This window comes from Mastigoproctus giganteus, chromosome 10 (genome assembly GCF_048544385.1).
Source record: "Mastigoproctus giganteus isolate SK-2022 chromosome 10, ASM4854438v1, whole genome shotgun sequence".
In the NCBI taxonomy this organism is placed as follows: Eukaryota; Metazoa; Arthropoda; class Arachnida; order Uropygi; family Thelyphonidae; genus Mastigoproctus; species Mastigoproctus giganteus.
The window spans coordinates 178190835-178479192 of record NC_143584.1 but is presented as its reverse complement, the minus strand read 5'-3'; the positions used below and the strand labels follow the sequence as shown (position 1 = coordinate 178479192).

Here is a 288358-nt window from a genome sequence, read left to right as displayed (position 1 = left end):
TGGCGGGACGTTTTCCTTCCTTAATCATTTGTTCAATCATAACCCCAGTATACTCATGTGATTGTCTAGTGGTTTTTCATATTAGGACAATGATCTCGGCCCTCGGTAAACTATTCAAGGGAATAGGAACTGCAGCTTCGATCAGGCGTTGTGAAAATACTCAAACTCTTTCCAATTATAGGTAGAAATTCGAGTACCCGCGGTATCAGTTCTATTATATAATTCTTTGCTTACTCATTCGTGTGAATAGAGGATAGGCCTGAGGCATATGTTTAAAACAAAAATATAGTTTAATATACTCCACTATAGAATTGATACATGTATGAAAACTACTGCCCTAGCGGCAGTGACAAGCAAATCCTAAATCATTTGGTTACAATAATATAAACTGACTTTATGGAAGTATTTAAGAGTTCTTAGCATTTATTGATGTTTTGGAAATTAATGGGTTCTTCACATAGGTGTTCTTCGTGTGGATACTTCATCTCAGGCAAGGACTAGCATATGACATAATGGTTGTACAAACATGATGGGGTCAATACTAAAAATACTGCACTATTTAGGATAGCATGCTTAAGATACATCCTTTACCTATTGTTAATTTGTGAAACTGACAATCTAAGTGATGCGCTATTTAAGATAGCGGTATTAGGACATTTTACAATTTATCAATGCTAACATAATTAATTATATTATTGAGGAGTAAGGTTTATGTATAGCTGTGGGATGACTTACCTAAATACGGATGACTCATTCTACGGGGGGCGGAACTCGGTGAGGGGATTCCGTGCTTTCGCAGCCTTCCTTCGGGTTCTGCTATCTTCGCTCGCTCATTCTGTATCTTCTTGCGCTGTTCTTCAAGCTTCTCTCTGTACAGTCATTCTGTAACGTAATTCCCGTTTTCAAAAACTTACTGTATTTTTTCACTCTCTCTCATACAGACTAACTAACCGACTGCTTCTACCAAAAGCCACCACAAAACAACCCCCTTTCGCTCATCGTCCACCAGGGTATATGCTCCTTATCGCATGAACTTTCGCCTCACACCGAGCTTGAACTAGGGTGGGACACTTTTCTCACGCGGTCAACATCAGACACACTGACCAGTATTTGTCAGGGAGAGCGAAGCTCGTATTTTCGTGGACTTGTGAACTTACTTCTACGTAGCGACTGTTATCTTCAGTTAGGAAAATAATGGCAAAGGGAATTTATAACTGAGAAAGCAACTAAGTCGAATTTTACCATTCTATATTTGACAAGAAACTGATAGCGGTTACTCATGTACGATTGGCATTTATATTTTCTGCTGAAACGGTCAAAACAACTCTTTAGCAAGAAGGGGCACAGCAAAGGGGGGGGAGGGAATGCATGGGAAATATCTGTAAATTAATATGAAAAATGTGGGCATTTTACACTCCTCGCCACTACCGCTGAGGATTTCAGTCGGGGTACACAACTAAGACTGAAATTCTCAACGTCCCTACTGGGGCTTTGACTTTTGTCAGGGGGGGGACAACATAAACATTCCTCCTCTTACAGTATGTAAAAGAAACTTAATTACTAACATATTATATGGATATAATCAAATAAAATACAAGACAAACAAAACAAAGCGTATAGCACTTAGTTCACTGTGTGGACTTAATGTATTCACACTTCTCAATGCTGTTCGCTCTCCACATGGAGGCCATTGTCTGCACCCATCTGTTGAGAAATTTTTTTTTTTTTTTTTTTTTTTTTTTTTCTCACCACTAAAGTCCGTGCTTCAGTTAACAGTTTCCCTGGTTTAAATAAGTGAGCATTTTGAAGCACAACAGAAAACAGATCTGGACTTCCAGGCTGAGGTTGTCAGGCAGTAAAAGAAAAGTTCTTCTGTAGTCCATGATTCGGTGAGGTTATTCTTCAGCAGGCTGGAGACACACAAAAGGAGCTTATCCCTCCAAGGAATGTTCTGGGCACTGCTTTTGTTCATAGTCCTTACTTGGCTCACAGGCACGACATAAAACATAAACAATCACACAATTAGTAACTGTCCTTAGGTCATGGACACAAAGCATCTGAAGTTAATTAAGCAAGTACATTATAATTGTATACATGTAACTAAACATCACAATAACATAGACATGAACTAATAACTAAAATGGAACACTGCAACATACATAAAAGAAATATCATATATGTAAAGCTGATAAAAATATTAAAGTTAGGTCTATAAAATATATATATGTATATATATAATTTTTCTTTTGAATATTGTAGACCTTAGCAATCTCCTTACACAGAAATGAATGGAATTACAATCTCTTCTGTCTCCACGTTTGGCCTTGTCTTTCTTGGCTGTTAACACATGGCCTTGTGGTAAACCACTTTCACTATTCAGTTCTCAGGAAGAGCTTTTCTTGCCTTCACTAGACCGATGAATTCCAGCCACTGGGTGCAAAGGTTCACTGTGCGGACTGCACAGTGGTCCGCCGGGTGGTTCCAGGGACAATGAAAGGGATTGTTTCTTGCATCAGGCAAGAATTCTGGATCGGGACAGGAGAAGACTTTAGCATCCACCACAGTCCGGAAGGGAAGGACTTTTTCCAGGCTTCGTGCCTTTCTTTCTCCTATAGCTATGATCGTTTGGTATGGCTTCGTAAGGATGCTTAACCATGATCCGAAATGCCGAGATGCAAACGCTCCTGCCTTTGGGGTTGATGCAATATACTGATGGTCCCAACTTACTAGGGCAATCTCCTCTACTTTGAGTGCACTTTCTTGGTTACTGGCAAATAGAAAATCAATGACGATCCACTTCGAGAAAGGAGAAAGTGATCCAAGGGGGTGTGTCGTTGGTGACCGGGGAAGGGCAGGTGTGCACCAGGTTGGGCGGACAAAGCGATTCACCATCCCAAGTCTATGTTTTGAAACCTGCACCTCACCTTTCCAATTTAGGAAACTTCTCGTGCCATGGTTCTCATAGTGGCAGGGAAAACGCATTTCCAGGGCTGCCTTAAGTTTCCTCCTCATGGGTTGAGACCGCCTTACTTCCTTTTGTTTCCGCTCTTGCTGGGAAAGCTGCTGCGGGGTTAGAATCAGCTCAGCTCCAGAAGACTCCTGACAAGGACTTATGGATTGATTAGGCGCTGGGATCTCCCTTTCTGTGGTGGTCACCCTCTGTATCCAACGTAAAGGTGCTAGGAGGAAGGTCAGCATTCTAGCGATGAGGCATCGTACAGACCTGTGAAACTCCACCATCGCGACTAAACAAGGACGGATAAACACGACTAGTTAGTGAAGGAAATACTTCTGTTTATGCATTCCATCCATCCTCTCTTCCATACTAAAGATTTGCCCCACTTACACATCTTTTCCTCCTTATACTTTCGAATCCCGGGTGAGGGAGTATTTGGTACCATACATACTCCACATTTACCTTTCATTCATTCTTCCTGCTCTCACTCACAACCTCAAATGTCACTTTCTTGATTTCCTTGCATACCTCTCCGAAGACGAATTACTCAATTCATTTGCGAAATCAAACATGCCATGCATGGAAAAAAAAATAATATCCCCATCAGAAAACAAAAACTTTAGAAATCATTCTCTTATTTTAAAATAGCCCTTGATTCTCCTAATTAGCACAATGTTTTGTTTATCAGCAGTCTGGATTTTTGAAGGCACGAACATGAGTACACTACTTCAGCAATCTTGTTTCTGTTTTTTTTTTTTTTTTTTTTATAGTCAATATTACCTATATGTTTTGTTCTATATTGATCTTCTTACATTAATGCACTATCACTTACTCCCTACTGTCATACATGATGAAGTTCTCATTAGTAGGTAAACTTTATTCAAAAAGAAATTATTGACGGAATTAGAATTCTGATTAATATTGTTTTGAGGATTTCTTTCCACAGTAAAGTTTTTTTTTTTTTTTTTTTTAATATATATTATTTATATATATGTAGTACAAGAAGATGGATCCCAAGTCTAGATCTTGAAGTTCAGAAGTTACCTCCTATTCACTTAAATTTTTTTTTCTCTGGAAAGTGATAAAAACAACTAGTGACTGGGAGGAACCAGCCGTCCCCAGGCCAATTGCCCTATCCTCTCTCCAAAAGAAACCAAATATTATCTCCCTCTTGTTCTCCCTTTTTTTTTTTTTTTTAGGATCCTCTCTCTTGACTTTTGGATTTCGATGTGCAATGAGAGAGGGAAAACAAAAAGTGACTAGGGGATTTCCGGACATTCCCTCAGCCACCTGTATCCTTCCTCTCTCCATTTTTATACCGCATAATTTCATAAAGTCTAGATATATTTGGTGGAGAAAGGTGTTTGCTTTAATAGTATTAGCTCAATGGTCATATTTGAATAGAATTCGGATACAAAATCTCTGGTTTTTTTTTTTCAAGGTTCATTGGAGTGGTTCGTGCTTCTGCGTGAGATTTATAAAGATAAATTAATTCTATTTTCCTACTTGTGCCATGTCATTCAATTTGCCATCCATTTATCTGGCTGCTGATAAAACACACTGCCAGAATCCAACAAAACTGATCAATTTCTTCACCTCTGTGGTCAGTTATGTACTTTGATCCTTTTCTTATCATAACTTCGCTTATCCCCTCTCTCTTTCTCTTGAAATAACACAAGTGTTTTTTTTTTTTCACATTAGTACAGGAAGATGATCTACTTATCTAAAATCTTGATCTCCTGATGTCATAAATTTTTTTTTGTACTGGTAAAGTGATATGTAAATTAAAAAGAAACCTTTTCTCAATGGTCCTACCACAGTTTAAGCATAAATGCAAATTAAATTCCCAATCATTCCTCATTCTCTCCTCAAAAAAAAGACTTGTGCTTGCTCTTCACATCTGCTCCTATAGTTCTCAGTATTCTCTGTCCCTTTCATCTCATGCATTATTATGCAGGGGATGTGTATACAGGTGTATATCCCTTCCTCCTTCCCCGATTTAGCTATTAGATACAGATTCGGAATCGAACCTTTTGTACATTGAATGCCTTACAAGAATGCTAAAAAGATTTTTTTTTTTTTTCTCTCCTTTTTTTTTCATATCTTCTCTCTTCTGTGTTTCCACCTGTGCCATTTATACTTCTCAATCCTTTTTCCCGCTTCTACTTTCTGTCACCAATCTTATTATTATTATTATTTTTTAAATTTTACTGGTGCTGGTTCTGAAACTGGTCGTTCGGTGTACACAACTGTCTTGCCAAAGCATTCACTTTGCTAGTAACTGTAATTATGGCTTGTTTCTCCTTGAAATCGATACATATCACTATCCTCACTTTAGTCTCTCCAGGCATCTCTCAGAATACCTGCCAGATCAGAACTACTGCCATCGCTTGGTCGAAGGTATCTCTCAGCAAGATGTGGACCCAATATCCACTGAACTGCTCTTTCTATCCTATCTGGTGGCTCGCTTTGGCTTGTGTTTGCTTGAGTGTTGTTACTCTGATCTGGGGTGACACCTCTTTCTGCTTCAGCTACATTGCTGGAAGTATCAACCACTGTATCTGCTCTTTCCACTGAAGCCGTCTCTGGTACTAATTCCTCAGTTTGTGACTGGGACACCACAGTTTCCTTTGGTGGGGCATGAGTTACTCGGTCGCGACTACGTAAATTATATCCGTGGGTCTGAGTAGGTGCTTGCACAGCTCCTTCTGGTCTTACTAACTGATCTGTCCTTGGTTGGCCCTCCTGATTTCTTTGTGGGAGGGATGACAATGGGATTGATATGGGTAAGCTTGTCGGTTTGGTCCTTGTTGGTCGGGGAATTATAGGTGGGATAAGATCACAATCCTCCACCAAAGGTTCATCAAAGATCCATGTCTCTTTGGGCACTGATGTGGGGCTTGTATGGTCTGGTGAATTGCTATCTTCTGATTCCTCTACTCTCAGTTCGGGAAACACTTTCCTGTCAATAACCTTTGTCAGTCTGTCCACGTGCACAATTTGTTTATCTTTAGGGTTATACAGGTGCTGTATTTCATAATTCACTAATGATGGCTGACTGATCACACGGTAGGGACCTGTGCTCAAACGAGCCAATTTCTTTGTAGTGCCCGGTTTTATCTTAGGGGTAAAAAGATAAACAAGGCTTCCTACACGGATGTTTTTGTCTACTGCAACGGATGCTCTACGATCCTCTTGCCTCTGCACTGCCTCTTCCAAGTGTTGGGAGACGATTTCATAGGATCTGCGAAGGCGTGCACACAATAGTTCTGCATAGTTTTCCAAAGACGCATATGAATGTCTCTCTTTGGAATGCCATAAGTCAGATGGCAACACCAAATCTCTGCCATACATTAAAAAGTTTGGCGATTCCTGTGTGGAACTATGAGTTGCCGCGTGGTACGCAGCGATTGCTAGTGGGGCCATGACATCCCAGTCCGTTTGAGACTCGTTCACTACATGAGACAGGATGTTTGCCAAGGTGCGGTTTAGACGTTCGACCTTTGCATTGGCTTGGGGGTGGAAGGAACTCGTATGAAGCTGATGAATATCTAGCTTTTTACACACCTGTCGTAACAGTGATGACATGAAGTTAGTGCCCTGATCTGTTAGGATGTATTTAGGAATCCCATGTCTCGAGATCACATTGTTTGTGAAAGCTGTGGCCACTTCCTCAGCCTTCTGGGTATAAAGCGGGCTTACTTCTGCGTAACGGGTAAAATTGTCTATTGCCATCAGTAAATATTTGTGCCCTTTCAAAGTCATTGGAAGGGGTCCCAAAATGTCCAAGGACACTCGGACCCAAGGTGAGTTCTCATTAGGAACTCTCATCAGGGCTGCTTTTGCCTTAGGGTTATACCCTCTACGCTCCAAACACGATGGACAAGTCTCCACATAATTCTTGACGTCGCCAAAAAGGCCTAGCCAGAAAAAGTGTTTTCTAACCTTCTCTAACGTCTTGTGTAGGGCCAGGTGGCCCCCGCTGAGAAAACTGTCGTGACAGGACTTCAACACTTCTGCTTTCAAGCTGGTTGGAACTACTAACTGTTCACAGGGCTCTGAGCGAGTAGCTCCATGGTCAGGTAAAGTGTAGTGATACAGTATCCTGTCCTCACTCAGATAGAAGGAATCTGGGACTTTGCTTGTTGCCTGTAGTGTTCCTTCTAATTGCTCAATTAACTCCTGCAAATTAGGGTCCTCTCTTTGGAGATTCCTAATCAAAGTTCTGGTTTGTTGTTGCGGCATGATCAGTGACTCTATGGTGGGATTTGCTGCTATAGGAGCAACTAATTCAGCAGTTTTGGATTTCTTAAGCCCCTTTTGTCTTTCCTCTTCCTCTAACACTGGCCTTGAAAGGAAATCGGCATTTGAGTGAAGTCGACCCGGCCTGTATATGATTTTGAAATTGTATTCTTGTAGAAGCATACTCCAGCGAGCTAATCTGGGGGATGGATTCTTTAAGTGAAGAAGATAGCTTAATGGTTGGTGGTCTGTTATTAGTGTGAAACTGGAGGCTATTAAGAATGGTCTGAACTGTGATACTGCAAAGACTATTGCCAAAGCTTCCTTTTCTGTGGTACTATACATAGTCTCTGCTTTCTTTAGTAGTCTGGAGGCGTAAGCGATTGGCTGTCTTTGATTTTCGTCAACTTGTTGCTCTAGCACAGCCGAGATTGCATAATTAGATGCGTCAGAGGACACAAAAAATGGTTTAGAAAAGTCAGGGTAAATCAATAGGGGTGGTGTGGTCAAAGCGACCTTCAGCTTGTCGAATGCCTCTTGGGCGGCACTGTTCCATAAAAAGGGGGTGTTCTTTTTTGTAAGTTGGGTTAGCGGCCTGACTATCTCTGCATACTCTGGGACAAACTTTCTGTAAAATCCTGTCATCCCAAGAAACGATCGCACTTGCTTCATTGTTCTTGGCTCTCGACACTCTCGAACGGCCTTCACGTTCGCTGGATCGGGACGGACACCGTCCTTATCAATGAGATGACCTAAGTATTTTATTTGCTCTTTTAGGAACTCACACTTCTTTGGTTTCAGCTTCAGATCGTACTTTCTCAGGCGCTGGAAAACTTTCTCAAGCTTCGAAAGGTGTGAGGACCAAGATTTCGACACTATGATTATGTCATCTAAGTAAGCGAAAATGGAATCTCGTTGTAAATTATCCAAGACAAGCCCCATTGCTCTCACAAAACTAGATGGCGCGTTTTTTAACCCAAAAGGCATGCGCCGGTATTGTAGCAGCGATTCCCCTGTAGTAAAAGCTGTCTTGTGGCGGTCCGCGGGGTGCACTTCAATCTGGTGGAATCCGGCTTCGAGGTCCAAAGAGCTGAAGTAGCGCGCGCCTCCCAGAAGTTCAAGTATCTCACTCATGGAAGGGATCGGGTATGCGTCGGAGATCGTCTTGGCGTTAAGTTTCCTAAAATCAATACATAACCTGTATCCCCCACCTCGCTTCTTCACCAGAACAATGGGCGCGGCATACGGAGAACAGCTGGGTTCAATGATGTTTGAATCTAGGAGTTCTTGGACCTGGTTGCGAATCTCATCCTTTAGTAAAAAGGGGGTTCTGTAAGCATTCTGTCTAACAGGAATGTTGTCTGTCAATTTAATTCTGTGTTGGATAACTTTTGAGTTGCCTAGTTGGGCTGGTGATTTGGCAAACACATCCCAGTATTTGCGTAACAGGTCTGATAATTGGTGTCTTTGATCGGCAGTCAGGTGATCAAGCTTAAAGTCCTCTATGGTTACTGGAGAAACTTCCCTTTTGCCTCTTTCCTGGCTCTTAGGGTTAATTGATTGAGGATTCAGGTTCTCCAGACACGCAATACCCATGCCTTTTGGAAGATGCAGCGGTTCCGCTGTTAAATTGGCGACGAGCACAGATATTTTCCCACTTTCGTCTACCTGGTCTACCGAATATTTCACTGCTAAATCATCCCGGCTTAAGTTTGAATTTGGCCCTGCTAATACTAGTTGTTTGGGAGGAGCAGCAAGCTGGTCACAAGATACTGTTACCACCTGTTCTGTGCTTGCTGGGAGCACATGTTTACATGTAAGCTTAGCAACTGTGGGTGTGGAATTCACCAATTGTTGCCGAATATCCTCTTCCCTCAGGCAAATCCCTAATGGAACTGATCGTATGATCCCTTTACCTAAGTCTAGGCTGAATGAAAACTTCCTTAATATGTTCAAGCCGAGGATGATATCATATTTGCCACTAAAATTTTTTGAAGTAACCAGAATTTTCTCCCTAAAAGTTGCCTTATCTAATTTAATATTAGCAGTTACTGTAGTGTGTATTGGCACAATATTTCCCGAAACTCCGGTTACAGTTAATTCTGGAGGTCTGAAATCTAACGATGTATCATTTTTAATTTTATTAAATAAATCTGCACTCATTAAAGAAACGCCAGCACCTGTGTCTAAAAGAAATCTAGTTTTAATGTTTTGTACAGAACCCAATACCACAGGTAGTTTAGTATTATCCTCCAGAATGTAAATGCCATGTTGTGTTCTGATGTCTCTGACTTCTGGCTTACTAACTTTACTAAAGTTAGGGGTTGGCAAAAGGGTTTTATTACATCGCGAATCCTTCCTATTAAGTTTAGAACCCCTTTTTAGTCATAAATTTCTATCTCTATCTCGCCTGTAGCTTCCAGTATTTGTATAATTATTTTGTCTGCCCTGAAATGTTTTTGGCCGAATTTGCCCCTGAATATGCTCATTCCTATATGTTCCTCTCCTTATCCTAGAATAAGAGTCTATATTACTCCTATTATGATCAGCATAATACATTCTATTGGCAGCTTGATCTCGATTTTCATTAAAATTACAATATTGATTATTAGCATAGGGCGTCCTAATTTTTGGGGATGCAGTGTACATGTCCGTTTCGTAATTCGTGCACGGGCGACTGCGGAAAAGTTGAGTGGGTTGATGGAAGCTCGGACGGTCGTCAAAAATGCGTCTTTCCCTTCGTTCGCGATTTTTTACCATATTTCTGGCTGCCTGCTGCCGGCCGTAGTATGGCAAGATTATGCGTCTTTCCGGGTGGTCAACGACCTCTGGTCTGAAGGTCACGTTAGCGTCGGTTAGCGGATCTACTGCGCTGTCCGAGTGGAGGTAGGTAGCGCCTAATGCTGCTTGACTGTGGGGAGGGGAAAATTTGCCCACCTTCATAGTTTGCATCTGCTGACTCAGGGCGGCTATTTGTGTCTCTAAATTGTTGATTGTTGCGTGATTTACTGATAATGAACTTAACGATTGTTGTAAGTCGCGTATTTGATCTTGAATGGGTTCAAGAATGTGTTTGGGATTATTTTCCTGTCGCTCCCGTTCACTCTCGGCCCTTACAGGACTATTAATAACATGTACAGGGACAGTTTTTGTGTGAGTAAGTTGGTCATTAATTTCCTCTCTTTTCGAAATCTCAATTGCCTGTGAAAAAGTTAAAGGATTGTGTGTGAGCACCATTTTTCTAATTTTTCCCGATATGCCCCTAAGGAATTGGGCCAGCATTCCCTGGTCTAAAATGTTTAATACTTCAGGTGTCTCTCCCTGAATTTTGAAAGCTGCCCTTGCCAAATTCCTCACGCGCGCGCTATAACTCGCAATGGTTTCCGAAGGTTCTTGCACAGCACTGGCGAACTGCTGGAGGGAAGTGATAATTGGTTCCGTTTTTTCGAACTGAGCTAAAAAAGCATTCTTAAATATGTTGTAATTCTTTTCCCCGCGTAATTCAAAGGATTGGGCTAAAAAGTCGGCTGCCGAAGCGCGAAGTTTAGATTTCGAGACTGCCAAAAGTTCTCTGTGTCCCCAGAGTGCTAATTCTCCAACACTCTCCAAAGTTTCAAAAAACAATTGGACTGAAGGGCCTTCATCATTTTTGCCAAAGAATAATGGCACAAGACTTAAAAATCCTGCGATATTCGCTGAATGCGGTCTGTCTGGTTCTGGGGTGGGTGGTGGCTGTTGTGTTTGAGGTAGGGGGGATGATATTCCTGTTGTTTGAGGAATTTGATCCTCCATTTTTTTTTTTAAAATTTACTAGGAATTGGGAAATTTAATTGCTAATTTTGGGCCCCTGTCTTCCAAAATAATGTGACTTACCTGTTGCTGAAACAAAATTATGATGTTAGTAATCACTTATTTAAAACAAGAGTGTGTTATAGCATGTAGTCATTTGTTTATTAAATCTAATTATAAAAATAGCAATAATTTATTAATTAGTGTAGATGTCCTGTGTTGTTGCAAAGGAGTAATGCCTCCTACCTATTCTCTTAGTGCACGAAATCAACAATCTTACTACTTATCAGTAATCCGTTTAGATTCTTTCTCTTTGTGACTTCTTCTTCTGTGTAGACAGTTTTTCATCCCGCAAAATATTTAATCCTGGACACAATTGGTACCAGTGTTATACTGGGGTGTTTTTATTTATTATACTTCTTGCTTGCTTATTAATTACTTACTTTCGTTCGTTCGGACTTCTCTGGACAACACATCTGTATGGCGGGACGTTTTCCTTCCTTAATCATTTGTTCAATCATAACCCCAGTATACTCATGTGATTGTCTAGTGGTTTTTCATATTAGGACAATGATCTCGGCCCTCGGTAAACTATTCAAGGGAATAGGAACTGCAGCTTCGATCAGGCGTTGTGAAAATACTCAAACTCTTTCCAATTATAGGTAGAAATTCGAGTACCCGCGGTATCAGTTCTATTATATAATTCTTTGCTTACTCATTCGTGTGAATAGAGGATAGGCCTGAGGCATATGTTTAAAACAAAAATATAGTTTAATATACTCCACTATAGAATTGATACATGTATGAAAACTACTGCCCTAGCGGCAGTGACAAGCAAATCCTAAATCATTTGGTTACAATAATATAAACTGACTTTATGGAAGTATTTAAGAGTTCTTAGCATTTATTGATGTTTTGGAAATTAATGGGTTCTTCACATAGGTGTTCTTCGTGTGGATACTTCATCTCAGGCAAGGACTAGCATATGACATAATGGTTGTACAAACATGATGGGGTCAATACTAAAAATACTGCACTATTTAGGATAGCATGCTTAAGATACATCCTTTACCTATTGTTAATTTGTGAAACTGACAATCTAAGTGATGCGCTATTTAAGATAGCGGTATTAGGACATTTTACAATTTATCAATGCTAACATAATTAATTATATTATTGAGGAGTAAGGTTTATGTATAGCTGTGGGATGACTTACCTAAATACGGATGACTCATTCTACGGGGGGCGGAACTCGGTGAGGGGATTCCGTGCTTTCGCAGCCTTCCTTCGGGTTCTGCTATCTTCGCTCGCTCATTCTGTATCTTCTTGCGCTGTTCTTCAAGCTTCTCTCTGTACAGTCATTCTGTAACGTAATTCCCGTTTTCAAAAACTTACTGTATTTTTTCACTCTCTCTCATACAGACTAACTAACCGACTGCTTCTACCAAAAGCCACCACAAAACAACCCCCTTTCGCTCATCGTCCACCAGGGTATATGCTCCTTATCGCATGAACTTTCGCCTCACACCGAGCTTGAACTAGGGTGGGACACTTTTCTCACGCGGTCAACATCAGACACACTGACCAGTATTTGTCAGGGAGAGCGAAGCTCGTATTTTCGTGGACTTGTGAACTTACTTCTACGTAGCGACTGTTATCTTCAGTTAGGAAAATAATGGCAAAGGGAATTTATAACTGAGAAAGCAACTAAGTCGAATTTTACCATTCTATATTTGACAAGAAACTGATAGCGGTTACTCATGTACGATTGGCATTTATATTTTCTGCTGAAACGGTCAAAACAACTCTTTAGCAAGAAGGGGCACAGCAAGGGGGGGGGGAGGGAATGCATGGGAAATATCTGTAAATTAATATGAAAAATGTGGGCATTTTACACTTGGAAGAAATGGGATCTCAGAGGAGAAATTATGCTTGTGTAACCTGACAAATTATTTCTAATACCATCATTACCAGCTGGAAGCAAAAAACAACGTTCAGTAAAGCATTTTACATGTACAGCACACAACCAGTTTTTGGAATTATGGGCAAGATCCACAGGTGGATCAGGAGATTGGTTGAAAGGCACATTTTTTAGACTGGACCAGAGTTGCAGTTGAGTGGGGTTCCCTTAGGGACTGGTTTTGGAGGATCTGCTTGTTTCCAGTTGCATTCAGGGCACAATGTAATAATTTGCAAACAATATGAAGGTTGTAGAAGGTATTGAATGGACTGGCTACACAATCAGAAAAAGTTAATGTATGTAGTGCATTACATTTTAGGTGCATTAGCAAATATTGATCATTCAAGATTAATACAAACAGATAAAATAGGCAAGGGAAAAGCAATGACTTGTTTGAATCTAGAACATTTTGTTCTGCACAGCTGCCTTATTACCCATCCCTTTCTGTCAGCATACAGCAATAAGCAATATCCAGTGCTTCAGCTACAATATATATGAAATGCACAATGTCATCAGAACTTCTGGTTGCACACATTGGTCTTATTCTTTCCACCAGCTTTATGAATGTACGAGAACTGTTCAATTTAGAATGATCATATTTTTCATGAATAACCATACTGCTTGCTATTTCTAGTGGAGTTGCAAATTTAAGACCAAACCAAGCTGCATAACAGCAACTGCAAAGTTGACTCATACGCACAGCATGACATGCTAGGAACATTATGCTGCTCTCAAATTTTGTTTCAGTTCAAGAAACCATCAGCTTATGAAATGTTAAAAGAGGCTTATGGTGAATCTATACTTTCATATAATACAAGCTACAGGTAGTTTAGAATGTTTAAAGAGGGACATGATTCAATCACAAAAATCGGCAGTCCTGGAGCTGCAACTGCTGTTGGTCACCACAGAACCCATAAACACTACTAATCACAAGAGATTGTCATATAAAGCTAAGGCAATAGGCAGAGATGAGAATATCAGTATGCTCAATATTCTCCAAGACCATTTACATATGACAGTTTGTGCACACTGGGTTCCAAAACTACTCACACCTGAGCAACAGCAAGTTCGCATGGAGGTTTGTCAGGGCTGCAATGGATGGATACTTAATAATGGCAGATGAGACGTTGCTTCATCATTTCGACCCAGAGAGCTCTATTTGGAAGTCTATGTCATTAGCAGCATTGAAAAAAGCAAAAAAGTTGTGGCATCTGCAGGAAAGATGGTCATCTCTTTTTTGACATTCAAGGAATCATTTACCAGCATGTGCCACATCATATGACTTATGGAAAGTTACTACAGAACTATACTGAATGCTTTGCAGGATCACATTCGTCACAATGTGATTTCATGTATGCTACATCATGAGAATTCAAGACATACTATCAAGTATTTAGCCAACATTAATGTCAAATGTGTTTGTCATCTGACCTTGTACCCTGCTTTTTTTTTTTTTTTTTATATTATATATTTCCAAAGTTAAAAGGAGGAGCCATGAGGCAAACATTTCCAGTCAGAAGTTGTAAAGACATCGGAGGCAATTCTGAAACCGATGTCAAAAAATGGCTTCCACCATGTGAAAAAAATTATGATCATTTTTTATCAAACAACCCTCATATATTCATTTAATAATGATATTTTGTTACTTTTTGTCACTTTTAATATATGAAATAAATTCAAGTCATTTGAAGGCACTTATCTGTTACATTTATTCACCTTTCTCAAAAAGGGGAACCAGTGAACTTCCCTTTTTAAAGCACTTTACTACATTCTGAGCAATGTTAGATTAAGGTAACCTGGAGTTCCATAATACACAAATCCTCCAGGGCCCCATATAACTTGGTTAATCCTGAAGTCTGCAACTGAGTAAATTCAGCCTTGATTGAAAGGTTATGCCACTGCCTACTGGAGAAGTCATTTGCATACAGTGTTTGCTAGAAACCACATCCTTGTTTCTTTCTTAAAGGTCTGATGATATGAAAATGTAGAGATCTAAACTATGTTTGAAATGAAGTATCCAGATTCCAGTTTGTATAGGCTATTGGACCCTTGGATAAATGAATCAGACTAGTGTATCAGTAGACATGTTGCACATCAATTGTGCTTGTAATTGCATGTAGGATTGATTGAGATGCCTGATTTTGAGAGTGGTGTTACTGTTGGATGTTGTGTTGCTAGTTTGTCAGTTCATACAACTGACAGCTTGTGCTACCCAAAGTCAGCACAACACCCTTGTGGATAACACTGTTATAATCCCATACCAAGTAGAAAAGGCCTGCTTCAAATCCCATCAGTAATGTGAGGAATTTTTATAGGATTGTTTTTTGTTGTTGTTGTTGTTGTTGTTGTTTTTTTCTTCTTCACAACATGACTTTGCATACATTTGTACAAAATGGTTTAGAGCGATTGGTGTATGACTTTTTCTCATGGAAACTGGTTTTTCATCTAGCAAACTGACCAAAGAAGTGTTCTAGCAAACTGACCAAAGTTTGTGCAGGCAGATATGAAGTTCTCTGAGCACTGCAGACGAGCTGCAAGAGTAGCTCATGGTGTCTTGTCAATGATATACAGGAATTTTTCTAGCAGGGATAAGGAGGTGATTATTCCCTTGTATAAGGCAATGGTTAGGCCACATCTTGAGTACTGTATACAGGTCTGGAAGCCTCATTTCAAGAAGGATGTAGAGCTGCTGGAACGGGTACAGAGAAGGGCAACAAGATTAGTGAATGGAACAAAGGGTTGCTCTTAAGAAGAAAGGCTTAAGTTTCGCAAATTACAGAGTCTGGAGACTAGGCACCGGCGAGGTGATCTGATAGAGGTGTATAAGGCTTTGAATGGTTTGAGCATGCTCAATGCCAATGGGATTCTTCCTCTTGCTCAGAATAATCACCTCAGAGGGCATAAATTCGAATTGAGGAAGGATGGATGTCGGATAGATGTGCGGAAATTTGCCTTTGGCCAGCGGGTGGTTGGTTGGTGGAACCGACTTCCATCATTTGTTGTTGAAGTTGATAGCCTAAACAAATTTAAGGCTCAACTGGACAGGTATTTCGAACGAACGGAGGGGTGAAATGGGAGTGGTGTGTGTTTTTTTTTTTTTGGCTGATGCTGAATAAGCTTGCTTTCTTGCATCATATGCCTCTACTAATGCTAATGCTAAAGAATGTGCAGTTACATATCCAATGTGCTGAAGTCTCATAAGTATTGCTGCTTAATACAACTATAACCCAACCTCCAAAGTCTGTCTAGCAACCTACACAACCAAACCTCACTCCACATTACCACCAGATAGTATTTGAAAACTGTAGTATGACTCATCAGACATCCCTGCAAAACATCAAGAGTAAGTTCAACAGGGATTGAGTTCTGTACAAACCCTACATACAGATCCAAAGCCCCGGTTTTCATGGTAGAGCAGGGTCACATAAGCCAAATATCACTAATCCAAGAGCAGTCAACTTGCATGGTACAAACACTTAGTGGTCAGCAAAACTGGAAATTGTACTGAGTGATGAATCTCCGTATGTTCCATTCCAATGAATGGGTAGGTGTGTAGGTTGCCTAGAGAACATCCACTGCTGCTGGAATGCATTGCACTACATACCCAAATTTGGAGGTGAATTATGATGTACAATTTCTCCTTGTGGTATGGCCTAGGACCTTTGATAATTGTGCAGGGAACCATTAACACTGGACAATTCCATGTTCTCTATATTGTGATATTTTGGTCCAGGCTCATGCTTCAGCAGGATAGCATCCCATGTCACACTGTCAGTGAGAGCCACAATAATACATCCTACATTGGTTGCTCATTGTTCTTTAGAATGAATGGAGGACTACATCTGCTGCAGTCTGTCTTTTGTTAGTGGAAAGCCTAACAGGAAGGTGGAGTATGTCCTATTGGTCAACAGGAGCTAACATACTGAGGCAAGTGGTAATGACATCAGTGTATGGTTACTTTTCAGAGGGTAGTGCCTATTGGCATTGTCGCTTAATCCACATAGTTGAAAATTAACAACAATTCTGGGTTCTTAATGTCCAGAAGCTGGGGTTCTTGGTGAATCAAAGAAACTATTATCATACAGAGCCACACACCTGGTATAGGTATGTTGAGGATCAGACGGCTCTGGGGATTTCTCCCATCTCCGCGTATGTTCTATGTATCGAGAGACAGTACCCTATCTATGCCAGAGGTTTAAAAAATAATGTATGGGTCATGTGGTATGTAGTTTGTTGTGCCCATTGTTCATCCGGCCGATTGACTGCCGGGCCCCTAGTGGGACCTGGCATTACCACACCTAGCGACGGGGATGCCGGCCGGGTGTACCAAGAGACTATTATACTCTGGCAGATCCTGCCACTTACTTTCCTGGGATTTTGGTGGCTAAGACCTAAAATAAAGGTTGGAGTGATTGCAGTTGATTTAGGTAAAATTGCATTTGGAAAGCGCTGCATGGGGTTTTACACTGAAAAAACTATTTCTAGAGAGCCTGAAAGGTCAGGCAAAATTCAATGTGGTTTAAATTTGGACATGTGGGACAGTCGCTGTACAAGAGAAAGTGTTGGGAAGAGAGGGTGAAATAGGAAGAAGAGGAGTCTGATAAGAAGGTGACCCCCATTTTCAGTGGGGTATGCCCATGCCCCACCAGAATAAAAATATGGGGGGAGGAGAAAAACTCTCCTCCCCCTCCACAGGAAATAGGAAAAAATAGGTCCACACAAGGGGGTGTGGTTTTGGGTCGCCAATAGGCCATATCTATTGTATCTCCACTGTAGTCCAAATGGTGGTGTCACCACTGACTCAACGACAAGATCTTGTCCTGGCAAGCCGGGGTCTGGGGTTCTGTAATTTTTATTATCAGGCCTTTGTCGTGCAGTGAACTGGAATTTACTTTCAGAAGTGGGAATTCTGGATTGGTATTCAAACTAGGTATCACTGAGTGGGTGCTGCAGGATAGCTTCATACATTATGGTAAGTTTTATTTGTGTGTCATGTTCTTGTTTGACTTACTGCAGTCCTAGTCAGGTTACCTTTGGTGTATTGCTATCATTGTTTTCCTTCTGGAAAATAGATGCTGGGCATATTGACTGAATGCCTTGTAGTCCTCTTGAGTGTCTTAACAGTCTGGGTTCTTGGTTGTCTGGTATACATTGGATTGCCGTTATTAAGTGTAGTCATAGGTCATCATACAGATCACAGTTGAACATTGTCTCCGGGACTATGGGTTGCCATAGGCACAATCCGCATTGTCCATGATGCAAAGTTGGTGAAGCTTAGCTTTAAACGGGCTGTGTCCCGTAAGGAGGAAGGTGGTACTCCGACCGGGGTGAAACCACACTAGCTCCTTAGGGTAAAGCTTGGTGACAGTGGGAAGGAATCTTCTAATCACTGCACCTTTTTCTGTGTCACTCCATCTCCTCTGCCAAATCTGGATGAGGTGGTCGGTGATTCTCCTCAGTTGCTGTCAGTGGTGAGGTCATACATTGTAGCCGATGTGTTTCTAGCAAGAGGGTAGAGCAGCAGGTAGCCTAAGGTCCATGGGAAGAACCCCTGCTAGGACCTGGAGGGCAGCTGTGCTAATCATTCTAGTTGCTCTCGTCATGGTAAGGTGGATGGTTTTCTGAATGGTTGTCTTTTATTCACTTCTATACATGTCCTCACATACCAGACAGGGATGAAGGGAACTTTGTAGTAGAGGGACAGGGTAGTATGGATGAGTCCCTGCAGGTGACTAGCAACAAGGGCCGCTTATCTTTTGTTTAATGTATTCTAGATGTGGCTTGAAATTTAATTTTCTGTCCAGGATTACTTCTAGTTATTTAATCTGTTTGCACAGCTTAACTCTTGTTCTCAATCTTAATTTGTGGTGGTCTCTTTAGGTCTAGCATACCTTTTAGCAGCACCGATTTTGCCTTGTCAGGTGCTAGTTTGAGCAAATATAGTTTTGTCCAATGTGGCAACTTTTGCAGCGTCTTGACCACCGAGGCTGACAGCAGATCCTCCCTAGAAATGCAAGCAAATGATGCCCTGCAAAAGCTGCTACATTTGCTCAAACTTGCACCCGACAAGACAAAATCAGTGCTGCTAAAAGGTGCGCTAGACCTAAGGAGACCAACACAAATTAAGATTGAGAATAATGCACGCATTCCTTCATCCAACAACATACCTGGTGTATAGGTATATTTGGGTCTAATGGCTCCTGGGATTTAAAAGTGTATGGGTCATGGTATGTAGCATGTGCCCTTATTCATCAGGCCTGTTAGCCGCTGGGCCCCTAATGGAACCCGACGTTACCTATATTGTACTCTGGCGGGTCCTGCCACCTACTTTTCTGGGATTTCAGTGGCTAGAACCTAAAAAAAAAGTGCTGCTCGTGGTTGTTAGCATTTGTAAGAATAATTTAGAAGCTTGCAAGGGGCTATACGCTGAAATAATATTTTCTATATGCCTAAATCGGTCAGGCAGGAAATTTTGATGTAGTTAAATTTGGACACGTAGGGCTGAAAACGCTGGGAAAGTCAACAGTAAAGGGGATGTGAAGAATGGAGGGAAAGGAAATAACGGGCCAATAGAGAGAGGATGGCCCCACGATTGCAGTGGAGCAGGCCCGTGCCCCACCAGAGGAAAGAGATTTGGGGAAGGGGAGAAGTGGGGCAAATCCCCCTCACCCCACGGGAGGGGAAATATGCGTGCTGTTCTTACAGATCTTTAAATCCACAGATCTGTGCCCTTGTGGGTAGCACATTTGTTAAGGATTGCTGTCCTCGACACACTGAGTATGAACCCTGTTGCTGCCGGAATTTTTTTGGGTATTTTTCACAATGGCTGAGTTAGTCGGTCTGGTGAAAGCAGCATGGTTTTTCCCTCCTGGAAATGAGTTTTTCGTCCAGCAAACAGAAAATCGACCCCAGAACAATTTGCAGAGAATATACACCTATACATGGCACCAATGCTCCTAAAACCCAGTGACAACCACTGATCTGCAATGGACACGATTTTTTGTTGCAATATTGGATTGTTGAGTTCATACAAAATGGGCTACACTGCAACATATTTTTCAGGTGATACAGTCACCTGAGGGATTGTCTATGTTACTCCACTATAGTTGCTTTGAAAGATGGATTGCTGTACATTTTCCACATCCTACAAAACTTCCATTGGCAAAAACTACAAAATCATTGGCCCTGTTTGTGGATTCTGATACTCATAATCCATACCCTGAAATGTTTCTTTTGAACTTTTTTTTTTTTTTTTTCAAAATAATCAAGAAATAACGTACAAGTAAAAATGCTGGAATTTGAATAATCCATTTATTTTATACTGTACAAATACAGTATAAAATATTACAAGTTGTGTTCTCACTATTATGTATCCAATTTTAATACCTAAAAGCCCTTTGCTAGGAAGTAATATAAATAACATTTTATTAACCTATGCTAACAACCTTATCTTTTTGCTAAGCTTCTCGCATATAACTTTAACTACCCTCCCCACTACTTTTAGTATCCTAAAAGTTTACGATTTTCACTAAGACCGAACAGTGCTTAATATTTGTCCTGAGTGTGACTCCATCGATGAATTTCTATCGGCTTTTTCACAGTGTCTGGTTTAGTCAGTCCATGCTAAGGCTGCATGGTTTCTTCAACCAAAACTCAGATTTTTCGGCCAGCATCGACCTCAGAATGCAAGCATTTAAAGACTGGCGTACTGACGTCTCTTGGACTTAGTGACTTTGGCGCATAATACACACTTAACCTAATATAGAAAACAAACCAAATAAACAGTTATGAAGGTAACTATCAAACTCAGTAATAAAGAAAGCCCAATCTTTTTTTTTTTTTATCTCAATATGTATCCTCGAGTTAAATACAAGTTCTTCCATTTTAAAAAGCAAAGAGGGAATATCTGATTAAAAGAAATCTTTGTTTTGGTCTGAAAAAGCCATTCTCAGATTTCATGCAATCTCAAGCAGCAACTGCTTTATGGACTCGTGTACAGGAGCATTATGAAGAAGAATAAACCCCTTTTGTCAATTTCCCCTCAAATTTTTGCCAACAGCAACATAAACATTTCTAGTGATTGTATTTTTATGAGGCGCCTCCGTAGCCAGGTGGGAAGGAGCAGCAGTGCGTGGCACACGCTTCTTGATTAGACCGGTGTTCGAACCCGTCACCACCGAATGGTAATGCTCCAAACAACTAACTATATTTTTATGTGATGTCTATCAAAAGAATTCCTTCATTCCCATAAAAAAAAAAGTAGTTATGATCTTCCCAGCAGAGGGCTGTTTCCAGATCCCTGTAATCCACGCTTCACCAATTACAATTCTTGCTCCGAGTGGGTAAAGTGCCTGCCTCGGAACCCAAAGGTCGCAGGTTCGAATCCTGCCTCTGGCTTGGATCACAGTACTGCAAAAACCTTGGGAGGTGCATTATGGCCACAGAAGCCGATGCCCCAACAACTAAAAAAAAAAAAAAAAAACAACAACTTGTAGATTGCATCATGCATGTGTAGGTTTTCCTCACAAAGTTCAGTCCTGCATCGTTTCTGTAAAGATATGGGCATGATTAGTAAATACCTTTAACATTGCCAAGGATTCATGGAGGATAGGCAGTGCTGAATCTCACAGAAATATGCATTCTCTGGCAATCAGACCCTAATACGTACAGTTTAGATAACTAGGTCTTCAATTTTAAGCCCATTTCTCAGTCAGATCTGTTTGTCGTTTCCGAGCGAGAGTTATTTCAATGGATTATCGATTTAGAATGCTTAGACTAAAATTTTATCTTGTATTCATAAGGAGCAGTATCGAATTCGTGAATAACCTTTGGTCCATCCGCCCTCATTTATCAAAAATCTGTCGGTAGACCCATGTTCTAAATTTCGTGACATTCATGTTTTTCTTGGCTTGGCTACTTTAAATCTCTTCTGCTCTTTCATACTTCGCTGTATTGAGCTGGATCTGCACAAATAAGATAAAATTATGACCGAGTGATGAACACTACTTCTTTTTATGTATTAGATAATCAGATATTCATAGTCAAAATACATAACATTCTGAAAGCCTTTCGTACAAATACAAAGACAGCACATATGAAAACTTATTTCATCATACTAAAATGACTACAAGAAATGTCAGCGATTTTTTAACTTCTATTTCATAAGCTTGTACTGATAACTTTTATTACAATTCCGCAGACTCATTGTAATAAAAGTCTGTCAGAAGGGAAAGAAGGCTGTGTAAGATACACACACAGAAAAGTAATCACTCATTAAGAATAATTCCCTACTCTGCAAACATCACACAAACTTTAAAGATGTTTACATCATGAGGTTGAAATATTTTGGCATACAGAATATTAAGAGGGAAGGGATTGTAAATTGCACATTGGTAGCGTTGGCATGGGCCAATACCACAGTATAATTATATACTATTATATTCATAAGTTATGCATCACCTAATAAATAATTACTGCTATTGTTTATTTTTTCTTCACAGTAACTATATCACGTTATATATTACTAGCAGGTACAATTTATGCAGATTTCAACGCTCTGCACCTTATTAAAATTAATAATAGTCACTAAATTTTAAAAAAAAAAAGTAAACTGCATCCATTATCAACCCACTGCAGGATGGAAGCCTCAACAATTCATGCTGAGGAAAATGGACCATAATCTACCACGCTGGTCCAGTGCGGGTTGGTAGATCGACCCGTATTTAGCAGCTTGAACCCCAGTCTACTCAAAGAGTATGTGCTACTGCATTCCCGCTCCTGACCACTCGGCTACGCAAGCCTCCGCTAAATTTAATAGGTCCATAAATCAAGTGAAGAAAATCAGGATATAATTGAATGTAATGAAATTTATATCTTCAAAGTGTAAAAAGAATATAGCACATATGAAAAATAATGCTGAATCAAACAGAACAAAATAAATCAAGATTTTAGTGTTCGTTTTTTTTTTTTTTGTTGTTTTTTTTTTTTTTTTTTTTTTTTTTTTTCTCTCTCTCTCTTTTCAGGAGCATCAGAAACTAAGGCCATTTTGTGCTGCATAATAGTATTGGTATTAGGAGCTGAAGCTTATAAAGCTTCAGCCAAAAGAAAAAAATTTCTTGTCTAGTTCTTCCTTGAATTTATTCAAGCCACTCACTTCCACAACAACAGATAGAAGTTTATTCCAACAATTAACTATCCTCTGTTCGAAGGCAAACTTCCTAATATCCTATAACATTTCATCCTAAATTTAAATTTATGCCCCCTCCTTCATGTGCATAGTCTGAGCAAGGAAGAATTCCATCAGCATTTAGCTTGCTCAATTCATCCAAAACTGCAATTAGGGCACCTCGCAGGTGCCTAGTCTAGACGCTGCAATTTCCAGAACTGAAGCCTTTCTTGGTAAAAGCATCCCCTTTGTTGGCCTCATAAATCTCGTTGCCTTCCCTGTACCCAGACCTCTATGTGTTCTACTCAAGTTGTGGCCTGACCAATTCCTTGTACAAGGGGATAATCACTTCCTTAACCCTGCTAGAAAAATTCCTCTATGTCATTCACAAAACCCCCATGAACTGTTCTGGCAGCCTGTATGCACTCTCAGAGAACTTCATATCTGACTGCACAATTGCCCCCAGAATTTTTTAATTTTCCACTACCCCGAGTGTAGTACTGCACAGTTCGTACGTTAATCAGGAATTACTGCTACACACTTCACCCAATCATACCCGCCCTACATGGATTACTGCTACACACTTTACCCGCACATTACTTTGCATTTCTCAATATTAAACCTCGATTCGAATTCCTCAATCTATTTGCCTAATTTTTCTAGATCTTGTTGCAGTAACTTACCATGATTACTGTCGGTAACCACCGTGCAATCTTCGTATCATCGGCAAAATTAGACGTTAAGTCTGATATACTGTCATGAATGTCATTAATAAATATAGAAAGCGACAAGCATAGCACCGACCCCTGTGCGACTTCACTAACAACACCAGTCCACGAAGACCAGTGTCCGTTGATAACCACTCTGTCTTCTCCCACTCAATCATCCCTTTATTCATAGCAGTAACTTTCCCTACATTCTACACGGCTCCTATTTGTACAACAGTCTTTTATGTGCAACTCAAATGCCTTCCTGAAATCCAAGTATGATATCAAAATTATTTTTTGCATCCAGTTTCTTTGTAATTGCATCATAGTATCCAGACAAGATGGCCTGTTAAACACATGCTATGACTGGAGTATATCTGCACTGCTGTCTATATGGTCCTGCATTACTTCTTATTACAATCAGTGACTCCATTATTTTCTCCGAAATAGAAGTAAACTACGAGGTTGGTAATTGCTCATGTCACCCTTTGATACCCCTGTGTGAATTAACGATAAATTCGCACATTTCGTCCACAGGGACACCCCCCCCCCGAATCTAAATATGCTCTTATATTAATGGCTGAGGTTTCCTTGCCTCCCTTAATACGTGGTTTGCGCATTACTATTTTGCTGTTGCCCCAGTAAAACCAAACCAAAACCTCCCTTATTATGATTGGAAAACAAAAATAACTCTGATGAGTACAACGAACAATTGTGCAGAGTAATAGAGTGGGCCAGTAAATCAGAAGTAATGGGGAATTTTCGCTTTCTAGATATTGACTGGAACTTGTAAGTTAGTCACTCACACACTAGCAAAACGTTTGTGGATTTATTGGAGGATTGTTTCCTACAGCAACATGTTCGAGGGGAAACCAGAGAGGGAGTAATACTCTTGATCTTATTATTCATGCATTAAAAGTATCCAAATAAAGCAATCACTAGGTGATTGTAATCACTGGTGTGGGATTTACTTAAAGATGTAACTATCATCAAGGATAAGGGGAAGGGTTTTTGTTCGTAAAGGTGACTACAGTGGTCTCAGACAATTTTTAAATTCTATACAGTGAGATCAGCTGATGCTAAAATGAGCGAATTCTAAATGAGAAGCCTTCAAAGATTTAATCTTGGAAGCTGCTGGCCTTTTCATACCAACTAAGAAATATTCTTCAAGTATCAGACCTAAATAGATGTCAGATGAACTAAGGCTCGTGGCAGAGAAAAAAAATGTGTGGGATGCATATAAATTATCAGGTGACACAGAAGCCTATGGCAGATGTAAGCTGGTCTGTAATCAAGTCACAAAGGAGGTTAGGCAAGCGAAAGCTGATTACAAGAAATCCTTGGCAAAGGATGCAAAGAAAAGCAACAAAGACTTCTTTACTTATGTAAATTCTAGTAGGAAGGGAATGAATCAAATTAGTCCACTTAATATCAATGGTTCAACTGTTGATGATTCTGCTCAGATAGGTGAAAAACTGAAGGAATATTTTCATCTATATTCATACATTAGGAATTTTATATGGAACAGGAGGATCCAAATCTTATTAAACTCTAACAGGGAGCTAAATGATTTTGTAATCACTGAGAGAAAAGCCTAGGAAAAAATGCGTAAGTTAAACACAAGAAAGGCACCTGGGGGTGCATGGAATCTATCTATAATGGTGTCACTAGTTAAAGAACCACTACGGGGTGAGCTATAAAAGACTGCAGTAATACACTGGTGTGCAAAACTTAAGGACCAACTCTTTCTAAAGGTTACACCTACCAAACCTTTACTTAAGATACTTTTTTCTGATGAGAGTAGATTCAATCTCAGCAGCGATTCTGAACGTCAGCTAATCTGGGGAGAGGTTGGCACACGGTATCACCCCGCAAATATCACTGAAAGCGATCAATATGGCAGTCGAGGTGTTCTTGTCTGGGAAGGCGTTATCTTGGATGGACATACACAACTCCAGATACTGGAAGGTGGTACTGTACTAAAACTATTATATTTAGGCCACCCGAATAATTAAATTCATCTGCTGTGCTGTGTCTTATGTCTGTTAATTGCGTGTGTTCTATGGTCGATTCGTCTGTTTTGCTGGACGAAAAACCTCAGTTTCTGGGAAAAAAAAAACCTTGCTATCTACGCCTGAGACCGACTAACTCAGCCACGGCGTGAAAAAAGCCCATTAAAGTTCCTTGCGTCATCGACGGGATTCGAACCCGGGCCTTTTCTACCAGTGTGGAGCGGACGGTGACGATACCACTGTGTACGCTACTGTACTGAGGTAATCCTTTCCCATGTGCGTCTGTTCCGAGGTGCCATTGGCCCCGAGTTCGTGTTTATGGATGACGCCACATCCCATCGCACTGCAGCTGTTGATATGCTTTTGGAAAGTGAGGACATTGTTCGTATGGATTCGCCTGCCCGTTCGGACGATCTAAATCCCATCGAGCACATATTGGACGCTCTGGGGAGACGAATCAATACGTCCACGCCCACCATAAAATGCGCACCAGCTGAAGATGACGCTGACAGAGGAATGGACGATGTTACCGCAAGAACCTATCAACAACATTGTTGTTCTTAGTGTGGACAGGCAGTGCAAAGCCTGCATCGACATTAGTGGTGGCCATATCTCCTACGGAGGACTACCTCTTCTCTTTGCTCCATCTGTGGCAGTGATGCATCTGTATCATGGCAGCCAGTGCTTTGTTGCTATTTTTGAATAAAGTCCCTCTGTACCGTTTTGTTTCCGTTGTGTCGGTGTTGTTTCGTTCATCATTTCTGTAACTCAAGAGGTTCCTTTGGTATGCTTTTTCCATGTCCAGGCCACTCCTATGAGAAGCTACAAGTGAAAACCTGACTGGTCCTTAAATTTTGCACACCAGTGTAATTCAGACCCAGCATGGGTTTGTTAATGGGAAGTCTTGTCTGACCAATCTGATTGGATATTATGATATAATCACAAAGAACTGGAAGCAAAAACTAATTTTGAATTCATATACTTGATTTAAGGAAATCTTTTGATACTGTTGCATACGGAAGACTACTGTACGAATTGGAGCAGTATGGCATTAAGAACAAGTTGCTACAACGAATAAAAGGGTGGTTGAGTGGGAGTGATAATCAATGGACACTGGTCTTCGTGGACTAAATTATTAATAGAGTCCCCCAGGTTTTGGTGTTGTGCAATTGTTGTTTTGCATCTTTATCAATGATGCTAATGAAGGTATATCAGGCTTAATATTCAAGTTTGCAGATGGCACAGGGTACCAGGGTGGTTAATGAAAATATGCTACTGCAACAGGATCTAGAAAAGTTGTGCAGAGAAGTGACAAATAAAGGTTAATGTTGACAAATGCAAAGTACTGCATATGGGTTGCAGCAACCCCAGAAAAAAGTACCACTGTGTGGTACTGCAATCAGGGTGGTAGAGAATGAAAGACCTGGGGGTAATTGTGGTGTCATATTTGAAAGTTTTTGTGCAGTGCAGACAGGCTGCCAGAGCAGATCGTATGGTCTTATTAATGATATGCAAGAATTTCTGCTAGTAGGGATAAGGTGATTATCCTTTTGTATAGGGCAATAGTTATACCATACCTTGAGTACTGCATACAGGTCTGGGGGCCTCATTTTAGGAAGTAGAGTTGCTAGAAAGAGTACAGAGAAGAAAAACAAGGTTAGTGAGGGGAACGAAGGCGTCCTCTTACCAAGAAAGTCTTAAGTTCTGCAAATTGCAACTTATGGAGACTAGGCACCTGCAAGGTGATCTGATTGAGATGTATAAGGCCTTGAATAATTTGACCATGCTCAATGCTGGTGAGTTTCCTCCTCTTGTTCAGATTAAGAACTTGGGGGACATAAATTCAAATTAGTGAAAGTAGTTGTAGAATAGATGTGTGGAAAATTGCCTTTAGCCACTGTTGCTGTGGACGTTTATAGCTTAAATAAAGCTATAAATTTAAGCTTAAATAGCTTAAATTTATAGCTTAAATAAATAAATTCAAGGATGAACTGGCCAAACTTTTACAGCGAATGGATGGGTGAAATGGGAAGTGTTTTTTCTTTTCTTTTTTTTATACATACACCTGTGGGCCAAAACATTATGGCCACCTACCTAATATCATTTTGGTTCTCCATGTGCAGCCAAAACAGCTCGTACCCGACGAGGCATTGACACTACAACATTTCTAAATGTGTCTTGTGGTATCTGGTACCAACACGTAACCAGCAGATCCTTTAACTCCTTTTTTAAGGTCCATGGTTGAGATGCCGCAGATCAGAGTTGCTGTTCCAACACAAACCACAGATGCTCGATGGGATTGATGTCTGGGAAATTTGGAGGCCAGGGCAATACCTGGAAGTCTTCCTCATGTGTGTTGTGACATATTACTCCCTTCACCAGCGTTCCAATTACCGGCGGGTTGTGCCACAGTTGCCCTTCTATTGCCACGTACCATCCGGGATAGCCTTCGCTCACCTCAAGCATCGATGAGCCGTGGTCGTCCACCACCTCGCCGGCGGTTCGTGGGTTTTTTCTCCTAGGACTACTTTCTGTAGGTACTAACCACGGATGACCTTAAGCATTCCACCAGCCGTGCAGTTTCGGATATGCTCTGAGCCATTTGTCTGGCCATTTCAATTTGTCCTTTGTCAAACTCGCTTAAGTCCGCTTCCTTTCCCATCTCAAGACCAAGAGTAACACTGATTAATGGAGCTCAGTATCAGGTGTTTTTTTATACCGTGTCCCGACTCGCGCAGGCGCCGTAATTCACCTGCAGTTGCTTCGATTTGCATAATGACTCACTGGTCATAATATTTTGGCTCATCGGTGTATTTGTATACGCTATATTACCAAAATATTAGAGTGCTTCATGTTTCAAAGAACCTTTTTATTGATCAAATATTTAATAACGTATTGGCCTACAAAGTTTCAAATTAATGAACTTGAAGTGCTGATTAATTCATCAGATGCAGACATTGTAGGGACAGCAGAGATATGGTGTCAATCAGATAAAACTATGCTGGATGTGAATGCAGGGAGTACGATGTGTACAGGAATGACAGATAAGACAGGATGGGTGGCGGGGTTATGCTCTTAGTTGAGAAGCTTATTAAATCTAAGTCAGTGCATTCAGTCGACGTGGATAACGAGTGCAATGCTGAGTCAGTTTGGTAAAGTACGAGGTGGTATCGAAAAGTTCGTACCCTTACCTAGAAATAATAGCCCTAGAAAAGCGAAACTTCACAGAAACTTTAATCCTTTTCTATGTACTCTCCATCTATAATAACACATTTCTCCCATCTATGGATTAGTTTTTTAATGCCTTGATCATATAGTCCGCACTTTTTGGCTGAAACCACAATTCCACTTCATTGATGACTTCCTGAGACGAATCAAAGCGGAATCTACGCAATGGTTTCTTCATTTCTCGAAACAAGAAGTGTGACGTTGCTAGAACAGAAGAATAGCGTGGGTGCTGCAGTAGTTCGAAGCCACACACAAATCCAAGTTGGCAAGAACATTGCATTCGACATTGCTTCTGCAAATCCGTCAACAATCTTGGAACCCATCGTGCAGAGACTTTAGACATGTGCAGATGGTCATGTAAAATAGTCTGCGCGCGTATCACAGTGGTATCGCCACCGTCCTGCCCACAACAGGTGGAAAAGGCCCGGGTTCGAACCCCGTCGATGACGTGAGGAACTGTATTGGAATTTTTCCCTCCGTGGCTGAGTTAGTCGGTCTCAGGCGTAGATAGCAAGGTTTTTTGCCTAGAAACTGGTTGTTGTTTTTGTTGTTGATATGGGGGTTTGATGGCGCATAAGCTGCTTTGGCTATAATGCGCCACCAGAAACTGAGGTTTATCGTCCAGCAAATAGAAAAATCGACCATAGAACACGCAGTTACCAGACATAAGCATTACAGATGACCCTACTTGCTGCTGTGGAGAGCTGGCACCACCTCATATATGAATGCCAGCTTTATGATGACCACCGCTGCCAGCTCATCACCCGGATCACCTTTTTGCCCAGAGATAGAGAACAACACCTCCTGGACGGGAGGCAGGAATATATTGCCTTCTCAAAGTTCGCTGAAGCCTTGTACAGAAGAAGACGGGATCTGAATGCACACTAGCCACATAATGGTTTGAAGCCAAACTGTGCATAACACCAAAGATGATCTACCAAGCAACCATGAAGATAGACAAAAAATCTGAATGAAGGATGAATAGCAGCTGTTCTGGCGGCCTGAGCCAAGCACTAGCCTGGCTCTCCTTTAATACCCCTTCCTGGCAGGAGGACGAGACGACCAGTCGCCTCGCCCTACCCCACCTTTCCTTCTGGCGAGGCATGGGCATGCCTCACTGACCACCTGGGGGAATCTCTTCTGTGTCCCCCATACTTCTGCCTTTTCCCCCAACCTTCTTCCTCCCCTCCCCCACTCTATCTATACACGACGCGAGCGCCCTACACGCTAAATTTAATCTAGCCCAAAAATAATCTTCGCTCAGTCTCGGCCTAATTATCCTACACACTGCCCTATTCCTGCCATATGAATGCATGCACACGTGCTGTGTGCAAACATCCCAAGTAATTACGATTGCATGGATGCGTATATATTATGTATCACTGTTGTGTATATGTACATAAGTTTTTTTTTTTTTTTTTTTAGGTCCTAGCCGCCGAAATCTCAGGAAATTAAGCGGCAGGACCTTCCAGAGTAAATCTTAGTCTACTGGTGTTTCCTGGTCTGCCTCCACGGGGCGAAGGTGGGGCAACGCTAGGCTCCAGCAGGGGTCCAGCGGCTAAATGACCAGATGAACAACGGTACACGACATTACACAGGTACAATACCCACACACTTTTAAACCTCTGCCGTTTCCAGGAAACTGGTACACCCACAAAGAAAGCAACGCGGAGATGGGGGAAACCCCTGGTGCCGCATGACAACAATATACCTTACACCTTACCAGACATAAGACACAGCACGGCAGATGCATTTAATTTTTCAGGTGTAAATATAATAGCTTGGTTTTTTTTTTTTTTTTTTGGTCATGTAAAATACGTCTGCGCGGGTAACACAGTTGTATCGAAACTGTCTTCCCCACACCGCGTGGAAAAGGCCCGGGTTCGAATCCTGTCGATGATATGAGGAACTTTAATGAGCTTTTTTCACTCCTTGGCTGAGTCAGCCGGTCTCAGGCGTAGATAGCAAGGTTTTCCCCCGAAGAACCTGGGGTTTTTCGTCCAGCAAAACAGACAAATCAGCCATAGAACACACGCAATTAACAGACATAAGATACACAGAGCACGGCAGATGAATTTAATTATTGGGGTGGCCTGAAAATAATAGTTTTGTTCATGGAAAATAAGTCTGCGTGGGTAGCACAGTGGTATCGTCACTGTTCCCCCATACTAGGTGGAAAAGGCCTGGGTTCGAATCCCGTCGATTACGCAGGAAACTTTAATTTGCTTTTTTCACTCCGCGGCTGAGTTAGTCAGTCTCAGGCGTAGATAGCAAGGTTTCCACCAGAAACTGGGATTTTTCGTCCAGCAAAACAGGCAAATCGACCAGAGACAGACGAAAATAAGAGTAGATGTATTAAATTACGGGTGACCCTAAAAAATAATTGATCGTGTAAAACCCTGTGGACCCTGCAAAGGTAGAGCAAGCTAGTACTGAATGACAGAATCACTCAGTACTAGCCGCTCTACCTTTGCAGGCATCTCACTGTCTGTGGATGTTGATAGCCTTCCTTCTCTTGGCTTGTCAAAGACACTTGTACAACCGCACTGGAAGTCCCATTTCCATTTTTTTTACAGTGTCATAGGATAGACAATTCTGCCCATACATAGCTTTCATTTCTTTGTCAATTTCCTGAGCATTCTGGCCCTACAAATGCTGGAACTTAATTACTGCTCGATACTCCACTTTGTCAACCATAGCGTCCTTCCTCAGATTCCGGGCTCCACTTCTGGTGTACTGGTGTACCTACAGGAATGAAATTTCATATGTTGTTATTCAATATGTAGACAACTTATATTAAAAATGGCGTCTGCCTACTGATGTTTTGTCTAGGTCAGAGTACGAACTTTTTGATACCCCCTCGTATAAGCACTGGGAAAACAAAATTGAGAGGAGGATTGTGTTATAAGTCAAAAGACTGTGATGAGTATACCAAACAGCTATACAGAGAAATATAGTGGGAAAGTAAATCAGAATGTCTTATAATTGGTGGATTTCAACTTTCCAGATGTTGACTGGAATTTGTGACTTGGTCACTCTCGCACTAGCAAGACTTTTGTCTATTTCTTTGATCACTGTTTTCCAGAGCAGCATGTTACAGGGACAACAAGGGGAAGCAATACTCATGATTTGATTATCAGCAGCGATTCTACATGCATTAAGAATCTATAGGTAAAAAATGCCACTGGGTGTCAGCGATGAAAGTGTACTAATGTGGAATTTAATTAAAGACATGACTACCGTTAAGGACAAAGGGAAAGGCTTTTGCTTTCGTAAGGGTGACTACAGTGGTCTCACACAGTTTTTAAATTCTATTCAGTGGTACCAACCGATGATGTCACCAACTGCAAATTCTAAATGGGAAGCATTCAGCGAAGTAATAAATAGAAGCTACTAGGCTTTTCATACCAACGAAGAAATACTATTCAAGGCTTAGACCTAGATGGATGTCGGACGAACCATTGAGACAAGTGGCAGAGAAAAAAAAAGTACATGGATGCATATAAAGTATCAGGTGATTCACAAGCCTATGCCTTTTAATCCTCTGGCGTTCCCAGGAAACTGGTACACCCACAAAAGTACATGGATGCATATAAAGTATCAGGTGATTCACGAGCCTATGCCTTTTAAACCTCTGGCGTTCCCAGGAAACTGGTACACCCACAAAGAAAGCAAAGCAATTCTTTAGGGGAAGGGATGCCAGAAGTTAATCAGACTCCATTGGGAAGCAATGACCTTGCGATAACTAAAAGGAAAGTGGAAGAGGAACTGTTGAAACTGAACATAAAAATTGCACCTGGGGTGGATGGGATCTATCCAATCATATTAAGAGAGAGAGAAAAGGAGGTAAGCAAGCCTTTAGTCATAATTATGAGAGCATTCCTTGGATTCAGCGGAGATGTGCGAATGTATCCAAATTCATAAAGGAAGATCAAAAGGTGATATGACTAATTACAGACCTGTTAGCATAACATCTGTTCCGGGAAAATAATGGAGTCACTGGTTAAAGAAGTAATGCAGGACCATATGGACAGGAATGCAATCATACTGTAGTCAGTATGGGTTTGTTAAGGGTCAGTCTTGTCTAACCAATCTTATAGGTCACTATGATGCAGTGACCAAGGAACTGGATGCAAAAAATTATTTTGATATCATACCCTTGGATTTCAGGAAGGCTTTTGATACAGTTTCACATAAAAGACTGCTGCTTAAACTGGAGCAATGTGGCATTAAGTGCAAGTTACTGCTGTGGATAAAAGGATGGTTAAGTAGAAGACAGAGAGTGGTTGCCAATGGGCACTGCTCTTCGTGGACTAATGTTTTCAGTGGAGTCCCCCAGTGTTCAATGCTGGGCTCATTGTTGTTTTCAATATTTATTAATGATATTGATATCCTGTTTAATATTAAAGATGGTACAAAAGTTGGCATGGTGCTTAACGATAGTCATCAGGGTAAGCTACTGCAACAAGTTCTAGGCAAATTGGGTCGATCGGCTGAGAAATGGCAGTTGAAGTTTAACATTGACAAATACAAGGTACTGCATATGGGTAGCTGTAATCGCAGAGTAACTTATCAATTCTGTGGTACTACACTGAGAGTAACGGTAAATGAAAAAGATCTGGAGGTAGTTGTACAGTGAGATATGAAACTGTCTGAGGAGTGCAGACATGCTGCCAGAACAGCTCATGGGGTGTTGTCAATGATATACAGAAACTTTACTAGCGGGAATAAGGTGATTATCCCTTTGTACAAGGCCATGGTTAGGCCTCATCTTGAGTACTATATAGAGGTCTGGAGGCCTCACTTTAGGAAGCATGTATAACTGCTGGAAAAGGTGCAGAGAAGGGTAACAAGACTGGATGAAGGGAGCAAAAGGGTGTTCTTACCTAGAAAGAGCTTCGGTTCTGCAAATTGCAGCGTCTGGAGACCAGGCACCTGCGAGGAGATTTCAGTGAGGTGTTTAAGACTTTGAATGGATTCAATAAGTTGAATAAGAATGGAATTCTTCCTCTTGTTGAGACTACACATAAGAGGCAGCATAAATTTAAATTGAGGAAGGATGGTTGCAGGATAGATGTGCAAAGTTTGCTTTCAGTCAGTGAGTGGTTGGTTGTTGGTACAGGCTTCCATCCGCTGTTGTGGAAGTGGATGGTTTGAATAAGTTCAAAGAAGAACTAGACAAATTCTTGGAGGATATGGATGGGAGAAGTGTGTAGTGTTTTGTTTTTCATTGATGCTATATAAACTTGCTTTCTTTCATCATTTGCCACTTCTACTAGTACTACTACTGCTAATAATAATAATCCAGTTTAGGATTACTGGCTATACTTTTCCACCAAATGAATAAGGCATATTCTCCCACACATGTAATCTCTTCCAACGTGAGGAGTGCTTCATCATGCCTATAAAGATGGAATAGTTTGTCAGGAGGATGCTGTATATGAAAAACTGGAAAAGGAAGATCGTCATAGTTAATCCACTCTGTCCAACATCGCAACTGGTTGCTATGCCTTATATTAATAAATTAGTAAATATATTTCAGTAGTGCCTTTCAATACTACCTGTTATCATTGAAAAATATGTACGGACCTACGGCCAATGCATTATAAAGACTAACTGTGTTGGATGGGAATATGTTTTTGAGACAGTAAATTGTTGCCAGTAGACTGGATTGAATATCTGGTGCCACATTGTTCTCGGCCTGCCAAATTTAGCTTCTTATTGATACTAGAAATAAATGGTACGTGTATCACTTTTTTGCTATTAGACTGGATATCAGGAGCTGTAAATTTGTAATTTCCATGGCCAGACTGAAGTTGGAGTGCAGAATTTATCTGAAGATTGCAAACGGTTATCTTTTGACCCACCTCGGAATCCAGTGTTCCAGTCCACAGTATAGCAATATAGCCATAGTACATAAGTATCTGCTATGCACAGCTCAACAGATACATTGAAAAAAATATAATAAAAATACTCGAAATATAAATAAATGAGAAATTAAACACAGTAAATAAGGCGCTTAATTTCTAATTAATTTTTGTTCAACGTATACCTTTCATGTAATAAACAGAGCTATATAGACTAGTTTACCTAAGTGCCGTTTTAATTTTATTGCTTTTTAAATGAATTAATATTATTCGGATTACTCATATTATCTGGCATTAAGAAACCAAAAAGGCCGCCGTAGCCTAGTGGTCAGGTGCGCGTGTGCATAAATACACGTGCATTGAATGACCGCGGTTCAAGCCCCTAACTGCTCAGTACGGTGCTGTTTCTTGTATTCTGTCTAGCTTGTGAACTCCTCTAATCATTTAGTTGTCCAGGGTATAAACAGAAAATTTATTTATTAACAGCGTTATTTAAGCTATAAAATGAAGAAAAATATTCACAATCGGAAATATATTTTCTTCATCGATAGTTTACTTAGTAGGAAAACTACTATTCTGCCAGGTTCACCACCTCAGGGTCAGGCCAAATAGTTGATAAGGTACTGTTTTTTTTTTTTTTAGATATGTGAGGAACCGCTCGGAATTATTGCAGGGAGAGTCAATAAATTTACGATATAATGATGCACATTTTCTTATATTCTCTATCTTGTGAACGACCACACAAAAAAAAAAAAAAAAAAAAAAAATCAAATTATTATATTAGGGTCACCCGTAATTCATTATATAAACTCGTATTTGTGTATGTAAATTGCGTGTGTTCTCTGGTCGATTTGCCTGTTTTGCTGGACGAAAAAACCTGTTTCTGGGAAAAAATAAAAACCTTGCCATCTACGCCTGAGATCAACTAACTCAGCCACAGAGTGAAAAAAAGCTCATTAAAGTTCCTCGCGTTCAAAATTGCTGGAGATATAAACAGGAAATTTATCATTTTTTTATATACATAAAATAAAAGTAAATAAAGTTTTTCCGCCGCCTACTGTGTGCCCTGATATACTGATTTTCATGCAAATGCATTTATCTTACTTTTTGATACCCCCTCCTACATGCTATATACACAACGATAGAAAGAAAGTGTGTAAATTTTTTTTTTTTTTGCCCAACTGTAATGGCAAGCAAGTGCTTCATGATTTGTTACAATCAATCCACTTTTATATACTGTACTCTGTGTTTCATGATGTGCCTGTGAGTGATTTTCCTGACAACCTGTATATTAGAGAGTAAAACATTTCTGCTATATTTATCAACCGGATAGATAATTTGGAAATGACAGGAAGGAAGCTATCCTACGTACAATAACAGCCGTAACCTACTCGTTTTTTGTTTTTTATTTTTTTCCTTTTTTTTTTTTAATTTCCGGCATAAATATATCCCATCTATGGCTCCCAGGGCGCATAAAAATCTAGACATTCTTTCTCTCTTAGGATTATTATTTTATTTTTTTTTCGATGCCTACTAACCCTGTACTTGCAATATAAAATTACTTCCGCATTAATTAAGGTAATAACCCCAGGGGCTCACATCTGGTGAATATGGGCTTGGCAAACCCAGGGTCCTGAGCTGGATATCATCATTCTTCTCTTTATTGCTTTCTTGATGATTTCCTACTTCTCTCTCTCTCTCTCTCTCTCAGGGTAATGCAGGAATTTTTTTGGCTGGTGCAGCATAAGCCTTAGGCTTCCTTGCACCATATGGCTAATAATAATAATAATTTATTTATTATAACCAATTATAATGTATGATGTAGTGTTTATGCTATGCTGATTAAAATATAATTTTAGAATTTTAAAATAGCAATTCAGTGCCATAATTATATTTCAATAAGTTTACAATATTATATATATTATGAACACTTTAATTTGCGTTTTACGTGTTTCAGATACGTACTGACAACTCGCCAAATCTTAAATAAAATTTTGTTTAAAAAATTTTAAACATAGATTTGCAAGTTAGAAATATCGTGCTCAGTTGAAGTGCACTGAGATAGCGTTCGTCGTGAATATTTTTATACATTGGGCGAGTTAACTAAAGACAAAGAAGGTGTGCTGAGCTATTTGAAATGTAAAAACTTAATTTTTTTAGGAATTATTTTGTCCTGATGAAGTAAATAAAGGTCCTGAGCTGGATATCATCATTCTTCTCTTTCTTGGCGATCGATTCCCTTCTACTTTGAATCTCTCTCTTTCTCTCTTAGGGTAACTCAGGAATTTTTTTTTTTTTTTTTTTTGGCTGGTGCAGCATAAGCCTCAGGCTTCCTTGTACCATACTGCTAATAATAGTGATACTGATAGTGACTTTTTACGAGATTGAGTCTTATAACTGCTTTTTTTTTAATAATAACATTACCTTTCCTAGCATAACTTGACGACATATATGGGAAATGAAATTTCCTCCCCCCCATGTATTGAATAGGAAACTGGTTCATTTTTTTTTTTTTTTTTTTTTGTAAGCCTTTACAATCTGGTACCCCTTTTGCGAGTAGCAGTGATTGACATACCTAGCCCGCTATGGTTAGTCCTAGGGTATTTATCCCCCCCCTTTCCGCTGTTTTAAAATCAGAAAATGAGTTCCCGATTACCCTAACTAAGACTAATCATAGGGGGCTAGAAATGTCAATCACTGCTACTCACAACGATCAATCGGAAGGAGTACTAGATTGTAATGTTTAACCGTTTTTTTATGCCGTTGTATTAAGGCATATGAGTGAAAACAGGAGAGCCCCTGTCTCGTGGTCCCTGTCGCAGGTATGAGTCCCTGTCTCATACCTAAACAAGTATCTCAGTTTGGAGTAATGGTTGCTTAGAGAGATGAACAGGGTAGTAAGCCACCCTCTATCTTCAGATATATCCTACAAGCAAATCTGGGCACCACTCCCTGGAGGCATCTCATCATGACAAGAAATGTCCTCACGCTTGCACGGCTTATAACAGGGCGAATTGATGCTCCATCACTATCCACATTAATCTCTGGCCAGAAGAAGGCAAGAGGGGAGAACCCCGACTCCTGTCTCCCTCTGCATCTTACGCTGTCAAGCATTGATTCCCTGAAGGACACGTTTCCAGCCAATTGTCTTCGAATCTCCAATAAATTAGGATATACCCTGATAGGTTTTGTGAAGACAAGCTCTGCAGGAACGAAATTCTTAAGAACTGCTACCAGATAATGAATCCATCATATTCACTTGCTTCTGGACATGGCTGACTGCTCTCTCGCTCTGTTTTTTTTTTTTAAATTAATTCATTTATTTTTTACTTGTCTATTTATATATGACAAAGACTTTGTTTTGTCTCCATGAAATTGTATGTTTAATCCTGTAAATTTCTCGGGTCGAGCATGCATGTACTCTTGTATATTGTACATGTGTTCCTCGCACCTCAGTCTCTAAATATTCACACCATTCTGGCACAATGCCGTCCCGAGGTGACCCAAGATTTCTTGTGGTAATAAACTGATTTTAATAATAATAATAATAATTAAACACGAAACTGTGATTTTCTCAATGTGAAACTGCGTATTTTTTCAATCTATATCTTAACCCCAGGGGCTCACATCTGGTATGGTCTTTGCACAACCAGGGTCCTGAGCTCTCTCTCTCTCTCTCTCTCTCTCTCTCTCTCTCTCTCTCTCTCTCTCTCTCTCTGTCAGGGTAATTCAGAATTTTTTTTGCCTGGTGCAGAATAAGCCTCAGGCTTCCTTGCACCATAAGGCTAATAATAATAACCTAGATTTTCAGAATGTCAGGCGCATTGATATATTCTGTAAAATGCAAGTATGCCCAAGTCTCACGAATAAGATTTAAATTTTTTATGTTACCTTTATGAAATATTTAAAACTGCAAAGGCTGAATCCAGTATAGTGTACACCGGCAAATACTTCGATGAATGCGAGGAAGACGGCGGTGACTGACAGGTGAAGGCACCTCCCCTTTCTGATTGTTTTGTATCGTCGAGGAGGGAGGGTGCTTAGCTTAGGTAGAGTGTTTATCCCCCACCCCTCAGTTTTAAAATCGGAAAACGAGTTCCCGATTTAAAAACAGTGGCAAGTAGGGGGAAAACACCCTAGGCATATCAACCTAGGAGGACAGTGGGCGGGGAAAGCAGTGGCGCCTGCCAATCACTGCTTTGTTCCTGTCCATTTATCAAAATATGGGAGTCACAACTTGTCAATCACTGCTTTCCCACTGTTTTTCTTGCCGCCATGTTGGAGAGTGTACACCGTTCTGGAATTTTACCACTGTGAAATTTCAGTTATGTAATTATAATACAGTAGGCTAACTAGAGGGAGTCAACCCCTGATTTGAAGTTATGTAATTTCATAACTGTAATTTCATAATTACATAACTGAAATTTCAGTTATGTAATTATGAAATATTTAAATACTGGCATAACGACTAATATTTAAATACTTAATATTCATTTTAAAAAAGTGCCGATATTTTAGAGAACAAAATATCTTTCCCCATAGTGAGATTCTAATTACGGCTATGATAAACCGCGTGTAAAAATTCACATTTAACGTTTAACGCAGATTACATATGAAAATTTACACACGATAACACTGCATTTTAAACAGAAGGTAACAAAATAATTTAGGATAGTCATATACATCGTAGTAATATTTTTTAAAAAAATTTTGCATTTCCACATAAAGAAATTTTTAAAAACTTATGTAGATGATAAACGTTATTAAAAGTCAAATTTACATACCTTGTTGATGAGGTGAGGTTAGTAATGATATCCAAATCGTAAATGAATAATTATAGTTATGTAATTTATCAGAGATAGAAATATATTGTTCTCAAATTTATTTAAAAAAATTATTTTCGTGTTTGACACATGGGGACGTTAGTCGTTATGCCAGTAAACATTTCTATTTATTATTTTATATAGTAGTTTAATTCATGTATTAGCCTTCTAGTTAATAATTATTCAATGTGATATTATGTGAATTAAACATTATATTTTCGTGAAATAAAAATTAGTAGTATAAACTATACTTTGCTTTCTGTACACTTAATATATTAACACATTTGAGTTTAGATTCCAGTCAGGAGAAGTGGATTTTAATGTTTGGAGAATGAGACACCTAATCTTGTCCGCTGTTATGACCGCGTGATATAACTGACAAGCTGATCCTACAAAACAGAGAATACCTAACCCTCATCGACAAGATGACCTACAGAGAAAAGAAACCTACAGAAAACCTACAGAAAAAGATCAGGAAGTATACAGACCAAAGAGAACTCAAAGAAATGCAGTTGTTGAATAAATAATGACCATACTAATCACCAGTGGCGCGTTATACCTTCATGGGGTCCAAGGCAAAATGGAATTTGGGGGCCCCAATTAAAGAAAACGCTAAAAAAAGAACATTTTCAATTTCATTTTATTGTGACAACAAAACAAACGGTAAAAAACCGTAATTTTCAAATTAATCTTCAAGTAAAGTTCATTGACCTTGGCAGGTAGAAAGTTCAGTTTCCAATAAAAATCACTTAAAAAATATTAGTAAAAAACAGTGTTTTTGAAACGGTGATTTTGGGGGCCCCTCCTCTGATCGAGCCATAGACATATCTATTTTTTGCCTATAGGATAACGCACCACTGAAAATCACCATGTCAACCATCGGCATGGTTACAAAGAACCTCCATAAAAGCGTAGCAACAATAGGCCTCCCAGACAACATTTACATGTAACTCCAGAAAACTACAGTTCTGAACACCTGTAGTATTAGCCAGAGAGTTCCTCGATCAATAATAGTAACCGAACATAACAACCACCTCACGCACCTGTACTTGTTGCAGGATGGGGAAGAAAGAGATAATAGAAGAAAGATGATAATAATAATAATAATAGTAACCGGAAAAAACCAACCACTCCTGCACTTGGTACCATTACCCGTCATGGGACAGAAAAAATTCCCATAAAAGGAGAAAAATTGTTTATAACAATAATAATTTTTTATTATAATAAAACTCGCACCATACCGAAACAGAGACTGAAAAGAATCCTGTGGCAAGTTACAAACCATTTCAGTTAGCGAATAATATCGATTATCTCAACAACAAAGAAATAAAACTAGACACCATCTGCACAGCCATTTACTATAAGCAGCCAGAAGGCACTCGATACAGAAACATCCGACAACGACAGAAGAGGGCAACGGACCCATTGACCAGAAGGCACTCGACCAGTTGTAGGGTAACCTGTGGAACAGTGGATTAGCCAAAATGGCTGGATCTCCTGGACAGATGTAGAATGGAAGGAAACCAAGGACGTAAAAGAGATGATAGAATGAGAGATTAGGGAGGAAGAAGTACAACAGTCGATCAGAAAGATCCACAAATAGCAGACGCTAGGAACAGATAATATCCCATCCACAACTACTGATATAACAAGTTCAGCTGCACATACAGGCACATAGCGGGGCAGTTCACCCAAATGATAAGGAACCTTGACACAGTCCGAGAATCTCTGATTCAAGGAATCACCTACCTAAACGCTGAGGACAAAGACACCACAAAGGCGAAATACATACCAATTACCTGTCTCCCAAAAATGTACCAAATCCAGACCGGTTGCATAAATAAGAAGATATCAGATCACTTGGAGAGCTAGAACATCATGATCAAGGAGTAGATGAACAGAGGATGCAGGGAGCAAGACACTACGTTATGGAGCAATTTTTTAAATTTTATTAATTTGTTTATTAATTGGAATTAACTTTCTGTATATTTATATAATTGCATGCAATTTTAATGTAAATACAGTATCGCATAATTTGCACTCTATCACTAATTTACCTTCAACAATTTTTTAGAAAATTGTGAACCTATTTTGTACTATACCTAACTTTACATTATCGCAGCTGTTAATATATCCTATTAATTTTCCTTATTGCTAATTTAATTGTATGTCGCTATGTGCCCAACTTGTCAAACCTCTAGCCTTATAGGCTGTTATTATTATTATTATTATTGCTCTTATATTATTTCTCCCTGATTGGGGGTTCCACCTCGTGACGGGTATTGCTACCAAGTACACAGGGTCGTTGTTATGTCTGGTGTTACTGTTGGTCGAGGAACTCTCTGTCCTACAGGTGTTCAGGATTGCGACTTTCTGGAGTTCCTTGTAGGTGTTCTCTGGGAGACGTATTGCTGCTAGGCTGATATGTAAGGTCTTTGGCACTATACCGGTGGTTGACATGATGATCGGGATGGTCGTTACTTCTTGCGTATGCTACATCTCCTTGACCTCATGTCTCAGGTTCGTGTACTTTCTAATTTTTTCCTCATGGGTTTTCTGGACATTGCTAGTGTTGGGAACCGCTATGACAATCATGTAGGTAGCCTTTTCCATCTTGCCCACAAGGGTTATGTCCGGTGTGTTGTGTGGTCTTATTCGTTACTATGGGGCTGTTCAGCTTGTGTGTTGGAGTCTCTAGTACTGCCTGGGGTTCGTTCTTATAGTACGGTACACTTTCTTTGGTCAACAGGTATTTCCTCCCTAGCTTCTGAGGGCTACCTGGTTGTGTCTATGAGTTGTATCCTGGCTACCTGGTTGTGTCTATGAGTGTACTAAGTCTGGGTGATCACGTTGCAACCCAATGTGATGTGCTGGATCGTTTATGAGGCCAGGTGGCATCGTCGACATGTGTCAAGTCAAAGTGAGCGATAAAGTAGCAATTGTGGGACATTGTAAGGATATCACAGAGTAAGGACGTGATTGTGGAAGCATCCATATCAGAAACGGTATGTCTTGTCGGTTGCTTACGACCACTCACTGTGGTTAAGGTATACAAAAAATGGTGTCGAAAGGGTCAAATCACCTCCCGCCGACAGAACTGCAAAGGATTACGCAAGATGGATGCTCGTGGTGAGCGAAGGGCGCACCGCGTTGTACCGGTCAAATGCAGTTCATGGTGCGAGTGTTAACATCGTAATCCAGTAAGGGGAATGCAAGAATGGCGATGCGCTGCACGCTAAAGAGGAAGATGACTATGGCGACCCGACACTGATCAATATTGATATGTCCAAAATCAGCCTCATGTCCGATGGATCGGAACTGATTGCCCACAATGCGCCGAGGAGTAGTACAAGATTCTCCACCAAAATCGAAACTAACAAATGGAAGAACTGGAAATAAGAAATTTATATGATGGGCCCATCAAGCTCTTAGCTACCCAGCTCAACGGCAGAACTGACTCTTGTATATCAGGCAACACAGAGGCAATCTCCAAGGCAGAATGCGCTCTTCCCAAAGAAACTAGTTATCTTTCGTGACTCTCTTGTCAGGAAGACGGGGAATATATTATGCAAGAAGGATAGGTGGAACAGGACCAGGATATGTCTGCCAGGGGCAAAAGCTGATGACGTTGTAGAGCAGATATGTTTTAAAGGCACACAAGGTGATATTGTTCTACACGTTGCAACTAAAGATATTAAGAGTAAGGGATCTGTAGATTTACTCAACAAGTACAGGTCAACGTCGAAAAAAAGTCGCGAGTTAGGGTTGAATGTGCAAGTGTCTGCAACTCTGCCCAGACACGATAGGAGGGAGTGACTTGTCTATCAGTCCGTCGCTGGAGAGATTGTGCAAGGCTCAAGGGGTAGAATTTTTTTCAGCCTGGTCTGTGCTTGTTGACAGGAGAAGCTACTTCTGCAGAGATGGGGGTACACTTAAATAGAAAGGGTGCAAGAATATTTGCTGATACTATCGAGGCAGTGTTAGGTGGGTCGGAAATTTGCTAGATTGGGGGATACACTGACTAAAAGGTTAACAGTGGCCTGGCCGCAGGCAAAGGCAAAAATGATTCTTGCACTGCTTCTATTGGAATGTGCAGCAGCAGCATGGAAAGCAATGCTATGGAGATGTCCAGGACTGTTGGAAGTCATAGTGGAAAAAATAAATACATGGGCTGTGTTAGGGTAACTAAGAATAGAAACAGGTGCATGTATACTTGCATGTACACCAATGCTAGGAGTATAATTAATAAACTTGATGAGCTTGAAATGCTAGTCAAGACATCAAAGGCAGATATTGTTGGGATATCAGAGACATGGTGTCAGACAGATATAAGGAATGCAGAATTGGAATTCGGGGAGTACAGTGTGTACAGAAAGGATAGACAGGATAGGAAGGGAGGAGGGTTTATGTTGTTAGTTAAGAAACACATAAAATCTAAGGAAGTGCATCCAATTGACACGGGAGGACAATACAACGTTGAGTCTGTTGACTGGGAAAGGTAAAATGAGAGTAAGTGTGTGTTATAGGCCTAATGAATCTGATGAGTATAATGAACAATTGCACAGAGAAACAGAATGGGCCAGTAAATCAGAATGTCTTATAATGGGGGATTTTAACTTTCCAGATATTGATTTGAACTTGTGGATTGGTCACTCCCACACTAGCAACACTTTTTTGGATTTATTGGATGACTGTTTTCTACAGCAGCTTGTTCGAGAGGCAACCAATGGAAGTAATACTCTTGATCTGATTATCAGTAGTGATTATTCATGCATTAAGAATTTGCAGATAAAGAAACCACTGGACGACAGTGATCAAAATGTACAAATATGGGAATTATTTAAAGATGTAACTACCATCAAGGCTGAAGGGAAGGGCTTTTGCTTTCATAAAGGTGACTACAGGGGGTCTCAAACAGTTTTTAACTGCTGTACAGTGAGATCAACTGATGATGTTATCATCGTTGAATTCTAAATGGGATGCCTTCAGGGACTTAATCTTGGAGGCTACTAGTCTTTTCATTCCAACTAAGAAATACTGTTCAAGATTCAGGCCGAAAAGGATGTCAGATGAATTAATGAGGCTCGCGGTAGAGAATAAAAATTTATGGGATGCATATGAATTGTTAGGTGACACAGAAGCCCATGGCAGATATAAGCTTGTCTGTAATCAAATCACAAAGGTGGTTAGGCAGACGAAGGCAGATTACGAGAAATTCTTGGAAAATGATGCAAAGAAAAACAAACAGCAAAGAGTTAACTCTAGAAGGAAGGGGATGAATCGGACTGGACCATTTAACATAGATGGGTTGAGTATTGATGATCATGCTCCGGTAGCTGATAAACTGAATGAGTATTTTGCATCTACATTCACACACGAGGAGTTATTCAATGAGGGGAATGCCAAAAGTTTATCAAACACTAACATTGACTTACGTGATTTTTTAATAACTGAGAACAAAGTGGAGCAGAAATTGTTGAAGTTAAACCTAAGGAAGGTACCTGGGGTGGACGGGATCTATCCAGTTATATTAAAGGAGGCATCAAAGGAAATAAGCAAACCCTTAGCCATAACTATGACAGCTTCCTTCGACTCACGGGAGGTCCCCATGGACTGGAGGTGTGCAAATGTATCACCAATTCACAAAGGGGGTTCAAAAGGTGACACGAGTAACTGTAGACCTGTTACTTTAACTTATGTTCCGGGGGAAATAATGGAGTCACTGGTTGAAGAAGCATTGCAGGATCATCTAGACATGACTGCAGTGATACTTAAGAAACAGTATGGGTTTGTTAAAGAGAGGTCTTGTCTGACCAACTTGATTGGATACTATGATGTGGTCACAAAGGAACTGAATATCAAAAATAATTTTGATATCATATACTTGGATTTTAGGGTAGCTTTTGGTATTGTTGCACATGGAAGACTCCTGTATAAATTGGAGAGGTATGGCATTAAGGGTAATTTGCTACAATGGATAAAGGGATGGTTGAGTGGGAGACTGCAGAGAGTGGTAATGAATGGACACTGCTTTATGTGGACTAATGTTATTAGTGAAGTCCCTCACGTTCGGTGCTGGCCCATTGTTGTTTTGTGTATTCATCAATGATATTGATGAAGGTATAAAAGGATTAATGTCCAAGTTTGCAGAAGATAGAAAGGTTGACAGGGTTGTTAACGACAGTAAAGACAGTATGCTTCTCCAACTGGATCTCGACAAATTGGGCAGGCTGAGAAGTAACAACTAAAGTTTAACATTGACAAATGCCAAGTACTGCACATGGGTAGCAATAGCCCAAGAGAAACGTACCAACTTTGTGGCACTACACTCAGGGAAGTGGAAAGTGAAAAAGACCTGGGGGTAATTGTGCAGACAATAATGAAGTTTGCTGAACAGTGCAGACGTGCTGCCAGGGCAGGTTTTTGGAGTCCTGTCAATGATATATAGGAATTTTTCTAGCATGGACATGGAGGCCAAATCTAGGGTACTGTGTTCACGTCTGGAGGCCACCTCATTTTAGGAAGGATGTAGAGTTGCTAGAACGAGTACAAAGAAAGGCAACAGGTTTGGTGAGGAGAACAAAGGGGTGCGCTTACCAGAAAAGGCTTAAGTTCTGCAAATTGCCTTGCCTGGAGAGTAGGCACCTTCAATATGATCTGATTGAGATGTATAAGACCTTGAATGGGTTCAGCAAGCTGAATGCTGATGGGATTTTCCTCTTGCTCAGATTAATAAACCGAGGGGGCATAGATTCAAATTGAGGAAAGACAGTTGTAGATTGGTGTGCAAAATTTAAGGACTAGTCAGATTTTCACCTGTAGCTTTGGCCTTGGCGCATTATAGCCTTAGTTGCTAATGCACCAATAAAATCCAAACCAAACCAAACCAAACCAAACATGTAGCTTCTCATAGGAGTGCCCTGGATATGTGAAAAGCATACCAGAGGAACCTGGTGAGGTGCAGAAAGACGAAGGAAACAACACCGACACAACAACGGAACAAAAAGGTACAGAGGGACTTTATTCAAAAATGGCAACATAGCACTGGCTGCCATGATACAGATGCATCACTGCCAAAGATGGAACAATGGGAAGAGGTTGTCCTCAGTAGGAGATATGGCCACCCCTCATGTCGATGCAGGCTTTACACCGCCTGTCCATACCAGAACAATGTTGTTGATAAGTTCTTGCGGTAACATTGTCCATTCCTCTGTCAGCGCCATCTTCAGTTGGTGAACATTTTCTGGTGAATGTGGACGTGCCGCTAGGCGTCTCCCCAGAGCTTCCCTTGCGTGTTCGATGGGATTTAGATCGGAGGGAACGGGCAGGATAATCCAAACGAAACATGTCCTCACTTTCCAAAAGCATATCAACAGCTGCAGTGAGATGGGGTGTGGCGTTATCATCCCTAAACACGAACTCGGGGCCAATGGCCCCTCTGAACAAACGCACATGGGGAAGGATTATCTGAGTATAGTAGCGTGCACCAGTTACAGTACCGCCTTCCAGTATCTGGAGTTGTTTACGTCCATCCAAGATAACTCCTCCCCAGACGAGAATACCTCGACCGCCATATCGATCCCTTTCAGTGATGTTTGCGTGGTGATACCGTGTGCCAACCACTTGCTAGATTAGCTGACGTCCAGAATCGCTGCTGAGACTGAATCTACTCTCATCAGTAAAGAGTTCCTTAAGTAAAGATTTTGTGGTTGTAACCTTTAGAAATAGTGTTTGTCCTTAAGTTTTGCACACCAGTGTAGAATAGATGTACGAAAATTTGCCTTTAGCCAGCAGGCGGTTGATTGGCGAAACAGACTTCTATCTTTTGTTGTGGAAGTTGATAGCCTAAATAAATTTAACGCTGAGTTGGATAGGCATTTGGAACTAATGTAGGGATGAAATGGGAGGATTTTTTTTTTTTTTTTTTTTTTTTTTTGGCTGATGCTGCATAAGCTTGCTTTCTTGCAACGTATGCCTCTACTAATGCTAAAACTGAAGGACGACAAATACCAACATATGGAATGATAACTTCTAAACCCCCAGCCGGGGTGTTGGGAACGGCATCCTGAATCTGACCTTCTGCAATTTGGCAATCTAAACCTGGTGCCCTAAACCGGTTTCTTTAAATCCTCACCCCCCCTGCTTCCCCCTTTTCTCTTGGTGGGGGTCTGTCCTCACTGATCTTCATGGGGAGTCCTTCCCTATCGCCCCCTTATCTCTATCTGTTCCCTCCAGCCTTCAGTCTCTCATCCTACTCAAACTTAACTTACTGAGTATGCCCATAAAGTAACTTAATTGAACTAGCAAAAAATTTAACACCTCTCACTTAAACCTATATGCCCCCAATTCGGCTGAAATTCACCACCATGCTTCCCCTTTTTTTTATATATTTAGGTCCTTGCCACTGAAATCTTCAGAAACTAGGTGGCAGGGCCTGCCAGATTACTTAAAAAATCTGCCGGGTACCTGATCTGCTTCCTCGTTGTAAAGTTTGGGCAACGGTGGATCCCACTAGCCGGCCAACGGCTAAATGGGATCCACCGTTGGATCCCACTAGCCGACCAACGGCTAAATGGTCAGAATAACAACATAACATAGCACTACCGACATTTCACTCCCTACACACTTTTAAATCTCTGGCCTCCACAGAGTAATGTGATACACAAACAGAGTAAACAATGCGGAGATGGGGGAACCCCTGGTGCCGTCAGACAACTAACACACTTTACACTTTTACTTACACTCAGACGTATTGGGTTCCTTAGCAACAGCAGACGATCCAAGCTTAACTTAGGTAGGGTGTTTCTCTCTATTCTGATCTACTGCTGATCATCGCCGACGGCGAATGCTGTGGTGCCAAAAACACGCCGGTTGAACACTGGAGAACTGGAAACGAGTGTGCTCGTTTGATGACTGCAGCACGCAGACGGACGCATTCGTGTGTTGCGAAGCAACACGAGTCCATGGACCCATCGTGCATGCTGTCCGCTATCCGGACAGGTGGCGTTTGTTGATTAATATGGGTCAAGTTTTTCTGGCAAGAACTATAACCTCTGTTGCGTTGGACTAATGTTTCACTAATGAGGTCTACCAGCAGTCTTACACTTCTTCCAGTGGATGCAGGATTTTCGCACATAGATAGTGAAGGCAATAGAACCTGGCTCGCCCCCTCATTGGCTAGGGACGAGCACCAGGTAGCAGCTGCTTCCTGTGGAAAAGTGGCCCGAAACACACTTCCACTCTCTACACAAACAAACATAACACAACACACTCAGGCCTTATATACAGAATTTCTGTACTCAGCACAGAAATAAGGCGGAGTTGGACAATCGTCTTAGGCCATCCGAATGCAAATAAGACATACATACATATCAGCAACTGTTAGGAGACCATGTGCACCCTGCCATGTTGCATTTTTTTTCCCGGACAGAACCGTGATCTTCAAATACGATAAAACGCTGTGCTCTCGGACCGCACGGTGCCCGAGTCGTTCGAGGAAAATAGTGAACATATCGCCCATTTTGATTGGCCTCGATTCTTTTTAGCGGGTCATAGGCGAACCGTCAATCCGCTTAAAAGAAATTCGTGTTCCCGCCACAGTGCAGTTTCATAAGATTGGCACTTGATCAGCAGTGACTCTCTCTAACACTATTAACCGGACACGGACCCTACAAGGAGAAGCTGTTTGGCTTCCGACTCGTTGAGGACCCCAACTGCATATGTGGAGAAAGTGAAAGCTGGAGCCACATAGTCTATGATTGTCAACACTATGAAGACCTCAGAGGGCTACTAATAACAAGGTTAAGATACTTCCCAAAAGGACTGGAGCACCACTTCCTGGACACTGAGGATGAATATAGGGCACTCTCCCAGTATGCGCAAGACTTATTCACCAGGAGAAAAACACTAATAGCTATCTACAGCAACGTACACAGAGATTGACAAAAATCGGCGCCAAATGTGACAAAAAAACTGAAACCTTGCAGAGGACCAGTACTTGGAAAAGAAGAGTGCTGATCACACGGAAGAGAAAAGCAAGGACGGGGGAATGCAGCACAGACAGTAGAGAACAGACTAAACGCAGCACAGTTGCAAACAGCTTGATGGCGATCTGAAGAGGACACCCTCGCCCTCTTCACCTATTATTCCCACTTCCTTGGGGGGAGGGGACATTTTTTGTTCCTTCTCCTCCACCCCCAAACTTCTACTCTGGTGGGGCATGGGCATGCCCCACTGAAAACTGGGGCTATCTACTCTATTGGCCCCATATTTCTGTCTTTTCCCCCCAATCTTCGGTCTCCCTCCCCTCTCTACCTTCATCATAGCGAAAGCCCCACACGTCAAAAACTAAATATGATAAAATTACCTTACGCCCAAAACTCGGCCTAGCAAACCAAAGCGACATTACCCCAGCGCAGATTTTTTATTTACTTATATATTTATTTTTATTTTTTTTTTTTATTTATTTATTTTTTTTTTATTTTATTTTATTTATTTTTTTTTAAGGTCCTAGCCGCCGAAATCCCAGGAAATTAAGCGGCAGGACCTGCCAGAGTGAATCTACAGCTACTGGGTTCCTGGTCTGCCTCCACGGGGCGTAAGTGGGACAACGTTGGGCCTCAATAGGGGTCCAACGGCTAAATGACCAGATGAACAACGGTACAGAACACAACACATGAACAATTCCCACACACTTTTAAATCTCTGGCATTTCCCAGTGAACTGGTTCACCACAATGAAAGCAACGCGGAGATGGGGGAAACCCCTGGTGCCGTAAGACAACAACACACACTTACACTTACACTTACACTAGTGACTCTCTCTCTAGGCCTCCAGCATTTACCCATGTTCAGGCATCAGTAAACTTTTGCCTTCCGGCGTTGTATTAATTTGTTTTGCATTCTGTATATTAATCATGAGTTCTGAACGCTATAGCAGTTCTTGTCGAACGTACACTATTATTCTTGCCCACCAAGTTATTCTTCTTTATCAGTATTTACCGATTCATTGTAATATTATAAATCACACATGGGAGAATATTAATCACAAGTATTCATGCAGACCAGAAATGCTAAGTACTGTATCTATATTTTTGTATGTACTGTATGTAAAAAAAAAAAAAAAAAAAAAAAAAAGAGTATATTTTGCGTGTATCGGTGTGCTCATGTGCAATTGGCATATTCTGAGGGCTGAGGGCTGAGAGCTGAGAAAATCTTGAAATACCGCGCTGTTGGAATCCTCTCATGCCCTGTAGTTTAATTGCCCCAGATCATGTTCGCAATTGAAATTATAAAGAGTGAGATGAAATTGCAAAGGGTTAATGTGCTGACTCGAGAGACGATTGACAGAACTGGAATAAGTGTAGTACCAATGAACAAAAAACCAAACGAAACTATTAAATTAGGGCCACCCGGTAATTTCTTACATATACCCATATATATGTATTGCGTGTATTCTCTGGTCGATTTGGCTGTTTTGCTGTATGAAAAAAAAAAAAAAAACAGTTTCTTGGGGAAAAAACCTTTCTATCTACGCCCGAGACCAAATAATTCTGCCTCGTGTCATCGACGGGATTCTAACCCGGACCTTTTCCATCTGGTGTGGGGAAGATGGTGACGATACCACTGTGCTATCATTAAGCCGAAGCTGTTATCCAGCAATGCATACCACTGCCTATTCTGGTGCAAAGAATGGAAACATTAAACGTTGATGACAGAATCAAATGTGCAGTGCTCTTTTCATGTTACATTGTCCAGCTATCAAATGGCTGCACTCTGGCTCTGGCACATTCCCAAAGAATTGTTCTCCCAGACTGTATCGCACAATAATAAAGTTCGGTGGTATGGGCCTGTTATATATGGTTGGACTTGGACCACTCATTTTTATCGATTAAATCATGAACGGGACAGTGTATTGTGCCTTGCCCACAGTGAGTAAATTCTTTGGAAAAAAATGACCACGTTCAGGACAACAGTATTTTAAGAGGAATAATGTTGTGAATTTCCATCCTGCAGCATGGGTTCCAATCAAATTGAATACCTTTGGGATATTCTGAAATAACAATTGAGTGGCGCAGTCCCTATAATGTTGTGAATTTCCATCCTGCAGCATGGGTTCCAATCAAATTGAATACCTTTGGGATATTCTGAAATAACAATTGAGTGGCGCAGTCCCTACCTAACAGAAATTTCTGAACATATTCTCCAGAGGGTTTTTCATATCAAAATCCAAAATGGTCATACTCGATATTAACATTTTAATTAATTTATTATTAGTTTTTTTTTTTTTTTTTGTAATCAAATGTTTTTGATTTATTGTCGTCATACATATTGGAGGAAAGTATATATTTATCAGGAGCTCCAGTAGTCTTGTAATGTACGTTTTACTATTCAAATGCGTTTTGCATATCTCATTACTTTATTAAATGAATAAATGAATATTTGATTTCTAAATGGTTTTCAGGTTTTACATTTGTAAAACTTGAAATACTTATATTTTATTATTACTCGTTTTTGTGGCAGAGCACCTAGGAATACGAGGTGTCAACGTATATGTCTATAAATTTTATTCTATTGTCATTTAGCCTGTTCTATTCGATAAGGCAGCCGATTTTCCAGTGGTTAAACTCGTCCAACCCTCGACCAAGACCGCCCAACTTTTGCACAGTGTAAAATAAGTCCATTAAAATTTCTTTCCTTTTAACTCGATTCCAATTCTTGTCTTTTCGGCACATTGTAAAAACGCAGTGACCATTACAGTGTCTGAAGACTAGGCACCTGCGAGGTGATCTGATTGAGGTTTATAAAGCCTTGAATGGTTTGAGCATGCCCAATGCTGATGAGATTCTTCCTCTTGCTCAGAATAATCACCTGAGAGAGCATAAATTCAAATTGAGGAAAGACAGTTGTAGGATAGATGTGCAGAAGTTTGCCTTTAGCCAGCGGGTGGTTGGTTGGTGGAACAGACTGCCATCCCTTGTGGTGGAGGTTGATAGCCTAAATAAGTTTAAGGCTCAGCTGGACAGGTATTTGGAACGAATGGAGGGGGTGAAATGGGAGCGGTTTTGTTTTTGGCTGATGCTGCATAAGCTTGCTTTCTTGCATCATATGCCTCTGCTAATCCTAATGCTAATAATCTTGTTGTTTAACTGTAATAACATAACCTAACTGTAATACCATCTTGATGTTTTTCCACATCAAGATGGTATCTAGTTTGTACCGATAACAAAAAAGTATCCCTTCGCTGGGGAATTTTTTAAAATGTAAAATTTTTGAAATTTCAAATAGTTTTAAAATTATAATTTTTTTTCTAGGGATGGCTACTGTTTATAGGGCTCTTAACAATAAGAGCTCTATAAATGTTATGAATGTTAGTTTGTTATAAATTATTATTTCGGTCCACAGCTAATAAAAAATTTTGTTATAAAAGTAACTTTTCTAAGGGATTTCCTAATGTTGTTACACTGACTCACATGTGTTTTTTCTGAGTTTTAAGTGTGAAAACAATCACATTTTCATCCTTGCGATTTGAAGAAATATAAATTCCATATTGAATTGATTTTGAAAAAGGAAGGGCTGCTAAAATGACAAACTGGAAAAGAATTTTTCTTGAGGCTTTATCAGTACTAAACTGTTCATAAAATAGTTCTATGGTTTTAGTGGGTTTTAGGCGCATTAGCAACTTAAGCATATTGCGCCTTATATATTATGATTGTAAATTGCGTATTCTGTGGTCGAATTGCTCTTTGCTGGACGAAAAAACGTGAGTTTCCGGGAGGAAAACCATGCTACTCTCGCCTGAAACCGACTAACTCAGACACGTTGTGAAAAAAGCCCACAAAAATTCCTCGTGTTATTGATGACATTCGAACTCAGCTTTTTACACTCGGCATATAAAATATGGTGACAATATCAATTGATATCCACGAGGGACCCCACTCACAGGTAACTTAAAAGCCGACCGGGCTAGCCGAGTGGGTAAAGTACCTGCCCGGCAACCCAAAGGTCGCGGGTTCGATTCCCACCTCTGGAGAGATGGTGTTCGTTTATAAAAAGCTGCCTCAAAAGCTACTTGAGATACTGGATTCCATAAATAGTCACTTCATTTTTAGCTTTCCCAAATTTCAGTGGTTGTTTTTTTTTTTTTTTTTTTTTTGCGGTCCTTCTCTTGGATTTGCAATTTGGAATATTGACATTCGTTTGGAAACCAAGGTATCATATCAACTGATTCTTTTTTGGCAACTCATTCTCTTGTTTGTTTTCACATGGCCATAACTAGTGTTACTCAATTGCTCCCATGATTCAGCAGAATCAAAACCGCTCGCTAACAAAAGTTTTCGTTACATCATTCTAAATACGTCTTTTACTTTGTGATAGAAACCGAAGATAGCTAAAAAAAAATGTAAAGAAGCTCTTAAAAAAACTCTAGTTTGTACCGATAACAAAAAGTATCCCTTCGTTGTAGAATTTTTTAAAATGTAAAATTTTTGAAATTTCAAATAGTTTAAATTTTTTTTTTTTTCTAATGATGGCTACTGTTTATAGGGGCTCTTAACAATAAGAGCCCTATAAATGTTCGTGAATCTTGCAGGCGGAAGCCCGCAAGATTCACGAACGACCCCCCTACCCCCGTGCTCTTTAACAACCAATCTAAACAAAATGTTGGGATTACTTCGCGGTGAAAGACCTTGAAGTATGGTAGTTTCATCACTGGTCTCTCTCTCTCAGGGTAAGTATTATATAGAGAGGATTTTTTATGAATGCGCTCAGATTCTTTAAATTGATGAAAAGCAAGGAAAACTGCCATCAATGACACTTTTAACCACTTAATTATTTCATGAACGAGTTCATTTAACTTAAAATTAGAAATATGAGTGCATTTATTTGTTTATTACTTTGGAAGATTTACCTCTATGATGTCTTGTAGAACATTTTAGTGCTGATGCTCCCTGTAGTTGAATAATTATACAAATAGATTACATGTACTGTATTCCGCTCCCTCGTAGACAAGAACAGTGATCCAATGCACCCCGGAATCGGACTCGCGGACCCCAAGCCCGACCCCAATATATATCGAATCACCGCCTCAATCTTTGAGCGAGAGCATGGTAGTTTCATCACTGGTCTTCCTCTCTCAGGGTAAGTATTATATAGAGAGGATTTTTTTATGAATGGCATGATTCTTTAAATTGATGAAAAGCAATGCGTCCGTATTTTAAAAACAATCTAAATGATTTGAGACCAAATAAATACATAGTGAACCCATACTCTTAATACTTTAAAAACTAATATCAAAACATAAAAAAAATTAAGAATCCTCTAAACCATTAAGAGACTGAAGAATTTTGTTACTTCCCTTCCCAGGGAAGTAACAAAATTCTTTGGTCTATTAATAACGTTATTCGATGTATGTTGGGGTCGGGCTTGGGGTCCGCGAGTCTCCGATTCGGGCGAGGGGATTGGACATGTATTCCACGAGAGAGTGGAATACATGTAACCTCTTTGTATAATTATTCAACTACGGAGAGTATCAGCACTGAAATGTTCTACAAGACATCATAGAGGTAAAGCTTCCATTTCTAAACTAATTTACTTATAACGTAGAACGTACTGAGCCATTGCTGCTTTGTTAGCTATTAATTAAATTTATTTGTTTATATACATCAAGCGTATAGTAGGCTCGATAATAATGCGCAGTTTAAGATACTAGAACAATAAAAGTTATTGTAAACATAAGAATTGCAATTAAAATAATTAGAATGAAGCCATATAATAGCATTATTCTTTTGATTTATTTAATTAAATCTTATCTTAAATTTAATTTAACAAAATTGTAAAAAACAACAGATGATCAATGAACACGAAGATATTCATAGAGTGAATTGTAAAAACCAAAATGAGAAAACTGCAATTAACGTTTTAAAAACTAAAGTATAAAATTATTATTATTATTAGCCGTATGGTGCAAGGAAGCCTGAGGCTTATGCTGCACCAGCCAAAAAAAAAAATTTCTGAATTACGAGAGAGAGAGTCAGAAGTAGAAGGGAATCACCAAGAAAGAGAAGAATGATGATATCCAGCTCAGAACCCTGGGTGTGCCAAGCCAATACTCACCAGATGTGAGTCCCTGGGGTTAGACTGAAATGAGAAAATACTGTGAAGAAGAAAAATAATTATAGGATACTATACTATAGTATCCTATAATTGTATAGTATATCTATAATTATAGATATACTATACAATAAAATTATTAGGATAAATAACGAAAGGATCTAAGTTATATTTGTTAAATAGTAGTAGTAGTAGTAGTAGTAGTAGTAGTAGTAGTGGCACTTGATGCAAGAAAGCAGTGTAGGAGCTTATGCAGCATCAGCCAAAAAAAAAAAAAAAAAAATCACACCATACCCTCCAATTGCCTGTCCAGTTCTTCCTTAAATTTATTTAACCTATCAACTTCCACAACGACAGATGGAAGTTTGTTCCAGCAATTAACAACCCGCTGGCTAAAGGCAAATTTCCGCACATCTCTTCTACATCTATCCTTTCTTAATTTGAACTTATGTCCCCGTAGGTTCGTATTCTGAACAAGTGGGAGGATCCCATCAGAATTCAGCGTGCTCAACCCATTCAAGGCCTTATAGACCTCAATCAGATCACCGCGCAGGTGCCTAGTCTCCAGCCACTGCAATTTGCAGAACTTAAGCCTCTCTTGGTAAGAGGATCCCTTCATTCCCCTCACCAATCGTGTTGCTCTTCTCTGTACACGCTCAAGCAAATCTACATCCTTCCTAAAATGAGGCCTCCAGACCTGTACGCAGTACTCAAGACGTGGCCTGACCATTGCCTTATACAGAGGGACAATCACCTCCTTTTCCCTGCTAGCAAAATTCCTATATATCATTGACAAAACCCCATGACCTGCCCTAGCAGCCTGTCTACATTGCTCAGAAAACTTCATATCTCACTGCACAATTACTCCCAGGTCTTTTTCATTTTCTACCACCTTAAGTGTAGTACCACACAGTTGGTACGTTTCTCTGGGGTTACTTCTACCCATATGCAGTACTTTGTATTTGTCAAGGTTAAACTTCAGTTGCCACTTCTTAGCCCATCTGCCCAAATTATCTAGATCCTGTTGCAGTAGCACACTGCCATTACTGTCATTAACAACCCTGCCAACCTTCGTGTCATCTGCAAACTTCGACATTAAGCCTGATATACCTTCATCAATATCATTGATAAATATACAAAACAACAGTGGCCCCAACACCGAACCCTGTGGGACTCCACTAATAACATTAGTCCACGAAGAGCAGCACCCATTGACGTAGATTTTCCTCTTTGGTACTGCGAGGTAACTCTCTTTTAAAAGAGTGAAGTTTTACATTAAATATGAAATATTTTATATTTTATAAACAGATGAAATATTTTCTATTGGCTATTAAATATTTTATAAATAAATTTTGCGTTTTTTCTTCATTTTCTTTCCATCTTCATCTTCATTTTTTGCAAAATGTAGAAAAATGCAACTTTACATTATTCACATTTTGAGAGGGTTTGCATGTTAAGTTTTTATGTGTGAGTTTTAACTGTTACCGTTATAGTGAAATATGTTATCTTGGTGTTAAATATATTTTAAGACTGATTCGTATCTTTTCAGCTTTATCGATGGAGAGTATTGGGTGAGTATGGAGACCATATGGGGTATGGAAAGTCAAGAATGGGGAGCATAATAGAAGCAATAGAAGTGCAATAGCGTTAGTGTATGTTTGAGACCATCAAGAGGGAAGGAAATTCGTTTGATGAATCTAAGTTTTTGTAAATTTGTTTAATACTATTATGTACGAGGATCGATTGAAAAGTTCGCGGCCGGAGTATGGAAGGGTAATGGTACAGTGTTAAAATTTCTATACTTAATGTATAACACTTCATATAGTACCCCGCCAAGTTTCGTGCAGTTGTAGTACAGTCTTTTTTAATTACAGGTCCCAAAGTCAAAAAATTGTGTGAATGAGGAAAGATGAACAAAATTAGTCACCGTGCAATCAACTAACATTTGGGAAAAAAGGGACCAGTGCCAAAGGCAAATCGTAAGGATATGGTTACAACATTGGGAACTAAGACCCTTTAAATTCTGTTACCCATTATTAAATGGGTAGCAGAATTTAAACGAGGGAATGAGAACCTGGAAGACCACCCATGCTGTGGAAGACCCACAACGTCCATCATTCCAGAAGTTGTTGACAGTGTCCATGATCTGGCAAAGAGTGAGCTACAGGTCACAGTTCGGTACATTGCCAGTGTCACAGGTATCTCATCTGAACCTGTGTACCACATAATAGCAAAGGTTCTCGCTGTGAAAAAGGTGTCAGCACGATAGGGTCCAAAATTGTTAACAGCAGATTGGAAACGCAAACGGGTTGTCAAGTTCTGCAAGTTTCAGCATCTGGAGACTAGGTACCTGCGAGGTGAACTGATTGGGTTTATAAGACTTTGAATGGTTTGAGCAGGCTCAATGCTGATGGACATAGATTCAAATTGAGGAAAGACAGTTGTGAATAGATGTGCGGAAGTTTGCCTTTAGCCAACGAATAGTTGATTACTGGAATAGGCTTCCATCTGTTGTTGTGAAAGTTGATAGATTAAATTTTAAATAAATTTAAAGCTGAACTAGACAAACATTTGGAGTGGCCGGATGGGTTAAATGGGAAGTGTTTTTTTTTTTTTTTTTTGGCTGATGCTGTATAAGCTTGCTTTCTTGCATCATATGCCTCAACTAACGGTAATGATGATGCTAAGTCAAATCAACATTTGCATCGTTTTCAAGCAAACCCTGAATGCTTCCCATTTTAGAATTTCCTGTTGGTAACATCATCATTTGGTCCTACTGCAGAGAATTTAAAAAGTATTTGAGACTGCTGTTGCCATCCTTACCAAATCAAAAGCCGAGTATTATTTCTTTAAGTAAATCCTACATCAGTACACTCTGATCACATCCACGTAGTTGTTTTTTTGCGTGTAGATTCTTAATGCATGAAGAAGCGCTGCTGTTTATCAGTTTAAGAGCATTGCTTCCTCTTGTTTCCTCTTTAACATGTTGCTTTTGAAAACAGTCATTCAATAAATCCACAAAAGCCAAGTTAGTGTGTAAGTGACCAACTCACAGTTTGCAGTCAACATCAGGGAAGTTAAAATCCCCATTGTAAGAGATTCTGAAAACCTTGTGCAGGAATGGAGTACCATGCAGACATGAGTGTGTCACGCAGTTTCTTGAGATTCGACGGCGGTGCAGGCCTGCAGAAAATAGCCCTTTCCAGCTCATCCCAAAGATGTTCATTAGGATTGAGATCCGCGGACTGAGCTGGCCACTGCAGCAAAGAAGAGTCATTGTCATGCTCCTAGAACCATTCCATAGTGATTCGGGCTTTGTGCACCCGCGCATTATCCTGCTGGAAGTAACCATCTGACTGAGGATAAACTGTCAACATGAACGGATGCACTTGGTCAGCAACGATGTTTAGGTACGATGTGGCATTCAGACGTGAATCTATGGGTATCAGTGGACCCAACATGTGCCAAGAAAACATTCCCCACCCCATAACACTGCCCCCACCACCTTGCGCAGTAGTCGTCAGACATGACGGGTACATGAATGCATGTTGTTTTCCCAAATTCTGAGCCTTCCATTAACATGATGAATTGCCAGACCAAGCAACTGTTTTCCAATCCTTGATTTTCCAGTGTGCTGGTGTTGCTGTGCCCACAGGAGGCATGTTCTCTTGTTCTTCATTGATAACAAAGTTACGCGATATGGCCGTCGGCTGTTGTAGCCCATTCGCGACAAAGTGCGACTAGTGGTCCGTTGCGATATTTTGTTCTGCGCATCAAGGTTATATTCTGACGTGATGTGCGACATTGTGGCCCGTCTGTTTGCTTGCACAATTCTAGCCATCGTCCTCTGACTTCTCTCATCAACAAGCAATTTTCTTCCATAGGAGTGCCGTTGAGAGGATGTTTTCTGTTTGTTGCGCCATTCTCGATACACCCTTGAAACTTAATTGTTTCAAGGATGTGGTCCGCGAAAAGTTCAGGAGAACTGCCGTTTCAGAGATGCTTTGTCAAGCACGCCTTGCACCTGCTACCATGCCACGTTCGAAGTAAGTTAGATCACTCCTTTTCCCCATTTTTGCTACGGTTTGTACGCTTAACTGATACTCGAAAGGTTGTTCTGCTGCATTTATATCCACAACTGTGGTCATGTGACTTGCAACGTTGTGGGACAATCCATTTGTGTACACACCAGAGGTGTACCTAATAAAGTGGCAGCACTGTATGTCGACTGGTTTCACTGCCTTAGATTTAATATGTATCTTACTAAGGTCATAACTGCTCCCCTCCTGTCCTGTCTATCCTTTCTTTACACATTGTACTCCCCAAATTTAAATTTTTCATTCCCTATGTTAGTATCATATAGAGAGGCTTTTTGAGGTATAGTTTCAGATACAATGACGAGCGACGCGTTATTCCCAGAATTTTTACGTTTCAGCTCCATGGATAGTGTAACTCTAAGGAAGGCACACTGCTCATAAAGTTTTTATCTTATGATCGTTTTTTTTTAAATCTAGTTTAATGTAAGTATCGTTAAGACCGATTTAAAAAAAAATTCATATTAAAGTTACCCGAGAACAACCCCATCCATCCACATGTATTATGTCCATAAACAGTGTGTACCCTCTGTTCGGTTTGCCTCTTTTGTTGGACGAAAAACCTGAGTTTCTGGAAGAAAAACCTTGTTATCCTTAGTCTTGAGATTGTGTAACTCAGACACGGGGTGAAAAAATTCCAAAAAAATTCCTTCGGTCATTTTTGTTATTATTATTAGCCATATGGTGCAAGGAAGCCTGAGGCTTATCTTATGATGCAACAGCCAAAAAAAAATTCCCGAGTTACCCTGAGAGAGAGAGAGGGAGAGACAGAAATAGAAAGGAATCATCAAGAAAGAGAAGAATAATGATATCCAGCTCAGGACCCGGGGTGTGCCAAGTTCATACTCACCAGATGTGAGTCCCTGGGGTAAATTGATGGTATTCTTCCAACCCCTGCAAAATTCCCCGTCTCTTGGGGGGGGGGAAAGGTGATGATTATAAACTAAGCCACCACAAAGACTGTTAAAGATCGCCAATGGAAAGTGAGCCTTTAACTGTTACAGAAAAGTTTGCTGTAAATCTCGCACGATTGGTCATTATTTGATGTAGGCTAATGTTGTCTTTCAGTAACATTATTGTCGACTTTTCAGCTAGCGTGACGTCGCTACTCTTGCCGAGTATTGCAAAGAGCAAAAAAAAAAAAAAAAAAAAAAATCATGACTGGCATTCATAAAACAAAAAGTGCATAACATACTTAACTGAAACTGAAATTTTGTACGATTGGTCGTGCGATTTAGCTAATGCGGTGCTGTTTCTTGTATTCTGTCTATCTTGTGAACTCCTCTGACCGTTTGGTCGTCCCGGAATATAAATAAAGAAAATTTTTAATGTAAGCTTTCGTTGGCTTTTGTTAATCACGATTGACAGCTTGGCGTTTCCGATTTTAGCTGAGGGTCAAGTCACTACTCAACTCTTGCTGAGAATTGTAAAAAAAAAAAAAAAAAAAAAAAAATCATGATTGCCATTTATAAATCGAAACGAGCATAATGCACTTTTTCTTAGACATGAACACTTGTCGAAAAGTAAATTTTAAAGGATAAAAAAAATCACCCAGTGACTTTTGAAATGTTTTCGAAACTGATCAAAATGATACACTTTAATATAAACTGTATTATGAAAATAAAGGACTAGGATGCCAAATTTACCGATAGCAAAAGAAATTAGAAGTAAAAGGCTTGCCATTGCCCTCGTTCTTGAATCGATAGCAAGTGCAATAGAAATATGATACCGTTTTCCAAGAGCCGATCTATTGGCTGATACATTTTAATATCGACAAAAAAATAACAGTAAAATAAGTCTAACTCTATATCAAAGTAAGGGTACAGGATTCAAAATTTACCGAAGGAATTAGCTGAAATGAGTTCTATGTACTGCCTCTATCGATGTTTAACTATGGATTGACTGACAGGTTTTGATCCTGCGGCTCCGAACACTTTTGGCCCCATCTGAATCACTTATCAATTGTCATGACTATTAGATGATGACAAAAATTTACTGTTGGCCCGGGAGTAAATTTTCGTCCAACCGCTTAGCCAATTCACCCCTGGACCCATAAATAAATAAAAATAAATTTTCTTTTTATACTCCGGGACGACCACACAGTTAGTGGAGTTTATTCACAAGATATAGAGAATACAAGAAACAGCACCATATTTTGCAGGCACTGGCTTGAACCCCGGCTACGTGTACTTATGCACCCTCTGACTTGACCACTCGGCTACGGCGATGAAACTATTTATTCAGTTAGTTTTTTTAAAAAAATGATAATTAAAATTTTTTTTTTTTTGATTTTGAGTTAAAAGAATGCGTATCTGAAATTTATTATATATTAAAAATAGGAATTTACATAAAAAAAACCAAATTTTCTGAAATAAAAACAAACATATATATATATATATATATATATTTGTTCATAAAAACATACATAGCTAATTTTTTGATTTTTGATAAATGTATGCATTTTACTTATTTAATTTATGAACACATTGCCAGTATTGATGCTACTGCAAGCTCGATTTGCAATCAGTCAAATAAAATAAAAACAATGCTTCTAGATAAGATATTTTATGTACTTCTGACTGTTAATAATTAAATAAGTCTTAGGGGATCTTAACCTTCCTTGCTCAATTTTTTAAAGAAACGGGCCCTTAGATCACTAGCGAAAAATCTTTACATCGTTCCCGACCATATGAATCTATTCTTTCCTTAGGTGTTTTTTTTTTTTTTACTACACAAGAACATGAATTTGATTTTCTTATGTCTTACTTAATTTTTTATTTCGTTTGCTTGTGTTCCTTGAATTCTCTTTGATTTCTCTAAAATTACACGAATAACATTTTAATACCACACAGTAAACCTGGCTCAGGTTTACTGTGTGGTATTAAAGGATTCAGGAACGCCATTCCGGTTCATCATACGTTTCGGTAATATGACACGCATTCTGTACACACTTCAACTGCAATCTTTTATGTTATCGTGAAGAATGTTCCCTTTCCTAAAAATTTTCATTTCGATTCCTGACAGTAACGCATCACCACTGCTAACAGAAAATTGATGTTACAAGTTTTGAAAATGAAAATGCTTGCGAAAAATGGGTTGGGCTTCCTATCCGCAGCCGCTTGGTATTTGAATAAATACTGTATCTTTGCTGCGCTATGCAACGTGGAGATAAATAAACGGATATTCTTTTATTTACATGTTAAACAGTTATGTTTATTTTTCTGTCATAGCAGTGCCGGACCAAGGTATTTTCGCGCCCCGGGTAGAAAGATTTTTCGGCGCCCCCTTTACTAAGTATATATATATGTTTTTTGATGATTTGTAAAATTTGGCGCCCCTGACAGAATGGTGCCCCGGACAAGAGCCCTGCTAGCCCGTGCCTTAATCCGGCACTGTGTCACAGTAGTTTATAATGGACGGTCAAGAACCTCTGTACCAGATAATTCATCAGGTTAGGATTGAAAATAAATGAATTGAATGCCAAGTATTACTTTTGAAAATGTTAATATATGCATTTCAGGATATTGCATAGTGTTTATGTAATATCCTGAAATGCATATATGGAGAAAGAGGATAAGACCAGTGGCCTTATCAAGGAGGTGTGGGGTGGGAGTCTTTCTCTCTCTATTCTTAACTATCCGTGTTGCATGTGCATTATATAAAATCTGATTTATTCAGGAATAAATTCAAGCTAAATTTGAATTTAATTTTCAATTACTATCAATCACACATATCATCATCGTTATATTATCACCCTCTCCAAGTGCATCAAAACAACTGTGCTGGTTAACATCAGGCACCAGTTATTATTTAATTTAATAACTTTATTTACTGTTATTATCGTGCCATCACGCAGTTTTTTTAAATTTTTTTATTAAGTTTTATCGTTAAGTAATAGAACTTTTTCAGTTATTTAAAAGCTATTTTTAATAGCTTTCAAATGTCTAAAATTTTTTTTTATTATTATTTTTTAATATTTAAAGCCCAAAATATTTTAATTTGAATTTTAAATATTAAAGTGATATATTTTGTAAAATGTTTTAATATGATGCTTGTAAGAATCATTTTCTTAATGGAACATCATGAAAAAGATCTGGATTCGACTCTCGTTGTCAGAACGTAGTGAGTCGGACAACTCGAAACAAGGCAGTAGAATTAATCGGTCTTGAGCAGAGGTGCAAGATTTTTTCATGGGGAAACTTAACCTTTTGTTTGTAAATTGCATAAATACGTGCAATTTACAAACAAAATACATTTTACTTTCTCACTTTGTGCAGAGGAATCGCTTACGTGCTGCAATAGAAATATTTCTTCAGTTTAAGATTGGGGAAAGGGTTCCATTTAGGAATGGCTCAATGCGAATTAAGAAGAATAAGTGCATCAGTATGATTTAGCTAATTTCCCATTTCGTGTCTCCATGGAGCCACCAAATGTAAACAGTTACCAAAATACTAAGTGACACATCACGATCTTGTACACTATTACAATGTAATATATCTTTTTATGCAACTTTGTAATTTTTCACCTTTGGACCCTCCCCTGAGCTCAGGACCTCAGGTGCTGTTGTGCCATCTGCACAATATCAAGTTATATAACAAGGGATCAAGTTATACAAATATAACTTGATCCCTTGTTATATGTGGTTATGTTCTACGGAAAAAGTAATGACTTCACACCATCATTGATAAATGGTTGCGCTCCTCATCGATTTTTATATAACTGATAAGACTGATTGATCGATTGATGAATATGACTGCTTTTTGCCTTTAAGCTACTTGACATTAAGATATTTAATTCTTCACGCTTGTCATGTCTTGAACTGTATCAACAAAAGCTGGCACTCGTTTTAAAATGCCAGTATTCCATGTGTCAGTTCTGTTTACAACGCCACCTTTCCCCTTGTTTCCGATGACCCGTTGCTCTAACACTTCTATCGTTCGGTTCCTTAGTCGATCGTCGGCGGGAACTGGAATGAGTTGGTCTGATAAGTTAGAACTTTTATTGCGGAATTTCGACATAAAAACTAGAATAGGTAAGTTTTATATAATCACAATGAATGCATAACTTGACCAATTGCCAAAATATTGTCAATCTCATAGGCGTCACGTAGGGACACCCGTGACGCCGTTGCAACGCTTGGAGTCTCCGACAGTGGTACACTCACTCTCCCTGAGGAGAGTGAGCGTAGTGATCGGTGTTTTCTTCATCGTTTCGTGGTTTGATTATATATGCAGTTATAGTGTGTGTACATGTATGTATATAATTTTATTTTCCCTTGTTATGGCTAGTTGATAATGTGCTTTTGAATAATCATTGTAGTATTTTTTCATTTAGTCTGCATCTAGAAATATTCTTTCAAGCACAATAGTTCAGCTGAAAGGAGGAGGGGGGGGGGATCATAAAAATAAACAGATAAATAAATACACTAATTTGAATTTTTTCCTGAAATTTTTGCTCCACTCCTGAATTTTTTCCGATTTCCGTATTCAAGGAGACATTTACAAAATGTAACTCCCTCGATTAATACTTAGCAAAAGTATAACGTTTACAGTTCCTTTTGATATATATTATTATTATTTTTTTCTCCCTGTAGTTGAAGGATTTTTAAGTTATAAAAATATAATTGTGTATAGAGCAATAGGTGGTTTTTGTGATGAGAGTGGGGAATAAAAAGCGGTAACCACTACTAAGTTTTAAATTAGTTCAGTAGTTAACTACTTTGATATAAAATGCACTTTAACAAAATAGTGTTCTTAGGCATGAATGGAATTTCCATTTCTGTTATCTTGAAAGCTAATTTAGCGTTTGAAAAAATTATAAAATCTTGGCATAATTCTTAAAATTATAATTCCGTAAAACCTCTTTAGGGGACACCATTGGGTCAAAAATAAGTGCCTACTATAGGGAGGTGTCTACTTTGCAGGGATCAGTGTAACCAGTTTAAATAATTCCGAAAAATTCACTGTAGCTGGTTTCTTAACCAGCATTTTTTAGTGATTATCATTGTACATATGTGTTTCAATTAATTTAACTTTTAGCAAACACAACTTTCAGTAAAAATTATATAAATGGCTTTGCATTTCAGTTCATTTTCATTATCAATAATTGGATCACTTAACTAATTTTGATCAATATTTAATGTTCTTGCTCACACAGAATTTTAAAAAAAAAATATATTTTTTTATTTATGAGGACACATCCCCTTTAATCAGTCAAAACCTTGTGATTTTAAGTTTCTAAATACAGCCCTGCCATAAACAGCAAGAAATTAAATTTCTTAAAAATCAGAATGCAGCCATTGTAACACCCAGGAAAATTTTGACCAGTATGCCAACAGAAAATCTGCATACATGAACAGACTTTGTATGCAGCTACTTTAATGACTGCCATTTTTCACTGTTGAGTGAAAATGGTATGTGATATCATGGGAAAATTGTCATTGTTCCTCAGTCAAAAAGCTGGACACTGCTGTTGCTAAAGCAGTTATGAAAGTAATGCCAAGTATTACAACACTTTTATTAAATATATAGGAATATTGAATGTACAGGGGGGGTCTACAAGCTTCCTTTACAAAACTAAAATGTTATTGTGTGAATAGGGTACATAATGTAAATCTGAAATGACTTCCAAGTGATGAGAGGATATCTTAACCAGTTGCAGTAGATGGTGACATAATTGCAAAACTGAAATCATAAAGCCAGCCATTAATTGAAATAATTAGAAGAATATACAAGAACAATACATTCTGTATAAAAATTGGTTCAAAAATATTAAGAAAATTTAAGACTTCCAAAGGACTACTTCGAGGATGCTGTTTGTCACCTATTTTGTTTAAGCTGTACCTGGAAGTTTTTCTAAGACCATGGTCACAGAAGTGCAGTTCAATGGGTGTTCTCCTTGGTCAAAATAAGTACCTTTACAATCTACTGTTTGCAGATGACCAAGTTATGGTAGCACAGGATGATGATGATGTAAACTACATGAGAAGAAAGTTACTAGAAGAATATAAAACATGGGGACTGACAGTTAATTTTAATGACAGAGTACATGAATCTAAGTGAGGAGGTTCTGGATTTAGATGGAATACAGGTGAAAACTGTTCAGCAATTTAAATACCTGGGTGCAATTATTCAGGCTGACGGATCATCTGCACAGGAAATTGAGAGAAGACTGGGTAAAGGTAGAAAGGTCATAGGGATGCTTAATTCTGTGCTATGGAATAAAAATATTATTAACAAAACTAAACATCAAATATATAATTCAATATTACATCAAATATATAATTCAATATTACTGAAAGACAAAAAAATAAACTACTGGCCGTTGAGATGGATTTTTGGTGAAGATCGGTGAGAGTGTCTAGGACTGAAAAAGTTAGAAATGACCTGATGAGGAATACAATGAATGTCCAAAAAACCATCATTAATAAAATAGAGGAGAAAAGATTGGAGTGGCTTGGCCATGTGAAGAGAATTGAGGATGACAGATTGCCCAGAGGAGCCATGGAATGGATGCCATGGAGTTCTAGGAAAAAGAGAGGAAGACCAAGAAGGACGTGGATAGAGGGTGCGAGAGCAGCCATGAATAGAAGAGGGCTGGAGATTGGGAAGATAGAAGAAAATGGAAAAAAAGAATAAAGGAATGACTTTTTGATGTTAGGTTGAGGAGAACCATTGTAATAATGGAATAAATCCTAAGAAGAAGAAGAAATCATGAAGAAGTTTCTGGGGAAAAAAACCTTGCTATCTACGCCTGAGACCGACTAAATCAGCCATAGAGTGAAAAAAGCTCATTAAAAGTTTCTCGCATCATTAATGGGATCCAAACCTGGGCCATTTCCATCCAGTGTTGGGGGGGGGGCGGTGATGATACCACTGTGCTATCCATGCAGACTCAATTTCATAAACGAGGTGTGTGGATATTCTGTATTTGTCAACTTTGATTTTGACATCTAACTACTGGCAAAATTAAAGCATTATAGCAAGATTAGCCACCTGTCACTGGCATCTCACAGATACCATGTGGAAGTGGGAGTTGTCTAGAAAAAAGGTAGATGCTTTTGCTCATCTAGCATCTATTAAGTGCTAAACAAAAATGTTAATGTGTCGTAATTCATGGTATATTGAAATGGAAACAGAAATTGCTGTATAATCAGTGAGATATTGTTGGGCATGGGAAGAATTGATTTCATTTACAAATTAAAAAAAAAAAAAACAGAAAAATTTTAAAAAAGTGGTGCTGTCACTTGTCAGTTTATAGCAACAGAAGTTTACCTGCCATTGATAACATGCTCAAAAACAAATAGTTGTCTAAGAGAATGCAAATTCTTAGATATTCATTATATATAGAACTGATTCAGTGTGGCTTTTTTTTTTTTTTTTTTTTTTGCTTTTGGTAAATGATAAACTGAAAAGTTCAAGAGGCCCAGCCACAGGCCTCTTGAACTTTTCAATCTAGATATAATACATTATATCTAGATAATAAAATCTAGATATAATGCATACCATGTAAATTATTTATAAATAAAACAAATAGTATTGCATTACATTTACCACACTCGTTACATTAATGATTTCTTATCATTTTGTACTTGAACTTCAATTTAATTTTGTTTTGTATTTTTTTATTTGTGATATTTTAAAATTATATGTGATTTTAGATATAATGCCTTCCATGTAAATTATTTATAAATAATAAAAAAAATTAAACGTATATATATATATATATATATTTTTTTTTTTTTTTCCGGATTGCGTGCTACTCCTTTTAAGTAAAATAAGGGTGCATGACCAAAAAAGTTTGGAGAGCGCTGCTCGAGGACCAAGGCCAGATTTATTGAAGTGCCATGGCATGGTGACTCCAGTGCCTCAAGGTCATGGTAGATGCCAGAAAACACAGTTGCTGCTGGTCCAGGGTAGCCCCCCCCTCCACTTATATTTTAGTTTTAATGACCTTATTTTTAGCATCTCTGAAAAATATATGTGCCAGAGCCTCAGACTATCTGGCCTTGTCTAGGACTAGAATAATAAGTTATTCTGGTGAAATATCCTATATGTTTGCTCATACCAAGGAAATGAGGAAAGACTGAAATTGTGTAAAAATACATGAAAATATTTATCTTGTAAATACCTTTGAGTATGAAGCAACTGCTACTGTGTTTTAAAGTTGGTTACTGTGGGTTGTAAAACTTGAAGATTAATTAAATATTAAAAGAAAAGAAAAGGTGTAAATAAATATATATATTTTGTTTAGAATGTCTTATTTTTTATATTTGCTTTGGAATTAGGATTTAAGTTAATATTAGTTCTTTGAAATTAATAAGGTTGTATTATAAGAATTAAATAAAAGGCAATTGGAGTAAAGAGTGCTGTACCCATTTGGGATGGTGTATGACTTTAGCCAAAGTGAAAATGTAGTTGTAAGGTGAAATAAAGTAAAATGCAGTTTAAGTAAATATTTCATGATATTAATTAAATAAAATACCCTAGCACAGAGAACTTGCACATGTGCATTGTTTATGGTGAACTAAGTGTTATTGACCCTTATCAATAACACTTAATTGTTGCTGTATTCTAGTGAGTGTATTGTATCCTTGTATAGTTATTCAAATCCACATTTGTTTTTTGTAACTTCACTATTTGAAGATTGTTTGGAAATTTAGTTTTTTTGGGCATATACACAGACTACAAGCTTAATTTGAAGATATGTTATTACTGTTATTACCAGAAACAGTGGCGCCTCTGTAGCCAGGTGGGAAGGAGCAGCAGTGCGTAGCAACGCTTCTTGATTAGACCGGGGTTCGAGCCCATCACCACCAAATACAGAGAATGCGGAAAGGTCAGGGAATGACCATCACATATCCCGGAGCAATATGGCCTTAGTTGCTAATGCTCCTAAAAACCAAATAACAAACAACAAACCAGAAACAGTACATGGACTGCAGGCAATATCTTTCACTGCTAAAGCAGGGGTCTATCATAACACTTAATGGAGTTCTCAGTTACAAAATTAAACATATTACTGAAAACAAATTTGACAAAAGATTTGTTTCTGGTAATACGTTTAATAGTTTTATATTAATGTTTAACAATTTATATATAAATGTATAATAATTTATATATAAATGTTTAATAATTTATATATAAATGTATATATGTTTAATAGTGAGGAATTGTGTACAATATTCATAAAGTTCTTATATTAGAACGTAGCAATGCCTTGTGGAAAAAAAACTAATTTTTCTTAAAATGGGTTATGCACCATGATGGGTTTAAAGCTGTTGGTATTTTGTGTATAGTTTATGGTTTAGGATAGAAGCCACTTGAGAAGAAGATTGCTGAATGAGCTGTTATGAAACTGCCAGAGTATTTTCTTAACAGCTTATTCCACAGCCATCTGTTTGCAAAGTGTATAAAAAATACTGCACCCATATAAGATCCACATGGTATAGCAGATACCACCTGACGATTTCTACTACTTTACTCTCCATTCCTGACTAGAATGGAGGTCACTGATTACCACTTTGCTCTCCAGTTCCTGGCTAGAGTGGAGGTTATTAATATGGGACCTTGAAACATTCTGCTGAATGTATTTTAAGAATAAAAAGGAGGTTTTCTTTTTTTTTTTATTGGAATAGTCTTAGGTTCCAGCGTGTTAACAACTGGAAATGGCTGTGCATTAAGCTCTATCTGGCAACTTCTGTTCAAAAAAAAATTAAATATATAAGTAGAACTATTGTTACTATCTTTATTATTATTTATGTAGTGTACATCACCAATCAAAGAAAGCTATGTGGTTAATTGTGGGTGCTCATAATATTTCCCACTTTTTTTTAGCTCCTTTTTGTGCCAAAATTGTTTTGTTTATAAACCATGATTCATAGTCTTTTAATAAACAAAATAAAATTTTTCTTTTGTTTATTAAAAGTTCAGGAAATCTTCATTGAACTTCCATGCAACTGTATATGCATAAGTGCCATTTTGTTAAAAAAAGGGGCAGGGGATTAAATCAAATATAATTGACTTAGGCATTTTTCATATAGAAATGCTGTCTATTAAAGTGTATCCAATTTATAATGCATGTGAAAAACAATTAATTTTCTTAGTTGTTAACATAGTGCATTTCATTAACTATTCATTAATTAGACATAAATAAAAATAAAAACAATTAGTGGTGAAGGCATTTATATGAGAATGGTCTAAGGTTTGCCTAAATTTTTGGGTGACTGGAAAGGCACCGTTGTTAGCATATGTTGTAAACTTATGATGTAACCACAATTGAATTTTTATCTATTTGAAATTCTGGCTTCCCGATTAGCATTAGCATTAGTAGAGGTATATGATGCAAGAAAGCAAGCTTATGCAGCATCAGCCAAAAAAAAAAAAAAAAACAACCTCCCATTTCACCCCTCCATTCGTTCCAAGTACCAGTCCAGCTCAGCCTTAAATTTATTTAGGCTATCAACTTCCACAACAAAGGAATGGAAGTCCCTTCCACCAACCAATTACCTGCTGGCTAAAGGCAAACTTCCACACATCTATCCTACATCTGTCTTTCCTCAATTTGAATTTATGCCCTCTCAAATGATTATTCTGAGCAAGAGGAAGAATTCCATCAGCATTGAGCATGCTCAAACCATTCAAGGCTTTATACACCTCAATCAGATCACCTCGCAGGTGCCTAGTCTCCAGCCACTGCAATTTGCAGAACATAAGCCTCTCTTGGTAAGAGGATCCCTTCATTCCGTTCACTAACCTTGTTGCCCTTCTCTGTACTCGTTCCAACAGCTCTATATCCTTCTTAAAATGAGGCCTCCAGACCTGTATACAGTACTCAAGGTGTGGCCTGACCATTGCCTTATATAAGTGGATAATCACCTACTTATCCCTGCTAGAAAAATTCCTGTATATCATTGACAAGACACCATGAGCTACTCTTTCAGACCGTCTGTACTGCTCAGAAAAGTTCATATCTGCCTGCACAATTACCCTCAGGTCCTTTTCGTTCTCTACCACTGTCAGTGTAGTACCACAGAGTTGATATGTCACTCTGGGGTTACTGCTTCCCATATGTAGTACTTTACATTTGTCAATGGTAAACTTCATTTTCCACCTCTCAGCCCATCTGCTCAACTTTTCTAGATCCTTTTGCAGCAGCGTACTGTGATTAGTGTCCTTAACAACCCTGCCAACCTTCATTTTGTCTGCAAACTTGGACATTAAGCTTGATATACCATCATCAGTATCATTTATAAATACAGAAAACAACAATGGACCCAATACTGAACCCTGAGGGTCTCCACTAATAACATTAGTCCACAATGAGCAGTGTCCATTGATTACCACACTCTCTGTCTTCTACCCCTCAACCATCCCTTTATCCATAACAGTAATTTGCTTCCAATGCCACACTGCTCCAATTTGTGCAGCAGTCTTCCATGTGCAACAGTATCAAAAGCCTTTCTAAAATCCAAATATATAATATCAAAGTTATTCCCTGCATCGCACTCACGCTGCTTCTGATAAGAAGCATTACCCCACCTCCCCTTCTATCTACCCTATCCTTCCTAAATTTATTGACGATACTTCTAACATTACTATATAAACAATTAAGACTTACTGTTCTTGTATATTTAACAACCCTAACACAACCCTTGAAGTTTTTTAGGCTCTCCTCCCTGGCATTAGCTACCCGCTCACTTGAAACATTTCGGTCCCCAGAACATCTAGATAATATGTCCAGTTGGGATAACAGATAAGAATTCTTGAGGTATGTGCAAGAGTTACTTTGACCAAAATTATCAGATATTATCACTTGTTAATTTATATGTATCCCCTGCATTTTTCTTCTCTGCCATAATCCTGGGGGCTCACATCTGGTGAGTATGGGCTTGGCCCACCCAGGGGTCCTGAGCTGGATATCATCATTCTTCTCTTTCTTGGTGATTCCCTTCTACTTTTGACTCTCTCTCTCTCTCTCTCTCAGGAGTTTTTTTTTTTTTTCTGGTGCAACATAAGCCTCGGCTTCCTTGCACCATATGGCTATTAATAATAATAATAATATGTCTCATTAGTTCATCTGACATCCATTTAGGCCTAAACCTTGAACAATATTTCTTACTTGGTATGTAAAGCCTAGTAGCTTCCAAGATAAGTTCTTTGAATGCTTTCCATTTTGGATTTGCAGTTGGTAATATCATCAGTTGGTCCCACTATATAGAATTTAAATACTATCTCAGACCATCGTAGTCACCTTTACGAAAGCAAAATCCCTTCCCTTTACCCCTGATGGTAGTTACCTCTTTGAGTAAATCCCACTTCAGCACACTGATCACTGCCACCTAGCTGCAGATTCTTAATGCACGAGGAATGACTACTGATATTCAGATCAAGAGTATTACTTCCTCTAGTTGACCCTGAACATGCTGATGTAGAAGACAATCATCCAATAAATCCCCAAAAGCCTTGCTAGTGTGTGAGTGACCAACCCACAAATTCCAGTCAATATCTAGGAAATTAAAATCCCCCATTATAAGACAATCTGATTTACTGGCCCACTCTATTTCCCTGTACAGTTTCTTATTATACTCATCAGAGTCATTAGGCCTGTAGCACACTCCTACTCTCAATTTTGATCTCCCAATGCTTATGTCACACCAAACTGACTCGACACTGCACTGTCCAGCAATGTCGACTGGCTTCACTTCCTTGGATTTTATGTGTTTCATAACTAATAACATAACCCCCTCCTCCCTTTCTATCCTGACTATCATTTCTGTACACATTGTACTCCCCAAATTCCAGTTCTGCATTCCTTATACCTGTGTGACACCACGTCTCTGATATCGCAACAATATCTGCCTTTGATGTTTTGAGCAATAACTCAAATTCATCAAATTTATTTACCAAACTCCTAGCATTAGTGTACATGCAAGTATATATGCACCTGTTCCTATTCTTAGCTACCCTAACACAACCCACGTGTTTACTTGTACAGCAATGACTCCCAGCAGTCTCTGAAATATCCTGCATCTTGTTTTCCAGTCTTCTGCTCTTTCCAATAGAAGCAGTGCAAGAATCACTTTCACCTCTGCCAGTGGCTACTGTTAATCTATTAGTCCCTGTATTCCCTCCCCCAAGCTAGCAGTTTTCTGACCCACCTAACACTGCCTCGATAGCATCAGAAAATATTCTTGCACCCTTTCTATTTAAGTGTATCCCATCCCTGTAGAAGCAGTCTCTCCTTTTAACAAGTACAGACCAGGCTGAAAAAATTCTACCCCTTGAGCCTTGCACAATCTTTCCAGGGCCGAATTGATCAACAAGGCTCTCATCATATACTCCCTCCCATCATGTCTGGGCAGAATTACAGACACTTTCAAATTCAACCCTAATTCACGGCTTTTTTTTCAAGAGTGACCTGTACTTGTTAAGTAATTCTGCCGGTCTCCTACTCTTAATATCATTAGTGCTAATGTGTATAACGATATCACCTTTGGTGCCCTTAAAAGATGATATCTGCTCTACAACGTCATCAACCTTTGCCCCTTGCAGACATACCTCGGTCCTGTTCCACCTATCGTTTTTACAAAGCATGTTCCCCATTTCCCTGACAATAGAGTCACCAACAACTACTAGTTCCTGTGGGACCAGCGACAAGGCTCCATGACCTGCCCTGGTAGCCCCTCTGCATTGTTCAGCAAACGTTATATTTGACTGCACAATTACCCCCAAGTCTTTTTCACTTTCCACTTCCCTGAGTGTAGTACCACATAGTTGGCATGTTTCTCTTTGGTTATTGCTACCTATATGCAGTACCTTGCATTTGTCAATGTTAAACTTCAGTTGCCCCTTTTCAGCCCATTTGCCAAACTTATCTAGATCCAGTTGAAGTAGCATATTGTCTTTACTGTCATTAACAACTCTGCCAACCTTTGTATCATCTGCAAACTTGGACATTAAACCTGATATACATTCATCAATATCATTGATAAATATACAAAACAACAGTGGGCCCAACACCGAACCCTGGGGAACTCCACTAATAACATAAGTCCACAAAGAGCAGTGTCCATTGATTACCACTCTCTGTCATCTCCCACTCAACCATCTGTTTATCCATTATAGCAACTTGCCATTAATGCCATACCTCTCCAATTTGTACAGCAGTCTTTCATTTGCAACAGTATCAAAAGCTTTCCTGAAATCGAACTATATGATATAAAAATTATTTTTGGCATTCAGTTCCTTTGTGACCACATCATAGTATCCAATCAGATTGGTCAGACAAGACCTCCCTTTAACAAACCCGTGCTGTGTCTTAAGTATTACTGCAGACTTGTCTAGATGATCCTGCAATGCCTTTTTAACCAGTGATCCATTATTTTCCCCGGAACACAAGTTAAACTAACAGATCTATAGTTACCTGTGTCACCTTTGTGAATTGGTAATGCATTTGCACACCTCCTTTGAATGGATTTAGTAAGCTCAATGCTAATGGAATTTCTCCTTTTGCTCAGACTTCACACATGAGTAGATGGGGGAGCATAAATTCAAACGAAGAAGGATGGGTTATAGGATATATGTGTAGAAGTTTGCCTTTAGCCAGCAGGTTGTAGATTGCTGGAATGAATTTTTGTCTGGTGTTGTAGAAGTGAATAGTTTGAATAAATTTAAGGAAGAACTAAACAAACTATTAGAGAGTATAGGCAGTTGATATTGGAAGCGTTTTTTTTTTTGGCTGATGCTGTATAAGCTTGCTTTTCTGCATTGTTTGTCACTATTAATACTAATACTATGATATCTGCTTTCATAGGTTCCTATGCCTTTTCTTGTGGATTGCCAGGTGGATCATTTCATAGCAGCTTTCTGTAATACTGTGCATTAATTGTCAAGCCTTGTAGCAAAAAGTCAACATGGTTTACTTCTGTATCCCAAAATATGCTGGCCAAGGCCTGAATGCTGATGGTTATGTTTTGAATTTTTTGAATTGTGGAGAGTTTCTTATTAGTATTAATCAGGATAAATGATGTTTATTATATATAAATGTTTAATTCCTTTGATGGCATAAACACGTTGATCAGATCTTATAAGATGCTCATCATGTGAACAACCCTTAGCAGTCTAACCAGTCTGGTTGCTCTTCTTTGGATCCTCTCTAGAATTTCTCTGTCCTTTTAAAAGCTAGATCCCCAAACCTGAATATAGCATTCCAAATGTGGTCTCACCATTGTTTTACAAAGAGGGTTGTCCTTCTACCTGCTGCTTGTATTAGATCCAACCATTCTGTCACGTTCCATTTTGGCATTCTCCTTTTGTGATATTTTACCACTGGAACAAATATGCTTGTGGCTTTTATGATAATTCTTTTAAACATTTCCCACAGGGCATTTATAACTAGTGATTTGTAATTGCCATTCTAGTAGCAGGGCCTAAGAAGTCCTTCATCTCACTCTAGTCTCCTGTCTTAAAATTGAAGATCTCTTCTTTGACATTGATTATTGAAATTTCTTTGGACACTGCCTATTTTATGATATTGTGGTTGCTATCCACCAATGAGTCCTTCAGTATTATATCTTTGATAATACATGGATCCTTAGTGAGAATTAAGTCAAAAATATTTGTGTCCCTGGAACAATGTTACTTTGTTCAGCACATGTTGATATAAGTAAAAGTTCCAGCAACAATGAAATATATCATATTTCAGTAGCAATATTATATTTCAGCAACAATTACATTGTTATATTTCAGTAGCAATGAGATATTTCAACTCATTTAAATAAGTAACAGTGTTCCAAGTGATAACAAAAAACCTGTCCGATTATTGTTTACTGACCTGGTGTATTGTTTAACCACAAATTTCAATCAGTAAGAGTTAAAGTTGCCCATAATGAGGCATTCATCTGTGTTTGCCCATTCAAGTTGCCTAGAGAGATTTTTATCATATTCCCCATACTCATTAGGCCTATAGTATTCCCTGACTAGCAACTTTTCAATGTTATTATTAACTATTACATTATTAACTAGATAACCTAGATAATAACTAGATAATTATTAACTAGATAGTTTGCCTTTAGCCAGTGGGTAGTTGATTGGTGGAACAGGCTTCCATCTTTTGTTGTGGAAGCTAATAGCCTAAATAAATTTAAGGCTGAGCTGGACAGGCATTTGTTCCAGGTGAAATGGGAGGGGTTTTTTTTTTGGCTGATGCTGCATAAGCTTGCTTTCTTGCATCATATGCCTCTACTAATGCTAACATACACAAAACTGATTCTGCTTCTACCTCTTCTTGATCAAACTCTTGTAACAATCTGATTGCTTTCAACTTACTTCTCATAAGAAGCATAATCCCTCATTCCCCTCCCTTGGCCCTCATGATCACATCAGAATAAAAATTCCATCAGTCATCATAATCATCAGTCTCAGGATTGCATATTTTTTTGAGTTAGTGTTACAATTCAGCTTTAAAAGACTTGATCATCAGTTCAACCTCATTAATTTTCTTGTTCTGAACCATTTTGACTCACTAGTGAAGTGGTGCACCCATTGTCTCTTCACAAGTTAATATTCGTTACAGGAATGTAATGGATACTAACTTGTGATATCCATTACATTCCTGTAATATAATGTGCTGTGGACACATTCCTGCATGCTATCTGTTTGAATGTTGACATCTTTGGCATTAATTTTGTTCACACTTCTTTGAACAACGTTCTAATAAGTGTTTACACATGATTTGGATTAGTGATGGGTGTAATCAGAAGTCATTATTTAAATAATTGATTGTGGCATTTTCCTAATCAATTATATGTAAATGAGGCAAATGCCCATTTGCACATAATTTTTACATATTACATATCATTTACATTTACATGAAAATGAAGAAGGAAAAAAAAAAAAGGACAAGAACTACAGCGGAGAGAGTTCCTATGTTATAGCTGAAGTGCTGTTGCCATTCATGCAGAATTTCTATTTGGTCGCCATTGTTGTCAGTTTCTTAATAAACTAATTTGCATATAATTTATTATAAAATTATAGTATATTGTGTTGTAGATTTCATAATCAACTAATTTGCATGTAATTGATTATTTAAATTATTAATCATTCAGTTATGCCCATTACTAGTTGGATGCAATATCACATTCATTGTGACATTCCTGTTTTCCTGCATCAGTTCTGTGCCCAAACAAATGTTCATGATGGTGACAGCAGTCAATTAAAAGTCTCTGAAGCCTTCTGAAAGCATATTGTACCAGCTGTACATCCTCATACAAGATGGTCTCTTTATGAAACTGTGAAAATGATCTGCACTTGAGTTTCTACAGGTTTATTGTTCTCTTTAGCCAGAAACTTAATAATACATAGCTGTTCCATACTTGGAGTGACAGAGAGTTGGATGCAGTTTTTATGTGTTATTATTCAATAAAAAAGTCAGTTATGCTTGTTTAAAACTGATAGTAGCCTGTTGATTAGGTTGAGTTTAGCTATATTAGTAGGGGTATTATGTGGAAGAGTTTCTGGCATCCGGTTGGCTTTAAGGGACATATAAGTTAAGCATCTGAAGTAGATTATGTATATTGTATTGTGCAGATAAGATTTTCATATAGAGCCTTCTCATATCAAATGGTTTAATTTTGAAGTTGGCACATGGATTTCTAATGGATTTGAATGCAAAAGTGAAGATGTCTATCAGATAACTGACAAAGGGTGACACAAATAATTATAGACCTGTTAGTTTAACTTCTGTTCTGGGGAAAATAATGGAATCACTGGTTAAAGAAGTGAGACAGGATCACCTAGACAAGACAGCAGTAATAGCTCAGACACAGAATGGGTTTGATAAGGGGAAGTCTTGTCTGACCAATTTGATTGGATACTATGATGTTGGTCACAAAAAAAATAGTTGATTGCTGGAACAGACTTCCATTTGTTGTTGTGGAAGTTGATAGCTTAAATAAATTTAAAACTGAACTAGACAAACATTTGGAGTGACTGGATGGGTGAAATGGGAAAGTAGTTTTTTTTTGCTGATGCTGTATAAGCTTTCTTTCTCGCATCGTAAGCCTCAACTAATGCTAATGCTAAGTTATGTGGGACTGCTTCAGTTTTATTGACTTGGATTGTATGCTGTGTGTTTCAGATAGGTAAATCATAGTTGAGATGTGACAGTACTGTGACTTTTACAGCAATACCAGTACCTAGTCTTTCAGTATGTATTAAATGTTTGTTTTGATGAAGCCCACATATTTGTAGGGTAGGCTGATGGTGAGAAATGTATCAATGAGACTTGCAGTTTAGAACAAAAGTGTCAGTCAGAAATTCCAGCTGGCTGCACTAACAGCTCTTGTGAGCTCTACAGCAAGGAGGTGCAACAATGTCTCTTGGGAAGCTCTTGGGCTGGGTTGGTGTGCACAGTGCATTCTGGTGAGACATTACTGAAATAAATATTTTTATGTAATCCCCCCACCTGAAATTTGTGTTCTGTAGACCACCAACATTTATGAAGGTTTGTATAATTTATGAAGTTTATTTAACTTTTCTATTAGTATATCTTTAAGTATCACCATTTACCATTATTTTCATATAGATTTAATAGTGTTAAATCCATGTGAAAATAATCCTGTAAAAGATAACAACTTGTGAGGTAGCACATGGCCAACAAGTTTGCCATGCCCGATTTACTCGGTATTGCGCACACACACACGCACACACACACGCACACACACACACACACACACACACACACACACACACACACACACACACACACACACACACACACACACACACACACACACACACACACACACACACACACACAATTTCAACAAAATAACATGGTTGGACTACCAGTTTGACATGCCAGTGTTAGAGTAAATGATAACCTACTTTATTTATACAAGGAGTATTCATTAAATAGTGGCAAGAATGCATAAAATAACAAAAAAATATAATTTCCATGGCTATATATTTAATCAATAATATTGTTTGTCGCTTTCAAAATAATAACCATTAACTACAACACATCTTTTTCACTGTTTTCTATATGTGAGGAACATTTCACTTATGATTTAAATTTTACAGTTTGTGTCATTTATTTTATCTGTGGGTGTACTGTGAAAATATAACTATGATGAGCTGCATTTTATGTTTGAAATGCTTTCCATTCTGGAATGGAAATGTACTTTTTCATTCTGTACTTCCTTTTGATGGAAGTCTTTGCCATGCCACACTGTACTTGCCTTTTTGTTTCAGGATTATAAGTAGAATTTCATTTCCGGTGATAAACTTCCGAATAAAGTTCTTGTTTAATTAATGTTGCTCAAGAAAATCCTCACAATTCTTAGCATCTCACTATCAGAGGATTTTCAATATATTTTGGAATTTTCCCAAATATTTTGTCAAATTGCGAATTGCCTTTATTTATTGATAATTCTTGGATTATTGTTCTGACACTGAGTCTCATTTCAGTTTTGATCATTTCACTTACCTTTTCAGTTATTTCTGCATTTTATATAAGCTAAAATGATAAGCCTAGATAAGCTTGCCTTGATAAGCTAATTTTAATATTTTGTAAATTTCACTTGCCGATTTGTGTAATAAAAAACGAAATCTAACTTTATGTCATTGCTCTGTTTTTCTCTCAGTTGACCTTTCTGCCATGCTTCTTCTTTATATCTAAAAAAAACAAACATAACCTTTTAGTATTAAATACTTATTTTATTTTTGATATCAAATTAAAGCTTATGCTTTGTTCTATTTAACGTTAAGTATTTGGTCAAAAATTATTTTATTTTCTCTTTACAGGGTCATTGCCACTATTTAATGTACACACCTTGTATAATTGTTGTGAATAAGTGCTCTTCCAGTAAAGCAGGTGGGCCCTTTTTTTGGTTCTGGTGCTATGGTGGAGAAGAAAGTGATTGAGGAGCACTTGGTAGTGGTGGAGTTGTTGAAAGTGTGCTGGAGATTATCAGAGTCCCTTGTTATATGTGTTTAATGTTTACATTGTCAAACATTACCATTTGTATATTGTTTCCTGTACCTTGAGAGCCAAGTGATTAAATGAAAACATTGAAGACAAGTGGTCATAGGAAAGGAACCCTAGGAACATCACTGCTGGGGGGGTGAAAGAAGATTAGCTGTTACATGGTGATTCCTGAGGGAAAGGTAGATTTTTATCCAATTTAGTAGAGGATTCTGGATTCCACAGTTAATAGTGTACTGATTAAGATATTCTGTAGTACTTGGTCAAATGCTTTTGCAATATCTGTGAAGATTGCATCATCTTATAGGCCTTTAGGTTTGTAACATATTGCCTGTACTGAACCAGGTTTGTAACTACAGCTTTTTCCCTTATGAAACTCATATTGTTTTTCTGCTAAAAAAAAGAGCCTGTTATACTGTAGTTGGCAAGTCTCCTATGAATTATGGTATCAGAAATCATTATAGGGATTTGTAGACTTGTAATTGTTGGTAGATATGAAAGGGGTTCTTTAGTAACTGCGACCAAATAGGATGGTAAAATAGCTTTATTTACAATAATATAAAATAAAAATAAAATATGCTATACAGTATACACTGACAATGTTAAAATACAGATATAAAATGTAAGTTAAGTGCAAAAAATATATTACACATGCGCATGCACACACATGTGCCCTAATAGCTTTTGAAGGGACAAGCCATTTCTGTCAACTGAAATATTAAAGTGTAGCTTCTTATAATATTAAGGCTGTAGTTGCTATTGGGATATGAAGGGGGTCATGTTATTTCTGGTAAATAAATGAATTATCTGTTTACACTCCAAGATGATCGCATGGTCAGAGTAGTTAGTAAGGTGTTAGTAGGTTGGTAAGCTGTGGGATAGACGTGTTGGAGTTCCTTTCGGCTCTCTTCATATTCATAAGCATTAAGCATATTATAAGGAGCTGAACTGTTTTGAGATAGTTTGTTTGATAAGGCTGGCATGTAGCCTTTAGAAGCTATCAGTGCATATATACAAATTTATATATATATATATATATATATATATTGTTATTCTTTTTGTATTATCATTCTATTGTGGTTTATTCCGTCTTTGTTCATTTTCTTAATTACAGGTATTTTCTACACATAGGTATTATAGTTAATACATTACTGGTCTTTAAGCTAGCCTAATCTCGGTTATCTTAATTAACAGCTACTGGGACAACAGAAAAAGCTAGAGATAGAAATAAATTAAGTAAAACTACTATAAAAGCATATTAAAAATAAAATACAACATGAATTATCATATTACAAAAGAATAATATATATATATATATATATATATATATATATATATACAGGGTGCAGGAAAACTCTACCGACAAACTTGAACAGGTGATAGAGGGTACCAAACAAAACATTTTTTGTCAAGTAAACAGGTCGTTATTAGGGCTTGCATAAAACCGACAAATTTCAAACTGAGTTTAACCGAAGTTTACTTTTAAAACCGATTTTCTCAGGCTTAGGGAAAATAATTAAAAGCTTATAACACAGGTATTTATTTTATCTTGGGTAGATTGTACAAATCGTAATCAAATCTTTTAAACAGTCTATCACCTCTTGTAGTAAAAAAAATTTTAAAAATTAAAACGCTCCAAAAAAGTAACCAGCTTGAGATTATACAAAATTACAAATTGTATTCAAATCCTTTGAATAAAAACTATCTTCTTGTATAGTAAACAAAAAAATAATAAGTCCTATAATAATAATAATAATAAATAAATAAATAAAAATAATGTGAAAAAAAAACAGCTTGGGGAAATTACTTAACTATTTATTGCTCAGTTTTTTTCTGAAAATGATCCTTTAAAAAACAAAGTATATTAAGCATTTTTCCTGATAGACTTGACCTTATTTTTGTTTTAAAGAGACCAGTGATCGAAAACACTCTCTCAGATTGGACACTTGTTGATTTAATGGTCAGCAGTGCTCTATAAACTTTCTCCAGCTTTTCACTTCTATTGCTAGTTGCCTCCAAAATTTTAAATTCTTTGCTGATTTCCAGTTCACTCGGATATTTTGAAGGCTCTTCAGTTAATCTCTTTATTACACTATCATACTCTCGCATGAGTGTATCTCCAACATCGGAACTAGACGAGTCTTTGTTTCCTTCTAAAAGAACAATTCGTTTATTTTCAGTTTCTTCATTCAACGCTAAGACTCCTTCGGAATGTTTTGCAAATAATCTCTGATAAATCTCTTCAGCATGCTTTTTCAAAACTTGCTTACTTGGAAAATCAAAAGTTCTTGAACCTGAATCTTCTTTCCTAAACTTTTTGGGGTTGTGTAGATAGCTCAGCAAAGCCACAGTTTGGCAATTTCGTCTTGCATTGTAACTTTGCAAAAGGCTTTGGTGAAACTTTAAAGTAAATGGGTTTTCTGCTGTATCAAGCTTAGCAAGCAGAAATCCTATTGAAGACTCTTCTTTAAGTAAGTCTGTATCTTCTGAGGTTATAGTCTTCAGAATCATTTCAACTGGTCGCAAAGTTTCACGTAGCAATTCAAGTGTTTTCCAGTCATTGTCAGACACAGCTTCAGTTGACAGTATGCACATAGAGCATTTGGAATGCAATTTTTCAATTTCAAAAATCTCTCAATCATAGAATGTGTTATCCCATCTAGTCTTGCAATCTAATATAAGTTTATATTCTTTCCCATTAAATTTTGCTCTAACAAAATTTTGTAATATGTCATTTTTGGTAGGCGATTTTCGAAAAAGCTTGCAAATTTTTCTGACTTTGTTAATAGTTTGTGCAATATTGGCCATTGGATTGAAGAAATAAATGAGCTCATTGGTAAAGTCGGTTTGATAAAGCATGCCTTGCTGGCTTTCTTCAACTTCTTCATCACCACTACTTTCCTCATTATTTTCATTGTCTTTGGGAGACTCAGAGACTGTGGCACCATAATTGATTGCTTTTTCATAAAGTACATCTATAACTGACAGATGTATACAATGGGCTATACATTGTTGATGATTAGGCGTAATTTGCTTGCTGAACTTAATCATTATTGCTGCTCCATCGGTGGTGCAGGCAACAATATCCTCATCCAAGTTCAAACTAAATTCCTTCAAGTGTCCATTCACAATTTGCTTAGTTCTTCTGCTATCAAGTGAACCATTAATCTCAATAAGACCTAACGACCAATGATTGTCTTTTGAATGCACATTTATATTCATATACCTTTTATTTTGTATATTCGTCTAGAGTCATTGAATACCGTACACCCAAAACCAATGAATTTTTTAAATGCTGACTGAGTTCTTTCTTAGTTTTATAATAATTCAGAACCATATTTTTAATTCCATTCACTGAGGCTGGTGGTAATTTGTCGTATTTATTTCTCTGAAGGGTGAAGGCTTGATTGTACATGTATAAACTCACTCTTGGCAATTGAATTAAAAGAAAATCCATCTAAAGCAGCTAATTTTGAAATCTCTTCTTCCATAGATTTTTTAACGATAAAGTTTTCTAATGTTCTTACCATTTTTATGGGAGGTTCACTATTATCTTGTTTAATGTCAATCTGATGCATTTTCTTCAAATGCAACATCAAAGATGATGTAGATCCTCCAGACGACTTCATTATCTTCTGACATTTGGAACATTGTGCTTCATCTTTGCTTTTTCGAGCAAAATAATTCCATACATTTGATTTCATCTTAGACATATTAAGAGTAATAAATATTAATTAGTAGGAATTTATATCACCGACAGTTTTAAAGAAAAATATTAAAGATAACAAAGGCACAATACTATGTGTCACTCCCGCAAGCACTGAATGAAGAGTCTAAATGAGGCAAGTTTCAAAGTTTTCACGAAAGAAATTTTTTATTTATTTACTTGCAGTTTTTTTTTTTTCCCCAATTAAATCTATTGTATTTTCAAAATTACATAAAAGCTATTTGGTGAAGCTGCTTTTTGGAGAACATTTGTCCGCAAATTTAATAGGAATAAAGAAGCAAAAAACTTTCTACGATTGAAATTTGATGCAATATTCAGCGAATCTGTTTCTAGTGGGTAACCATCAATAAGGCACGTTCCATAACTTGCCTGGCGAACAAGATAGATGGAACGGAGAAATGTTGAGCATTTTCTTTTGCGCTATCGCTCCGACTCACTCAGTCATAAATGAGTACACCTGCATCGTGCCATGATACAGGTGGGAAGATAAAAGGTACCCCACCTAGATTTGGGCCACTTGCCCATGAGATTTGTACCTAAACATAAAATAAAATAAAATAAAATAAAATAAAAACATGTTTAAAACATAAAGCAGTTGAACGATCCAGACAAACGAACAAAAAACTGTATTCGAGGGCTAACTAAGAAAATATTCGAATCCGGTTTTAGAAGCTCGGTTTCGGTTTTAACAACTCAATATGAAAACCGAATTTAACCAGTTTATAAAACTGGTTTGCAAGCCCTAGTCGTTATAGCAGCAGAAGCTATTAAAGGGTTGTAAAAATCAGGTTGTAATGCCTGCAAATCATTTGCTGTTGCACACAAAATAGAAAAAACAATCCATACCACAGTGCTCGAACGTTAACGTACGCATGAATTGAGCGGTCCTCAGAGTGGTGCGTATCTGCCATTAATAGCATAAATTGTAATGTCATATTATGATCAGTACAGGTACAGACATGGAGTGTTTCACTGTTGCAGAAATGGCAGATATCCATTTAATGTACGGCGCTGCAAATGCAAATGGAAGCAGAAGAGAGGCTTTAGGATTTATCAAGAACGCTTCCCAGACAGAAGGTTGCCTCACCACACAACATTCGCTGTGATACACCAAAGATTGCGGGATAGTGGCTCTTTCGGTATGAATATGCATGATACTGGATGTTGACGCACTGCTAGGGCACCCCGGATTGAGAGAACAGGTTTTGCAGATCTTTGCTAATACTACTACTACCAGCACATGAGCCGTCGCACACTGATTGGATGTGTAGCATCGTTTGGTGTGAGATATGGTGCACGAAGTGGGACTACATTTCCAATGCCAGAAAGTGCATGCACTAGAACCTGCTGACTTTGCCCACCATGTCGAGTTCTCCCACTGGTTTTTACAGGAAACCAACTTGCAGCCTGATTTTGCCAATAATGTGCTTTTCACTGATGAGGCTTGTTTCACCCGAGAGGGATTGTTCAACAGCCGCAAGTCATGTTTGGGCAGAGAATAATCTCCATGCAGTGGTTGAACATGGTTACCAACACAGGTTTAGTATCAATGTATGGGCTGGCATTGTGGAAAACATTTTAGTTGGACCACACGTTGCCTGCATGTTTAGATGGATGACTCTATTTGCGTTTTATGGAGCAAACACTTCCAGAGTTGTTGGAGGATGTTCCTCTAATTGTCCGAGCACAAATGTGGTTCCAACATGATGCTGCACCACATTTTGACAGATGTGTATGTGCACTCTTACATACGTTTCCAGGCAGATGGATTGGTCGAGGTGACCAGCATGGTTGCTTGATCTGACTTGTTTGGACTTTTTCTTGTGGGGATACATGAAGACTCTTGTGTATGAAACGCCAATTGACACAGTGGAGGAACTTATAGCATGGATTGTCGCAGCAAGTGCAGAGATACAACCCTAGGAACTTCCAGTGCCTACAACATTCATGCATCAGTGTGAGTTATGCATTAAACATCATGGTCACCAGTTCGAGCACTTCTTATGAATTGTTTTTTCTATTTTGTATGCAACAACAAAGGATTTGTATGCATTAAATTACTGAATGTGTTGTTCTGATTTTTACAATCCTTTAATAGCTGCTATAACAACTCATTTACAACCTATGTTTACTTGACAAAAAATGTTTCTTTTGGTACCACCTGTTCAAGTTTGTCGGTAGAGTTTCTCTGCAACCTGTATATATGTAAGAAATCCTGCTGCAGTAAAGCATGTTTTTATATATATATATATATATATATATATATATATATACATATAAGAAATCCTCCTGCAGTAAAGCATGTTTACACACACACACACACACACACACACACACTGTTCTCCCCATAAAATTTTGCCAGCTGGGTGGGGAAGTGTAGTACTTTGCAATATAAAATTTTCTGCTATTTATAAATGCGACTTCAAGTGATCCAGAGCAAAAATTAATTGCATGATTTAACATTATATGCTCCTGTTGCATTGATCTCAATCGCATAGTACATTTGAATTAATATTGATCGAGATCAGTGAGCAGTACCATACTGTACCACGAGAATTGCTTAAATTTTAGCCGGGCAGTCAGTTAAAATTCACCAGGCGGTGTGCCCATTCAGTAAGTCCTGGGGAGAACGCTATATATATATATATATACCCTTTTTTTCAGCCGAGGTGTGTATATGTGTATATATATATATATATATATATATATTTTTTTTTTTTTTTTATGTATATATATTTTTTAATTATATTTCATTGTTATTTTTTAAATATATTTTGCTTGCTTTTAATTTATTTTTTATATCTGTATTTTAACTTTGTCAGTATAATATATTGAACATAGTAATTTATTTTTTATCATCCAAATTTATTATACAGGTTACAATTGTGGTACAAATTCATCCTTCTGGAATATCAGTCTTCCGTTCACTATTTTATTCCATGTTATCTTATTTCCTGATTCTATTAGATTTTTACTTTTAGTCAAGTAAGCTCTCTTTCTTCTAATGCTTGCTTGGCACCATCAATCCACCTCTCCCCTTGGCTTGCCACTTGGCCTCCTATTACCATTCAATTTTGCTTCAGGTATCTGCTTAGCTAATTTTCCTTCTGTCATCCTTTATAAATGCCCATATCATTTTAAGCTTGCTTAATTACCTTTGATTAGTATTTGTTACCCAAAGATTTTTTATTATTATCTCATTTGTTAATATGGTATGCCATTATTTTCATCTGTTTGTTCCATTCATTTTTCTTAAAATTCTCATTGCTGGAGATTCTAATTTTTGATCAATCCCTTTCCTACCCAGCTCTTAATCCCATAGATTAAAATAGATTTAAAAACAGCTAATTTTGTCTTTTGCTCCAAATATTTTTGTTTAACTGGTTTCCTAAATTTTCTGCTTTACTTATTCTTCATCTTTATTTAAGACTCTTCCTAGGTACACAATACTTAACGTGTTTCAATTTTTGTTTTTTTGCCAGAACTAATATCAAATTATATCATTATTTCATTTCATTCCGTTATTAAAATTTTTTTGATTTATCGAAATAATTTTAATATACCCATCACTAATTGGGACACCTTGGAACGTTGCATCTTGTTCGAAAGAGTGTCTCTAAATTTTGGCATCAAATCATTGTTTTTACTCTGATTTCCTTTAACTGCACATACTGATGTAATTGATTAATTAAAATATAATTATTGAATAATACGTTAAAAATTTACCACATTAATTTCTCCTTGTGTTCCACACTCAGCAGCTGGTGAGATCTTTATCCTTTCTTTCTCTTTGAAATTTCATACCTGATTTTGTGTGGCCTTGCTTAAGCTTGTATTTAGTACTGCACATCCCCCCCCCTCATATTTATCTGTTTTTGGCCTGAAGCAAAGGAAGTTGTGTACTGTGCCATAATACTATCATCTTAAAGATAAAGAATAAAAAAGGTGGAGTGTTGAATTACAATATTTGTGGGTGGGGTGTTGAATTATTTTTAGCATGTACATAGTGTTGTACCACATTAAAAAGAGTTTGGAATGCATCTGGTTTACTCTAAAATTTTTTTATCTCTCTCAACTTTTATAATATTCTTCAGATTGTTCTTCATTTGGCTCGAAGCATTTTTGTTCTCAGAGCTTAAAGACCGTCTCCAACAGATATGGTTCCAGCGAGAAAGGTAAAGCAGTCATGAAGAGATGGTTAGCCTCCCTCTTGAATTTTACCTTAAACAACATACAAAAATTTGTGAGAAAATTGGATGAAATATATCGAGTTAGGTGGGGCATATGTAGAAAAAAATGATACATCAAATTAAAGAACACTTTTTTTTAAACTGAAAGTGTCTTTTTTTTTTTTTATTGATTTATTTTCCTTCCTTCAAAAGTTATAAATGGCATTACTTTTTATTCTACCCTCATAATAGATTGTGAGACCTGCATCTGGTATATTATATTCAGGTCTAGAAGCCATACCTGGAAAGAGGCATTGAACCTCTCAAGCAGGTGTAAAGATGGATAACTAATTGGGTAAGGAGTGCAAAAGAATTGCTTCATTGAGGAAAGACTGAAGGCATGGTTTACAGAGTTTGGAAACTAGATAGAGTGGAATCCTGCTTTATGATGGGACCATAATACAATCACATCATTTTATGATTGACTCTCCGTGATGTCATAAAGTTCACTTTATGATAAAATATGCACTTTACTATGCTGGACCACGTTGGTAATGTGAGTCTATGGAGTGATAACGTTTCAGCCAATAGCAGCATTTGTAACATCTTAGCCATGTGCATAGAGGAAAGGAAATGCCTCAGTGTTTATGCTTCCCTTGGTTGAAGTAGCTGTGTGCTGCGCTTTTATGTACTGTAATGTACATGTATTGTGTAATTATTTGACATAATTTTATTGAAATGAATTTGTGTTTTATAATCAAAACATCATGATGGCCTCTAAACAATGCAGTAGAAGAAAATGTCCCTTAAAATTAAATAAGTAGTAGTGAAAAAACATGATGATGGCACTTCTAAAATTAGTGCATTGATGTGGTTTCTCCCATTACACCATTTCTATCATAGTAATGATTGTGATGTAAAGGCTAACGCATCCTCAACTAGTAACACACAATATGATGACTTTAAATCGAACAAGGGTTGGTTCAACTGCTTCAGGAAAAGGTCTGATATTAAAAGTGTCATAAGACCTGGAGAGGCTGCCAGTGCTAATCAAGAAGTAGCTGAAGCCGTTAATGTGGGGAAGATAATCCTCCTCATTGAGAAGGAGGGTTATCTTCCCCAAAAAGTCTTTAATGTAGATGAAACGGACCTCTTCTGGAAAATAATGCCCAGCTGAACATACATCACAAAGAAAGAGACCTCATTACCTAGGCATAAGCCTATGAAGAATAGGCTTACTCTGTTGTTGGGCACCAATGCCTCTGGAGATTTTAAGCTTAAGTCAATGCTGGTTTATTACTGAGAAACTCCAAGAGTGTTTAAACAGCAGATGATCATCAAAAGCAGGTTAGGTGTCTTCTGGCAGTGTAACAAGAAGGCCTGGGTGACAAGATCCCCCTCTTCAACATATAGGCCACTGAGGTGTTTTGTCCTTGTAAAGAGCTATCTGGAGAAGAACAAATTTCCTTTAAAGCCACTGCTACCATTATCTAATAGTACCAGGCCATGATCCAGAACTTGCCCAGTCTCTGGGGGCACAATTTGACTTTGTTATAGTCAAATTTCTCCCACCTAATACCACCCCTCTGCTTCAGCTGATGGACCAACAAGTGATTGCCACCTTTAAAAAAGATTTACACAAAGAAGATGTTTGCCAGGTATTTTGAAGAGACTTCAGGAAACAGAGCCATCACCTTGAAAGAATTCTGTAGGACCAGATTTAACATCTTAGACTGTGTAAAAATTATTATGAATTCTTGGAATAATATTTCTATCTAGTGCATCAATGCAGGCTGGAAAAACTTGTGGCCTTCAATCATCCATGAATTTGAAGGAGTTCAGGCTGAAAGTGTTTTAGAGCAGGAAATTTTAGTCACTCTTGGTGAGTCATTGGGTCTGGAGTTTGATGCAGAGGATGTGGAGAAGTTAATTGAGGATCATGGAAGGAAGTTTACAATAGAGGAGCTCCAAGAATTAGAGGAGATAAGTGTGCACGACAGTGGAGAGGAGGAGGAACATGAGGAAGATGATCCTGTAGCAACACGTCAAGAAATTAAGGACATGTTTGTTGTATTGGACATTGTGAAAAAAACAGTAAGAAAACGCCCAGACATTGAAACTACTAAACTGATGACCTGCATATTTGAAGATCAGGTGCTAAGTTGCTTCAAGAAGAAGAAAGTGCCAAAAACAAATGACCTTGGACAACATGTTTTTCACCAGAAGTAGCAAGAAGCAGTGATCAGAAAGTACAGTACACCAGATCCTGGAAGGTTGTCCTGATATCTTGATGGAAGGAGATCCTCCTTCCAAGCAGTAACCTCCTCTCCGCCAGCTCCATCACCACTCCACCATTGATTTTAAGAAACAGTAAGTTAAATATTATTTTTGTTTTTTAATGTTTATAAACTGCATTTATAATTTTAAACAACATTTTGATTTTGAAAATGTAAGTAAAAAAGTGACTTCAGCATTTTTTATTGTTTTTAATTTTTTAAAAAAGTTTTTGTAATGTTTTAGTATTTATTTTTTTAATATTCTTTATGAAACACATTTCCATTATAAAAATCACCTTTTAGAGAGGGAAATAGATTAGTTATGTGGCTGATAAAAATTTCAACTTCCCAGGTGTTGGAACATATTACAAAAAAACAGTATATTATTAGGTTTACATTATGATATTTCCACAATACAATGCTGTCTCTGGAACAGATTACAATTGTAAAGAGGGGTCCACTGTACTTTAGTTAGGGAGAAAGGAGGGAGGGAAATCTGATTGAGGTATATAAGCCCATAAAAGAATGTGTGGGGAAGGTGAGGAAAGTGAACAGTGTAGCATATTCTTGCTGATAGAGGAAACAAGAACTAGATGGCATAAATATAAACTGAAGGGAAGTGGCATAGATTGGATATTAGGAAGTGTTCCTTTATTCAGATGATTGACCACTGGAATAAATTATCTGTCAGGGTGGTTCTCAGAAGAATTGGATGTAGTTATTGGTGTTGCATAGAGCCTGAGAACTGGAGTTTGTATTCTTTTGTGCCCCCCACCCCCATGGATTCAAAACAAACAAAAACAAAAAAAAAAAAAAAAAAACGGCATCTTCCTCTTCATCATTTGGCTCTTCTTATACTAATTTCAGTCAGTAAATAAATTTCGATATTTGTATTGAATTGTTGGATTAAGTGGCTTGAATTTCATATGCATTATCATTTTGGGAAAGTATCATTTCCTCAATATATTTTAGTTTGATTTGTTAGATGCACACCCGAAAAGTAAAGTGAAAATGTGTTAATGAATATAATTTCCTCATAACAAATGATAGTTAAAGATGTGGCTTGTTCCAGACTAGAATTTTATAATGATGACATACTTTAAATGCATTTAAATATATGCACTATATAACACTGAGTTAAATAACATCAGAAGAAAATGTATCAGCAAAATATTATCACCCGAAAATTTTAGAGATCCATCTCCAGATATTTAATGAAACTACATGAGTATTCTAGGGCAGGTATGCCAAATTCAGAAATGTCTCTGGACTTCACCAAGGAATCTTAGGGATTCTTGAACTGCATTAATGCACACACAGCACACCGGTGTAGCATTACTGAAAGAAATATCTAGTGGGCATAATTTTTTATACACATATGTTGGAAAATCCGAAACACAAAAGGCATTGGAACCTGTAATACTATGTATGATTTGAAGGCTAAGAAAATAGAAGATACCTGTTGGCATTAGACATGAATTTCTGTAGATGAAGAAGATGCTGTTTTTTTTTTTTTTTTTTTTTTGTAGTTTTAGGGAAATACACGTGAAGAAAGGTTGTTCTAGAAAACAGAGATAGAAGAAATAAATAAAGAAACGTTAATTCTGTGAGTTTGAAGTTGAACAGTGAATGGTTGCTGACTGTTGCATGTGATCAGATTGGTTTGGAAGAGGATGGGGGAATTACAGATGCCAATTCAGAACACTGCCCATGGAAGTATCTATAAAAAGAGGCATGCAGCAGAAACAGAGCATTATTGAAACAGAGTGGAGAGAATTTCTGAGAGATGGGTCATTAATTAACCTGATTGCCACCTGAGAGTGGTTATGGGGCCATCACCCCAGATGTTGGAGTAATATTCCATGGTGGGATGGATTTGAGATTTGTACAGAGTGAGCAGTTTAGAAGAAAAATAATGCTGATAGCAAAAGAGGAAACCCAGTTTTTTAGATGCAGAGGAAGCAATATTTGTGATGTGCTTATGCCAAGAGAGCTAAAATTTAGGATAATCATGTCTAGAAATCTGAGTATTATCGAAGATAAGCATATTTTGGTGTAATTTTTTGTGAGAAATAAGACAGGATTGAAGTTAACTTAGTTTTCTTTGCCCCATTGAAGAATCACCTTGAGATCAGCATTCAAGGAATTGATTGTAGATATTTGGGAAGTTGAGGCTATTAGTGCTGTCATTAGAAAAACTGCGAATAGGATTTTTAGTCAGTGGAGGAAAGGCTTTAATATGCAAAACGAAAAGAATAGTAGAATGAACTGAATTTGAACCTTTGGGAAAACGACCATTAATGGAGAAGTTAGAAGACAGCCATCTACCATTACCCACACTGAGTGATCAGAGAGAAAATTGGATATCCAATTGCAAAAATTGGCAGGCTATGAGAGGGGAGCTTGCTTAGAAGGCCTTTATGTCAAATGCAATCAAAAGCCTTAGAAATGTCAAGCACAATTGCTTGAGTTTCACCAGATTTTTTCAAAGATAAGTGACATAAGCCAGTATATCAGCAATGGATCGACACTGACAAAATCCATATTGGAAATCGCAAATGGAAGGTTTCAGATAGTTTAGGAGAGTTGGTAGTTAATGGAATTGTCCATTACTTTGGAAAGGGTAGCAGTAAGTGCAATGGGATGAAAATTGTTAGGGAGCAATTTTGTCACCCTTTTTAGGAGAACTAGCTGGATACATACAAGTGGAGAAATATATACAAATACATACAAATTTCCATACAAGTGGAGAAACGCCTTGGAGCTTTCTTGGTGTCAAGGTTCAGAATTCTAACTTCCTTCTGACAGAAGATCATAGGAGGGCATTGACTTTAGTGTTTATGACAAGAAGTTTTTAACAAGGTCATTGATACAAGAGTCAGAAGTAAAATAAGATGTTAGTAAGATTTTTTTAATGCGACATACTTTCTCAACTCAAAAATTTTGTTAATTCCAATATCAAAGATGTCGGATGTCTAGCGCACATATTTCATAATTCTGCTTAGTCGGGAGCAGTAAGGCTAGCAGCTGATATGGAATTGGTAGTTATAAAAATATTTTCTTACTTTCACACTTACACTGTTTGAACAGAACATTTAAAAGAATTTTGTGCTACCGTTGATATAGAGTATAATAAATTACTCTCTCACTCTAAAACTCGCTGGTTGTCATTATTTCCTGCCATTGAATGCATTTTAAAATTTTCTAAGTTTTAAATTTTTTTCCTGAAAAAAAGCCTCCTGTTTCTTTGAATATTTGTGGACTGCCCATAGCTTTCTCAGTTTCTTCAATAAGCATATACTAAAAATTGAAAAAACTTAAGAGTTTAAAATAATTGTTGAGAAAATTTATTCAGAAAATTGGTCAAAATCCTTGGAACAATTCCAGTTCTTATTTATATGAAAAAATTGAAATTAAGTTTGATGAAAATTAATTATATGATCAGTTTGGAGTTTTAAAAAATTTGCCATGAACGAAATCGAAAATAATAAAGAATGGAATACGTGGAGTTGTTTTGAAAAATGGACAAGGTTACTTAAAAAAATGGAATTCCTTGAACAAAAGAGTTAGTTTATTAGATTATGTTCATATTTATTTGCAGTTCCGGGGCACAATGCCAGCTGCGAGCGAATATTTTCTTTAATGGAAATACAATGGGCTGATGAGCTTAAATAGGTTACAGATAAGCACAGTTAATGCAATTATTACCTGTGTTTTTAATTTGAGGGACCTAAACTGCACAGATTTTAAGAAAAAATTTGAAAATAACAAAGGTCTATTGAGTGCCGTGAAGGGTTCTGCTAAATATATTAATAAAAAATAGTTTTCATATTTATTGCACAAGTTTTGTTGTTCAAATTTAAAAATTGTATTCTGTTTTTGTTAATTCTACTTCTGAGGATTCCCCCCCCCTCCCAGGATGACAACAGCATATGGTTAGTGTCCCGGTTTTGTTTTCTTATATGGACACCCTACGCACACATATTCTACAACTGTCTTTCCTCAGTTTGAATTTATGTCCCCTCAGGCAATTAATCTGGGCAATAGGAAGAATCCCATCAGCATTAAGCTTGCTCAAACCATTCAAGACCTGATACACCTCAATCAGATCACCTCGAAGGTGCCTAGTCTCTAGACACTGTAATTTGCAAAACTTAAGCCTTTCTTCGTAAGAGCAACCCTTTGTTCCATTCACTAATCTTGTTGCCCTTCTCTGTACTCGTTCCAGCAGCTCTAGATCCTTCCTAAAATGAGGCCTCCAGACCTGTATACAGTACTCAAGGTGTGGCCTGACCATTTCCTTACACAAGGGGATAACAAGTTGTAAACATTAAAATCATTAAGAAAGATTATGTCACTGCTAGGAAAGTTAAACTGGAGAGTGCTTGTGCAGCACTCGCAGCCGTGCTCGCTGAATTGATTGAATCAAAAAGGAAATGTCCCACGAACATGTAAATAGAATTATTTAATGTATTTATTCAATTTTTTTATCTCATGCGCAGGAAAAATTACAAAAGCATGCAATTTAAAAAAAGTTCAAAATTATAAAATTACAAAAAAAGAGAGGATATATAACGTCAGTAAATTTTACCTCTTGAGGATCGTTGCCAGAGTCGACGTCTTCAGCTGATAAGTACGCCACTTTGGAGTTGAGGGCTGTGGAGATTTAGAAGGGGTCGGCTGCTCAACCTTACGAAAGAACATATTAATGGATGGTGGCTTTTTTCTTTTCATCGTAGATTTCTTTGTAACAAGCATGCATATCATTCACCCCTCTGTTAACTTTTAAGAATTGTTCGCTGTCAGGATCCATCTTCTCAAACCTCGCCATTGCCGATGCAGTTTCACGAAATGCCATTGTCATCTCTCTGGTGATGAAGCATCTCGGCTCCTCATTTGGTTCATCTTGAGCTTTTTCAGCATTTTCTTCTTTTACTATCGCTGCCTGCAGGGCAATAAGTTCTTCATTAGATAATTCCTTCTTTTTTTCCTCTATTAACTCACTCCTCCACAGCTTTGGCATCAACCTCCAACTGAAGTAGCTCTGTAACCTCTTCATATGATTCGTATTTTTCAAATCCTTCGAAGCCTTTTACGTGCTGCGGACATATTTTCTTTCATGCGCCATTTAAACAACTTTTAGTAATTTCTGCCCAGGCCTTATGTTTAAGATGGCGTGGTAAATATTGTAAGATTTCCAAAAGTCCCTCATCATAAAATTTTTCTCATTTGGGCCTGAACAAATGTTGTGCGTAAATAATATGCTTTTAAATTCGGAATAACATCCTGATCGATAGGTTGGATGAATGAAGTCATGTTTGGCGGTAGAAATATGAACAAAATATGATTTCACTTCAAACAAATATGTTTGAACTGAAATCATCTAGATGCGTAGGATGTCCAGGAGTATTATCTAATAGAAGCAAAATCTTGAAAGGAACATCATTGTCTTTACAATATTTTTCAGTGAAAAATATTGTATAAAGAAATATTGGAATGAAGCAGCATTTAAACCAATCCTCAAAGAGAGATATTGTTATCCATGCTCTTTGGTTCGATTGGAAATGCACGGGTAGGGTGGCTTTATTGATGTCCTTAATTGCATGAGGATTTCCAGAATGGTACACAAGCAGTTGTTTTAATCTGTAATCTCCCGCTGTATTAGCCCCAAGCAAGGGCATGGCACTATTTTTTTGATCCCTTCAAACCTGGTATTGTATTTTCCTCTTTGGCAATGCATGTTCGATCCGGCATTTTTTCCAATACAGAGCAGTCTCGTCAACGTTAAAAATTTGCTGTGTTGAATAGTCACCTTCATCGATAATTTTTTTCCAATGCATCACAAAATTTCTCTGCAGCTGCAGAATTGGCATGGATACTTCACTGCATACTTTAACGTTGTGGAAACCAGTGCGATGCTTGAACCTATTAAACCACTCATTGCTTGCCACGAACTTGGGTTGGGGTTTGCCATACTTATCCTTAATATCTTTATAAGTACTTGATGCTTTTGCTTAAATGGTCATTAGACTCAGGGGCACTTGCTTCTGAATCTGATTTTCCATCCATATTATTAATAGCTTTTCCATCTTCGAATATACACCTGAATGCTGTTTTGTGATCACTGTTAATCATAAATGCATTGATCCTTTAACATGTTCTTTTATACGTGCACTGTTCCTTAAAATAGTATTCACTGTTGAAGCTGTGAGACCTAATTCCGTGCAGTAGAAGAGACTGCTGGGAATCATGGGGGTAAAAGTAAACACATGGGTTGTGTTAGGGTGGCTAAGAGGAAGAGCAGGTGCATGTATACTTGCGTGTACACCAATGCTAGGAGTATAGTAAATAAATTTGATGAATTTGAGTTATTGCTCAAAACATCAAAGGCAGATATTGTTGGGATTTCAGAGACGTGGTGTCACACAGATATAAGGAATGCAGAACTGGAATTTGGGGAGTACAATGTCTACAGAAAGGATAGACAGGATAGGAAGGGAGGAGGGGTTATGCTATTAGCTAAGAAACACATAAAATCCAAGGAAGTGAAGCCAGTCGACATCACTGGACAGTGCAGTGTCGAGTCAGTTTGGTGTGACATAAGCATTGGGAGATCAAAATTGAGAGTAGGAGTGTGCTATAGGCCTAATGACTCTGATGAGTATAATAAGAAACTGTACAGAGAAATAGAGTGGGCCAGTAAATCAGAGAGTCTTATAATGGGGGATTTTAATTTCCCAGATATTGACTGGAATTTGGGTGCTGGTCACTCACACACTAGCAAGACTTTTGTGGATTTATTGGATGATTGTTTTCTACATCAGCATGTTCGGGAGGCAACTAGAGGGAGTAATACTCTTGATTTGATTATCAATAGTGATTCTTCATGCATTAAGAATCTGCAGATAAATGAACCACTAGGTGGCAGTGATCACAATGTTCTGAAGTGGGAGTTACTCAAAGAGGTAACTACCATTAGGGGTAAAGGGAAGGGGTATTGCTTTCGTAAAGGCGACTACGATGGACTGAGACAGTATTTAAATTCTATACAGTGGGATCAACTGATGATGTTACCAACAGCAAATTCAAAATGGGAAGCATTCAAAGAACTTATCTTGGAATCTACTAGGCTTTACATACCAACTAAGAAATACACCTAATTCTGTTTTTACACGAATTTGATTTAACACGAATTCAAAATAAATATTTCATTCTCTTTTTACACGAGTCATTTTGATTTAACACGATTTCTATGAATTTTTTTTGCCTAAATTGTAAGAATTTTTTTTTTATTTGTGGCATATTAGTATCATTTCTATATTACACGCACCAATAGATTGGATAACAGCTAGTGTGTGCGTTTTGAAACGCGTGCTTTTGCTTACCAATGTGTACGTCTAGGTATCTATGAATCATCAACGTTTTTATTGAATTTGGTGCACATCTACGGTATTCGTGCATTGTACCTTCGGAAGACATGTAGTAGTAAGCTCTATTTCAAAGTGAAAGAATCTTTAGTGAAATTTGTGCACATGTAAATTTATTAATTTTGCCAATAGTCAATAAATTGTAAGTTTACAAATTTTTCATACCTTTTTTTATTAATTATAACTGAGATATTTTTCGGTAGCCCTTATATAATGTCGAATAATTCGCCTATTACCAAAATGAAAAGGAAAGCGATTTCTTTGGAACTTAAAATTCAAATTTTAGATCGTCTTGCAACTGGACAAGGGGCTACGTCTGTAGGAAAGCATTTTGGTGTACATGAAGCTACCGTAAGAACTATTAAGAAAAATGAAGCTGCAATTAGGAAGTCGGTATGTTCTGGAACAAAAGTAAGTGTTAATTCATCATCATATACAAGAGATATTGTCAAGGAAAAAATGGAAAAGGCTCTGGTAATATGGATAGAAGATCAGTCACAAAAAAGAGTACCAGTAGATGGAAATACCATCAAGCAAACAGCACTAAGAATTTACAGACAGATTAAAGAAAAGGAGCCAAGCATTTCATCTCAGTTAAACAGAAAGTATGAATTTTCTGCGAGTACAGGTTGGATGACAGGGTTTCTTAAAAGGAATGCTCTTCATAATATAAAAATTAAAGGTGAAACTGCATCTGCAGATGAATCGGCTGCGAAAGTATTCCCGCAGGAACTTGCAAAAATTATTGAAGATGGAGGATACACTCCTGATCAAGTGTGGAATGCAGATGAAACTGGTTTCTTCTGGAAACGAATGCAACAGAACGTATGTAGCCAAATCGCAGAAAACTGCTTTTTTAAGGTAGCTAAGGATCGCGTGACCTTATTATTTTCCTCCAACGCTTCAGGAGATCGTATGTTGAAACCACTGCTGGTAAATCGAGCCCTAAACCCACGTTCAATGAAAGGTGTAGATATCAATAAACTGCCTGTTCACTGGATGGCAAACAAGAAGGCCTGGGTGACCACTACTATTTTTACAGAATGGTTCAACAAATGTTTCGTCCCAGAAGTCAGACGTTATATGAATTTGAAAGGTCTCGAATTTAAAGTTCTTCTGATTCTTGACAATGCACCCGGCCATCCTGTCTTGGAACACCCAAACGTACAAATTTTATTTCTGCCACCTAATACTACATCTTTGATACAACCGCTAGACCAAGGTATAATTGCGACAATTAAAACATACTACGTAAAACGAACATTCCAACACGTTTTGGACAAACTGAATGATGAAACACTAACAATCATTGATGTGTGGAAGAAATTCTCAATTATGGATTGTATCAATCAAGTTGGATTAGCGTTAATTGAATTAAAACCAGCAACTTTAAATGCATGTTGGAAAGCGGTTTGGCGACAATGTGCAAAAAGCAAAGATCCCATCATCCCTAATACGACCGAATTTCCCAACATTATTACAATGGCACACAAAATTGGTGGAGAAGGATTCGATGATCTATCGTGTGAAGATATTGATGAATTGTTAACCGACAAAGCCCTAAGCGAAGATGAAATATTAGAGGTTGTCCTTGGGACTCCTTATCCCACAGAACGTAGTGATAATGAAGAAAATGATCCTGTTCTAAATGCAGATTTAATAAAAGATGGTCTGGAACTGGCCAGAAAATTAGGTAATCATTTTGTCAAAAATGACCCTAATGAGGAACGCGCTGGGAAGTTTAAAAGTGAACTGAAGTTGTTGACAGCCTCTTACAGAGAATTATATAACGGCCTAACCAAAACACGAACACAACGATTAATAACTGAATTCGTTCATAAAACCGGTGAAACATCAGCACCAGAGGAGACTCGTGCTGATTTTGCTCAAGAGATCACAGAAAGAATTTCATTAATAGAGGAAGAAGACGATGTCCACAACATTTCTAGTGATGGCAGTGATATTCCAGTCGTACGCAAACATATGTGCCGTTTATTATCAGAAAGTGAAAATGAATAAAATCTTGTTATGTGTAAAACAGATTTTTTTTGTTCATGAAGAATTTTTTTTCATTTCATATGCATACAAATTTATTTTAATACATTTTAATTACATATTATTACATGTGTATTTTGTTTAAATAAAATAATAAGCTTAAAACAAATATTTTTATGTGTTTTTTTTAAATTATTTTTACTGATTTTTTTAGATCCGGAACCAATCTTCTTTTCTTCCATAAATACAATGTCTTTTTTTACACGAATTTTTTTTACACGTATTTTTCAGGAACGTATCTATCGTGTAAAAACAGAATTAGGTGTATTGTTCAAGGTTTAGGCCTAAATGGATGTCAGATGAACTAATGAGGCATATGGCAGAGAAGAAAAATGCATGGGATACATACAAATTAACGTGTGACACAGAAGCCTATGATAGATACAAGTTGATCTGTAACCAAGTTACAAAGGAGGTTAGGCAGGCGAAGGCAGATTACGAGAGATCCTTGGCAAGGGATGCAAAGAAAAACAGCAAAGAGTTCTTTACTTATGTAAACTCTAAAAGGAAGGGGATGAATCAGATTGGTCCACTTGATATCGAGGGGTCAACTGTTGACGACCCTGCTCAGGTAGCTAACAAACTAAATGAATATTTTGCATCGACATTCACACATGAGGAGTTATTCAGCGAGGGGAATGCCAGAGGTGTATTCAACTCTAGCAGTAAGCTAGAGAATCTTGTAATAACTGAGAGTAAAGTGGAGGAGAAATTGTTGAAGATAAACACAAGAAAGGCACCTGGGGTGGATGGGATCTATCCAGTTATATTAAAGGAGGCAGCAAAGGAAGTAAGCAAACCCTTAGCCATAATTATGAGAGCTTCCTTGGACTCAGGGGAGGTACCCATGGACTGGAGCCGACCGGGCTAGCCGAGTGGGTAAAGTACCTGCCCGGCAACCCAAAGGTCGCGGGTTCGATTCCCGCCTCGGGCTGGATCAAAGTACTGCAAAAACCATGGGAGGTGCAATATGGCCACAGAAGCCGATGCGCCAACAACTACCAAATCAAAAAAAAAAAAAAAAAAATCATGGACTGGAGATGTGCAAATGTGACCCCAATTCACAAGGGAGGATCAAAGACTGACACACGTAATTATAGACCTGTGAGTTTAACTTCTGTTCCCGGAAAATTAATGGAGGCACTGGTTAAAGAAGCACTGCAGGATCATCTAGACAAGACTTCAGTTATAGCTCGGACACAGCATGGTTTTGTTTAGGGGAAGTCTTGCCTGACCAATTTGATTGGATACTATGATGCAGTCACAAAAGAACTGGATGCAGGGAATAACTTTGATATTATATACTTGGATTTTAGAAAGGCTTTTGATACTGTTGCACATGGAAGACTGCTGCACAAATTGGAGCAGTGTGGCATTGGAGGCAAATTGCTGCTATGGATAAAGGGGTGGTTGAGGGGGAGAAGACAGAGAGTGGTAATCAATGGACACTGCTCATTGTGGACTAATGTTATTAGTGGAGACCCTCAGGATTCAGTATTGGGTCCTTTATTGTTCTCTGTATTTATAAATGATATTGATGATGGTATATCAAGCTTAATGTCCAAGTTTGCAGACGATACGAAGGTTGGCAGGGTTGTCAAGGACACTACTGACACTATGCTGCTGCAACAGGATCTGGAAAGGTTGAGCAGATGGGCTGAGAGGTAGCAAATGAAGTTTAACATTGACAAATGTAAAGTACTACATATGGGAAACAGCAACCCCAGAGCAACGTATCAACTCTGTGGTACTACACTGACAGTGGTAGAGAATGAAAGGGACCTGGGGGTGGTTGTGCAGGCAGATATGAAGTTCTCTGAGCAGTGCAGACGGGCTGCAAGAGTAGCTCATGGTGTATTGTCAATGATATATAGGAATTTTTCTAGCAGGGATAAGGAGGTGATTATTCCCTTGTATAAGGCAATGGTCAGGCCACACCTAGAGTACTGTATACAGGCCTGGAGGCCTCATTTCAAGAAGGATGTAGAGCTGCTGGAACGAGTACAGAGAAGAGCAACAAGATTAGTGAATGGAACAAAGGGGTGCTCTTACAAAGAAAGGCTTAAGTTTTGCAAATTACAGTGTCTGGAGACTAGGCACCAGCGAGGTGATCTGATAGAGGTGTACAAAACCTTGAATGGTTTGAGCATGCTCAATGCTGATGGGATTCTTCCTCTTGCTCAGAATAATCACCTGAGAGGGCATAAGTTCAAATTGAGGAAAGACAGATGTAGGATAGATGTGTGGAAATTTACCTTAGCCAGCGGGTGGTTGGTAGGTGGAACAGACTTCCATCCCTTGTCGTGGAAGTTGATAGCCTAAATAAGTTTAAGGCTCAGCTGGACAGGTATTTCGAACGAACAGAGGGGTGAAGTGGAAGTGGTTATTTTTTATTTATTTATTTTACTTTTTTTTTTTTTTTTTGGCTGATGCTGCATAAGCTTGCTTTCTTGCATCAAATGCCTCTATTAATGCTAATGCTAACTTTGTCCTGCTTCTTACTTCTTAATTAATCATCTTAATTTCTAAATCAATTTTGTTTCGTTTCCTGGCACTGCCAGCACTTGCACTTACCATTGGTCCCTTTCCCTTCATCGTTGTAATACATAAATAGGAATGAAGAGAAGTTTCTGAAAATTTGTTTTTTATATGATTGAAGATTCAGTGAAGGGGAACACATTTCAGCATAATAGCGTAAAAACCCATACAATTGCAGTTATCGGTATTATTGCAAATGCAATAAGATCGAGTTTACTACCCGTTTATAATTAGATACAGTAACAGAAAAGCCCAATAAACCAGAAAGTGAAAATTGTTTTTATTGTTTTTTTGGTATGATCTCCAGAAACGTGCTTTAGAAAAATATTATGAAGGCGTTCAAAATTGATTCTTATAACGGGAACATATGATAACGATGAAAGGGTAGTGCAATTTCCATTATGAATATGACCTTTTAGAGAGATAAATAGCTTAGTTATACAGTGAATATTTCAACTTCCAAGGACTTGGAATGAATTACAAAAAAAAAAAAATAAATAAATAAATAACAATGTGTTATTGGGGCCAGCAAAAACTTATGTAAAGTCGAATTTCTGTAAGTCGAGTATTACATAAGTCGGGAAGTTCTTGTACCACTTTTGAAGCAAAAGGAATCGTTGAGCAAATAGTTAGGACAACTGAGGTGAATAGTAATTGAGTCAGCTGGTAATTGAGACTGCCAGGAAAAGTAAGTGAGGAAGTAAAAGTTGAGGGATGTGGGAACATGATGAATAAATCATTGAAATTTTTGGATATGGAGTACATGCAACAAGAGCACACCTATCTCCTTGGCATAGACCTCAACAATGTGCCCCACATATGCACTACTTGGACTTCCTCATTGCTGGCTGGCAGAGTAGAAGAAGTGAGATTATACACTAGCTGATCTGGATGCCTCCTAATAAGTTACCTACAGGTTCAGTCCATTGGGTTATCCTGCAAATACTGTATCCTCAAAATGTAAGGAATACTGGATCTTTCCATGATGTCATTCAGAAGTTCATGAGAGATCACCCTACTAGATGATAGAAGAAGGAAGTAGGTTAGGATGAAGAAATTTAGAGGTTTAAATTTTATATTAGTGTATCTCCTTTAATTGTCACCATTATTTTTAAGTATCACCATTATTTTCATCTAGCTATTAACCTGTATAAGTTGACAACACTTTGGGAGCTGTGCAACAAATTTGGGGGCTACACAAGCCCATCAGTTTGTCATGCCTGCCTAACGTATCATTGCTCACAGAATAAATGAGAAATATGGGAATAGCATGTGTAAATATATACATTAAAACTGAGAATTAAGTAATGTTTGTTGTGTTGCTATTCATTAAACTAATATTATTCATATATAATTGGAGTAAAGTAACTTAGGGCATTTGAGTTGTGTATAAATTGTTTTTTATGAATTTTAAATTGTAAGTAAAAGAGCTGTCAACGAAGTTTAGGTTTGGTAAATTAAGCACTTGTATCAAAAAAAAAATTATGAATATTAAATTTAAAATGTTATTTGTGAATTATTAATTTATGTAACTTATATAAAAAGTTGTAAAGCAAATTATAAATATAATTCAGTATTAAAATAATTGGCAAACAGCAGCTTCAAAGAAGTTACTTTGCCACCAGCTGCACAAAAACTGTTTAATACCTGGTGCATCTAGCATTAAATAAAAATGTTTCTCTTTATAAAAATTGCATGATAATCACATTAAATGGGGAATTGCTCTAATACTTTTATTCAGGTTTCGAGAAAATTCAAAGACTGGCTTCTTTTCTTAAAAACTTTCGCTTAATATAACTCTTTAGAAAAATCCAAATTTTTTTTTCAATGTTGTTGAAGTGGATATAAAATTTTCAGTCATGTTTGTTTGAGGCTGTTGTCTTTGATATCAAAAAAATAAAGTAGTCATGTACCCTTCTTCCTGAGGAAAGAAAGGGGGGAACATAATAGCACGCTGTAAGTATGCTATTGTAAACTTTAGAGACAACTGGAATAACTGCATGTTCTTCAAATTAATTTAGTCATATGCATAATAATTTAGACATTGAAAAAAGTAACGATTTCGTTGTTTAGTATATGAAACTAAGCTAGTTGAAATTAGTTATTGAAATATATATATATTGCCTTGTGTAAGTCGTGTTGCACTTTTTTTTATTAATCTTATATGTATATAATTGTAATTTTTTAAATAAATATATTTAAACTTAAAATTTTGCCTTAGTCTTACCATAATGACTATATTTCATCATTCTAATACAGTAAAAATCCAGGAATATCATAGTACAAATGTTAGCACTTTGCATTGTAACTCACATCAGTGGGAATTAGTGGGTGCAGTGGAGGTCATCTAGTCTACATATATACAGATGGACTGGTGTGTGTGTGTGTTAGTAAGTTTAAGGAGATGAAAAATAACATTGTTGATAGAAGTACAAGTAGATATTTGAATTCGAAAATATGAAATGAAAGTTTTTTTGTTTATACATATATTCTTGAGTTTATATATATTTACACTCTGTTGTGGCTCTCCAACTAGCCAGAGAAGTTTATATCTACATTATTATTGCTTATAGCAGCCACAATTAATAGTAGGCCATGTATTTTTGGCATGTGAAGTTGATAGCTTAATATGCATATTTGACATCAAATTTGTTATATCATTTGCATAAAATGGAGAATAATGAATATCTAAGCACATCAACCTGTGTAAAAGTGTAATCTATCTTTAATTTCTTAAACGATTATAGATTATTCTTAGATGTTTTGTGGTGCTTCCTCTACCATTTCTTCAGTGACTAATTTGCTGGCATCATCTTCACACACTGACCTTTAGTTAGCGTGTAAAGTTATGCCTTTATGTAGGTTGAATCGCTTATATATTCATGATTTTTTATTTCGCTATGCACCATATTACTAAAAGAACTATTTAGACCTCATAGAAGCTGATCAAATTAGATTCATAATAAGTACCTGAAGGCTGTGTTCCTGCAGTATGTTCTTAATCATGCACTCTATAATTTTATCTACCACAGGAGTTAAATTTATAGATCGAAAATTAACCATTTCTTCCTTGAAACTGCTTTATGTTGTAAACCTATATTTATACAGGTCTTGAAGAAGCATACCTTGAATGTTTATGTATTTATGTGGTAACCCCAAAGCATGAAAGATTATTGGAACCAATAGCATTCTACTACCAGTGTGTGCGTTAAGTGTTCCAAGGATCAGAGGTAAAGGGGCTACATGAAAGAAAAAAATTTGTGTGGTGTGATTGGTGTTGAACTATGAATGGATATTGACTTCTTGCACGTGTTTGGATTGGTTTGGAAGTAAGAGATAGAATCAATTTGCTAATGCAGAAGAACAAGGAATTAAAATGGGGGACCCATCAAGCTCTCACCTGCCCAGCTCAATGCCAGAACTCATTCTTGTACATAAGGCAACACAGTGGCAATCTCAGGGCAGAATGCGCTGATCCCACAGGAGCTAGTTATTGTCGGTGATGCAATTGTCTGGGAAATAGGAAATATATTGCGCAAAAAGGATAGGTGGAATAGGACCAGGGTATGTCTGCCAGGGGCAAAAGTTGAGGATGTTGAGCAGATATCATCTTTTAAGGACACAAAAGGTGATATTGTTGTACATGTTGGCACTAACGATATTAAGAGTAGGAGACTGACAAGATTACTTAACAAAGTACAGGTCAATGTTGAAAAAAAAGCCGTGAGTTTGGGTTGAATTTGAATGTGTCTGCAATTCTGACCAGACACGCTAGGAGAGAGTATATGATGAGAGCCTTGTCAATCAATTTGGCCCTGGAGAGATTGTTCAAGGGGTAGGGATAGAATTTTTCCCAGTATGGTCTGTGCTTGTTAATAAGAGAGATTGCTTTTACAGGGATGGGATAACTTAAATAGATAGGGCACAAGAATATTTGCTGATGCTATCAAGGCAGTGTCAAGTGGGTCAGAAAACTGCTAGCTTGCGGTTCTTATGGCATTTAAATGTTCCTCCAGGCGATCCCTGAGCCGTCATTTTGTTTCCCCCACATAACACTCCCCACAATCCAGGCATTCTATTCCATAAACAACTCTGCTACTGAGATCTCTTGGTATACGGTCTTGAAACCGTTAAAAAACCTGACGCTCTCGAAAGCTTCGGGTTTTTTAACGGTTTTTAGCGCTTTTAATTTTTATATTTTAGCATATTTTATAGTAAATGATTTTTATTACAGTTTTTATCATTCTGTAATATACAACCATTAGTTTATGTAAATAATTTGTTTTTGATTTTATTTTTGATATTATTTGTAAAACTTTAGTTGCAGTAAAATTTTATTTTATAGTCGGCGTATGAGTTTATTTATTTCCTAGATATGAATTTTCCCGACCTCAGAGGCCTCTTTCAGGATATTGGGACCAACTAATGATGTTACCAACAGTAAATTCTAAATGGGAAGCATTCAAAGAATTATTTTGGAAGCTACTGGGTGTTTCATACCAACTAAGAAATATTGTTCAACTTTTAGGCCTAAATGGATGTTAAATGAACTAATGAGATATAAAGTATCAGATGACACAGAAGCCTATGGTAGATATAAGCTGGTCTGTAATAATGTCACAAAGGAGGTTAGACTGGCAAAGGCAGATGTCAAAAATCCTTGGAAAAAGGTGGAAAGAAAAACAACAAAGAGTTCTTTACTTATGTAAAATCTAGAAGGAAGGGGATAAATCAGATTGGTCCACTTGATGTTGGTGGTTTGACTGTTGATGATCCTGCTCAGGTAGCTGACAAACTGAGTGGGTATTTTGCATCTACATTCACACATGAGGAGATATTCAGGGAGGGGAATGCCAGTAGTTTATCAAACTCTGGCATGAAACTAAATGATTTTGTAATAAATGAGAGCAAAGTGGAGGATAAATTTTTGAAGTTAAACATAAGAAAAGCACCTGGGGTGGATAAGATCTCTCCAGCTCTATTAAAGGAGGCAGCAGGAAGTAAGCAAACCCTTAGACATAAATATGAGAACTTCTTTGGACTCAGGGGAGGTCCCCGTGGACTGGAGATGTGCAAGTGTGTCCCCAGTTCACAAAGGGAGATCGAAGGGTGACACAAGTGATTTCAGATCTGTTAGTTTAACTTTTGTTCAGGGAAATTAATAGAAGCACTGCAAGATCACCTAGACAAGACTGCACTTATAGTTCAGACACACCATGGTTTGTTAAGGGGAAGTCTTGTTTGACCAATTTGATTGGATGTTTGTTTTTTGTTTTTTTTGGTTTTTAGGAGCATTAGCAACTAAGACCATATTGCTCGGGGATATGTGGTGGTCATTCCCTGACCTTTCTGCATCCTCCGTATTTGGTGGTGATGGGCTCGAACTCCGGTCTAATCAAGAAGTGTGGGCTACGCACTGCTGCTTCTTCCCACCTGGCTACGGAGGCGCCAATTTGATTGGATACTATGATGTTGTCACAAAGGAATTGGATGCAAAAAAAATAATTTTGATATCATATACAGCAGGCCCCCGTTATAATGCGGTTCGCTTTACGCTGATTCGCTATAACGCTGTTCTTATATTATAACCCGTATCTGACTATAACGCTCTTTTACAGATTGCATTTTTAGCATATTTAACAAAATCGTTTCATTTGATGGAGTCGATAGCTTGAAAATGAATAGCAAAACAGCATTAAAACGTTTCCCACGCCGACTCGAGAAATTTTCCCACGCTCAGTGAAATTTTCTCGCAGGCTAATTTAACTGTAAGAACAATTATAAAAAAATAAAAAATTAATTTTAGCAGCGGGAAAGATAGCTGTTCCACTGCAAGCAACTAGGGCTAGGCCGGCTATTAGGATTGTAATGGAAAGACGATAACTGATTTTATTGAAGATAATATCCAATGCAGAATTCAGTTAAGTTAAATATTATAAAAAAATAAAATAAAAAAAAAAAAGAGAGAGAGAGCGATTAACCAATATGATGATCTGAAGAAAACTCACTTAAAAAAAAAAAATGTGGAACAATTTAAAACTGGTAAGGGCTGGTTGAATAGATTTAAAATCTAGGGAGAAGCCGCAAGTGCAGGTCAAGGAGCTGAAACTTTCAAAAAAGAACTTGTTAAAATTATTGAAGAGGGGTATTGTGTGTTATACTTCCCAACAAGATTATAACATAGATGAAGCAGGACTTTTGTGGAAACAAATGCCTAAAAGAAGTTTCATATTGAAAGAAGAAAAAAACATGCCAGGTTTCAAAGCGGCGAAGGATCGGGTGACTTTATTGTTGGGTGGTAACGCTGCGGGGTATTTAACATTAATACCCCTTTTAGTTCATTTAGAAGAGGGCCAAAGTTCAACCCAAAATCGACACATTTTTCATGATTAAATTCATCAATTAAATTAAATCAATTTAGATCAATTAAAAGCCGACCGGGCTAGCCGAGTGGGTAAAGTACCTGCCCGGCAACCCAAAGGTCGCGGGTTCGATTCCCGCCTCGGGCTTGGATCAAAGTACTGCAAAAACCTTGGGAGGTGCAATATGGCCACAGAAGCCGATGCGCCAACAACTACCAAATCAAAAAAAAAAAAAAAAAAAAAAAAGATCAATTAAATTCATGATTTTAATTGTAATTTTAAGTTTAATTTTGATACGTAAGTAGTTACCACATAATTATATACGTATGTAATGCAGAATATTTTATATGTACAAATATTTGAATATTAAATATTTTTACCGACATTTGTGCATCTTTTCACTACCGTTTATTATTGATTAGGAAATATTCTATGGCACCGACCGCAACTTACAAATACATATGTTACCTTATGGGAATGCGGCACTCACTTAGCGCGGATTCACTTAGCGCTCTGTTTTTCCGGAACGAATTATCAGCGTTAAGCGGGGGTCACCTGTACTTGGATTTTAGGAAATCTTTTGATAGTGTTGCACATGAATGACTACTGTACAAATTGGAGCAATATGCCATTAAGATCAAGTTACTGCTATGCTAGAAAAATTGAGCAGATGGGCTGAGAGGTGACAACTGAAGTTTAACATTGACAAATGTAAAGTACTGCCTGTGGGTAGCAGTAACCCCAGAGTAACAGATTAACTGTGTGGTACTACACTCAGAATCATGGAGAATGATAAAGACCTCAGGGTAATTGTGCAGTCAGATATTAATTTTCTGAGCAGTGAAGACAGTCTGTCAGAAAACTCATGGTGTCTTGTCAATGATATACAGCAATTTTTCTAGCAGGGATAAGGAAGTGATTATCCCCTTGTATAAGGAGCTGGTCAAGTCACACCTTGAGTACTGTATACAGGTCTGGAGGCCTCATTTCAAGAAGGATGTAGAGTTGCTGGAATGAGTACAGAGAAGGGCAATGAGATTGGTAAATGGAACAAAGGGTTTCTCTTATGAAGAAAGGCTTAAGTTCTGCAAATTGCAATGTCTGGAGACTAGGTGCCTGTGAGGTGATATGATTGAGGTGTATAAGGCCTTGAATTGTTTGAGCAAGCTCAATTATGAAGGGATTTTTCCTCTTGCCCAGATTAATTGCCTTCCCTCAATTTTCAAATTAAGGAAAGACAGTTGTAGAATAGATGAGCAGAAATTTGCTTTTAGCCAGCAGGTACTTGATTGCTAGAACAAACTTCCATCTATCTGTCTTTGTGGAAGTTGACAGCTTTAATAAATTGAAGGCATTTGGAGTGAATGGATGGGTAAAATGGGAAGGGATTTTTTTTTTTTTTTTTCCTGGCTGATGCTGTATAAGCTTTCTTTCTTGCATCATATGCCTCTACTAATGCTAATGCTAACATTGCCCATAGAAATCTGTAGAAAAGTCATACAGCAGAAATAAAACTGTCTTTCTGAGTTATAGTGAGTGGGATGAGTTTGTAACAGGGATCATTAATTAATCTGAATATACACTCTTTTGGATATAGTTAAAGCTTTTAGAGAAATTCTATGGGCATTATCCCAGATGCGATAACAGTACTATTCCACAATAGAGTGAAATTGTAAATAGTTAGCAACAGTTTTTAAAAAAGAGTAATATTGAGGGCAAAACTGAGAACCTAGTTTGTTTGTTTTTTGTAGAAGCTGTATTTATAACATGCTTATGGCAAGAAAGGTAAGAAATTAGTGATATGTGCCCTTATATAGAAATCTGGGTATTGCATGAAGATTAGTATTGAGAGCAACAGATTGTTTTTTTTTTTTTTTTTTTCAAAAATGACTGGATTCGATATAAGAAAGATTGCTACCCCCCATCCCTTAATATATAGGTAATTCTTCAGTGGAGGGGACCGAATGAAAAATAAAGTGAGTGCACTCTCTTTATGTTGTTGTTTGGTTTTTTAGGTGCATCAGTGACTTAGATCATATTATGCCATTTTTGTTTTGTGATGTCTGTGTAATGGTAAGTGTTTTTGGTTGTTTTTATTTGTAATTAATATTTATTTTTACCACTGATGAAAGAACTGAAGGTTCATAAACATTTGGCTTTTAAGTACTGTATGTATTAATTAGTGTTTTCTAAATTATTATGACTATCCATTGCACATTGTCTATTTACTCTACAAATTTTTAATCCCTACATCCCTTTTAGAATGTTTTGTTTTAACACCACGTTAATTTCAGCACAAGGATTTTCTTCAAACATATGAATTGAAGGGCATAGTGATTCTGGAACATCTCTGTGTAATGAAAATTAATTAAATTTTTTGCCTATTGATCTTCTTCTTTAGTGCACAATTAACAAAATGCAATATGCAACTTGCACATATTCAAGTCTGGCCATAACTTTTAAATCCTTAGTTTGCCCATGTATTAAAGTAGTGTGGATCTGCAGATCCTGCAACTAGTTGTTTAGAATAACCATAAAAAAATAATGGTTTGTGTAAGTGTCCTATCATATACATATGTTTTGCAATGAATTACTCAACTTACTTCTGCTGTTATGCATTGTATAAGTCACCTGTCAAATTAGTAAAAATAAATTAGATAAAGTAGATTAGATGCTGTTGCATACGCCTTGATCTTCTTGAAGGCAATAAACACCTAATACACAGTAGGGCAACCTTTGGCCTGCACGACAGACCTCTACTGTGGCATACTTTCTACCAGATTATGGTAGGTGTCAGTTAGAATTTTCTTCAGCTGACTGCAGGAGGAACGGAATTCCTCCTCAGTTTAGCTGAGAGTGGGCTTGGACTAAGACTGCTTTGGTTGCAGCCTTCTCCAGTTCATCTCATATGTGATAAATGGAGTTGAGATCTTGTCTCTAAGTCAGCAGTTGGACTGGTTCACTTCCAATACATCATTCCAATGGATGTGTTTGGGTGTGGAGATGTATAGGGAAATTCATCATTCCATAGCACCTGCAGCATTTTGTGGTCTGTGAATGTCAGGAATGAAACTACTCCAAATGGCATTTCTCGTTGGTCACTGTGATATTGGGCATATGTGCAGCTGTCCTAACATTGAACTTAAGCTTGTGCAGCTCCCCATGGATGGTTGGCATTTATTAGTATATCAACCATCCATGGGGAGCTGCACAGGCTTGAGTTTAATGATCTTTTGGACCTGCCCAGTGAAGTTTCTGTAAACATCATGCATGAGACACAAATTACCCTCTTAATGGTATCAAACACATTCTGTGAGGTTGTGGCCATCCAGACCTTTTTACATTGAAGTATTTGCTACAGTCTTTCATTCATGAATAGTAACATTCATCACAGTGAATTTTGGTTGCTTCAGATGAGTTGCATCTGCACTCAGAAAGGTTACTGATGTGGTATCCAACTACTATCCCACATTGAAAGTCTAAGTTCCAATTCATACTGGTTTCTAGTGTACTGCTGCTGCACAGGCAGATTTATATTGATATATCTGAACAATGTGAGTACATGTATTGGGAACTTCTATAGTACATAATTTGGTCATGTAGCATGTGTTGCTACATAGTTGGCGCCTCCATAGCCAGGTGGGAAGGAGCAGCAGTGCATAGCACATGCTTCTTGATTAGACCGGGGTTCGAGCCCATCACCACCAAATACGGAGGATGCGGAAAAGTCAGGGAATGACCACCGCATATCCCGGAGCAATATGGCCTTAGTTGCTAATGCTCCTAAAAACCAAATAACAAACAAACAGCTACATAGTTGCATCATTAAAATGCTTCTGTTTCATTAAATGAATATATAGAAGAAACTAATATTTCAAATTATCCTCTTTGTACCAAAATTGAATGTAGCTAATGATTGTTAAATGAACTGGGATATTGACTGAGGCACCTGTCTCGGTTTCAAGGATGGACGAGTTAAGGAATTTGATAGTGTAACTCTCTATTATATGGTTAGTGTGGAAGTGAGGAGGGATTGCATTTCCATAGATGCAGAAGTGCCACCTTCTAGCTCTAAACACCTCAAATTCTAAATTTCAGCAAAATTAATTGCTCTGCAAGGGAATTAATTTTGCTTACTCTGCTATACAAGGACCAGTTCTGCACAGGTGTTAAGATTTATCTTAACATTTGTCTTTAGCCCCATGTATAGATTATTAATCTGAACAAAGTATAGTTATAAATCTTTAGTTCAGTCCACTGCACTGCTTGTCATTAACAGTTTGTTCTCATTGGGGAAGATAATGCTATTAAGTGTTTATTTCATAGTCTGTGAACAGCTATTAATCTTCCCCCACTTTCAAAGGCCCCATAAACTTTGCAAACAAATCATATTTTGTGGGAAACTGAGATCAGGACTGTAGAGCAAAGTCCTGAGATCAGGACTTATGCTCAATCGCCGAAGGAACAGTAGTGTCTCCAGACAGTAAAGACAAAAAAACATAATGCAGTATAGCATTTGTTTCTCAAGCTATTTAAATGCCTACAGTGAAATAGTATCACCCCTTCCACTTTTTTACTAATTTGCTTAATTTGGGTTCAAAACACTATAAACTTTTGCTATCAATTGCATTGACTCATTGTTAAAAGGAAAAGTTTTCTCTTCCATGTGGATATCAACCAAGATGCAGTTTGCTAATAATTATTTTTCAGCTTTAGACATAGTGGATACCAAAGAAGATACCCCCCCCCCCCAAACTGTTCCATTAAAATGTTTTAAACTGCACATATTTATTAATTCTCTCAGCTGGACATTGAAACTTTCCGGATTGAGATTTGTCTTCAATGAGGAAATTATCTGCAGTGAGAGATTGTAGTTCTGTCAGGAGGAGTATTAAGCAGACTTCTAGCAAAGGCTGTGGATTTTATGTGCAGATTTTCCACATAATGTTTCAGTTTTCATAAATATTTTATGGAAACTGAAACATGGCTGTCATCATGTCACACATTTTATATTTGTTGCTTATACCTTGCAGTGGTACCAGCGGATTTGTTCTCCTCTAATGTTCATCAAGCCAACCAGGCTAGCCAGGTGGGTAAAGTGCCTGCCTGGCAACCCAAAGGTCGCGAATTTGAATCCCGACTCGGGCTTGGATCAGAGTAAAAATGCAAAAATTTGGGAGGTGCATTATGGCCACAGAAGTCGATGCGCCAACAACTAACAAAAAAAAAAAAAAAAAAAAATGTTCATCAAACAAAATGTTGTATTAACACAATTTATGCTACTTAAATATTAAGAAAAGACTGAGGGATTTGTAGAATTTATTGAGTGACTTTCATATATACATTCAGGCAGATGGACAAAACAGTGCTGCTAGGTACTTCCACGTCGTTGCAAGCTGCACTTATAAATCATGTAGCACCGAACTGGGATTGTTAATACAGCCTATCATGAAAAATTCTCTAAATTCTTTGCATTTTTTTATTTAGAATTGGGCATATATATTATTTTGGATCATAGGCCAAAAACTTTTGGAGATTGCTGAATAGGTGCAGGAATGTATCTAATACTGTTGGAATGTATTAGAGCACCAGTTTGGTCTCTTGATAGGACTCTGAAGTTCTGATTGTTCTCTTTGCTGAAGGGCTCATTTCGTAGTGCTAAATGGTACTGTAAAGCGAGTATGTCAGAACAGATATGCAGTTTAAATATGCTTAGAAATCCTTAAATAAATAAACAAAGTCTCTAGAATGCTGTATTGCGATTTTATAAAGTTTATTTATGCCAGCCCATCACCATAGTTATATACAATTTCCATAGTTTTAGGCTTTTTAGAACAAAAAGCCTCAAACTGTGGAAATTGTATATAACTGTAATGCAGTTAGTGCATGTTATTATTATCCATATGGTGCAAGGAAGCCTGAGGCTTATGCTGCATCAGCCAAAAAAAAAATCTGAGTATCGTGAGAGAGAGAGAGAGAGAGAGAGAGAGAAGTAGGGAGGAATTACCAAAAAAGAGAAGAATGAAGATATCCAGCTCAGGACCCTGGGTGTGCCAAGCCCATACTCACCAGATGTGAGCCCCTGGGGTTAATGTCTTCTCCCAGGAGAAGGGTATACTTTCCCCAGAAGTGTTACTTATTTTAAGTAACAAATGGGGTAACATATTGTGAAGTAATTCACATATGATGCAGTGTAATGATGCCGTTTTGAAAATATCTGTTTGCATTAAATTATTATAGCTATGTGTGAAGTGATGCCCTGCACTAACTGTATAGTCAAAACATGAAGAATACATTATGCAATAAATTACGGTAAGTGAACATTTCAAGTTTGATTTGAAAGACTTGTGATCACCATTAAATTGCACTTAATTTCTCAGTATAAGTATTTTTTCAACAGTGAACTAAGAAATGCTCTTAGCTTATCTTGTTTATAATACAGTTTAGCTATGCTAGGATTTGCATCCTTATTTTATAGCACAGGCAGAAAAAAATCAAGCCAAGTCTTATGAAAGGCAGTGATCTCTGAAATTGTATCGTTACCAGCACAAGTTGCTCTGTGCAGCACTACTCATAATTAATACTTTTCTAAAAGAAGTTAAGTTACTTATTGGTAGGGTCGCCATAAGTTTGCCAACCGAATACGGGACATATGGTGTCCTTGGGCCTTCGGGGAGGGCAGTAGTTGGTTGAAACGAAAGACAAAATACTTGCTTCACAGTATCTTTAATGACACAAAAGAAAGTATACTAAAATTTAACTGGAATTGTAACAAGAAAATAAACTCTAAACCAATTAAAGTACCAGTTTTATTTTATTTTTTGTCATACCAGTCATACTTCTCTGAGCATTTCACATTTTTGAGGAGAGCTTTCCCATTTTTAACAAACTTGTAAAATTCTGCACAGCTTAAGTTAAAATTACAAAAATCTGAAGAATAGCTTCAACAGTATCAGGAAACAGTTGGTTTCTCTCATCTGTCCACTGCTCCTTCATCAAAGAAAATATTCTTTCTACAGAACCATTGTGGTCTGGAATGGCAAAAATGTACTCACATGATTTTATTAGCCCTGACTTCTGCTCATCATGTTTTGTTTCCTTAAAAAACTTGAGCCACTTCCGTTGCATATCCATTTCATTCCATTCTTTATCATCTGACAGTTTATTTTCCTCTATGTAATTTCTGAGATAAATAAACTGATTGAAATGCACATTTGAATTTCCCATATCTATGTTTTTTCTTGGTGATAAAGAAGGGACTTTTCAACAGCTTCCCAATTCAGAATATTGTTTAGACACATCCACTCGAAGATGGAGAACATTTGAAAAGACACTGCCCATTTCTGCATGTAATCATAGGCTAAATCATAAAAACTATTTACCTCCTTCAAAAAAATTTCAATTGCTTTCGCAACATCATCACAACTGACTTGTTTTTTCAATTTATTTAGGGTTTGTTTAGTTTGCAGTCTAAGAAATTTAGAATTTTTACACTTGATAATGAATTTTGATGGGCTGTTCTAGTAGAACTTTCACTTCAATCACTGTGATATTGGATTTCTCAATTTTTTTTATTTGCTTTTCAAAAGTGTATAACTGAGAATGTACGAACAAAAAGTATACCTCTGCCAGAGGTATACTTTTTGGATATGTCTAAACAATATTCTGAATTGGGAATCTGTCAAAAAATCCCTTCTTTATCACAATTATTTTTTTTTTGGAGGTTTACTCTCGGCTGCAAAAAACTCTTTCAGAGGCTCCAAAATCTTCAGTCTTCATTAATGATATCTACCTAGTTCCTGAGTGTGATAGCAATTTTTGATATGTAACGTCAACATATTGACAAGAGTCTTTCAATCTCTGTTCTTACAGCATAGATAGAAAAATAATTGAATATTTTAACCGTAATTATTTCAACATCAAACAACAAATCTTCAGCTGTGGTTGAAATTGTACTGTGTAAAATGTGTGCTGGACATCCTACTCCTTCGACTTCTCTCCGTAATTCTGAGTTCAGTCTCTGGAAAACGTTATTTTGGCCTTTTCTTTCTAACTCGCCAAAGTTTTTTGGTGTTATCACCACAGAAAGCAACAAGTTTTTCAACATGAATTCCAAGATTTTTCAGAGAAGTTAAACAAAATTCTGTGATAGTTTCTTACATCTCATTAGGCAAAGAACTTAGCTTAATTAATTTTTATTGCTGACCTTCTGTTTCCATAAAATACTGTAACAAAAGTGGAAATATTTTCTCTGTATTATGGTTGCTGGTATCCGTAGCAATACTGTAAAATTGTATTTCTTTCAGCTCCGTGATGTATTATTGTCTTACTGAGAAAGGTGCAAGAATGTTTTTTACAATCGCTGAAGCTTTAGTTGTTGTTGTTATATGGTTTTTAGGAGCATTAGCAACTAAAGCCATATTGCTCCGGGGATATGCGGTGGTCATTCCCTGACCTTTCCGCATCCTCCGTATTTGGTGGTCACGGGCTCGAACCCCGCTCTAATCAAGGAGCGCTTGTTATGCACTGCTGCTCCTGCCCACCTGGCAAGCTTTAGTTCTTGCTGTTGATTGTTTATTAGCTACTTTTGAATCTGGATAATTCAAGGCATTGAGTTTTGTAGTACAATCCTAAAGAAACTAATGACTGGCGATGTTTTACGACATTGTACACTGTGGTCAATTCAGCAGCAGCAATCAAGAGGTCTCCTTGAGTCCTTTTTGATCATAAAAGTTGAAATATCTCATGAAGTTGAAGCAGATTTGATGTTTGAATTATGAACCCTTGTTGATAAGTGCTTCTGTATATCAGATTTTCCGCCATGAGAAATTGAAATATAGGTACTACAAATACAACAATATGCTTCCTCATTTGACTGTCCTTTCTTTCTGTATGACCATTTTTTTGGAATATTCTTCAGAAAAATGGCACTTTCTTTTTGGCATTTTATTTCACTCTACCCTATACACAAACAAAAATAAACTTGTAACGATGCAGATAAATAGGGCACCTCCGTAGCCAGGTGGCAGGAGCATCAGTGGGCGGCACACGCTTCATGATTAGACCGGGGTTCGAGCCCATGACCACCAAATGCGGAAAGGTCAGGGAATGACCACCGCATATCCCCGGAGCAATATGGCCTTAGTTGCTAATGCTCCTAAAAACTAAATAACAACAACAACAGCAGATAAATAGGCAGTGCGAGTGAATGTTATATCTTTACCATTGTCTGTGTCAAACTAAACTGTCACAAGGGAAGATGCTGCTGCCGCACAGTTGCTAAGTTAGAAGTTAGGCTAATTAGCTAACTTAGTGGAAATTCCTTTATTAGGCTCATTTGTGTGACTTGGGCCATGCGAATGAGTGTTCACATGTTCAATTACTTTTACACTAATTATCTTACATTTGATCGCCTTTTTAATAAATATGGGACAAGTTGCATGGCATACGGGACTACGGGACACAAGACCTCAATACGGTGACATTCCCGTATACCTATATGGGACGTATGGCAACCCTACTTATTGGTAATGTGGTACCACCCCAGATAGCTGGATTCCGTTGTTTGTTGGAACCACATTATTGGAATGCTAAGCACCTCATAAGTACTACATTTGATAACCCAGTGAAATTTTAACTCATAAGATGAGAGATGCCAAAAGGTGTGAATAATAAATTTTCAAAAATGAGGTACAAAATGTTGCGGGACGTATGGCAACCCTACTTATTGGTAATGTGGTACCACCCCAGATAGCTGGATTCCGTTGTTTGTTGGAACCACATTATTGGACTGCTAAGCACCTCATAAGTACTGCATTTGATAACCCAGTGAAATTTTAACTCATAAGATGAGAGATGCCAAAAGGTGTGAATAATAAATTTTCAAAAATGAGGTACAAAATGTTCTTAGCCTGTGTGTAAATGATATAGTTTAGCTATAGGATTCTCATCTGCAAAAATAGGATTTTCATCCTTATTTTGCAGAGACAGGAAAAAAAGGATGAATATCTTACCATAGCTCACCTATATTATTTACCAACAGGCTAAGAGCATTTAGTACCTTATTTTTGAAAATGTGTTATTCACACCTCTAGGCATCTCACTTTGTGAGTTAAACTCTCAGTGGCTTGTTAGATGCCATACTGATGAGGTGCCAACAAGCACCAAAATAGCCATCTGGACATGGCACAACATTAACAATTAAATAACATTATATTTCCTAAAGTAACCTTCATAGCCAGGTAGGCAGAAGCAGCAGTGCGTAGCACACGCTTCTTGATTAGACCGGGGTTCGAGCCTGTGCCCACCAAATACGGAGGATGCGGAAAGGTTAGGAAATAACCACCGCATATCCCCGGAGCAATATGGCCTTAGTTGCTAATGCTACTAAAAACCAAATAATAATAAATTTCCTAATGATGAAGGCTCTTGGCAAATGAATACAAGGTATTCATTTGCCAAGATTCATTCTTGGCAAATGAATACAAGGTATTCATTTGCCAAGAAACTACAAGGCCTTGGAGACCGAAAAAACTCAAAGGACAGTATTTTAGTAATCCCTAAACCTTGTACCATAGGGCTGGTTCAACTGGGCACAAACTGCATCCAGTTGCGGCCTGCTTCCTTGTGGCACATAGGCAGGTAACCTAAAGTGTCATGTATTGAATGTCCAAATAATTCAAAAAATGATAAAAAATAAAAAGAATTTAAAAAATTTAAAAAAAAAGTAAGGAATGAAAAATTATGGAACACTATCAACAAATCCCATACCAGTGCAAGGCTGGTGCCAGTAAGGACAAACACAATAGAGGAAAGAATAGCAGAAAAGAAGGAGGAAGAGTAAAAAGTAAACACGTGATAGACAGACAAAAAGGAAAAGACAAGAATTGTCTTTTCCTTTTTGTCACAGAACATGGAGGGGAGAGATATAGATTCCACACAGGATAGTCTGTGTGCCACTAGATGATCCTGCCTCAGGACCAGCCTAAGGCCAGCAGGAGATAGTAGACAGGAAAACACAGTGGTTGATACACAGCAGACAGAGGCTGACAAAGAGCCAAATAATATGGACAGGTGAAAAGAACATACTGCCAGTTTTCTGGACTGCCACAGTTACAGAGGGAAGAATCAAACAGATTAAACATAGCAAATTTAGCTCAAAGAGAACCATTACTATTTAGAAGAAAAAGAGTATTGGGACTTAGACAGAACCATTTTAGAATAGACTTTTGTAAAACAAAAAAGACACAGATGGAATAAACTTTCTTGTGATTATACCTTTGGAAGAAGGAGACCACTGATCTTGCCAGAGTTGGACTAGGTGGTTCCAGCAATGAGTCTTTTCAATTTTAAAATCACAGTGGATGTTAAGAGTAATGTCTAAAAAAAGTCAACTCAAATGTCATGTCTAAGGTAGACGCAAAAACCTCGCTAAGCAATTTGGAGGTTCAAGGGCAGGCAACCATTTAAAACCCGTACAGCTGTCGAGACAATGTGGCAGAAACAATTTATCATTAAGAGCATGTGTATTTGAATGGAAAAGAGTTTCCCTTGGATAGCAGCCTTTCTTAGTGTACCAAAACCAGGCACCAGCACCATAGGTACAAATTGGGGCAAGCTTTACTTTGTGCAAAAGACAAAGGGTATAGTAAATTCAGCACTTAATGTAGTGACTAATATTTATATTTTAATTCCAATCTGATTCCTACAATATAAATATTTTACATACCACTTTCTGATAGCTGTTTCAATTATTATTGCCATCGCATATTTGGTGATAACATTGCAACATAATGTCCTAGGCACACAGGGTAATTCAAACATAACTTTACAATTCTGTAAGTCTATAACATGTATTTTGAACTCAATAAAACTTACCAGCACTAAAAATTAAACAGCTGTGGTCATAAAGTTATTATTGGTGAATGTAACATCTCAGTGTGGCCACCACTAGCCATGCAGCATACATTCTAAAAACCAGTGGCTTGCTACAACCAGTCTGACATGTCAGATATTAAAGGATGGAGCAGTTGCCTTTCTAAAATTTTAAATATCTGTAGGTTTGTTTAGGGAAAAAAAAAATCTTGAAAATCTGACAAATATTTATAAAAATTGAAACAACAAAATCTGTTTATAAAAATAGAAATATCTGTTCAAAGAATAACTGATTATCGACTGTTTTTACAGTAGTACAAAACAAATTATCTTTTTACTTGCTGTTAGACTCTGATTCATTCTCATTTGAAAAGTAACAAGTTTTATTCTGGTTACCTGAAATGCTCAGGTAACCAGAATCTGTCCATATGCACATCTAGATTCTTTGACCTTCATTTATATAGTATAAATGTAATCTCATGCTATAATAAAAAAAATAGGAGGTTAATTTTCTTGCCCTCTCTTATGTTTTCATGTCTGACAGGATTTAAATAGCCAGTGAATGTAGTAGTCTTAATCAATGAACAGTGGAATACTAATACCTGCTGACAAAAATTTAATTAAATATGTATTTTTGTGAAAAGTTTATCCAATATTGTATACCAGTTTTCATTAGTTCTGACATTCAGGTGACACAATTACAAATCTTAAACTTGTGATCAGTAATGACCATTTTAACATTTTGGAAAATGTTTTTTGAGAAATTAAACAGCTAGAATGCTTTGAAGTTAATCTGGAAAAAAGCAAACTTATGAATAAGAATGGCATTCTGGTCAAATTTGAGCACTAGTCATGTTGCTGACAGCAGAGGAAATGTCACCTTTACCATAAGTTGCTTTGATATAAATATAAAGGTTTATATAAATGGCAGTGCCAAAAATAGGTTAATCTGTCATTTATTTTAATAGTATTAGTATTCAGGGGGAGCAGACAGGCATATACCCCCTTAACTGTGCGTGTAAGTGTTCCTAGGTCTATTTAAAAAAAAAAACACTCGAAAACCCGGTCGTCATGCCACACTTACGATGACACTCAGATACAGTAGTTAGTACTCTAAAATGGCCACACTACTTTTCTATATTTAGCTTAGAACATATTAAGCTAACTGGTACAGTAAATGTGCAAAAGAGTAAATTACAGGATTTTTTATAGCTGAATTCTAGGCTCAGTTTGGTTGCTTTTTAAAGTTTTTATGTACAGAACATGTACTTGGAAAATTTGGTAAACCACAGTATTACTTTCATGTAATCAGCATGTTCGATTAACTGATGCCACCCATTCCTCGTAAATGTTAGTAACAAAGCTTTTGCTATATTAATATTCTGAATTAAAAAAATTAAAGGAAATGAGAAGCTTTCAGAAGTCTGATCCTTGACATTTACACATTTTTATCATGAAATGACCTCTCCCATTTTGTACACAAAAACAACATTTTAAAACATTATCATTTTAAAACTATTACATAAAATTATATTTGTGTCAAGGTACTTTTCTTACTGTGATTTCAGATGTAATCATTTGGATGTGGGTTGTAACAATTTTAAGAAATTCAATGGAGTGAATAGATGGGTGAAATGGGAAGGGTTTTTTTTTTTTTTTTTGACTGATGTTATATAAGCTTGCTTTCTTGCATCATATGCCATGCCTCTACTAATGCTAATATAGTACTTATAAAATGCCTAATTTTTTCAGGTTATTAATTGGAACTGAGAATCCAAATTGATTGGTAATAATTTTAATAATTGATTCATTATATAAGAGCTAGAGTATGAATGATTATGACAATATTGCAATCTCTTCTGTATAAAAAGTTTAAAATATATTTGATCTATTTAACTTCTCTTGGAATCAGCATTGTAAGGGGGGGAATGGCCACCAGGTTTTTGAGTGTTTTTTTTTTTAGATAGGCCAAGGAATGCTTATGTGCACATAAATATTGTTTGATTGATTATCTCTCTAAGGTAAAGAAAGCCAACACAAGAACCACGGGAAACTTGTAGTGGTCAAAAGCATTTCCAGGTACCGCAGCTTCTCCCTGCATTCTTGGTAAACAGATGGTGCGTGTTATCGGTAGTGGCAGTAGAAGTCGATAATGATGTATTGATTAGTTTTTTATTATTATTAAAAGCAGATTATCTGAGTTCATGAGTGGGCTGAAATTTATTTATGAGTACCAGACTGCCCCGATACGAAAACAACTTCTACAGACTGTGCATGTTGTCGGTAGTTGCAGTAGAAGTCGTTTTCCTACAGGGTTAAAACAGCAGGAAGGGGGAATAAAGACTGAGGCAGTCTGGAGGGTGTACCCCTAAGTAAATTTCAGCCGCGAAGGCATTACACTCATGAACTCCAATAAACTGCTTTTTATAATGAGCAAAAACTAATCAATACATCGTTATCGACTTCTATTGCCACTACTGATAACATGCACCGTCTGTTTACCAAGAATGCAGGGAGAAGCTGCGGTACCAGGTAACATGTTTGACTGCTAAAGGTTTCCCGTGGTTCTCATGTTGACTTTCTTTATCTTCGCCAATTATCTTTATTTGAATATTAGGAAAGCATGTGAATAATTGCTAGTTTATTTCATTCATTTCAATAATATGTATTAATCACAAAAAAAATGACAGTAATATATTATTTCCAAACATTTGGCAATACAGCACATGGAGCTTTTTCTTTTTCTCTAATTTGGAATTTTGGTTGGGAGGGAGCATATACTCCCCTGAACATGCCCCTGCTTGGAATTGACTGTTTTTCATTTACTGTCTACATAATTAAATAGAAAATGAATAATACTATTGTACAAGCCTTTCATAGCCAGAATGTGGGGGTTAATATTAACCTATTGCCTTCAGAAATCTTTAGATTCTGTAATAATCAAAAAATCTTAAAAGGCATTAAGTAATCTGTAAAAAATGACAACACTAATCTGGGAATTGAGCTGGCTATGGCATTGGGCAATCTAATCCCATCCACTGATTTTGAAAGTTTGTATTCAGAAATTTATAGATGTGAAGAGAAAATGAGGAGTGTTCCATCTTCTCGGTGCATACACTAATAATCTGCATTTCCTTCAACGATGGGTTTTCCAAGAAGAAAGATGAGCCATGTGACTGAGAGCACAAAACACATTTGCTTTGGGATTGTCACTCATAAGGTCCACATGAATATCAGGTTTCTTCAGCATCTAACATTGTTATTCGCTAGTTGCTGAAAATGAAATGCTTGATAAAACCTCCTTTATTGTCCGTACAGGCCAAAATGCTGATATTGTTTTGGCATGTTTGGCAGAAATTGCAGTGATTCCCATTGCAGTTGTTCATGATGGCTTGTATCATTTGTAGTTTGTACAGTTTTAGGCTTAACTGTTTTTCTCAAAATTCTCCACATGGTTTGTGGGGTATAGTGAATTGACAACCAGCATATATTGCTTTCTAGGACTTCAAACAAAATGTGGCCCTGTGTACAGTTTCATCAGCTATACAATCATCTGTTTTTTGCATGCAACAGTACCTGTATGAAAAAATTTCTTGTACCTTCCATAAATGGAATGTCTACTGGAAGATTTTCATGTCATGTATGAAAATATCATTGGGCTTAACTGCAGATTGATTTTCTAAAGAATGAAATGCCTTATGCTGATCCTGCTCACTGAAATTTGCTATTTGTTGCATGTGCACTCTTTTTTTTCACTGGCAAAACTCATAACCACTATTCACCAATATCAAACACAGCTTTCATGCAGTGTTTGATATGTTTCACCAAGTTTAAAAAAAGCAAAGTTTTAGGCTTAAAAAGTTATAATGTTACTTTTGGATTACTCTTTATAGTGGATTTTTCACACTTGCAATGTTCAAAGATTTGAACATTGTAAGTTATACAGAACAGTTAAGCATTACATATCTAGGTGTAAGAGCTTATTTTTTAAAATTCAAATATTGACTCTCTTAATAATAGTTGCATTAATAGAACAGGTATTATTTAACAGTATGCTAATAATGTGAAATGTATAATTAATTATGACTTTATAATACAAGTTGTCACTTCTCTTTATATTACCTCCTAAGTTTACAAAATATTTTTAAGTTATTTATAACTTTGTAAGAATTTTTCACAACTTTGTTTTCACTTTATAAAATATGGAATAACAAGTTAAAATTATTTTCCCTTAGGATCTGATGGTGGAGGCTGTAAGCCATTTTACATTGCTGGCCAGCAAGTTGGAATTATAAGACCAGACATTTGGAATTACCTTGTTAACTATCCTCACGTCTTCCACTATGATAACCTTACAAATAAAGTGACTCTGAATCCTGAATGGCGGACATATGATGAAAGAAGTTCGAAGTTAGACCTAATTTTGCGAGAACTTAGAAAACAGGATATCTTTAAGACTTTGAGTGGTTGGAGAGAAGAAGTACGTTTGGTATTTCACTATTTATGAATTTGGAACTTAATTTTATGATTAAAAAAAAGTCTGAATGTCATCTTGTTTCTTTTTGAGAAACTGAATGGGAAATGTTTTTCAAGAAAATATTTTGTTAATTTTTCTTTAAATATTAATATTTTCTTTAAATGTTAATATGTATATAAGATTTGAAAATTTTATGTATACAGTCTATGCATAATACACTTTTGTATTTATTTAAAGTATGAAGAACTTGCTTTTTTTGCCAAAATCTTATACAGTCAATTCCAGTTAATTGGGACACATCGAGACAGATCACTTTGGCCCAATTAAGCGGCTGTCCCAATTAAGCGAAATTTTAATGAGCTGAAAAGCACATTCTAAATGGAGGCAAAAAGGTATGAATAAAATAAAGGGAATGTCATATTTAAAGAAAGCATACTGTATTTAAGTTATATTGGTGCAAACAAAATGTATGTATGTACATATGTAAAATGAAGATACAGTACAGAATAATGTCCGTGTCAAGCAAAGGTTACACATTACTTAAGGGTTCTTACTTTGAAAAAAATTATGAAGTGTACCCTGACGTGTTCTCTTTATGGACTGCAATTGAACAAAGTCGGCGCAGGTATCTAATGCTGATAAAGGACTGTCTTCATTGCCTTCCTGCATGAAATAACATCTCAATTCAGTGATACATTTCCTGGCATCCTGGTTTAGTCACTCGCTTAGGTATATCATCGTGATCATTTTCTTGGTCTTTTGGTGTTTCTGAGTGTTTTGCCGGAATTTGTTCAATCGTTTCCTCATAATCTTCATCGTGGCATTGAAGGTTATCGTCAATCGTTAAAAATTCTTCACAATTTTGGACCTGTTGCAGTTCCAAAGCCATTTCATTTTCTGTACAGCTTATCGTGTCTGAATCACAATTAGTCATGAAACCACATTTAGCAAAACAATTCCGAATTGTTTTGCTGCTTATTCCTCGCCAGCTATCGGCGATAAGTTGTACAGCTTTTAACATTGAAACTTTTGCACTAATCTCTATTGATTTCGAAGATGATGTCAGCAGATTTTCCTCAATTGCTTCAAGCCAGCTTTCCGCGATAAAGGTCTTCAAATTTTTTATAATTCCCACGTCCACAGTCTGTATCAGGGATGTGGTGTTAGGGGGTAAAAATTCCAGTTCAATATTTTTTAAACCAGCTACATTAGTGTGCGGTGCAGTTGTCCAATGTCACCAGAATTTTTCTGGACTTCTATTGCAATTCCGTGTCCCAGTTCATTAGCCATTGCGTAAAAATATGTGGTCATCCACGCCTTCTTATTGGCATAATACGAAACTGGCAAACTTCCTATTGTAAGCCCCTTGAAACAAGGAGGTTTGGCACTTTTACCAATAACCAAAAGTTTGAGTTTATCATTTCCTGACATGTTTGAGCAGCACAACACTGTTACACGATCCGTTTCTTTCTTTGAACCAGACAGTGTTATGTATTGATAGCTGAGGGAACCATCCGGCGTAGCACGATAATACAGACCTGTTTCATCGGCGTTGTAAATGTCATCCCCACTAAATTTTTTAAGCAACTCTGGCAGTTTTTCAGATTTCCATTGCTCAGTGCTCGTAGCAACAGCACTGTCCTTCTCACCATGTACTTTTTTGTAACTAATATCATGTCTATACTTCCATCGAGACAACCAACCATCCATCGCATTGAAATTTACGTGACCTAGCTTTTTCGCCAACTCTTCTGACTTGGTTTTTAGCATAGGGCCGCTTACACACACTCCTCGTTTAGATACAGTGGAAAACCATTGATTCAAAGCATCTTCGATGTCTGGATCTTTGCCTTCCCTCTTTCGCTTATGAGATGTTTTCTTTAAATCCACACGCAATGCCTTTCTCTAAGTTTTTCTTGTTGCTGTAGCAGTCGTGAAATTGTAGATTTTGGCACCTTTATCTCCGCTAGCTGACGATGACTGATGTTAGAAGGTTGACTTTATTTTGTCAAGAATAGCGATTTTTTTCTGAAAGCGACAAATCTTTATGTGGCCTCTTGACAGGGGTCTTAAATGTACTGAAAAAAAAGGGGAGGGGGGAACCAAAATCAGTGCACTGTTTGGTACAGTTTTTAATCTATTCTAACCCACATCTTGTGGGTTAGAATACATATGTACCTAGTGTGATCGTAAACAACTGCAAGCAAAATTTCTTCAGAATCCGATTACCACGACACAGAACAAATATAAAACAACCACTGTACAGCACGACTTCGCAATAACTGATTCAGCTGCTGCCTGCATGATCTTTGTTACGAACCATCTAAATTAATTTATTGTTCAATAAACTATATTTAGATGTTTGTGCGCACCATCTAAATATAGTTTATTGTTCGATCAAGACCTTCATTGCCCCAATTAAGCGGCGAGTTGGCCCAAATAAGCGGAACAAATTCAGGCTAAATATTTGTTTTGTTTCTGTTCTTCATAATTTGCCCCAAATAAGCGGCTGCTCCGATTAACCGGTGCCCCAATTAACCGGAATGCACTGTATATGCATAATATAAAGAGCAACATTTTAGTCAATAATGAGCCACATTCAGCAAGGTTCAGATTTGAGCTTTAGCATAAATTTCATAAAATTTATCTAAAGCTCCAAATTTTTTGAAATTGCATAATAGAAAAAAATTATGAATAATAATAATAATAATTAACAACATTATTATCCTGTTTCTTCTCCTGATGGGTTTTCCCACCCTGTGATGTGTACTAGTACCAGGTGCATGAGATGGTTGTTATATTTGGTTACTATTACTGGGTGAGGAACTCTATCCTACAGCTGTTCAGGATCACAGCTTTTGGAGTTCCATGTAAGTGTTCTCTGCAAGGCCTATTTTTGCTAAGTTCTTATGAAGGCTTTTTGGCACCATGCCAGTGGCTGACATGGTGATTGGGATGATCATTACTTGTTCATATGCCACATTTCTTTGACTTTCTATCTTAGGTTGTGTACTTCCTGATCCTTTCCTCAGGTTTTCTGAAGGTTGCTGGTATTGGGCACCACCATGTCGATCAGGTAGGTAGCTATTTCCTTCTTGTCGATGAGGGTTATGTCTAGTTTGTTGTGAGGGATCGTCTCCTTTGTTATTATGGCACGGCCCCAGTATAGTTTGTGAGTGGTGTCTCTAGTACTGCCTGGTGTTCATATGGTACACGTTCTTTGGTCAAGTGATATTTTTTTGCTAGTTTCTAATGTATTATCCTGGTGACCTGGTCATGTTTCTGAGTGATAACCTTGCATCCCATGGTGATATTTTGGATTGTTTGTGGGGCCAGGTGGCATTGGTGACATGTCATCTGTTCCTCTGGTGTCCTTGGCAATGTTTTCCTTTAGTTCCGGGTGTGTTGATTATCTGGTTTTGGATGGTGAGCATGAATCTTTTGTTCTTGGGGAACAGCCTCCCACTCGTAAGTCGTGCATTGGAGGCCATCTTATCTTGGTAGCCTTAGCATTAGTAGTAGCAAGGATGCAAGAAAGCAAGCTTGCAGAACATCATCATTGGAATTTTTGCCCCCTTGTTTGCATAGGCTGAGCAAGAGGAAGAATGCCATCAGCATTAAGCTTGCTCAATCCATTCAAGGCCTAAAACACCTTAGTCAGGTCACCTTGCAGGTGCCTAGTCTCCAGACAGTGCAATTTGCAGAACTGAAGTCTTTCTTAGTAAGAGCATCCCTTAGTTCTGCTCATCAATCTCGTTGCCCTTCTCTGTACTCATTCCAGCAGCTCTACGTCCTTCCTAAAATTAGATCTTCAGACCTGTATGCAGGTACTTAAGATGCAGCCTAACCTTGTACAATGGGATAATCACCTCCTTATCTCTTCTAACAAAGTTTCTGTATATTGTTGACAAAACTCCATTAGCTGTCCTGGCACCCTGTCTGCACTGCTGACGTAGTACTGCACAATTGTTATGTTACTCTGGAGTTACTGCCCATATGCAGTACTTTGCATTTGTCAATGTTAAACTTCCATTGTAATTTCTCAGCCCATCTGCCTAACTTTTTTAGATCCTGTGTCAGTAACATACCATCATTACTACCATGAACCACCCATCCAACCTTCATATCATCTGCAAACTTGGACATTAAGCCTGATATACCTTCATCAATATTATTGAAAAAATATAGAAAACAGCAATTGGCCCAACACCCAACTATAGGGGGGTTCCACTAATAACATTAGTCCATGAAGAGCAGTGTCCATTGATTACCACTCTCTGTCTTTTCCTACTCAACGATCCCGTTATCCATAGCACCAACTTGCCCTTAATGCCACATGGCTCCAAGTTTTATTGTAGTATTTTATGTGTGACAGTATTAAAAGCTTTTGTGAAATCCAAATATATGCGATCAAAATTATATTTTGCATCCAGTTCCTTTGTGACCACATCTTAGTATCCAATCAGATTGGCCAGACAAGATTTCTCCTTAATAAACCGATGCTGTGTGTGAAGTATAATTGCAGCCTTGTCTAGATGATCCTGCATTACTTCTTTAATCAGTGACTCCATTATTTTCCCTGGAACAAAAGTTAAACTAATAGGTCTGTAATTACTCGTGTCACCCTTTGATTCCCCCTTTGCAAATTGATTAATCACACATCTCCAGTACGAGGGAACTCCCCTGAATCCGAGGGTTTCTTGTGATTATGGCTAATCATTATACTTCTTTTGCTACCTCCCTTAATATAATTGGATAGATCCCATCCACCCTAGGTGCCTATCTTAAGTTTAACTTCAACAATTTCTTTTCCACTTTCCTCTCAGTTATTACAAAATCATTTAGCTCCCTGTTAGAGTTTGATAAATGTCTGGCATCCACTTCCCTAAAGAATTCCTCATGTTAAACTAATAATAGTTAAACTAATAGGTCTGTAATTACTCGTGTCACCCTTTGATTCCCCCTTTGCAAATTGTAGATACAACACACATCTCCAGTATGAGGGGAACTCCCCTGAATCTGAGGGTTTCTTATAATTATGGCTAAGGTGAATCTAGATGAAAATACTCATTCAGTTTGTCAGCAACTAGAGCAAGATCATCAACAGTTGAACCATCACTATCAAATGGGCCAATTAAATTCATCCCCTTTTTTCTAGTGTTCACATAAGTAAAGAAGTCTTTGCTGTTTTTCTTTGTATTCTCTGTCAACGATTTCTTGTAATCTGCGTTGATGAATCACCGCTGATAATCAGATCAAGAGTGTTACTCCCTCTTGTTACCTCTCTAACATGCTGTTTTAGAAAACAATCATCCAATAAATCCACAAAAGCCTTGCTAGTGTGCGAGTGACCAATCTACAAGTTGCAGTCTATATCTGGAAAATTAAAATCGCCCATTATAGGACATTCTGATATACTGCCCCACTCTATTTCTTTGTGCAGTTTTTAGTGATACTCATCAGTGTCATTAGGCCTGTAACACACTCCTACTCTCATTTTTGCTTTTCCACTGCTTATGTCACACTAAACTGACTTAACATTACACTCATCACCCAAGTCAACTGGATGCACTACCTACGATTTTATGTGCTTCTTATCTAAGAGCATAACTCAAACCCCCCCCCCCATTCTCTCTATTCTTTCTGTACACATTACGCTCCTCATATTCAAATTCTGCATCCCTTACATCTGAGTGACACCACATCTCTGATATCCCAACACTGTCTACATTTGATGTCTTGACCAGCACTTCAAATTCGTCAAATTTATACACTATGCCCCTGTTCTTAATCTTAATTACCCTAACAAAGCCATGTATTTATTTGTTCCATGATGACACGCTCAGCTGTCCTGGAAATCCTTAGCACCTTACTTTCCATGCTGCTGCTTGTTTCTATATAAGTAGTGCAAGAACCACTTTCTTCTTTGCCTGTAGCTATTGTTAATTTTTTAGCATTAGCATTTGCATTAGTAGAGGCATATGATGCAAGAAAGCAAGCTTATACAGCATCAGCCAAAAAAAAAAAACCTTCCCATTTCACTCATCCATTCACTCCAAACGTTTGTCCAGTTGTTCCTTGAATTTATTTAAGTTAACCTCCACAACGACAGATGGAAGCCTGCTCCAGCAATCAATCATCCACTGACTAAGGCAAATTTCCACACATCTATTCTACAACTGTCCTACCTCAATTTGAATTTATGCCCCATCAGGTTCATGATCTGAGCAAGAGGAAGAATCCCACCAGAATTCGGCATGCTCAACTCATTCAAAGTCTTATACACCTCAGTTAGATCACCTTGCAGATGCCTAATCTCTAGACACTGCAATTTGTAGAACTTAAGCCTTTCTTGGTAAGAGAAACACTTTGTTGCCCTTACCAATCTCGTTGCCCTTCTCTGCACTCATTCCAGCAGCTCTATATCCTTCCTAAAATGAAGCCTCAAGACCTGTATGCAGTACCCAAGGTGTGGCCTGGCCATTGCATTATGCATAGGGATAATCACCTCCTTATCCTTGCTAGCAAAATTCCTGGATATCACTGACAAGACCTTGTCAGCTGGTCTGCACTGCTTAGAAAACTTCATATCTGACTGCACAATTACCCCAGATATTTTTCATTCTTCACTACCCTGGTAGTAGTAGTGACAGTGGGTATGCTGGTCTGGGGTTTAGATTAAAGGTAAAAATTAAATGTTAAAGTACAGTTGATTCCGGTTATTTGGGACACATCGGGACTAGTGCATTTTGGCCCGATTAAGCGGCTGCTCCAATTATCCGAAGTTTCAGGTAAAAAATTAAAAATACAATGAACCCCCACTTTACAATTGGTTCACTGTACAATCAAATCATGTTACGATGGAGTCACCATAGTAAAGTACCGTTCACTATACGATGTGTAGTAAGCGCCGGTCATTGTGATCACGTTTGTGAAATGAATTTTAATTCTATTAAACAGCGATTCTATTTAGCGAAAATAGGAGGAATATTATCCACAGGCTATAAAAGTAAAGATATATTAAGCACAAATTTACCCTTTATTACCTTACTAATTAAAAAATTAAATGATATGTGAAAATCGGAATAATTAATACGTACTGTTAATATGTTGTACTGTAACTAGTTGACATTTGTGGGTGGGGGTTAAAATTTAAAAGAGTGGAAAGATAAACAATCAATAACAAAGAACATGGCACATACAAATTGCAAGTAACAATTTGCAGGTTACGAAGCTTAAAAAATAGGAATGAAGAGAAGCTTCTGAAAATTAATTTTTTTATATGATTGAAGATTCCATGGAAGCGTAAACACATTTCACCATAATAACCCACAGATTTCCAGCTGTTGGTATTATTGCAAATTCAATAAGATCAAGTTTACTATTAGCATTAGCATTAGTAGAGGCATTTGATGCAAGAAAGCAAGCTTATGCAGCATCAGCCAAAAAAAAAATAAAGTAAAATAAATAAATAAAAAATAACCACTTCCACTTCACCCCTCTGTTCGTTCGAAATACCTGTCCAGCTGAGCCTTAAACTTATTTAGGCTATCAACTTCCACGACAAGGGATGGCAGTCTGTTCCACCTACCAACCACCCGCTGGCTAAAGGCAAATTTCCGAACATCTATCCTACATCTGTCTTTTCTCAATTTGAATTTATGCCCTCTCAGGTGATTTTTCTGAGCTAGAGGAAGAATCCCATCAGCATTGAGCATGCTTAAAGCATTCAAGGCTTTGTACACCTCTATCAGATCACCTCGCTGGTGCCTAGTCTCCAGACACTGTAATTCGCAAATCTTAAGCCTTTCTTCGTAAGAGCACCCCTTTGTTCCATTCACTAATCTTGTTGCCCTTCTCTGTACTCGTTCCAGCAGCTCTACATCCTTCTTGAAATGAGGCCTCCAGGCCTGTATACAGTACTCTAGGTGTGGCCTGACCATTGCCTTATACAAGGGAATAATCACCTCCTTATCCCTGCTAGAAAAATTCCTATTTATCATTGACAGTACACCATGAGCTACTCTTGCAGCCCATCTGCACTGTTCAGAGAACTTCATATCTGCCTGCACAACCACCCCCAGGTCCCTTTCATTCTCTACCGCTGTCAGTGTAGTATCACAGAGTTGATATGTTGCTCTGGGGTTGCTGTTTCCCCATATGTAGTATTTTACATTTGTCAATGTTAAACTTCATTTGTCACCTCTCAGCCCATCTGCTCAACCTTTCCAGATCCTGTTGCAGCAGCAACCTTCGTATCATCTGCAAACTTCGACATTAAGCTTGTTATACCATCATCAATATCATTTATAAATACAGAAAACAATAAAGAACAAAATACTGAACCCTGAGGGACTCCACTAATAACATTAGTCCACGATGAGCAGTGTCCATTGATTACCACTCTCTGTCTTCTCCCCCTCAACCACCCCTTTATCCATAGCAGCAATTTGCCTCCAATGCCACACTGCTCCAATTTGTGCAGCAGTCTTCCATGTGCAACAGTATCAAAAGCCTTTCTAAGATCCAAGTATATAATATCAAAGTTATTCCCTGCATCCAGTTCTTTTGTGACTGCATCATAGTATCTAATCAAATTGGTCAGGCAAGACTTCCCCTTAACAAAACCATGCTGTGTCCGAGCTATAACTGAAGTCTTGTCTAGATGATCCTGCAGTGCTTCTTTAACCAGTGCCTCCATTAATTTTCCGGGAACAGAAGTTAAACTCACAGGTCTATAATTACTTGTGTCAGACTTTGATCCTCCTTTGTGAATTGGGGTCACATTTGCACATCTCCAGTCCATGGGTACCTCCCCTGAGTCCAAGGAAGCTCTCATAATTATGGCTAAGGGTTTGCTTACTTCCTTTCCTGCCTCCTTTAATATAACTGGATAGATTCCATCCACCCCGGGTGCCTTTCTTGTGTTTATCTTCAACAATTTCTCCTCCAATTTACTCTCAGGTATTACAAGATTCTCTAGCTTACTGCCAGAGTTGAATACACCTCTAGCATTCCCCTCGCTGAATAACTCCTCATGTGTGAATGTCAATGCAAAATATTCATTTAGTTTGTTAGCTACCTGAGCAGGATCATCAACAGTTGACCCATCGATATCAAGTGGACCAATCTGAGTCATCCCCTTCCTTCTAGAGTTTACATAAGTAAAGAACTCTTTGCTGTTTTTCTTCGCATCCCTTGCCAAGGATTTCTCGTAATCTGCCTTCGCCTGCCTAACCTCCTTTGTAACTTGGTTACAGATCAACTTGTATCTATCATAGGCTTCTGTGTCACGTGTTAATTTATATGTATCCCATGCATTTTTCTTCTCTGCCATATGCCTCATTAGTTCATCTGACATCCATTTAGGCCTAAACCTTGAACAATATTTCTTAGTTGGTATGTAAAGCCTAGTAGCTTCCAAGATAATTTCTTTGAATGCTTCCCATTTTGAATTTGCTGTTGGTAACATCATCAGTTGATCCCACTGTATAGAATTTAAATACTGTCTCAGTCCATCCTAGTCGCCTTTACGAAAGCAATACCCCTTCCCTTTACCCCTAATGGTAGTTACCTCTTTGAGTAAATCCCACTTCAGAACACTGTGATCACTGCCACCTAGTGGTTCATTTATCTGCAGATTCTTAATGCATGAAGAATCACTACTGATAATCAAATCAAGAGTATTACTCCCTCTAGTTGCCTCCCGAACATGCTGATGAAGAAAACAATCATCCAATAAATTCACAAAATTTCTTGCTAGTGTCTTGCTAATGTCTTGCTAGTGTGTGAGTGAGTGACCAGCACCCAAATTCCAGTCAGTATCTGGGAAATTAAAATCCCCCATTATAAGACTCTCTGATTTACTGGCCCACTCTATTTCTATGTACAGTTTCTTATTATACTCATCAGAGTCATTAGGCCTATAGCACCCTCCTACTCTCAATTTTGATCTCTCAATGCTTATGTCACACCAAACTGACTCGACACTGAACTGTCCAGCGATGTCGACTGGCTTCACTTCCTTGGATTTTATCTGTTTCTTAACTAATAGCATAACCCCTCCTCTCTTCCTATCCTGTCTATTCTTTCTGTAGACATTGTACTCCCCAAATTCCAGTTCTGCATTCCTTATATCTGTGTGACACCACATCTCTGAAATCCCAACAGTATCTGCCTTTGATGTTTTGAGCAATACCTCAAATTCATCAAATTTATTTACTAAACTCCTAGCATTGGTGTACACGCAAGTATACATGCACTTGCTCCTCCTCTTAGCCACCCTAACACAACCCATATGTTTACTTGTACCCCCATGATTCCCAGCAGTCTCTGAAATATCCTGCATCTTATTTTCCAGGCTGCTGCTCATTAGAAGCAGTACTCATTCCAATAGAAGCAGTGCAAGAATCACTTTCTCCTCTGCCAGTGGCCACTGTTAATCTATTAATCTTTGTATCCCCCCAATCTAGCAGTTTTCCGACCCACCTAACACTGCTTCGATAGCATCAGCAAACATTCTTACACCCTTTCTATTTAACTGTATCCCTATAAACTATCTGTTTATTATAGATTGCACTAACAGAAAAGCCAAATAAACAGGTTACTGCTAATTGTTTTATGGTTGTGACCTCCAAAAACACAACCGAACCATGTGGTACGGTCGGACACAATCGTAGTACCCTGATTAAATGGCATGTTGTCCCAATTAAGGGAAGTAAACCATGGCTATTTTCTCGATTTGGTTCTGTTTTTTAAGATTTGCCTCAATTAATCGGTGTCCCAAATAACTGGAATCCACTGTACTTTGCATTTGTTAATGTTAAACTTTAGTTGCCGTCTCTCAGCCCATCTGCCCAACTTTTCTAGATCCTGTTGCAGTAGAGTACTGTCATTAACAACCCTGTCAACCTTGGTATCGTCTGCAAAACTTGGATATTAGGCCTGATATGCCTTCATCAATATCATTGATAAATATACAAAACAACAGCGGACCCAACACTGAACCCTGTGGGATTCCACTAATAACATTAGTCCACGAAGAGCAGTGTTCATTGATTATCACCCCCTTCTCCCACTCAACCATCCCTTTATCCTTAGCAGCAACTTATCATTAATGCCATACTGCTTCAATTTGTACAGTAGTCTTTTATGTGCAACAGTATCAAAAGCTTTCCCGAAATCCAAGTATTGATATCAAAATTATTTTTTGCATCCTGTTCCTTTGTGACCCCATCATAGTATCCAATCAAATTGGTCAGATAAGACTTCCCCTTAACAAACCCGTGCTGTGGCTGAACTATAACTGCAGTCTTGACTGGATGATCCTGCAATGCTTCTTTAACCAGTGACTCCATTATTTTCCTTGGAACAGAAGTTAAACTAACAGGTCTGTAATTACTTGTGTCATCCTTTGATCTCGCTTTGCAAATTGAGGATAAATTTGCACATTTCCAGGCCTTGGGAACCCCTCCTGAATCCAAGGATGCTCTCATAATTGTGGCTAAGGGTTTGGTTACTTCCTTTGCTGCCTCTTTTAATATAACTAGATAGACCCCCATTCACCCCAGGTGCCTTTCTTATGTTGTGCTTCAATGATTTCTCCTCCACTTTGCTTTCAGTTATTAAAAAATCATTTCGCTCTTTGTTAGGGTTTGATAAAGTTCTGGTCTTCACTTCCCTAGAGAATTCCTCATGTGTGAATGTAGATGCAAAATACTCATTCGTTCAGTTTTTCAGCTAGTTTGTGTATCCCCAGGGGCTAACATCTGTCTTGATGACATCAGCAGATATTCTTGCACCCTTTCTATTTAAGTGTATCCCATCCCTATAGAAGCAGCTGTTAGCAAGTATAGACCATGCTGGGAAAAATTCTTCCATATGTCCATTGCACAAACTCTTTGTGCAAAATTGACAAGGCTCTCATTAGATACTCCCTCCTGTTTTGTTGGGCAGAGTTGCAGATTTCAAATTTAATACTTTCAAATTAACTCTCAGCTACATTAAAGGTTATAGTTCTGTCAGTTTGGTAGTACTGGCAATTTACGAGGAGTTGTTCTACAGTTAACAAGATCTGACATTGTATATGTATAATTATTATTGGAGGTGTGGAGCCCCCCCCACGAGAAGAAAACAATGGACTAGATGGATGTGGCCAGTCAGTCGTTTGGCAATAAAAACTTCATGCCGATTAGTTTGAAAACTTGGTGGAGGTCGTTGTAGTGTAACTTTTATGCTATCCCAGAAACCTTTGATTAATGATCACCAGTATGGATTCCATTGTAAATATACAAGTATCCTCTTGATCTGTTTCATTTAAACAAATTCTTCTGAAAATTTTTTTTCAAAATTTTCAGTAGAAAATATTTTCGAAAATTTCAGTAGAATTGTAAAAGGCAAACTGTCATCTACTGCTGTGTAATTCTTTTTTTTGCATTTAAGTAACAGTTTCATATCTAGTTGCTCACTCCATGGAAGATGGTTGATTCACAATTTTCAAAGTTGTGCCATTCCAATGTTGGTATGCCGCAAAGTTCTTTTATGTAATGTTTCCCCTTGAATTTGCTGACCTCAATTTCCCAGATTTTGCATTTTCCTGACAAAATTCTGGATAATCAAAATTCCACTATACCACCATTTTCTGGACTTCCACCAGTTAGTGTGCACAGTGGCAGTATTGTTTTTGTTGCACTTGGCCGTGAGTGGGATGACAGTGCATTTTGTATCAACATTTATCCATTGTTAGTATTATTTCAAATCATTTTTGTGACCAGCAGTGGTTTCAAAACAAAAAAGTGTTAAAAGAAAGAATGTACACTTGAGTGTCGGTCAAAAGACGTGGTGTCACACAGATATAAGGAATGCGGAACTGGAATTTGGGGAATACAATGTGTATAGAAAAGATAGACAGGACAGGAGGGGAGGAGGGGTTATGCTATTAGTTAAGAAACACATAAAGTCCAAGGAAGTGAAGCCAGTCGACATCGATGGACAGGGCAGTGTCGAGTCAGTTTGGTGTGACATAAGCATAGGGAAATCAAAATTGAGAGTAGGAGTGTGCTATAGACCTAATGACTCTGATGAGTATAATAAGATATTGTACAGGGAAATAGAGTGAGCCAGTAAATCAGAGAGTCTTATAATGGGGGGGATTTTAATTTCCCAGATATTGACTGGAATTTGTGGGTTGGTCACTCGCACACTAGCAAGGCTTTTGTGGATTTATTGGATGATTGTTTTCTACATCAGCATGTTCGTGAGGCAACAAGAGGGAGCAATACTCTTGATCTGATTATCAGTAGTGATTCTTCATGCATTAAGAATCTGCAGATAAATGAACCACTAGGTGGCAGGGATCACAGTGTGTTGAAGTGGGATTTACTCAAGGAGGTAACTACCATCAGAGGTAAAGGGAAGGGTTTTTGTTTTTGTAAAGGCGACTATGATGGTCTGAGACAGTATTTAAATTCTATACAGTGGGATCAACTGATGATGTTACCAACAGCAAACTCAAAATGGGAAGCATTCAAGGAACTAATCTTGGAGGCTACCAGGCTTTACATACCAACTAAGAAATATTGTTCAAGGTTTAGGCCTAAATGGTTGTCAGATGAACTAATGAGACATGTGGCAGAGAAGAAAAATGCATGGGATACATACAAATTAATGGGTGACATGGAAGCCTATGATAGATATAAGTTGGTCTGTAACCAAGTCACAAAGGAGATTAGGCAGGCAAAGGCAGACATGAAAAATCCTTGGCAAAGGATGCAAAGAAAAACAGAAAAGAGTTCTTTACCTATTTAAACTCAAGAAGGAAAGGGATGAATCAGATTGGTCCACTGGATATTGATGGTTCAACAGTTGAGGATCCTGCTCAGGTGGCTAACAATCTAAACGAGTATTTTGCATCTACATTCACGCATGAGGAGTTATTCAGGAAAGAGAATGATGTAGGTAAAGTAAACATTGGCAGTGAGCTGGATGATTTTGTAATAACTGAGAGGAAAGTGGAGGGATTGCTGAGAGATTGTTGAGGATAAACATAAAAAAGGCACCTGGGGTGGATGGGATCTATCCAGTTATATTAAAGGAGGCAGCAAAGGAGGTAATCAAACCCCTAGCCATAATTATGAGAGCTTCTTTGGACTCAGGGGAGGTACCCATAGACTGGAGATGTGCAAATGTAACCCCAATTCACAAAGGAGGATCAAAGGCTGACACAAGTAATTATAGACCTGTTAGTTTAACTTCTGTTCCAGGTAAATTAATGGAGGCACTGGTTAAAGAAGCACTGCAGGATCATCTAGACAAGAATTCAGTTATAGCTCAGACGCAGCATGGTTTTGTTAAGGGCAGGTCTTGCCTGACCAATTTGATTGGATACTATGATGTAGTCACAAAAGAACTAGATGCAGGGAATAACTTTGATATTATATATTTGGATCTTAGAAAGGCTTTTGATACTGTTGCACATGGAAGACTGCTGCACAAATTGGAGCAGTGTGGCATTGGAGGCAAATTGCTGCTATGGATAAGGGGATGGTTGAGTGGCAGAAGACAGAGAGTGGTAATCAATGGACACTGCTCAACGTGGACTAATGTTATTAGTGGAGTTCCTCAGGGTTCAGTGTTGGGTCCGTTGTTGTTTTCGGTGTTTATGAATGATATTGATGATGGGATATCAAGTTTAATGTCCAAGTTTGCAGATGATACAAAGGTTGGCAGGGTTGTTAAGGACACCACTGATGCTATGCTGCTGCAACAGGATCTGGAAAGGTTGAACAGATGGGCTGAGAGGTGGCAAATGAAGTTTAACATTGACAAATGTAAAGTACTACATATGGGAAACAGTAACCCCCAGAGCAACGTATCAACTCTGCAGTAATACACTGACAGTGGTGAAGAATGAAAAGGACCTAGGGGTAATGGTGCAGACAGATATGAAGTTCTCTGAGCAGTGCAGACGAGCTGCAAGAGTAGCTCATGGTGTCTTGTCAATGATATACAGGAATTTTTCTAGCAGGGATAAGGAGGTGATTATTCCCTTGTATAAGGCAATGGTTAGGCCACATCTTGAGTACTGTATACAGTTCTGGAGGCCTCATTTCAAGAAGGATGTAGAGCTGCTGGAATGGGTACAAAGAAGGGCAACAAGATTAGTGAATGGAACAAAGTGTGCTCTTACGAAGAAAGGCTTAAGTTTTGCAAATTACAGAGTCTGGAGACTAGGCACCGGCGAGGTGATCTGATAGAGGTGTATAAGGCTTTGAATGGTTTGAGCATGCTCAATGCTGATGGGATTCTTCATCTTGCTCAGAATAATCAGCTCAGAGGGCATAAATTGAAATTGAGGAAGGACGGATGTAGGATAGACGTGCAGAAATTTGCCTTTAGCCAGCGAGTGGTTGGTTGGTGGAACCGACTTCCATCACTTGTTGTTGAAGTTGATAGCCTAAACAAATTTAAGGCTCAACTGGACAGGTATTTCGAGCGAACGGAGGAGTGAAATGGGAGTGGTGTGTTTTTTTTTTTTTTTTTTTTTTTTTTGGCTGATGCTGAATAAGCTTGCTTTCTTGCATCATATGCCTCTGCTAATGCTAAAGTGAGAGGTCCTTTAGGCACTTCAGATCATAACTTGGTGATTATCTCTTGTCCAATGGAGCTTTTATCTCATGGCTGTTTCCAACCTTGTGTTGTTTGTCATTACAAGAATGCAAAATGGGATGACCTGCGAGACTTCTTTTCTTCTTTTCCATGGTTGGATTACTGTTTCAAAACTTCTGATGTCAACATTTGCTCAGATCGTGTCAGTGAAATTATTCTTGCAGGAATGGAATCCTTTATCCCACACTCCACTTTAAAATCTCGTCCTTTATCTAAACCTTGGTTTTCCAATAAATGTGCTAAGGCTGTTCAAGAGAAGAATGTTGCATATCGTAATTGGCTTGTTTCTAATTCTTCAGTTTCATTTTCTGCCTACACCAAAGCTCGCAACAATTGTAAAGCAGTTATTAATCAGTCCAAACTAGAGTTTGAACAGGCTAAGAGTAGAAAACTTGCTTCTTGCCCTAATTGTAGCCGAGCATTCTGGTCTCTTGCCAAAGCTATTGGCCGCAACTTTTGCCCATCTCTGCTCCCACCTCTGTCCAAACCAGATGGTTCTGTTGTCACTTCAGCCAAGGATAAAGCCGACCTGCTAGCATCCCATTTTTCTTCCAGCTCATGTATTAATGATCTTGGTAGAACACCTCCCACCATTCCCAACATGCTCCATTCAATGCCTCCTGTGGTCTTCCGTCAAAAGGATATCAGAAGGATTTTGATGAATTTTGATGCTAAGAAAGCTCCAGGTCCTGATGTTATTTCTCCACTTGTTCTCACAACCTGTGCTCCTGAACTTACTCCTATTCTTTGCCGCTTTTTTCACTTTATTATTCCAAAGGTGTTTTTCCTTTTGCTTGGTAATTTTGCTCATATCCAGCCAGTTCCTAAAAAGGGTGACAAATCCCTCCCATCCAATTATCGTCCCATTGCAATTACTTCTACTCTTTCTAAAGTAATGGAGAAATCAATTAACCGCCAACTCTTAAACTACCTAGAAACCTTCCGTCTGATCAACGATTGCCAGTATGGATTCCATCGGTGTCAATCCACTGGTGATATTCTTGCTTATGTTACCCATTTATGGACTAATTCAGTGGAAAGGTTTGGTGAAACACAAGTAGTTGCTCTTGACGTCTCAAAGGCTTTTGATCGTGTTTGGCATAAAGGTCTTCTAAACAAGCTTCCATCTTATGGTTTGCCAACTGTTTTTAGTAATTGGTTATCTAGTTTTCTCTCTGGTCGCTCACTGAGGGTGATGGTAGATGGCTCTCTGTCTTCTAATTTCTCCACTAATGCCGGTGTCCCCAAGGTTCAGTTCTTTCCCCCACTCTTTTCCTCTTGTATATTAATGACCTTCTTCCATTGACTGGAAATCCTATCCATAGTTTTGCCGATGATAGCACATTGCATTCCACTTTCCATTTTGAGAAACCTTGTCCTGCTCAATCAGCTTCAACTTCTCGAAAATCTGCTATCAATTACTTAAATGCCGATCTTCAGGTAATTCTCCAGTTGGGCAAAGACAACTTAGTTGATTTCAACCCTTCTAAAACTCAGTCTTGTCTTATATCTCGCAAAAAGGATTCTTCTGCTCCTATGCTTATATTTAGCATAGAGTATTTAGTGACACTCCGATTTCTAGGCAAAATGATATATCTCTTTTGGGGATTACCCTGACTTCTAATCTCTCTTGGCACAAGCATATTACAAATATTGCTTCCTCTGCATCTAAAAAACTTGGTTTTCTCTTTCGCTCTCGGCATTACTTTTCTTCCAAACAGCTGCTCACTCTGTATAAATTGCAAATCCGCCCTGCCATGGAATATTGTTCCCACATCTGGGGTGGTGCCCCCGAAACCTCTTCTCTCAGGCTTCTTGATTCCGTTCAGAAGTGGGTAGTTAGGTTAATTAATGATTCATCTCTAACAGAGTATCTCCACTAGCTTTCTCATAGGCATACTGTTTCTGCTGCATGCCTCTTCTACAGATACTTCCATGGGCACTGTTCTTCTGAATTGGCTTCTGTAATTCCCGCTCTCTCTTTCAAAACAGTCCGAACACGTGCCGCCGCCAGCCAACAACCATTTACTGTCCAACTTCAAACCCACAGAACCAACTTTTCATCTTCCTCATTTATTCATTCAACTGCCATTTTCTGGAACAAACTTTCTTCATACGTATTTCTTGAAAATTATAATCTACAGAAGTTCAAGTCCAATATCAACAAATATCTTCTTTCGTCTTCCCAACCTCCAGCCCAAGCACGGTACTAAGTACTATAGGTTCTAATACCTCTCGTGTTTGGGGTTCACATAAAAAAAAAAAAAAAAAAATCTACATTGCTTATAAGTAATGTACGAGGGTGGTTCAATAAAGAATCGCCCTCACCTACTTCCACATATCACAGAGTCATGATATTTTGTGTGTAGCATCATACATATCTCTGTACTGAAGGTGTAAAATTTCAGCCCTGTGTCTTAATTTGTTTTTCTCTTACAGAGCTGAACATGTGACGAAGTAGCATCATGGACAAAGTTGAAATCAGAGCTGTAATCCAGTATCTGTTCTTGAAGGGGAAATCTCCTAAAGAAATCCACGAGGAGATGACTGTATATAAGGATTAAGCCCCATCCTATGGCATTGTGAAGCACTGGCATAGACAGTTTAGGTGTGGTCAGACATCGGTAGAATCTGAGTCCATTCCAGGTCGTCCCCATTCGGCCATTGATGACAGCACGATCAGAAAAGTGTTGTTAATCATAGAAGATTGCCAGATACCTGTGCGTGAATTGTCCCATTAGGTGAAGATTAGTGTGGGCTCTGTTGAAATAGTCCTTCGCGACCAACTCCATTTATGGAAATTGAGTGCAAGATGGATTCCCTGATTATTGACTGGTTTCCAGAAGGCTGAACGACAACAGAAATCACAAGAATTGTTAGCTCTGTGCCAAAAAAATGAAGAAGGCTTTTTCTCTTGTCTAATCACTCAGAATGAAAGTTGGATACACCATTTCGACACTGAAATTAAAAAGCAGTCTGTGGAATGGTGACATCATGGTTCCCCACTCCTCAAGAGGGCAAGGGTCCAAGCATCAGCAGGAAAGGTCTTGCTGACAGTGATTTGGAATGAGAAAGGCGTAATAATGACTGATTACCTGCTGAAAGGTAGAACAATTACAGGTGCCTATTATGCCAACTTACTCACAAAATTACAGGAGAAAATCAAAACATGTAGGTGTGGCATGTTGTCCAAAGGCGTGAGAATGCTTCAAGACAATGCCCCAGTTCACATGTCTGAAATTGCGACAACACAAGCGGCCACTTGTGGATATGAAATACTGCCCCATCCAGCCTACTCATTCGATCTTGCGCCATCGAACTTCTTGTTTCCTACCCTCAAATCATTTCTTCGGGGAACCCACTTCCCTGACGACGAGACACTCATTTCTGTAACAGAGTCATGATTCAAAGGCCAACCTCACCACTTCTACAAAAACAGTATCCATAGCCTCATCCATCGATGGGAAAAATGTGTAAATCTGTTAAGTGGCTATGTAGAGGAGGACTAAAACCTGTGCCAAGAATCAACAGGCTAGCACCGCTGCAGCTAGGTCAGGGCAATTCTTTATTGAACCACCCTCATATGTGCATTGTGTGTACACTACCTATTATATTAATCATGTTTACTGTGAGTACTATACAGTTAAATGTTTCATTAAATATTCATTCGGAAAATTCGGACTCCTGGGTTTTCTGGACAACCCTTCCTCCCTGTTAGTCTGTGAAATTGAGGGTCATCAGTATTCTGTTCCTTCATATATTCTCTTGTGTATCAGCTGCTTTCTTCCATTCACTGAATTCTATTCATAGTATAGCAAAATGCAAAAGCTGCTATTTTTAATATCTACCATTAGTTTCTTAAATGCTGACCTTATCATTTTCTCATATTATCTGCACCAAAAAAAATTTCATCTTATCTCCATTACTTGTATTATTGTTAGGTTCCTTGGACTCATCTTCAGCAATATTTAGGTTACTTTACTTTACCTTGATTTGAAACTTTTCTTGGCATGACATAAATAGAGTTTAGGACAGCTAACACTGAAATGATTGGGCTAACAGAAACTTGGTGTCACCCAGAAATAGGGAATAATGCTTCTTATCAAAAGCAGTAGTAGTAGTAGTAGTAGTAGTAGTGGCACATGATGCAAGAAAGCAAGTGTAGGAGCTTATGCAGCATCAGCCAAAAAAAAAAAAAAAAAAAAAAATCACACCATTCCCTCCAAATGCCTGTCCAGTTCCTCCTTAAATTTATTTAACCTATCAACTTCCACAACGACAGATGGAAGTTTGTTCCAGCAATTAACCACCCGCTGGCTAAAGGCAAATTTCCGCACATCTATTCTACATCTGTCCTTTCTTAATTTGAACTTATGTCCCCGTAGGTTGGTAATCTGAACAAGTGGAAGGATCCCATCAGAATTCAGCGTGCCCAACCCATTCAAGGCCTTATAGACCTCAATCAGATCACCGCGCAGGTGCCTAGTCTCCAGCCACTGCAATTTGCAGAACTTAAGCCTCTCTTGGTAAGAGAATCCCTTCATTCCCCTCACCAATCGTGTTGCTCTTCTCTGTACACGCTCAAGCAAATCTACATCCTTCCTAAAATGAGGCCTCCAGACCTGTACGCAGTACTCAAGGCGTGGCCTGACCATTGCCTTATACAGAGGGACCTCCTTTTCCCTGCTAGCAAAATTCCTATATATCATTGACAAAACCCCATGACCCGCCCTAGCAGCCTGTCTGCACTGCTCAGAAAACTTCATATCTGACTGCACAATTACTCCCAGGTCTTTTTCATTTTCTACCACCTTAAGTGTAGTACCACACAGTTGGTACGTTTCTCTGGGGTTACTTCTACCCATATGCAGTACTTTGCATTTGTCAAGGTTGAACTTCAGTTGCCACTTCTTAGCCCATCTGCCCAAATTTTCTAGATCCTGTTGCAGTAGCACACTGCCATTACTGTCATTAACAACCCTGCCAACCTTTGTGTCATCTGCAAACTTCGACATTAAGCCTGATATACCTTCATCAATATCATTGATAAATACACAAAACAACAGTGGACCCAACACCGAACCCTGTGGGACTCCACTAATAACATTAGTCCACGAAGAGCAGCACCCATTGATTACCACCCTCTGTCTTCTCCCACTTAACCATCCTTTTATCCATTGTAGCAACTTACCCTTAATACCATTCTGCTCCAATTTGTACAGTAGTCTTCCATGCGCAACAGTGTCAAAAGCTTTCCTGAAATCCAAGTATATGATATCAAAATTATTTTTTGCATCCAGTTCCTTTGTGACCACATCATAATAACCAATCAAATTTGTCAGACAAGTCTTTCCCTTAACAAACCCATGCTGTGTTTGAATTATTGCTGCAGTCTTGTCTAGATGATCCTGCAATGCATCTTTAACCAGCGACTCCATTATTTTACCCGGAACAGAAGTTAAACTAACTGGTCTGTAATTACTCGTGTCACCCTTCGATCCACCTTTGTGAATTGGGGACACATTTGCACATCTCCAGTCCGTGGGAACCTCCCCTGAGTCCAAGGATGCTCTCATAATTATGGCTAAGGGTTTGCTTAGTTGCTTTGCCGCCTCCTTTAAAATAACTGGATAGATCCCATCCGCCCCAGGTGCCTTTCTTGTGTTTAACTTCAACAATTTCTCCTCCACTTTGCTCTCAGTTATTACAAAATCATTAAGCACACTGCTACAATTTGATAACCTTCTTCCATTTTCAAATTGTAATAATTCCTCACGTGTGAATGTAGATGCAAAATACTCATTCAGTTTGTTTGCTATCTGAGCAGGATCATCAACAGTCGAATCATTGATGTCAAGTGGACCAATCATATTCAACCCCTTCCTTTTAGAGTTTATATAAGTAAAGAAATCCTTGCTGTTTTTCTTAGCATCTTTTGCCAAAGATTTCTCATAATCCGCCTTCGCCTGTCGAACCTCCTTTGTGACCTGATTACAGACTAGCTTATATCTGCCACAGGCTTCTGCGTCACGTGATAATTTATATGCATCCCATGCATTTTTCTTCTCTGTCACGAGTCTCATTAGTTCATTTGATAACCATTTAGGCCTAAACCTTGAACGATATTTCTTAATCGGTATATAAAGTCTAGTAGCTTCCACGATTAATTCTTTGAATGCTTCCCACTTAGAATTTACTGTTTGTAACATCGTCAGTTGATCCCACTGTACAGAACTTAAAAACTGTCTGAGACCACTGTACTCCCTTTTACGGAAGCAAAAACCCTTTCCTTTACCCCTGACGGTAGTTACCTCTTTGAGTAAATTCCACTTCAGCACACTGTGATCATTGCCACCTAGTGGTTCCCTTATCTGCAAATTCTTAATACCCGAATGATCACTGCTGATAACCAGATCAAGAGTGTTACTTTCTCTGGTTGCCTCTCGAACATGCTGCTGCAGAAAACAATCATCCAGTATGAGCAAGCATTCTCAGATTAAGAACTTATGCATGCTGTGAGACACAAAAGTGAGAGGTATGTGATCAGAGTTATAAATAATACTAGAACTAGGGAACATAAATTAAAATTTTCAGGCAGGCAGGCAGGCAGGCAGGCAGGCAGACAGACAGACAGACAGATAGACAGACAGAGAGAGAGAGAGAGAGAGAGAGAGAAAGAGAGAGAGAGAGAGAGAGGGGGGGGGGCAGGCTCAGCATGGATATTGTTGCAAGTTTTCTTTTACTAAGCAATTTGTTAATTTCTGGAATAAGTTACCTCCATAGGTAGATGAGGCTTGATGGCTTTGAAAAGTTCATTTGGATAGCTACCCATGTGAGGAGGGAATAAGTAGTTTTTTATTTAATTAATTTATTATTATTATTATTTTTTTTTCTTTTGGCAGTGCAGCAAAGGCCTTAGGCTACTTTGCACCATATGGTTAATACTAAACCTTGTGCCATACCACTTTAAGTCTGCTTCACTTAGCTTTCAATGGACATTTTCACATGGCAAATGTGAAAATTTATACTGAGATGGATCCACATTGTTGCTGTTAACAAAATTTGATATTTGTTTTTCTTTTCAGATTGTGTGACATGGTTACTCAATATTTCGTGACTTATTGTAACAAATGTAAGAAATTAGTTACTGATTAACAGTCAGTGATGAGTTGTTTAAATGTTTGCCTTATTTACTAACAGCTGATCTGCCTTGTTTGTCACTTTTAAGCAAGAAGTTCCCTTTGTACTGCAGTAATTTATGCTTTGCATAACTATTTTCAAATTGATGGCTTTGAAAAGTTCATTTGGATAGCTACCCATGTGAGGAGGGAATAAGTAGTTTTTTATTTAATTAATTTATTATTATTATTATTTTTTTTTTCTTTTGGCAGTGCAGCAAAGGTTTGTAACATCAGTTTTTTAAGAACCAGTGCAATTTGAAAAGCTTTTGTAATATAAAATCTGAGAAATACATAATTGAGCTGACATTGCTTAATTTTTTGCTGTAAATAATGATATATTTCTGACTATACATAGTTGTTTTGTTAATGATGTGAAGCTGAAGTGCTATAATTTCAGTTTGAAAAACATTCCAAATTAATCAGTAAATATATATTAAAATTTAAAAATATATAAAATATAGAAAAAATAAAAAAATAAATAAACCTAAATAATCAGTAAAAGCTAAAGAATGTGACTGTTGATTATCATTGCCCATGTCATAGCTCAGTCTCTTGAGGATGTTAGGCTGTGACTGTTTTGCAGTTTGATTATCAGTCTAGTTATTACTGGATTACAAAACATTAAGAGGATACATGTAATGTTAAATATGTTACATCTACATTGGAAGATTTGAAGTATTCAGCTAACTTCATATTGTGTTTTGTGTGCTATTACAATGGGCCTGAGTTCAGATAATTCATTGCACTAATAAAGGACAATTGTGCAGAATTAACAGTGTTTATACTCTTTAACTATGTTTTAAAGATGTTTTTAAATTACTAGTTTCATAGTTATCTTTTTCTAATTTTATTTTTTAATGTGACAGTCTCTCAATATTATGTTTAAGTGATTAAGTTGTTGTTATGCTTTATATATATACAGGGTGTTTCAAAAATGATGGTCAATAATTAAAGGTGAAAAGTCCCAGTGAACGTCATCATCAACCATTTTCAATCCACTGCATGATGAAGGCCTCTCCAGCAACTTTCCAGTTCCTTCTGTTTTGTGCAATGGCCATCCATTTACTACCCACAAACTCATGAATTCATCTGCCCATCTCTGTCGTTGTCTTCCAGGTTTGCTTCTAGCTCCTCTTGGGTACCATTCTGTTATTTTCTTAGTCCATCTGCCATCATGTCTTTGAGCTATGTGTCCTGCCCAAAACCATTTTAGTTCTTTAGTTTTGATAAGAATGTCCTTTATTTGAGTGTGCTGCGTAATCCATGTGTTTCTCTTCTTATCTAACAGTCTGATTCCCAATATAATTCATTCCATTCTTTGCTGTGTAGTTCTCAGCTTCTCTTCCATTCTTTTGGTGAGTGCCCAAGTTTCACTTCCATAAGTCATGGTGGGGAGTATACATTGATTCATTATTTTATGTTTCAGACAAATTGGGATATTGCTCCTCAGAATGTGACTATATTTCCTGAATGTTATCCATCCAAAATTTATTCTTCTCTTGACTTCCAGCCATTTATCATTAGTACAGCTAATGACTTGACCCAGATAAGTATATGACGCCACCTTTTCAATTACTGCTCCTTCAATCATTATATCCCTTTCTGTGGCATACTTGTTAATCATTATTTTTGTTTTAGCCGTATTCATCTTTAGTCCAAAATCCTTACTAACTCTACATAACTGACTAAGATTTTCCTCTAATTCTTTGGGATCATTGCTTATGACCACAATGCCATCTGCAAATTGTAAATGGTGAACATCGGGCGCAAATGAACTGTTTTCGAGATAATGCACATTTTCTGTTAAGATACGCCACTGACTATAGGAGCTCTTCTTCTTCTTCTGGCGTTATAACCCCAATGGGCCTGAGTAAGCCATCCCAAAAGTCAAACCTCTCCAACTTATTATTCTCATGGTCTTTAAGTCCTCTTCTATGTCATCCATCCATCTTTTCTGCGGTCTTCCTCTTGCCCTCCTACCGATAGGTTTCCATTCCATTATCCTCTTAGTTGTTCTGCTGTTCACTATGGGAGCACTGGTTTAGCAAAAAGCTGTGAATCCTTTGCTAAGGGTGGTTTTATTAAACATAAGATAATACATTTTTTAATTTTACACCACAGGATTTTACAGATGTGACATGTTACAGGATGTTACAAAAGGTGTTCAAAATGCTGTGCTTGCATCCGTATGCTGCTTTGTAGTTTTCTCTGCATTGCGTTGCGAATCCTCTCAGCCATTCCTGGATCATTTCTGATTTGCTGAAAGGCTTCTTCAACTCGATGCTGCAATTCCTCAACTGTGTTAATGTCAGAAGAGTACACCAAGCTTTTTACATGACCCCAAATACCTACCACCATTGACCATACCTTCTATTTAGATATCGAGTCACAACTCGAGCAAAATGTACTGGTGCACTATCACGCATAAACCACGTGTTCTGCATTGCTGAAGTGGAACATGTCATCATCAAGGAGGTCTGGAAGAACATTCTGCAGGAACTGAAGGTACAGCTCTCCTGTTAGCCTGTTTGGCAGAAAGTGTGGTCCAATTAGACAGTCTCTTAGTAGTCCTGCCTAGACATTCAACGAGAAACGTTACTGATGTTATGACTCGTGAATTGCATTAGGATTTTCGTCGGACAAAACGTGACAGTTATCAAAATGAAAAATACCATCACGAGTAAACCCAGCTTCATCAGTGAACAAAATGTTTAAAAATTGGGGGTTCAGGACACCTTGTTGTTGCATTCACTGGCAGAAGTTCACTCTGGGAGGGTAGTCTATTGCTGAGACCTTGTACACGCTGGATATGGTAGGGGTACAGTAATTGGTGATGTAAAATTCGCCACACACTGCCATGACTCAGTACGCGCCCTTGCAGAGCAACTTTCCTTGTTGAAATTCCTGGATTTTGTTCTATTCTTTCTAACACTCTTTCCTCAACATCAGGTGTTATGCTTCTGGGCCTATCTGCTCGCATTTCATGTGCAAAGCACCCATGTTCTCTAAGGCATTGATGTACCCTGATGAATGTGTACCTGTTGGGCCGCCTTCACCTGGGAAATGCTTCTTGGTACAAACGTGCAGCCTCAAATGCACTGCCATTGGCTTTACCATACATGAAGTGCATGTCCGCATGCTCTTCATTGCTGTAACCTCTTTCCATGTTGACTATGCTTTGACAAGTACTAGTATGCCTGCTACGTCTCAGAGCATTGAGAGAGGGGAAATGGAGAAAATGAGCATAACCTAACCTAAACAAACAAGTCAGTGGTGGAACCCAACTAGAAATGTGCAATATCTCGAAAACGATTCACTTAAGAACCCATGTTTACTAGGCTTTTTTTGCATATTGTAGTCTGTACAGTTCACCTTTATGTTATTGACTATCACTTTTGAAACACCCTGTATATATACATATATATATTTTTTTTTAAGAAGTTATCAGTGCCATAATTTTTCTAAGGATATTTCTTTATAAAATAAACTGTATTTTGATATGAAGTATATTCTTATTAGTGTTATGATGTCAGTTCAAAGTTTGGAGATCCGCCACTCATGAAAATGGAAAGATCAGCTACATGTAAGTTAGATTTCTTTTCCTTTTGTTTTGCCATGGAACTGATTGTGTGATCATATATTATATGGGATGATAAGCAAAGTCCCTATTCAGGGGTAAATTTCAGAAATACTGATGTTCTACAAGAGTGGGAATGAGGCAGTGTGTATATAGGAAAAGTCCCATGAGCTCTTGGATAAGCTAGTCAGCAACCTTTGGTAGCACATCCTGGAAGTTAGCAGCACTAACTTCATAATTATGGTAGGGTACAAGAGTTAAATGCATATGTAGAGAGCTTCAAAAATTTAGTAGTAGAACACAAGTGAACTGAAATCCAGGACAGACCAGACTCAAAGGCTCGGTTGCAGAAAAGTAATTGGAGCGTAGTCAAAGGGCAGATCCATTATCCTTAGTGCTTTTCCTAAATACTGATGCTGTTAGTATGTGACCTAGCAGCAGAACAGTGCACATGTTACTTTTACCATCTGCTCAGAATAATGTTTATTGTGACAATAAGAACATACTATATTATACAGTTTTTTCTCCTAGAATTTTTTCTGTTAGTCAAGCTATGTAACTTTTTATATATCACATTTTTGCCTCAATGCTTGTTGTCATGATACACAAATTGATGTTAGAGCATATGAAGAAGAAGAAGAATTCTTTATTATTATATACAGAAAGCACATTGCTGTATACAACTCCCTTCACGGCTACAAGCCAGGGGTTTACATAAGCGTAGTCAAAGGGCAGATCCATTATCCTTAGTGCTTTTCCTAAATACTGATGCTGTTAGTATGTGACCTAGCAGCAGAACAGTGTACATGTTACTTTTACCATCTGCTCAGAAACTCTATTGACTTTGGTGTCTGAACATGGATATGTTGTATTAGCATTAGTAGAGGCATTTGATGCAAGAAAGCAAGCTTATGCAGCATCAGCCAAAAAAAAAAAAAAAAAAAAAAAACACTTCCACTTCACCCCTCTGTTCGTTCAAAATACCTGTCCAGCTGAGCCTTAAACTTATTTAGGCTATCAACTTCCACGACAAGGGATGGAAGTCTGTTCCACCGACCAACCACTCGCTGGCTAAAGGCAAATTTCTGCACGTCTATCCTACATCTGTCTTTCCTCAATTTGAATTTATGCCCTCTCAGGTGATTATTCTGAGCGAGAGGAAGAATCCCATCAGCATTGAGCATGCTCAAACCATTCAATGCTTTATACACCTCTATCAGATCACCTCGCTGGTGCCTAGTCTCCAGACACTGTAATTTGCAAAACTTAAGCCTTTCTTCGTAAGAGCACCCCTTTGTTCCATTCACTAATCTTGTTGCCCTTCTCTGTACTCGTTACAGCAGCTCTACATCCTTCTTGAAATGAGGCCTCCAGACCTGTATACAGTACTCTAGGTGTGGCCTGACCATTGTCTTATACAAGGAAATAATCACCTCCTTATCCCTGCTAGAAAAATTCCTATATATCATTGACAATACACCATGAGCTACTCTTGCAGCCCGTCTGCACTGCTCAGAGAATTTCATATCTGCCTGCACAACCACCCCCAGGTCCCATTCTCTACCACTGTCAGTGTAGTACTACAGAGTTGATACGTTGCTCTGGGGTTGCTGTTTCCCATGTGTAGTATTTACATTTGTCAATGTTAAACTTCATTTGCCACCTCTCAGCCCATCTGCTCAACCTTTCCAGATCCTGCTGCAGCAGGATAGTGTCAGTAGTGTCCTTGACAACCCTGCTTACCTTTGTATCATCTGCAAACTTCGACATTAAGCTTGATATACCATCATCAATAACATTTATGAATGCAGAAAACAATAATGGACCCAACACTGAGCCCTGAGGGACTCCACTAATAACATTAGTCCACGATGAGCAGTGTCCATTGATTACCACTCTCTGTCTTCTCCCCCTCACCACCCCTTTATCCACAGCAGCAATTTGCCTCCAATGTCACACTGCTCCAATTTGTGCAGCAGTCTTCCATGTGCAACAGTATCAAAAGCCTTTCTAAGATCCAAGTATATAATATCAAAGTTATTCCCTGCATCCAGTTCCTTTGTGACTGCATCATAGTATCCAATCAAATTGGTCAGGCAAGACTTCCCCTTAACAAAACCATGCTGTGTCCGAGCTATAACTGAAGTCTTGTCTACATGATCCTGCAGTGCTTCTTTAACTAGTGCCTCCATTAATTTTCCTGGAACAGAAGTTAAACTCACAGGTCTATAATTGCTTGCGTCAGCCTTTGATCCTCCTTTGTGAATTGGGATCACATTTGCACATCTCCAGTCTGCAGGTACCTCCCCTGAGTCCAAGGAAGCTCTCATAATTATGGCTAAGGGTTTGCTTAATTCCTCTGCTGCCTCCTTTAATATAACTGGATAGATCCCATCCACCCCGGGTGCCTTTCTTGTGTTTACTTTCAACAGTTTCTCCTCCACTTTACTCTTAGTTATTACAAAATTCTCTAGCTTACTGCTAGAGTTGAATACTCCTCTGGCTTTCCCCTCACTAAATAACTCCTCATGTGTGAATGTCGATGCAAAATATTCATTTAGTTTGTTAGCTACCTGAGCAGGATCATCAACAGTTGACCCATCGATATCAAGTGGACCAATCTGATTCATCCCCTTCCTTCTAGAGTTTACATAAGTAAAGAACTCTTTGCTGTTTTTCTTTGCATCCCTTGCCAAAGATTTCTCGTACTCTGCCTTCGCCTGCCTAACCTCCTTTGTAACTTGGTTACAGATCAACTTGTATCTATCATAGGCTTCTGTGTCATGTGTTAATTTTTATGTATCCCATGCATGTTTCTTCTCTGCCATATGCCTCATCAGTTCATCTGACATCCATTTAGGCCTAAACCTTGAACAATATTTCTTAGTTGGTATGTAAAGCCTAGTAGCTTCCAAGATAAGTTCTTTGAATGCTTCCCATTTTGCATTTGCTGTTGGTAACATCATCAGTTGGTCCCACTGTATAAATTTTAAATACTGTCTCAGTCCATCGTAGTCACCTTTACGAAAGCAATAACCCTTCCCTTTACCCCTAATGGTAGTTACCTCTTTGAGTAAATCTCACTTCAGCACACTGTGATCACTGCCACCTAGTGGTTCATTTATCTGCAGATTCTTAATGCATGAAGAATCACTGCTGATAATCAAATCAAGAGTATTCCTCCCTCTAGTTGTCTCCCGAACATGCTGATGTAGAAAACAATCATCCAATAAATCCACAAAAGCCTTGCTAGTGTGTGAGTGACCAGCCCCCAAACTCCAGTCAATATCTGGTAAATTAAAATCTCCCATTATAAGGCTCCCTGATTTACTGGCCCACTCTATTTCCCTGTACAGTTTCTTATTATACTCATCAGAGTCATTAGGCCTATTGCACACTCCTACTCTCAATTTTGATCTCCCAATGCTTATGTCACACAAAACTGACTCGACACTGCACTGTCCAGCGATTATAGTTTGTACACGGGTTTATTACTAATTGTAACTTATTATACTGGTTTATTATTAATTATAAATAGGTTGCCTGTTTGATTTCACACACACTTGTTGAAAATTACATTGTTGCCCATTACATACACACACGCCCTAATAGTAGTAAACTATGACACTGTCTGTCATATGGCACAGCAGTCGAAAAAAGGGAAGAAGTTGAGAAATTATAAAAGAGAAGAGTTGGGGGTAACTGTGCTGAGTTTTGAAAGTATGTTAGTGTTTTTAGTAGCTGGCAAACATTTAAAGCTGTCAAAAGTAAAAAGCAGTAGTCTGATTAATAACTTCATTCTGGATTAGAACCAAAAGGATCAAAGCTAAGTTATATTATAGTTTGCCTAGTTTGCAATGTTTGTTATTGACAGGAAGCAAACTGGGTTAACAGGAGAGACTATTAAGTGAAATACACTTAAATAGAAAGGGTGCAAGAATATTTGCTGATGCTATCGAGGCAGTGTTGGGCGAGTTGGAAAACTGCTAGTTTTGGGGGGGGATACATGGACTAATAGTTTAACAGTAGCTGCTGGGAGAGGTGAAAGTGATTCTTGCACTGCTTCTATTGGAATGAGCAGCAGCCTGGAAAACAAGGTGCTGGGGATTTCAAAGACTGCTGGGAGTCAATGCAGAACAAGTAAATACATGGGCTGTGTTAGGGTAGGTAAGAATATGAACAGGTGCATGTACACTTGCATGAACACCAATGCTAGGAGTGTAGTAAATATATTTGTTAAATTTAAGGTACTGGTCAAAACATCAAAGGCATGTGAGACATCAGAGACATGTGACACCATGTCTCTGATATCCCAACAACATCAAAGATATTGTTGGGATATCAGAGATATGGTGTCACACAGATATAAGGAATGCAGAATTGGAATTTGGAGAGTACAATGTGTACAGGAAGGATAGACAGGATAGGAAAGGAGGAGGGGTTATGCTATTAGTTAAGAAACACATAAAATCTAAGGAAGTGCATCCAGTTACGTGGGTGCACAGTGCAGGATTGAGTCAATTTGGTGTCACATAAGTGCTGGGAAAGCAAAATTGAGAGCAGGGGTGTGCTATAGGCCTAATGGCTCTAATGAGTATAATGAACAGCTGTACAGAGAAATAGTGAGCCAGTAAGTCAGATTGTCTTATAATAGGGGATTTTAATTTCCCAGATGTTGACTGGAATTTGTGGGTTGGTCATTTGCACACTAGCAAGGATTTTGTGGATTTATTGGATGATTGTTTTCTACAGCAGCATGTTCGGGAGGCAATCAGAAGGAGTAATACTCTTGATTTACTTATCAGTAGTGATTCTTCATGCATTAAGAATCTACAGATAAAGGAACCACTAGGTGACAGTGATCCAAGTGTGCTGATGTGGGATTTACTCAAATAGTAACTCATATCAGGGTTAGAGGGAAGGGATTTTGGTTTCATAAAGGCAACAATGGAGGTCTGAGACAGTTTTTAAAAGTCTATACAGTGGGGCCAACTGATGATATTACCAACAGGAAATTCTAAATGGGAAGCATTCAAAGAATTAATCTTGGAAGCTACAAGGCTTTTCATTCCAACTAAGAAATATTGTTCAAAGTTTAGGCCTAAATGGATGTCAGATGACTAATGAGACATATGGCAGAGAAGAAAAATGCATGGGATACATATAAATTAACAGGTGACACTGAAGGCTATGGACAATATAAACTGATCTGTAATCAAGTTACAAAGGAGGTTAGGCAAGCAAAGGCAGATTATGAGAGATCTTTGGCAAAGGATGCAAGGAAAAACAGCAAAGAGTTCTTTACTTATGTAAACTCTAGAAAGAAGGGGAATGAATCAGATTGGTCCACTTGATATCGATGGTTCAACTGTGGATGATCCTGCTCAGGTAGCTAACAAACTGAATGAATATTTTACATTTACACATGAGAAGTTATTCAGGGATTAGCATTAATAGTAGTAGTGGCATGTGATGCAAGAAGCAAGTGTATGAGCTTATGCAGCATCAGCCGAAAAAAATAAAAATTTACAAAACAATTCCCTCTAAATGTTTGTCCAGTTCCTCCTTAAATTTATTTAACCTATCAACTTCCACAACGACAGAACGAAGTTTGTTCCAGTAATTAACCACCCGCTGCCTAAAGGCGTATTTCTGCACATCTGTCTTTCCTCAATTTGAATTTATGCCAACTTAGGTTCGTAATCTGAACCAGTGGAAGAATCCCATCAGAATTCAGCATGCTCAACCAATTCAAGGCCTTATACACCTCAATCAGATCACCTCGCAGGTGCCGGTGCCTAGTCTCCAGCTGCTGCAATTTGCAGAACTCAACTCTCTCTTGGTAAGAGGATCCCTTCATTCCCTTCACCAATCTTGTTGCCCTTCTCTGTGCACGCTGAAGCAAATCTACATCTTTCCTAAAATGAGGCCTCCAGACCTGTATGCAGTACTCAAGCCGTGCCCTGACCATTGCCTTATACAGAGGGACAATCACCTCCTTTTCCCTGCTAGCAAAATTCCTTTATAACATTGACAAAACCTCATGACCTACCCTGGCAGGTCATGAGGTACGTTTCTCTGGGGTTACTGCTACCCATATGCAGTACTTTGCATTTGTCAATGTTAAACTTCAGTTCCCACTTCTTAGCCCACTTGCCCAAATTTTCTAGATCCTGTTGCAGTAGCACACTTCCATTACTGTCATTAACAACCGTGCCAACCTTTGTATCATCTACACACTTTGACACTAAGCCTAACATACCCTCATCAATATCATTGATAAATATACAAAACAATGGTGGACCCAACACCGAACCGTGTGGGACTCCACTAATAACATTAGTCCATGAAGAGCAGCACCCATTGATTGCCACCCTCTATCTTCTCCCACTCAACCATAATTTTATCCATTGTAGCAACTTGACCTTAATACCATTCTGCTCCAATTTGTACAGTAGCCTTCCATGCGCAACAGTGTCAAAAGCTTTCCTAATATCCAAGTATATGATATCAAAATTATTTTTGCATCCAGTTCCTTTGCAACCACATCATAATACCCAATCAAATCTGTCAGACAAGACTTTACCTTAAGAAACCCATGCTGTGTCTGAATTATTGCTACAGTCTTGCCTAGGTGATCCTGCAATGCATCTTTAACCAGTGACTCCATTATTTTACCCGGAACAGAAGTTAAACTAATACCAGTAATTATTCGTGTCACCCTTCGATCCCCCTTTGTGAATTGGGGATACATTTGCACATCTCCAGTCTGTGGGGATCTCCCCTGAATCCAAGGATGCTCTCATAATTATGGCTAAGGGTTTGCTTACTTCCTTTGCTGCCTCCTTTAATATAACTGGATAGATCCCATCCACCCCAGGTGCCTTCCTTATGTTTAACTTCAACAATTTCTCCTCCACTTTGTTCTCAGTTATTACAAAATCATTAAGCACCCTGCTACAATTTGATAACCTTCTGCCATTTTCAAACCTTAATAACTCCTCATGTGTGAATGTAGATGCAGAATACTCATTCAGTTTGTTTGCTATCTGAGCAGGATCATCAACAGTCAAACCATCGATGTCAAGTGGACCAATCAGATTCATCCCCTTCCTTTTAGAGTTTATATAAGTAAAGAAATCCTTGCTGTTTTTCTTAGCATCCTTTGCCAAAGATTTCTCATAATCTCCCTTTGCCTGCTTAACCTCTTTAGTGACTTGATTACAGACTAGCTTATATCTGCCATAGGCTTCTTTGTCGCCTGATAATTTATATGCATCCGTTGCATTTTTCTTCTCTGCCACAAGTCTTATTAGTTTGTTTCACAACCATTTAGGCCTAAACCTTGAACAATATTTCTTAATAGGTATGAAACTTTTAGTAGCTTCCACGATTAATTCCTTCAATGCTTCCCGCTTAGAACTTGCTGTTGGTAACATCATCAGTTGATCCCACTGTTCAGAATTTAAAAATCTGAGACCACTGTAGTCACCTTTACGGAAGCTTAAACCCTTTTCTTTACCCCTGATGGTAATTATATCTTTAAGTAAATCCCACATCAGTACACTGTGATCATTGCTGATAACCAGATCAAGAGTATTACCCTCTCTGGTTGTTCCTCTCAAACATGCTGCTGCAGAAAACAATCATCCAATAAATCCGCAAAAGTCTTACTAGTGTGTGATTGACCAACCCACAAGTTCCAGTCAGTATCTGGGAAGTTAAAATCCCCCATTAGAAGACATTCTGATTTACTAGCCCACCCTATTTCTCTGTGCAATTTCTTCATTGTACTCATTTGAGTCATTAGGCCTATAACACACTCCTAATCTTATTTTTGCTTTTGCAGTGCTTATGTCACACCAAACTGACTCAACAGTGCACTGTTCATCTGTATCAACTGGATACACTTCTTTTGATTTTATGTTTTTCTTAATTAAGAGCATAACACCTCCTCCCTTCCTATCTGTCTACCCTTTATGTACACATTGTACTCTCCAAATTCCAATTCTGCATTCCTAATATTTGTGTGACACCACGTCTCTGATATCCCAACAATATCCACCTTTGATGTCTTGACCAACACATTGACCAACATTCAAATTCATCAAATTTATTTACTATACTTCTCGCATTGGAATACATGAAGTATACATGCACCTATTTTTATTCTTAGTTACCCTAAAACATCCCATATACCCACCCGTTCACAATGACTGCTATCAGTCCCTGAAACCCCCAGCACCCCTCGCTCCAGGCCGCTGGTTATTCTAATAGAAGTAGTGCAAGAATCACCTTCACCTCTGCCTGCGGCTACTTTTAACCTTTCAGTCTGTGAATCCCCCCAAGCTAGCAGTTTTCCGATCCACCTAACACTGCCTCGATAGCATCAGCAAATATTCTTGCACCCTTTCTATTTAAGTGTATCCCATCCCTTTAGAAGCAGTCTCTCCTGTTAACAAGCACAGATCACGCTGAAAAAAATTCTTTTCCTTCAGCCTTGCACATTCCTTCCAGGGCCGAATTGTTTGACAAAGCTCTCATCATGTACTCCCTCCTATTGTGTCTGGGCAGAATTGAACACTTTCAAATTGAACCCTAACTCACGACCTTTTTGCAACATTGACCTATACTTGCTAACTAAATCTGGAAATCTCCTACTCTTAATGTTATTGGTGCCAACACGTACAACAATATCACCCTTTGTGCCCTTAAAAGATGATATATGCTTCACAATGTCATTAACTTTTGCCCCGGACAGACGTACCCTGGTCCTATTCCATGTATCCTTTTTACACAATATATTCAATGTCTCCCTGACAATAGAGTCACCAACAATAACTGTGGGACCAGCGCATTCTGCCTTGGAGATTGCCTCTGTGTTGCCTGATGCCCAGGAGTGTGCTCTGGCGTTGAGGTGGGCATCTGAGAGCTTGACAAGCTCCTCATATTAATTTCTTCGTGGGCATCTACCCTACACCTCAAGCTCTCATAGATGCCCATAAGAACACTGAGTTGATGCCTAATTTCTAGACACTCTCTGCACCTGGCACACACAAAGACATTCTCCTTGGCTAGATCATGTTCTGTTCTGTTCCAGAGAGTTCGGCATACATTTCACAAGTTGTAAATTTTTTTCGGCTGTGATGCGTTGGAGAATCGCCCCCCCTCAGTTCTCCCCTGAGTCACAGTACTCCTGCCACTTTGTGGGCGCTGCTTTGCTGCTCTAGTCTGGGGCATGATATTTTAAATTAATAAGATCAATAAATTTAATTAATTAATTGTCAATACTACACTGTCTAATAGAATCCTAAATGCAGTGATACGTATTACGCTATATATTTTTATGTTAGAGCTACCTAGTTACCATAATTAAAAATTTGAATTCCCTACCACTCTATACAAAAACAATGGCTGCAAGATTCAAACGAAATAACAGTTTTATGTATATTAAGTAGTAATCTACAAAAACTTATCTAAATGAAAAATAAAAATAACTAGTGTAACTAGAATTATAAGGGTACTTATAAAATAACAATTAGGTAAATAAAATGGCAAACACTTATCACTTTTTTGAGATCATTTGAAGCATTTGAGAACAGATTTTGTGCAAAAGAGAAACTTGGCCAGCATGCTACTTTTAGCATTAGCATTAGCATTAGTAGAGGCATTTGATGCAAGAAAGCAAGCTTATGCAGCATCAGCCAAAAAAAAAAAAAAAAAAAAAACCACTTCCACTTCACCCCTCTGTTCGTTCAAAATACCTGTCCAGCTGAGCCTTAAACTTATTTAGGCTATCAACTTCCACGACAAGGGATGGAAGTCTGTTCCACCAACCAACCACTCGCTGGCTAAAGGCAAATTTCCGCACATCATGTATTTCCTCCTTGAGATCTGGCAGATAAAACAAAGGTATATCATACAGAGTGCCCCAATAAGACCTGGACAACTTCGTACATTCATTACAAAAAGAATGACAAGTTTATTAAAAAAACAATTTACAGCCATCGATAGAACAAGTCGGAGTTTTTTTTACCATAGTAATAAATTTCCACATTAAACCCCTTTGTAGCACAGACAATGTCTAGCTGATACTTAATATGTGCCAGTGGAGGGTATATGCCCTATACCCTCTGGTTTTTTTTAGGTGAATAGCATATACCTTTTGTTTTTTGAAAGACTTTAAAAAACAAATATTATTAAAATATTTACTGAAAATTAAAAAATAAAACTTATTATTCTTAGGCAATACTTATAGTTTTATTATTTTTAAGATATATATATATGCTGTGTACATAAGTAAGTAAACATGGTGTGTGTGTGTGTGTGTGTGTGTGTGTGTGTGTGTGTGTGTGTGTGTGTGTGTGTGTGTGTGTGTGTGTGTGTGTGTGTGTGTGCGTGTACACACCGTATACCCCTCTGGAATTTGATTAATAAGCCTGATATGCACATTATACTCTCTGCTTTTTGTAACGTTCATAGAGTATACACAGTTCCACAGTGTTGTGGACCTTCATTCTGTACACCATATTTTTCACATAGCCCTATACATTTCCCATACACACTACTCGGACTCCCTTCAGTCACTATTTGGCAGAGTAGAGGTAGCAAGATTATACTGGCTCATCTGGAAGCCTCCTAAAGAGTTACCAAAAGGTTCAGTCTGGTGTACTAACTAGTGGCTGGCCTGTGAACACCATTTTAGAGTTGTACCCTTGAAATGTAAGGAAGATTGGATCTCGCCATGATGTCCATCATAACCTCAAAAGTCATCAGTGGTACTGCATGATGGGGAAGGGTTGACCGGAACTTAGCTCTGGAGACTTAACATGGGTTCCACCATTTCAAGCCTCCAATAAGTAAAATGGTGGTATTGCACTGGTTGATGAGAGTCATCTACCACCTAGTATTGCCTGGTAACACAGAGGGGCGGCATTCCTCCATGTGGTGTGAGCGTCACACCTCGACTCTTGCTTACGCTTGTTCACACCTGGGTGATCACCCACCAGTGTGCTTGTGCATGGAGGTATTACTCAGGATTACTAACCACCATCGTGAAGGTGAAAGCAGAGGATTTGGCTGTCATAGACCATCCGGACTTTGCCGAAATTGGGTCCACTTGACTTGAATGTCACCTGAATATCAGTTCCATCAGCGTTTTAGACTCCCAGATAGCAAGTACAGCTTGTCTGGCATATCTAAGAGAATGTCTGTGACAACCTCAAGGACCTGTCTGCTAGGGCTTATAGATTCCTTAGAAGTGTAGGTAAAAGTTTTCTTCTTGCAGGTCCATATTTTGTACTGAATTATGATATCTTCAGTTCAGTTATGACCAGTGGCATTAAGAGCTAGCATGTGCCTCACTGCAAAACACCCACCATTTCCTTCTAATTACTCTTTTCAAAAATACTATCAAAAATAAAATGAAATTATGATTTTTGTAAAAAAACTAGTATCATTTTTAAACCAAAATTATGAATAATTTCTGCTTAATTACAATGCATTACATATTATTAATTTTTTAAGGTATATCTAAAATCCTGTCCCTTTTGTGATCATTTTGCCATTGTATTATATGGGAAACTATATTACAGAACTGAAAGAGAACAATACTTGGTGTATCATCTAATATTTAATAATTGAAATAAATACACATTGTTATGTTACATAACATTATATCTCAGAAATTATGAAAGATCTTAAGAAAAGAACACAAAGATATACTTGTTACAACATAGCAACTTGTTACAACATAGCAATAGTTATAATTTAATTATTTAATTGTATTAGAAGTTTTGGCTTACAATTTCACTTCAATTACTTCATCTATTTACCACCTTTTCTACCTTTTACCACCATTGCCGTTTACTATATTTTAGTTTAATCTTAAACTGGCCTCAGTTATGTTACCTTTAGTAAGTTGTTCTTTTTGCAAATTAATTTAAACCTTCATTTTATTAGTATATTTATTTTTCATATTTCCATGATTATTTGAAATTGTGTTTATTAGCATTCATTCAGTCCATTATTCATATTACCTCCAACCCAACCCCAGAAATGTTTCCATAGTCAGCCTGTTGGTAGCTGCAACAAAGTTTTACAAAATCCCCTTAAACAAATGGATAGTATGCATTGCAAAATACCAACTGGGTTATTGAGCAAAGGTTATTATGCTTGAGCCTTTTATAACAGGAGTAACAAGTTTCTCACCTTAAAATTTAGGGTCAGCAGTAGTTCCATTTTTTTCACAGCAGACGTTTTATTTCCATTTCAGCAGTTGCAGTTAGCAGAGGTTTTATTTTTGATTGGGTAGTAGTAGTAGAGGCATGTGATACAAGAAAGCAAGCTTATTAGTTTCATTAGTGTCCTTAACAACCCTGCCAACCTTTGTATCGTCGCAAACTTGGACATTAAGCCTGATATACCATCATCAATATCATTCATAAATACAGAAAACAATAATGGACCCAACACTGAACCCTGAGGGACTCCACTAATAACATTAGTCCACGATGAGCAGTGTCCATTGATTACCACTCTGTCTTCTCCCACTCAACCATCCCTTTATCCATAGCAGCAGTTTGCCTCCAATGCCACACTGCTCCGATTTGTGCAGCAGTCTTCCATGTGCAACAGTATCAAAAGCCTTTCTAAGATCCAAATATATAATATCAAAGTTATTCCCTGCATCCAGTTCTTTTGTGACTACATCATAGTATCCAATCAAATTGGTCAGGCAAGACTTTCCCTTAACAAAACCATGCTGCGTCCGAGCTATAACTGAAGTCTTGTCTAAATGATCCTGCAGTGCTTCTTTAACAAGTGCCTCCATTAATTTTCCTGGAACAGAAGTTAAACTCACAGGTCTATAATTACTTGTGTCAGCCTTTGATCCTCCTTTGTGAATTGGGGTCACATTTGCACATCTCCAGTCTATGGGTAACTCCCTTGAGTCCAAGGATGCTCTCATAATTATGGTTAAGGATTTGCTAACTTCCTTTGCTACTTCCTTTAATATAACTGGATAGATCCCATCCACCACAGGTGCCTTTCTTGTGTTTATCTTCAACAATTTCTCCTCCACTTTACTCTGAGTTATTACAAGATTATCTAGCTTACTGCCAGAGTTGAAAACACCTCTGGCATTCCCCTCGCTGAATAAATCCTCATGTGTGAATGTCGATGCAAAATATTCATTTAGTTTGTTAGCTACCTGAGCAGAATCATCAACAGTTGAACCATCAATATCAAGTGGACTATCTGATTCATCCCCTTCCTTCTAGAGTTTACATAAGTAAAGAACTCTTTGCTGTTTTTCTTTGCATCCTTTGCCAAAGATTTCTCGTAATCTGCCTTCGCCTGCTTAACCTCCTTTGTAACTTGGTTACAGATCAGCTTATATATATCATAGGCTTCTGTGTCACATGTTAATTTATATGTATCCCATGCATTTTTCTTCTCTGCCACATGTCTCATTAGGTCATCTGACATCCATTTAGGCCTAAACCCTGAACAACATTTCTTTGTTGGTATGTAAAGCAAGATAAGTTCTTTGAATGCTTCCCATTTTGAATTTGCTGTTGGTGAGGTCATCAGTTGGTCCCACTGTAAAGAATTTAAATACTATCTCAGACCATCATAGTCGCCTTTATAGCAAATACCCTTCCCTTTACCCCTGATGGTAGTTACCGCTTTGAGTAAATCCCACTTCAGCACACTGTGATCACTGCCACCTAGTGGTTCCTTTAATTGCAGATTCTTAATGCATGAAGAATCACTACTGATAATTAGATCAATAGTATTACTCCCTATTGTTGCCTCCCGAACATGCTGATGTAGAAAACAATCATCCAATAAATCCACAAAAGCCTTGCTAGTGTGTGAGTGACCAACCCACAAATTCCAGTCAATATCTGGGAAATTAAAATCCCCCATTATAAGACTCTCTGATTTACTGGCCCACTCTATTTCCCTGTACAGTTTCTTATTACAGGTGACCCCCGCTTAACGCTGATCATTTGTTCCGGAAAAACAGAGCGCTAAGTGAATCCGCGCTAAGCGAGCGCCGCTTTCCCATAAGGTAACATATGTATTTATGAGCTGCGGTCAGTGCCATAGGATATTTCCTAATGAATAATAAACAGTAATGAAAAGATGCACAAATGTTAGTCAAAATATTTAATATTCAAATATTTGCACATATAAAATATTCTGCATTGCATACGTATAATTATGTGGTAACTACTTGAGTATCAAAAGTAAATTTAAAATTCCAATTAAAATAATGAATTTAATTTAATTGATGAATTTAATCATGAAAAATGGTGGATTTTGAGTTGAACTTTGGCCCTCTTCCAAATAAACTAAAAGGGGTATTAATTTTAATCCCCCGCAGCATTAAAACCAACAATAAAGTCAACCGATCCTTCACCGCTTTGAAACCTGGCATGTTTTTTCTTCTTTCAATATGAAACTTCTTTTAGGCATTCGTTTCCACAAAAGTCCTGCTTCATCTATGTTAAAAACTTATTGAGAAGTATAACACATAATACCCCTCTTCAATAATTTTAACAAAAGTTCATTTTTGAAAGTTTCGGCTCCTTGATCTGCACTTGCGGCTTCTCCCTGGATTTTAAATCTATTCAACCAGTCCTTACCAGTTTTAAATGGTTCCACATATTTTTTTTTTTTTTTTTAGGCGAGTTTTCTTCAGATCATCATATTGGCTAATCTCTTTCTCTCTCTTTTTAATATTTAACTTTATTCTGCATTGGAATATTATCTTCAATAAAATTAAAGTCTTTCCATTTCAATCCTAATAGCCGGCCTAGTCCTAGTTCCTTGCAGTGGAACAGCTATCTTTCCCGCTGCAAAAATTAATTCTTTATTTTTTTATAATTGTTCTTACAGTTAAAGTTGCAAGTCCTAAATAATGGCACACATCCGTTTGTCGTTGACCGGAATCGATTCGCTTCAAAACGTCTAATTTACTTTTCAAATTCAGTCTTTTTCTTACATTTATAGTCTTCGTACTGCACCCAGACATTGTTGCTTTTTCATTCCTGTCGGTCATTATTAGCTCTTCGAAAATGTAACCGCGTTGGTTGAATTAATTATGATACAATGTTCAAGTAAACTTTCCGTTACGCACGATGTCTAATACTCTACTGAGTGATGACTAGACCGGATAAATGCATATAACGCAAATATTACAAGCAATATACTTGATCATTTTTTAAAATGTTGACCGCGGAACTACGTTACAAGTCACTGTACTGAAACTAAATTAGCGTGCGAGAAAATTTTACTGAGCGTGGGAAAATTTCTTAAGTCGGCGTGGGAAACATTTTAATACTGTTTTGCTATTCATTTTCAAGCTATCGACTCCATCAAATGAAACGATTTCATTAATATGTCAAAAATGAAATCTGTAAAAGAGCGTTATAGTGATCTGTGACAGCGTTATAATCAGATACGGGTTATAATATAAGAACAGCGTTATAGCGAATCAGCGTAAAGCGAACCGCGTTATAACGGGGGCCTGCTGTATACTCATCAGAATCATTATGCCTATAGCACACTCCTACTCAATTTTGATCTCCCAATGCTTATGTCACACCAAACTGACTCGACACTGCACAGTCCAACGTACAGTGCTGGACACTTTATGCTGTTTATGTTTATGTTTCTTAGCATAAAGATTCATCAAAATCCTTTTGACAGAAGATCACAGGAGGAATTGAATGGAGCATGTTGGGAATGGTGGAAGGTGTTTTACCAATATCATTAATACATGAGTTGGAAGAAAAATGGGATGCTAGCAGGTCAGTTTTATTCTTGGCTGAAGTGACAGTAGAACCATCTGGTTTTGGCAGTGATGGGGAAAAGTTGCGGCCAATAGCTTTGGGAAGAGACCAGAATGCTCGGCTACCATTACGGCAAGAAGCAAGTTTTCTACTCTTAGCCTGTTCAAAATCTAGTTTAGATTGATTAATAACTGCTTTACAATTGTTGCGGAACAGTAAATTTAAAATAAAAAACTTTTGAAAAAAATTTATTGTTAATACAATGGAAATTTAAAATTCAATAAAAATAAAACCCAAAAGCCAATATAGAGGGGTATATGATTATTACTCTTATTACTTTAGTATTATTCAAGGAAAAGAAGAAAAGAAATCTTGCAGGTCAACCCATTTTGCATTCTTGTAATGCCAAACAATATGAGGTTGGGAATAGCCATGAGATAAAGGCTCCATTAGAGAAGATGCAATCAACAAGTTGTGATCTGAGGTGCCTAAAGGACCACTCACTTCGACCGTGTACTTGGAAGGGTTGTTTGTGAGAAAAAGATCAGGCATGTTGGCTGTATGTTTAGGATTGTTCGGTATTCTCGTAGGTAAATGAACAATCTGTGCAAAGTCATTAGTAATTGCAAAAGCCTCAGCATCTCGACCAGCTGGATCAGTGTGACTAGAAAACGGAAGCCAGCTGAAGTTGTGAACATTAAAATCACCAAGGAAAATTACCTGACTGTTAGGAAAGTTGGAGTGGAGGAAGTCAAAGAGTTCCAAGTGATTAGTGGAGTTGGGAGAATGGTAGAGACAACAGATGAATTTGACAGAATGAGGTAGAGATTTTAAGCCAGAGAAGATTGAAAAGAGGAGATTCCAAATTACCAAGTCTCTGACATGGAATATCAGAACTGATATATGCACAAGTACCACCTTTGAGACAAAAGGAATCATACAGCAAATAATTTGGGCAACTGAGATGAGCAGTAGTTCAATCAACCGAAATAACTTTTTGAAATTCATATTTTTTCTTTCTCTGATCTGTAAATGATCCTTCGACAGATTTTCAGTAAAAAAAATTTACTGACACCAGAGTAATAAAATTACAAATCGTTCTGTCAATTTGTAACAAAATGCAGAGAATAGTAAATAAATAAATAAATCTACAGCAATGAGTAATATATATTAGTATCAAAACTGGACAAAGTTCGACGATCGCTGACATCATGGATCATTTATAATTTGTGAATGGTCCTCATTCACAAATTATCAATCTACAATTTGTGAATGAACACTGGAATAATAAATTTGCTTACATCTTCAGCCTTTCTATCACAAGTTAGAAAAAAATGGTGGTAATGAGTAAATTTGTTTTGTTCTAAGAAACTTAAAAATATAGAATCACAGAATGGTTCATGATGGTTAACGAGCTGCGGAACTTTCTTTCTCTGGCATTAAAGCAAATGAAAATCTCTGTGATTGGCTGAGTTTTTTTGTTTCATTTTCCACTCTCTTTTCCCAAGTTATTCCTTCAAGTAACTTTGCAACAAATTTTCCCACCACAAACGAAAATAGAACAGGTACATATAAAAGCATTATAAAATGTATTATTCATAGCCAGCCACAAAGATTAGGGCTTGTTGGTTGGCTGTATAGAAACGAAGCAAAAGACAAGGGTAGACTGTTGTTGTGAAAATGGCAAATGAACCTCAAAACCATAAATTTAACGAAGCTTCATGCTTTGGAGTAACTGAAGTAGATGCTTTACTCTGCCTGGTCATTGCTTATTCCACTCTCTGAACACCATGGGATAAATGCCAATTACCGGAGGGGTGTAATTACCTAATTACCCAATGCACTGACCAGTTTCAGAACACCATTCACAAGGATCAAAGGATCCACAATTCGATTCAGATGTGCCTCTTGTTAGCATAGTAATAACTCATTCCTAGTCCTTGTAGTTTTTCGTTTCAAATGAACAAAAAAAGAAAGAAAGCAAATCTAGCTAAAAGGCACTGAAACGACAACACTGTCCATAGCTAGACCATCATGTGACAAAATTATGTATTGTAAAATAAAACATATTACCTTCCGACAATAATCAGAGTAGTAGCCACACACAAAAAATGTAAATTCACCAACACTAAAATAAAGTTAGATTGTGATTTATATTTGACGCTGGTTTTGCTGAATATTTTATGACCATCTTTTATTTACTAATATTTCTATAAGCATGGCATCAGTCTAAACAATACTTGGGCAGCCAGTCGCGGGGTTAATAAGAATGTGTTACAATTAATTTTAAAAAATTGCTCATTTATTAATGAAATTCGTTAATTGTCTTGAGAAATGAATCTGTCTTCCAAATTTCACTGGCCCCTTTCAAGCTCAGTTCCAATGCAGCTGCATTGATAGAGTTATGCCACTGGGTTTGTGTCACATCCCAGCTCCAACACTTAAATAAAATGAAGAATAAAATACCTTATTTGTCAGCTTATAAGATGCTGCAGCATGGAAGATGAACCCTAATTTGGAACAGTAAATTTAAAATAAAAAACTTTTGAAAAAAATTTATTGTTAATACAATGGAAATTTAAAATTCAATAAAAATAAAACCCAAAATCCAATAAAGAGGGGTATATGATTATTATTCTTATTACTTTAGTATTATTCAACTTCAGATTCATTACTGACTTGATCATCATAATCATAATCATCATTATCATTCCTCTTCACTAGTATCACTGTCACTCATACAATAAATGATCTGCCATCCATTGTATCACTTATACCACATTTTTTAAAGGACTTGATCACAATTTTAGTTTTAACATCATGCCATGACTTCAGCACCCATTCACAAACTTGTGCTATTGATGGATGTTCATTCTTTCTGTAGGCGTTGTATCGTGGTTCCGCTCTATCATCCGTTTATTCCATTGCCCCCACATGCTATTCTTGAATGGCTTATTGATGCTGACATCTAATGGCTTTAACTGGGAAGTTAAACCACCCAGAATTACTGCTAATTCTGTGTTCATCATTTCGGTTTGATGTTTTCAGCTCGAAGTGCTCTAAACTGAACTCATTAGTAGTGCATTTTTGTGCAGTAGTCCACCAGGATGCATGGACCAAACTTTTACAAACCAATCTTTGATATATTCTTCGTCCATCCATCCATTTGGTTGTACAAGTACGTGAATTCCATTTGGCAGTTTATCTTTCAGTAAAGTTTTTCTTTTAAAAATTAACATTTGTGGAAGTTTGATCCCATCTGCACAACAAATTAAAACTGCGGTGTAGTTAACACAAGTTAAAACTGCAGTCTAGGCATTCTCTGGGCTAGTCTAGTTCTTGTGCCTAAACTTAACTCTTTTCTTTTCATGAAGCGATAACACCAAGATTCAGTTCCTTTAAAGTCGTGTATCCCAATATGAGCTGCTTGTTTCTGTGCTTTTACTATTATCATTTTAGTACTCACTGCAATACCCCATGTCTCTGAGTTCCATTATCCAACTACAGAAGTTTTTTTTTCTAAATTTGGCCATTTAGGTGGAATTTTATGAAGGTTGTGCTTTGTTTTATCAGCTTCTTGTAATAAAATTTCCTGCTTGCTCCATTGATGAATCATCTCAGTAGGCATTGATCCAAAATTTCGTTCTGTTGCTCTGTTCCCGTGTTCTTTGGCATATTATAATACTTTTAGTTTAAATCCAATAGTATAATTTTGCCTTCTTGATGTGCCTGCAATTGATTAGGACTTAAATGTATAGCTGGAATTCACTTGTTACTCCAACAACAGCCTGGTACTTACTGAAAAGTGTACTAACATATAGTAGTTAACTATCCGTTAACTCTCTGTTTTGTGCGTGCACTGTATTGCCACTTTTGGCTTTTAAGCTGCAGTGCGATTTTTTTAAGGTATTTATATGGGGAAAAAAGTGCATCTTATAAGCTGACAAATATGGTAAATTTTACTTACCTACATAAGGAGCACAATTATTCAAATAAAAACACCCCAATATTACTAAACAACTTTATAGCGATGTGTACTGCGTTCGGTGGGCAAGCAGGGTTTCTCAGCCATACAGCTGGTGCCGGATGAAAGTAATTAATTTTCATACATATATACTGCACCTTATGTCTGACCCATATGTAAGGTGGGGTATACATGTATGAAAATTAATTACTTTTGGTATTTCAAGGGATATGTAAAAACTGGCCTTGAGCTAATTAGCCCTAGATAATGGCCAAAATTTCCACATCTTTATAAATTACACAAACTTTGCTTTTCACATGTTATCAATTTAAAAAAAAAAATAAAAATAAAAACTATTTTTCTCTGCGTCCTTTGTATTCATTGATAAAATGCTACTCATGTTTTCTAAACATATCTAAAAAAAAGTTGATATAGTTGTACATGTTGGCACTAATAATATTAAGAGTAGGAGACCGGCAGAATTACTTAACAAGTACAGGTCACTGTTGAACAAAAGCCGAGAATTAGGGTTGAATTTGAAAGTGTCTACAATTCTGCCCAGACATGATAGGAGGGAGTATATGATGAGAGCCTTGTCGATCAATTCGGCCCTGGAAAGATTGTGCAAAGCTCAAGGGGTAGAATTTTTTTCAGCCTGGACTGTACTTGTTAACAGGAGAGATTGCTTCTACAGGGATGGGATACACTTAAATAGAAAGAGTGCAAGAATATTTGCTGATGCTATCGAGGCAGTGTTAGGTGGGTCGGAAAACTGCTAGCTTGGGGGAAGACAAAGACCAATAGATTGACAGTAGCCACTGGCAGAGGTGAAAGAGATTCTTGCACTGCTTCTATTAGAATGAGCAGAAGCCTGAAAAACAAGATGCATGGTATTTCAGAGACTGCTGGGAGCCATTGCGGTACAAGTAAACACATGGGTTGTGTTAGGGTAGCTAAGAATAGAAACAGGTGCAGGTATACTTGCGTGTACACCAATGCTAGGAGTTTAGTAAATAAATTTGATGAATTTGAGGTATTGCTCAAAACATCAAAGGCAGATATTGTTGGGATATCAGAGACGTGGTGTCACACAGATATAAGGGATGCAGAACTGGAATTTGGGGAGTACAACGTCTACAGAAAGGATAGACAGGATAGGAAGGGGGGAGGGGTTATACTATTAGTTAAGAAACACATAAAAACCAAGGAAGTGAAGCCAGTCGACATCGCTGGACAGTGCAGTGTTGAGTAAGTTTGGTGTGACATAAGCATTGGGAGATCAAAATTGAGAGTAGGAGTGTGCTATAGGCCTAATGACTCTGATGAGTATAATAAGGAACTGTACAGGGAAATAGAGTGGGCCAGTAAATCAGAGAGTCTTATAATGGGAGATTTTAATTTCCCAGATATTGACTGGAGTTTGGGGGCTGGTCACTCACACACTAGCAAGGCTTTTGTGGATTTATTGGATGATTGTTTTCTACATCAGCATGTTCGGGAGGCAACTAGAGGGAGTAATACTCTTGATTTGATTATCAGCAGTGATTCTTCATGCATTAAGAATCTGCAGATAAATGAACCACTAGGTGGCAGTGATCACAGTGTGCTGAAGTGGGATTTACTCAAAGAGGTAACTACCATTAGGGGTAAAGGGAAGGGTTATTGCTTCCGTAAAGGCGACTACGATGGACTGAGACAGTATTTAAATTTTATACAGTGGGACCAACTGATGATGTTACCAACAGCAAATTCAAAATGGGAAGCATTCAAAGATCTTATCTTGGAAGCTACTAGGCTTTACATACCAACTAAGAAATATTGTTCAAGGTTTAGGCCAAAATGGATGTCAGATGAACTAATGAGGCATATGGCAGAGAAGAAAAATGCATGGGATACTTATAAATTAACACATGACACAGAAGCCTATGATAGATACAAGTTGATATGCATTAGCATTAGTAGAGGCATATGATGCAAGAAAGCAAGGTTATTCAGCATCAGCCAAAAAAAAAAAAAAAACACACACCACTCCCATTTCACCCCTCCGTTCGTTCGAAATACCTGTCCAGTTGAGCTTTAAATTTATTTAGGCTATCAACTTCAACAACAAGTGATGGAAGTCAGTTCCACCAACCAACCACCCGCTGGCCAAAGGCAAATTTCCGCACATCTATCCGACATCCGTCCTTCCTCAATTTGAATTTATGCCCTCTGAGGTGATTATTCTGAACAAGATGAAGAATCCCATTGGCATTGAGCATGCTCAAACCATTCAAAGCCTTATACACCTCTATCAGATCACCTCGCCGGTGCCTAGTCTCCAGACTCTGTAATTTGCAAAACTTAAGCCTTTCTTCGTAAGAGCAACCCTTTGTTCCATTCACTAATCTTGTTGCCCTTCTCTGTACCCGTTCCAGCAGCTCTACATCCTTCTTGAAATGAGGCCTCCAGACCTGTATACAGTACTCAAGATGTGGCCTAACCATTGCCTTATACAAGGGAATAATCACCTCCTTATCCCTGCTAGAAAAATTCCTGTATATCATTGACAAGACACCATGAGCTACTCTTGCAGCTCGTCTGCACTGCTCAGAGAACTTCATATCTGCCTGCACAATTACCCCCAGGTCCTTTTCATTCTCCACCACTGTCAGTGTATTACCGCAGAGTTGATACGTTGCTCTGGGGTTACTGTTTCCCATATGTAGTACTTTACATTTGTTAATGTTAAACTTCATTTGCCACCTCTCAGCCCATCTGTTCAACCTTTCCAGATCCTGTTGCAGCAGCATAGCGTCAGTAGTGTCCTTAACAACCCTGCCAACCTTTGTATCATCTGCAAACTTGGACATTAAACTTGATATCCCATCATCAATATCATTCATAAACACCGAAAACAACAACGGACCCAACACTGAACCCTGAGGAACTCCACTAATAACATTAGTCCACGTTGAGCAGTGTCCATTGATTACCACTCTCTGTCTTCTGCCACTCAACCATCCCCTTATCCATAGCAGCAATTTGCCTCCAATGCCACACTGCTCCAATTTGTGCAGCAGTCTTCCATGTGCAACAGTATCAAAAGCCTTTCTAAGATCCAAATATATAATATCAAAGTTATTCCCTGCATCCAGTTCTTTTGTGACTACATTATAGTATCCAATCAAATTGGTCAGGCAAGACCTGCCCTTAACAAAACCATGCTGCGTCTGAGCTATAACTGAATTCTTGTCTCGATGATCCTGCAGTGCTTCTTTAACCAGTGCCTCCATTAATTTACCTGGAACAGAAGTTAAACTAACAGGTCTATAATTACTTGTGTGAGCCTTTGATCCTCCTTTGTGAATTGGGGTTACATTTGCACATCTCCAGTCTATGGGTACCTCCCCCGAGTCCAAAAAAGCTCTCATAATTATGGCTAGGGGTTTGCTTACTTCCTTTGCTGCCTCCTTTAATATAACTGGATTGATCCCATCCACCCCAGGTGCCTTTTTTATGTTTATCCTCAACAATCTCTCCTCCACTTTCCTCTCAGTTATTACAAAATCATCCAGCTTACTGCCAATGTTTACTTTACCTACATCATTCTCCTTCCTGATAACTCCTCATGTGTGAATGTAGATGCAAAATACTCATTTAGATTGTTAGCCACCTGAGCAGGATCCTCAACTGTTGAACCATCAATATCCAGTGGACCAATCTGATTCATCCCTTTCCTTCTTGAGTTTAAATATGTAAAGAACTCTTTTCTGTTTTTCTTTGCATCCTTTGCCAAGGATTTTTCGTAGTCTGCCTTTGCCTGCCTAATCTCCTTTGTGACTTGGTTACAGACCAACTTATATCTATCATAGGCTTCCATGTCACCCATTAATTTGTATGTATCCCATGCATTTTTCTTCTCTGCCACATGTCTCATTAGTTCATCTGACAACCATTTAGGCCTAAACCTTGAACAATATTTCTTAGTTGGTATGTAAAGCCTGGTAGCCTCCAATATTAGTTCCTTGAATGCTTCCCATTTTGAGTTTGCTGTTGGTAACGTCATTGATGATGGTATATGCAACCAAGTTACAAAGGAGGTTAGGCAGGCGAAGGCAGATTACGAGAAATCCTTGGCAAGGGATGCAAAGAAAAACAGCAAAGAGTTCTTTACTTATGTAAACTCTAGAAGGAAGGGGATGAATCAGATTGGTCCACTTGATATTGATGGGTCAACTGTTGATGATCCTGCTCAGGTAGCTAACAAACTAAATGAATATTTTGCATCGACATTCACACATGAGGAGTTGTTCAGCAAGGGAAATGCCAGAGGTGTATTCAACTCTAGCAGTAAGCTACAGAATCTTGAAATAACTGGGAGTAAAGTGAAGGAGAAACTGTTGAAGATAAACACAAGAAAGGCACCCGGGGTGGATGGGATCTATCCATTTATATTAAAGGAGGCAGCAAAGGAAGTAAGCAAACCCTTAGCCATAATTATGAGAGCTTCCTTGGACTCAGGGGAGGTACCCATAGACTGGAAATGTGCAAATGTGACCCCAATTCACAAAGGAGGATCAAAGGCTGACACAAGTAATTATAGACCTGTGAGCTTAACTTCTGTTCCAGGAAAATTAATGGAGGCACTGGTTAAAGAAGCACTGCAGGATCATTTAGACAAGACTTCAGTTATAGCTCAGACACAGCATGGTTTTGTTAAGGGGAAGTCTTGCCTGACCAACTTGATTGGATACTATGATGCAGTCACAAAAGAACTGGATGCAGGGAATAACTTTGATATTATATACTTGGATCTTAGAAAGGCTTTTGATACTGTTGCACATGGAAGACTGCTACACAAATTGGAGCAGTGTGACATTGGAGGCAAATTGCTGCTATGGATAAAGGGGTGGTTGAGGGGGAGAAGACAGAGAGTGGTAATCAATGGACACTGCTCATCGTGGACTAATGTTATTAGTGGAGTCCCTCAGGGCTCAGTGTTGGGTCCATTATTGTTTTCTGTATTTATAAATGATATTGATGATGGTATATCAAGCTTAATGTCCAAGTTTGCAGACGATACAAAGGTTGGCAGGGTTGTCAAGGACACTACTGACACTATGCTGCTGCAACAGGATCTGGAAAGGTTGAGCAGATGGGCTGAGAGGTGGCAAATGAAGATTAACATTGACAAATGTAAAGTACTACACATGGGAAACAGCAACCCCAGAGCAACGTATCAACTCTGTGGTACTACACTGACAGTGGTAGAGAATGAAAGGGACTTGGGGGTGGTTGTGCGGGCAGATATGAAGTTCTCTGAGCAGTGCAGACGGGCTGCAAGAGTAGCTCATGGAGTATTGTCAATGATATACAGGAATTTTTCCAGCAGGGATAAGGAGGTGTTTATTCCATTGTATAAGGCAATGGTCAGGCCACACCTAGAGTACTGTATACAGGTCTGGTGGCCTCATTTCAAGAAGGATGTAGAGCTGCTGGAACGAATACAGAGAAGGGCAGCAAGATTAGTGAATGGAACAAAGGGGTGCCCTTACGAAGAAAGGCTTAAGTTTTGCAAATTACAGTGTCTGGAGACTAGGCACCAGCGAGTTGATATGATAGAGGTGTATAAAGCCTTGAATGGTTTAAGCATGCTCAATGCTGATGGGATTCTTCCTCTAGCTCAGAAAAATCACCTGAGATGGCATAAATTCAAATTGAGGAAAGACAGATGTAGGATAGACGTGCGGAAATTTGCCTTTAGCCAGCGGGTGGTTGGTTGGTGGAACAGACTTCCATCCCTTGTGGTGGAGGTTGATAGCCTATATAAGTTTAAGGCTCAGCTGGACAGGTATTTTGAACGAATAGAGGGGTGAAGTGGAAGTGGGTTTTTTTTTTTTTTTTTGGCTGATGCCGCATAAGCTTGCTTTCTTGCATCAAATGCCTCTACTAATGCTAATGCTTAGTCATTGTTTTGGGTTTCGCAGGAGCCTGTGTGATTTAAATAATTTTTAAAATCAATTCTTTAACTAAACTTAAAAAAAAAAAAACTTTTTCCTTCTGTTTTTTCTCTTCATTTATCTCTTTTTTTCATCTATACTTTTTTTGTCCAATTTTAATTTTTCTGCAGTGCGCGGGGCCACAACATTGCCCGATTGGGTCCAATCGGGCTAAGGCTGCCCCTGTCTTAAGAGTGTATTTCAGCAGCATTATCATAATCAAATGATTTAGATTTAGAAACTATTTCCCACAACATCCATTTTAAGAACACAACATAAAAAAAAAAAAAAAACATTTTGATTATGATTCATAAGACAAAACAATTGTAGATAAAAAGTTCACATATAAAGTAGACTTTTAGGTACTGCAGTAAATTCAGTCCAAACTAGATTTGATACATAATCAAATGTAGGATCTTATTTTAACCAACTAAATTTTTCAGCTATGGAAAATGAAAACCTTAAATCACATTCCAAATTTAGCATACAAAATTCACAAATGCTTCTTTGAATGAAAGCAATATAAATGCCAACAAACTTTTCAAAATTTAAAATCATCAAAACAATAGTAATTAGAGCCATTCTGACCCAAAAGAGTTGTTAAAATTAATATGTGAATATAATTTATTAAATGCTGTACCAAATATTGCAATTACATTGCAAATATGAGGAGTGGCTGAAAAGTTTGAGGCCTTGAGTATTTGCTTGAGTATTAGCATTAGCATTAGTTAAGCCATATAATGCAAGAAAGCAAGCTTATACAGTATCAGAAAAAAAAAAAAAAATTCTTCCCATTTCATCCATCTGGTCACTCAAAATATTTGTCTAGTTTAGCCTTAAATTTATTTTAGCTATCAACTTCCACAACAACAGATGGAAATCTGTTCCACCAATCAACTACCCACTGGCTAAAGGCAAAATTTCGCACATCTATTCTACAACTGTCTTTCCTCAATTTCAATCTATGCCCCCTCAGGTTCTTAATCTGAGCAAGTGGAAGTATACCATCAGCTTGAGCCTGTTCAAAACATTCAAGGCTTTGTATACCTCAATCAGATCACCTTGCAGGTGCCTAGTCTCCAAATGCTGAAACTGACAGAATTTAAGCCTCTCCTGGTAAGATAACCCCTTTGTTCCTCTCACCAATCATGTTGCCCTTCTCTGTACTTGTTCTGGCAACTCTACATCCTTCCTAAAATAAGGCCACCAAACCTGTTTGAAGTACTCAAGGTGTGGCCTGATCATTGCCTTATAGAAAGGTATAATCACCTCCTTGTCTTTGCTAGCAAAATTCCTATATATCATTGACAAAACTCCATGACCTGCTCTGGTAGCCTGTCTGCACTACTCAGAGAACTTCATATCTGACTGCACAATTATCCCCATGTCTTTTTCGCTCTCCACCTCCCTGAGTGTAGTACCACATGGTTGGTATGTTTCTCTTTGGTTACTGCTACCCATATGCAGTACTTTGCATTTGTAAATATTAAACTCCAGTTCCCACTTCTCAGCCCATCTGCCTAACTTTTCTGGATTCTGTTGTTTTTTACTCATTAACAACCCTGCCAATCTTTGTGTCATAGGCAAACTTGGACATTAAGCCTGATATACCTTCATCGATATCATTAAAAAATACACAAAACAACAATGGGCCCAGCACCAAACCCTGGGGGACTCCACTAATAACATTAGTCCCCTAAAGCAGTGTCCATTTGTTACCACTCTTTACTGTCTCCCATTCAACCATCCCTTTATCCATTGCAGCAACTTGCTCTTAATGCCATACCGCTCCAATTTGTACAGCTCCAATTTGTACAGCAGTCTTCCATGTGCAACAGTATTAAAAGCTTTCCTGAAATCCAAGTATATGATATTAAAATTATTTTTTGCATTCAGTTCCTTTGTGACCACATCGTAGTATCCAATCAGATTTGTCAGACAAGACTTCCCCCTTAGCAAACCCATGCTGTGACTGAACTGTTACTTGTCTAGGTGATCCTGCATTACTTCTTTAACCAGTGGCTCCATTATTTTCCCCGGAACAGAAGTTAAACTAACAGGTCTGTAATTATTTGCATCACCCTTTGTGAATTCGGGATACATTTGCACATCTAATGACACTAATGACAGTATACTGCTGCAACGGGATCTAGAAAAGTTGAGCAGATGGGCTGAGAGGTGGCAAATGAAGTTTAACATTGACAAATGAAAATACTACATATGGAAAGCAGTAATCCCAGAGTAACGTATCAACTCTGTGGTACCACACTGACAGTGGTAGAGAATGAAAAGGATCTGGTGGTAATTGTGCAGGCAGATATGAAGTTTTCTGAGCAGTGCAGACGGCCTGCAAGAGTAGCCCATGGTGTCTTGTCAATGACATACAGGAATTTTTCCAGCAGGGATAAGGAGGTGTTTATTCCATTGTATAAGGCAATGGTCAGGCCACACCTTGAGTACTGTATACACGTCTAGAGGCCTCATTTTAAGAAGGATGTAGAGCTGTTGGGACGAGTACAGAGAAGGGCAACAAGATTAGCGAACAGAACAAAGGGTTGCTCTTACAAAGAAAGGCTTAAGTTTTGCAAATTACAGTGTCTGGAGACTAGGCACCGGTGAGGTGATCTGATAGAGGTGATAAGGCCTTCAATGGTTTGAGCATGCTCAATGCCGATGGCATTCTTCCTCTTGCTCAGAATAATCACCAGAGATGGCATAAATTCAAATCGAGGAAAGACGGTTGTAGGATAGATGTGCGGAAGTTTGCCTTTAGCCAGCGGGTGGTTGATTGCTGGAACAAGCTTCCATCTGTTATTGTAGAAGTTGATAGATTCAAGGCAGAACTTGACAAACATTTGGAGGGAGGGGATGAGTGAAATAAGAAGGGGTTTTTTTTTTTTTTTTTTTTTTGGCTGATGCTATATAAGCTTGCTTTCTTGCATCATATGCCCTTGCTAATCCTAATGCTAATCTTCAGACCATGGGGACCTCGCCTGAATCAAAGGATGCTCTCCTAATTATGGCTAAGGGTTTGCTTACTTCCCTTGCTGCCTCCTTCAATATAACTGGACAGATTCGAACTGCCCCAGGCGCCTTTTTTATGTTTAACTTCAACAATTTCTCCTCTACTTTGCTCTCCGTTTTTACAAAATCATTTAGCTCACTGTTAGAGTTTAGTAAACTTCTGTTCTCCCCTTTCTTACAGAATTCCTCATGTGTGAATGTAGATGCAAAATACTCATTGTTTGTCATCTATCTTAGCAGGATCATCAACAGTCGAACCACCAACATCAAGTGGACCAATTTGATTCATCACCTTCCCTCTAGAGTTTACATAAGTAAAGAAGTCTTTGTTGTTTGTCTTTGCATCCTTTGCCAAGGATTTCTCATAATCAGCCTTCACTTGTCTAACCTCCTTTGTGACTTGATTACAGACTAGCTTATATCTGCCATAGGCTTCTGTGTCACTTGTTAATTTATATGCATCCCATGCATTTTTCTTCTCTGCTCTGCCACGAGCCTCATTAGCTCATCTGACATCCATTTAGGCCTAAATCTTGAACAGTATTCCTTAGTTGGTATGAAAAGCCTAGTAGCTTTCAAGATTAATTCACTGAAGGCCTTCCATTTAGAATTCACTCTTTTTAACATCTTCAATTGATCCCACTGTATAGAATTCAAAAACTGCTTGAGACCACTGTAGTCACCTTTACAAAAACAAGAACCCTTCCCTTTACCGTTGATGGTAGTTACATCTTTCAGTAAATCCCACATCAGTAGACTGTGATTACTGTCACCTAGTGGTTCCTTTATCTGCAAATTCATAATGCATGCATCATCACTGCTGATAATCAGATCAAGAGTATTACCCCCTCTGGTTGCTCCTCGAACATGTTGCTTCAGAAAAAAGTCCTCCTATAAATCCAGAACAGCCTTGCTAGCGTGCGAGTGACCATACCACAAGTTCCAGTCAATATCTGGAAAGTTAAAATCCCCCATTACAAGACATGCTGATTTACTGGCTCACTTTATTTCTCTGCACAATTGTTCATTGTACTCATCAGAGTCATTAGGCTTATAACACACTCCTACTCTCATTTTCCCCTTTCCCAGTGTTTGTCACACCAAACTGACTCAACATTGCACTGTCCACCCATCAACTGGATGCACTTCGTTAGAATTTACGTTTCTTAACTAACAGCATGACCCCTCCTCCCTTCCTACCCTGTCTGTCCTTTCTTTACACATTATACTCCCCAAATTATAATTCTGCACTGCTTATATCTGTGTGACGCAATGTCTCTGATATCCCAACAATATCTTCCTTTTGATGCCTTGATCAGCACTTCAAATTTATCAAATTTATTTACTATACTTCTAGCATTGGTGTACATGCAAGTATACATGCACCTGTTCTTACTCTTAGTTACCGTAACACAGCCCATGTATTTATTTGGTCCATGATGACTTCCAGCAGCTCTTGAAGTCCCCAGACACTTGCTCTTTAGGTTGCTGCTCATTACAATAGAAGCAGTGTAAGAATCACTTTCGCCTCTGCCTGCGGCTACTGTTCATCTACCGCAAAGCAAGAAACGCAATTCAGTGGAAAAGACAACTTTTTTCTGATCATCAGTGATCCCATCTGTGAATCCCCCAATCTAGTAGTTTTCCGACCCACCTAACACTCCCTCGATAGCATCTGCAGATATTCTTGCACTCTTTAGTGTATTCCATCCCTGTAGAAGCAGTCTTTCCTGTTAGCAAGGACAGACTACGCTGAAAAAAATCTACCCCATGAGCCTTGCACAATCTCTCCAGGGCCAAATCAATCGACAAGGCTCTCATCATATACTCCCTCCTGTCGTGTCTGGGCAGAATTGCAGACACTTTCAAATTCAACCCAGCTAGTGACTTTTTTTCAACATTGTCCTGTACTTGTTAAGTAAATCTGCAGATATCCTACTCTTAAGGTTATTAGTTACAACATTTACACCGATATCACCTTTTGTGCCCTTAAAAGATATCTGTTCTACAACATCAACTTTTGCCACTGGCAGACATACCCTGGTCCTGTTCCACCTATCCTTTTTGCATAATATATTCCCCGTCTCCCTGACAATAGAGTCACCAACAATAACTAGTTCCTGTGGGATCAGCACATTCTGCCTTGGAGATTGCCATTGTGTTGCCTGATGCACATGAGTGAGTGCTGGCATTGAATTAGGCAGCTGAGAGTTTGATGGGCCCCCTCTTAATTTCTTCGAGGGCATCCACCCTACACCTCGAACTCTCATAGATGCCCATCAGAATGCTGAGTTGGCACCTAATTTCCTCATAATCTCTGCACCTAGCATACACAAAGACATTCTCCTTGGCTAGATCATGTCCTGTTCTAGACAGGTCTGCATACATTTCATGCATTTTTTTTAGACTGTGATGTGTTGGAGAATCACCCCATTCAGTTCTCTCGCGAGCTACAGCACTCTGGCTATTCTGTGAATGCTGCTTTGCTGCTCTAGTCTGGGTCATGATTCCGTTTAAGTACAATTTAATTGACAATGAAATTTAATAAGATTAATAAATTTTACTGATGAATTGATAATACTATACTATACTAAGCTAACAGATTTCCAATACAGTGCTACGTGTTTCGCTATCTAGTTTTACATTAAACCTTGCTCTATCTAGTTTGGGATATACGTTGTATCGTACATCAATGGCGGCAAGTTACGAACCGTAAATCTACGGACACTACGTATTAATTAACTTTCAAAATCGCTATCTAAATTAAAAATAAACCAAGGAGCTTGACTAGGTTTATAAGCTACTTATAGAAAATAATTTAATATAACAATTAAGTCAATAAAACAGGTAGTAGTAGTAGTAGTGGCATGTGATGCAAGAAAGCAAGTGTATGAGCTTATGCAGCGTCAGCCAAAAAAAAAAAATCACACCATTCCCTCCAAATGCCTGTCCAGTTCCTCCTTAAATTTATTCAACCTATCAACTTCCACAACGACAGATGGAAGTTTGTTCCAGCAATTAACCACCCGCTGGCTAAAGGCAAATTTCCGCACATCTATTCTAAATCTTTCCTTTCTTAATTTGAATTTATGCCCCCTTAGGTTCGTAATCTGAACAAGTGGAAGGATCCCATCAGAATTCAGTGTGCTCAACCCATTCAAGGTAAATATAATTAAAATCTTAGCGTTTGCCAGAACTGCAAAATGTTGTCCAACACGTGGATTGGATACCCTTACCAGTACTAAGTGCTGATTATGCTAAGTATGAAAGGGTTCATTTGAGGAGTCTGGCAGTATGTTACTATTCAACCTAGTCTCCTTTTGAGTCAGTTGACCTTTGCCACCAGTGCTGAAATGTGTTGATTCCAGGTGTGAAAAAAGTTTTTTTTTGTGCATCTAGGAATGTGTCCACTGCAGCAATGATGTTGCTGTCCATAAGAAAATGGATACCGGCCAGGTATTTTTTCAAATTAGAAAATTGATGAAAGTCCAGTGGTGCTAGATCAGGTGATAGGGTGCAATATCCACTTTCGGCTGTTACTTGATTTCTGGCTGAAAGTGATGGACCTATGTGTCATCTGTGGTCACAAACCTTACAAGGAAATTGCCAGATCTGCTTGAAAATGATGGAAATGTTCACTTACCTTGATGACTCTTGTGTGTTTTTGATCTGCTGCCAACAACTTTGGGACCCATCGTGCTGACACCTTTTTCATAGCAAGAAACTCTGTTATTATGTGGTACACACATTTAAGTGAAATACCCAAGAAATTGGCAATATAGGAATTGTCACTTGTTGGTCACTCATCACCAGATCATGGACACTGTGAACAGCTACTGGAGTGATAGATGTTGTAGGTCTTTCACAGCATGGATCATCTTCCTGCCTCTCCCTCCCTCCCTCCATTTTTTAAATTATGCTGCCCGCTTCTTAACCATGGAATAGGAAGGGTTCTCTTCCCCCAGTGTGTGGCCATAACCTCCTGAATTTCCTTTGGCGTTAGGCCCTTCTTTCCCAAAATATTGGATGGCTGCATGGTGAATGATTTTGTCAATTTTTCCACATTCACACACTTCTTTGATTCAGCATAACTGTAATTAAAAAAAAAGACATTATTGATACTGCATGAAACTTGGTGGGTTACTATTTGAAGTGTTATACATTAAATGCAGAACTTTTTAACGCTTTACCACTACCCTTTTATACTCAGGCTATGAACCTTTCAAACACCTCTTTGTATTTACGAATTTTCCTGTTAATTTTGCAACTGGAGTAAGGTCTTTTTCAAAGGTAAAGTCGGTAAGAATGATTTTAGATCTACAGTGCTTCAGGGAAAGGCTTAATGATCTTGCAATATTAGTTGTTGAAAAAGTTGATTTAGATGACGTAATTAATGAATTTGCAATAAAAAATTAACATATAAAACTATACATATAAGTAATGATAATATTTTTATGTAAAATTACATGCTTTTTGCATTATGTATTAATATTTTATTCTATGTATGTAAATATATTTTGAATTTAAAAGAAATAGTGTTTTGTTTTTCATTTATTATTTCAAACAGCACATTTTTATATTTACATGCAAATGAATATACCCCTAGGAATGGCTTTGGGCAAAAAAATAATAAATTTAAATAAATATTTGGATTTATTGTTCTCTTCCATTAGAGTTTTCTCTAATTGAAGAGAGATTTATGTGTTACCACTTAAAAAAAAACAGACAGAGGACCAAAATTGTTGGGTGCTTCTGAGGCGAACTACAGCCAATCTACCAATGCCTCTATCATCCTCTTTATGATCCACTTTATTTGGGCATTTTTGTGACTCCTGATTTTGGAATGTCTAAATCAGGACTCACAACCTTTTCCATTTTATGAGCTATTTTAAAAATAAATAAATAGAGAAAGAATCTTGACATCAATCTATCACAAATTTTTTACATGCATCTCTCTGTCTTGAAAAAAATACATCTGGTGCAAAATTATTATAATTTTTAATTATAAAAATCACATTAGGTAGGTACAAAAAATTTGGTGTAAACTTAAAAACAGTCAGGCTGGTAAATAACGAGATTCTGGAATTGGTGTTCTCCAGAATATTATGTTATTTTTATTTTTGCTCACTGTGTTTGACCAAAATATGCTTTGTCATCTAAATATATGAGAAAAATCATTACTTTTTTTTTCTTTCAAGCTTTCTGATATTTAGCCTCCTTTGTAGGTCTCTTCGGCATAAAACGATATGGGGTGCACGTTAATGGTTATGTAAACAATATGGATGGTACTATATCAATTTGGATCCAAAGAAGAGCTGCCACCAAGCCAACATGGCCAGGAAAACTGGACAATATGGTGATTTTCTTATAATTTAAACAATAATGCTTTATTTTCTACTCCAGTGTATTGGTATAACTTAATATCATATTCTGAAAAATTTTTTTTAAATTTTTATTTTTGAAAATATTGTTTTAGTGTCACTAAAACAGTATTAACAGTTGATAACTTATCATTAGTTACCATTCATATGTATTCTTTTAAGGGCACAAAAGTGATATTGTTGTACACGTTGGAACTAATGATATTAAGAGTAGGAGACCGGCAGAATTACTTAACAAGTACAGGTCACTGTTGAAAAAAAGCCGTGAATTAGAGTTGAATTTAAAAGTGTCTACAATTCTGCGCAGACACGATAGGAGGGAATATATGATGAAAGCCTTGTCGATCAATTTGGCCCTGGAAAGATTGTGCAAGACTTGAGGGGTAGAATTTTTCTCAGCCTGGTCTGTACTTGTTAACAGGAGAGACTGCTTCTACAGGGATGGGATACACTTAAATAGGAAGGGTGCAAGAATATTTGCTGATGCTATCGAGGCAGTGTGAGGTGGGTCGGAAAACTGCTAGCTTGGGGAGATACAAGGACTAATAGATTAACAGTAGCCACTGGCAGAGGTGAAAGTGATTCTTGCACTATTTCTATTGGAATGAGCAGCACCCTTTAAAACAAGATGCAGAGTATTTCAGAGACTGCTGGGAGTCATTGCAATACAAATAAACACATGGGTTGTGTTAGCGTAGCTAAAAACAGGAACAGGTGCATGTATACTTGCGTGTACACCAATGCTAGGAGTTTGGTAAATAAATTTGATTAATTTGAGGTATTGCTCAAAACATAAAAGGCAGATATTGTTGGGATATCAAAGACGTGGTGTCACAACAATATCTGCCTTTAATGTTTTGAGCAATACCTCAAATTAATCAAATTTATTTACCAAACTCCTAGCATTGGTGTACACGCAAGTATACATGCACCTGTTCCTGTTTTTAGCTACGCTAACACAACCCATGTGTTTACTTGTATTGCAATGACTCCCAGCAGTCTCTGAAATACTCTGCATCTTGTTTTAAAGGGTGCTGCTCATTCCAATAGAAGCAGTGCAAGAATCACTTTCACCTCTGCCAGTGGCTACTGTTAATCTATTAGTCCTTGTATCTCCCCAAGCTAGCACTCTAGTGCTAAGAAATGCAGAACTGGAATTAGGGGAGTACAATGTGTACAGAAAGGATAGACAGGATCGGAAGTGAGGAGGGGTTTTGCTGTTAGTTAAGAAACACATAAAATCCAAGGAAGTGCATCTAGTTGACATAGATGGACAGTGCAATGTTGAGTCAGTTTGGCATGACATAAGCACTGGGAAAGCAAAAACGAGCGTTTGGAGTTTGTTATTGGCCTGATGACTCTGATAAATACAATGAACAATTATACAGAGAATTAGAGTGGGCCAGTAAATCAGAGTGTCTTATAATGGGGGATTTTAACTTCCCAGATATAGACTGGAACTTGTAGGTTGGTCAATCGTACACTAGCAAGGCTTTTGTGGATTTATTTGATGATTGTTTTCTACAGCAGCATGTTAGAGAGGTAACAAGTGGGAATAACACTCTTGATCTGATTGTCAGCAATGATTATAGAGAGAATTAGCAATTATACAGAGAATTAGAGTGGGCCAGTAAATCAGAGTGTCTTATAATGGGGGATTTTAACTTCCTTTAACTTCCATGTAGGTTCTTGTACTTGAACTTGTACTTGTTAACAGGAGAGACTGCTTCTACAGGGAGGGGATACACTTAAATAGGAAGGGTGCAAGAATATTTGCTGATGCTATCGAGGCAGTGTTAGGTGGGTCGGAAAACTGCTAGCTTGGGGGGACACAAGGACTAATAGATTAACAGTAGCCACAGGCAGAGTTGAAGGTGATTCTTGCGCTACTTCTATTAGAATAACCAGCGGCATGGAGCCAGGGGGGCTGGCAGTTTCAGGGACTGATGGCAGTCATCGTGAACAGGTGGGTATATATGATGTGTTAGGGTAACTAAGAATAGGTGCATGTATACTTCGTGTATACCAATACAAGAAGTATAGTAAACAAATTTGATGAATTTGAAGTGTTGATCAAGACATCAAAGGTGGATATTGTTGGGATATCAGAGACGTGGTGTCACACAGATATTAGGAAAAAAGAATTGGAATTTGGAGAGTACAATGTGTACATAAAGGATAGACAGATAGGAATGGAGGAGGTGTTATGCTATTAGTTAAGAAACACATAAAATCCAAGGAAGTGAAGCCAGCCTACATCGCTGGACAGTGCAGTGTTGAGTCAGTTTGGTGTGACATAAGCATTAAGAGATAAAAATTGAGAGTAGGAGTGTGCTATAGGCCTAATGACTCTGATGAGTATAATAAGAAACTGTACAAGGAAATAGAGTGGGCCAGTAAATCAGAGAGTCTTATAATGGGGGATTTTAATTTCCCAGATATTGACTGGAATTTGTGGGTTGGTCACTCACACACTAGCAAGGCTTTTGTTTTCTACATCAGCATGTTCGGGAGGCAACTAGAGGGAGTAATACTCTTGATCTAATTATCAGTAGTGATTCTTCATGCACTAAGAATCTGCAGATAAAGGAACCACTAGGTGGCAGTGATCACAGTGTCTTGAAGTGGGATTTACTCAAAAAGGTAACTGCCAATCAGGGGCAAAGGGAAGGGTTTTTGCTTTCATAAGGGTGACTACAATGGTCTGAGAGAGTATTTAAATTCTATACAGTGGGACCAACTGATGATCTTACCAACAGCAAATTCAAAATGGGTAGCATTCAAAGAACTTATCTTGGAAGTTACTAGGCTTTACATACCAACGAAGTAATGTTGTTCAAGGTTTAGGCCTAAATGGATGTCAGATGAACTAATGAGACATATGGCAGAGCAGAAAAATGCATGGGATACATATAAATTAACATGTAACACAGAAGCCTATGATAGATATAAGCTGATCTGTAACCAAGTTACAAAGGAGGTTAGGCAGGCGAAGGCAGATTACAAGATATCTTTGGAAAAGGATGCAAAGAAAAACAGCAAAGAGTTCTTTACTTATGTAAACTCTAGAAGGAAGGGGATGAATCAGGTTGGTCCACTTGATATTGATGGGTCAACTGTTGATGATCCTGCTCAGGTAGCTAACAAACTAAACATTCACACATGAAGAGTTAATTAGCGAGGGGAATGCCAGAGGTGTATTCAACTCTGACAGGAAGCTAGATAATCTTGTAATAACTGAGAGTAAAGAGGAGAAAAAATTCTTGAAGATAAACACAAGAAAGGCACCTGGGGTGGATGGGATCTATCCAGTTATATTAAAGGAGGCAGCAAAGGAAGTAAGCAAACCCTTAGCCATAATCATGAGAGCTTCCTTGGACTCAGGGGAGGTACCCATAGACTGGAGATATGCAAATGTGACCACAATTCACAAAGGAGGATCAAAGGCTGACAAAAGTAATTATAGACCTGTGAGTTTAACTTCTGTTCCAGGAAAAATGAATGGAGGCACTGGTAGACAAGACTTCAGTTATAGCTTGGATACAGCATGGTTTTGTTAAGGGAAAGTCTTGCCTGACCAATTTTATTGGATACTATGATGCAGCCACAAAAGAACTGGATGCAGGGAACTTCGATATTATATCCTTGGATTTTAGAAAGGCTTTTGATACTGTTGCACATGGAAGACTGCTGCACAAATTGGAGCAGTGTGGCATTGGAGGAAAATTGCTGCTATGGATTAAAGGGTGGTTGAGGGAGAGAAGACAGAGAGTGGTAATCAATAGACACTGCCTAATCGTGGACTAATGTTATTAGTGGAGTCCTTCAGGATGTTGGGTCCATTATTGTTTTCTGTATTTATAAATGATATTGATGATGGTATATCAAGCTTAATGTCTAAGTTTGCAGACGATACAGAGGTTGGCAGGGTTGTTAAGGACACTACTGACACTATGCTGCTGCAACAGGGTCTGGAAAGGTTGAGCAGATGGGCTGAGAGGTGGCAAATGAAGTTTAACATTGACAAATGTAAAGTACTACATATGAGAAACAGCAACGTATCAACTCTGTGGTACTACACTGACAGTGGTAGAGAATGAAAAGGACCTGGGGGTAAATGAAGTTCTCTGAATAGTGCAGACTGGCTGCTAGAGTAGCTCATGGTGTCTTGTCAATGATATACAGGAATTTTTCTAGCAGGGATGAGGAGGTGATTATTCCCTTGTATAAGGCAATGGTTAGGCCACACCTTGAGTACTGTATACAGGTCTGGAGGCCTCATTTCAAGAAGGATGTAGAGCTCCTGGAACGAGTACAGAGAAGGGCAACAAGATCAGTAAATGGAACAAAGGGTTGCTCTTACGAAGAAAGGCTTAAGTTTTGCAAATTACAGTGTCTGGAGACTAGGCACCGGCGAGGTGATCTGATAGAGGTGTATAAGGCCCTGAATGGTTTGAACATGCTCAATGCCGATGGCATTCTTCCTCTTGCTCAGAATAATCACATGAGAGGGCATAGATTCAGATTGAGGTAAGACAGATGTAGGATAGATGTGCGAAAATTTGCCTTTAGCCAGCAGGTAGTTGGTTGGTGGAAGGGACTTCCATCCCTTGTTGTGGAAGTTGATAGCCTAAATAAATTTAAGGCTCAGCTGGACAGGTATTTCAAACGAACGGAGGGGTGAAATGGAAGTTTTTTTTTTTCTTTTTCTTGGCTGATGCTGCATAAGCTCGCTTTCTTGCATCATATGCCTCTACTAATGCTAATATGTTTTACAGACTGATGTAATGTTCAATCAATAATTTGATGGCATTAATCTGTTCTGATACTCCTTTTCTATCTAACTCTCTAATTCTATATTTTTCTACATTTTTAACAAATATTTCACGCACACACATACACACACGCACGCACACACACACATACGCGTTCCGTTTAAAATAATGGAGTCACTGGTTAAAGATGCATTGCAGGATCATCTAGACAAGACTGCAGCAATAATTCAGACACAGCATGGGTTTGTTAAGGGAAAGTCTTGTCTGACAAATTTGATAGGATATTATGATGTGGTTACAAAGGAACTGGATGCAAAAAATAATTTTGATATCGTATATTTGGATTTCAGGAAAGCTTTTGACACTGTTGCGCATTGAAGACTATTGTACAAATTGGAGCAGAATGGTATTAAGGGTAAGTTGCTACAATGGATAAAAAGATGGTTAAGTGAGAGAAGACAGAGGGTGGTAATCAATGAGTGCTGCTCTTCGTGGACTAATGTTATTAGTGGAGTCCCACAGGGTTCGGTCCACTGCTGTTTTGTATATATATCAATGATATTGATGAAGGTATATCAGGGTTAATGTCAAAGTTTGCAGATGATACAAAGGTTTGCAGGGTTGTTAATGACAGTAATGGCAGTGTGCTACTGCAACAGGATCTAGATAATTTGGGCAGATGGGCTATGAAGTGGCAACTGAAGTTTAACCTTAACAAATGCAAAGTACTGCATATGGGTAGAAGTAACCCCAGAGAAACGTACCAGCTGTGTGGTACTACACTTAAGGTGGTAGAAAATGAAAAAGACCTGGGAGTAATTGTGCAGTCAGATATGAAATTTTCTGATCAATGCAGACAGGCTGCAAGGGCAGGTCATGGGGTTTTGTGAATGATATAGAGGAATTTTGCTAGCAGAGAAAAGGAGGTGATTGTCCCTCTGTATAAGGCAATGGTCAGGCCACACCTTGAGTACTGCATACAGGTCTGGAGGCCTCATTTTAGGAAGGATGTAGATTTACTTGAGCATGTACAGAGAAGGGCAACAAGATTGGTGAGGGGAATGAAGGGATCCTCTTACCAAGAGAGGCTTAAGTGCTGCAAATTGCAGTGGCTGGAGACTAGGCACCTGGGCGGTGATCTGATTGAGGTGTATAAGGCCTTGAATGGGTTGAGCATGCTGAATTCTGATGGGATCCTTCCACTTGTTCAGATTACGGACTTAAGGGGACATAAATTCAAATTAAGAAAGGACAGATGTAGAATAGATGTGCGGAAATTTGCTTTTAGCCAGCGGGTGATTAATTGCTGGAACAAACTTCCATCTGTCGTTGTGGAAGTTGATAGGTTGAATAAATTTAAAGAGCAACTGGACAGGCATTTGGAGGGAATGGTGTGATTTTTTTTTTTTTTTTTTTTGGCTGATGCTGCATAAGATCATACACTTGCTTTCTTGCATCACATGCCACTACTACACACACACACACACACACACATTCTTGTTGATGTGATGATGACGGTATGTTGTATGGTTACAAAAAATTTTGCAGTTATTATACTGATTCTATGTAGCCTATGTGCTGGTTTCTATTGAATTGGCTTAGATTCTGTCCTGTGAGTCTTGCAGTCCTTTTCACTTTTATAGGGTTCGGTGCTTAAGCAAGACCCTATCCCTACCCCTAACCTTTGCTGTCTTTGGCACTTGACTTGGTGTAGAAATTCTTGAAAAAGGTTAATCAGGGAGCTGGGAATAGTCAACCTATCCCTATTTTTCAAAGTTTAGACCTGATTTGGATTATGAATCCAGGCCTCCATAATGTTTTTATCCCTGTGGTAGTTTATTATAGACTGGATGTAGGATTGTTAGAGACTTATGAAGTGGCTCTTTTCAAAGTTTTAAAATTATAGCTTTAAAATCATCAATGTATTAAATGGAACATATCAAAATAAAATGTAGAAATCTAATTTACATTCTTTGCTACATGCACCTTTTTTTTTCTTTCATTTTAAATTTTATATATTTTCTTTTTTTAAAAGATGTGAATAAATGAGTATTTTCTAGGTCAGTGGAGGATTTTCTGTGGGAATGACAATTTGGGAATGTGTAAAGAAGGAAGCACAAGAGGAGGCCTCTGTTTCAGATTCTCTTCTAGAACTAATGCGGCCTGTAGGCAGTGTCTCGTAAGTATACCTTTTTCCTAAGTTTAGGATATTTTATATTTCTAATTTTTCTTGTGGAAAAAGGAGGAAATTGCATATATCTCTCTCTCTCTCTCTCTCTCTCTCTCTCTCTCACTCTCTCTCTCTCTCTCTCTCTCTCTCTCATCTCTCTCTCTCTCTCTCTCTCTCTCTCTCTCTCTCTCTCTCTCTCTCCTCTCTCTCTCTCTCTCTCCCCCCCCTTTCTTTCTGTTGCTCAAGATCTTGATGGCAGCTCAAGCACTGAGGTCTTCTCTTTCTCTAATTATATATTTTAACTAATTAACTAATGTGTATCCTGTTCAGAATTATTTTTTCTTATGTGATTTTAACTCTTTTGCTTGAATTCACTTATTTTAATCCATTAAACTGTTGAATTTGCATATCATCTTTTTATTTTCTCTTTTATTCTAATATTTATATATTTCTATCGCCTATGTGAACCCCTGGTCAGGATTATTTGAGCTGTGGTATTGCTCTGTTTTCATTTTCATAGCTTTTATGTATCCAAAAATCATAAAATGGGATGGATTTGTTTTTTGAGATTTGTCAGCATCTGTTTCCTGTAATTGTTCAATAGCATTTGGTGAGAGCCAGAATCCATTAGTCTGAGCCTAGCAGGGTTACCTTGCAAATAAAATTAGCATTAACATTAATTAGTAGAGGCATATGATGCAAGAAAGCAAGCTTATGCAGCATCAGCCAAAGAGTAAAAAAATGCTCCCATTTCATCCTTCCGTTCGTTCCAGATACCTGTCCAGCTCAGCCTTAAATTTATTTAGGCTATCAACTTCCACAACAAAAGATGGAAGTCTGTTCCACCAATCAACTACCCACTGGCTAAAGGCAAACTTCCTCACATCTATCCTACAACTGTCTTTCCTCAATTTGAATTTATGTACTCTCAGGTGATTATTCTGAGCAAGAGGAAGAATCCCACCAGCATTGCGCATACTCAAACCATTCAAGGCTTTATACACCTCGATTAGATCACCTCACAGGTGCCTGGTCTCCAGACACTGTAATCTGCAAAACTTAAGCCTTTCTTCGTAAGAGCAACCCTTCGTTCCATTCACTAATCTTGTTGCCCTTTGCTGTACCCGTTCCAAAAGCTCTACATCCTTCTTAAAATGAGGTCTCCAACCTGTATACAGTAGTACTCAAGGTGTGACCTGACCATTGCCTTATACAAGGGGATAATCACCTCCTTATCCCTGCTAGAAAAATTCCTGTATATCATTTACAAGACACCATGAGCTACTCTTGCAGACTGTCTGCACTGCTAAGAAAACTTCATATCTGCCTGCACAATTACCCCCAGGTCCTTTTCATTCCTTACCACTGTCAGTGTAGTACCACAGAGTTGATACATTACTCTGAGGTTACTGCTTCCCATATGTAATACTTAACATTTGTCAATGTTAAACTTCATTTGCCACCTCTCAGCCCATCTGCTCAACTTTTCTAGATCCTGTTGCAGCAGTGTACTGTCATTAGTGTCCTTAACAACCCTGTCAACCTTCATATCATCTGCAAACTTGGATATTAAGCCTGATATACCATCATCAATACCATTTATAAATACAGAAAACAAAAATGGATCCAACACTGGACCCTGAGGGACTCCACTAATAACATTAGTCCACGAAGAGCAGTGTCCATTGATTACCACTCTCTGTCTTCTCCCCCTCAACCACCCCTTTATCCATAGCAGCAATTTGCCTCCAATGCCACACCGCTCCAATTTGTTCAGCAGTCTTCCATGTGGAGCAGTATCAAAAGCCTTTCTAAGATCCAAATATATGATATCAAAGTTCCTCTGTAACAAGACTTCCCCTTAACAAAACCATTCTGTGTCCGAGCTATAACTGAAGTCTTGTCTAGATGATCCTGCGGTGTTTCTTTAACCAGTGCCTCCATTAATTTCCCTGGAACACAAGTTAAACTAACAGGACTATAATTACTTGTGTCGCCCTTTTAACCTGATTTGTGAATTGGGGTCTCATTTGCACATCTCCAGTCTGTGGGTACCTCCCCTGAGTCCAAGGAAGCTCTCATAATTATGGCTAAGGGTTTGCTTACTTCCTTTGCTGCCTCCTTTAATATAACTGGATAGATCCTATCCACCCCGGGTGCTTTTTTATGTTTATCTTCAACAATTTCTCCTCCACTTTACACTCAGTTATTACAAAATCATCCAGCTCACTGGTAGAGTTTAATTTACCTCTGGCATTCCCCTCCCTGAATAACTCCTCATGTGTGAATGTAGATGCAAAATACTCATTTAGTTTGTTAGCCACCTGAGCAGGATGATCAACCATCAATATCCAGTGGACCAATCTGATTCATCCACTTCCTTCTAGAGTTTACATAAGTAAAGAACTCTTTGCTGTTTTTCTTTGCATCCTTTGCCAAAGATTTCTCATAATCTGCCTTTACCTGACTAATCTCCTTTGTGACTTGGTTACAGACCAGCTTATATCTATCACAGGCTTCCATGTCACCTGTTAATTTATATGTATGCCATGCATTTTTCTTCTCTGCCACATGTCTCAATAGTTCATCTGACATCTATTTAGGCCTAAATCTTGAACAATATTTCTTAGTTGGTATGTAAAGCCTAGTAGCTTCCAAGATTAATTCTTTGAATGCCTCTCATTTTGAATTTGCTGTTGGTAACATCATCAGTTGATCCCACCGTATAGAATTTAAATACTGTCTCAGACCACCATAGTTGCCTTTACGAAAACAAAAACCCTTCCCTTTACCCTTGATGGTAGTTACCTCTTTTAATAAATCCCACTTGAGCACACTGTGATCACTGCCACCTAGTGGTTCCTTTATCTGCAGATTCTTAATGCATGAAGAATCACTACTGATAATCAGATCAAGAGTATTACTCGCTCTAGTTGCCTCCCGAACATGCTGATGTAGAAAACAATCATCGAATAAATCCACAAAAGCCTTGCTGGTGTGTGAGTGACCAACTCACAAATTCCAGTCAATATCCAGGAAATTAAAATCTCCCATTATAAGACTCTCTGATATACTGGCCCGCTCTATTTCCCTGTACAATTTCTTATTATACTCATCAGAGTCAGTAGGCCTGTAACACACTCCTACTCTCAATTTTGATCTCCCAGTGCTTATGTCACACCAAACTGACTCGACAGTGTACTGTCCAGTGATGTTGACTGGTTGCACTTCCTTGGATTTTGTGTGTTTCTTAACTAATAGCATAACACCTTCTCCCTTCCTATCCTGTCTATCCTACCTGTACACACATTGTACTCCCCAAGTTCCAGCTCTGCATTCCTTATATCTATTTGATACCACTTCTCTGATATCCCAACAAATGCAGTTGTTTTTGCTTTAAACTTCATTTCCTGCAGTGATTGGAATATATATTACTATCTCAATATGCAATTGAGGACCAGCTTGACTCTTAAAGAGATGGTTAATTATGGTAGCATCATTCAAAGGTTGTATAACCTCTCAGAGATAGCTGTAGAACTATCTCTGAAATTGTTAATTGGTAGGTCCCTTTTTTATATACATGTTTGCATATGTACTATTACAGATGATTTAACACCTAGTTGCCATCTTTTCCACAGAAGGTTATTGCAGCTACTTGAAATACAAATATAAAAGCAAGAATTATTTTATATCATGCATCATTTAAATGCTGATAGCCTTTCTAATGGGAAGGGATGAATATTAATTCTACTATTTGCACCCAAACCATTTTAAGTTTGGCTAGATACAAAGCTGTGTGCCCTTTTGCAGTGTGGATGGTATTAAAGATAGTTGTTAGATAGTCTAAGGCTTTTGTTGTCCAGTTCAGTTCCTCTAGTTGTTCCTTTATCATATCCACCCATGTTCTCATCATGAAAGACCTCAGAAATGGAAAGCATGCTCAAAGCAGCTAATGCATCTAGTACCCAATACAAGCACAATACTCATTATAATCTTCTGTCATGTTCCTACATAACTTGACATATTTAGCTTGGAAGCTCTTTATAGAGATCTGTAAATAAGAATTATTTTGCTTGCTTATGTATCTTTGGCTATGATAGATACAGCTTATTGCTTATCCCACATATCTTTATTCTTCCAAACAACAGAAAAAAATCAGTTCCCTTTATTAATGGGAGAGATCATTCCTTGCAACCAGTGATGTCATTTCTCTTAGATTAAGTGCAAAACATACTCATTTTCCTCACCAAGCAGCGAATATTTCTTGCAATTTTGAAGTATAATACAAATTAGCTAGCATCAATAGAGGAATATGATGCAAAAAAGCAAGCTTATACAGCATCAGCCAAAGAAAACCCCTTTCCATTTCACTGATTATTCATTCCAAATGTTTGTCTAGTTCTGCCTTGAATTTATTTAAGCTATCAACTTCCACAATGACCGATGGAAGTTTGGTCCAACAATCAACCATCTGCTGGCTAAAGGAAAACTTCCGCACATCTATTCTACAACTGTCTTTCCTCACTTTGAATCTATGCCCCCCCAGATTTGTAATCTGAACAAGAGGAAGAATTCCATCAGCATTGAGCTTGCTCAGTCCATTCAAAGCATTATACACCTCAATCAGATCGCCTCCCAGGTGCCTAGTCTCCAGAAGCTGCAATTTACAGAACTTAAGAATTTTTCTTCATAATAGCACCTCTTTGTTCTCCCTCAACAGCCTTGTTGCCCTACTCTGTACTTGTTCTAGCAACTCTACATCCTTCCTAAAATGAGGCTTCCAGACTTGTACGCAGTACTCAAGGTGTTACCTGACCATTGCCTTATACAAGGGGACAATCACCTCCTTATCCCTGCACGAAAAGTTCCTGTATACCATTGACAAGACCCCATGACCAACTCTGGCAGCCTGTCTGCACTGCTCAGAAAACTTCATATCTGACTGCACAATTACCCCCAGGTCTCTCCGTAGCCAGGTGGGCAGGAGCAGCAGTGCGTAGCACACGCTTCTTGATTAGACCAGGGTTCGAGCCATGACCACCAAATACGGAGGATGCAGAAAGGTCAGGGAATGACCACCGCATATCCCCAGAGCAATATAGCCTTATTTGCTAATGCTCCTAAAAACCAAACAAACAATCCCCAGGTCTCTTTCATTCTCCACTACCCTGAGTGTAACACCAGCAGTTGGTACATTTCTCTGAGGTTACTGTCACCCATATGCAGTACTTTGCGTTTGTCAATGTTAAATGTCAGTTGCCACTTCTCAGCCCATCTGCCCAGCTTTTCCAGATCCGGTTTCAGCAGACTACTGTTATTAACAACCCTGCCAACCTTTGTATTATCTGTAGACTTTGACATTAAGCTTGATATACCTTCATCAATATCATTGATAAATATACAAAACAACAATGGGCTCAACACCGAACCCTGTTTTTTTTTTTTTTTTTTTTTGTTAGTTATTGGCGCATCGGCTTCTGTGGCCATAATGCACCTCCCAAAGTTTTTACATTTACTCTGATCCAAGCCCGAGGCAGGATTCGAAACCATGACCTTTAGGTTGCCAGGCAGGCTCTTTACCCACCCGTAGCCCGGTCAGCACCAAACCCTATTTAATTGTTTGTTGTTTGGTTTTTAGGAGCATTACCAACTAAGGCCATATTGTTCCGGGATATGCGGTGATCATTCCCTGACCTTTCCGTATTTGGTGGTGACGGGCTTGAACCCCGGTCTAATGTTTTGTTTTGTTTTGTTTTGGTTTTATTGGCGCATTAGCTACTAAGGCTATAATGCGCCAAGACCATGTCATTTAGATCCTCCCTGGTCTAATCAAGAAGCGTGTGCTACGCACTGCTGCACCTTCCCACCTGGCTACGGAGGCGCCTAACCGAACCCTGACAAACACCAGTATTAACATTAGTCCAAACAGAGCAGTATCCATTGATTACCACTCTGTCTTTTCCCACTCAACCATCCTTTTTATCCATTGTAGCAACTTGTCCTTAATGCCACACTGCTCCAATTTGTACAGTAGTCTTCCATATGCAACAGTATCAAAAGCTTTCCTGAAATCCAAGTATATATTAAAAAAATTATTTTTTTTGCATCCAGTACCTTTGTGACCATGTCATAGTATCTAATCAAATTTGTCAGACAAGACTTCCCCTTAATAAACCCATGCTGTGTCTGAATTATTACTGCTGTCTTGTCTAGATGATTCTGCAATGCTTCTTTAATCAGTGACTCCATTATTTCCCTTGAAACAGAATCAAAGATTCTGTTCAGGATCAAAGAACCAATCAAAGGGTGACTTGCATCACCCCTTGATCCCATCCTTGTGAATTGGAGATACATTTGAACATCTCCAATCTGTGGGGACTTCCCCTGAGTCCAAGGATGCTCTAATAGTTATCGTTAAGGGTTTGCTTATTCCTCTGCCACCTCCTTTAATATAACTGCGTAGATCCCATCTATGCCATGTGCCTTTCTTATGTTTAACTTCAATAATTTCTCCTCCACTTGGCTCTCAGTTATTACAAAATAATTTAACTCCCTATTAGAGTTTGATAAACATCTGGCCCTCTCCTCCTTGAATAACTCCTCATGTGTGAATGTACATGCAAAATACTTATTTAGTTCGGCAGCTATCTGAGAATGATCATCTACAGTCAAACCATTGATATGAAGGGACCAATCTGATTCATCCCCTTCCTTTTAGAGTTTATATAAGTAAAGAAGTCTTTGCTGTATATCTTTGCATCCTTTTCCAAAGATTTCTCATAATCTGTCTTCGCTTGCCTAACCTCCTTTGTGACTTTATTACAGACTAGCTTGTATCTACCATAGGCTTCTGTGTTGTCTGATAATTTATATGCATCCAATGCATTCATCTGACATCCATTTGGGCCTAAACCTAGAACAGTATTTTTGAGTTGGAACAAAAAGCTTAGTAGCTTTCAAAATTACTTCCTCGAATGTTTCTCTTTTAGAATTTGCTGTTGGTAACATTATCAGTTGATCCCACTGTATAGAACTTAAAAAAATCTCTGAGACCACTGTAATCACCTTTATGAAAGCAAAAACTCTTCCGTTTACTCCTGATGGTAGTTTCATCTTTAAGTAAATCCCATATCAGTAAACTGTGATCATTGCTACCTAGTGGTTTCTTTATCTGTAAATTTTTAATGCATGATTAATCACTGCTGATAATCAGATCAAGAGTGCTACTCCCTCTTGTTGCCTCTCTAACATGCTGCTGTAGAAAACAATCATCCAATAAATCCATAAAAGCCTTGCTAGTGTGCGAGTGACCAATCCACAAGTTCCACTCTATAACTGGGAAGTTAAAATCCCCCATTATAACACACTGATTTACTGGGCCACTCTATTTCCCTGTATAATTGTTCATTGTACTTATCAGAGTCATTAGGTCTATAACAAATGCCTACCCTCATTTTTGTTTTCCCAGTGTTTGTCACACCAAACTGACTCAACATTGCACTGTCCATCTATGTCAACTGGATGCACTTCTTTAGCTTTAATGTATTTCTTGACTAACAGCATAACCCCTCCTCCCTTCCTATCTGTCTATCCTTTCTTTACACATTGTACGAATTCTGCATTCCTTGTATCTGTGTAGCACAGTGTGTCAAACTAATTTTCACCATTAGCACTGCACACAAAAGCTCCAGTGTCAAACTCTTGAATGAGACAATCAAAGGTCCTTCCATAGAAAGACCTTTGATTAAATTTCCAAAGTGATCTTCATTTGTAAAAGCCGGCACCTCCGTAGCCAGGTGGGAAGGAGCAGCAATGCATAGCACACACTTCTTGATTAGACCGGGGTTCAAGCCCGTCACCACCAAATACGGAGGATGCGGAAAGGTTAGGGAATGACCACCGCATATTCCCGGAGCAATATGGCCTTAGTTGCTAATGCTCCTAAAAAAAAAAAAAGTAAAAGTATAACTCAAGCATCCTCCCATCCCCACTCATATATCTATCCATCTGCAAAGTTCCTGCTATTTGCTGTAATGGCATTAATATGACAGAGCCTATGTCATTCTGCATGGAGGTGCATCCTGCAAAGCTGATACACAATTTTTTCATTTTCAAGATGGAACCAAGAAGTGTTACTGTAAAAACTCATGGAATTTGGATAGAACAAAATAAATTTTGTGAGCAAGTTAAGGCCAGTTTCAACTTTTATGTGATCTTTCATAATTACTTATAGCAAAATCATTTTCAAACTACATATATTTTCTTGTACACATTATTATATTGCACATACATTTCATTGAATTTTTCATTGAGGGTATTTCAATAAGAAAAGGTTCTGAAAGAACCATAGATAGATTACAAGAGTTGGAAAAGGATCATTCTGCTTTAAGACCTTCTGTGAATTGTTATATAAAAATAATTTCTCTCTCTCCCCCTTTCTTTTTTTTTTTTTTTTTCCAGATTTATTTTTGAAGATGAAAGAGGAATATTTCCTGAAACACTGTATGTATTTGATCTAGAATTACCTGCTGATTATCAACCTCAGAATACCGACAATGAAGTTGAAAGTTTTCATTTACTTTCTGTGGATGATGTAAGTTGCCTTTGTAGATGTTTCTTCTGTTTTTTAAATGAAAAGATTTTTGCTGTTTATTGGTTGAAATGATACCATTCTTATAATGGCTTAGATCAGAGATGGCAAATATTTTCTAATAAGAACTTTGTTGCTGTATAATTCTGCACATAATTACACTTATGCTTTCACCACCTGATGTGGTTGATAGTCTGTAAAACAAATTTTTCTTCAAAAAACCCCTCTTTCATAATATAAATCATGAAGTCCCCAGGTGAGGCTTCACTTTAAGCTCTATTCAGCGGGCAACTATATACAACTGCTTATCTCATTTTATGTATATAAAAAAGTGAATATAAAATAACAATTTGATCTAGAATAATAGTACTGTCTAAAATAACAAAATATTGCTATTTTAGACCTACTTCTTATTGTTATTAAAATATGTGCAAGCCAAATTTATTCACAATATTTATATATTATAGAACTAAAATAAGAAACTCAAAAATTCTGTCCTGGACATTTATAAAACATTTGGACATAATGAACAGTCTTCAGTCTCAAATCTGATAAAATTCAAATGAACTTAGAAATTATCTGCTTAATAGTGCCTTCTCTGGTTCCCTGAAATTAACAGACATGGAGTGGTGGTGCCACAACACACATACATTCATCCAGATTACAACTCAGCAGTTAGTTCTTGTTTGAGGGTGAGGGGCTACAAATTTTCCAAAAATTAGAATTTGTATGGTGTCCTTCTGAACTACATTTTATCACTGTCTAACCATTCTGGACACAGATTATTCAATCATGCCCTGCATTCTCCCTCCACTCCTTCTGACCCTCAGGCACATCTTACTGAATCCCTGCATAGATATTCACATGACTGTTCCATATAGAAATTTTCCTGAGAAGAAGCCAAACAGTCAATTTCAAATTAGTCCCAGATGTAGTCTTTGCCACCAATCTCTATCGAGTCACCAATCCACAAATGATACATGGTGTCATTCCTGATATCCTGCTAACAGAATAACATCTCAAACATTTTGCTTACCTGAATCTAGCTGAAAGATGCCAGGATTAGGGACTACTTTCCAGTTAGCAGCCCAAAGGAATGAGGTCAACCTCCTCCTCCTCTTCTTGTAGATAACCATAATTTAAAAAAAATGCACTCTGCATTTTGTATGCTGATGCTTCCAAGTTATAGATATATGGAACTTTGCCATATGCTTTCCAGTTATCTGCTGCAAAAATAATGTGACAAATATGGACAGCACAACATTAAACAATTTAGTATATGTAGATTTACTTTCCATAAGACAGCATATTGTGAAATATGGTATGTGTGTTTTAGTAATATGCAAAGTCAACAGACAGAAATGAATATCAGTTTTATATCCAGCAGAACCTAAAGAATGGCAACATTGAGACTTAACCCTTGTTGAATTTTAAAAAGCACAGACTTTTGAACGTGAATGCTATGCAGCAGCTCCACTAGTAAAGTACACTGATTATCTGCTACTCTAGAAAGATTATACAATGTTCTGTAGAAGCAAAAAAGCCACATTTCCACTAAAGAAATTATAATTTATCTCTCAGTTCAGTAAACTTTCTGAGCATCAAATTCTGAGCCTTAATTTAAAAAAGAAAAAAAAAAAGAAAAAGACAGAGAGAGAGAATTAAAAGAAAATAGAAATAGTCATAATGGAAATTATACTAATACATTTAATTTTGTAAATAACAGTTTATACAGTTGTTTAAGTACAACTACCATAGAACCATTGGAAGCTTTGCTTAACTTCTTGAAGCAGTATATTTCCAAATGTTGGTTTACTCATGCTGTGATATTATTGGATGGTTTGGTGATAATAAAACTCCTCTGTGATATGTTTTTTCATGTTTTTCCTAATCATGATTGTCATCTATTCTTATTCAAATTGTACATCATATATACTTTAAAGTATAAAAAGTAAAAGTAAAGTGCAGCCATTATCAACCCACTGCAGGGTGGAAGCCTCCTCAACAATTCATGCTGAGGGAAATGGACCATTATCTGCCACGCTGGTCCAGTGTGGGTTGGCAGATCGACCGTATTCAGCAGTCAGGGGCTTGAACCCTGGTCTACTCAAAGAGCGTGTGCTACTGCACTCCCGCTCCTGCCCACTCGGCTACGGAGGCCTTACTTTAAAGTATATATGAGTATTTATTTTTTTTTAAGTAAAATTTTTTTAAAAGTGGTGAATTTTTGATTGTCATATTTATGAAGTTTTAATGTAGTTCCATTTGTATAAATACATTATTTAAACTTTAGCATTTGTTTTTAACAGTGATGGTTTAAATGCAAAACCATGTGTTTTGGGTTTTTTGTTTTATTTTTATTTTAGAAATTCAGTTTATTTAAATTTAAAATTATACTCATTTGCTTGTATTTTATTTCTCACTGTGACATCACAAAAATCTTACAGGACTGGGTTCATGTGCACTATAAGAGCAAAAGTATTTGGACACCCACAAATATTGTGTACTGTGCTAGAAGTTCTCACACACATGTATCTGCTCAGACTTACTAATATAAATCGTATTAGACTGCTAGTGCAATATAGAACAGACAGTCTGATAAGTAGCAGTTCATTCAGAAGCCAGTATAGGTCATGGATCGGATCAGAACTTATAGACTTCAACTTGGTAGTTGGATTCCATATCAGTAACCTTTCTACGTATTCAATTGACACTTACTTGAACCAACCAAAATCATTTGTGGCAGATGTTATTCAAAGGTGGAAGACCATAGATCAAAAATGGATCTGGATGGACTCGCAAATTCACATTTTGAAATGTTAACACAATGTGCTTGACAAATCATAATGAAGGTAGTTCATGCCTCATGCATGCCATCTGTGGAATGCATCATGGAGAAAGTCCAAGAGGCCACAGGAACATCCATCAATATGGCAACTATCTGTAAGGAGCTGCATAACTTGGGTTCACTAGTTAAAGCAGCTATACATAAGCCTGTTATCACAGTCAGCAGTGCAAAAATAGCATTTGTAGTGTTCTTTTTTTCTGAAATTCATGGCTTCTAGGTAGCAGAAGGATGCTATTGACAATTATTCATTCAATGGATATATTTGAGTGATTTGCTCAGTGAGCATTTCCTCTCAGGTTGCATAGTCTTGACCTTGACCTAGGTCAAGACTACGCATCCTGACTAAGGTTTGGTGAGGATGGTATGAAGCTGTTTCTTTTGGCTTGGATCTTGTCTGTTGGTGGCAGGGCATGGAACCATGAAGTCGATGACCTACTTAGACAGTTTTGACCACTACAGAAATAATCTCTGTTAGTATCAGTACAACAATGTTCTGTGTCATACAATGATGGTTGGTTGGTTTTTTTTTGTTTATAGACACCTACACCGAGGATCTTACAGGACTGGCTTGCTCAAAGCCTGGACCTCAGCTGTATTATATGACCAAAAGTGTGTTCAAATACTTTTGGTCATATAAAGCAGTTTCCTAATCTTTGTATAGCTGTGGTTCAATTTTTTTTCAGTACCTTTTTTGCAACCAAAAATATAAATGCATAAAAAACAGCAAAAAAAAAAAATAATAAATAAATAAATTTAAACTCTTAATAATAAATCATTTATTATATGTTTAAATTATAGCTTTTTAATAACTAAGAAGGAAACTAATGTGAACAGTGATGTTATTATGTTATTTAACATCATGTAGCAACTTTATGTCAGCAACAAAAGAAAACAATTTTATCCTAAAATCTGATTCTATATTCACTCTATGTTATTGAAGAAAACCAAAGACAAGAAACTATTTCACACTTATATACACTGGTGTTCGAAGAAAGTGCATCACCTAGAAATTTCACATTTCTAACTCTTTTTTGCAATGGTATGTAACATTAATGACTAGCATCACAAATATAAACGAAAGATATTTATTAATAGTTAAGGCAAAGCTAAGTAATATTTGACAGGTACTCTCAAAATATACCAAAATGAGCATTTGCAACCTTTACACAACATTTTTGGTAACACAACAATTATGGCTGAAATGTTAAGAGAAGCCCTCAATTTGCTTCAGTTTATCATTTTAAATGGAAAACAAAATGAAAAGTTCACCAGGTGGAAATTTATTTATTTTTTTTTTTTTTTATGACAGCCCCAAACACGAGAGGTATTAGAACCTATAGTTGAACAGCCTCTGGCCCTGATGACAGCAGCACACTGTTGACGCATTGACAAGATCAATTTCTGAAGATAATGAACTTATAGTTCTTGGTTCCAAACATGAATTATGGCTTCCTGAAGTCAGCATTAGCATACACATACAATGCAAGAAAGCAAGCTTACGCAGCATTGGCCAAAAAAAAAAAAAAAAAAAAACCCTCTCCTTTCACCCCTCCATTCATTCCAAATGCCTATCCAGCTCTGCCTTAAATTTATTTAGGCTATTAGCTTCCACAACAAATACGCAAGCCTATTCTACCAATCAACTACCCGCTGGCTAAAGGCAAATTTCCACACATCTATTCTACAACTATCTTTCCTCAATTTCAAACTGTGCCCGCTTAGGTTCTTAGTCTGAGCAAGAGAAAGAATGGCATCAGCATTCAGCTTCCCCAACCCATTCAAGGCATTATACACCTCAGTCAGATCACCTCGCAGGTGCCTATTCTCCAGGCACGCGCTGCAATTTGCAGAACTTGCCTTTCTTGGTAAGAGCACCCCTTTGTTCCCCTCACCAATCTTCTTGCCCTTCTTTGTACTCATTCTAGCAACTCTACACCCTTCTTAAAAGAAGGCCTCCAGACCTGAACACAGTACTCTAGGTGTGGTCTGACCATTGTCTTGTATAACGGGATAGTCACCTCCCTGTCCCCGCTAGCGAAATTCCTATATATCATTGAGAAGACTCCATGACCTGCCCTGGCAGCCCGTCTGCACTGCTCAGCACTGACCGGGCTATCCAGGTGGGTAAAGTGTCCGCCTGGCAACCCAAAGGCTGCGGGTTCAAATCCTACCTCAGGCTTGGATCAGAGTAAAAATGCAAAAACTTTGGGAGGTGCATTATGGCCACAGAAGCCGATGGGTGCCAACAACTAACGGGGAAAAAAAAAAAAAAAAGCACTGCTCAGCGAACTTCATATTTGACTGCACAATTACCCCCAGATCTTTTTCACTTTCCACTTCCCTGAGTGTAGTATCACACAGTTGGTACGTTTCTCTTCGGTTATTGCTACCCACATGCAGTACTTTGCATTTGTCAATGTTAAACTTCAGTTGCCACTTCTCAGCCCATTTTCCCAACTTACCTAGATCCAGTTGGAGTAGCATACTGTTTTTAGTGTCATTAACAACCCTGCCAACCTTTGTATCATCTGAAACATTAAACCTGATATACCTTCATCAGTATCATTGATAAATATACAAAACAACAATGGGCCCAACACCGAACCCTGGGGAACTCCGCTAATAACATTTGTCCACGAAGAGCAGTGTCCATTGATTACCACTCTGTTGTCTCCCACTCAACCATCCCTTTATCCATTGTAGCAACTTGCCCTTAAAGCCATACCTCTCCAATTTGTACAACAGTCTACCATTTGCAACAGTATCAAAAGCTTTCCTGAAATCCAACTATATGATATCAAAATTATTTTTGGCATTCAGTTCCTTTGTGACAACATCATATTATCCAATCAAATTGGTCAGACAAGATCTCCCTTTAACAAACCTTTGCTGTGTCTTAACTGTTACTGCAGTCTTGTCTAGATGATCGTGCAATGCTTCTTTAACCAGTGATTCTATTATTTTCCCCAGAACACAAGTTAAACTAATAGGTCTGTAGTTACTTGTGTCACCTTTTGAACCCCCTTTGTGAATTGGTGATACGTTTGCACACCTCCAGTCCACAGGGCCCTACCCTGAGTCGAAGGAAGTTCTCATAATTATGGCTAAGGGTTTGCTTACTTCCTTTGCTGCCTTCTTTAATATAACTGGATAGATCCTGTCCACCCCAGGTGCCTTCCTTATGTTTAACTTCAACAATTTCTCCTCCACTTTGCTCTCAGTTGTTACAAAATCACTTAGCTCCCTGTTAGCATTTGATAAACTTCTGGCACTCCTCTCATTGAATAACTTCTCATGTGTGAATGTAGATGCAAAATACTCATTCAGTTTATCAGCTACCTGAGCATGATCATCAATAGTTAACCCATCTATGTTAAGTGGTCCAATCTGATTCACCCCTTTCCTTCTAGAGATAACATAAGTAAAGAACTCTTTACTATTTTTCTTTGCATCCTTTGCCAAAGATTTATTGTTGTTTTCTGTATTTATAAATGATTTATTTAATTTTATTATTGCAAAGATTTATTATTGTTTTCTGTATTTATAAATGATATTGATGATGGTATATCGGGCTTAATGTCCAAGTTTGCAGACGATACAAAGGTTGGCAGGTTTGTCAAGGACACTACTGACACTATGCTGCTGCAACAGGATCTGGAAAGGTTGAGCAGATGGGCTGAGAGGTGGCAAATGAAGTTTAACATTGACAAATGTAAAGTACTACACATGGGAAACAGCAACCCCAGAGCAACGTATCAACTCTGTGGTACTACACTGACAGTGGTAGAGAATGAAAGGGACTTGGGGGTGGTTATGCAGGCAGATATGAAGTTCTCTGAGCAGTGCACACGGGCTGCAAGAGTAGCTCATGGAGTATTGTCAATGATATACAGGAATTTTTCCAGCAGGGATAAAGAGGTGATTATTCCATTGTATAAGGCGATGGTCAGGCCACACCTAGAGTACTGTATACAGGTCTGGAGGCCTCATTTCAAGAAGGATGTAGAGCTGCTGGAACGAGTACAGAGAAGGGCAAAAAGATTAGTGAATGGAACAAAGGGGTGCTCTTACGAAGAAAGGCTTAAGTTTTGCAAATTACAGTGTCTGGAGACGAGGCACCAGCGAGGTGATCTGATAGAGGTGTATAAAGCCTTGAATGGTTTAAGCATGCTCAATGCTGATGGGATTCTTCCACTAGCTCAGAAAAATCATCTGAGAGGGCATAAATTCAAATTGAGGAAAGACAGATGTAGGATAGACGTGCGGAAATTTGCCTTTAGCCAGCGGGTGGTTGGTTGGTGGAACAGACTTCCATCCCTTGTGGTGGAGGTTGATAGCCTGAATAAGTTTAAGGCTCAGCTGGACAGGTATTTTGAACGAACAGAGGGGTGAAGTGGAAGTGGGTTTTTTTTTTTTTTTTTTGGCTGATGCTGCATAAGCTTGCTTTCTTGCATCAAATGCCTCTGCTAATGCTAATGCTAATGCTAATTTCTTGTAATTTGCCTCCGCCTGCCTAACCTCCTTTGTGACTTGATTACAGACCAGTTTATACCTCCCATAGGCTTCTCTGTCACCTGATACTTTATATGCATGTGCCTGGTCACTCACACACTAGCAAGGCTTTTGTGGATTTATTGGTTGATTGTTTTCTACATCAGCATGTTCGGGAGGCAACTAGAGGGAGTAATACTCTTGATTTGATTATCAGTAGTGATTCTTCATGCATTAAGAATCTGCAGATAAATGAACCACTAGGTGGCAGTGATCACAGTGTTCTGAAGTGGGAGTTACTCAAAGAGGTAACTACCATTAAGGGTAAAGGGAAGGGGTATTGCTTTCGTAAAGGCGACTACAATGGACTGAGACAGTATTTAAATTCTATACAGTGGGATCAACTGATGATGTTACCAATAGCAAATTCAAAATGGGAAGCATTCAAAGAACTTATCTTGGAAGCTACTAGGCTTTACATACCAACTAAGATATATTGTTCAAGGTTTAGGCCTAAATGGATGTCAGATGAACTAATGAGGCATATGGCAGAGAAGAAAAATGCATGTGATACATACAAATTAACACATGACACAGAAGCCTATGATAGATACAAGTTGACCTGTAACCAAGTTACAAAGGAGGTTAGGCAGGCGAAGGCAGATTACGAGAAATCCTTGGCAAGGGATGTGAAGAAAAACAGCAAAGAGTTCTTTACTTATGTAAACTCTAGAAGGAAGGGGATGAATCAGATTGGTCCACTTGATATCGACGGGTCAACTGTTGATGATCCTGCTCAGGTAGCTAACAAACTAAATGAATATTTTGCATCGACATTCACACATGAGGAGTTATTCAGCGAGGGGAATGCCAGAGGTGTATTCAACTCTGGCAGTAAGCTAGAGAATCTTGTAATAACTGAGAGTAAAGTGGAGGAGAAATTGTTGAAGATAAACACAAGAAAGGCACCTGGGGTGGATGGGATCTATCCAGTTATATTAAAGGAGGCAGCAAAGGAAGTAAGCAAACCCTTAGCCATAATTATGAGAGCTTCCTTGGACTCAGGGGAGGTACCCATGGACTGGAGATGTGCAAATGTGACCCCAATTCACAAAGGAGGATCAAAGGCTGACACAAGTAATTATAGACCTGTGAGTTTAACTTCTGTTCCCGGAAAATTAATGGAGGCACTGGTTAAAGAAGCACTGCAGGATCATCTAGACAAGACTTCAGTTATAGCTCAGACACAGCATGGTTTTGTTAAGGGGAAGTCTTGCCTGACCAACTTGATTGGATACTATGATGCAGTCACAAAAGAACTGGATGCAGGGAATAACTTTGATATTATATACTTCGATCTTAGAAAGGCTTTTGATACTGTTGCACATGGAAGACTGCTGCACGAATTGGAGCAGTGTGGCATTGGAGGCAAATTGCTGCTATGGATAAAGGGGTGGTTGAGGGGGAGAAGACAGAGAGTGGTAATCAATGGACACTGCTCATCATGGACTAATGTTATTAGTGGAGTCCCTCAGGGTTCAGTATTGGGTCCTTTATTGTTTTCTGTATTTATAAATGATATTGATGATGGTATATCAAGCTTAATGTCCAAGTTTGCAGACGATACGAAGGTTGGCAGGGTTGTCAAGGACCCTACTGACACTATGCTGCTGCAACAGGATCTGGAAAGGTTGAGCAGATGAGCTGAGAGGTGGCAAATGAAGTTTAACATTGACAAATGTAAAGTATTATATATGGGAAACAGCAACCCCAGAGCAACGTATCAACTCTGTGGTACTACACTGACAGTGGTAGAGAATGAAAGGGACCTGGGGATGGTTGTGCAGGTAGATATGAAATTCTCTGAGCAGTGCAGACGGGCTGCAAGAGTAGCTCATGGTGTATTGTCAATGATATATAGGAATTTTTCTAGCAGGGATAAGGAGGTGATTATTCCCTTGTATAAGGCAATGGTCAGGCCACACCTAGAGTACTGTATATAGGCCTGGAGGCCTCATTTCAAGGAGGATGTAGAGCTGCTGGAACGAGTACAGAGAAGGGCAACAAGATTAGTGAATGGAACAAAGGGGTGCTCTTACGAAGAAAAGCTTAAGTTTTGCGAATTACAGTGTCTGGAGACTCGGCACCAGCGAGGTGATCTGATAGAGGTGTACAAAGCCTTGAATGGTTTGAACATGCTCAATGCTGATGGGATTCTTCTTCTTGCTCAGAATAATCACCTGAGAGGACATAAATTGAAATTGAGGAAAGACAGATGTAGGATAGATGTGCGGAAATTTGCCTTTAGCCAGCGGGTGGTTGGTAGGTGGAACAGACTTCCATCCCTTGTCGTTGAAGTTGATAGCCTAAATAAGTTTAAGGCTCAGCTGGACAGGTATTTCGAACGAACAGAGGGGTGAAGTGGAAGTGGTTATTTTTTATTTATTTTACCTTATTTTTTTTTTTGGCTGATGCTGCATAAGCTTGCTTTCTTGCATCAAATGCCTCTACTAATGCTAATGCTAAGTGATTGACTCTAAATAGTTATATTAGGGGGCGGAATGAACTATTAAAATTGTAAGAGTGGAACAGTAATGAGACGGATTATGATGACGGCAATTGTAAAGTGTAGCATCAAAAGTAACAACTAACAAATTGGTTACAATTATAGACATATACTTTATATATGTAGCCGAAGAAGCACAAATAGCAGAGTGTATATGATGGATTATGTACATTAGTTAAAGTAAAGTTAATATAAAAAAAGGGATGAATTAAGTTGGTAGTATACTAGAATAGGTGAAAGAAAAAAAAAATCAATGAGAAGTAAGATACTCTTAGAACTAACCAAGTGTATGACTAATTAAAAGCATATGATTTCTAAAGGGAAGTTCTTTGTGAAACAGATTAATTGTTATGATTAAAGGTCATTTGATTGAATATATTGATGTATACTTACCACTATACAAATGTTAATTGTACACATAATAGGTTATATACTGTGTATGATATAAGAGTCAACCAAGTGAGACCGAACTTTGATAATCAAGAAGAGACTGTCTAATTAATGAATACATAGTTGTTGTTGTTGTTATTTGGTTTTTAGGAGCATTAGCAACTAAGGCCATATTGCTCCGGGGATATGTGGTGGTCATTCCCTGACTTTTCCACATCCTCCATATTTGGAATACATTGTTACTGCTATACTGTTGTTGATAATTGATTATCCTTAACCCTTCAAGTGTATGAGATCCTATGAAATTGTCAAATGTATAGATATGTATCTACATCGTAATATTCATTAGTGTGTAGTAAAATTGTTTTTTATCAAATTTATTGCTTATAGTTATTCATAGAATTTATTGTTTATAGTTATTCTGACACTTGCTTGCTGCTATAAACAGATTGCATTAAATCTGAGGGGGAATACTTAACCCTCCTCTAACCAGGAATCCCTGAATTATCTCAGAATCCTGCAGTCAGATAGCGCAGTGGGGATGCAAAAAAAAGGAGGGGAACTTTTATAGCTTAAGTCTGGTACAGCTTAATTAATGCCCTATAATATTGGCTAATACAGCAAAGAAACCAAAACCCCCATATGCACCTTTATATAATAATTTTTTCATTATGTTATGTTATTTCATCATATCACATGTATTATTATGTTATTAGTATGTTTTATGAATGTTATTTCATTATGTATCACAGTACACAGGTCTGTTTGAAAATAATTTTAATGGGAACTAGGGAGTATTGCCCCTTTCTCGCCAGCTCCTTTGCACATTTTCCTACGTAAAATGTAGAGGTATGATGGAGTAAGTCAAACCTTTTCTGTATAAAAGACACACCTGTCAAAATGCACTGATCGATATCTAATCAGGACCTATGTAATTATTTACCTGTGCATTTGTAGTGATGTAATTGCCCCACCATGTGACATTCTCAAGGTAGAATAAATATCACTGTAATTATTTACCTGCATTTACATAGGTCACTTAGGAAAAGGCCTTTTGCTTCGGGCTCCATAATGCATGAGGAATATTGTTGCATCCAAAAGAGCAGGACTAAAATATTTACAAACTATACAAATATACAAACTATATCAGGATCCCTCATCAGCTGACATTACAATGAAACATCAAATGATGCCAGACGTGATCATGTTTTAGACAGTGAAGCATGTGAACGAGGTTGGTGAACGTTGAGACAGTTGTCTCAATGGAAGACAACAATGTAATTATTTACCTGCGCATTTGTAGTGACATAATTGCCCCCTTCTTCCATTGGCTTGAATGAGTGACGTAATTGCCCCACCCTCTTCTTCCATTGGCTTGAATAAATATCACTAGGAGGAAAACTTTTTTAATGTACAGAGAGATAATATAGAGTTACATATTTTAAAAATCTCTTTCAAACATTTTAATGTATTGAAGTTAAAGTTTTGAGGAATCTGGGGCTTCTCCACCCAGAAATATCCCAAATATTTATGTGATCATGAGTATACAAGTATGATTTCAGTAGAGCTTTTAATTTAGTAGGTAGAATAAAGTAGAAACGAGCAAGTAGGCATCCTATTTAATATTCTACATTCAAAACTGTTATTATATTTAAGATGTTAGGTTGCAGCTGTGAGATTTCCAATGTTAGAAAGAAGCTCTTAATATATTGCATAATGATACTTTTATTGTGAATAAATATTATTATTATGTTAAAGATAATTGTTAAAGAGTGATATAACTTATATTGCTCTTTAACAATTAGAAACCCTTAAACAGTTTTGTAAAAAAAGTGCCTAGGTGAGTTTTAAAATTGCATTTTGCATTCAAAATAATCCCAGAAATTTCAGTGATGGTATGGGTATTTGAGCAGAGAGAAAGAAAAAATAGACGAAAAATCTTGTAATTGGATTTTTCCATAGTCACTTAAAATTATTTTAAAATTCCAAATTAGCACTAGATGAAAACATTATAGCAAACTTATGCTGATGCATAAGGTACAAAAAATTAAACAACTTTAATCCAGCATAAACATTTCCGTGAAAAAGCTGATAATTATCCAACTTGGCATATTAACTTGATTGTTAACAGAAAAATAAAGGTATTTTTTTTTGTTATAAAATATAGCATTTGTTTTAAAAAAAAGTTACTGTTAAAGAGATTCTGTTAAAGTTTTCCATTAGAATCATTAATGGATTGATTAAAACAGTCAGTGGTAGCTGATGAATGTAAGAAGACTTTGACACTTTGTAAAGATTGTTTTATATTTCAGCCAGACATTATTATTTCTTGAGTGTAAACAGGAAATGGTTGAAAGATTTTTCATGTTGTGATGGATGTGCATAAGTCTATTGTAAAAAAATTTGCTATGGCAACTGAAATTAATGCAGGTTTCTGTAGCATCTGCTATAATATACTGGTCTGAAATCTTTAACCACAGCGACAAAGCTGACTGGATGAAAATCCAAAAGCTTATAGATTCATTTGGGTACTGGAATAACTTTATATTGTAACTAGTTTGTAGGAGCAGTAGATTAAATAAAATCATTATTAAAATAGTTAAACAATACTATTGAAATTAGCTAGCTGTGCAATGACAGGATAAATGAATGACCTCTACACCCATATGGGTAGAAGTAACCCCAGAGAAACGTACCAACTATGTGGTACTATACCTAGGGTGGTAGAAAATGACAAAGATCTGGGAGTAATTTTGCAGATATGAAGTTTTCTGAGCAATGCAACCTAGGGTGGTAGAAAATGACAAAGATCTGGGAGTAATTTTGCAGATATGAAGTTTTCTGAGCAATGCAGACAGGCTGCCAGAGCAGGTCATGGGGTATTGTCAACGATATACAGGAATTTTGCTAGTAGGGAAAAGGAAGTGATTATCCCTTTGTATAAGGCAATAGTAAGGCTATGCCTTGAGTACTATGTACAGGTCTGAAGGCCTCATTTTAAGAAGGATGTAGCGTTGTTTGAGCATGTACAGAGAAGGGCAACAAGATTGGTAAGGGAATGGTGTCCTCTTACCAAGAAAGGCTTTAGATCTGCAAATTGCAGCATCTGGAGACTAGGCACCTGTGAGGTGATCTGATTGAGGTGTATAAGGCCTTGAATGGGTTGAGCATGCTGAATTCTGATGGGATTCTTTTGCTTGTTCAGATTACAAACCTGAGGGGACATAAATTCAAATTGAGAAAAGACAGTTGTAGAATAGATGTGCAGAAATTTACTTTTAACCAGAAGGTGGTTAATTGCTGGAACAAACTTCCATCTGTTGTTGTGGAAGTTGATAGCATAAATAAATTCAAGGAGGAACTGGACAAACGTTTAGAAGGAATGAATGTGTGAAATTTTTTTTTTTTTTTTGACTGATGCTACATAAGCTCATATGCTTTATTTCTTGCATCACATGCCTCCATTATTACTACTACTATCCATAGTGGACAAAGGTACAAAAGTTACAAAGGTGGTAGTCCTGGACTTTATTTAACAAGAAACACTAACCATAGTGATCATACTATTAAAAATTATTTCAAATTATTCTCCCAGTACGTGACACATTTGCCATCGCTTTAGCAGAATGCTGATGTTGACAGTACAGAAAGATATTGGCTGATTACTTAATCACTTTGGTGCAATGCACTTGAGTTCCTCATCCAGGTGGAATCTCTGCCCTTCCAGATGCTCTTTCATTTACAAATAAAAAAATCACAGGGTGCTATTATAAGGAAAATGAAACATAATTTCCTGATTCAATTTTGCCATTATTAAAGTTGTAGTCATGTAGAATGATCTGATTGACAATTTCCCAGGATTTTTCTTGCAAATTACCTGATGAACATCACTGCATAGCAGCTACTATAATACTGTGTATCAGTTATACTGCTCTGCATACATTTTGATTTTTACAAAATTCCTGGTGTTTCTTGGTGTAATTTTAGTGTTAATACTAAAAATCCATACCATTTTTACCTGTCATGTACAGTTTTTTTCAAACAGTAAGAATTGTTTTCTTAGATATGCATTCCAAGTGTATGGGATATGCAAGCTATTTCCTTTTTGACTGACAGGTAGAGATGTACACAGACGTATTGATGAGATGAGTGAAGTGTTCCACTTTTCTGATACAGTCATCCTAGCTAATATCTGTTTCTAATGTGATTTTCATATTCTGTGTCTTTGACTATGGAAGAACAGAGGTAGGATATAAACATCATTTATGAAAAATGTTCTCTCTCTCTCTCTCACTCACTCAGGGTAACTCAGAAAATTTTTTTGGCTGGTGCAGCATAAGCCTCAGGCTTCCTTGCACCATATGGCTAATAATGATAATAATAAAAAATAATATTTTTGCAAATGATCTTGCATATTTGCAAAATGAAAGAATTATTTTTCTTTGAGATCCTTAGCCATTGCCAAAAATCGATATTTATATGCTGAAATACTACTAATCATGTCACCTACATTTTTATTTTTTCCTTGTAATTCCAAATTCAAATCACTTTAATTTACTGGTAAAATCTGAGAAAAAAGCCAGATCACACAACCACTCTGTATCTTGTAGATGCTGATAATCATCTCCCCTTTGATCAACAAATTTTTTAATTTCATTCAGCAAATTTTGAAATCTCTGTAGAAACTTAATTCGACTCAGCCACCCCCACATTTGTGTGTAATAACAGATCTGGTTCATTTTCATTGAGTTGCATTTTGAAATGTCTCCTTTGAAGAAATTGTCCTCTGATGGAATTCACGATTTCGAAAAGCTATGTTCATAATGCTTTTAGTAGTTAATCTTTGTTTTTTTTTTAATAAAAACCCCAAACACAAAAGGTATCAAAACCTATAGTACTTAGTACCGTGCATGGGGTGAAAGCCATGTTCATGGGTTGAACATGGCTTTCACCACTTCAAGCCTCCAATAAGCAAAATGCTTTTGCTGGCTAACGCTTGTTGGTGGATGATAGTGGTAACTGAAAAAATCTGGGAATGCATCATCCTTTTGGCACAACGCGATCAATCCGTTAAGATTCCCCTCATTGCTTTAGCTCCATCTGTTGTTATTGATACGAGCTTAAATAGTGGTAATTTAATTTTTTTCAGTAAAATTTTTGAATGCATTAAATATATCAAGACCTCTGGTTCTTTCTTTTAATGGAACCATACCCAGCAGTTCTTCTCTAGTGGCAGAATCATCGAATACAATACAAATGAAAACGAGAAATTTAGCTGTATCACTGACGTCTGTAGATTCATCCAGTCGTAAAGAAAAGGACACACAATTAGCATTATGAGCATGCAATTGTTCGCTCACATTTTTACTCATTTTTTCAATGCGTCGCATCACAGTATTTTGAGATAATTGCAGATCTTGAAGAGCACTTTTAATTTAATTTTTGTTCTTAAAATTTTCAAAAAGAGAATCTGTTATTTCTAAAAATGAGTCTTTGATGAATTGACCATCAGAAAATGGTTTGCATTTTTTTGCAAGAAGGTGACTCACTTTAAATGATGCTACAGTTACTGCTTTAGATTGTAAATTAGGCATAAAGAAATTTTGTTGTGCGAATAATCTGATTTTAAGTTCTTTTAATTTATTTTTTCTAAGGTCACTATTAGGCGGAAAATCGATTGGTATTTACCATGAAGTGCATTGAAGTGCCTTTCTAAATTTTCTTTTTTGGGTATAGCCACGGAAACATCGCAAATCAAACAACAACATTTTACTTTTTTTTGTAGTATTAATTTTAAATCAAAGGGTATTAGTAAGCTAAATAAGAATTCAACACATACACTACGCTCTCCACAGCATAACTGCTTGGATTTTCACTAGACAAACCTAACGGCTGCACAACGACAAGAATAGTCACATGATTCAACGGGATTTGTAATAAGCGTATGCAGTGAGGTGCATAATAATAATAATAACATTTAGATTTTGACCAATCTATTTTTTATATATATTTATAATTCATTGTGACGTGATCGACCGAAATTAAAGCTGCGATCGACTTGTTGGCCACCCATGCTGTAGTCCATTCAGCACACTTAAAAAAAAAAAAAAATTATGAAAGCTCCTTATGTTAAGCTTCTTTTGGAAAAATTTCGATAAAAGGATTATGGTTGGCAAGTGTGTGGAGATTTTTAAAGTTATTGGTCTGCTACTCGGCTAACAACTTGGTTACACAAAAGTGTCTTGCTTTCTGTGCAAGTGGAATAGTCAAGCAAGAAATTAACATTGGGAAATGAAGGTGGCCATCAAGATAGTCTCTATCACCAGGTTCAAAGAACATTAATGATGAGCCACTAGTAGATTGAAACAAAGTACTGTTATAAAATTAGCCTATAAATACTAGATGTGCCAAAGAGGAATAGAGTCTTTGTGACACCACTCCAGTCTGTAGAGCTTTAACTTATGGATGAAGTGATGCACAGATCAGTATTCACTGAGAAATACATTTCCCTCCAATTTTCACAGTGCAAATTCACAGTAAAAACCCGGTACAAATATTCTGTATACTGCAGTACAAGGTATCTTCTGGTCATATAAAGTTCTGGAATAAAGCTAGGTTTCACGATGCAGTTTTTTTGAGCTGTGAATAAAGACAGAAATTTCTACAAGTATGTTTGCACTAAATTCACATCACTTATATATAAAAAAAATCAAAGCAGGAATATTTATTGGACCTCAAATCTGAAAGTTGCTTCTAGACTCTGTATTTGAAGAATCTATTTGCCAAATTGAAAGAGATGCTTGAATTGTCTTTAAAAGTGCAATATACAATGTTTTGGGAAACAATAAACACCCAGATTATGAGACAATGTGACATGCTGGAGAAGTTTAGAAAACTAGAGCAATATGAGTGTGACGGTACCTGAATTTCACTGATCTATTTCCCAGAAAACTTGGTTAGTTTTAAGTATGAACAGGGGGTAAAAGGTTCCAAGGGAATGGAATGTCAGTATGATGGCTAACTACTGCTGGATGCTAAAAAGAGGGTCTGCCTGTAGAAATCAAAAGGGCACAAGTTTAATCCAATCATGACATAGCCTTTGATATTTCTGTTTTTGCATATTTTTATCATTTTTTATATAAAAATAACCTATTTGAAAAATGTGTAAATATACAAAATGAAGCACATTTTAATTTTGTTTTTATTTATGAAAAATTCTGACATGGTACAGCAGATTTCAAGTAACTTTTGAAATTTCCATAAAAATGTAGTTCAGATTACATAGCAGCAGTAAACCAGAACTTTTTTTAAAATATGCAGATGGGTGATATCAAGCTTCATGGCAGAAAGTCAACATATATTTCTCTTTCTGCATCTAAAGAGATTGCATCAAACCTTTTCCGCTGATGGCTCTACTTTGAATTTTTTGGATAGCAGGGAGTCTTTGTGACACCACTCCAGTCTGTAGAGCTTTAACCTATGGATGAAGTGGTGCACGAATCAGTATTCACTGCATGAATGCATTTCCCTCCAATTTTCACGGTGCAAATTCACAGTAAAAACCTGGTATGGATATTTTGTATTCAATGCACGGTATCTTCTGGTCAAACATTATCACCTTTAATCTTTTGTGTGCCCAGTTTTTTAAATAGCAAGTGGCCATGAATAATTCTTTCTTCCATTACTTAATAGTAATAGTTTGGATGCAATTATCGCACACTGTTTTCTGAAATACGCTGCTCTACATATATGAAAGTTTGACAGCACTCTGCAGTATTTGGCATATGGTTAATTGGTGACTGCTTTATAGTCTTCCATAAACTTTTTATACCAGTAGAAGAACAAACGCATATATGATAGGGTTTGTTCATCATACTGGATGCAACTTGCATAGAGTTTCAACAACTTTCACCTGAAATTTGAATGATACAGTGCTATTCTTTCCTTGGAGTAACAGACACTATCTTTTATTGTGTCTGCTGCATAGCTTCTAGGAGCATGATTGGGTGACAGGTGAGAGCAGTGCTTTATCACAACCTGTCGCAAAAGTGGTTTTGTCATATATACCGCTGGCCTCTCATATGTCCAGGTCAACCAATCCTAAACACTGCAAGATGAAACGACCTGACAATTTCTATCAACAGTGTAGTAAGGTTGCAAGAAAGTTCAGGAGATACCGTTAGCAAAATACAGGAATTTTCTAGTGGGAGGGAGGGGGAGAGAGAGAGAGAGAGAGAGAGAGAGAGAGAGAGAGAGAGAGAGAGAGAGAGAGAGATTATCCTACTGTAAAAATCAGTGGCCAAGCCATATTTTGAGTACGCTGGAAGTCTCGAAGGATACAGAGGAGGGTAACTAGATTAGGATTAGTAGTAGCAAATGAATATAAGAGAGCAAGTTTATACAGCATCAGGCAAAAAAAAAAATCCCATTTCACCTATTCATTCCCTCCAGTAGTTTGTCTAGTTCTTCCTTGAATTTATTTAAAAGGTCGAGCAAACTTAGTAATGGAGCATAAATTCTCTTTTTATAATGGTGTAAACAGCAGGACAGAGATTCAAATTAAGTAAAGATAAAGATAGTTGTAGGCTTTTTTTTTTTTTTTTTTTTTTATGGTGACGCCAAACGTTGAAATTTTAGAACATCTTTAATAATTTTAGTACTGTATATGGTTTGAAGGCTGAGAAGACAAAATATATTTGTTGAGACTGAATTTTTGTAGATTGTAATTTTCAGGAATATATGCAAAAGAAAGTTATTTCAAAGAATGAAGTAGAAAGAATAAACGAGGAAGGGGAAAAGTTAGTTTTCAGTGAGTTTGGTATTAAACGATAATGGATGTTGACGAGATGAGACGCATGTTCAGATTGGGTTCAAAGAAAGAAGTAGAATTATTAGATGCCAGTTGAGAAGAACAGTACTCCTAGAAATACGAGGGGGTGATCATTTAATTTGCGGACTGGTGCAAGATTTTATGTTTACTGTGCAAACTTTCCATAACTGCGCTACAGACGCTCTACCCAAGCAGACTCTGTGTGTGCATGCCAGTACTTGTTGAGCTAGTGTTGTGCAAAGAGTTTTTTTTAGCTGCATATCACTGATGATCGTTTTGAAGCAAGTGTCATATTGGACACACAGATTGAATAGATATATGTGATTCTTTATTGTGCCAGATGGGGCTTAAATGCATTGGAAACAATTAAAGAAATGAATGAAGTATATGGTATTGAGTGTACAGTCATATTTAAATGGCACAAGCGATCCAGTGAAGGCCGTGAGTGTATTGCAGATGACTCAAGACATGGTCAGCCTTCCTCCTCAACAACTCCTGAGAAAATCGCAAAAGCCCAGGAAATCTTGGATGAAGACAGGCGAATTACACTTCATGAATTAGCTGTTAGAATGTTCCTTTCATGTGGTAGTGCTCGCAGTATTGTGAAAGATCACCTGAAAATGTTGCAGATCTGTGCCCACTGGATTCCACACAATTTGACTCCAGACAAAAAACAGCAAAGAGTAGCCTTGTGAAAAGAAATGCTTGATCATTTTGAAACACAAGGTCAAAACTTTTTAAGTAAGTGATTTGAGGTGAAACTTGAATTTTTCACTATGATCCAGAAACAAAACAATGGTCAAGTGAGTGGAAGCATTCTGATTCACCAAGACCTAAGAAATTTTGAGCTTGTTTAGCTGACAAACAAATGGTTCTTGTGTTTTTTGACATAAAAGGCATTCTTGTTACATATTTTGTGCTTTGTGGAACAATTATGAATAAGGAAGCATGCTCTGAGGTTCTTGGAGTCAAATTTCGCCTCGCCATTTTTGAGAAATGTCAAGAATCTTCTAGTGTGAAGTGGTTTCTCCATCAAGACAATACTAGGCCTCATACAGCTAATATTGTGCAGCCAATGATCACTGCCACAGATGCCGAGGTTCTGCCACATCCCCCCTTATTCACGGACATAACCCCGTGTGATGTTTTCCTGTTTCCACATCTGTAGAAAGCTCTGAAAGGCAAGCATTTCGCATCTGACACAACAATGCTCGCAGAGCCACAACGGGAGCACATTGCAGTCTTTCAAAAAATGGCTTGTAAGAAGCATTTAATGCATGGGTACAAACTTTACACACTTTCGGTGGCAAAAGTGTGTAAAGTTCAAGAGAGAGAGCATTTCAAGAAGGAGAAAGCCACAGAAGATTCAGATGATGACAATTAAGATAAGATCTTGCCCCAGTCAGTGAATTAAATGATCACCCCTCATATATATAGAAAAGGCATGCATCAGAAACTAGATATCTATTGGATAGAGATATCTAGATATCTATTGGATAGTGGAGAGTTTGGAGACCAGTCATTAGAACCCAAAAGAAGAGAAGTTTTGGGGGAATCATCTCAGATGGGGTAACAGTATTCTATGGTAAGGGTGAATTTGAGATTTTTGCAGCCAGTGGCTATTCTGAAGGAAAGTACTGCAAGAGTAAAAGAGAAAAACCTAGTTTCTTTCATTACTTTTAGTTAAACAGTAATCCACTATTGGAACAAATTACCTCCCCCCCCCCCCTCACAGGCCTTTTAGTGAGAGTGTTTATATAGATTTAAACAGGGATCAGATAAATATTTGAGTGAAACAGGTAAAATATAAAACTAGAGATGTTTTATTTATTTATTTTTAATTTTTATTATATATTATTATTATTATTAATTTTTTAATGGCAGATTCTAAATAAGCTTTGCTTACTTGCATTAGTCTACTATTTTAACACTAATGATGCCATGAAACAGCTCTCGTATATTTAGTGTATATTATATTATACACAGTGGCTGTAACATATATAATAAATTAAAAGCGGCCATGCTGTGCCAGTTATGATGTAAGAGGGTACCATGACTTTGAAAAGAAATGTTTCATTTGGTATTTTTTGGTATTATTTAGGTTGTTTCATTGCAGCAGTTGAAATTATTTTAGTAGCATTGTGTACAGCCAGTTGTGTCTGTTTTCATTTCATGTAATTGTTGGTGAGTGCAGCTGTGTTATTTCTCTGAGTTAGGCTGATGAAACATGTTGTTTAGGCCTAGTGATATTGCATCGGTTCTTAAATTAAACTGTAGAGATGAATTGATAACATTACTTGTTCACTCTTGTATGAGTTGATGCTAATGTGTTTAATTCCAGGATAAAAAATATTTCACCTTAAAAACATTAATTTGTTAAAATGTTATTTTACCCTCATACAGTGCAGTCATCACATTTACAGTGAATTGTCTCACTATTGCGCTATTTCAAACAAACTGGTTGGTGGGTGGAACCAGTTTGTTTGAAATAGCAGTTTGTTTTGGTTGGTGGAACAGACTTCCATCCCTTGTAGTGGAGGTTAATAGCCTAAATAAGTTTAAGGCTCAGCTGGACAGGTATTTTGAACGAACAGAGGGGTGAAGTGGAAGTGGGTTTTTTTTTTTTTTTTTTTGGCTGATGCTGCATAAGCTTGCTTTCTTGCATCAAATGCTTCTACTAATGCTAATGCAAACAAACAAACCAATCAAAGTTTATATAGTATTTTAAAACACAAAACATTTCTGCAGTGACAAGTAGCACTCTCCATCATCACAACAAATGTTTCCTTGTTATTGAACTACTTTAAATAAACAAACCAAGGTTTGCACAGGTTCTACTTTTATGAGTAGCCTCTGTATTGCTGGCACAATATGGTCTAAGTTACTGATAGGCCTAAAACCCAACAACAGTCTCTGTATTGCACTACTTAAATATTAAAAAATTGGCATTTAAATTAGTATATACGTGGTTTATTTTAAATGAATAAACAGAAATGTGCTCTTACATTAATAAATTAACAGATATAACAAATATAATACCTGATATCAAATAGAATAAAATTTCAGTTTCTCAAAATTTTCATTACAGTTTTTTTCCCCTATTATATTTTTCCTCTGTTTATAGGCTGGTTATATTATACAGTCTCTCCTCAACTTATAATGTATGTGACCTATGACATTCCACACTTACAACGGTCGTTTCCAGAAAAAGTTTAAAATATTTTGCACAGCTGTGATGCTTCCATATGACTACATCAACTACCTGCACAGTGGTATTAAAGGGAGCAGCCGCACAGATAGCCCATGAAATTGCTCAAAATCATGAATTTAAAGTTAGATGCATTTTTTCTAACTGTTAATTCTATGTATCCACATTTGAAAAACCAACTAATTATGTATGTAAATCATGCTAAAAAAGGACAAAAAAAAAAAAAAGAGAAATATCATTCCACTTTTGAAGCCTACCAACAGACTGAGACAAAATACAAATTTCAAGTGTATTAATTCTTATCAAGGAGAAATACTCCTAGATGATGGGTGTTTGTAAATTATGTGTTGTAAAGAAATGGATTTTAGAGATTTGTAAAAACTAAACTAATAAAATATAAAACTAATAAAACAAAACTAAAATATAAAATAAAAATATAAAATAAAAATAAAAAATAGTTTAATAAATAAACAAACAATTAAATAAAAAAAAACCTAATAAATGCATTATATATATAAAAAATGGGCTCATGTCCAACTTACGATGTGGGCATTGGAATGGAACTCTGTCATAAGTTGAGGAGCGGCTGTATTTGTGGTGCTATTGCAGTTTCCCTAAACATGTCCTGTTATACATTACAAAAAAGTTATTCTAATTATTTATAGCTTGTAAAATATATATTATTTTATTTTTAAGCATTATTGTTCATTTTGTTTATTAAAAATGAATAGGACTTCATATTTTTCATTTAAAATTTAATGCAAATTTGTAGCTATTCACAAGATTCCAATTTTATAAACATTAATTCTCTGTCCTTTCTTCTGTTGTGCAAGGAAAGTAAAGTTAAAATATTATCTTGATTGTTTTTTACTTCTTAAATTTATAAACCTTTATTTTCCATTGGTTGAAAATAGGCTAGTAGCTTGTGCTTTTATGTCACTTTCAAAATGGAACTATTATTAAATCCTTACTGCCTTTGTGCAGATGAATACTTAAAAATTTGAAGTCCTCACTCTGAAACAGTTGAGTATTTAGCATGAACAGTTAGTTGAATGTTGTTCTAGATATAGCTTATTAGTATTAACATGAAGCGTGCCATTATTTTCAGTTAACTTTACGACGCACTAAGTTCTTAATTATGCTAAAATTATTTATTTTGAAGACTCTCCAGATCTCAACACCGTTATTAAATCTCTGACATTAAATGACAGGTTTACATTTGAAGGGAAATTAATGAAAATATGTTTTAATAAATGTCTCTTTTTCTCTGACTTGATAGTAAACAAGCAATTTTTGCAAGCATGTGAAGGTTATGCAATGCTTACTACCCAAGAATGACTCAGAGACAGATTATTATATGTATGTAATGATTTTTTTTTTTTTTTTTTTATAAATATACTTTTGTGATATTTAATTAAATGTTAATTGAATTAGAAAGTTTGATCATTGAAATTCACAATATTCTTATTAAAGTTTTATATTATTTATTAAAATTGTTGTTAATATTTTAAGTAAATTAGTTGGATAAAATACCGCCCACTCCTTTTATTTTTTGTACAGTAGAAAGCCTTCAAATGCATTAAGAGACCTTCAATACAATAATCATCACATTACAGAAATATTAAAATTTAAAAGGAGTAACTGTTTATTTCTTAAAAACCCATAGTTTATATGAAATACAGTGCAAAATTCTATAGGCCCATCTGAAAAATATCTGTTGCTCATTAATCACTTTTTGAGATTAGTTCTTCCTCTGTCTGACTTCCTAAATATACACACAGTTTTGTTTTAGTAGTTTTGGAAGTGATATGTGTTGTTTATACAAAGTTATTAAGTGAATTTAGCAAAACATAGTAATATCTACGCATATATTAGTTTGAATTTTTGCGTGCTTAATGGTTTTATGAGCCTGAAAATGGATGTGACTAATAATTTCATATTTATACTTTGTTTTTAATGTTTTTTCTTTAACAGAATTAATAAAAGTTTTATTTTGAAAATAGAAGTTTAAAAAATATAAAAAATATTTTAAAATTAAATTAAATTTAAAAATCAAATATTTTTAAATTTAAATTTTTTATTAAAAATTAAATTTAATAAGTATTATAGTTTATTAGGAAAAGGTCAAGCACCTAGTATACTGCAAGCAGAATTTCAGAAATAAAAAAGAAATAGGTGGACCTGTCAGGCCCCATGCCACTGTGTGTTGGGTTAAACACTGCTGCTGGGTTAAAACAAGTTATGAAAAAGGGTTGATCACAGTATTTGTTCAGATAGGCAGGATTTACTATTGCATACAGTTCATATAACAGATAGAAAAGTGAATGCATTCAAAAAAATCTCAGTAAAAAAAAATCTGTGTTTGTTTATTCCATTGCAACCCTATACTTCATTTGGCAAAAGATGAAAGAGACACCAGAATTCCTTATATAGAAAAAGCTGATCATTTACAGTTTTTAGGATGACAACATGAAGTAGCTAATTATAGATAAGAAGCCTCTATGACAGACATCAGCAGTTGTGGGTTCAAAATGGCTGAAATATGTGATGGTATAGCTTATACTAATGTTTGTATTAATACATGGAAAACTTTTACGTTTTCAAGCAAGGGAAATACCTTGAAATCATTTGAAATGCCTTTCAATATTTAAAAGCAAGAGATTGTAAAACTGAAATGAAAGTGTTATGGACTTAAACAGCTAAAATAACATACTTCTGCATCAACAGTTTGGCACATGATTGCATAGGTAATGGCAGATCTATCTCTTACTAAATCAAGATATATTATCAGAAAAATAATTTTAAAAATAATTTTAACTACTTATTTCAATAATATATATGGACTTCAGCCCATAGATGTTAACAGATTAAACTATTTTACACATTTCAGCCTATTTAATTATGTAAAGTTTATCATTGATTTATGAGTTATAACTTTGTCTTGATTTAACTAATCATTCAGCATGACACGATCCCTCTTTAGCCATTTTTGGCTATTATATGTCACAAGCATTTCATCTTTCACCAAACACATTACAGTTGCAACATCCAGAGGTTTTATCATTCTTATTGGAGATACTAAAAAAGAAAAAATACTAATAGTTAATAGTGATGAAATTTTGAATAAAAAATGTTAAAAGGAAATATTAATTTTCCAAAAAATAATTTGAAAAATACAGTCAGAAGGCTCTGGTATTTCAGTATTTTTTCATCTTTTCTTTAATAGAATATTTCTTTCAATATAGAACAGTAGGAAACAAATTTAAACAAAAATGAAATCAGAGCCATTAATATTTGAGGTAATAACTATACATTTATTCAGAAGGCAAATAAATGTGGCATTTTTTTACATAATTGTTTTATTCTTAAAAATAAAATAATGTAGGAAAAAATATGTTAACCAACAATAATACTTATTGTTGTTATTTGGTTTTTAGGAGCATTAGCAACTAAGGCCATATTGCTCCTGGGATATGTAGTGGTCATTCCCTGACCTTTCCGCATCCTCCATATTTGGTGGTCACAGGCTTGAACCCCGGTCTAATCAAGAAGCATGTGCTACGCACTGCTGTTCCTGCCCGCCTGGCTACAGAGCCGCCTAATACTTATTCAAAAAGTTAAACAAGCCCATTAGAGAACATAAAAAACTAGACCCTCATGCCCTACAAAATATAAAGTTATGAGCTGCGATCTCTCCTTTATCTTGACAGATTGCTACACAACCCAAGTTAAGCGTAAGCCCTAACTTGGCTTACATGATTACTGTGATTTACACTACAACTTGAACTGTTCCTGACATTTTAAACACCTCTTGTTTATTGTAGTTGTCTTCTCTTGTTTACTATATTAGGTTGTGCTGAGCTTCATAGTCATTAATAAGAGACTTACGTAATTAGTGCTGAGTGAATTATCCTGATTGTTTAAAAGCCTATTAATTATTATTTATTAGAACTGCTGATGATTAGCTGAATAAATGAAGACAGCCTAAATTGGGTTGTTTACAATGTATGACAAATATTCATTTACCCAGATAATTATTTATGCTTGCATAATGGATTATTGATGATTCACCACTAAACAAAGGAAACACGATCATAGGAAATAGTTTTTTTTTGTTTGTTTGTTTGTTTTAATTTCAAAGGCCTACCGGGCTAGCCAGGTGGGTAAAGTGCCTGCCTGGCAAAGGTCGCCGGTTCGAATCCCGCCATGGGCTTGGATCAGAGTAAAATGCAAAAACTTTGGGAGGTTCATTATGGCCACAAAAGCCAATGTGCCAACAACTAACAAAAAAAAAAAAAAAAAAAATTGTAATTTTAAAAGCTTTAAGATAAGAATTCTGTTAATGGAGGTCTTGTATTTTTGTAGGTTCTGATTATCAAAAAAGTTATTAAGTGTGGAGTTGTGAATGAATTATTGCATTTGCTCTTACTGGTTTAGAAGAAAGTTGCAGAATTAGAGATGTCAGTTAAAAAGAAGGGTGCCCATTGAGATAGCTATGGAAAATGCATGGTGCAAATTGAATTTTTCTGTAATCTCTATTACATGGAGTGAATATGTGTGAAAGGAGCCTTTGATTAATCTCATTACCCTTTTAAACAAGACCAAGGATATTTCAGGAGATTTTGGGCTTACCACCTTGGATATAGGAACAGCATACTATGGCATTTGAGATTTGTACATAGTTGATAACTGCCTAGAAAAAAAAATAAAATAAAGCTGGAGTGAAAGAAAAACTTTTTTTTGGATACTGAGGAAACTGTAGTTGTGATATGTTTGTCCTAAAAAAAGGATTAAAAGTTTTAAATTAACTCAAACAAGAAAATCTGTTCTTATTGGAAATTGGAATATTTTACTACGAGGGGGTGATCATTTAATTTGCAGACTGGTTCAAGAGCTTATCTTAATTGTCATCATCTGACTCTTCTTTGGATTTTTCTTTCTCGAAATACTCTCCCTTGAACTTTACACACTTTCGTCACCATTTACCCAGATAAATCTCTTTCCGAAATAAGTGATTTGAAATAAGTGACTGCAAGCCATTTTTTGAGAGACTGTGAAGTGCTTCCATTTTGGCTCTGCTAGCATCGTTGTGTTGGATGCGAAATGCTTGCCTTTCAGTGTTTTCTTCAGATGAAACAGGAAGAAATCACACAGGACTTAAGTTCAGTGAATAAGGGGGATGTGACCGAACCTTGGCACCTATGACAGTGGTCACTGGCTGCACAATATTAGCCGTATGGGGCCTGGCATTGTCTAGATGGAGAAACCACTTCACACTGGAATGTTCGGTCACACCAGAATATTTCCGTCCTACCAAGGCACTCTTTACTATATGCTTCATTCATCTCACTGTTTCTGATGCATTTAAGCCTGTCTGACACAATAACAAATCACATATCGCCATTCAATCTGTATGTCTGACATGATACTTGCTACAAAATGATTGTCGGTGACACGCAGCTAAAAAAACTCTCTTCACGCAACACTAGCACAAGTACTGGCATATGCACACAGTCTGCCCAGTGGCGATCAGGGAGAGCGCCTCTAGCAGCAGTTATGGAAAGTTTGCACAGTAAACAAAATCTTGCACCAGTCTGCGAATTAAATGATCACCCCTCATAGATTATCCATTCCCATTGGCAAATGAACAGTAAATATGGGCATCCCTCTATTTTCATCCTTAATTGGTTTTGCGGAGGCTGGACATTAAGTGAAAAGATGTATGTTGCGGTTTGTTTTCCTGTAAACATAGTGCTATGAATAAGTGATTCCTAAACCCCAAAATGAGATCATATCTTGATATTATCCCATTTTAATATCAAGATATGATCAAGATATAACAGTTGTTAATACCATAAATATAGGACTGTCTATACCATCTTTGAGACCATTAAAAATAAAGTATTTAGATTACTAAAGAATATTAATAAAATTATGGAACAGTTAGCAATTAAAATGTAAGGCTTCCCTACATATATAAACTTTTATGTAAATAGGTTTCAAAAATGATTTAAATGAACATTTTCATTTGTGGAGTTTTCTGTTTTTTTTCCAGGGCACCATGGATCTTTCTTTTGAGGGTAAAAAATTTGTCCAACAGCGGTTGAATGGAAACCCTCCCCAGCACAGAGCTTCCTGTAGCATCTTATAGAATTCTAATAACTTTCTGTTCACTTTACCACTTCATCTGGATGAACCTGACCCTCTTGAAATAATCTTTATTTATTGGTTCTAAATGCTTGGAAACTGGTTTACAATCTTGATGAAGTAGTGTTTTCACTATCCCTGTTTTCCAGTGTCAGTTTTTTCAGCTGAATAATATGAACTTTATGATGAGAAGGTTTTTTTTTTTTTTTTTTTGTGAAATCCCCAAATACAAAAGGTATTACAACCTGTAGTACTTAGTATTGTGTGTGGGTTGAAAGTTGAGAAGATGAAAGAAGATACTTACACTTAAATTTCTGTAGATTGCAATTACCAGGAAATATGTGTGAAAGAAGGTTGTTACAGGAAATATAAATTGAAGGAATAAATGAGGAAGAAGAAAAGTTGGTTCTGTGAGTTTGAAGTTGGACAGTAAAAGGATGCTGACTGGTTGCAGCATGTGTTTGGACTGGTTTGGAAGAGAGAGAGACAGTGAGAATTATAGAAGCCAATTCAGAAGAGCAGTTCCCTTGAAAATATCTGCAGAAAAGGCATGCAGCAGAAACAGGTCTATGAGACAGCGAGTGGAGAAGCTTTGTAAGAGATTGGTTGTTAATTCACCTAACTTTCCTCTTTTAAATGGAGTCTAGAAGCCTGAGAGAGGTTATGAGGGCACTGCCCCAGATGTGAGATCAATATTCTGTGGTAGCACAGAGTTGAGATTTGTACAGAATGAAGAGCTGTTTGGAAGAACACTAACACCAAGAGCAAAAGAGGAAAACCCAGATTTTTAGGTGCAGAGGAAGCAAAATTTGTGATGTGCTTATGTCAAGCGAAATTAGAAGGAAGGGTAATCCCTAATAGATATATATGATTTTGTCTAGAAATATGAGTGTTGTTGAAGATAAGCATAGGAGCAGAAGACTCCTTTTTGCGAAACATAAGGCAGAACTCAGTGTTAGAAGGATTGAAATTTAACTAAGTTATATCTGTTCCATTGGAGAATTACATGGAGATCAGCAATTTAAGGATCTTCTAGTGGATATTTGAGAAGTTGAAGCTGTCTGTGCAAGGTAAGGTGGAATGTGATGTGCTATCATCAGCAAAATTACGGATAGGATTTCCAGTCAATGGAAGAAGGTCATTAATATATAAGAGAAGAAAAGAGTGGGAGAAAGGACTGAACCTTGTGGAACACAAGCATTAGTGGAGAAGTTAGAAAACAAAGAGCCATCTACCATTACCTGCAGTGAGCGATCAGAGAGAAAATTGCATACCCAATTACAAAAAACAGGTGACAAACTTGTTAAGATGGAAGCTTATTTAGAAGACTTTTATGCCAAACATGATCAAAAGCCAGCCTTTGAAATGTGAAGAGCAACTGCTTGAGTTTCACCAAGCTTTTCCATTGAATTTGTCTGTAGATGAGTAACTTAAGAAGATACAAGGATTACAGTACAAGGATACAGTTTTAAAGATCGACACTGATGGAAACCATATTTGGTGATTGTGGATCAGATGGAAGGTTTCTAGATAGTTTAAGAATTGGCAGTTAATGGATTTCTCCATTTCTCTAGAAAGAGTAGAAATAAGTGCAGTGAGACAATAATTGGATGGGAGGGATTTATCATGCTTTATAGGAACTGGCTGGGTATGAGAAAATTTCCAAGCAGAGGGAAAAACACCAGTGGAATAAGAAAGTATAAAAAAGGCAACACAGAACAGAACTAAGTGCAGGAGCATATGTTTGAGAATAAGTGGAGAAATACCGGGTGGTATTTCACCTGCACTTTCTTGGCATCAACACTATTCAAAATTCTTCTGATATTCTTTTGACAAAAGACCACAGGAGACATTGAATGGAGTGGACTGGGAATGGTAGGAGTTAGTTTATCAAGATCATCAATACAAGAGTTAGAAGAAAAATAGGATACTAGCAGGTTGACTTTATCTTTATCTGAGGTGGCAGTAGAACCATTGGATTTTAGCAGAAATGGAAGTAGGGATAGGCAAAAGTTGCTGCCAAATAGCTTTGGCAAGAGACTAGAATGCTCGACTTCCATTTGTACAAAAAGACTTAAGTTTTTTTATTATTATTATTATTATTAGCCATATAGTGCAAGGAACCCTGAGGCTTATGCTGCACCAGCCAAAAAAAAAAATTTTTGAATTACCCTGAGAGAGGGCACCTCCGTGGGCAGGAGCAGCAGTGAGTAGCACACGCTTCTTGATTAGACCGGGGTTCGAGCCCGTGAACACCAAATACAGAGGGTGCAGAAAGGTCAGGGAATGACCACCGCATATCCCTGGAGCAATATGGCCTTAGTTGCTAATGCTCCTAAAGACCAAATAACAACAACAACAACCACCCTGAGAGAGAGAGAGAGTCAGAAGTAGAAAGGAAGGGAATCACCAAGAAAGAGAAGAATGATGACCCATACTCACCAGATGAGAGCCCCTATTCAGAGACTAGTTTGACCTGATTAATAACTACTTTACAATTTTTTCGAGCGCTGGTGTAGGCAGAGAAGGAGATTGTAGAAAGGAGACCTGGAGATTTTGATGCAAAACAGTCACAATATTTAACATTCTTATTTTATATGGCCTTAGTGCATTTATTGGAAAAGCAAGGTTTAGATAAAGGATGAGATATTACGGTTGCACATGAAATAAAGGATTCATCCCTACAAGAATAATTTTGCTGACGTGATTTGAGCAAACATTCACTGGGTATATTCGTGCCATACATATGGTGCACATATGGCAAGAATATAACCAGTTCCTTGACATAACGTGGCTTCAACAATGTCCCCTGCATACACACTACTCGAACTTCCTCAGTTACTATCTAGTATTAGAGGCAGCAAGATTATACACTAGCTGATCTGGAAGCCTCCTAGAGAGTTACCAATTAACAAATAGGTTACCAATAGTTAATTAACAACTCGTGCACTAGCGATACTTTTGTGGATTTTTTGGAAGACTGTTTTCTGCGACTGTAAATGCAGTGAACTGATGTGGGATTTACTTAAATACATAACTACTGTCAAGGGTAAAGGGAAGGGCTTTTGCTTTTGTAAGGGTGACTACAGTGGTATCAGACAGTTTTTAAATTCTGTGCAGTGGGACCAACTGATGATGTTAACGACAAATTCTAAATGGGAATCTTTCAGGAAAATAATCATAGAAGCTACTAGGCTTTTCATACCAACTAAGAAATGTTCACACCACAAGTGTAACTGAAGCCCACCATATTCAGGTGGAGTACCCACCTGAATATGGTGGACTTCAGATTACACTAGTGGTTTGCACCCTTTCAAATGGATGGAACAAAATTGTCTATGACAGGGATGTGTATTTTGATTTTAAGGACTCAAAGTAAATGACTACCATAAGACCTTTTCATGTGCCTCGGAATCTGGTTCTACTGAAGACTATATCTGAGTGATTGGCAGCTGATTCTGGGGGGGTTCTGAGCACCAGATTTTCACTGAGGAAAAGATCATTCAAGGTGTCATTATTTATACTTTTGAAGAAGAGGAAGAGAATACAGCAATCAGGCTAAAGCTGTCAAAGATGGGAATGCCCTTGGATACAGTTATAAGCTTCATTGGTTTGTCACTGGATGCTGAAATGCAACCTTATTGCCATCACTTAAATCAGTTATAATTTGTAATTGATTTAAGCATCACTTCTGTTTACAGTTTGATTCAAACTACTGTATGCAAATTTTAATTTATGATATTTTTGGGGAGGTGGAGTATGAGTCCACCTGATGGAGGTACTTCTCAATCAATCTGTCATCTTGACACTCTTCTGTTTACAGTCTGACTAGGAGGAAAGAAATACAATATTTGATTTACCATACAAAATTATACAAGTTCACTAAAAATCACCTTCATCATTATCTTCTTAACTATATATCTTATAAATGGATGATATCTGTTGACCCAGATTCTGATTCATTAAAGAGAAATTTTGATTTTTGAATCGCTGTTATTCACAGTTTTTGTTATGGAAATCAATGTAAATATAAACGTAACTGGTACCTACTCTCAGAAGAAAAGCTAAAACATTATTTTTTATATATTTGTCAGTAATCAAATGACAAAAGAAAACATCACAATGCTATTCAAAGAAGCCTTAATCTATGCATTCATGTGAAAAGTATAGCTGTGTTGATATTGAAGTGAGGCTATCTAGTGTATGGTGGTCAAATTATGATAATAGAAAAAAATTACATTGTTTTATGGGCAAATCATATAACACTATAATATTTTGGTGAATATTTGCATTAAAAACAAAACTGAGACATCAAAACATTATTAGGTTGTATGTACTACATAAGGGCAAATCAGTTTTCAACCGGCACATCTGCTTGTACTGTATGTGGTGCAGGCAGATGTGCTGTTCAGAAGGTGAAGAGATAGTCAGGTGAGTGGTTAGTTTGTAAGAATGCAAGGTGGCAAACACATGAACTATAGGTTATTTTTTTGTAGTGGGCATTGTAGAATATTTAAAACCATAATAATGAATTTGCTAATGTGCCTCATGTATTTTCAGCTGAAGAAAATTGTAGTGACCGATGACTTTAAACTTACTAGCTCTCTAGTCGCTTTGGACTTCTTAGTCCGACATGGATTCTTGAATGCTGATGATGGTAAGGCCATTAGATTTTAAAATTATGGTAATGATATATTTCATTTTATTAAGCAATTCAGTAAATATAATTTATTAATTATCAGTATAGTCAATTTTGCCATAGTTTTCTTGGCTGTAAAAATTGGCATAGATTTATAATCTGAATACCTGCCATCTTGCTAGTTTTACAGTCTGTGGAACTTGTGTCTTTTGTAGCTTTACAGAAAGTTTACTTTTCTACCATATTTCAGTGAAGTTTGTGATATGAGTTTTTCAGATATGTGTATATTATATTTTGAGGTTATAATTATGATGGGCATAATAGTGAGATTAAGTATTTCTTACAGTACAAGGATACAGTTTTAAAATGGTTTTAGTAGGTTATCCATTAGATAGTTCAAAGAATGAAACTGTTGGTAACTCCTTAAGAGGCATCTGAATCAGATGATGTGTAATCTTACTACTAACTACACTTCCAGCTCGTGATTGTAAAGAGTCTGGGTGCTGTGTATGTCAGGGGAGGTACTGCTGAAGTCACACCATGTTCAAAGAGCTGGGCATATTTTTGATGTCTGTATGCCACATCCAAAAATTTAATTAATTCATACATCTTTTCCCTTAACTATTGACTCATCTACTTCATGAATAGTCAATAGTCAAACAATGGAACATAATTATCTTTTTAATAAAATCTAAATCTCCCAAAAAAATTCCTAATTCATTTTGCAAATATATTTGGTCTGTGTTCCACTCTCAGTGATGTCCATTTTAACTTTTACAATATGCCCAGCCTTATTACTTTTTCTGATGAACTCAGTTATTGGTTTTCTCAATCACCACTCTCAGTTTGTGCTAATTATATGCTCTGTAATTCCCTTCACTTTAAAAGTAACACTTGTGAATTTGTCCACTCTGATATTCCTAGTCCAGAATCACATCTTTTTGACCTCTGGCTTAAAATCTGTTTACTCCAATCTCTCAAATTCAGATTGCCTTTATCCTTCACCAGCTGCTTTCAATTTTCTAGTTGCAAAGACCCCAGCTGGTAAAGATGCTGAGGCTTTTCCTGATACTAATGACCTTACACAACTTGTTCATTAACCTGCTAGAATACCAGACACACAGCCACACACCCAGCACTGTCTTTTATTCATCAACAACCTTCAAAGTACACAGTTACGGTTGGTGATCTCCTTGATACCTCAGATCACGTTTGGTTATGCTTGCTTCACCAATAGAGCCCCATGGCTATTCTCAGCCTCAAATCCTTTGGCATTCCAAGAATGCAAAATGGGTTGATCTGATTTCTGTTACATTTTTTCCTCAGTTGGATTACTGTTTTAAAATTCTGATCCTATTGTTTGCCCAAATCATGTCAGTGAAATTATTCTTGTATGGATGAAATCCTTTATTCTTCATTTCACCCTAAAATATCATCCTTTATCTAAACTTTGATTTTCCAGTAAGGCTCTTCAAGATAACAACATATCGTACCACAATTGACTTGTATTCAAATCTCTAGCTTCATTTTCTAGGCACACTAAAGCCTGCAACAGTCGAAAAATTTATTAATCAATGAAAACTCGATTTTTAACAGGCTAAGAGTAGAAAACTTGCTCCTTGCTCACATCTTCTGGTCTCTTGTCAAAACTATTAGCCAAAACCTTTATCTCCATCTAAAGATAAAGCTGACTTATTAGCATCCTATTTTTCTGCTACCTCTTGTAAACCAACTCCTGTCATGCTTAATACTCTGCAGTCAGTCTCCCATGGTCTTCCGACAGAAAAAATGTTAGGATTCTGAACAATATAGGTGGCAAGGTAGCTCCAATCCTGATGGCATTTCTTCACTTGTTCTCAAAATCTGGCCTTCTGAGCTTGTCCCTGTTCTGTGTTGTCCTTTTACACTTTCTTATTCCACTGGTATTTTTCCTGCTGCATGGAAATTTGCTCATATCCAGCCAGTTCCTAAAAAAAGGGTAACAAATTTCTCTCTTTCATTTATCATCACATTGTACTTACCTCTACTCTTTCCAGAGTAATGGAGAAATCCATCAACTGCCAACTCTTACATTGACTCAGCAGTCCATTAATGTTAGTATGGAGTCCATCAAGGTCAATCCAATGGTGGAATCTTGGCTTATTTACTTATCTTTGGAAAAGTTCAAGGCTTTTCAAGATTATGTCTGGCATAAAGCTTTTTTAAATAAGCTTCCACCTTATAGTTTGACTTCTGTTTTTTGCAATTGGGGAGCCAGTTTTCTTTTCTACTGCACACTGCAGGTTATGGTAGCTAATTTTTTCTCTCTCTCTCTCTCTCTCTCTCTTCTAACTTCTTTACGAATGTTAGAATTTCCCAAGGTTATCTTTTCTCTTCTGTATTAATGGCCTTGTCCCACTGATAGGAAATCCTGCTGATGATAGCATGTTACCCTCCACCCTCTAGTTCTTCTAAAGATATCTTTTTCTTCACAAACCTTCTAAAGATACCTTTTTCTGCACAAATCATCCTCTGAAATCTGAGTTCAAGCTCTGAAATGGCTTAAACTTCTTGAATAGCTAATATGAATTCCATAAATGCTAATCTCCATGTAATTCTTCAGTGAGATGAACAGTTAGTTAACTTCAATCCTTGTAAAACTTATTCTTGTGTTATTTTTTGCAAAAAAGTGTATGCTGCTTTCATGCTCACCTGCTATACCACTCAGATTTCAGAGAGCATGATAACAGTTCTCTTGGGGATTATCCTTACCCCAAAACTCCTGGCATAAGTACATCACAAAGATTATTTCTTCTGCATCAAAAAAAACCAAAAAACATTTGTTTTTGCTCTCAACCTGTTTTTTTCTTCTAAAGCTACTGACGTGTACAAATCTCAAATCTGCTCTACCATAGAATATTGTTCCCACATCTGGAATAACTCTTAATGAAATTTGTCAGTCAACACTTGCATATAATTAGGTTTAACTTAATCAGAATTTTGTGATAATTAACAGACATTTCTGGAATTTTCTGTGGAGAATTCAAAGTAAACAATTTCAAGTGTTAGAATTTCAGCTGTGTGGACAGAGTAGACGAAGCAAATTGCTGAAATATTGTCCAGGTTGAATCAACCTCATGTGACTAACATAGGGTTTAAAATTCTCTCCACTCCTCTCTATCAAAATAGAAGCTCAGTTTTTTCTGCACTCCTCTTCTACAGATATTTCCATGGACACTGTGCTTCTGAAATGACATTTGTAATACACTTTTCTCTCTCTCTCTCTCTCTCTCTCCCAGCTCTCCTTCCCCCACGTGTGTTCCAAACACATTCCTTAGAGACTCATTCACTATCCAGCTCCAGCCTCACCAAACTAACTTTTCCTATTTTTCATTTATATCTCTACTTTTTTTTTTCTGTAGATTAACCTTCCTTAATATGTATTTCCTGATAATTACAATCTACAGATAGTCAAGTTTAATGTCAACAAATAACTTCTGTCTTCTCAACCTCCAGCCCATACTTTTAGCACATATTGATGTGCTAAATAAGACAGTATAACTGTATTAGTGATTGCCGTGATCTCTAATTTCTTGGCATAAGCACATCAAAAATATTGCTTCCTCTGCATAAAAAAAAAAACTAGGTTTTTGTTGTTTTGCTCTCAGAATTTCTTTGGCTGAGAGTAAAAAAGTGCATAGGTTCTGATACCTTTTGTGTTTGGGTTACTATTAAAAAAAATGATATTACCTTCAAGGCTGCCATTAGGTGCCTTTTCTGGTGAATACATGATTACTGTGTGGTTTCGTTTAAGTATCAGACAGTAGGTCTCCACATTAACTGTGATTTCTGCTGTTTTTTTACTTGTCTAGATTTTCTGAAATGTTTTAGATTAATCCTTTAATTATTTACTTTTGAAAAAGATATTGGAAACTTGCTTTTTCAAAGTAATGATTCATTTTCTGTATTTTCCCTACATGTAGCATCAAACACTTCTCTTCACAGTATGCAGAATGTGTGTGCATTTTCAGTTTTATCAAAAGAAAAATAAAATGAAATTCAGTTAATCTATTAAACAGCACATTCTATCTCAGTTTAAATCAGTCTATCTCAGTTTAAAAATACTGACAGTCTATCTCTGTGAGTACAGTGGTCTCAGACAGTTTTAAAATTCTGTACAGTGGGATCAACTGATGGATATTACCAACAGTAAATTCTAAGTGGGAAGCATTCAAGGAATTAATCATGGATGCTACTAAAAGTTTCATACCAATTAAAAAATATGTTCAAAGTTTAGGCCTAAATGGTTAATCCAGTTATCAAATGAACTAATGAGACTCGTGACAGAGAAGAAAAATGCATGGGATACATATAAATTATCAAGCGACTCAGAAGCCTATGGCAGATATAAGCTAGTCTGTAATCAGGTCACAAAGGAGGTTAGGCAGGCGAAGGCAGATTACGAGAAATCTTTGGCAGAAGATGCTAAGAAAAACTTATATAAACTCTAAAAGGAAGGGGATGAATCTGATTGGTCCACTTGATATCGATGGTTCAACTGTTGATGGTCCTGCTCAGATAGCAAACAAACTGAATGAGTATTTTGCATCTACATTCACACATGAGGAGTTATTAAGGTTTGAAAATGGCAGAAGGTTATCAAATTGTAGCAGGGAGATTAATGATTTTGTAATAACTGAGAGCAAGGTGGAGGAGAAATTGTTGAAGTTAAACATAAGAAAGCCACCTGGGGTGGATGGGATCTATCCAGTTATATTAAAGGAGGTGGCAAAGCAACTAAGCAAACCCTTAGCCATAATTATGAGAGCATCCTTGGATTCAGGGGAGGTCCCCACAGACTGGAGATGTGCAAATGTATCCCCAGTTCACAAAGGTGGATCGAAGGGTGACACGAGTAATTACAGGTATTAGTTTAACTTCTGTTCCGGGTAAAATAATGGAGTCACTGGTTAAAGATGCATTGCAGGATCACCTAGGCAAGACTGTAGCAATAATTCAGACACAGCATGGGTTTCTTAAGGTAAAGTCTTGTCTGACAAATTTGATTGGGTATTATGATGTGGTTGCAAAGGAACTGGATGCAAAAATAATTTTGATATCATATACTTGGATTTCAGGAAAGCTTTTGACACTGTTGCGCATGGAAGGCTACTGTACAAATTGGAGCAGAATAGTATTAAGGGTAAGTTGCTACAATGGATAAAAGGATGGTTGAGTGGGAGAAGACAGAGGGTGGTACTTAATGGGTGCTGCTCTTTGTGGACTAATGTTATAAGTGGAGTCCCACAGGGTTCTGTGTTGGGTCCACTGTTGTTTTGTATATTTATCAATGATATTGATGAAGGTATATCAGGCTTAGTGTTGAAGTTTGCAGATGATACAAAGGTTGGCAGGGTTGTTAATGACAGTAATGGCAGTGTGCTACTGCAATAGGATCTAGATAATTTGGGCAGGCAGATGGGCTAAGAAGTGGCAACTGAAGTTTAACCTTGACAAATGCAAAGTACTGCATATGGGTAGAAGTAACCCCAGAGAAACTTACCAACTGTGTGGTACTACACTTAGGGTGGTAGAAAATGAAAAAGACCTGGGAGTAATTGTGCAGTGAGATATGAAGTTTTCTGAGCAATGCAGACAGGCTGCCAGCGCAGGTCATGGGGTTTTGTCAATGATATATAGGAATTTTGCTAGCAGGGAAAAGGAGATGATTGTCCCTCTGTATAAGGAAATGGTCAGGCAATGCCTTGAGTACTGCGTACAGGTCTGGAGGCCTCATTTTAGGAAGGATGTTGATTTGCTTGAGCATGTACAGAGAAGGGCAACAAGTTTGGTGAGGAGAATGAAGGGATCCTCTTACCAAGAGAGGCTTAAGTTCTGCAAATTGCAGTGGCTGGAGACTAGGTATCTGCGCGGTGATCTGATTGAGGTGTATAAGGCCTTGGATGGGTTGAGCACGCTGAATTCTGATGCGATCCTTCCACTTGTTCAGATTACAAACCTAAGGGGGCATAAATCCAAATTAAGAAAAGACAAGATGTAGAACAGATGTGTGGAAATTTGCCTTTAGCCAGCGGGTGGTTAATTGCTAGAACAAACTTCCATCTGTTGTTGTGGAAGTGGATAGGTTGAATAAATTTAAGGAGGAACTGGACAGGCATTTGGAGCGAATGGTGTGATTTTTTTTTTTTTTTTTTTTGGCTGATGCTGCATAAGCTCATACACTTGCTTTCTTGCATCACATGACACTACTACTACTACAAAATACTGACAGTCTATCCCAATTTTAAAATATCAAAAATGTGGTCTTTGATACAAACAGAGTTTTATTGTAGATTTCCTGAAAAAAGTAAAGATGGTTACTACTACTATTTTAAAGGTATTTCACATGAAGACATAATTTCTCATATTTTAATTATCTCATATTTTAAATGTTTCAGCTGATATTAAATTTTTATGCTGAATTACTTTTAATTAAGATTTATTGTTTAATACATATATTTTTTAATTTCAGTATTTGTTTTTGTAAGTAGCATTAATTAATCATTTTGGCTTTTGTATGCACTATATATATACTGTATTGCCAAAAAATATCAATCCATCTTTTTGTGCCATTGCAGCAAAACTGCAACACTCTAGAAATAAATGTTAGCTAATGCAATTACCAAATGGAAATTTCTTGCTGCTCCTACAGCTGGGAAATGTTCAGGTAGATAGCAGGAATAGATGAGAAGAGACCAGAGGGCTCAAAAGAATGGTTTTAGGTTTATAGAATGGTTAATCCAAGATTCTGTTGTTTGTTATATAACCTCAAAACTGATTTTTCCTTAGTGCATACTGATCATTATAGAAACAGAAAACTTATCGTTGTTTCTCCTTTCAATTTGGGTGGTTGATCCCGCAAGAAAATAAAAATAATAAAAACAAAATAATACTTTATATACATGTATATATCTTTTTTTAATGAAAAATGTCCTAGAATTTGATTTCCAGTAGTTAGTATGAAAGGGAAAAAAATAAAGAACGTGGTAAATTGAAAGAAAATGGCTTTAAAACAGTTTATTGATTAGTATGAAAGCATTAATTTGGAAGAAATGTTCTGACTCATTCCATTTGAAGATGAAAATATACTGATAGTTTTCTGGATAATAATTTTTAAAACTCTACAGGTATATAATCAGAATTAACTTGCATACAGCGATAAGTTTTTTGTATATTATTCTTTGTGTATATGTAACATATTTCACTTATGTGTGAAATATGTTACGATACGATAATCTTCCCCATAAACTAATACGTATATTTAAGAAAATAATACAGTATATATATTACATTATGGACATAGTGTATCTATTGCCACTGCAATGGTACTATCCCATAAATTCAGTATATTAACAAAATAATACTTTATATATATGTACATTTTTTTTAATGAAAAATGTCCTAGAATTTGATTTCCAGTAGTCAGTACAAAAGGGAAAAAATTGAAGAACATGGTAAATTGAAAGAAAATAACTTTAAAACAGTTTATTGATTAGTATGAAAGCATTAATTTGGAAGAAATGTTCTGACACATTCCATTTGAAGATGAAAATCTAACGATAGTTTTCTGGATAATAATTTTTAAAACTACAGGTATATAATCAGAATTAACTTGAAACCAGAATTTAAAGCTAGCTCTGTTTAACATACAAGTATATTGCAAAACGCTATATCAGGGGTAGCCAACGAGTCGATCACGGCTTTAATTTTGGTCGATCACAATGAATTTTAAATATACAGTCATCCCTCGATTTGCACAGTCAGGTATACTACCAAAATTTTATATTGCGCAGAGGGTTTCACTACCTGCACATTATTATTTTTTTTTTTTTAACGACGCTTCAAAAATAGGAATGAAGAGCAGATTTTGAAATTTTATTTTTGTTTTTTTTTTTTTGCATGATTGAAGATTTCATTGAAGGAGAAACACATTTCATCATAATAACATATAATACCACAGAATTCCAGCTGTCAGTATTATTGCAAATGCAATAAGATTGAGTTTACTACCTGTTTATAATTAGATTGCACTAACAGAAAAGTGTGAATTGTTTTTGTTGTTTTATGGTTGTGACCTCCAGAAATAGCTTTAGAGAAATACAGTAATACCCCGAAGTTACGCGATAGGTGGGTCCGATGAAAATCGCGTAAGTCGAATTCGCGTAAGTCGGGGTACAACTTTGCATATAAATACATATAAATTTTGCTTAATTGGGACCAAGGACTAACAAAAACACTAGTTTAGAAGAAAAATATTAATAAAATTGCAGTTCTTTATACATATTAATACAAAATATGTATTAAAAAAACAAATGACTTACGTAAAAAAGTTATTTCGATGTCGATGGCTTCATAAAATGTAACAAATTCGTCTGACGACACAGCGCCTTCTTTTTTTCATGCGGAATTTCGTCGTAGCAAGCTAATAATTTTTTTATTCCTTGCTTTGTAGCTATAACGCGTTCTTTGTTGGAGTCTATGTTTTCTAAAATTTTTAAGCCCTTTACAATTGAGCCCTTTTCAATTTTCAACCTGTCAAGTTTGCAATTGTCATGTGCTTTTCGCCGTTGCTTCATTTAGGCCTGTAGCACGTGCAATATCACATAGTCTTTCATTTCGCTCAAAGCGTTTCTCAATTTCGTATTTTTTCTCTATCGACAGAGGCGGACTGGCCATAAGCCTTGCCGGGGAAACCCCGGTGGGCCGGTGTGATTTTGGCCATAAACCATAGTATGAGGCCACTATAAATTTTCCCGGGTAAGAATTTTTGATCCAGTCCGCCTCTGTTTATCGATAATTGCTTTTCTTTTTCTCTCTGAATCTGCAGCGTCTTCACCAGGACGCTTCCTTTTCACACCTTTTAAGTATTTTACTCATTTTTAGGGAATAAAGCACAATTACAAAACGAGGAGGCACGCTTGATACGCATAAACAAAGCTGCGCGCATGTAGCAACTGAATAAACAACACCATAAAGGCAGAGATACACTATTAACACCTCACATTTCTAGGGGTTACTACCATAAAACAATAAAAATCCAGTTGCATTTCTGCTAGTGAAATCTGTTATAAACTGGTAGTAAACTCGATCTAATTGCATTTGCGATTATACCGATAGCTGGAATTGTGTTGGTTTTTACGTTATTATGGTGAAATGTGTTTCCCCTTCACTGATATAAAAAACATAAAAGCAGCAAAGTTGAATTTTGTTCATCTTTCGCTCTCATTCTCCGCCGTCGCACCGTATATCGATAACATATGAAAAACGACCTTGAAGATAGTGGGCGGCAGCGTTGCCAAACGAAAAAATCAATAACTGCGTAACTCCGAGTTCGCGTAAGTCGGGGTAGCGTAAGTCGGGGTATTACTGTATCACAAAGGCATTCAAAACTGATTCTTATAAGGATATAACCAAACAGAGCAATAAACGGTGGTGTGTTTGTCCGGTTATTTTGGAAACAACTTCCTCATTCGGGAATCCTCTTCATCAATTATCCTACGTTAGCTGTTCAGACAGAATATTTTTCCGGTTCGACCAACTTAAAGTGTTTTAATCGGTAAGCATTGCTTTTGCTGATTTACTAACTGGACAGTACTTATGTGTTAATTTAATACCCTTTGATTTAAAATGAATACAGTCAGTCCTCATATAACACTTGTTTACACTACACTAATTCGATCATACACGATTTATAAATAGGGGAATGATATCATATATAACACGAACCGAATTCGCTTATGCACGATTCAACTTTGTGTTTCCAAGAAATGGCAGTCGGACCGGAATCACCCCAACAGAACGCAACACGATAGGAATGAAGAGAAGATTCTGAAAATGTATTTATGTTTTTTATATCAGTGAAGGTGAAACGCATTTCACCATAATAACATAAAATTCCAGCTATCGGTATTATCGCAAATGCAATTAGATCAAGTTTAGCATTAGCATTAGTAGAGGCATTTGATGCAAAAAAGCAAGCTTATGCAGCATCAGCCAAAAAAAAAAAAAAAACTTCCACTTCACTCCTCTGTTCGTTCAAAATACCTGTCCAGCTGAGCCTTAAACTTATTTAGGCTATCAACTTCCACGACAAGGGATGGAAGTCTGTTCCACCCGCTGGCTAAAGGCAAATTTCCGCACGTCTATCCTACATCTGTCTTTCCTCAATTTGAATTTATGCCCTCTCAGGTGATTATTCTGAGCGAGAGGAAGAATCCCATCAGCATTGAGCATGCTCAAACCATTCAAGGCTTTATACACCTCTATCAGATCACCTCGCTGGTGCCTAGTCTCCAGACACTGTAATTTGCAAAACTTAAGCCTTTCTTCGTAAGAGCACCCCTTTGTTCCATTCACTAATCTTGTTGCCCTTCTCTGTACTCGTTCCAGCAGCTCTACATCCTTCTTGAAATGAGGCCTCTAGGCCTGTATACAGTACTCTAGGTGTGGCCTGACCTATACAAGGGAATAATCACCTCCTTATCCCTGCTAGAAAAATTCCTATATATCATTGACAATACACCATGAGCTACTCTTGCAGCCCATCTACACTGCTCAGAGAACTTCATATCTGCCTGCACAACCACCCCCAGGTCTCTTTCATTCTCTACCACTGTCAGTGTAGTACCACAGAGTTGATACGTTGCTCTGGGGTTGCTGTTTCCCATGTGTAGTACTTTACATTTGTCAATGTTAAACTTCATTTGCCACCTCTCAGCCCATCTGCTCAACCTTTCCAGATCCTGTTGCAGCAGCATAGTGTCAGTAGTGTCCTTGACAACCCTGCCTACCTTTGTATCGTCTGCAAACTTCGACATTAAGCTTGATATACCATCATCAATATCATTTATAAATACAGAAAACAATAATGGACCCAACACTGAGACCTGAGGGACTCCACTAATAACATTAGTCCATGACGAGCAGTGTCCATTGATTACCATTCTCTGTCTTTTCCCCCTCAGCCACCCCTTTATCCACAGCAGCAATTTGCCTCCAATGCCACACTGCTCCAATTTGTGCAGCAGTCTTCCATGTGCAACAGTATCAAAAGCCTTTCTAAGATCCAAGTATATAATATCAAAGTTATTCCCTGCATCCAGTTCCTTTGTGACTGCATCATAGTATCCACTCAAATTGGTCAGGAAAGACTTCCCCTTAACAAAACCATGCTGTGTCCGAGCTATAACTGAAGTCTTGTATAAATGATCCTGCAGTGCTTCTTTAACTAGTGCCTCCATTAATTTTCCTGGAACAGAAGTTAAACTCACAGGTCTATAATTACTTGTGTCAGCCTTTGATCCTCCTTTGTGAATTGGGGTCACATTTGCAATCTCCAGTCTGTGGGTACCTCCCCTGAGTCCAAGGAAGCTCTCATAATTATGGCTAATGGTTTGCTTACTTCCTCTGCTGCCTCCTTTAATATAACTGGATAGATCCCATCCACCCCGGGTGCCTTTCTTGTGTTTATCTTCAACAGTTTCTCCTCCACTTTACTCTCAGTTATTACAAGATTCTCTAGCTTACTGCTAGAGTTGAATACACCTCTGGATTTCCCCTTGCTAAATAACTCCTCATGTGTGAATGTCGATGCAAAATATTCATTTAGTTTGTTAGCTACCTGAGCAGGATCATCAACAGTTGAACCATCGATATCAAGTGGACCAATCTGATTCATCCTCTTCCTTCTAGAGTTTACATAAGTAAAGAACTCTTTGCTATTTTTCTTTGCATCCCTTGCCAAAGATTTCTCGTAATCTGCCTTTGCCTGCCTAACCTCCTTGGTAACTTGGTTACAGATCAACTTGTATCTATCATAGGCGTCTGTGTCATGTGTTATTTTCTACGTATCCCATGCATGTTTCTTCTCTGCCATATGCCTCATTAGTTCATCTGACATCCATTTAGGCCTAAACCTTGAACAATATTTCTTAGTTGGTATGTAAAGCCTAGTAGCTTCCAAGATAAGTTCTTTGAATGCTTCCCATTTTGCATTTGCTGTTGGTAACATCATCAGTTGGTCCCACTGTATAGAATTTAAATACTGTCTCAGTCCATCATAGTCGCCTTTACGAAAGCAATAACGCTTCCCTTTACCCCTAATGGTAGTTACCTCTTTGAGTAAATCCCACTTCAGCACACTGTGATCACTGCCACCTAGTGGTTCATTTATCTGCAGATTCTTAATGCATGAAAAATCACTGCTGATAATCAAATCAAGAGTATTCCTCCCTATAGTTGCCTCCCGAACATGCTGATGTAGAAAACAATCATCCAATAAATCCCCAAAAGCCTTGCTAGTGTGTGAGTGACCAGTCCCCAAATTCCAGTCAATAACTGGGAAATTAAAATCTCCCATTATAAGACTCTCTGATTTACTGGCCTACTCTATTTCCCTGTACAGTTCCTTATTATACTCATCAGAGTCATTAGGCCTATAGCACACTCCTACTCTCAATTTTGATCTCCCAATGCTTATGTCACATCAAACTGACTCGACACTGCACTGTCCAGCGATATCCACTGGCTTCACTTCCTTGGATTTTATGTATTTCTTAACTAATGGCATAACCCTGCTTCCCTTCCTATCCAGTCTATCCTTTCTGTAGACGTTGTACTTCCCAAATTCCAGTTCTGCATTCCTTATATCTGTGTGACACCACATCTCTGATATCCCAACAATATCTGCCTTTGATGTTTTGAGCAATACTTCAAATTCATCAAATTTATTTACTAAACTCCTAGCATTGGTGTACACGCACCTATTTCTATTCTTAGCTACCCTAACGCAACCCATGTGTTTACTTGTACTGCACTGACTTCCAGCAGTCTCTGAAATATCCTGCATCTTGTTTTTCAGGCTTCTGCTCATTCCAATAGAAGCAGTGCAAGAATCTCTTTCACCTCTGACAGTGGCTACTGTTAATCTATTCGTCTTTGTCTCCCCCCCAAGCTAGCAGTTTTCCGACCCACCTAACACTGCCTCAATAGCATCAGCAAATATTCTTGCACCCTTTCTATTTAAGTGTATCCCATCCCTGTAGAAGCAATCTCTCCTGTTAACAAGCACAGTCCAGGCTGAAAAAAATTCTACCCCTTGAGCCTTGCACAATCTTTCCAGGGCCGAATTGATCGACAAGGCTCTCATCATAAACTCCCTCCAGTTTATAACAGATTCCACTAGCAGGAATGCAACTGGAAATTGTTTTTATTGTTTTATGGTAGTAACCCCCAGAAATGTGCTTTAGTAAAATGTAAGCTAGTGAGGTAGAGTTGTCTCTGCCTTTACGGTGTTGTTTATTCAGTTGCTACACGCGCACAGGTTTGTTTATGTGTATCAAGCATGCCTCCTCATTTTGTAATTGTGCTTTATTCCCTAAATATGAGTAAAATACTTAAAAGGTGTGAAAAGGAAGCGTCCTAGTTAAGACACTACAGATTCAGAGAGAAAAAGAAAAGCAATATTGATAAACAGAGACGGACTGGATCAAAAATTCTTACCCGGGAAAATTTGTAGTGGCCTCATACTTGCGTTTATGGCCAAAATCACACCGGCCTCTGACCAACAGTGGTTTCCCTGGTAAGGCTTATGGCCAGTCTGCCTGTGTCGATAGAAAAAATATGAAATTGTGAAACGCTTTGAGCAAAATGATAGACCATGTGATATTGCACGTGCTACAGGCCTAAATGAGGCAACACCGAGAATTACAAAGACTGCAGAGAAAATAACAACTTTCAGAGCAGGAACAACTCAAAGTGTAATTAAAATCCATTAGATTAAGTTAAGACACAAAGAATTGGAAGAGATGGAATGGCTATCATCTGTTTGGGTAGAAAATCAAACAAAAAACAAGTTTGCTTACAATAGAAGCAAAAGCATTAGCAATGTTTTATTACGTAATAGCCGTAATAGAATACTTACGTATTTTATTACGATAATTTATTGGTTTTGGTAATGTTTTGATTACAAATGTATGTTCAGTCTTGGATGGTCGGCACCTAACCCTATTTTTCCCATAGGGCCTATTGTTTATATTGCATGATTTTGCATTGCTGTTGTTTTTGTTGTTGTTTTGGTTTTTAGGAGCATTAGCAACTAAGGCTATATTGCTCCGGGATAGGCGGTGGTCATTCCCCGACCTTTCCGCATCCTCCATATTTGGTGGTGATGGGCTTGAACCCCGGTCTAATCAAGAAGCATGTGCTACGCACTGCTGCTCCTTCCCACCTGGCTATGGAGGTGCCATTTTGCATTGCACGAGGGTTTCTAGGAACACAACTATCGTGCTATATGAGGACTGACTGTACTACGAAAAAGAGTAAAACCTATAATTTTTCATCAAGAGTGGGAACTAGAATACTTTTTTGTAATGGTGAAAGAAAAATGTTGCTGTTTGATTTGCAATGCTTCTGTGGCTATATTCAAAAAAGGAAATTTAGAAAGGCACTTCAATGCATTCCATGGTAAATTGTATTTTCCGCCGAATAGTGACCTTAGAAAAAAATTAGAAGAACTTAAATCTAAATTATTCGTGCAACAAAATTTCTTCATGACACCTAATTTACAATCTAAAGCAGTAACTGTAGCATCATTTAAAGTGAGTCATCTTCTTGCAAAAAAATGCAAATCATTTTCTGATAGTCAGTTCATTAAAGATGCATTTTTAGAAATAACAGATTCTCTTTTTGAAAATTTTAAGAACAAAAATGAAATTAAAAGTGCCCTTCGAGATTTGCAATTATCTCAAAATACTGTGATGCGACACAGCGAAAAAATGAGAGCGAACAATTGCGTGCTGATATTGCTAATTGTGTCCTTTTCTTTACAACTGGATGAATCTACAGACATCAGTGATACAGCTCGATTGCTCGTTTTTATTCTTATAGTTTTCGATGATTCTGCCACTAGAAAAGAACTGCTGAGTATGGTTTTGTTAAAAGAAAACACTAGAGGCCTTGATATCATTAACTCATTCATACATTTTATTGAAAAAATTAAATTAAATTACCACTATTTAAGCTCGTATTAATAACAACAGATGGAGCTAAAGCAATGACAGGGCATCTTAACGGATTCATCACATTGTGCCAAAAGGATGATGAATTCCCAGATTTTTTGAGTTACCACTGTATCATCCAGCAACAAGTGTTAGCCAGCAAAAGATTAAATACTAAAAGTGTTATGGACATCGCTTTTGAAATCGTGAATTTCATCCGAGGACAATCTCTTCAAAGGAGACTTTTCAAAATGCAACTCGATGAAAAAGAACCAGATCTGATATTACACACAAATGTGAGGTTGCTGAGTCTTAGTAAGTTTCTACAGAGATTTCGAAATTTGCTGAATGAAATTAAAAAATTTGTTGATCAAAGGGGAGATGATTATCAGTAGCTACAAGATACGGAGTGGTTGTGTGATCTGGCTTTTTTGGCAGATTTTACCAGTAAATTAAGTGATCTGAATTTGGAATTACAAGGAAAAAATAAAAATGTGGGTGACATGATTAGCAGTATTTCTGCATATAAATATCAATTTTTGGCAATGGCTAAGGATCTCAAATAAAAAAAATTCGATCATTTGCAAAAATATCCTGTTTTTGAATTTAATAGTGAGAAATATGTTTCTGAAATTGAGAATGTTGTGGACGATTTTGAAACGAGAATCAGTGATTTTAAAACAATTGAAGACATTGTTCAATATATTTCTTATCCATTTAATGCCCACTTAGATACAAAACAAATTGCAGAAAACATTGCTGCGATTTTTCACATGAAGAAAATATTACTTGAAAATGAAATTATTACATTGCAAAACGATATCTTCCTAAAAGATCATCAAAAGAAGACTTTTGGAAATATGTTTGCCAAGAAAAGTACCCAAATTTAAAAAAATGCAGTGAACTTTTAAATTCCCGTTTTGATTCCACATATCTATGTGAATCGGCCTTTTCGTATTTGAAACAAACAAAGACAAAAAATCGCTGTGCTCTTACTGACTTGCATACAGAAGATTCTTTACTGTTGTGGCCTTATCACAGTATATCCCCGATTTTGAAAGCTTGGCAGATGACATGAAGACACAAACTTCGCATAAATTAAAATTTTAAATACGTATGAATTTAAAATAAGAATTCCAAATTGTATTGAATTTTAAAATTTATAAACATTTTTCAATATGTGTTGATTAACTTTTTTAACCTTGTGCAATGAAATTTTTGAGACAGTAGATTGCAGGACATTTTGAAGGAAAAAAGTAGATCGCATCACAAATTAAGTTGGCCACCCCTGCACTATATTGTTACAGTACTGATGTCATTAACTATATTATGTTTGCTTGGTTTCTACCATTTGAAGAATTTTTTTTTTTCTGTATAAAATATTAGCATCACATCCTGCAAGAGCAGTACTCCACCCTAGTGTAAGAATTTTGTCTTTTCCTAGTCCTTTGTGTCATATAACAAAATGTACAATAAAGAAATTACATATTATTAGGCAATTTTTTTTACATTGAATCTAAATTTGTGTTATCTCATGAGGTAGAATTACCCATGCTGTGGATGATGAAATATAGCTGTAAGTCAACAGCAGATTAAAAACATGTGATGTGAATTCTGGCAGATAGAGGGAATGCCATTTACATATATACTGCCTGGTCACTTACTTTGTTAGGACCATTAGATAATAGTGTGCACCAACCCCTGTTGGCTCAAATTGCTGTTTCAACACGACATGGCATGGAATCAGGAAGGCACTAACAAGGAATATTTTAAACAGATACACCAACCATTTAAAACTGATTTAATAGTAAAATAAAATAAAATGATACAAATCAAGAGCGATACGGACCACAGAGCTCAATGAAGCCGCCATTGCCGAGCACTATTGGGAAAAACAACACCAGATCTCCCCTGACAACGCTGTCATCCTTGACCGGGCGCATAGATTCTGGGACCACAAGTGGCTGGAAAGTCTGTGGATTGGATCCTCTGGCAACAATAGCATGAACAGAGACAGGGGAGTTAGGCTTCACCCCTTTTTGAGGCGGTGGTTTTTGCCAGAGATAAACGTTTTAGTTTTCCACGTCCCCAGACCACTTCCGGTTCTGGTACAAGTCAAAGGAATACTGAGTATGCGCCTGGTTATCCACGTGTGCTGTGAACCTGGTATTTAAGGATGTGTTGCTTATGTTTCAATATTGCTGAGGAAGGAGGCAGACACCTCCGAAAGCTTCAATAGTGTTTTTATCGCTTTTAAATTTATATTTTAATGCATTTTAACTTATTCACTTAATTTATTTTATTTTATTTTTTTTGTAAACTAGTTTTTTGTAAATATTATTTTACAGTCTTTTGTATCGTTTTATTTTATTTTATTTTACTATTAAATCAGTTTTAAATGGTTGGTGTATCTGTTTAAATTTGTGGTATGAATAATCCCAACCTTAGAGGCCTTATTGCAGATATAAGGAATATTTTAGCTATTGATGTACCAAAACTGTCCTCAATTTTTTTGAGTGGATTGGGCAGAGGATTTTGTATATATGGTGTGCAGAAGAAAATTTCCAATTCTAAAATTTAAATTTAAGATTTTCTCAATGCAGCATTTCAGTAAAGAATCAGAGTACTATTTCAAAGCAAGCAAGCATTGAAATAGTTTTAATGCTATTCTGCATTGTATTGTATCTCTTGCAACAGTGACAATTGTTGTTGGAAGTTTTACCGCACAACAGCAACTAAAGGCCATTTTGGACTTATGCTCTTCAAAAATGACTACATTTATCCACAAGGTTAATCTGAAGTAACTAATATCAGTTTTAATATTATTGTTGTTTTTCTTCAGCACACTGCTGGCTGCTCATTTAGATTCAGTATATTTATTTAATGCTCAGTGCAATGTTGATAACTGAAGCCATCTGTTGTCAAAGGTTGGAACCAAATAGGTCTGAAACTGGTCACAATAGTGCTCTTGAGGTTTTAATGAATAACAGATTCACCTTCTCGGTGATGTTATTTGATTAAAATTGATATTAGTACTTTGTCTGCTCTTGGATAAATGTAGTTGTGTCTAAAAGTGCATGTGCCCAATATCTCTCATTGTCACAGGAGGGACAATACAGGCAGTAAAGATAGAAAAATATAACCCAGAGTAGCTTTATTTTCTCAAATTGTAGAAAAGTATCTGCCAATTGGGTGACTTTTTTTGCATGTGCACATTGTCCTGTATTTATCTTGTATCCGTTGTGGCCAGTATTTTCCCATATAAGGTTGGGAACGAGATTAGCTCCGTGCGGGCAAAGTTTTCACGGCTCCAGCTAATAGAGAAGTTTTTCTTAAATTTTTACCATTTTATTGATTTAATTGGCATATTAATTTATTTTCTAGAAGTAGTTTTATATTCCTAGTTATGATACTTAGTTTATTTGGAACTTAGATAGAGATTTTGTTGGTTATCACTTAGTATTGGTAAAACTTGTACTGTTCAAAACTTGCTGCCATTGTTGTAGTATCTATGCGGAATGGCATAACATATACCTCAAACTAGATAGCGTAAGGTATAACGTAAAACTAGATAGCATAATATGTAGCACTGAAATAGGAATCTGTTAGCTCAGTATAGTATTGGCAATTAATCAATTAAATTTATAAATCTTTTTAATTTTTATTGTCAATTAAATTGTATTTAAATGCAAATCATGCTCCAGACTAGAGCAGCAACGCAGCATGCGCAAAGTAGCGAAAGTACTGTGGTTTGGAGGAGAACCAAAGGGGGTAATTCTCCAATCCATCACAGTCTAAAAAAATGGACAAAATGTGACATGTTTGCAGATCTTTCTCGAACAAAATATGATCTAGCCATGGAGGATGTCTTTGTGTGTGTGCTAGGTGCAGAGAATTTGAAGAAATTAGGCACCAACTCAGCATTCTGATGGGCATCTACGAGAGCTTGAAGAGTTGGGTAGACACCCTCGACGGAATTAAAATGGGGGGAAGGATCCATCAAGCTCTCAGCTGCCCAACTCACTTGGGCAGCTGAGTGCCTCACTCTTGTGCACTAGGCAACACAGTGGCAATCTTCAGGGCAAAATGCACTGGTCCCACAGGAGCTAGTTATTGTCCGGGAAACACGAAATATATTGTGCAAAAAAGGATAGGTGGAATAGGACCAAGGTATGTCTGCCAGGGGCAAAAGTTGATGACGTTGTAGAGTAGATATCATCTTTTAAGGGCATGAAAGGTGATATTGTTGCAAATCTCTTAATGTCATTAAGATCTCTTAATGACATTAAGAGATATGCAGATTTACTTAAGAAGTACAGGTCAATGTTGAAAAAAGTTGCAAGTTAGGGTTAAATTTGAAAGTATCTGCAATTCAGCCCAGACACGATAGGAGGGAGTATATGATGAGAGCCTTGTCGATCAATTCGGCCCTGGAGAGATTGTGCAAGGCTCATGGGGTAGAATTTTTTTTCATTGTGGTCTGTGCTTATTAACAGGAGAGACTTCTTCTACAGGGATGGAGTACATTTAAATAGAAAGGGTGTAAAAATATTTGCCGATGCTATTGAGGGAGTGTTAGGTGGGCCAGAAAACTGCCAGGTTGGGGGATTCACATATTAAAAGATTATTAGTGGCTGCAGGCTGGAAAGCAAGGCGATTCCAGGACTGCTGGGAGTCATCTTGGAACAAGTAAATACATGGGCTGTGTTAGGGTAACTAAGAGTAGGAACAGGTGCATGTACACCGATGCTAGGAGTATAGTAAATAAATTTGATGAATTTGGAGTGCTGGTTAAGACATCCAAGGCAGATATTATTGGGATATTAGAGGTGTGGTGTCACACAGATATAAGGAATGCAGAATTGGAATTTGGGGAGTACAATGTAGAGAAAGGATAGACAGGATATGAAGGGAGGAGGGGTTTTGCTGTTAGTTAAGAAACACACAAAATCTAAGGAAGTGCATCCAGTTGACATAGATGGACAGTGCAATGTTGAGTCAGTTTGGCATGACATAAGCACTGGGAAAGCAAAAATGAGGGTTTGGAGTTTGTTATTGGCCTGATGACTCTGATAAGTACAATGAACAATTATACCGAGAATTAGAGTGGGCCAGTAAATCAGAGTGTCTTATAATGGGGCATTTTAACTTCCCAGATATAGACTGGAACTTGTAGATTGGTCACTCGTACACTAGCAAGGCTTTTGTGGATTTATTGGATGATTGTTTTCTACAGCAGCATGTTAGAGAGGTAACAAGAGGGAGTAACACTCTTGATCTGATTATCAGCAATGATTATTCATGCATTCAGAATTTGCAGATAAAGGAACCACTAGGTGGCAGTGATCACAGTGTACTGATGTGGGATTTACTTAAAGATCTAACTACCATCATCAGGAGTAAAGGGAAGGGTTTCTGCTTTTTAAAGCTGACTACAGTGGTCTCAGAAATTTTTTAGGTTATATACAGTGGGACCAACTGATGATGTTACCAACAGCAAATTCTAAAAGGGAAGCATTCAAGGAAATAATTTTGGAAACTACTAGGCTTTTTGTTCCATCTAAGAAATACTGTTCTAGGTTTAGGCCTAAATGGATGTCAGATGAATTAGACTTGTGGCAGAGAAGAAAAATGCATGGGATGCACATAAATTGTCAGGTGACACAGAAGCCTATGGTAGATACAAGCTAGTCTATAATCAAGTCACAAAGTAGGTTAGGCAAGTGAAAGCAGATTTTGAGAAATTTTTGGCAAAGGATGCAAAGAAAAACAGCAAACACTTCTTTACTGATATAAACTCTAAAAGGAAGGAGATGAATCAGATTGGTTTACTTGATGAACCAATCTGATGGTTGGTTCATTTGATCATTCTCCGCAAATTGCAGCAACTGGAGACTAGGCACCTGCAAGGTGATCTGATTGAGGTGTACAAAGCCTTGAATGGTTTGAGCATGCTGAATTATGATGGGATTCTTCCGCTTGCTCAAAATACAAACCTGAGGGGGCATAAATTCAAATTGAGGAAAGGCAGTTGTAGAATAGATGTGGGGAAATTTTCCTTTAGCCAGCGGGTGGTTAATTGCTGGAACAAACTTTCATCTGTCGTTGTGGACGTTGATAGCATAAAAGTTAGTGCAAATGCATCATGTTAGTCCACAGCTAAACTCTGAATTAGCAAATTTTTGCAAAGGTGGCATCGTTTAAGTTATACAGTGAAACTTCCCTTTAATGGACAGCCATGGGGAACGAGAATGTGTCCATTAGAGAGAAGTGTCCGCTAACAAGAAGTCTGAGGGAGAAAAAAAAAAAGAAAGAAAAATCGTTAAATGTAAAATTAAGTTAAAATATATACAGATTTTGAACAATATTTTTGTAAATAATATACAATTACATACACAAGAGATAAAGAAAAATCGTTAAACGTTTAATGTAAAATTAAATTAAATTATATACAGATTTTGCACAATATTTTTGTAAATAATATACATACAATTGTGCTATGCATATTATGACTTTATCTTAAGAAAAATACATACAGTAATCACTTATTTTCTTCTGCACCTTCTTTCGGCTGATAATTTTGTTTTCAACATTTGTTTGGAGTGAAGAAACCATCGAAAGTCCTTCAGTATCTTCTTCAGCGGCGAAAAACATTTTTAAATGATTGATTTGTATGAGCGCTTCTTCTATTTTCATTGGTGGTTCGTCGTTAATATGTTCTTCGACAGAATGACCTCCTTCCATTTCTTCATCCTCATGAGGAACTTCTTGAAAAATATCAATGATAATGTCGTTGATATCTAGAGCACCATCTTCTGTAGTGAGGTTTGAGTCTATATCTTTGTAGCCAGGGTCACTTGTAGCGGAAGTATCGTACATTATCAATAGATGTTGAAGTTCTTGTTCTTCTTGGTGCTCCACATTGCTGTTCACAACTTCAATTTTTGCGTTTGAGAAGCCAGACTTTACAAAACAGTTCACGACAGTTTGTTTTCTAATTGCGTTTACTGAAGAGGAAATCCATTGAATCGCATCTAGGATGCTGAGTTTCTTTGCAAGGTCACTCGCACTTATTACATCGTTCATTTTTGCAATGAGATGTCTTAAAACACGTTTTCTGTAGTGAAGTTTAAAATTTTTTATTATCCCTTGATCCAAGGGCTTGACACTGCAGATGTGTTTGGTGGCAGAAAAACGATTTGAATGATACAATTCAATGTGCAGGTGAGATGCAGCATTATCCATGAAAAGAATAATTTTTCTGTTTTGACGAATCATGTTTTGGTTCAAGTGACTTATCCATTCGCTCATGATATCTCGTGTCATCCACACTTTTTTATTAGACTTCCAGTCAACATTTAAAAGATTCAACTTTATGCCCTTGAAACAACGAGGATTTTGTGGTTTTCCTATAACAAGAGGTTGTTCAAAGTCTCCCAGCATATTTGTACACAATAGTACAGTCAAGCGTTCCTTAGAAATTTTTCTGCCCTGGCATTTTTCGTTTTTTAGACTCATTATTTTTTCAGGAAGAGCTTTAAAAAACAACCCTGTTTCGTCACAGTTGTAAATATCCTTAGCTTCAAAATCACGACATAAATCTTCCAATTTGACGGTCCACTCTGTTACAACCCCAGTATCAACAGATCCACCTTCACCACTTATGGTTTTCCAAGAAATTTTATGCCGAGTTTTGAACTTGTCTAGCCATCCCACAGAAGCTTTGAACTCATTTACTCCCATAGATTTCGCAACCTCCAAAGCCTTTTCCCTAATAATAGGCCCATTAATGGGAATTTTTTTTTAGCACGTGCGCGACAAAACCACTCGTACGTAACATTGTCAATTTGAAGTCCAACAGTTTTCGGGAATGATTTTTGAACCTGATCATTTACGTGTTGCCAAAATTGTTTGAGCAGTTCATTTTTTTCCCTTTAGGATGTTGCTTACCTGCGTCTTCCCGATTTTGAATTTTGCAGCGAGATTGCGAACACTATTTTTTTTTGCCGATCATACGCATTAATGAGTTCGACTTTATCTTTTAAAGTTAAATGTTTACGAGAAGACATTGTGCAACTTCACACGACACTGAACAAAACTGAAAACTGAAACTCAAAAGACGAAAGGCTGACAAAATTTCCCCCCCACCTTGCACACACCGAATTCATCAGAAGTTTTACACGTGCCTTAAAATTCTTGAAAAAGGGTTTAGAACTGCAACGTAAACCTTGATAAAATTCAGAGAATCAGAAATAGAAAATAAACACACGATTGAGGCAATACATGGAAGAAACGTTCCTAGAAAAAGGGCCGTGAGCTTGCCCACTGTCCGTTATGGGGAGATCAAATTAAGTACTAATCTAAACGAAACAGTGCAGATTGCCTGTCTGCGTCCATTACAGAGAATGTCCGCTAGACAGAAGCTGAAAACATGTTAAAACCAATAGAGGAGAGTTGGGGAATTTGAAAATGTCCGTTGTAGAGAGATGTCCGTTAAAGAGAGGTGTCCATTAGGAGAAGTTTCACTGTCTCATATTGTGAATACCTTCATAATGAGTTGCCATGATATTGCACTACTTGGAATAAGTAACCTTCACCAAAGAAGAAGACTGTTGTTACTTACTCAGCAGATACCACCACCCAGACGGCACCATTTCAGAGCTATTTGGCCCTTCTTCAGTGGGTGGGTAGGTACCCTTGTGATGTAATGATGGCAAAATGGTTATGAAGTATAACTCCACAATATGAGAGATGCCTGAGGGTGTATAAGATGAATTTAAGACTAAGGTGCATTAAGGGCTTATGCCTCAGGCTGCAAGAGAATTAGACTACATACAAGTTAGTGCAAATGCATCATATTAGTACACAGCTAAACTCTGAATAGCAAATTTTTGCAAAGGCAGCATCATTTAAGTTATATCTCATATTGTGAATACCTTCACGAGTTGCCATGATATTGCACTACTTCGAATAAGTAATACTTCACCAAAGAAGAAGACTTGCTACTTATTCACAGTAGATGCCTCCACCCAGACAGCACCGTTACAGGACTATTTTGTATATGTCTGGGATAATAACTCTGCTATCCACTTGTCCCTATCAGACTTAGAAAAGCAAAAAAGTAGAGGGAAAGTAATAGTACGAGTTGAAGAGGTAAAGAAACGGTGTAGAACAATGAAAGGGACAGTAACTCCTTCAACTCAGACCACTCAAAAACTCAAAACTCCTGAAATAGGCAATGCTTCCCCAGTGGGGAAGACTGTTATTACCTATTCTTGGAAACTCCGAACATCATCAGGCTCCCCTGGTGACCGTTTCAGGGCTATTTTGTATATGTGTGGGATAATAACTCGACTATCCACTTGTCCCTATTAGACTTAGAAAAGCAAAAAGGTAGAGGGAAAGTAATAGTAGGAGTGGAAGAGGAAAAGAAACAGTGTAGAAGAATGAAAGGGACAGTAACTCCTTCAACTCACACCACTCAAAAACTCATAAACTCCTTGAATAGGCAACACTTCCCCAGTGGGGAAGACTGTTGTTACCTATTCTTGGAAACTCCGGACATCATCAGTCTCCCCTTGGTGCCGTTTCAGGGCTATTTGGCCCTTCTTCAGTGGGTGGGTAGGTATCCTAGTGATATAATGATGGCAAAATGGTTATGAAGTATAATTCCCCAATATGGGAGTTGCCTGATGGTGTATAAGATGAATTAAGACTAAGGGGCATTAAGAGCTTATGCCTCAGGCTGAAAGAGAATTAGACTACGTACAAGTTAGTGCAAATGCATCGTATTAGTACACAGCTAAACTCTGAATGCTAATTTGTATATGTGTATATGTAACAACAGTCTTCTCCTTTGGTGAAGCGTTACTTATTTGAAGTAGTGCAATATCACGACAATTCGTGAAGGTATTCAGGTAATGTAGAATTTTTAAAACAATATTAAGTATGAGACAAATAATAATTTAAATTATATCAGCTCCACAGCAGCAATTAGAATGGAAGATAGAATACAGTATAGTTTACAATATCAACAGGAGTCAAACAAAGCTGTGCACTATCCTCTCTACTGTCTCATGTAATATTAGATTAGGTAATGAGAAAGGCAGATGCAGAAACTATGGGACTCACTTGGGCACTGAAAATAGAACATTAGCAGACCTTAGAATATGCCAGTGACATTGTATTCATCATGCAATCAACAGAAGATGTGCAAACAAAACCTAGCAAAATAAAAGAAAATATGCAGAAAGTGTGTCTTCAAATAAAACTAAAATAATGGGAAGTAATATAAATGTTTCTAGAGAGCTACACTTAGAGAGCATATAGAGAAAATCTTTGGTTATTCACACAGATATGCATGTATATTTTAAAGGGTAATAATTTTAGTAAGATATCCAGTATATTTTATTTTGTTCTATAATGATTTTGGAATAGGACAATACATTACAAAGTTAACATGATAAACTATGATTATTTGTGATAAATTATGATTAATTATTTATTCAGCTTTTACAAATAAAGTTTATTATTATTATTATTGTTTTTTTTTTTTTTTTTTTTTTCAGAACCAAACTACACACAATTACTGGAAATGCTACATACGCCTTTGCATCATATGTATCCTGTTTGCCAGTAATGTTTTAAAACCAAATAGTGAGACAATAACTAACATGAAGTTATTAGTTTTTAGAGCGGTTCTTCAATTGTGATAGTTTCATTTGATATTTATTTCTTTTAACAACTATTTTATATAATGTGCTTTATTAGTATGTTTCTAGTTCTACTTTGTAGAATGTGTATTGTATCTGAGCAATTCCACATGCACACTTTGAAAACAACAACAACAAAAAACATTCCTTGTGATACAATGGATAATATTTGTTTCAGTAATTTTCAGATAGTTTCTTTTGTTATTAAAAATCTAATTTTTTAGAAGTATTGTACCAGTTTGAAAGTACCTGGATTCTGTAAATTTTGATAGAAAAAAATTTTGTATAGTTACTTGATAAATAAGTACTTAGGATGACATATATAGAAACTGCAGTTAATGTGTAAATCTGATTTATAATTTCAAGTCCTTATATGTAGAGAATTTTACAGTGGGAGGAGAAAGTTTTCCTAAGTATCAGTTTGTAAAGTTTTAAAAATCATATATGTATTCACAGTACATACTGTTCAATGTAGGCAACTGCTAGTTCAGTTGTTGCCATATTTATTTTTACACTGTTGGGAATGGTATCCAGTTTATTATTTTTTTTTTCTACCACAAGCAGAAGTTCGTTAATAACAGAACATAGAAATCACAAATAGTATTTAGTTATTTATAGTTAACTAACTAGTTAAAAAAATAAATTTTTTAGAAGAAAAGAACATATGGTGATTAATCAGGTGATTTTTTTTTTTTGTTGATATTGAAGGTTTTAAGTGTTTGAATGTTTAAATAGTTTTAAAAGTAATTGATAAGTATAGTATATGTAGCAGTTTTTATTTTATGTGATATATACTTAACAGTTTAAGTGTATTTCTGTATATTGTGACAATATACAATTTGGTAATGTTCTTAAAAATCAGCATGCCTCTTGTCAGTTTTTATTCACACTGTGAATAAAAACTGATAAACACTAATAAACACTGTGTATATTGTTATTTTGCTGTTTTTGAACATTATGAAAAAGCTGTTGTTTTATTGATGTCTGTTTTCTATATGTATGAGAGCTTCATTGCTGTATCAATTTACAAAGGTATTTAAATTTGTAGTACATTACAGTTTTCATCTTCATGTTACAGACACTATTTTTGGATAGTTTTAATATTTAGCATATTGGATTTGTAGAAAACATTTTTTTAACATATCTTTGAAATATTCAGGGAAATATGTATTGGGAAGCTATGGCATGAACTGATGTTTTTAGGAACTGACAATTTCTGTTTTAAGGATTTTTGCATGTAATGTACCTGATCTAGGAACAGCATATCTGTTATTCATGTTTTTGTTGATTTTTGTTTCATAGAGACTTGCAAAACTTTACTTGCAATATATGTGTGTGTATGTGCATGCATGCATGCATGCATGTGTGCGTGTGTGGGTGTGTATTATTTGAGAGGTTTCTGTATAATTGATTTTGTAATTTGCATGAAACTACTTGCCTATCTTGTGCCTGGCTGCATAGATAGAGCTAGTAAGTATATATATATATATTTTTTTATATTTTGTGTGTTATAGTTTTAAGTCATTGTCTGGCTGTTTAGCTAACGGGAGGCAAAATTAGGAAAGTAATTGGGATAGAAATAGGCACTCCTGCCCTCATATTATAACTAAGAGCCCAGTGTGGAAAATTTTAGTTTCAGGAAAGTAAATAGTACATGATTGAAGAATATAAAGTTGGTGCTTGGGTTATCCGGGAGTGCGCTGTCCCATCCGTATTAGTAACAGCCCATGTAATTTTGTCTCCCGTTAGCTAAACAGCAAGACGGTGACTTATAACTATAACTGTAATACACAATGTGTACACAAAATATAAAAAAAAATATATATATTACACACATGCATTCAGTGATCACTTGTGACCATATACCTGATACCATGTTGGACCACTGTTCACACAGATAACAGCATCTGTTCACCTAGACATTGACATCCATAGATGCCTGAAGACGTCTGTAGGGATCTTCAGCCATGCTGCCTGCAAGGCTTTCCATAGTGTCGAAATATATGGTGGTTATGTGTCCACATGCTTCACTTCCCATTCCAAAACAAAGGATTTAGGTCGGGCAAATTTGGAGGCTAAAAAAGGTGGGTGACATCTTAACTGTGTTCCTCGACCCACTCGTGCATAATGCAGGCCCGATGACAATAATGCACAGTGTCTTGGAAGATCCCGTTTCTGTCTTGAAAAAAAATGTAGCATGGTAGGGTGCACATGGTCCCCTAAGAGCAGCCAGTAGACCTCACCAATGAATTGTTGGTCCATGTGCCCAGGGGTCCTTGTTCTTGCCAGCAAAACATGCCCCATTTTAAGCAACTACCACCACCTTCCTGGATGGCATAGTCCATTATGGATGACAATGGTCACAATTCAGTGGGGTGTGTGTGTTTAAAACTTTTATTGAGCATATTTCATGAACGAATGGAAGGTTTTAGATCTTCATTTTCAAAAGTTAAAAAGTGCAGATTTTCATCACTGAACCAGATAATAATTCAGTTTAATTGAAACAACTTAAAATTATTTTTGACATTGAGAAAAGTGTAAATTTTTTTAAATATATATTTCACAGATACGGAGGTTACACAGGATTATTTAAGAATTGGTTGTTGCACCTTTAGATTGAGGGTACTCAAACTGTGGGGCACATCCCGAGGAGTGATATATGAGAGGATATTGGTTTTCTTCAAATTACAAAGCTTTAGGATTCAAAAAAAGTCAAAAAGAAAATCCTTAAAATTTAAGCTTTATAAGATTTTATGCACATAAGGATTTATTTGATTAGTCATAGAGCAGTATTTTAAAATTTTTTTCTTAGTACTCATAAATTACTTTTTTTTCCGTGACATGCTATCTTATTTGAATTTATTTGAAGTCAGTGTATGATAAGATTGAACTGCTGTAGTCAAAGAGAGGGCATGTGACAATAAAAATCAAAAAGGGGGCATGTGATCAAACATAACCATGAAAGAGAGGTGGCCTGAAAAGTCTGTACTCTGTTGCTTTAAATTAATAACTATGAAATTCTGTATGGAGTGAGAATGACATATGCAGGCCCTTTTTATTTAGGAATACACACTACACTGTGATGTTAAGTAAGAGATGATTTATTTTCATTGAGTTTCATAAATAATCACATGGCATCTCTGTAGCCAGGTGGGCAGGAGCAGCAGTGCGTAGCACACGCTTCTTGATTAGACTGGGGTTCGAGCCCGTGAGCACCAAATACGGAGGATGCGGAAAGGTTAGGGAATAACCACTGCATATCCCCGGAGAAATATGGCCTTAGTTACTAATGCTCCTAAAAACCAAATAACAACAACATAAATAATCACATATTTCCATGCACAACATGACTGCTCTGTGATTGAAATATTTCTTAAACTATTTGGCAATAAATGATTGCTTATTTAACATTGTAGGATAGTTTGTGTTCCTCCCTATTAATGCATAATGTGGGACTTTGATGCTGGGGTTGTACCATTATCTATTAGATATTGCACAGACTTAAACTACTAAATTATTTAATTTTTGCTAGTGTTGAGATTGTGAACAGTTTCATTACTGAAGTTGTCAGATCATATTATAAATTTTAATTACTTGGATAAGTGTAGTAATTAATTGGTTGCAAAAAAAAAAAACTAATGGTATATGCGTAGTAGTACACAAAATTTCACAGAACCTGTTTTAAAACCTAATTAGCATCCAAAGGTACTATACTATACTTGAAAACTGAAAAACATTGAAACCATTCTTATTTGCAGAAGAAAAAATTGAATTTCAGATTCCTCCGTTATGCTTCCAGAGAGTGGACAGTGGATATAAAGGAATATGAAAGAAGTGATGTGCTTCCGTTAAGATAACATTAACTGATAGTAATTATTTAATTACTATCAGTTAATGATAAATTACTTATCAGTTAATGATAGTAATTATTTAGTGACTATCAGTTAATTATTTAATTACTGAATAGAAGATGGACTTATAGTCTGATTCTTTCTGCTTTTTTTAAACATAGTATTTTGATTGTTAAATAGGTTTTAAAATAAAGTCTGCTAATTATCTTGTTTAGTAAATATTGTGTTAGGTCCTAGTTTGGTGGGGGTGGGATCTTAAAATACTTTTGAAAGTAATATTTATATATTGCTCTGTGAATGAACGTACAAATATTACAAATAAAGGTGGTTGTTATTATATTCAAGAAAGTTCATTTGAAATTTATAGAGATTAATGCATTTCCCAGTGGCTTAATAGGAATTTTATTTCTGCAGTGATGTTATGTGTGTTTTGATGCATTTTTCTAATGCATTAAGAAAAATCTAAATTTTTAATAGTAAAATGAATAAATGCAAATCGGCAAAATGAAGAGCATGCCGCTGAAGTTTTTTTGTTTATATTAGGTCTCATAGCATAGAGAATAATAAATAAATAAATGTTGGACAGAGAGTTCAGCTGGTGAGATGTAGTAGTTTATTTGTAGTATTGTCTTGTAGGTTAGTTTGTCTATATGCCGCTCTGTGTTTAGGGGCAGGGAGGATATATATCATACAAAGCTAAAGTAAATTGGCAAAATTAACTATATGCTATTAAAATTTTTGTTCATGGGGTTGACAACATAGTATAAAGAAGAAAAATAAATATTGGACTGAGAGGGATTAGAGCAAGTGAGGTCTGTATTTTTATATATACAATATTCTTTCATTTGAAGTATGGTGAATTCTAATTGATTAATAAATTTAAAAACAGAATAGCATTTCTTACAGGACTGCTCTGTCATGAAAATCATGCAGAAATGATTTTATTGAAATGAAATGAAGAAATGAAAATCTTAGCTTGGCAATGTGAGACCCTTATTTTCCATTTAAAAAAAAAAAAATGGCAGTGAATGCAATATATATTAATCAGCAAAAGAGAAGCATGCCGTAATTTTTTTTTTTTTTTCTTAAGTTTGGTCTCCTGGTATAGAAGAATAAATAATTAAGCATAAAACTGAGATAGTACAGCAGGTGACATCTACTAGTGTTTTCTGATTATTTTTCCTATCTTGGGGGGGGGGGGGAGAGTTGAATTTCCAGGTGTTAAAAATTCTGTGATCCTTCTGGTCCTAAAATGATTAACCCTTTCATGAGTGGTAATGTATATACATGTACAAAATTTTTCTGTTTTTACGAGACGTCTTATACTTCTTGTTAATAAATGCTTGAATGGCATTTATTTCTCCAGTCACTTTGAGTTTGTGAAGTTGCATGGTATAATATAAATAATAATTGTAAACTTTTATAATAACAAAAAAAAGTAATTACAATTTGAATCCTCCAGCCCACCTACTTAAAACATCCATATGATACAATGTGCAGCGAAAGCTGTAAGCAGTATCTCAGAGCAAAGATTGGCAAACAGCACATGAAATTTTTTGTTTAATGTACTTCTATGATAAGTATAAACCACAAAAGTAGTAATATGTGTACAAAGGTTTTTATTAGGACTAACTGGAGTAACACCATTTTTATTTTTCAAAATATTTCAGTGTAAAAGTTTATATGATTGCATCTATAGTTTGGAGTATTTTATTTAGTTCAGTATAAATATTTTAATGAATTTTAGAATTTTAGATTTTTTTTTTTCTTATAATTCTGAAATATGCTTTATTATATTTTTATTACTGTACTTTTCCTAAATAATAATAACCTAATAATATAATAAAGTATATAAAATAAATAAGATAATAAATGAAAACATAAAACAGGGTGTTCAGTTAAATAGCCTAATCATTTGTTAGATGGTTTAATGTAATTTCATAGTAAAATTATATTTAAGTTCTCTAGTCCACCTAGTTGAAATGGTCCATATCATAGAGGGTGATTAAAAATTTATACAGCTCAGAATGAAAAAGATCTCTTATTTTGTAACCATACATAATTTTTACAAAACCACACCAGTGACAATACTGTATACCTATTGGTTTTTAGATTACACTTACACAAACTTATCCATACTAGTTTGTTCAGGATGAAAAGAATCCATACATGTATTCAAGAAGGAGGTAGCCATTTTAAACATTTATTATAATTTTCGTAATTATTTTTTGTCATTATTAAAATTACTTGATTATAAAATCTGATATTAAAAGAATTAATAAATTTTAATTACTGATATTTAGATCGTGCAAATATTAAATCACCCTATAAAATGCAGCATTAGAACTATCTGCTGCCTCAGAGCTCAAACAAATAAACAGCATGTGACACAGCAGGGCAGGTCTTAAGGTCTGTTGAACCAAAAGGGCTGAGACACAATTGTAATGTCACAGGACAGTTAATATGTTAAATATGCTCTGTCTAAAATTGTAAAATAAGATACAATAAATGAAATAAACCAAATCTTATGAAAGCCGACACTTTAATAATATACATACAAAAGTAGTGCAAAATAACATCATGAAACAATGGAATAAAATTGATACTATGTACACTAAATTCTGTTTCTTTTGATTGTAAATGCACTCTTTCTTGAATAAATTACTCTCCCATATAACTATGATTCTTTTATGGAGATTCCTGAACAGATGTTTTGTATGATGCTGCACCAATACCTGTTCAGTTCTGTTGCAGTGCTACTTTCTGTAACATGTATATGGGATGCATATACATGTACCCAATCCAACTTATATGCTGTATTCCTGGTAAAAAATGCTCTCAGTTCACTTACTGTAGAGCCATATATGAGACTTTTTAAAAACACATGCAACCTTGAGATCAACCTGGTAAGCTTCCTCCTAGTAATGGAAAACCAAAACTGGTTTTCTATTACTGGGATGGTAGTGACATATAATTAGAGTGGCTGACTGTCAGTAGAAGTGTGAAAATCATCTGTTGATAGTTTAGTATAATGAAAAAAACAGTGGTACTCCAGAAATAGTTGTTTCATTATTCAACCAGATTTAGAACAGTGATAAATTGCATCTGCCAAACTCTCCTTCATTAGTAACTGAACAACTTTCAGAGGCTTATTTAATTACAGTATAGGACCATTTATCTGACCTGCTTATATCTGAGGGTTATTAATTATTGTTATTGTTATAACTGTTATTAATTCACCTTCTCCTTTCCACTGCTCATCTTTGAAATAAAGGGATGGTGAGCATCAAATATATGACATCATTTAAGGAAAAGTCATAAGGATTATCTGGAGAAGCTCAGGTAACCATTGAAACACAAGTTATGGAACTTAAAGTTGAGGCTTGGGCATTTAATGGCAATTTGGTGAAACACATCCTCTAACTTAATAAATTGTTTTAAATATTTTGGTGTTTATTTCAGCAGAAGTTCTTGAATTTTATAAACATGCTTTATACAATGCTTTGAAATGATATATCCTGTTCCATCCTACGCATCTATAATATTTTTCATCCTTTCAGTTGCAATTTTTTGTTCTAGAGGTATACTGGCATTCGCATCATTATCACCATCTTGATATTCATTTACTACTGCTATATTGCATATTTTACTGTTTGTCAGCTGGAGAGTAACTGGAGTTTCATTGACAGAAAGACACTCGGTATTGAAAACAATGAAGAGATTGCCAATATTGGGATTGGTGTCGATAAGAGGACACTGGATAAATAGTCCTATATTGTACTGTCTTTATGGTTGATAATACATCAACCATGTATATAAAAGTGGATATTTTGATTTTGTTTAAAGTTGAGTTGTAATGTGGTCACACTTAGATAAAGTTAGAGTTGCCTCCCAACAACAACCCAGAAAGTCTCACATTCTCTCAGGATACCTCATAGCTCCAGCTAATATTTTGAGACATACCTTTATAGCAACATAAAAGTATGTCCAACAATTTCAATTATCCAAAACATCATTCTTTATTCTACTTACACAGGATAGTGGTGGCTTTCAGTTCAGTTACTTGTTATTATAACATGTTATCATTAAATTTTCTTATTTAAAATTAGATTAAAATTAATTAAAACACTAACTCCATGTTTTAAAATCAATAATTCGTTTATTGACTGTGACGTTGAGATAATATTGATTTGTTAATTCTCTTGTCGTGCCTTTCACTCAACATATTAAATTTTCTTAGATCTTTAAATTATTTAGCCACTGGAGAAGGAGAAACACAAAGCTATTCACAGCATATAGAAATTTAATGTTTATCTAAATTATCAATAAATTGAAATTTCAGTTAAAGAATGCTGCAGAGTGTCACTTAATTTCATTTTTAGACTAGTGTTGGCAATGCACCCTTCAGTTCCCATATATATGCTGCATTTTCTCTCCAAAATTAATGGCTCTCTGATAATTTTATTGTAGTTCTGTGGATTGCAAAGAGTTTTTCAGTCTTACAGCAGTTAGACTTATGTAAAGTGTTGTATTATATTTTAAAAAAAGATCCCAAAATCATTATTTTTAGATAGTTTGGGTCCTTCATAACATTATAGTAGCTTCACCACTTGGCACATGTTTGGTGAGATCAGATTAAAATATTATTGAGACTGGAGGATTTCTTAAAGGGCCCCTGAATTAAGATAGTAATTAGCTGTTTCCTGCAGTGGAAGTAAGGTTCCCTGTGTGGTATTCCAGGTTTTTTTACAAAATGCAAAATGACCCACAAATACGTATTCTGCAAATAAAATACATATAACTCACCTACTATTATAATAAGAATTCAATGAACTGTAATAATTGCAGCCAATGTATCAAGAAGCTTCTAATCAACCAGTTTTGTTGATAAACAAAGCTGTTGATTTACTGAAAAGTAAATTGAGGTTGTCTTGGTTTACTGAAATCTTTGTGGCCAGCTGACTTTAAACTGTTATAAACACTATGGTCTTTTGATATGTTCATAATAGAACACCTTTTGGTATCCACAAGTCACTTTGTAAATATTGTCCTATTATTTGTTTAAAATATAAGATATCACTATGACAGCCTCTTTTGAGACTTGCTGGTTTCTCATTTGATAGAAAGTGGTCTAAATCAGTTATATGTAACAACTTATGAATAATGAAGCACTTCTGTGAGTTACCATGCACTATAACGAAATTAAAACCGTTAAGTATTTTTTATAGTAGAACTATTTATTAATAGCATAATAATAATAATGAAGTAATATATTAATAATATTACTTCATCATAAAATAATAATAAGAAGAATAATGAATAGCACTTCTTTGTGAATTACCATGCAGTTAAAAAAAAATAAAACTTTAAGAAACATATTATGCTATATGTTACTTGTAAAATAATAAGAGGAGTTTACCTCAATATAGTACGTAGAACACTTCCGTATGATACCCTCCAGAAATTAAAACGGGAAAAATGAAAAAATTGACAACTTACCGGTACATTAGAGTTAAATATAAATAATTAAATAATTAAAAAATCAATTTAACACAATTCAAATCAATTTAAAACAATTAAAAATCAAATTAACGCAATTAAAAGAATCTAACAAAAATATTAAAAACGATTTTCCTTCCTGAAGCTGACAACGCTTTACGACCGTATGTCGTGATCACAGGAATGAAAATTCCTGTAATAACTATGTTATGTAGTAACATACTACATAGTATATAGTAGTTGTTATATGACTATAGAAGTAAATTGAGAACTGTCTTCTGCTATATGGTTTGAAGCCAACAGGCCTTTGACTGATGATCTGGTCATATGATATACATAGTAGAACAGTAGAACAATTCTAATTGTCCATGAGTCACTTTGTGGATGCTGAAATATAGCTTCTGGTATATTAAATATGTGTAATTCATTTTTGTTTGAACTAGTTTTTGACTATGAAAACTGTTACAGCATCTTTCAGCTATTTGTATTTGACAGTGTGTGTTGGTAGGGGGTAGGAGATCAGTGGGAATTATCCCATATTCCTAATCCCAGAAATAAGGTGAAATCAATTAAAAGTTTAACTTTTGTCCTCTTCTGGCTGATAGTCAAATGAGTATACAAATGGTGCTGTACTGCCTACTAATTTCTGTCATGAAAGTGCATCATAGATAGTAAGCACCCATACCACAAATAGTCATAACACCCTAATAATCAGTAATGGTATATTAATCACTGTTAATGCCCTTCTCCAGTGTGTTTACCATTATATAATTGCACATAATGCATATCTGTGTACAATTTTTTAAACATTATTCTCTCAAAAATTTGTAAAAAATTATCCCTAGGATTTATGGGAGAACCTTGGAGTTTGCAGCTGTGCTGTTCACCAGATTGCTTCTTTGCAATTAAGTTTTTGTGACACTATTTTTTGGATTAAAGAAAGCTGCTTGGCAATGGTAGTTTATTTGTATCTAGAAGAAACTTTGTTGTGCATTCATTGTCTTGGTAATGCGCCTGTCAATCAGGCACTTTGCTAGGATTTTGTTTCTTGGTAAGCCCTGTCAGTGATATTTGACGTTAATTTGATGTTGCAGATCTGAAAGGATTCTTCTATTAATGAATGTCACTGGTATGCAACAGTTTAAATTATTGAAACAAACTAAATGTTATCAGGAGTTAGAATTCTGTTTTGTTTTCTACCTACAATTAAAATTTTCAGATGCTACAGGACCATTCCTCCATCCATTAGAAAAGTCAGCTTCATAGTTGAGATAGCATATTGTGATAGCATGTATATTAAAAATCTATAAATCAAAACACCCTTTTTTCATAATGTATGTAGGGTATCCAAAGTGATACTCTACATACATTATGAAAAAGAGTGTTTTGATTTAAAAATTTTTAAGGTTTGAAAAGGATTTTTAACTCCTATATGTGGGGAGTATCGCCTTGTGTCATTGATCAAAATTTGGAACATGGTGTCTAGTTTTGTTGCTGACAGTGTATCCTGGTCCATTAAAGTTATTACCACAAACTTAATAAACTGTTTTTAGATAACCTGTAGCTTCTCTAAGGCATAGAAAAGTACAATTGTCTATTTAATTTGGATGTATCATTCAATTTAATTGGAATGTATCCATATCAGGCCATAGAATTCTACTCACTGTTGGCCTACACCAGGTAGAATCAATGACCAGTATATTTGTAAAAATACATATTGGAATTAATATTAATGAAATATATTTATACAAAAATACCTTGTGAGCTGAGAGCCTAAAACCTTTTCCTATCTTTTACCTCACTCTTCATAGATTTGCAGTTTGTGGACATCTTTGGGAATGTAACCCTTGAATATCAAGATCCTACAGTATTTGTTTATAGATGTGAAATGTGTTTACAGAGTAATTGACTAAATAGAATGTTTTTGGGACAGCATAATGTTTATTTAGTGATAACAAAATTTATATATTTTATTATTAAAAAAAGTTATTTCTTACAGCTGACTCTTTTAACTGACTTTTCAATCTGGTGGCTTATTTCAGCTACAGATATGCTGTGGAAATAACACCTGCCTACCACCTTATATGCATAAGTAATGGCTATACATTCTAAAAAAAAAAAAAGAAGAAAAAATTAATTTCTTAATTAGCAAGAATTTTACATAAAAGTTTATTTGGAATACATAAAACTGTATTGTCATGAATGGCAATCAAGTTTAAATAAAATTACAGAAAAATTGATCATGTATACTAACTTAAATCTGACTACGGTTAGTTTGCTGATTATCTTACTCCTCTATAGGTTAATCTGTTTCTTTGGACCCTGCTATCAACTGAACTAATGGAGCTTATCTCAAAACATTCATCCTTTTTATTGGAAAATTTGGGGTGGGGGAGATTTGCATGTTAAGAATTGCTATCTGACAGTTGAATGCCTACTATACCATTACTAGTTCTGCTGTTTGTAAGAAGTAGAGGCAAAACTAAAAGGTGGGGAAATTGACACACTGGAGTAAGTTTTCATTCGTGAATAGCAGATTGCTAGGAAAACTTCCAACAAGACATCATCAGTAATAAAAATTTCTGCTGTTGGCCCTGATAATTATTATTATTTTATTTATTTATTATTATTTTTTTTTTTCATAACATATGGTGTAATAAGTGACTCTCTGGTAGGCTAGGATAGGATGCCATATGCTAGATCAGCTTTGTTTATTATTACTAAAATGATTTCAGTTCTGTGTGATAGGCTGAGTTATAATGTTAATATGCTCTTGCATTCGTTGATTTAATTGTTAACCTGTCATACTGTTAGAAACTATATGACCAAACAAACATGTTACAGAAGCATATGAAATATTTGTGATAAAGAACAGTGATTCCCACTATTAATCAGAATATATAGCAGAACTGAAGAACTGATCAGTTAATCTGAAATGATATTTTTAAAAAATGCATAGTGCAAAAAATTAAAATAAATTTTTAAGCTCAATAAAAATTGAGCATCAAAAGTTACAATTTGTCATTTACAGATACGTTATCCTAATACAGATCCTACACGTAAATCACTTGACATGTTACAGCGATTCATTTTATCAGCTTTCTAATTCTTTTAATTTTTTTGTAAACAGTATCACTTTTTTTTTTCTTCTTTTCTCATTCATAATTTAAAAAAAAACAGAGGCCTGCAATATTGAATAAAGGCAAATAACTCTGGAAACAAAAATCTGCATTGTTTAGTATTAAAAATCACTCAGTGTTTATAGCATTAAATTCTGTTATAAAAAAACCTCAACTAATATGATAAATGTATTATGAAGCAATTGAACTACTACTCAGGTGCAGGACAGAGTCACATAATTTGATAGATTAAAGCATCAAATAAATCCTTAATTTCAGATTATTAACATAATCTGAAATTATGGGCAGATGGACTGAGAAGTGGCAACTGAAATTTAACATTGACAAATGAAAACTACTGCATATGGGTAGCAGTAACCTCAGAAAAATGTACCAACTGTGTGGTTCTACACTCAGGGTAGTGGAGAAAGAAAAAGACGTGGGGGTAATTATGCAGTCAGATATGAAGTTTTCTGAGTAGAGCAGGTCATGGGGTCTTGTCAATGATATAGAGGAATTTTGCTAGCAGAGAAAAGGAGGTGATTATCCCTTTGTATAAGGCAATGGTCATGCCACACCTTGCATACTGCATACAGGTCTGGAGGCCTTGTTTTATGAAGGATGTAGAGTTGCTAGAGTGAGTACAGAGAAGGGCAGCAAGATTGTTTTTTTTTTTTTTTTTTATGAAAACCCCAAGCACGAAAGGTATCAAAACCTATAGTACTTAGTACCATGCATGGGTTGAAGGAGAAGTATGGGGGGGAGGGGGATGCCGGAAACTTTGCTCTAGAGACTAAACGTGGGTTTCACCACTTCAAGCCTCCAATAATGAAAGTGGTGGAATTTCACCGGTTGATGAAAGTCATCTACCACCTGATTGGTGAGGGAAATAAAGGGTTGCTCTTGCCAAGAAAGACTTAAATTCATCTGGAGACTAGGCACCAGCGAGGTGATCTGATTGAGGTGTATAAAGCCCTGAATGATTTGAACAGGCTCAATGTTGATGGAATTCTTCCTCTTGCTCAGATTACAGACCTGAGGAGACATAAATTCAAATTGAGGAAAGGCAGTTGTAGAATAGATGTTCTGAAGTTTGCCTTTAGCCAGCAGGTAGTTGATTGCTAGAAAAGACTTCCATCTGTCGTTGTGGAAATTTATAGCTTAAATAAATTCATGGAAGAACTGGACAAACTTTTGAAGTGAATGGATGGGTGAAATGGGAAGTGTGTGTGGTTTTTTTTTTTTTTTTTTTTTGCTGATGCTGTATAAGCTTGCTTTATTGTACAATATACCTCTGCTAATGCTAATCTGAAATCAAGGATTTATTTTATGGTTTAATACTGAATTAATAACGTAGGAAAATCTGGCTGTCTTATTTTGGCTTGTCTCCACATGCTGTGGTGGTAATACTTGGATGGCAAAAACAGTTTTATAATAAGCTCGCTCAACTAGATTATGAATTTAAACATGTGCTAACTATTTTATGACAACTGGATAAATTTCAGATTGCCAAACTATAGTATAGTGGAGTTCACCAAAAGAAGGCAGTTAAGCTGGCTAAGTGAGCTCTTGTTCAAAAGGAAAGAAATCAATGTATGTTTATTATTTTTTAAATTGCAGTGTAAGTTTTCTCAGTTATTGTTGTGCGTCAATGTAGTCTTATAATTTTTACTGTTACTATAGCAACTCTTTATTTATCTATAAAACATTTTTAGCTGTTTCAACATCAAGTTAATCTCCTATTTATCTGCAAAATGCCATTTCTGCATGATTATTCTGCTTTTGGAAAATGTGTGAGATTATTTTTAGGAAGTTGTTTATAGAATTTTTGTCTTTATTGAGAAATTAATAGTCTCCTTAGCAACTATGAAAAGTTCAAGGCACACTTTAATTTCAGTCATAAAATTTTAGTGAACGTGTTCATTAGGTTGGCACATTCAGCATATTAAATCCTCCATCTCAGTCACTTTATAGCTATGTCTGTATTGCAAACAAATTTTCATATAATAATATTATTCTTAAATATGCCTTGAAAGGGTTACGGTCAGCACCATACATGGTGACTTAATTTATAATTTCTGGATTTTGTGGTGTGTACAACACTTCTTAGAATATTGATTCAAAATTTCTGTATATCAGGATGATAGCATTGGGATGTGCCATTTTTCCTGCGAGGGGGATTTAATTGCTGTCCATTCCTTTGAGTGCAAGTCAGAAGTGATTCTGAAGACACTTGTATAGTTGTCACCTGCATAATTAAAGAATAACAGTCTCAAAGGACTGATGTCAATCAAGACTAATGTGAGGCAGATTCATATGCCTCACATTAGTCCTTGATTGATTAGTCCTCACATTAGTCCTTGAATCTGCCTCTAATGTGAGGCAGATTCATATGCCTCACATTAGAGGATTCATATGCTCTGTGTGGTGGAGATTAACAGAATGCTGTGTATATAGATACAAAAAAATGTATATGTATATGCAGCATTCAGTTTGAAAATAAACTTTATTTTGAATTTTGGCAACAAAGTCTGTTATCTGGCCTGCAGGTATTAAAAGATGGCATACTTATAGTAGGCTTTATTACTTGGCAAATATCAAATAATGAGATAATAATGATTGAGAATGACTAGTCTGAGTCATAATTAACTCATCATTCAATACCTGCAACAGGATCTAGAAAAGTTGAGCAGGTGCGCTTGAGAGGTGGCAACTGAAGTTTAACATTGACAAATGTAAAGTACTGCATATGGGTAGCAGTAACCCCAGAGTAACATATCAACTGTGTGGTACTACATTGAGGGTGGTAGAGAATGAAAAGGACCTGGGGTAATTGTGCATTCAGATATGAAGTTTTCTGGGCAGTGCAGATGGTCTTCAAGAGTAGCTCATGGTGTCTTGTCAATGATATACAGGAATTTTTCTAACAGAGAAAAGGAGGTGATTATCCCCTTGTATAAGGCAATGGTCAGGCCACACCTTGAGTACTGTATACAGGTCTGGAGGCCTCATCTTAGGAAGAATGTAGAACTGCTGGAATGAGTACAGAGAAGGGCAACCAGATTAGTGAATGGAACAAGGGGTTGCTCTTACGAAGAAAGGTCTAAGTTTTTTAAATTAGTGTCTGGAGACTAGATACCTGCGAGGTGATCTGATTGTGAAGTGTATAAGGCCTTGAATGGCAAGAGGAAGAATCCCATCAATGCTGATGGGATTCTTCCTCTTGTCCAGATTAATCACGTGATGGGACATAAATTCAAATTGAGGAAAGACAGTTGTAGAATAGATGGGCAGAAGTTTGCCTTTAGCCAGTGGGTGGTTGATTTCTGGAACAAACTTCCATCTGTCATTGTAGAAGTTAACAGCTTAAATAAATTCAAGGCAGAGCTAGACAAACATTTGGAGCAAATGGATGGGTGAAATGAGAAGGGATTATTTTATTTATTTTGTTTTTTTTTGGCTGATGCTGTATAAGCTTGCTTTTTTGCATCATATCTAGCCAGCAGGTAGTTGGTTGGTGGAAGACTTCCATCTTTTGTTGTGGAAGTTGATAGCCTAAATAAATTTAAGGCCGAGCTGGATAGGTATTTGGAACGAGCAGACGGGTGTAAATGGGGGCGTGTTTTTTTTTTTTTTTTTTTTTTTGGCTGATGCTGCATAAGCTTGCTTTCTTGCATCATATGCCTCTACTAATGCTAATATGTCTCTACTAATGCTAATACCTGCTGGCATGGAGAAATGGCAGCTTTCCAAGAATCACCCACCTGGATGGACACTCAGCTTATTTGTTCCAAGCTCAGTGGTACACATGATTGCATGAACCTCTGTGCTAGCTGTTCAGATCTTGTCATCCCCTCTGTAATGTTTTCATTTCATGCATACGTTATATTATCTTTCACTTTACCATTTATATCTCGTCAGTGTTATATTTGTCTAGTCCATTTCAGTACTTATTTGTATTGCTCAGTGAAAAAAAAAAAAATGCATTGAGCAATGCAAAGAAAAGTGCCTAAATTTGACAAATTTCCATTGATGAATTAAAAATTTTATATTTAAAGTTTAGATAACAATAATTACTATTACACTTTTCTCTGCCCCTTGTAACACAGCCTGTTCAAATTTGACATTGTGGTTGAGAATATGAATATTTTTTTCAGAGATAAGTCCAAAAATGAAGTATATCAGGACTTAGTGGCCACTATTGTGCTGAACCCTCCTTCATATAAATGTGTTGTATAAAAATTAATGACATTACTTGAAAGTTCTTTGAATATTCTGACATAATACCGAACCAGGATTTGTCTCTGTTTTAAACAAAGATTCTTTGTGTGTAGAAGACAACATTTCAAGTAATGAAATGTTGTCTTCTCCTTCCAATTTAAAGCATACAGACAAAAAATATGGAAATACTGATTTTTATTTATGTATTTCATTTGCAGTTGAGACCGGCTTGCCTCTTGAGAAATGAAAGCCACTTTTCAATAACAAATATAATGCTGTGACACTAGGATTGGGAAGCACTAGTCCAGACATTGATCATTTGGACTGTTATTTAATAACCTCCTTTTTTGTTTGCTTTCATATTTAAAAGGCCCAATACTACAAAACATAGCAGTATTTCTTCTGAGGTATCCTATTTATGTGCCTTCTTAGAAACTGAACTTAAGTGTCTTCTTTGACCCAATTGCTGTATTTATTAGGCTTCTTTTTCTATTAGAACGAACGTCTAAATTTCCATTTTTTTTTTTTTAACTCTTGAGATTAGTTTTGACCCCAGAATAGTTAACATAGTTAGTAGACAACCCATCTGAAGTTTTTAAATTATTGATTTGTTTGATTTTGTTATCCATGGATCTGAGCCTGCAGCTAAACTAGAATTAGGCCACAAGCACTTAGTCACTGATAGGTTTTATTTAGCATTGTTTGTTCCATTCTTTTTATTCAGGAATTGAATTCATGTTTGTAGAGTTAAAAGTTAGTGTAAATTTTCTGATGCAGATATCTGATTGAAAACATTTTGTCTAGTAATATTTAAATCTGTTTGATATTAATTAGCAGTTTTTATCGTGAATTTTTAATTAATGAGGATTTATCTTATTGTAAAGAATTAGATATTTCTTTTCATTCATGTCCCCACCCTCCACCTCACTTTCTGAAAAGGTATAGTTTAGTACAGTGAAAATTCTCTATTCACTGAATTTTTAGGCTTTTCTTACTAAATCAGGATTTTGACTTAAGGATTATGCAAAATTACATCAATGAACTGTCTTATAAGATTTACTATATATAATTTTGATAAAATAATTTATTTTTAAGTAGTTAAAGAAACTGTTTCTAATAACAGATAACAAATAAATATGATTACATAATAACACAGTATTTTTGTATGCCTGAGGCACTTCTTAAACTTGTCACCATCCATTGGAAATATTAAATTGTTAAATCTGTAATTTTGGGGTTACTCTGATAAAGCCTTTCTGATTATTGTTCCATTTAGGTTTGAAGAATGCATCTCTCCCAATCACTCTGTTAATATTAACACTTTTTGCAGTTCATTATGTAGAAAAGAAGTTTTTATGTTTGGTCATGTTTCAAGGTGTTTCTGTTGCTGAGATGTTTGGATTATTTATTTATGTATTTTTCCCCCCCACTTTGTGAATATTTTTAATTATAGTGAACAAGGAATTCAAAAAATATACTAAGGAGCACAAGTGGCAGGACAGGTGATATTACTTACCAAAGGTTATAGTTGTCGTTGAATTTCTTGCAGAGTGAAAATATGAATATCAATTGTAGTTTTGATCAGAATCACATTAAATTGATGTGCAAGTTCTAAATAAAACATTTCTTACACTGAATGCTAGGAATTTATTTACTAAATCAAAATTCACTAAATACAAGAAAATAATACGTTATTTATACTGGGATTCAGCTGGAATCAGAATAAATTCACTAAATATGGGATTTCATTAAATGTGGGAATACTAAATGAGGGTTTCACTGTATTGTAGCATGTTTTTTTTTTTTTTTTTTTTTTCATTTGACAGATTAAGCTTTATAAGAAGATAATTTCTTGTAACATGTTCAAGACTGCATAACAGCAGGTCTACTGAAGACGGGTTAATTTCAATTATGAATTGGCATGTTACACTTTTTTTTAGATTTTTTTCATTATCATACTGCCTTTATTGGTAGTGTTCCTTATGTTTTTAATTTCTTAAAATTTGTTTTATATTTCATATTTCTCTTATTTCGGCATATCAGTAGATATGCCGAAATAAGAGAAATATAAAAAATCAGTAGGATTAGATTCTGCCACTCTGTATATTTAATACTCTTTTTGTTTTTTTTTTTTTGCAATTAATTTCCTCATGACTATATTTAATCTTTGAGCATCATTTTTGGTATTGTATTTTACTGAGTTCTGAATATCTCTTACATAACTTTTTAAACTTGCCAGGATTCAAATTTTCATATTATTTTATTGTGAAAAATGAATGACTAGATGGGAAAATTTGAAAGGCTTAAACAAGCAGATGTTAAGATGTATATTGATAAGATTGAGGGTTTGAAATTATGTTGTGGTAATTTAAATGGATTTGGTTATAGTTAGGAAGAAGACTGCAATATTTAGCAAAAAAAAAAAAACTTTTGAAAATGATTTATTCATAACTTTTTAATGTAATAATGAGTGAGTAGGAACCAGTTGCATTTCTGCTCTCTTCTTGTTACATCTTGCATTAAAAAAGCACTAAACTTTGCCAAAGTAAGACTGGCACATCCATTTTACTGAATGAAAACAGATTTATTTATTCAGTAATATGGATCTCTCATCTGAAGGCACTCTTAAAAATTGATTGAAAGGCTATATTGATATATTTTTCTGTATTATGTTGTTTTTATACAATTATGGGACGATTCTTGCCATGTAATTTATTGTATATGGTACTTATTTTACTTGAACATATTGTTTGTAATGTGTTTTTCATTCGTGTTTTGTGACTGACTAATGTGATTTCTTATCAGCCTTTACAGATACAGTAAGGTGATAATACTTGCATTTAAATACATTGGAAAATATATACTATCATTGAGAAAAGCAATTGATAGAAATAGTTTAGTCTATAATATTTATATACATCATGAAGAAAAACAATTTTGATTTTGCATTTATCTTAGGAATACATCTTCATAATTGCAAAGATTGATAGCTAATATGCAAATGATTTGCTGCTTGTTTTCCTAGGCAGTGTTTGTGGCAATTACTTGAACACAGCTTTATAGAAGCCCTTTTCTTGAAAATACTAAGAATATTAATAATGTCTTATTGTCTTAAGCAGTTTACATAAGTATTTTCCTTTTTTGCACTAATCATTTAGCTTAGTGCAGCAAAAAAAAAAGCAGATGTAAACATGCTATTAATGATTATTGCCTATTATATAATGGGCACTGACTAGCCATATTATTTTCTTGTGTGCAAATCTTGGACACCTCAGTTTTGATCACATTTATGCTAATTAAGTCTTTGCAAATAAGTGAAAGTATTTTTATAAATAAAATTGTATTCTTATTTATATTTTTAACCTGTTTTCCAGGCAGTAAAAATACTTAGATAATAAAAATAATATAGGATTTTAGGAACAATCTTCCACATTCTGGTAATAAATATGCTATACTAAATATGAAAAGTAGAACATTATCTGCATGATTTAGAAATAATTTCTTGAATGGCAAGTTGTTGCTTTTTGACATACTGTTCTGGTGTCTATGTATCTCAAAAAAGTGCAACTACTGTTCAATAAATTATTTATAATTCATGCAGAATAGTGTTCTTATTCTACCTTTCGTACTTAGTATTATTCACCATCATTTAATATTCTACACCGGATTAGCATATTATCATTACGATGATCATTAAGTTGCTCAGTATAGCATTGCCTGCCATGCATGTATCATTTAAGGACCATCACACTAAATGTCTAAAGTATACCTAGGGGTTTAACATAAAAAAATAATAATAATTAAGTTCCACATCTATAGAAAATTGTTCGTTGTAACTACTAAATCAAGTCATCCTAAAAATGAAATTTTCATCAAGCTTTTCCTGAATGAGAAATCATTGAATAAATTATATTAATGGCCATTAGATGTCGAAATTCCTATGTAAATGCATATGCAGTGTATGCACCTTCGCATACACTGCATATGCATCGTTTATGAATGTTTTGATATGATATGGTACTGATCCATTGTTGGGCTGACAAAGATCAGAACCATAATGCATTTTAAAAATTAGCAGTATTTCTTTGTTCATGCATCTCCATTGCATGCATGAATTCACACCTTTCTCATTAATTATACATTGAATGTAATCAGCACTATTGTATGCATTACGTGCCATTAGAAATTGCAACTTAAATATCTAAAAAATATATATATGTAATATCTTAACAGTTACACCTTAGTTTTAGCTCTTACTACTAGCTTTGATTAAGCCTTTCAAGTAAAAGTTATCTAATTATTGAACAATATATTAGTTTGTCTGTGTAGTAAATGTGATATCACATTTGTGATATTATCACACATTTACTACACTTACTGGTTTACCACATTTACTGGTACTGATCCATTGTTGGGATACGTTGCAATTATTATGCAAGATAGTGCACCACTGCATATCACAAAAGAAGCAAAGGCCACTCTGAGAAATCATTTTCAGAACAGTATTTCTCAACACTTCTTGATTTAGGGGTCTCACCAGATCTCCTTACCTTAGATGACTCCATTTCTGTGGGAAATCTGTTTGCTTCCTTTTGTTTGTGGCACTGTTGCATTCACAAAGGAAGAAATGATGAAAGTAATAAATAACCAAAGAAAAAGATAATTAAGCTCTACACACTTTTTGATCAGTTGAAGAACTTCATGATTCCTAAATAGGATTTAACTTTAATATTAAAAGCATCATTAGAAATAGTAATTGTATGACATTACTCAGGTAATATTATCTCTTATAGCATACACAGGAGAATTATACTCATTCTGTTTAGGCATTAATTAATATCCTTTCTTTAAAATGCATTAAAATAACCAGAAATGAATGTTTTGATATGATATGGTACTGATCCATTGTTGGGCTGACAAAGATCAGAACCATAATGCATTTTAAAAATTAGCAGTATTATTTTGTTGTTTATAAATGATTTCATTGTATGTCAGAATTGTAGTTGAATTGTTTTATAATAAGCAGAGAATTACAATTATCTGCTTATTTTTTTTTTAAAAAAAGGTAATGATTTCTATCAACTCAATTGCCTTTCTTAACATGCTTTGTCTTTGTAAACCATGTATTTTATGGTAAAAGCCAGTTTCCCTGCTGAAACAACATGATAGGAGAGTCAGATTGAGTAAACAGTTAGCAAGGTTGGTAGGGAAAAGGTTAAATGAATTTGAGTGCAGAAAGAGAATTTCGCCATGCCATCTTCAGCTCTGCTATATTAGAGCTAGGATGTGACAGTTTCAGTGCTGTGAGTGTGACAGGATTGTATAAAGAGGTCCTTGATAGCCTGAAATGAGGAACTAACTATAAATAGGATAGTTGAGAAATTGAGGTTAGTAGAATGCCCTCTTGAGGACATTCTACTAACCGTCTTATTCTTGAGAAGAAGATTGATATATTTAAAGGTTGTACTTAATACATAATAGGTAATTCTGAGTATATGGTAATCAAGGGATGTTATAACTAGTTAAAAAGTATGCTTTCAAGCTAATTTATTAATCATGAGTATGGAAGAGAGACTATTTTATTTTAAACCTTGTTCAAGTTAATTTTGTTTTCTTAATTTGAAATTTGAGTAGAGAATGCAGTAGGCAGTTCTTTTTTGCTGCAAGTACTTGTGCAAATTCTGAATTAGTGAATTAAATATCTTGGTTATATACCTGCTGTTTCATGTATCTGTTATTTATCTTAGCTGCTTTGTGACTGTGTTTTAAATTATTCCATATACCACAATACAATGAACCTAAATAAGAAGAGGTAGCTTTCTATAAGCTATACCCTATCTTTTTAGTTCCAATACAGGAAAATCCTGTGTCTTGGATTTTAGTATATATTGTACTTTCTTTTAGTGTGTTAATCTGGAAATATGCAAAGTTCACAATATTTAGATGCATATAATTGTTTTGTTATTGGTAATTATTTTTATATTAACTTATAATTTTCAAAAAATGTTTGCAACTTTAAGTGCCCGTTACTTCATTACATAAGTTTTCATTAGTTAATCCCTCTATTCATATGCTCAGGTATGCACACGAGTATGAATTTTATAAATATGAAATCCATATTTATGAATCCACATAAATATGGATTTTAGTTTGATGTTTCTTAACTCTTAGCTAGTGTGGTGTGGTTTCTCAGACCACAAGACATTTAAATTTTCCAGTGTGCCAGTTTTATTTAAGTCATGGTCATTTCAGTATCTTCTGGGTCAACAGTATTATCCCATCATCTGGTCAATAGTATTATTCTTACAAATTTGTTTCACCTGCTATTTTGTTTTTGTGTAATTAATTTTTAAATTCTTCTTGAAGTTGGACAGACTTCACCTGCTGAGATAACATGTACAATTTACATAAAATTTTTGAGTATATAATAATATGTAATTAATTTTCAGTTTGTATATAATTTTAAAAAATATATTCATGTTTTTTGATAAAATTTCAAAATGTTTGATTTTTTCATGATTTACTTGACACCTTCTGTAAAATAAAATAAAAATTAACCAAAGGTTTCTATAAAAGTTATTCAGTATCAGTGTATATAATTTAAAATATACTATTGTGAAAAAACTTTTTTTTTTAAACAAAACCTGCAAATATCAGATATAAAAAACTAGCAATCTGTGAGACTGCACCATACTTTTAACAGGAACTCTCCTTTAAAAGGATTGAAGGAAAACTTCCAAGTATATAGAAAATTTAATCAGAAATAATTGTAGTACATTCATTTGTATATGGTAGTGATCCATTCAGTTGTATATGATATTATTTTGCATATTATATGCCAGGCTTTCATACTATGTAGTTTACTTGTGAGTCTTCTTATATAGCAGATTTTTTTCTGGATATTTCTTTCATATTAATTGAAATAATTAAAGATAGCTAAAATTGAAAAATAATAAAACTTATATATACTATATCAGTAAACCAGCATCATAAACTTGTTACTATTTTAAGATATGCTAATAGAAAATTTCTGAATTCAGAATTTTGGTTCTTAGTTCCTTATGAATTGAAATTACGAAATTTACTTTTCATCTCAAATAAACATACATGTAGGATATAGAGGGGTTTTTTTTTTTTCTTTTCTAAAACGATGTTAGTTTACTGCATTTTAATTTCATTGCTATGGTGAATGTTAGCTATATTTCAGTTTTCCTTAAAAGCATTTATAAGTGTGCTTGGAAAGAATCTACAAGTCTTACTTGCATACTGCATCAGTAAGCATTATTTAAGAATTTTTATTCATTTATGTGCTGTAAAGCCTTTAGAATAATATAATTCCTTGTTTATTCTTAATATACAAAAATAACTTATAAATAGCATATAAAAACTAGGGGAAAATCTCTAATTGAGTTGCAACAATTTAATATTTTAAGAGAATTATTAGGGATAACACAGTTTATGCTACAAACATATCAGTAGTCATAAAAAATATTCCAAATATATCTTATGATGGTGACAATTTATGACCTATTTTAAATAGTAAGCAGTGTAATAACCAAAAATTTGTACTTATGCTGCTTACATATGTTACAATGCATGCTAATTCAAAATTTTTACTAAAGACTAGAATTATTAAACATGATATTTACATTACAATATTAATGTAAAATTGTAAAGTATTTTCATGTAACAGCTGTTACTGTTTCCTGCACCATTGTGGTGTGTGTGCGTTCTTGTGCATATTTAATATCTTTGTTCAGCAATTAATTTTAAATAAGTCATATTTAACAGTTAAAATGGTCATTTTATAGCAGTCATTATAATTAAAAAGAAACATTTTACTGTAAATATTACCTATACATATGAAATCTAAGTTGTTTACTGTAAATATCTACTTAGTGAAGATCCATATATGACTAGCTCATGAATGCAATTCTTTGAAACCATTGCTCATGTAAAATTTGACATAAAATATATTTGAATTTAAAATTCTGGTATAATGTTTATTTTATTTTATTTATTTTATTATTTTTATTATTATATTTTTTTTGTGAAATTGTTCTGAAATTACTGTGTAAGGTAATTTTTGTGTTATTGCAACTTATGAATTCTGAACTATTTTAGAGTGTATATGTACATATGCACATAATTTGATTTCAAATTTGTGTAAAAACTTAATAAAAATTGCTGAAATAAACAATTGTGTCCTGATTCAGTTTGTTTCTTCTGTTTTTAAAGGGGGAAATTTTAATTATTCTGAATATGTAAGAAAAATATCTTTACTTATTTTTAACAAAAAAATCTTCCTTATTGCTAGGAAGCCCCAGCTGTATAAATTACTTTTATGGGATAATTAAATATAATAACAAAACAGAGTTCAGGAAGCATTATTAGTTTTCCCCATTTCAAAGTAAGAAAAATATATGGTACAGTTGTGATAACTGGAAATTGAAGAGAAAAACATTATCAAAAATTCAACTTTACTAGTAGCTTTTACTGAATTTTTTTATTGAATATTGAATTTTACTGCTTTTCTATTTAAAATTAGTTACTATATAAATAAAATTGCATAAATACAGTAAGCTAAGTTTAATATATTTTTAATGCTCATATATTAACTAAAATTTTAAAATTGTAAACTTATATGCTTACTTTATTTATTCAGCAAGATGTTTATGTTATCAGGCAAATATTTGTAAAACAAACATAGCTTATCTACATTGAATACATCATTAGCCTGTAATCTTTTAGAATTTCAGCTAAATTTTGCACCATTCATTACAGACCCCATCACTAACATTTGAACTTCACCATGTGTTTCAAAATATGATATAGCATTTTTGAAAATTTAACTCCCACTTAAACAACTAATTACTACTTCCTTTAATGCTTTATGATTAATATAGAAAACTGTTAAGCCTTTTCACAAATAAGTGTCCTGCATAAAGGAATGCTCTTTTCTCAGCCCCCAGAAAACACTAATACATAAATATCTATATCTGGATAACCTTCACTTCTAACTCATTTCTTACTGTATTGGGATTGTATAAATTCTGCCTGTCAATTTGCATACTTATTTGCTAGGTAAACTGAGAATGTATTAGGAGGATTCTCAAATTCAGCAACAGTTACAGACTTCTTGTCACCCTTTACTGTAGCCTGAATGATTTTAATTGTTAAGCTAATTTTATTGTTGACTGAGTCTGTAGTTTTCTCTTAGATGCCAAACTGCACAGTGCTGAAACTTTCACTATAGTACAAAGGGTACTAGGAAAGTTTTGCAATACAGCTTTGTTTATTTAATTTTTTCAAAGTAATTTCCTCTACATTCAATACACCTCTCCAACCAGTTCTGCCAAGTTTCACTAGGGAGTAAAGCACACTCGTTGTCCCAAGCCCGTAGAAGGTCCTCATCACTGGAAAACCGCCTCCCTTTTAGCTTCATTTTCACATGCGGGAACAGTGCAAAGTCGCAGGGAGCAAGGTCTGGACTGTAGGGAGGGTGCTCGAGAAGTTTCAGTCCTGTCGTGGTCAAATATTCGGTGCAGGCTTTGGCGCGGTGAGCTGCAGCATTATCGTGATTTAGGTACCAGGTGTCCATTCTTGACTTTGGCCGCAGGTTCTTCATAGATCCAATGACTTTAGGCAGGCATTGTTCAGTATACCACTTAGCTGTGACTGTCTTCTGCGTGTCCAAAACGACACGTTCCACAATTCCACTCGATTTGAAAAATACAGCTATCATTTTCTTCTTTACAGATCGGGATTTTCTGACAATTACGGGTGTGTCGTCATCATCAAAGACCCAAACTTTGTTTTGAGCCTTGGTCAGCAGATCGTAATAGTACAGCCAAGTCTCGTCACCTGTCACGATGTTGTTCACATACCGAGATTGTCCCTTATCAAACTTTTTTAACATCTCCCGGCACCAAGTCACACGTCGTGTCATCTGCTCTTCAGTCAATTGATGCGGCACCCAGAGAGAACAAAGTTTCTTCACGTGCAAATGATCATGCAGAATCGAACGAATTGCTGGTGCATTTAGGCCCAAAGTATCCTCTATCTGTTGGTAGGTCACTCGCCTGTTTTCGTCAAGCATTTTCCTCACAGCAGTAACGTTTTCCTCCGTAACTGATGTTCGTGGCCTTCCCGGCCTCTCAGAATCCTCCAGAGTGAAATTTCCCCTTTGGAATTCTCTATACCACCTGAATATCGTTGTACGATGTGGACAATCATCATCTAGTGCAAGAGCCATTTCTTCTAAGCACTGGTCTATGGTTAAACCACGCACAAAATTATACCGCAAAACTGTCCTTATCTCATTTCGTGACCACGATGCCATCGCAAGCACTTTACACTCTCACTACTAATGAATAACTGAGCCAATCGACTTGGCGCGGCGGCTACTATGCACGTATGAACATGTCTCAACATGCGGCAACAAGCAGCTTCCTGTGATTCATTGTTGCGTCATATTGCAAAACTTTCCTAGTACCCTTTGTATATATATGCCTACTCGAAACACAAAATAAAAACAACAGGTTAAACAGAAAGTATACAGCAGGAATGTTATTAATTCTAAAAGCAAGTTGAGAGCACGTTGGAAGACTCCTTTACAATTCCTTTGATTGGACAGGCTCTGGCGGAGTCAATGAATGTGCTAGTTCAGCATCAATGTGTCAGAGATGGGACCGGCTCTTGGCTGGTCATGCTTTTGTTGATCTGATCAAGACCAGTATAAACACCCTCCCTACCCTCTCCAGAACATCAAGAGGGAGATCATTACATCAACCTTGTAGGGCTGGTGTAATGCTATTGAAACTCTGGCTCATGTTGCCTTGCAGT

At 37.0% G+C, this 288358-nt stretch overlaps 1 protein-coding gene across 1 annotated transcript; it reads left to right on the top strand.

The window, feature by feature from the left end:
• Positions 1–64860: 64860 nt before the first annotated feature.
• LOC150079578 (uncharacterized) lies at positions 64861–272082 on the top strand. The gene is made up of 8 exons (XM_090383123.1): positions 64861–64984; positions 125601–125845; positions 152209–152272; positions 186267–186397; positions 193258–193376; positions 201828–201960; positions 234998–235094; positions 271985–272082. The coding sequence occupies exons 1-8, from the start codon at positions 64861–64863 to the stop codon at positions 272080–272082; spliced, it is 1011 nt and encodes a 336-aa protein (XP_090239249.1).
• The last annotated feature ends 16276 nt before the right edge of the window (positions 272083–288358 follow it).

Bases quoted from the DNA above. Each gene is read 5' to 3' on its own strand.
- LOC150079578 (XM_090383123.1), top strand. From the start codon at position 64,861: ATGACCCGTTGCTCTAACACTTCTATCGTTCGGTTCCTTAGTCGATCG. The intron at 64,985-125,600 runs GTAAGTTTTATA...ATTTTCCCTTAG, and splicing joins CGACATAAAAACTAGAATAG to GATCTGATGGTGGAGGCTGT. The intron at 152,273-186,266 runs GTAAGTTAGATT...CCTCCTTTGTAG, and splicing joins AATGGAAAGATCAGCTACAT to GTCTCTTCGGCATAAAACGA.